General features: G+C 44.9%; 1 protein-coding gene across 1 annotated transcript; it reads right to left on the bottom strand.

The window, feature by feature from the left end:
- Nucleotides 1–56,237: 56,237 nt before the first annotated feature.
- LOC140454046 (uncharacterized) lies at nucleotides 56,238–275,501 on the bottom strand. Its single transcript, XM_072549012.1, has 6 exons — nucleotides 275,074–275,501; nucleotides 195,628–195,821; nucleotides 172,639–172,763; nucleotides 81,846–82,020; nucleotides 70,445–70,594; nucleotides 56,238–56,369 (listed from the first exon to the last, which is right to left on the bottom strand). The coding sequence occupies exons 1-6, from the start codon at nucleotides 275,499–275,501 to the stop codon at nucleotides 56,347–56,349; spliced, it is 1,095 nt and encodes a 364-aa protein (XP_072405113.1). The 3' UTR covers nucleotides 56,238–56,346.
- Nucleotides 275,502–288,358: the final 12,857 nt, after the last annotated feature.

Here is a 288,358-nt window from a genome sequence, read left to right as displayed (position 1 = left end):
CGAACAGAACCACAACAACGAGCACCCGAGCTACAAATCTTCTACCAAACTTTGGATACAATAAATGATATTAGTGGATGTGCAAGTAAAACTTTGATGGATTTGGAAGGGTCCTTTAGGGCCTTGGATAGAGGTGAGGGAGGAGGTGTGGGCACAGGTTTTACAGTTCCTGCGGTGGCAGGGGAAAGTGCCAGGACTGGAGGGTGGGTTGTTTGGGGGCGTGGACCTGACCAGGTAGTCGCAGAGGGAATGGTCTTTGCAGAAGTTGGAAAGGGATGGGGAGGGAAATATATCCCTGGTAGTGGGCTCTGTTTGGAGGTGGCGGAAATGTCGGTGGATGATTTGGTTTATGCAAAGGTTGGTAGGGTGGACGGTGAGCACCAGGGGCGTTCTGTCCTTGTTACGGTTGGAGGGGTGGGGTCTGAGGGCGGAGGTGCGGGATGTAGACAAGATGCGTTGGAGGGCATCTTTAACCACGTGGGAAGGGAAATTGCGGTCTCTAAAGAAGGAGGCCATCTGGTGTGTTCTGTGGTGGAACTGGTCCTCCTGGGAGCAGATCTGGCGGAGGCGGAGGAATTGGGAAGACGGGATGGCATTTTTGCAAGAGGTAGGGTGGGAAGAGGTGTAATCCAGGTAGCTGTGGGAGTCGGTGTAAAAAATGTCAGTCACCGACTCCCACCTTCCCCCACCTCACCCTAGTTCTAAACTTCCAGCTCAGTAACTGTCCCCATAACTTGTCCGGACTTGTCCTACCTGCCTATCTTCTTTTCCACCTATCCACTCCACCCTCTCCTCCTTGACCTATCACCTTCATCCCCTCCCCCACTCACCCATTGTACTCTATGCTACTTTCTCCCCACCCCCACCCTCCTCTAGCTTATCTCTCCACGCTTCAGGCTCACTGCCTTTATTCCTGATGAAAGGCTTTTGCCCAAAACGTCGATTTCGAAGCTACTTGGATGCTGCCTGAACTGCCGTGCTCTTCCAGCACCACTAATCCAGAATCTGGTTTCCAGCATCTGCAGTCATTGTTTTTACCTTAGAGATAGAAATGACAGGCCTTCAGTTTGGAGAAGAACAGAAATAAGGGAAAGAGAGTTCAGAGAAAGTTGAAATAGAATGGGAGGAAAAGGTCAGAAAAATTAAAATGGAGGCAAGGTGAAACCAAGGAATCTGAAAGAAAGAAAACTTGAATTCTCAGGAACCCGGGAACTCTGAGAACTGGAGGAGGGAAAGAAAAGCTTCAGTGGGAAAATGAAGAAAGAAGGAGGGAGGAGCTTGGAGGATGATTCTGGTTCCAATCAGGGATTTCCTTAAACCAAGAATCTACACAGAATCCTTACATTTATTGACAATGGGGTCAAAAGGTCTTGTGCCTCATCTGAAAAGGTTGTTGAACAGAGGATGTGGCTTCGAGAGGTCTGGACCTGAACAGGACAGTGTGTTTTGGCAGGTACAGCTCTGACTGTGTATGTCAGATTGTCAGAGGGACAAGCGGAGTAGAACTGCAGAGTACAACACAGTCAAAGACACAGTGCTCAATATTTAGGAGATTGTGCCTGAAGCTTCTCAATTAACATTTAGGATCGCAAGGAAGAAACCTTTTTTTTATTTCAAAAATATACTTTATTCATAAAATAATTTGATGGTCTGTACAGTTGGACATGCCATACATATGTAAACATTCCATTTCTTTGCGTACCGAAACCGAGTAATCATTCCTATTTACAGGTCTGTACAATTACATTTTTAGCTGAGGCATCAGCAGAGCCCCTAATTAAAAATTGTTAAATTTGCAAAAGAGAAGGAAATGCTGTGGGATCAGTGGTTCAGGTGTGAGGGGTTGAATGGCCTTCTCCTGTTCTCTGTTTGTATGTTTGTGTCCATGTGTGTTCCTGTATGATGTGGAATTCACTGCCTGGAATAGTGCAGGAAGCAGCTTCAATCACAGCATTCAAAGATGAACATCTACATAATGAGAGAAAAGATGTGGATGTTTGGAAAGAGAAGCAGGTCAGTGTCATGAGCTAGTTACATCAACCAAGCAGCCAGCACAGGAGTCCCCTCCCCCAGTGCTGTGTCACTCTGTGAAGCTATTATTCAATCTGTCACATCAGTGTCTGCCCCACTTCAGCAATGTCACCCTGACCCCTCACCTGTAACCTCTGACTCACTGTCAGTGACACCACAAATGATCACCGAGTAAAATGTTATAACAAGGTTTTTCTCTATCCACAGAAACAATAGTTCCTATCACTGCACCTTGGGGACTCGCTGGATACTTGGTAAATGGAACATTTCCACAGAGATTCAATGTAGGTGTGACCATTGTTCCTGAGGTTAACAGTCTGCCCACACCTACAGATCAAACAATTAAAAAAAGATCATTCCTTTTGGCTCGGTTCTTTATGAGGTGAGTTTTGATGTTGCAATATTGTGATTAATGTTTCTTTATGTATATTCCTGTTTGGGTGAAAGGAAAGACTGGTAGGTATAGGGAATGCTGGATTGACTAAAGAAATTGAGTGTTTGGTTAAGAAAAAGAAGAAAGCATATGTAAGGTATAGACAGGATAGATCGAGTGAATCCTTAGAAGAGTATAAAGGAAGTAGGAGTGTACTTAAGAGGGAAATCAGGAGGACAAAAAGGGGACATGAGATAGCTTTGGCAAATAGAATTAAGGAGAATCCAAAGAATTTTTGCAAATCCATACAGGACAAAAGGGAAACTGGGGAGAGAATAGGGCCCCTCAAAGATCAGCAAGGAGGCCTTTGTGTGGAGCTGCTGAAAAAGGGGGAGATACTCACTGAGTATTTTGCATCAGTATTTACTGTGGAAAAGGTTATGGAAGGTATAGTTTGTAGGGAAATAGATGGTGACATCTTGCAAAATGTCTATATTGCAGAGGAGGAAGTGCTGGATGTCTTGAAACGGGTAAAGGTGGATAAATCCCCATGACCTGATCAGGTGTACCCTAGAACTCTGTGGGAAGCTAGAGAAGTGATTGCTGGGCCTCTTGCTGAGATATTTGTATTATCAATAGTCACAGGTGAGGTGCCGGAAGTCTGGAGGTTGGCTAACATGGTGTCACTGTTTAAGAAGAGTGGTAAGGACAAGCCAGGGAACTATAGACCCATGAGCCTGACGTCGGTGGTGGGCAAGTTGTTGAAGGGAATCCTGAGGGGCAGGATGTACATGTATTTGGAAAGGCAAAGACTCATTAGGGATAGTCAACATGGCTTTGTGTGTGGGAATTCATGTCTCACAAACCTGATTGAGTTTTTTGAGGAAGTAACAAAGAGGATTGATGAGAGCAGAGCAGTAGATGTGATCTATATGGACTTCAGTAAGATGGTCGACAAGGTTCCCCATGGGAGACTGATTAGCAAGGTTAGATCTCACGGAATACAGGGAGAACTAACCATTTGGATACAGAACTGGCTCAACGGTAGAAGACAGAGGATAGTGGCAGAGGGTTGTTTTTCAGATGAAGGCCTGTGACCAGTGGAGTGCTACAAGGATCGGTGCTGGGTCCTCTACTTTTTGTCATTTATATAAATGATTTGGATGCGAGCATAAGAGGTACAGTTAGTAAGTTTGCAGATGACACCAAAATTGGAGGAGTTGTGGACAGTGAAAAGGGTTACCTCAGATTGCAACAGGATCTTGAACAGATGAGCCAGTGGGCTGAGAAGTGGCAGATGGAGTTTAATTCAGATAAATGTGAGGTGCTGCATTTTGGGAAAGCAAATCTTAACAGAACCTATAAACATAATGGTAAGGTCCTTGGGAGTGTTGCTGAACAAAGAGACCTTGGAATAAAGGTTCATAGCTCCCTGAAAGTGGAGTCGCAGGTAGATAGGAAAGTGAAGAAGGCGTTTGGTATGCTTTCCTTTATTGGTCAGAGTATTGAGTACAGGAGTTGGGAGGTCATATTGCGGCTGTACAGGACTTTGGTTAGGCCACTGTTGGAATATTGAATGCAATTCTGGTCTCCTTTCTATCGGAAAGATGTTGTGAAACTTGAAAGGGTTCAGAAAAGATTTGCAAGGACGTTGGCAAGGTTAGAGGATTTGAGCTATAGGGAGAGGCTGAACAGGCTGGGGCTGTTTTCCCTGGAGCGTCGGAGGCTGAGAGGTGACCTTGTAGAGGTTTACAAAACTATGAGGGGCATGGATAGGATAAATAGACAAAGTCTTTTCCCTGGGGTCGGGGAGTCCAGAACTAGAGGGCATAGGTTTAAGGTGAGAGGGGAAATCTCCTGTACAACCTAACACAGTGTCCCAACTCTGATACTCAAACATCTGAGCAATGAAGGCAAGTGTGCTCGACGCCTTCTTAACCACTCTGTCTACATTTGATGCCAACTTCAAAGAATTTTGTATCTGACCAATTGGGTCACCCTGTTGTACAACATCACAAAAGACCCTACTTTTAATTGTTTGGATTCCCTACAGAGTGAAAACAGCCCCTTCGGCCCAACAAGCCCACACCCCCCTCCGAAGAGTAACCCACCCAGACCCATTTCCCTTGGACCAAAGCACCTAACACAATGGTGTAATTTAGCATGGTCAATTCACCTGACCTGCACATCTTTGGATTGTGGGGGGGAAACCCATGCAGACAGGGGGAGAATGTGCAAACTCACACAGAGAGTCACTCGAGGCTGGAATCGAACCCGGATCCCTGGTGCTGTGAGGCTGCAGTGCTAACCACTGAACCACCATGCCGTACGTATATTGCATAACTCATATGAGGTCTACCTGGCTGACCTCATTACAATCACTGCATCCTGCCATCTCTGAATCCGAGAACAGAGGCCTGGCCTTTTTCTTTTGTAGCTGCTCCTGGGGTGTTTGAGCATCGGGTCAGGTTCCTTTAACACTGCCTCTGAGAGGGGCAGCTTGTGATTGGCGGTAACTTGCCTCTTACCCCTGGAGCATCTCTGAAGACGTTCTTCTGATCTTCAGGCGACAATGGCATCAAGGTGGTGACACCCGCCATGCCCATCTCAGATTCCAAGGTCTCTTCATCGCTTGATGGACAGGGAGAACCCACGGCTGCTGTCAGCCCTTCTGACGTGTCTGGCTTCTCGGATCAGTTTGGATTCCGCACTGTTGAGCATTTGCAGTTTTCATGTGGACCATGTGCTTTTTCAGGACTGTTGGACCTACATGAACATTATACATCACTGGACCTGACCTTGCACTGACCATGCCTCTTACCCATTCAGAGCTCATCCTGTGGTTCCTATACTAAACATTGTCCCCTGAAGTAAAGTGTCTTTCGTTGAGCAGAGTGTTGTGTCCGGCATTGACATTCCCAATGCCACTGACACCCCCCACACCCACCCCGCCCCACCCCGACTCCCACCCGCACCCCACCCCACACAGGTCTGGGAAGATCAGATTTAACCTGGTGTGGCATCTTCTCCCCATGAGCAACTCTGTTGGATCTATCCCTATAGTTGTAATCGGGGTGTTCCTGTACTCAAATAGGAGCCAATACAGTTTGGTATCTAATGAAGCCACTGGCTGTTCGTTAAGCATGTCTTCAAAGCTTGTACTGTTCTTTCTGCCACACTATTGGATGGTGGATGGTGTGGAGCTGTCATTATGGAAAATGCCATTTGACTTTAAGTAATTCTCCAATTCTCTGCTGGTAACTGATGTCCCTTTATCTGTGAGCAACAGTACTGGGAGGGCGTGTAGTGCAAAAGATGCAGCTTTTCTATTGTCGTCCCCATGCTTGATGAATGTATTCTATGCACATCCATCCACTTTTTGTGGGTGCCTACAATGACTAAGAACATTGAGCCTGTGAAAGGAGCCTGCAGAATCAATGTGTAACCGAGTCAAAGGTTTACCGGCCATTCCCAAGAATGTGGGGGAGCTGCTGGTTGTAATTGTTGCCCTTTTTGGCAATCTGGGCACTGCCCCACAAATGTGGTTATGTCTGCATCTCATCCTGGCCATCCGACCTAATTTCTTGCCAAAATCTTCATTTTGGATGACCTTGGTGGGTTTCATCCAGTATCTGGTGGTGACCTTTGCTCCCCATAACAAAACACCATTGTCTAGTGTGATCAGGTCCCTCCAGGTCCAAAAAGGTTTCAGGTCTGTGACGGTCCTTTGGTTTCACCCATCACCACCAGCTGTTTTAGTTCTGCCAGGACCAGATTTTTCTGCGTCTAAAGTCTGATATGATCAGCTGTGAAGTGTGTCCATAACATTTCAAACCACTACGGACTCTTCCAGTGGTACTACCACCAGTGGTGTATCTGCCATTAGGAGGCAGCTCAATGCATCTGCATTTGTTACTTGGCCTTCCTGATGGTGTTCCAACTTGTAATTATACACACTTAATATCATAGCCCACCACGGGAGTCAGCCTGAAGCTAGGGCCGGCACTGCCTTGTCCTCTTTAAGGAGACCAGAAGGGGTTTTGGGGTCTATTCTTGTTACACATTTACATCCATAAAGGTATTGGTGGAACTTCCTGACTCCAAAGTATGACCATCAACCCTTCCTTCTCTATCTGGGCATATTTACGCCTTACATTAGCCAGTGTCCTGGATGCGTACTCTATTGGGCGTTGCTGTCCATTGTGCCACCTCCCAGCCAATGCGAGCCTGATTGCTATATGGGGAGGCATCACATGTCAATAGCAGATCTCACTTGGGATGATAGCTGTTTCTTCACTTCCCTGAAAGCTGTGGCTTGGTTACATGCTCATTTCCAAGCTAACCCTTTTTTAAGAATTGATGCAAAGTGCTGGGAAGGAGGCTCAGTTATACACGAGCATTCTGTAATAATTCACCAGCCCAAGCAAGGCCCTAAGCTCCCATACAGACGTGGGAGACGGGGCACCTTTGATCGCCCTCATTTTATCTTCCAAAGGGTGTAACCTGGTCTTGTCAACGCTGTGTCCCAATTAGGTCACTTGGGGGTGCCTGAACACACATTTTTCTCCACTCTAAGCTGTATACCCACCTGGGAGAAATGTCTAATGAATATGTTCAAGTTCTCGAAGTGTTCCGTATTGGTCTTCCCTGCTATTAGCGTGCCATGGTGGAAAATGTTCTCCATCATCCGCTGAAAAGCTACACAGGCTGACAATACCCAAATGGCAGTCCCATATACTGGTACAATCCCAAATGGGTATTGACTGTAGTATACTTCTGGGAATTCTCATCTAACTCCAATTGCAAGTATAGATGGCTCATGTCCAGCTTTGTGAAGGACTGGCTCCTGCCAGCTTTGCATATAAATCACCTGCGTGAGGGATTGGTTTTTTATCCAGCCGCAAGAAGCGGTTTACCATTTGTTTAAAATCCCCACAAAGGTGAACCAACCAATCTAGTTTCACAATCTAGTTTCACAATCTAGTTTCACAATCAGTCCGATTGGTGCTGCCAGTTTCCCAAACTGGACCGCTCTGATGATTCCATCACATTCCAGCCTCCTGATTTCTGCCTCGACTTTTGCCCATAAGGCAAATGGCTGTGGGCGAGCTTTCCAAGATCGTGGAATTGCTTCCTGGCCAACTATCCCTTGATAGTCCCTAGACCTTCCTGAAAAACTTCCAGGTATTTAATTAGAACTTCACTCAGGCAGCCATTTTCTAATCAAAAAGGTTTGCCCCGTCAAGCTTGGGCCCAAGCCTTTTAGAACAATCAGCGGTACCTGAACCAGCTTATAAGAGACCACAACCAAAGTTGGATCGGTGATCTGTAAATGTTCTGTACTGTGGGTCCTCAATCTAGCCGAGGTCTTGAGCAAACAAGTGTTGGAGTTCTGAGTCAATTTTGCGATCAGTGATCACTGAAATGGCCAGGCTGGTTTCAACCTCCATTAGAACAAGGTGCCCATTTAACTACATGTTTATTTTAATTCCTTCGAATGTGGAAGTTGTTAAAAAATGTAACTGTTCCAAACCAGATGTGAGTGGACTTCCCTGGGTGTGCACTCGCCTGGATACTGACCTATAATTTTCCTTATTCAATTTAGGTCGAGTGGGATACTTTTGCTGTCACAGGTCCTAATACCAGAAGTAACTACAATTACTTGCTGGCCCGGATCCTGAAGAAAATTTTAACCCTTTGGTCAAGGCTTGTCTTGGTCTTGGGGTTTTGATGTATTCTGACCTGGTGGCTCTCTGTTCAGTATATGTCCTGAGTGAGGCTATGCAATTGCCTTCACTCAAGTAGTGTTCCCCAAACTCACTTAGACTGGTGAGGATGTCCACTTCCATCGGAATATCCTGCAACTTATATGCTTCACTCACCACATTTGCCAATGATAAAGCCAGTTGTAGTCCCTGTTTGAAGTCCAATTGGGATTTAAATCGTGGGTGTTTTTGCATAGTTACATCATCATTAATGGGTGTCTCAGCATCTCATTACGAGTTAAACCGATGTTACCTGCCTCTGCCAGTTGTCTTAACCTTATCAAAAATCCTGATATGGATTCCCCAGTTCTCAAATTGCTGATTAAAAACGACAGCAATTCAGAATTAGATGAGGCTTGCATTGTAATATTCCTGAACTAAATCCATTAACTCGTGAAAGGTTTTAGTATCTGGTCCCTCAGGGTGGGGTAGGCTCCTAATATCTGAAAAAGCGGCAGGTTCAAAAGCTGTCAGCAGAATTAATCATAACTTTACATCTGTCCCAATGTCATTTGCCCATTTGAAAATAAAACAAGGACACATTCTCTTCACATACTGCGTCCAGTCATTGACAAGATCGAACAAATCAAGCTTCCCAAATAACAGAATGATGCCAGAAATGCTTATCCCAGCTCAAAGACACTTGTTGCAAGCAAACTTCTTCAGGAGCAAACTTTGCTCTCGTCACCACTCAACTCCACAGAGGCCAGTATCCCATCACCAAGTCACCCTTTATTTAATCATGGAAAGTCCTTTGACACTGATCCAGCTTCCTCAGAACCATCCCAGAGTGTGAGAATGTCTGATACTCTTGTCCTTGTCTGTCAGCCAGGGCTTCCTAATTGGGGGATGTTAATCTAGTCCAATCAAGGAACTCCTATTCTCTGAGCTCTATCTGGCTGACCTTGTTACAATCCTGATAGATATCCTCCCATCTGCACTCCTTCCCCAACACAGCAGCCAGTAAATGGGCTTCCTTGCCAAAGGTAGTTGCCTGATAAAGATTCTAAGAGGTAGTAAATTCTAAAATGTGCAGCTGGGTACAAGTACACAAATATAGCATGTAGTCATTCATTAAGGTGTGTTTTGAGCAGAACAAATCAGGGTTCCACTGAATTCACTGGCAAAGAAAAACAATCCGTGTAAGCTATTTGTTTCAGGAGCTCTGAACTTGGGTTGATTTCCTCACTTTAACAATTGCTTTTACTGTACACTCATAGGTATCTTGTGCCTTTCTTTTTAATATGCAAACTCCTGATTCAGTTTGTAGCAGGTTCAGAAATGCTTGGGGTCAGGTACTCTTTAATGATCAGTTCACCACTTTGGTAAATCCTTCAAACCTCACTGTTAATTACATGGCCAGTCAGAAATGTGGTCTACTACCCAGTTGGACAGGTGCAACAAGATTCATGAAGCTCAGTGCTAGCCAGGACTCAGCACTGCATTGGAACAGTGTAGCTGTTACCACCAGTGAAGTCCATCCTCTCGGTCACTGGCACATCAAGACTGCATTAATGTACAACTTATAAGGATATTGTTCGCCAAATTGACTTTGTACCTGATACCAACACTCCCAATGACCTTTACTACTGAGAGTCACAAGAGCAGTGATATCATAATAGAATTGTACAGCTTGGAAACAGGCCTTTCAGTCCAACTTGTCCATGCCAGCCAGGTGTCCTAAACTGAACTAGTCCAATCTGCCTGCATGTCCCGCTAAACCTTTCCTATCCATGTACCGATGGAAATGTTTTTTAAATATTGTAATTGTAGTCAGTTCTACCACTTCCTCTGGCAGGTCATTCCATGCACACACCACCATCGAAGAAAATGTTGCCCCTCAAGTCCCTTTTAAATCTTTCCCCTCTCACCTTTCAACCTATGTCCTCTAGTTTTGGACTCCCCCACCGTGGGGAAAAAACCTTGGCTATTTTCCATATCTATGCACCTCATGATTTTATAAACAGAATCCACTCACTTCACTTTCACCTCCAAATTCCTCTCCAACTCATGTATCATTCTGAATTGGCCATTTGTCACTGATCACCGAACCATCTCAGAATTCCCTACCTGAACGCATTCTGGAGGGGTGTTGATGACATGATCCCTCCAGTCTCTCGAAGACTGAATCCACAGCACAGCATATGGTCCACACCTCAGATTGAAGAGATACAGAACCTCCGATCCTGACCACCCTGTGGGAAGGAACAGTGAGAAGAGGGTGGCATTTAACCTGGTGGAGCAGCAAAGGTCATTCATCTTCCTCTACACTAACCCAGTGTCTGCCACTGACCAGGCTGGCAAGGTCAGGTGTTGTGCCTTCCTCTGGCAGTGCCAGGAGAACAGAATGTCCCTCCTCTGCTCTGCCCGATCCACAAGGATCTCAAGGTCGCTGTCCATGAAGTGAGGTGCTGATTTCTCCTTGTCTGATTCCATGCCAAGTATATGGAAGTGGGCAGTCAGGGACTGACTGCGCTTGTCCCGATGCATGATGGCCCTTAAACATGGTGCCTGTGCTCGGGATCCCAGGATATCTCCACGGTGGAGGGTACCTCTGTCTACAGAGAGAATTGGGCTAGCATCAGACGAGAGGGGAATATTACCCAGTTAATGAGGCAAGTTTGGAATGAACCAAGAAAAGTACAGCCCTTTAGCCCACCAGACTGTGCTGCCACAAGATGCCTTCTCCACTGTCAGTATTCCTTTGTTCTCTGTCTATTCATCTGTTCATCAATTTGAATTTCAGAACCATGAGATCATACTGTAGCTGTACAAAACTGTTGTGGCTCCATTTGGAGTATTGCGTACAGCATTGGTCACCGCGTTATAGGAAGGATGTGGAAGCTTTGGAAAGGGTTCAGAGGGGATTTACGAGGATGTTGCCTGGTATGGAGGGGAGGTCCTACGAGGAAAGACTGAGGGAAATGAGGCTGTTTTTCATGAGAGAAGAAGGTTGAGAGGTGACTTAATTGAGAACGGACAAGATAATCAGAGGTTTAGATAGAGAGATAGTGAGAGCCTTTTTCCTCAGATGGTGATAGTGAGCATGAGGGTGCGTAGATTTAAATTGAGGGGTGACAGATATAGGACAGATGTCAGAGGTTGTTTCTTGACTCAGAGGGTAGTAGGGGCGTTGAACGCACTGCCTGCAACAGTAGTAGACTCGCCAACTTTAAGGGAATTTAAATGGTCATTGGATAGGCATATGGACGAGAATGGAATAGTGTGGGTTAGGTGGGCTTCTGATTGGTTCCACAGGCCGAAACAACATCGAGGGCTGAAGGGCCTGTACTGCGCTGCAATGTCCTATGTTCTATGTTCTATGATCTAAGTCCTGCTTTTGCTTGTTTTACCAAAATGCAACAGCATAATTTATCCAAATTAAACTCCTCAGCCTATTGACTCAATCAATCAATATCTCTTTGCAATCTTACATAAACCTCTTCACTGTCCACTACACCACCAATTTTACTGCCATCCACAAACTTACTAACCATGCCCTCTATATTATTTCAAAATGTATCAATATCTGTCTGATCAGACTCAGTGACTGAGCTTCCACAGTTCAGCAGGCAGTATTCCAGAATCAATAAAACTGTGAAGATTTCAGAGTAAAAACCAATATATCCACATCTCTCTAGCCAACTCTATCAATATGATGGGATACGGATAGTCAGGTCCAGAGTTGTGTCGGATTTCATCCGATCAATTTGTGCAATACTATTTGTTCACGAAGACTAATCTTCTCCAACTCCCTATTCTCACCAGTCCCTTGGGTTTCTGTTATTTTCGAGAGATTATTTTATCTCCCTTTCTGAATGCAGACAAGAATAATTGTTATTTAGCTTCAGTGGATAACCCCAAATATCTTTCTTCTTTGAGATGTCTGATATCTGAAGAAGTGAAAATGTACCCGTTATAAGGACAGAGGGTGATGTCAGAGTTTGAGATGTCAGTCCCATGAGGAACACCCTCTCAGTTCCCAGAAAACTCTCTGTAACCCGGGAAGAAAACAGTGAGTCCTGCGGGAAGTTTGTTTGATTTCAAATAAATGTCTGACAATATCCCTTTGTAAATCAGATTTTGTAGCAGAAAGGATACGGCTGAGGGATTCTTTATCCCAAAAGGGTGTAGTTCTAATAGATGCGATTGTGAGTCGGTAGTTCACAGGCTGGTAATTGAATGGAGGTGATCAGTGTCGTGCCCACTGACTGGAGAGCTGATAAGAGCCCCACATCAGCTCTCTCAGGGAAAGCTTGCTGCATTCAGTGACCCTCAAGCACTGCTGGCTCCTGGCTGCTGATGGCACTGTACCTGAGAGACCAAGCATCAGCACTGACTCCCAGGCTGATAGGTGTGTGTTACCAGGTAGATGATTCACAGGACACTGTCATGGGGATGTGGTGTGGGTGAGGTGGGTCAGTAGAAAGGGCAGGAGTGTGGGCGTCTCTAATGGCTTGACCCTGATGTTGGTTTATTTTCTTCTTCATTCATGAGATTTGGGTTTGATCTATCCCTAATTACCCTGGAGATGGCGACAGTGAGCTGAGTTCACGAACTGCTGCCATCCTTTGGGTACTTGGGCATCCACAATGCTGTCAGAAAGGGAGTTCCAGGTATTTGATCCAGTGATACTGAAGGAACAGTGATATATTTTCAAGTCAGGGTTGTGTGTGGTTTGGAGGGGAGCTTGCAGGAGGTGGTGTTCTCATGTAATTACTGTCCTCAGTCCTTCTAGGGAGTAGAGAGCACAGATTTGGACGCTGATGCCAAAGGAGCAAGCTGATTGGTTGAAATACAATGAGTTATTTTCCAGCCTTCCCTTTTCAGGCAAGTGGTGTGTAGTCTATCCCACTCCTGACCTGTGCCTTGTAGATGGTGGACAGGGTTCAGTGAGATACTGCAGTGTATCTTGTAGATGGAACACGTTGTTAACTTGATGGTGGGAGGAGACATTTCCAAAGGAGCTGATTTCCAGGGCTGAGGTGAGAGAGACCGCCCTTGTCATCGAGGCTGTGTCTGAACAAATGTGATATTAAGGAATTCCAGTAAACCTGGAATCAATGGGAACCGGGAAGAATTTCCACTGGTTGGAGTCATACCTGCACATGCTCACTAACCACCTCCCTCTTCAATGGGACTGACTGAAGACGTCTCGAAGCTGTCTCTGTTACCAGTTTCATTTCATTCTTCATCTCAATTGCCCCCCCACTGAGAAATCTTTTCTGTCCCTTTCGGGTGTTAAGGAACACCAGCCCAAATAAATCTCTGAAGAAGAGTCACACTGAACATGAATCACTAACTCTGCTTCTGTCTCCAGAGATTCAGCAAGACCTGGACAATATCTGGGATTGGGCTGACAGGTGGCAGGTTCCATTTAGAATGGAGAACATAGAACATACAAGAGTACAGCACAGAAACAGGCCCTTCAGCCCAACATATCTGTGCTGACCATGATGCAACTCTACACCATTCCTAACTACCTGCACAAGGTCTATATGCCTCTGTTCCCTTAAATGTCTCTTAAACTTTACTCCCATATCTACATCTTCCAGCGCCCTGGGTAGCACATTCCAGGCACCGACCACACTGTGTATAAAAACCTCCCCTTGCACATTATCCTCTCACCATAAACCTGTGCCCACTAGTGTTTGAGATTTCCACCCTGGGATAAAGACTCTGACTATCCACCCTCTCCATGCCTCTCATTATTTAATATACTTCCATCAGGTCATCCCTCAGCCTCTGATGTTCTAGTGAAAACAATCCGAGTGTGCCCAAACTCTCCTTATAGTGAACACACTCCAATCCAGGCAACATCCTGATAAATCTCTTTTGCAGCATGTCCGAGGCCCCCAAATCCTTCCTGTAATCTGCAGCTCAGCGTTTGCAACTTTTATTCTCAAGCCCCAGATTGATGAAGGCAAACATGCCACATGCCTTCTTTACAACCTTCTCCACTTGCATTGCCACGTTCAGGGAGCTATGGACTTGACCCAAGATCCCTCTGCAGATCAATTCTTGCCATTTATTGTATAATTTTGAATTCTTCCATTTGATCTTCCAAAGTGCATTATCTCACAATTGTCTGGATTAACCTCCACATGCCATTTCATTGCCCATCTTTCCAAGTGATCTCCATTTGTTGCTGTATCTGTTGACAACCTTCCTCACTGTCCATAACTGCACCAATTTGGTTGGCACCACATAACTGTCAGGCAATGACCATCTCCAACAAGAGAGAAGGTAAACATCACCCACTGACATTCAATGGCATCACAGTCACTGGATCCACCACTTCAGTGAAAACAGACACAACATATTCATTCAGCTCCACGACCACTTCTCTATTCCTGAAAATAAATCCATCCAACTCTGTCCGGAATAGACCCACATCCGTTTTAGCCAAATCATCATCAATGGAAGCTTCTGCAGTCTATTTTTGATTTTTATGGATTACATTCATATTCAATTCTCCTGTTCCTTACAAGTTTCATGGTCCTCCTTTGTGGAACCATTCTAGTGAGAACCCTCTGCAACCTCTTAATGAGATTCATGTATTCCCTAAAATGTGATCATCAATGGCCACAATGGTCATAACAGAATTTCATAGGGGTTCAGCAAAACTTCCTCGATTGAGGAATCAATCATCTCGTTATCAAGTCAAGACCCTGTTTGCTTTGCTATTCACTCAATAAAGATCAGTGCACCAAAATTCCCCTGCCTTCTCTGCCATGCAATGTTTTGAACAGTGCCGTTAAGTTTATGTTAACTCTCAGAATTCCTCACCAAAACTGTATCCCCTTATCGGCCTCGGGACTGTCCATTCTGAGAGCTTTTCGATTCTGTTCCTGTAGTCATGATGGAACGGAATGATGGAGGGTTCCCAATGGGCTGAGAGACTGACTCCTGTTGCTGTTGCCCTGTAACCTACTCTGATTCAGACAGGTTTTGTCACGAGGAATGAGAATTAAATGTCTATATTCTTAATTCTGTTACAGGACTATTCTCAACATAACTGATGTGAAACAATATGAAGAACTGATCCTTGATTTCCTGAAAGACTTGGAAAAAGACAAAAGAATACTTGATGGGAGATTTCTTATCTTGTGGTTTAAGAAAGATGGACTAACACAAATAGCTTTCGAAAAAGAATTGGAATGAAACATTTCTAGAAGATTCTGTTCCCTTTATTCATTTTGAACAGTGAGATGTGCTTAATTCTAAAACTGTTTTGTCTTCCCCAAACTACACATTGCATTAACCTAGACTACTGTGCATAACTCTGGTCTCCGTACCTTGAGAAAGATATACCCTTCTCCCTCACTTCCAGTGAATGCAGTGACTGTTCCTTAGACATATTATGGACATGTGCCCACATTGGGCTTATGCCCGAAACATCGATTCTCCTGAACAGACACCCCCTGCTCCTGCCAATGGGATTGGGACTGACAGCCAACTGCATTCCCCCATCACCACCCAACACCCACTCAGCTCCTACCTCACTAACCTGAAACCCCACCCAAATTGACCCAGGTGGAAGCGACTCTCCGTCCAGACCAGGTAGCCCCGCACCCCATCCCTAAACCATCAGGACCTGGCATGTCCCCACCCTCCATACAATCCCAGCAGATCTATTAATCCCATTCCACTCCATTCTGATCCCAGCAAAACCAACATGCCCCCTCTACAGCAACCTGATCTCTTTTTAGACCCCAAAGGTTCTCTCACCTACCTGACAATATACCCCTCCACCCCGAGCCCCATTCTCTCCCATCCCCTGGTCCTCTATCTTCCTCACCTACCTCAATGCTACTCCCTCACACACATTCCATTGAAACCCCTCACCCACCTGCCACTCTGTCCATGCTCCTTCCCACCCTCCCACCAACTACAGCCCCTCCCCCTCCTGCCCATCATTCACCCTTCACACTTCCCTCCACTCTCACCTCCGCACGATGGTTTTCAGCTGTCCTGGGGGCTGAACCGTCTTGTCTTTCCCCTGGGTCATAAAAAAGAAGATCCACCATTCAATGAGATCATTGCTGATCTTCTTCTTATCCACTTTCCCACACTGTCCCTCGATTGGGTCATCTGTCCAATGATGTCATTGCACTCACTGTAATTCACTCTTGGGTACGGAGAGTAAAACTACTGATGTCATCCACTGCTCCAACTGACGTGAGATTTTTGTGCTCTTCACTCCCTTTGTAATAAAGGATAAGATACTGTTTCTTTCTCCAGTAGCTTGCTGAACCTGTCCATTAACGCTCTGTGTTTGATGTAGAAGGACATCCAGGTCACTCTGATGCCACCATTTTCCAGTCACTCACCAATTCTAAACATTGCCCTGGGATATTTTTTCCATATTTGGCTACTATCACATTTCCCCAAATTCTATCCCATCTGCCCAGTTCCTGCCCACTCCCTCATCCCCATATGGAGGAACCATGTGGTCTTCCAGCCACACATTAACCAGACATTAGGTTCCAGCTCTGGTTGCTCTGACTGTCCCTGACAGAGCTGTCCTGGATGCTCGTGTTCCTTTTAATATCCTTTATAGTGAGGATTTCTCTTCAAAACTAAATTATTGCCCAGTGTTTCAGATTCATTTGGGCATTGGTGACATCAGTTTAAAGACTTCTTCCAGCATGTACAGAGGGTTAAATTCAATTGTAGATGGGGAGCTGGGTCCTTCACTGGGAAACAGGGAATAAATGTTCTTTTCTCTAATCTTGTTTGAAATGAATGATTTGTGGACAGCCTGAGACAGGGATGGTCCTGGTGATGGATTATATTTCTGTTTAATCTCAGTCATGCTGGGTCAGAATGTTTCACATTGATGTGGTCAGAGCTCATTGACAGTGGGAGGGATTACAGATCCTGGGGTGGGTCTGAGGTGGGTCGGTGCTGGAACTGCCCTGTGGAGTATTCCTACATGGAATGGATTTGTATTCCATCAATACTCATTATTGTGACCCATTTGGACTGATGTCCCACCTTCATCTGAAAGTTAGTGACACCTAAGAATCAGTCAGCTTTGTGCTGTAGTGTCTGGGGTCAGAGGTTTCACTTGTTGAACTCTGCAGCACAAGGGGAGGGGGCAGGAGAGTGGGAGCTTACATTGAGGCTCAGGACCAGGAGGGGTCAGTGAGAGGAGGACGAGGGATGTGGACTGGAGCCTGGAGGAAGGAATGAAGCAGCTTCAAACTGATCTCTAAAATGGCGATAGAATCCCAATGTGAAATCAGAATCCAGAGTCTGATGATAGAATAAAATTCAGCTTCAGATCTCCTCACCCCACACTGGTAGCTCCCACTCACATATAGACTGACTGAATGTGTGACTGAAGAAATGATCTATTCCAATATGATTCCTGTTCACAGGCCGTTCATTCACAGGCTTCTCGTGTGCAATGAAGAAGCCATTGTCTTCGAGTCAGTGTTTGTCTGTGTTTTTCTAACTGCTGGGAATGTATTCTCACTGTGAAATAAAGAGGGTGATGCATCACAACACTTGGTCTCCTGTTCAATTCTCACTCTGAGGGAAATCCGGGTCACTGCTCATATCACAATTTTAACATTATATACAGCCTTCCACATTTCAGTGAAATGAATGGGTCAAAGTATTGAAGATTAAAAGTAATAATTCTATTTCAGAAAATGATCCCACATTAATGGAGGGCATTTGGCCCACTGTGTCCATGAGCCATGGGCAAGGTGAGATTGGGGATATAAGATCATGGAGTTCCATGTGTGGGTCAATGATTGACATGTGTGGAATGGCTTTCAGTTTCACAACACTCCAGGTGCAGTCTCCCTGATGCCTTGTACAGTTTCAACACCTCCTTTCATCCTACCTTTCTCCTGGAATTAATGCAAAATTCCTTTTCCTATATCTACACACTAGTTCCTGTAATTCATGCATTAGGACACCCAGATCCCTCTGCAATGAAGCTCACTGATCTTTCTTCCCATTTAGTCGATGACTTGCTTTTCTATTCATCCAATCATGGCGAGTAACCTCTCACTAATCCAAGGGAAATTCCAATCTGTGAAATTTTAGCCATTCATTTGTAAATTTCTAATTTTTTTCATTACAACCTACTTTCCCATCAATTGTCATGTCATCGACAAATCCCTGATCCTTTGGAATGGGAGATCAGGCTCGAGGGGCTGAATGACCCACTCCTGTTCCTATTTCCCATGGTATTGTAGTTACAGTGAAAGTCACCATCGTCCCAGAGGCTGTTCTCTCCCATTAGACAGAGGTGGCTGCTGGTGTAGAGTTATACCTGAGGGTCAGCAGGCCTCAGGCAAGGGGTGAGGGGGAATATGATGGGGTAGCATTGTTGGTGTGTGATAGAATAACAAGGATAGCAAGAAATGATTTGAAATCAGAAGGATGTAGAATCCATAAAGGTGGAGGTAATAAATGAAACAATTGAGAGGATAATGTGACAAGTTGTCTATCAGAAGTATCACAGAATCCCTACAGTGTGGAAGCAGGCCATGTAGCCCATTGAGACTACAACAACCCCCTGAACAGCATCCCACTCAGACACACCTCCTACCTACCCCTGTAACCCTCCATTTAACACGGCTCACCTACCTCACCTGCACATCCCTGGGCACTCTGGGCAATTTAAACTATTCACCTTTGGACTGTGGGAGGAAACTGGGTTAACGGGAGGAAATTCACACAAATACGGGGAAAATGCAAAAACTCCACACAGACAGTTGCCCCCATGGGTGGAGCCAAAGGAGACAGGCAGGAGGCTGGAGGAACAGAGCAAACCAGGCAGCATCAGGAAATGGAGAAGTCGATGTTTCGGGTGTAGCCCTTCTTCATGACAGGGGGTGGGCGTAAGGGGAGCTGCAGATATAGGGGGTGGCGAGGGGCAGGGTGGTGAAGTGGGGAGAGGTGAAGGCAGGCAGAGGGTATGACCTGGTTGGTCAATGGGAAGAATGAGTCTGGTTGGTAGCTGGGGAGCAGTGGAAGGGATGGGGAGGGCCTGGGAAGGGAGTTGGGGAATGGGAAGTGGGGTTATTTGAAATTGGAGAACTCAATGTTGAGTCCTCTGGGCTGTAGGCTGACCAGGCGGAAGATGAGGTGCTGTTCCTCCAATGTGCAGTGTTGTTTATTGTGGCAATGGAGGAGGCCAAGGATGGTCATGTCGGAAAGAGAGTGATTCGGACGAAGTGAAATAGGAGGTTACTGGGAAGTCCAGTCAGTCCCTTCAGGCCCAGCTGCGATGCTCGGTGAATGTTCCCTCAGTTTACGCTCGATCTCCCCGATGTAGAGTAGACCACACCGGGAGCACCTGATGTAGTAAACTAGGCTGGAGGTGAGGCAGGTGAACCTCTGTCTCACCTGGAAGGACTGTTTAGGGCCTTGGGTGGATGTGAGGGGTGTGGCGTACCAACAGTTTTTGCATCTTTTCCGGTTGGATGGGAAGGTACCTGGGGGTGCAGGGGAGTGTTGGTGGGGAAAGTGGTGTAAACCAAGAACTGTCGAAGGGAACAGCCCTGGTGGAAGGCAGAGAGGGATGGGGGAGGGCAAGATGTTCTTGGTGGTGGGGTCTAGTTCGAAGTTGGCAGAAATATTTAAGGATGATGCATTGGGTGCAGAGACTGATGGGGTGGTAGGTGAGGACAAGGGGGCCTCTGTCTTTATTGTGTTGAGGGGGTGGTTTCGAGCAGTGTAGTGGGGAATGGGGGTGGTGTGGTGGAGGGCTGTCTGGATGACAGAAGGAGGAAAGGCAACGGGTTTGGAAGAGGTGGACATCTGGGATGTTCGCGAGTGGAATGTCTCCTCGTCCGAGCAGATGCAGTGGAGGTGCAGGAATTGGGAGAATGGGATGGAGTTCTTGCAGGATACTGGGTGGGAGGAGGTGTAGTCCAGGTAAGTATGGGAGTGTGTGGGTTTGTAGTAAACGTCTGTTTGGAGACTGTCACCGGAGATGGAAATGGTTGGGTCAAAAATGGAGAGGGAGGTGTCCGAGTTAGACCAAGTGAATTTGAGAGCGGGGTGGAAGTAGTGGGTGAAGTCGGTGAACTGCTCCAGTTCATCCTGGGAGAAGGATGCTGCACCAATTCAGTCATCGATGTAACGGCAGAAGAGTTGGTGCACAACGTCTGAGTATGTACTTAAGAGGGACTGTTTGACATTGCCAACAAAGAGGCAGGCATAGCTGGGGCCCATCTGGGTGCCCATGGCCACCCCCTGGGGTTTGGAGGAAATGGGAGAGTTAACGGAAAGGTTGTTGAGGGTGAGGACTGGTTCAGTGAGGCGGAGGAGGATGTTGGTGGAGGGAGACTGGATTGGTCTGTGGGAGAGGAAGAAGCAGAGGGCCTCAGGCCGTTCTTGTGGGGAATGGATGTGTATAAGGACTGCACGTTGACAAGGTGCAAGGCAGAAAATACAATTGCAAACCTGTATGAATATTGAAGGTTCAGACGTGAGGGGAATAAGCAAATAACTGAAGCGAAGAGGAATTATGAGAAAAGACCAGCAACAGGCAGCACGGTGGCAAAGTGGTTAGCACTGCTGCCTCACAATGCCAGAGATCCGGGTTCAATTCCCGCCTCAGGCAACTGTCTGTGGAGTTTGCACATTCTCCCCGTTTCTGTGTGCGTTTACTTCTGGGTACTCTGGTTTCCTCCCACAGTCCAAAAATGTGCAGGTTAGGTGAATTGGCCATGCTAAATTGCCCATAGTGTTAGGTGAAGGGGAATGGGTCTGGATGGATTGCTCTTCGGAAGGTCGGTGTGGACTTGTTGGGCCGAAGGGCCTGTTTCCACACTGTAGGTAATCTAATCTAATCTAACATGAAGGGGAATCCCAAAGTCTTCTGTAGACATATAAATAACAACTGAGTGATTAACGGAGGAGCAGGACTGATTAGGGACTGACAAGGGGATTTACACAGAAGCAGGAGGGTGTGGCTGAGATGAGAAATGAACACTTTGCATCTGTCTGTACAAATGAGGGGGATGCTGCCCAGGCCCTGGTGACAGAGGAGAGAACACGGTCACAAAAGGGTTCAATGTTAATATGGTCATGGTCTTGAGATACAAGCTGTGGTTAATGTCTGGTTCTTGTGATTGGATTTTTTATCTGAAGCAGTACAAACACCAGAGGGTGCCATTGTACTGGAAAGACTGGGAGAGCAGATTAAACCATCGAGAAGTGCTGCATTAAAGTGAGATTGACAGGGACAGAGTTTGCTTTACACAAACAGTGAGAACCCTGTGGGTACATCAGGAGTTATTTTTAATTCACTCCCAGGATGTGGGTGTGGCTGGCTGGGAGAATATTCATTGCCCATTCCTTGTTGTTGTTAAGAAGGTGAACTTTCTTCTTGAACTGCTCATAACCTAAAATGGCTGGTCAGGGAAGTTTCTGATGCATGCTGGGAAGGAGAATGGCCAAGTGAAGCAAACTCAAAACCACTGAAAGAAATCTGAACAGTTCACAATAACAGAACTCTGTAAAGAGGTCAACCATTCAAGGGAGTTGACAGGATCGAAGGCAATTGGACGTGATAAACAGTTTATCCTTCTTCACACAGAACTCATATCTTGTGAAAACACAGCATTAAATTGCTCAAAGACAGTCAGATCAGTGACAAAAATACTCGTGAGTCCCATGGATGACTTCACAGCTGGAGGGGACACTATTACAGTCACAGAGCTGTACAGTGTGGAAATAGACCCTTCCGTCCAACTCTTCCATGTCAACCAAATATCCTAAACTCATCTCGTCCCATTCGCCAACATTTGGCCCATATCCCTTGTCACAAAGCTGGTTCCTTTTTGCTAAAATCTGTTCGTTTTCTCAAGGATACTATGTCTTTGGTTTTTTTAATGCTCCCAGTGCTGATTAAACTGGTTTGGTCCAGAGATTAAATGGTATTGCGAGGCCTTTTTGTTTATATACAAACAGATGAGACTTCAGGCCAAAGTGGTCATGTTTCAGAAGTGACCTGTATAATGGAAGGGGAGTGGTCAGCTCTCTAACTGAGCAGAGTCAAGAGTGTGGTGCTGGAAATGTACAGCAGGTCCTCAGGCTGCATCTGAGCAGCAGGAAAATCGACATTTCAGGCAAAAGCCCTTCTTCAGGAATGGGCTTCCTCGAGCTGAGCAGTTGAGTTCAGCCCAGAACTAGTTGGGACCTCAGCAGGGGACTGTGTGAACAGGCTCTCTCTCTTTATCTGCCCTTCTAACTTCAACTTGTAAACACCTGTTCCATTGTTTTAAGGGGGTTTGCTTATTGGGACTGTTGTGTATATTCGGAGCCACATAATTAAGTCTAGTTTGGATAGACTGAGTTCTGTAGGGGGTCTTTATTCTGTTCTTTGTGAATCTGGTGAATACATTTTTGTCTGTTTTAAAACCTGGGAGTCAACCTAGCTACCTCACTCTAGGTAACTTTCACTGTACACCTAACAAAACAAATTGCAAAGTTATGGTCTGGGCTGCCTACTTGAGAATGTTTTGAGTGGTCTGGTATAGTCGATAACAGACATGGGGCTCTTTGTGGAATTTTAAACAGTGAGTGGTGGGCGCTAGTGTCTTTATTCCTGGTGGTGGTTTGGTTGGGGAGGCACAGCTTGGGATAGTAATGGCTCTTTCAGTCACCAAAGGTTTTCTGAATGTGGATGTGGTGACTTTGTAAGTTTTTGCAAGAGGTGAATAAGACCAAGCTGCAGGAGTTCGCAGACAAGCTGGAATTGGAACTGCCTGCTTCTGTGAGGAAAGGAGAGAGAATTACAGCAGTAGCTCAGAATTTAAACTTGCTGGAGAAACCATCAGAATCTATAGAGATGGCAAGAATTCAATTGCAAATGAATCAGCTTGAGTGAGAGGCAAAAGATAAGGAAAGGGCAGCAGAAATGGGACAGTTTGAGTTACGATTAAAAGTAGAAGAGAGGGAAGAAAAGAGAGCAGCAGAACAGAGAGAAAAAGAGAAAACTTTTGAACTTCAAAACCTGACACTTAAAAAGGCTGGAGATAAAGGCTGAGGGTAGGCTCAGTGAGGAAGAGAGTGAGGAGGAGCAAGCCCTTGGTGGTCAGAAGCCTAGTGAGAAAATGTTTAAGTGTGTTCAAGCATTGGTCAAATTTGATGAGAAGAATGTGGAAGCCTTTTTCATCTCAATTGAAAATGTGGCAAAATAAATGCAATGGCCAGTGGCAATGTGGGTTTTGTTGATCCAAATGAAACATGTAGGTAGAGCATGTGAGGTATTCACATCACGATCAGAGGAGGGATCTGGGGAGTATGAGGAGGTGAAAAAAGCCATTTTAACTGCATCTGAGCTTGTACCAGAAGCCTATAGACAACGTTTCAGGAATCTAAGGAGGGACCCTGGTCAAACCTATATTGAGTTTGAAAGGATCAGAGTAAGTTTAAAAATGGATAAGACCTTTAAATATTGAGCAAACCGATGGTGCCCTGAGAGAGGTAATTATTTTGGAGGAATTGAAAAATTCATTACCTGAAATAATGCAAACTCATGTGGAAGAGCAGAGAGTTAAAATGGTAAGGTTAGCAGCTGAAGTGGCTGATGATTATGAGCTGCTTCATCAAACTCAGTTTGGCTTCCAGAATCAATTTCAGTCCATGAGGGATAGAAACTGGGACAAAAAGAAATCCACATGTGGAAAGGGAAAGGTAGATCTCCGTGAAGATCATAAGGATAACTTACCACAGGGTAAAAAAGAAACCCTTGAGGGGGACAAAGAAGTATAAAAGCTCTGGTGTTTTCATTGTAATGAAGTGGGCCACACAAAATCACAGAGTTGGTGGGCGAGGAGAAAGCCAGATGTAGGAAAACCAGTCAAGCCTGGGAGTTTTGTTGGACTAGTAACAAAAAGCACAAGGGAAGTTAGACAACTGCCTCAGAGTGGACAAGATGATCAGGGGTTGATTAAGGAGGAAGTGCCAGATCTGCTTAAAAAATATACATGCAAGGGGAAAGTTTATTCACATAGGACAGGAGTACTTGGTCAGGAGGTTACAATATTAAGGGACACAGGATGCTTTCAGTCTGTCATGCTGAAGGATGAGGAGATATGAACTCCCGAGAGACTATTGCCAGAAAAGGGACTGGTTACAGGAATTCATGCTGAGAGAAGAAGTGCTCAGTTATGTAAAGTGAGGCTAGAGAGTCCAGAGAAGAGTGGAGAATTTGTGGTGGGAGTACTGGACAAACTCTCAGCTCCAGGAATACAATTTGTCCTTGCAACTGACATAACTGATTCACCGGTAGGTGTGCTGCATACTCTCATTGCAAAACCAGTGGAGACTCAAGCAACTGAAGCCCTGCAGGAGACTTATTTGGAAATTTTCCCAGATTGTGTCTTAACGAGGTCACAGAGGCACATGTTTGGAAACAGGAGAGATCAAAAGGCACAGCTAAGGAAGCTGACATAGCTTTATCTGAGACCTTTTTTGATTAGATATGTGGGACAGAGCAGGAACAAATAGGTAAACATGCAAGTATCTTTAGCCCTGCTGGGCAGATCAAGTTACAGCAGAAAGATGAGAACTTAAAACAGTTATGTCAAAAGACATTTGCAGAGGAGAATGAATGCATCACCGTGTGTTATTACTTAACAAATGATGTCTTAATGAAGGAAATGCAGACCAGCACACATTCAAACAGATGAGAAGTGGGCAGAGATTCATCAAATTGTTTTGCCAGCAGGGTATAGAAGGAAAATGCTGCGAGTGGTGCATAAGCTACCACTTGGAGGCCATTTCGGGTGAAGAAAACACAGGCTAAGATATTTTTACTGGCCTGGACTACACAAGGATGTAGTTGAATTTTGCAAGACACCTCGTCCAGAACACCCTCTAAACCCCTCCTATTTATATCCCCATCCCGATGCCTTTTAATTGCTGTAATTGTACCAGCCTCCACCACTTTCTTTGGCAGCTCATTCCACACATGCACCACTCTGTGTGAAAAAGTTGCCTCTCAGGTCCTTTTTAAATCTTCCTCCTCTCACCTTAAACCTATGCCCTCTGTTTTTGACTCCAGTAAAAGACCATGGCTATTCACCCAACCATGCCCCTCATGATTTTATAAACCTCTCCAAGGTCATCCCTCAGCCACTGACGCTCCAAGGAAAACAGCCCTAGCCTAGTCAGCTTCTCCCTATAGCTCAAAGCCTCCAACACTGGCAACATCCTTGTAAATCCTTTCTGAACCTGTTTAAGTTTCACACGATCGTTCCTATCGCAGGGAGACCAGAATTGCATGCAACATTCCAATAGTGGCCGAACCAATTCCTGTGCAGCCACAACATGACTTCCCAACTCCTGTTCTCAATGCACTGACCAAGGAAAGCAAGCATAGCAAACACCTTCTTCACTATCCTATCGACCTGCAACTTCACTTTCAAGGAATTATGAACCTGCACTCCAAGTTCAGCAACACTCCCCAGTACCTTACCATTAAGTGTGTTTATAGAATCCCTTTGGATTCTCCTTAACCCTATTTGCTCTCTCAAACCCTCTTTTTGCCCTCCTGATTGACCTCTTGTGTATATTTCTACAGCCTTTATACTCCCTTAGGGATTCACTCAATCCCTGCTGTCTTTACCTGACGTATGCTTCCTTCTTTTCTTGACCAGAGCCTCAATTTCTCTAGTTATCCAGCATTCCCTGCACCTACCAGCCTTGCCCTTCACCCCAACAGGAACATACTGTCTCTGGACCTTTGTTGACTCATTTTTGAAGGATTTCTATTTTCCAGCCACTTTACCTGCAAACATCCGCTTCCAATCAACTTTTAAAAGTACTTGCTCAATGCCATCAAAATTGGCCTTCCTCCAATTCTTTTAAATCCACTTTATTCTTTTCCATCAGTGTTTTAAAACTGATAGGATTATGGTCCCTGGCCCTAAAACAGAAGCCAATCTTCCATCCATTTACACAGCTCGTTGCCACGGAAAGGCTTCCAACATCATCAAAGACCCATCATACCCCAGCAATGCTCTCCTACAACCTCCTCCATCAGGCAGAAGATACAGAAGCTTAAACACAGGCTCCAACTGGATCAGGAACATCATCTGCACTGCTGTTATTAGACTGATGAATGGACTCTCTACCTTCAAATCATGCTGACCTTGCTAATGTTAATCTTGCCTGGTGTACGCCCTGTGTCATTTAACCTGTATGCTTCTATCCAAGTATTTTTTTAACACTATGATCAGTATGTCATGATCTGTCTGTATTGCTTGTAATCAAAGCGTTTCACTGAACTTAGGTACATGTGATAATAAATAAGTCAAATCAAATCAAAATGCTCCCCCACTGACACCTCAGTCACCTGCCCTGCCTTATTTCCCAAGAGTAGGTCATGTTTTGCAAGTCTCCCCGCCAATATAATAGTCCCCTTCTAATTCAGGTGCAATCTTTCCTTCGAACAGTAACCTCTGTCCCAGAAAAAGTTGCAATGATCCAAAAATGTGAACCCTTCTCCCCTGCACCAGTTCCTCAGTCACGCTATTCCTTCTTTCACTAAGTTGTGGCACCAGGAGTATCCAGATATTACTACCCTCAAGGACCGACGTTTTAAATTCCTGCCTAACTTCCTGTATTCTCTTCTCAGAATCTCATCGATTTGTCTTCCTATGTCGTTATTCCCAATGTGTACAATGACCTCCTACTGGTCTCTTTCTCTCTCTCTCTCTCTCCTTTGAGAATATTCTGCCCCTTCTCTGAGATATCCTTGATCCTGGCACCAGGGAGGCAACTGATGTCTCTATCTTAGCCACAGAAATGTCTGGCTATGCCTCTGACTGGAGAGTCCCCAATCACAATCGATCACTTGGAACCTGACGTACCCCTCATTACATGCGAGCCAGTCTCGGTACCAGAAACCTGGCTGTTCATGCTACTGAGAGTCTGTCACCCCTGACCTTTTCAACAACAGCATACATGTTTGTGATAGGACGAGCTACAGGAGACTCCTGCACTACCTGCCTCCTTCTCCTACCTTTCTTGGAACTAACCCATCTATGTGACTGTTTCTGCGGTTTTTTTCTCCCTTCCTACAATTGCTATCCATCACACCCCTAACTCCTGTAAATTCCTCATTGCCTCTAACTGCTGCTACAACTGATCCATACGATCTGATAGGACTCACAACCAAATCCACTTCCTGCTGACATAACCATCAATAACATGGAACTGGGGAAGATATTTCTGAAAAATCATCAAGCGAAAATATATGGGTAGAAATTGAAAATAAAAATGGAAAGATCACTTTGATGGGATTGTACTGTAGGCCCCCCAATATTAAGAGTGGGTAGTGGGGGGCACGGTGGCACAGTGGTTAGCACTGCTGCCTCACAGCGCCAGAGATCCGGGTTCATTTCTCACCTCAGGCGACTGACTGTGTGGAGTTTGCACGTTCTCCCCGTGTCTGCGTGGGTTTCCTCCGGGTGCTCCGGTTTCCTCCCACAGTCCAAAGATGTGCAGGTCAGGTGAATTGGCCATGCTAAATTGCCCGTAGTGTTAGGTAAGGGGTAAATGTAGGGGTATGGGTGGGTTGCACTTCGGCGGGTCGGTGTGGACTTGTTGGGCCGAAGGGCCTGTTTCCACACTGTAAAATAATCTAATCTAATTAAGGGAGAAAATGAAAAACAAATATATAGGGAGATGTATATATATATATAATATATATATGCACAATAAGGTTGTAATAATGGGGAATTTTAATTTTCCAAATATTGATGGGGGCTACCACAGTGCTAAAGGTCTGGAGGTAGTTGGAGAGGTCACGAGGTCACCAGGGAGCAGCGGAGCCTGTTGGGATACGTGAGTGTACAGTTTAAATTTCTTTATCGTTTCAGTTTTCTTCAGTTCCTGGAGGCAGTCAGGGAGGTCACGAGGTTACATATTTGGGCTGTTACCGAACCCAAAACACTACCTGGGTAGTGTCTCCCACCCATCCTTCTCCTCTAACCAAACAAAAGTTCTGTGTGTCAGTGTGTACGGTGATCAGTGTTTTCGGTCATGTTACATTTTTTTTTCAGCGGCCTATTTGGGAATTTAGAATAACAGGAATGGAGGTTAGGGCAGTTGAAGGTTCCTCCTGCAGTATGTGGGAGGTAAGGGTCACCTCTAGTGTCTCCGCTGACTTCTATTGTGGGAAGTGCCCCCAACACCAGCTCCTCGCAATCCGTGTTAGGGAACTGGAGCTGGAGAAACTTCGGATCATTCGTGAAGGGGGTTATTGAGAGTTGTTAGAGAGAGGTAGTTACTCCACAGCTGTGAGAAGAAGGTAAAGGGGTTACTGTCAGGAGCAGGAAAGGGAGCTGGTAGGCAGTGCAGGGATCTCCTCTGATAGTTCCCCTCAACAACAAGTATACCGTTTTGGATACTGTTGAGGGGGGACTACTTACTATGGAGGAGCAATGGAGAAAAGGTCTCTGGCACAAAGTCTGTCCCTGTTGCTCAGAGGGGAAGGGGGTAGAAGAGCAGAGCTTTAGTCATTGGGGACTCCATAGTTAGGGGGACAGAGAGGAGGTTTGGTGGGAACAAGAGTGATTCATGATTGGTGTGTTGCTTCCCAGGTGCCAGGGATTGTGATGTCTCTGTTTTCGGGATTGTTGAGGGAGAGGGGGCACAGCCCCAAGTTGTGGTCCACATAGGCACCAGCGACATAGGTAGGAGGAAAGGTGGGGATCTAAGTCAGAAATTCAGGGAGCGAGGGTGGAAGCTCAGAGCTAGAACAAACAGAGTTGTTAGCTCTGGTTTGTTGCCTGTGCCACGTGCTAGTGAAGGAAGGAACAGGGAGAGAGTGGAGCTGAACACTTGGCTGCAGGAATGGTGCAGGAGGGAGGGTTTTGGATTCTTGGATAATTGGAAGGTGGGACCTGTACACACACAATGGTCTTCACCTGAACCAGAGGGGACCAATATCCTAGGGGAGAAAATTTGCTAATGCTCTCTGGGGGGAGGGGGGGTTTAAACTAATGCAGCAGAGAGATGGGAACCTGAATTATAGTTACAGAATACAGGAGGTTAAGGGTAGTGAGGTCAGGGATGGGTTTACAAGGTCGCAGGAGGGCACCAGCAAGCAGGGTATTGGTTTTGAAATGTATGAACTTCAATGCCAGGAGCATCCAAAATAAAGTGGATGACCTTGCAGCATGGGTTGGTACCTGGGATTTCAATGTTGTGGCCATTTCAGAGACATGGTAGAGGAGGAACAGGAATGGTTGGTGCAGATTCCGGGATTTAGATGTTTCAGCAAGATCAGAGAAGATGGTAAAAGAGGCGGGGGTGTGGCATTGTTAATCAAGGGTAGTATTACAGCAGCTGAGATAACGTTTGAGGACTCATCCACTGAGATAGTTTGGGCTTAGGTTAGAAACAGGAAAGGAGGTCACCCTATTGGGAGTTTTCTACAGGCCTCCAAATTGTTTCAGGGATGTAGAGGAAAGGATAGCAAAGATGATTCTCGATAGGAGCGAGAGTAAATGGGTAGTCAGTTTGGGGGGACTTTAATTTCCCCAATATTGACTGGGAATACTATAGTTCGAGTCATTTAGAACATAGAACATAGAACATAGAACAATACAGCACAGAACAGGCCCTTCGGCCCACAATGTTGTGCCGAACTTCTATCCTAGATTAAGCACCCATTCATGTACCTATCCAAATGCCGCTTAAAGGTCGCCAATGAATCTGACTCTACCACTCCCTCGGGCAGCGCATTCCATGCCCCCACCACTCTCTGGGTAAAGAACCCACCCCTGACATCTCCCCTATACCTTCCACCCTTCACCTTAAATTTATGTCCCCTTGTAACACTCTGTTGTACCCGGGGAAAACGTTTCTGACTGTCTACTCTATCTATTCCTCTGATCATCTTATAAACCTCTATCAAGTCACCCCTCATCCTTCGCCGTTCCAACGAGAAAAGGCCGAGAACTCTCAACCTATCCTCGTACGACCTACTCTCCATTCCAGGCAACATCCTGGTAAATCTTCTCTGCACCCTCTCCAAAGCTTCCACATCTTTCCTAAAGTGAGGCGACCAGAACTGCACACAGTACTCCAAATGTGGCCTAACCAAAGTCCTGTACAGCTGCAACATCACCTCACGACTCTTGAATTCAATTCCTCTGCTAATGAACGATAATACTCCATAGGCCTTCTTACAAACTCTATCCACCTGAGTGGCAACCTTCAAAGATCTATGTACATAGACCCCAAGATCCCTCTGTTCCTCCACCTGACCAAGAACCCTACCATTAACCCTGTATTCCGCATTCTTATTTGTTCTTCCAAAATGGACAACCTCACACTTGGCAGGGTTGAACTCCATCTGCCACTCCTCAGCCCAGCTCTGCATCATATCTAAGTCCCTCTGCAGCCGACTACAGCCCTCCTCGCTGTCCACAACTCCACCTATCTTTGCATCATCTGCAAATTTACTGACCCACCCTTCGACTCCCTCCTCTAAGTCATTAATAAAAATTACAAACAGCAGAGGACCCAGAACTGATCCCTGCGGAACTCCACTTGTAACTGGACTCCATGCTGAATATTTACCATCTACCACCACTCTCTGACTTCGACCGGTTAGCCAGTTTTCTATCCAATTGGCCAAATTTCCCTCTATCCCATGCCTCCTGACTTTCCGCATAAGCCTACCATGGGGAACCTTATCAAATGCCTTACTAAACTCCATGTACACTACATCCACTGCTCTACCCTCATCCACATGCTTGGTCACCTCCTCGAAGAATTCAATAAGACTTGTAAGGCAAGACCTACCCTTCACAAATCCGTGCTGGCTGTCCCTAATCAAGCAGTGTCTTTCCAGATACTCGTAAATCCTATCCCTCAGTACCCTTTCCATTACTTTGCCTACCACAGAAGTAAGACTAACTGGCCTGTAATTCCCGGGGTTATCCCTATTCCCTTTTTTGAACAGGGGCACAACATTCGCTACTCTCCAGTCCCCTGGGCAAGTTTTTGTTCAATGTGTGCAGGAGGGTTTTCTGACACAGTGTGTAGACAGGCCAACAAGGGGTGATGCCATATTGGATTTGGTACTGGGGATTGAACCCGGCCAGGTGTTGGATTTGGAGGCAGTTGAGCAGTTTGGTGACAGTGACCATAATTCAGTTATGTTTCCAATAACAATGGGCAGAGACAGGTACATACTGCAGTGAAAGAGGTATAACTGGGGGAAAGGCAATTATGATGTGATTAGGCAAGATTTAGGATGCATAGACTGGAGAATGAAACTGCAGGGGATAGACAGTCTTGAAATGTGGAGCTTATTCTAGGAACAGCAACTGCGGGTCCCTGATAAGTATATCCCTGTCAGGCAGGGAGGGAGTTGTCGAGAGAGGGAGCCATGGTTTATCAAAGAAGTTGAATCTCTTGTCAAGAGGAAGAAGGCAGCTTATGTGAGGATGAGGCGAGAAGGCTCGGTTAGGGGGCTTGAGAGTTACAAGTTAGGCAGAACAGATCTAAAGAGAGGGCGAAGAAGAGCCAGAAGGGAACATGAGAAGTCATTGGCAGATAGGATCAAGGAAAACCCGAAGGCCTTCTACAGGTATATCAGGAATAAAAGAATGACTAGAGTAAGATTATGGCCAATCAAAGATAGTAGTGGAAAGTTGTGTGTGGAATCTAAGGACATAGTGGAAGCACTAAATGAATATGTTTTGACAGTATCCACATTGGAAAAGGGCAATGTTAATGAGAACATGGGGAGATAGACTATAAGATTCGATGGGATTGAGGTTGACAAAGAGGAGGTTTTAGCAATTTTGGAAAATCTGAAAATAGTTAAGACCCCTGGGCTGGATGGGATTTATCCTCGGATTCTCTGGGAAGCCAGGGAGGAGAATGCTGAGCCTTTGGCTTTGATCTTTATGTCATCATTGTCTTCAGGAGTAGTGCCCGAAGATTGGAGGATAGCAAATGCTGTTCCCTTGTTTAAGAAGGGGAGTCGGGACAACCCTGGTAATTATACCCAGTGAGTCTTACTTTGGTGGTGGGTAAGATGATGGAAAAGATTAAAAGAGATAGGATTTATAGTCATCTGGAAAGGATTAATTTGATTAGGTTTTGTGAAGGGTAGGTCGTGCCTCACTAACCTTATTGAATTCTTCAAGAAAGTGGCACAGGTGGATGAAGGTAAGGTGGTTGATGTGGTGTATATGGACTTCAGTGAGGCTTTGATAAGGTTCTACACGATAGGCTATTGCACAAAATACAAAGTGTCAAGATTGAAGGTGATTTAGCGGTTTGGATCAGAAATTGACTCGCTGAAAGAAGACAGAGGGTGATGGTTGATGGGAAATGTTTATTCTGGAGATCAGTTACCAGTGGTGTGCCACAAGGATCTGTTTTGGGGCCACTGGTGTTTGTCATTTTTATAAATGGTCTGGAGGAGAGTGTAGAAGGATGGGTTCATATATTTGCAGACAACATGAGGGTAGACAGAGATGTGGATCATACCGAAGGATGTTATGGGTTACTGAGGGACACAGATAACATGCAGAGTTGGGCTGCTAAAACGCAGATAGATTGCTAACTTGGTCAAATAGCAAGGGATGCTGGGTACATTGGCAAAATAAAGTTCTTAAATCACAAAGTCCACACACCAATCACAGCCAAACACAGCAGTCAGGTGCTAATGACATTTGCTAATGTAAAAGGCAATATTTATGCAGAACAGACATACTCCCTCCAACTTATCGACTGAGCAGAGGAGGGCCCTGACAGCATGGTACAGTGCCGGCCCCTCTACAAATAAATAAACTAACATCAGCAAAACATCCAAATGATTGACTCTGTTTCCAACTATCAAGCGTATCTCCCTGATTGGCCAGAACAATAGAAAGTTCCAGAAAACCATCTAAAAGATATAAAAACAGGCTTCACCTACAGACTTTGCTCTTGGAATCTTCTGGAGGCCTTCTGAGGAGACCAACATGGCAAGAGGCAAGACCAACTGACCAACCAGAGAGAGAGAGAGAGAGAGAGAGAGGAAGAAAGCAGCTTCACACACCCAAAACTCGGGACTATTGTAACCTTAGGAGTCAAATAGGATTTGAGATTGTGTGTTTAGTGTTAAAGGTTGTTGTAATTTTGTTTCTAATGAAGTTGGCAATATTTTTCATTGGTACTGGCTTATGTTCATATTGATCCTCGAGGGTAGTACTATCAGCAATACTCCCGGTACTATGAGCTAATGAGGGTAGGAATAGAAGGATAGAGCAGATGAATGTGTGGCTGAGGAGCTGGTGTATGGGAAAATAATTCACAGTTTTGGATCATTGGAATCTCTTCTGGGATAGAAGTGACTTGTACAAGAAGGATGGATTGCGCCTGAATTGGAAAGGGACTAAAATACTGGCAGGGAGATTTGTTAGAGCTGCTCAGGAAGATTTAAACCAGTAAAGGGGGAAGGGGGGTGGGACTCAGGGAGATAGTGAGGGAAGAGATCAATCTGAGACTGGTACAGTGGAGAAAAGGAGCAAGTCATACAGTCAGGGCAGGCAGGGACAAAGCAGAGAACAAGGTAGGACTGATAAATTAAACTGCATTTATTTCAATGCAAGAGGCATAACAGGGAAGGCAGATGAACTCAGGGCATAGTTAGGAACATGGGGCTGGGATATCATAACAATTGCAGAAACATGGCTCAGGGATGGACAGGACTGGCAGCTTAATGTTCCAGAGTACAAATATTATAGGAAGGATAGAAAGGGAGGCAAGAGAGGAGGGGGAGTGGAGTTTTTGATAAGAGATAACATTACAGCTGTGCTGAGGGAGGATATTCCTGGAAATACATCCAGGGTAGTTACTTGGGTGGAACTGAGAAATAAGAAAGGGATGGTTACCTTGTTGGGATTGTGTTATACACCCCTAATAGTCAGCAGGAAATTGAGAAACAAATTTGTAAGGGGATTTCAATTATCTGTAAGAATTATAAGGTGGTTATGGAAGAGGATTTTAACTTTTAAAACATAGTCTTGGACTGCCATCGTGTTAAGCATTTCGATGGAGAGGAGTTTGTTAAGACTGTACAAGAAAATGTTCTGAGTCAGTATGTTGATGTACCAACTAGAGAAGGTGCAAAACTTGACCTATTCTTGGGGAATAAGGGCAGGGCAGGTAACTGAGGTGTCAGTGGGGGAACACTTTGGGGCCAGCGACCATAATTCTCTTAGTTTTAAAATCGTGATAGAACAGGATAGACCAAATCTCACAGTTGAAGTTCTACATTGGAGGAAGACTAATTTTGATGGTATCAGGCAAGAACTTTCAAAAGCTGATTGGGGGCAGATGTTCACACGTAAAGGGACGGCTGGAAAATGGGAAGCCTTCAGAAATGAGATAACGAGAATCCAGAAACAGTGTATTCCTATAAGAGTGAGAGGAAAGGTTGGTAGGTGAAGGGAATGCTGGACGACTGGAAAAATTGAGGTTTTGGTTAAGAAAAAGGAAACATATGTCAGGTATTGACAGCAAAGATTGAGAGAATCATTAGAAGAGTATAAAGGAAGTAGGAGTATACTTAATAGGGAAATCAAGAGGGCAAAAAAAGGGACTTGAGATAGCTTTGGAAAATAGGGTTAAAGAGAATCCAAAGGGTCTTTACAAATACATTAAGGACAAAAGGGTAACTGGAGAGCAAATAGGGCCCCTCAAAGATCAGCAAGGTGGCCATTGTGTGGAGCTGCATGAGATGGGGGAGATACTAAATGAGTATTTTGCATCAGTGTTTACTATGGAGAAGGACATGGAAGATATAGAATGTGGGGAAATAGATGGTGACATCTTGAAAAATGTCCATATTACAGAGGAGGAAGAACTGGATGCTTTGAAATGCATAAAGGTGGATAAATCCCCAGGACCTGATCAGGTGTACTCTAGAACTCTGTGGGAAGATGGGAAGTGATTGCTGGGCCCCTTGCTGACATATTTGTATCATCGATAGTCACAGGTAATGTGCCAGAAGACTGGAGGTTGGCTAACAAAAAAGAACAAAGAAAATTTACAGCCCAGGAACAGGCCCTTCGGCCCTCCAAGCCTGAACCGATCCAAATGTACTGTCTAAACTTGACGGTCAATTCCTAAGCATTTGTATCCCTCTGCTTCCCACTTACTCATGCATCTGTCTCGACGCATCTTAAATGAATCTACTGTGCCTGCCTCTACCAGCTCCGCTGGCAACGCGTTCCAAATACCCACCACCCTCTGTGTGAAGTACTTGCCACGTGCATCCCCTTTAAACTTTCCACCTCTCATCTTGAAAGCATGACCTCTCGTTATTGAATCCTTCACCATGGGAAAAAGCTTGTCTCTATCCACCCTGCCTATACCCTTCATGATTTTGTAAATCTCAATCAGGTCCCGCCTCAATCTCATTTTTTTCTAGTGTAAGTAAACCTAACTTACTCAACCTCTCTTCATAGATCACACCTTCCATACCAGGCAACATCCTTGTAAACCTTCTCTGCACCCTCTCCAAAGCAACACATTTTTAACCCTCTCTAAAGCATCCACATCCTTTTGGTAATGTGGCGACCAGAACTGTACACACTGTTCTAAATGCAGCCAAACCAATATCTTGTACAATTTTAACATGACTTGCCAGCTCTTATACTCACTACCCTGTCCCATGAAGGCAAGCATACTATTTGCCTTCTTGACCACTCTATCCACCTGTGCAGCAACCTTCAGGGTACAATGGACCTGCACTCCCAGATCTCTCTGCCCATCAACCTTTCCCAAGACTCTTCCATTCATTGCATAATTCGCTCTAGAATTAGACTTGCCTAAATGCATCACCTCACATTTGTCTGGATTGAAAGCCATCTGCCACTTTTCTGCCCAACTCTCCAGTCTATCTATATCCTCCTGTATTCTCTGACAGTCCCTTATGCTTTCTGCTACTCCACCAATCATTGTGTCATTATATTATGTTATATTATAATAGTACCATTATTTCAGAAAGGTAGTAAGGAGAAGCCAGGGAACTATAGACCCGTGAACCTGACGTCATTGGTGGGCAAGTTGTTGGAGGGAATCCTGAGGGACAGGATTTACATGTATTTGGAAAGGCAATGACTAATTAGGGATAGTCAATATGGCTTTGTGCATGGGAAATCATGTCTCATAAATTTGGTTGAGTTTCTTGAAAAAGTAACAAAGAGGATTGATGAGGGCAGAGCAGTAGACATGATCTATATGGAGTCCAGTAAGGTCTTCAATAGGTTTCTCATGGGAGACTTGTGAGCAAGGCTAGATCTCATGGAATACAAGGGGAACTAGCCATTTGGATACAGAACTGGATCAAAGGTAGAAGATAGAGGGTGGTGGTGGAGGAGTGCAAATCAGACTGAAGGCCTGTGACCAGTGGAGTGTTTCAAGGATTCTAGATTGTAAGACAACCCAGAAGGTGTATAGCACAAAGACATTGTTTTTAATTAGAATCAAAAAACACAGTTCACTCCACTCCCAAAGATTTGAAATTCATTATTAATCCAATATTGAATCTTGATGTTGTGCATGAACAACACCCTAATTTTCAGTGAGTCCTCTTTAACTATGGGGTGAGTTCCCACCTTCGTGCAGTGTAGTGAGGTACACAGCTGTGATTCAGTATACGGGGTGTCCCATTTTTCAGCTGTTTCTACCTTATCCTCATCGACACCTGCTCCAGCCACTGACTCACCGTTTCTTCTTGTATTAGTATTAACTCATTTACACAACTGTAAATATAAAGTGGTGATGATCACACCCCCTTTCTGATCTTTATCATTCTTCGGAACCATCCATGAACATTTTCCCCTGGGTTGGGGATGGCTCGATGGGTTGAACCCCTCTCTCAGCATTCCCTTCGTCAATTTTGACTGTTGTTCTGCTGTAAACCTGGTGATGGAGCCCTCTGACATTCAATCAAAGTTTTTCCTCATCCCCTCCCTGACTGCATTTTTCAATCTCCTCCAACCAAAATATTTTTCTTCCCTACAGATGTGATTGTAACCACTGACACGGGCAGTGAGACTGTGACTCCTCTTGTGAGATCTCTCAGCTCAAATGTGAATATTTTCACATTTTCGCTGGTGAAGCCCAGCTAAAGGTTAGAATTTAATGTTTTGAATTTTTTTTCCTCTGAGTAAAAATGGCAGAATAGAGTATTCAATCCCTTGAGGCTGTCCCTCCATTCCCACCCTCCTTGACCTTATCCTGGACCACTTTCCCGATGCCAGGGATCATTCCCTCCAGTCTCAGGTGGTGTCCCCATGCCGTGTGGTATCACTCTCCCACCCACCACCCACCTCCTCGTTCCTGCTTGGTTCAGGTTTTACCACAAGATTTGTCACTGTTCCAGGGAGTAAAGAGCCTGGGAGAATTATAGGTACATTTTGTGTCTCATGTTGTATAATTTGCAGTTAGTCAAATTCAGGGATTTTGGATGGTTTGGTGTGGATGAAGTAACAATATTTCTTTGCATGTCTCAAGGTTCAACGTAAAAATGTTGTATCGCCATGGAGACATTATTGTGAAATGGGCCAAATGGTGACTTGCGTGTCTGTTTATGCAAAGTAATAAAATTGGCTCAGTATCTGACTTGTGAACAGCAATGGTGTAAATGTTGGTCAAATCTGGACCACACAATATTCACTGAAAGAAAGACAGACCCAAACGGCAGACCTGAGGCTAAGTTTCAATTGTCCATCTGTACGTTTACAGGGTCTGTATTTCAGAGCAATGGGTGGAGCTGACATTTATCTTTATATGAGTGGTTCAAGTGCTTTTCATTCCATTAAGAAATGAAAAATATTTTTAAAAACCCTGAACCTGCAACAGTACTTCAGTTCAGTCATTTCACTTTGCAGACACACAGTATTTCCTGTTGCCTCTCGGTGGGCAGGAGATTCTGACAAGGTTGGTTTTTATTGCTCATTCCTTCTTGCCCGAAGATTGTGGTGAGCCCTGTTTTTGAGTTGCTACAGTCCATGTCTTTTACCTAGTAATGAGTGTTTCTAAGAGCCTGCAGACACCTCGAAAAGTGTACACAATATTTATTTACCCAGGATCCTTAGCGTGTATCAGGTAAGGACAACACAGCATGAGACTGCAGTCAGTCAGCCAAGTCCCAACTTTATTGGAGACAACAAAGGGAAAAATTACACTCGACAATTTTACCAACTCTATTTCTAATGATCCATTTCTTTTGAATATTAAAACACTTCCCAGATCTTTTGCTACTCTGTTGAATTGTTCCGTCTGTACCTCTCTTCATGAGTTGATTCTCTCTCTGGTCGGAAGGTGAGCTGCTCTGCTCACTGCTGTATCCTGACCTGCCTGTCGGCCGGCTGGAGAGTGGGGTCTGGTCAAGTCCTGCCAGACCCAGGTTCTTATACCCTCCTGGCTACATTCTGGAACCTTCCAAGGACTTGGCTAATCAGGGAAATCAAACTAATTGGTTTTATCACCTTGAAATGCTGCTCATGGTTCTCGATGGCTTGCTAACAGGGACCCGGTCGATGTGTCTGCCTTGGGCCTGGAAGTCTGGTTTCGTCCTCGTCTTGGTCTTGTGCCTTACTGAGGCATGTCCCATGCATCTTGTGATGTTTGTTTGACACACTTTGTGATGTGCTCTGGTGCCTCTCCAGTTTTCAATTATCCGAGCGTAAATCTTGCAAGGACTTGTCCCTGGGCAGAATTATCTCTTGGCTCAGGATTCCCAGCATACTTTGCTTTTTGGCCAATTTTTGTGTTTATTTCAGTTGCTGTTCCTGTATTTCTGCCCTCTCTTCTGAATGGTTCCTGGAGAAACAACGCCTCATCTTTCGCCCTGGAACCCTCCAACCACACGTGACCAATGTGAATTTCATCAGCTTCCTCATTTCCCCTCCCCCCACCTTATCCAAGATCCAACCTTCCAACTCAGCACCACCCTCTTAAACTGTCCACCCTGCCCATCTTCCTTCCTACCGATCTGCTCCACCCTCCTCTCTGCCCTCTCACCTTCACCCCCACCTTCACTTACCTATCACAATCCCAGCTACCTTCCCCCACAAACCCCCCCCACCCCCCCCCCCCCCACCCCCCCCCACCACCTCATTCCCCCTCCCATTTATCTCTCAGCCCCCTTGGGCCACAAGCCTCAATCCTGATGAAGGGCTTATGCCTGAAATGTTGATTCTCCTGCTCCTGGGATGCTGCCTGACCAGCTGAGCTTTTCCAGCACCACACTCTTTGACTCTGATCTCCAGGATCCGCAGTCCTCACTTTCTCCTCCCTGCTACAATGTGGTGTCAGTATCCCAGCATTGTTCAGTGGGCAGTTCCAGGATTTGAAGACAACGACGGTCACACAATGGAGAGGGGACTCTGAGGTGATGGCGTTCCCATCCACATGCTGCCCTTATCCTTTGAGTGGTCAATGGCGATGATCAGCAAGTTGATGCCTCGATATTTCAATGTTAATAAGATAGGAACAACAAAGACCAGGACATCACAGGAAGTAGCCCTTTGGCCCACCAAGCCTGTGCCAACACATGATACATTTCTAAACAAAAAACCTTTTGTCTCTGTGCAGTCCATGCCCCTTTTTTCCATCTATTCATGTTTCTGACAATTTGCTGCTTAAATGTTGCTGTTGTATTCTCTGACAGCACATTCTGGGCATTTACCACCCTCTGGGTAAAAATCTTCCCTCTCACATCTACTTTAAAAATTCACCTTTTCACCTGAAATCTATCTCCTCTCGTGAGTGACATTTTTATGCCTCTCATAATTTTGAAAATTTCTATCAGGTAGCCCCTCAGCCTCTGACATTAGTTGAAAATAGACCCTAGAAAAATACAGCTCAGGAACGGGCACTTCGGCCCAGGATGTTGTGGTGAAAATGATGCCAATTTAAATGAATCCCTTCTGCCTGCCCTTTGTCCATATCCCTCCATCCCTTACATAACCACGTGCTTATCTAACAGTCTCTTACACGGCCCTATTGTATCTGCCTCCTCCACCATCCTTGGCAGTGCATTCCAGACCCCTACCACTCTCTGTGTAAAATACTTTCACCTCACATCTCCTTTGAACTTTGCCCCTTTCACCATAAATGCATGCTCCCTCACTTTAGATATTTCATCTCTGGGTAAACCCTATCGATGCATCTCACAATTTTATAAACTTTTATCAAATCTCCCTTCAGCCTCCTCCCCCACCCGCAGAGAAAACAACCCTAATTTTTGTCGCCTTTTCTTACAGCTCATACCCTCTAATCCAGGCAACATCCTGGAAAACCACTTCTGCAACCTCTGCAAATCCTCCACATCCTTCCTGTAAAGTGGTGACCAGAACTGAATGCAAAATTCTCAGTGTGGCCAGACCAGAGTCTTATAAAGCTGCAACATGAAATCCTGACTCTTGTACTTAATTCCTCAACCAATAAAGGCAAGCATGCCATACACCTTCTTCACCATCCTATCTACTGGTGTGGCCACTTCAAGGAAGCTATCAAATTGAACCCCAAAATCCCTTTGGACAGCAATGCTGTTCAGGGTCCTGCTATTAACTGTATACATTTCCTTAACATTTGAATTCCCAAATGGAGCACCACACACTTACCCAGATTAAACTCCATCTATCATCTCTCCACCCATATCTGCACTGATCTATATCCTGCTGAATCCTTAGACAACCTTCTACACTATCCACAACTCCACAGATCCTTGTATCATCTGCAGACTTACTAAACCACCCATCTACATTTTCATCCAAGTCGTTTTTATAAATATCACAACCAGCAGAGATCCCAGTACAGATCCCTGTGGAACACCATTAAGTCACGGACCTCCAGCTTGAAAAACACCCTTCTACCACTACCCTCTGCCTTCTCTGGGCAAGCCAATTCTGAATCCACGTGGCCAAGTCACCGGGGATCCCATCCTACTGAGATCTTAATCTTCTGGATGAGCCTACCATGAGGAACATTACTGAAAGCCTTACAAAAACCCATGTAGCCAACATCCGCTGCTCTACCCTCATCAGTCACCATTGTCACCTTTTTAAAAAATGCAATCACTTTAGTCAGGTATGATCCGTGCTTCACAAAGCCATGCTGACCGTCCCTAATTAGGCCTGGCTTTCTCAAATGTATGTAAATCCTATCCTATTCCCTATCCCAACCATTAATGTGAGGCGCACCCATCTATAGTTTCCTGGATTATCCCTATTTCCCACCTTGAACAGAGGAACAACATTAACTACTCGCCAGTCCTCCAGGACCTCTCTGGTGGCTAATGTGGACACAAACATTTTGGTCAAGACCCAAACAATCTCGTCTCCTGCCTCTCTCAATAACCTGGGGTGGATAGCATCATGACCTGGGGACTTATCCACCTTTATGCTCTTTAAGAGACCCAACACCACTTCTTTCTTGATCTCAAAATACCGTAGCATGTTAGCATGCTCCACCCAAATCTCACTATCCTCCATATCCTTCTCCTGGGTGAATACTGATACAAAGTACTCATTTAGGATCTCACCCACATCCTCAGTCTCCAAGCACAAGTTCCCTCCTTCCTTGAGTCGTCCTACTTTCTCCCTAGTTAGCCTCTTGTTTGTAATGTATGTATAGAATGCCTTCAGATTCTCTTTAACCCGACTTGCCAAGGTCATGTCATGTCCTCTTCTTGCTGTCCTCATTCCCTGCTTGAGTTCTTTCCTGCTTTTTTTACATTCCTCACAGGCCCTGTCCGATTTTAGCTTCCTGAACCTTAAATACGCTTCTTTTTGCCCGAGTCGATAAGCCCTCCAGTATGTCCTCTCTGAGTACCGATGTACCATTCTCGCTGATTAGTAACCCTGCACCAGCTCCTTAGCTCTCCGATCTCTCTATTCCTTGCCTCACGAGCAAACGATATTGGCTATATTGGATTTAGTGTTTAGCAATGAACCAGGTCAGGGGTCAGATCCCTTCGTGATCACAATTCCCTGACCTTTACTATAGTCTTCGAATGGGATAGGAGCAGACGGTATGGGAAAGTATTTAATTGGGGAGGGGGTATTACAATTAGGCAGGGACTATGGAGAATACATTGGGAATAGGTGTTCTCAGGGAAAGGCAGGACAGAATGTGGAGGTTGTTTAGGGAACACTTGTTCCAAGTGCTGGATAGGTTTGTCCCACTGAAGCAAGGAAGGGATGGTAGGGTGAGGGAACCTTAGATGTCAAGAGATGTGGAATATCTAGTCAAGAGGAAGAAGGAAACTTACTTAAGGTTGAAGAAGCAAGGATCAGACAGGGCTCTAGAGGGTTACAAGGTAGCCAGGAAGGAACTGAAGAATGGACTTTGGAGAGCCAGAAGGAGGGTTAATGAAAACCCCAAGGTATTCTACACTTATGTGAGGAACAAGAGGATGGCCAGAGTGAGGGTAGGGCGGATCATGGATAGCGAAGGGAACTTGTGCCTGGAGTTGGAGGAGGTAGGGGAGGCCCTAAAGGAATACTTTGCTTCAGTGTTCACCTGTGAGAGGGTTGTTTGTGAAGAAAGCATGAAACAGGCTGATATGCTCAAACACATTGATGTTAAGAAGGAGGATGTGCTGGACACTTTGAAAAACATGAGGATAGATAAGTCCCCTGGGCTCAGACGGGATATATGCAAGGTTGCTATGGGAAGCGAGGGAAGAGATTGCTGTGACTTTGGTGATGACCTTTGCGTCCTCACTGTCCAGTGGAGTACTATCAGATGGTTGGAGGGTGGCAAAAGTTGTTCCCTTGTGCAAGAAAGGGAATAGTGATAACCCTGGGAATTATGGGGCAGTCAGTCTTGCATCAGTGGTGGGTAAAATTATTGGAGAGGATTCTGAGAGACAGGATTTATGATTATTTGGAAAAGCTTAATTTGATTAGAGATAGTCAGCATGGCTTTGTGAGGGGCAGATTATGCCTCATAAGCCTTATTGAATTATTTGAGGATATAGGAAAAGCTGGATGACTAGAAAAATTGATGGCTTGATGAAGAAAAAGAAGGAAGCATATGTCAGGTATATCCAGGATGGATGGAGTGAGTCCTTAGAAGAGTATAAAAGGCAATAGGAGTATACTTCAGAGAGAAATCAGGAGGGCAAAGGGGGACATGAGATAGCTTTGGCAAATAGGGTTAAAGAGAATGCAAAGGGATTTTACAAACACATTAAGGACAAAAGGGTGACTAGGGAGAGAATAGGGCCCCTTAAAGGTCAGCAAGGTGGCCTTGGTGTGGAGCCACAGGAGATGTGGGGGGAGTTACTAAATGTGTAGTTTGCAACAGTATTTCCTGTGGAGAAGGACATGGAAGAAAGAGAATGTGGGGAAATAGATGGTGACACCTTGAAAAACATTACTATTACAGAGGAGGAAATGTTGGACGTCTTGAAACATGAAAAGGTGGATAAATCCTCAGGACATGATCAGGTGTACCCTTGAACACTGTGGGAAGCTGAGGAGTGATTGCTGAGTCCCTTGCTGAGATATTTGTATCATTGATAGTCACAGGTGAGGTGTCGGAAAACTGGCAATTGGCTAACGTGGTGCCACTATATTAGAAAGGTGGTAAGGACAATCCAGGGAACTATGGACTGGTGAGCCTGATGTCAGTTGTGGGCATGTTATTGGAGGGAATCCTGAGGGAAAGGATGTACATGTATTCGGAAAGGCAAGGACTGATTTGGAATAGTGAACATGGCTCTGTGGGTGGGCAATCATGTCTCACAGACTTTCTTGAGTTTTTGAAGAATTAACAAAGAGGATTGATGAGGGGAGAGTGGTGGACGTGATCTATATGGACTTCAGTAAGGCATTCGACAAGGTTTCTCATGGGAGGCTGATTACCAAGGTTAGATCTCATGGAATACAGGGAGAACTAACCATTTGGATACAGAACTGGCTCAAAGGCAGAAAACAGAAGGTAGTGGTGCAGGGTTGTTTTTCAGACTGGAGGCCTGTGACCATTGGAATGCCACAAGGATCGGTGCTGGGTCCACACTTTTTTGTCATTTATATACATGATTTGGATGTGAGCATAAGAGGTACAGTTAGTAAATTTGCAGATGACACCAAAATTGGAGGTGTAGTGGACAGCGAAGAAGGTTACCTCAGATTACAATGGGATTTTGATCAGATGGGCCAATGGGCTGAGAAGTGGCAGATGGAGTTTAATTCAGATAAATGTGAGGTGCTGCATTTTGGGAAAGCAAATCTTAGGAGGACTTATACACTTAATGGTAAGGTCCTAGGGAGTGTGGCTGAACAAAGGGACCTTGGAGTGCAGCTCCTTGAAAGTAGAGTCGCAGGTCGATAGGATAGTGAAGAAGGTGTTTGATCTGCTTTCCTTTATTGGTCAGAGTATTGAGTACAGTAGTTGGAAAGTCATGTTGTGGCTGTACAGGATGTTGGTTTGGCCACATTTGGAATATTGCGTGCAATTCTGGTCTCGTTTCTATTGGAAAGATGTTGTGAAAGTTGAAAGGGTTCAGAAAAGATTTACAAGGATGTTGCTAGGGTTGGAGGTTTTGAGATTTCGGGAGAGGTTAAATAGGGTGGGGCTATTTTCTCTGGAGTGTCAGAAGCTGAGGGGGGACATTAATGAGGTTCATAAAATCATGAGGGTTGTGGATTGGATAAATAGACAAAGTCTTTTCCCTGGGGTGGGGGAGTCCAGAACTGGAGAGCATTGGTTTAGGTTGAGAGGGTAAAGATATAAAAGAGACCTGAGGGGCAACGTTTTCACACAATGGGTGGTACATGTGTGGAATGAGCTGCCAGAGGAAATGGTGGAGGTAAGTACAATTGCAACATTTAAAAGGCATCTGGATGGGTATATGAATGGGAAGGGTTCAGAGGGATATGGGCCAGGTGCTGCCAATTGGGACTAGATTAGGTTGGTGTATCTGGTTGGCATGAACGAGTTGGACCGAAGGGTCTGTTTCCGTGCTGTACATCTCTATAACTCTGTGTAACTAAGCACAGTGATGAAGATAGAGCAGTGAATCACAGAATCATTACAGTATGCAAACAGGCCCTTCAGCCCAACAAGTTCACACTGACCCTCTGAAGGCTAACCCACCCAGACCCATTCCCATACCAATTATGCTATATTTTCCCCTGACTAATGCATTAAACCTACACATCCCTGTAATTCCCCGTGGCCAAATCACCGAACCTGCACATCGTTGTATTGTGCGAGGAAACCAGAGAACCTGGAGGAAACCCACGCAAACAAGGAGAGATTGTTCAAACTCCACACAGACAGTTGCCTGAGGCTGGAATCAAACCCTGTTCCCTGGCACTGTGAAGCAGCAGTGATAACCACTTGAGCCACCATGCCACCCTGTGGATTGGTATATATGGATTTTAGCAACTCTTTTGTTAAGGTTCCACATGGTGGGTTTGTTCAGAAAGTAAGGATTCATGGGATCCAGAGAAGGTTGGCCGTCTGGATTCAGAATTGACTGGCCCATGGAAGGTAGAGGGTGGTAATCGATGGAAAGTGTTCAGTCTGGAACTCGGTGACTAGTGTGTTGTCTTCTGGGACCTCTGCTCTTTGTGATTCTTATAAATGTCTTGGATGAGGAAGTGGAAGGGTCCGTTAGTACATTTGCTGATGTCACAAAAGTTGGTAAAGTTGTGGATAGTGTGAAGGGCTGTTGTAGATTGCAACAGAACATTGACAGGAAGCAGAGTTGGGCTGAGAAGTGGCAGATGGAGTTTAACCTGGAGAAGTGTGAAATTCATTTTGGAAGGTTGAATTTGAATGCGGATTACAGGGATAAAGGCAGGAATCTTGGCAGTGTGGAGGAACAGAGGGATTTTTGGGGTCATGTCCATATATCCCTCAAAGTTGCCAAGCAAGTTGATAGGATTGTTAAGAAGGAGTATGGTATGTTGACTTTCATTAGCAGAGAGATTGAATTGAAGAGCCGTAGGGTTATATTGTAGCTCTGTAGTGCCCTGGTTAGACCACACTTGGAATACTGTGTTCAGTTCTGGTTGCCTCCTCATAGGAAGGATATGGAAGCTTTGGAGAGGGTGCAGAGGAGATTTACTAGGATGCTGCCTGGAGTCAAGGGCATGTCTTATGAAGAAAGGTTGAGGGAATGTGGCCATTTCTCATTGGAACGAAGAAGGTTGAGAGGTGACTTGATACAAGATGATGCGAGTCATAGGTAGATTGGATAGCCAGAGACTTTTTCCCAGGGTGGAAATGGCTATCACGAGGGGGCATAACATTAAGGTGATTGGAGGAAGGTTTAGGGGAGATGTCAGAGGTAGGTTCTTTACACAGAGAATGCCGGGTGTGTGAAATACTCTGCCAGCAGTGGTACTGGAGTCAGATAGATTACAGACATTTAACAACAATTGGATCGGTATTTGGATGAGAGCAAAATGAGGGGTATGTAAATTAGTGTGATCTCAGAGTAGGATAAAAGGTTGGCACAACATCAAGAGCTGAAGGATCTGTAGTGTGCTATACTGTTCTATCTTCTATTGGGCTTGGTGTATTAAGTCAGGAAACTCAATGAATATTGTGTCCTGATGAATTAAATATGAACTTTTATCCATCTTGCTAATTATGTCTCACTAACTTATTGTTGAATCTGTCCCAAATCTCTCCTTTGATGGATCAACAGCAATTGAATCATCAGCTGAAATATCCCTCTTGGAAAAGGGGTTAAATTTTAACGTAATTTCTTAAAGTCGGAATTCTCCCTCTGTGTAAAACAAGCTTCACATTTTCCCACAAGACTCAGAAACAAACATGACCATCAAACTGATTGTCATCCTTCCATCTGGGAGAGATGGTGGGAAAGCAGCCTCAACATTTTACTGAGATGATCTGCTGCCCTCCGAATGTCTGAACAATTGATTCTGGAAAGAATCATCATCAAACAAACCCTGACAAGCTGTCTCTCTGAGACGAGTGATAATGAACTGGCCCAAAACAGGGCAGCAAACAGTGAGCTCCTGATGAGACTGAATTTGAATGAAATGTGCCCCAAAGACTGAAGGCAGAAAACTCCATGACAGATATCAGCTGCCTCTCGATCAGCTCCTGTTCCTACAATTATCATCCTGAGGACGACAGACAGAATGAAGGAATAACTTAAAATATCGATGTTCCCTCAGATCCGTGAATTCATGGTTCGATTCTTAGCATCTTCAGGTGGATCTGCAGTTTGAGCAGTGAGCTCAGATATTTTCATACTGTTTTTGGACCTGTTTTTGGAATAAATTACTCAAACATGAAACACAGGAGGCAAATAGCAGCAATTTGCTTCTGGAATAGTTTCCTTCATTCCAACTTTGAGATGGATTTTGAAATGATTAACTCACTGAGTGCTGGCTCCAGCGAAGTCTGAAGGTCCCCAGCAGCATTTTGCTTTCAGCTCCCACAGTGTCAGGCTGAGAGATTCCCTGGTAATACAGAAAGTACAGAGTTGTCAGAGTAGTTTGTCAGAGTAGATGAGATAAATCAACTTCACTCAACCTTCCCTTGCTCTCAATTCTCCCATTAAGAAGTCACACTCCAGGGTATTTAAATGGCTGGTGTAATCTACAGTCTGTGCTGGGTTAGACAATCTCACCCAGGTGGCAGGAAGGTCACAACAGGAGGTTTAACCTCCTGGTGTCAGGAAGGTGACTAGCAACGTTCCATTTGAGGGGAATAGCTAGTGAGCTCTGCTAAATAATGTCTCTGTGTTGGGTGCTGAGTGAGGACAGTGATGTTTGAACAGCACATCACTTCCAGTGGAGTCAGAAACATCTCAGAGGTGAGAAACCACACGAGTTACCAGGACAGTCACCGTGATGTCTCGGTGAAATACAGGGCCAGCTCCTTCCTGCAGTGATGAGTGTTACAGTCTGGTATGGCAGGAGCACTAACTCTGTCAATGTCTTTCTGAATTCTGCTTCCTCAATGGTGAACACAGAGTTAAATAATCCCCTGAGTGGGGCTGTTCTCTGCTGACTGGGGTCTTCAGATTCTTTCTTTATTCCTCAGATAATGAAGCAGTTCATGCACACACACAGCAATTCACAGCAGGACAACATTGATGCCCAGATGGCAAGTGAAATCCATGCTGTGAAAGTGCCAGGCAGTGGCCATGTCTGATCATATTAATATTATTGGGTCCAAGTTTCAAACTCCTGGTCATTCTCATTGACCAGAAAGTGAACTGACCACCCACATCAATACTGTTTCTATCAGGGCCAGATTCGAGAGTGCACTGACTCACCCTCTGCACAAACAAACCTCAATAAACATCACAATTCTGGTGTGTAATGGGATATTCCCAATCTCCTGGGTGTGTGTTCCCAGTCCAGAATCTAGACACAACAGACCTCAATAAATCAATCCCTTGACCAGAATCCCATCCATTATCTTCAGTACTCCATTTTCTCCTCTGTTGGTGTATTGCACGTCAGTCTGTTCTTGCTACAGGATGGACTGCAGTGAGGTACTGCAGCTTCTTCAACTGCTCATTCACATTCCATAATGTTCATACTCAAAGGACAAATGCAGCAGGTCGATGGGAACACTATCACCTCCAGGTTCCCCTCTGAGACATTACTCTCCATTGTGTCACCATCATTGGTTTCATATCCTGGAACTGCCACCTTAACAATGCTGGTGTACAGACCCCAGATAGAATCATGGAGATGTACAGCATGGAAACGGTTCCTTCGGTCCCTTCAGTCTACCTTGCCCATGCAGACCAGATATCCCAACCCAGTCTAGTCCCACCAGCCAGCACTCAGCCCATATCCCTCCAAACCTTTCCATTTCATGTACCCATCTAGATGCCTTTTAAATGTTGTAATTGTACTAGACTCCACCACTTCCTCTGGCAGCTCATTCCATACACGTAACACCCTATCAGCCTATTCAACCTCTCCCCATACCTCAAGATCATCCAATCCTGGCAACATCCTTGTTAATCGCTTCTGACCCCTTTCAAGTTTTGCAACATCTTTCTGATTGGAAGGAGACCAGAATTGCAGACAGTATTCCAAAAGTAGCCTAACCAATATCCTGTACAGCTGCAACATGACCTCCCAACTCCTGCACTTAATACTCTGACCAATAAAGGAAAGCATACCATATGCCTTCTTCACTATCTTATCTGCTTGAAACGCTACTTTCAAGGAGCTATGAACCTGCACTCCAAGGTCTTTTTGTTCAGCAACACTCCCTAAGACCTTATAATTAAGTGTATAAGTCCTGCTAAGATTTGCTTTCCCAAAATGCAGAACCTCACATTTAACTAAATTAAACTCTATCTGCCACTCCTCAGCGCATTGGCCCATCTGATAAAGATCCCCTTGTAATCTGAGGTAACCTTCTTCGCTTTCCACTACACCTCCAATTTTGGTGTTATCTGCAAACTTACTAACTGTACCTCTTATGCTCACATCCAAATCATTTATATAAATGATGAAAAGTAATGGACCCAGCACGTATCGTTGTGGCATTCCACTGGTCACAGGCTTCCAGTCGGACAAACAACCCTGCACCACCACCCTCTGTCTTCTACCTACGAGCCAGTTCTGTATCCAAATGGTTAGTTCTTCCTGTATTCCATGAGGTCTAACCTTGGAAACCAGTCTCCCATGGGGAACCTTGTCGAATGCCTTACAAGTCCGTACAGATAACGTCTACAGCTCTGCCCTCAGCAATCCTCTTTGTTACTTCTTCAAAATACTCAATGAAGTTTGTGAGACATGATTTCCCACATGCAAAGCCATGTTGACTGTCTTTAATCAGTCCTTACCTTTCCAAATAGATGTACATCCTATCCCTCAGGATTCTCTAAAACAACTTGCTCACCATCAATGTCAGACTCACCAGTCTATAGTTCCTTGGCTTGTCCTTCCCAACGTTCTTAAACAGTGGCACCACATTAGCCAACCTCCAGTCATCCGGCACCTCACCTGTGACTATCGATGATACAAATATCTCAGTAAGAGGCCCAGCAAATCACTTCCCTTGCTTCCCACAGAGTTCAAGTGTACACCTGATCAGGTCCTGGGGCTTTATCAAGTTTCAAGATATCCAGCACTTCCTCCTCCATGATATGGACATTTTTCAAGATGTCACCATCTATTTCCCCACATTCTATATCTTTCATTTCTTTTTCCACAGGAAACACTGCTGCAAAATACTCATTTAATATCTCCCCCATTTCCTGTGTCTCCACACCAAGGCCACCTTGCTGATCTTTGAGAGGCCCTACTCTCTCCCTAGTTACCCTGTTATCCTTAATGTATTTGTAAAAACCCTTTGAATTCTCCTGAACGCTATTTGTCAAAGCTATCTCATGTCCCCTTTTTGCCCTCCTGATTTCCCTCTTAACTGTACTCCTATTGGCTTTATACTCTTCTGAGGATTCACTCCATCTATTCTGTCTATAACTGACATATGTTTCCTTCTTTTTCCTTACCAAACCCTCAATTTCTGTAGTTATCCCACATTCCCTACACCTACCAATCTTTCCTTTCATTCTGACAGGAATATACTGTCTCCGGACTCTCATTATCTCATTTCTGAAGGCTTCCCATTTTCCAGCCGTCCCTTTACTTGCGAACATCAGCCCCCAATCAGCTTTTGAAAGTTCTTACCTTATGCTGCCAAATTAGCCTCTCTCCAATTCAGAACTTCAACTTTTAGATCGTGTTGGTGGCAGAGAGGCTCAGTGGTTAGCACTGCTGCCTCACGGTGCCAGGGACCCAGGTTCGATTCCAGCCTCAGGTGACTGTTGGAGTTTGTGTGTTCTCCCCGTGTCTGTGTGGGTTTCCTCCCACAGTGCAAAGATGTGCAGGTCAGGTGAATTGGTCATGTTAAATTGCCCACAGAGTTAGGTGCATTAGTCAGGGGTAAATAGGGGGACTAAGTCTGGGTGGGTTACTCTTCAAAGGGTCAGTATGAACTGGTTGCACTGAAAGGCTTGTTTCCACACTGTTGAGAATCTAAAAAAAGTCTAGTCTATCCTTTTCCATCACTATTTTAAAACTAACAGAATTATAGTCACTGGCCCCAAATCCTTCCGAACTGACAGCTGAGTTACCTGCCCTGCCATTTTCCCCAAGGGTGGGTCACATTTTGCACATTCTGTCGTAGGAACATCCATGTACTGAATCAGAAAATTTTCTTGTACACACTTAACAAATTCCCCTCCATCTCAACCCTTAACACTGTGGCAGTCCCAGTTGGACGACAGCAATTCAAACAGAGGACTGACCACCATCTTTGGGCATCAAGGAATGGTCAATAAACAACAATCTTGTCAGAATCTCCCACACCCCAAGAAGGAACAAACAACACTGTGTGTCTGCAATGTGAAATTCCTAAACCAATCAGGTTTCAGTTCAAGTGTTTTCCAGCTTCATTTTTTTGATGTAAATGAAGAACACCTGACCTACTTCTAAAGATGAACATCAGCTCCAGCCATTGCTCTGAAATGCAGACCCTGTAAATGTCTGATGGACGTGTGGAATTTAGCTTCAGGTCTGCCTTTTGAGTTTGACTTTACTTCAGTGAATATTGGGTGGTCCAGATTTGACCAACATTTACACCATTGCTGTTCATGAGCGAGATACTGAGCTAACTTTATTACTTTGCACTCACAGAAACACAAGACACAAATTGGCCACTTTTCTCATTAACGTCTCCATGGTGACAGAACATTTTAATTTTGAAACACGAGTGTTGCAGAAAAACATCGTTCCGAGCCCTAAACTGACTTCATCCACACTCAGACTAGTCAATTCCCTGAATTTGACTAAATGTAAATTTTACAACATGAGACACAAAGTGTACCTGCAATTCCCCCAGGCTCTTTACTCCCTGGAACAGTGACAAATCTTGTGGTAAAACCTGAACCAAGCAGGAACGAGGAGGTGGGTGGTGGGTGGGAGACTGATACCACACGGCATGGGGACACCACCTGAGACTGGAGGGAATGATCCCCGGCATCGGGAAAGTGGTCCAGGAAAAGCTCTGGGAGAGATTATGACTGTGGAAGGGGAAGAGAAACTCAGAGCAGGGAATGGTGAAGAGATGGGAGTTGGAGCTGGAGTGACACTTGGGCAGACCAGAGGGTGGGAATGGAGGGACAGTCTCGAGGGGTTGAATACTCTCTTCTGCCATTTTTACCCAGGAAAAATATTTCAAAGCATTAAATCCTTACATTTAACTGGGCTTCTTCTAAACAAAATGCAAAACCACGTCAGGTTTGTGCTGACAGATCTCACAAGAGGAGTCACAGTCTCAGTGCCTCTTCCAATGGTTAAAATCACATCTGAAGGGGAAAAGTATCCTCATAGAATGTGTAAAAATGCAGTCAGGGAGGGGAATGAGGGAAAGGCTGTAAACTTTGATTGAATGTCAGAGGGCTCCATCACCGGGTTTACAGCAGAACAACAGTCAAAATTGACGAAGGGAATGCTGAGAGATGGGCTCAACCCACAGGGCCCCCCCACCCCAGGGGAAAATGTTCATGGATGGTTTGAAGAATGATAAAGATCAGAAAGGGGGAGTGATCATCATCACTTTATATTTACAGTTGTGTAAATGAGTTAGTACTAATACAAGAAGAAACGGTGAGTCAGTGGCTGGAGCAGGTGTCGATGAGGATAAGGTAGAAACAGCTGAAAAATGGGCAGTAGACAGGGACACCCCGTATACTGAATCACAGCTGTGTACCTCACTACACTGCACGAAGGTGGGAACTCACCCCATAGTTAAAGAGGGCTCACTGAAAATTAGGGTGTTGCTCAGACACAACATCAAAGATTCAAAATTGGTTTAATAATGAATTTCAAATCTTTGGGAAAGAGTGTGAACTGTGTGTTTGTTATTCTAATTAAAATCACATTTTTGTGCTTTACACCCTCTGGGTTGTCTCACAATCTCAATAAAGTGTCATTTGGCAAATTCCAAACTGAACTCAGCCTTAGAGAAATGTTTAAGAGGAACAGAGAAAATGTAAAGGTGAGAGATTAAAGTTCTGCTGTGAAGGTGATCTTAAAAATAGGAAAGGGATTGGAGCAATTGAAAGCAAAGTGTAAAACCAAAGGGAGGATTATCAAATTCAAAAGGTCAGTTTGAAAATGGACAGCAAATTTCAGCAGTGTTCTTGAACATAGACCCATCCAGATGCCTCGTAAATGTTGCAATTGTACGAACCTCCACCACTTACTCTGGCAGCTCATTCCACACACGGAACACCCTTTGCATAAAAGAATTGCCCCTTAGGACTGTTTTATATCTTTCCCCTCTCACCCTAAATCTATCCACTCTAGTTCCGGACTTGCCCACCCTCGGGAAAAGACTTTGTACCTCAAATCCTCCAACTCTGACAACATTCTTGTAAATCTGTTCTGAACTCTTTCAAGTTCACAACATCCTTCTGATAGGAAGGAGACCAGAATTGCACATGTTCCAAAAGTGGCCTAACCAACATCCTCTACAGCTGCGATATGACATCCCAAACTCTGATACTCAGTGCTCTGATAATAAAGGAAAGCATACCAAATGCCTTCTTCACTATCCTATCTACTTGTGACTCTATTTTCAAGGAGCTATGAACCTGCACTTCAAGGTCTCTTTGTTCAGCAACACTCCCTAGTACCATTACGTGTATAAGTCCTGCTAAGATTTGCTTTCCTAAAATGCATTTCCTCACATTTATCTGAATTAAACTCCATCTGCCACTCCTTAGCCCATTGGCCCATCTGATCAAGATCCTGTTGTAATCTGAGGTAACCTTCTTCGCTGTGCACTACACTTCCAATTTGTGTGTTAATTGCAAACTTACTAACTATACCTCCAATGTTCATATCCAAATGACGAAACATAGTGGGCCGGCACGAATCCTTGTGGTACTCCTCTAGTCACAGGCCTCCAGTCTGAAAAACAATCCTGTCCCTCAGGATTCCCGCCAACAACTTGCCCACCACTGCCGTCAGGCTCATGGATCTATAGTTTCTTCCCTTGTATTTACTATCTTTCTTAAATAATGGCACCACGTTAGCCAGCCTCCAGTCTTCTGGCACCTCACCTGTGACTATCGATGATACAGATATGTCAACAAGGTGCCCAGCAATCACTTCCCATCTTCCCATAGAGTTCTAGGGTACACCTTATCAGGTCCTTGGGATTTATCCACCTTTATGCATTTCAAAGCATCCAGCACTTCCTCCTCTGTAATATGGACAGTTTTCAAGGTGTGACCAACTATTTCCCCACATTCTATAACTTCCATGTCCTTCTCCACAGTAAACATTGCTGCAAAATACTCGTTTAGTATCTCCCCCATCTCATGCAGCTTCTCACAATGGCCACCTTGCTGATCTTTGAGGGGCCACATTCACTCCCTAGTTACCCTTTTGTCCTTAATGGATTTGTAAAGACCCTTTGGATTCTCTTTAACCCTATTTGCCAAAGCTATTTCATGTTCCTTTTTACCCTCCGGATTTCCCTCTTAAGTATTCTTCTAGTGCTTTTAGACTCTTCTAATGATTCTCTCAATCTCTGCTGTCGATACCTGACATATGCTTCCCTCTTTTTCTGAACCAAAACCTCAATTTCTCCAGTCATCCAGCATTCCCTACACCTACCAGCCTTTCCTCTCACCCTTATAGGAATACGTTGTCTCTGGACTCTCGTTATCTCATTTCTGAAGCCTTCCTATTTTCCAGTGGTCCCTTTACCCGCGAACATCTGCCCCCAATTAGCTTTCGAAAGTTATTGCCTATTGCCATCAAAATTAGCCTTCCTCCAATTTAGAACTTCAACTGTTAGACCTGGGTCTATTGTTTTCCAACACTATTTTAAAACTAATAGAATCCTGATCGCTGACCCCAAAGTGTCCCCCCACTGACATCTCACCCCTCTTCATGCCATATTTCCCAAGAATAGGTCAAGTTTTGACCCTTCTCTCGTTGGTACATCAACATACTGACTCAGAACATTTTCTTGGACACTCTTAACAAACTCCTCTCCATTGAAACCCTTAACACGATAGCAGTCCCAGACTTTGTTTGGAAAATTAAAATCCACTTCCATAACCACCCTATTATTCTTGCAGATAATTGAAATCTCCTTACAAATTTGTTTCTCAATTTCCCACTGACTATTAGGGGGTCTATAATACAATCCCAATAAGGTAGCCATGCCTTTCTTATTTCTCAGTTCCACTCAAATAATTTCCCTGGATATATTTCCAGGAATATCTTCCTTAAGTACAGCTGTCATGCTATCCTTTATCAAAAATGCCACTCCCCCTTCTCCCCTGCCTCCCTTTCTAACCTTCCTATAGTATTTGTATTGTGGAACATTAAGCTGCCAGTCCTGTCCATCCCTGAGCCATGTTTCTATAATTGCTCTGATATCCCAGCCCCATGTTCCTAACCATGCCCTGAGTTCATCTGCCTTCCCTGTAAGGCCTCTTGCATTGAAGTAAATGCAGTTTAATTTATCAGTCTTACCTTGTTCTCTGCTTTATTCCTGCCTGCCCTGACTGTTTGACTCGCTTCTTTTCTCCACTGTACCAGTCTCAGATTGATCTCTTCCCTCACTATCTCCCTGAGTCCTACCCCACTTCCCCCCTTTACTGGTTTACATCTTCCTGAGCAGCTCTAACAAATCTCCCTGCCAGTATATTAGTCCCCTTCCAATTCAGGCGCAATCCATCCTTCTTATACAAGTCACTTCTATCCCAGTAGAGATTCCAATGATCCAAAACTGAATTCTTTTCTCATAGACCAGCTCCTGAGCCACACATTCACCTGCTCTACCCTCCTATTCCTACCCTCATTAGTTCATAGTACCGAGAGTATTCCCGATTGTACTACCCTCGAGGATCAACATGAATATAAGCCAGTACCAAGGAAAAATATTACCAACTTTATTAGAAACAAAGTTACAACAACTTTTAGTACTAAACACACAACGTCAAATCCTATTTGGCTCCTAAGGTTACAATAATTCCCGAGTTTCTTGGAGATTTACACAATTGCTGTCTCTCTCTCTGGGTGTGTGAAGCTGCTTTCTTCCTCTCTCTCTCTCTCTCTCTCTCTCTGGATGGTCAGTTGGTCTTTGCCTCTTGCCATGATGGTCTCCTCAGAAGATTCCAAGAGCAATGTCTGTAGGTGAAGCATGTTTTTATATCTTTAAGATGGTTTTCTGGAACTTTCTATTGTTCTGGCCAATCAGGGAGATACACTTAGTAGTTTGAAACAGAGTCAATCATTTGGATGGATTGCTGATGTTAGTTTATTTTTGTGTAGAAGGGCCCGCCCTGTACCTTGATGTCAGGGCCCTCCTTTGTTCAGTAAATAAGTTGTTGGGAGTATGTCTGTTCTGCATAAATATTGCCTTTTACATTAGCAAATATCATTAGCACCTGACTGCTATGTTTGCACTGTGCATGGTGCGTGGACTTTGTGATTTTAGATCTTTACTTGGCCAATGGACCCAGCATCCCTTGCTGTTTGGCCAAGTTAGCAATCTATTTGCCTTTTAGCAGCCAAGAGGCTGCTGATGTATTATTGTATTAATCTTGACTACTGTGCATATTTCTGATCTCTTTAAAAGAAAGATATACCCTTATACCCACCTTCCAGTAATACAATGACTGTTCATGAATTTGGTTATGTATATGTGCCCATATTGGAAATTTGACCAATTCCATCAAAGTCCCATTTTAGGAATTCTGGGATCCTGTTTATAAACACTGCCCTCTGCTGGCAGTCATAATTTTAACTCCAACCAAGAATACTGTACAGTATTTATTCTCAGTTGAAAATTATTCAGCTGAATTAACGTCAGCAGGAAGCATTTCATTCCCATTTACACTCACTGTTCCCACTGGTTCATTAGTTCAATGATTCTGATCAATGGCTTTATCCAAGTTTCTCACTTCATTGGCCCTAGAATTCTGATCAGGAGTCAGTCATTGTCACCGACACACTTCCCCCGTTCCCCCTGACCTGACACCATTCCCGTAATGACCGTGTGAGACCGGACAGATCCCCACAACCTGACACCCATGACCTGGATGGACCCAAAACTCCCTCACTTTCCCACCAACCCCAGGAGTCTTCAGATCCCTCATCACTGACCCACTACTCCCCTTCTCTCCAATCACAACCCCATTGGAACGGTCACCTCCCCCCGCCCCATCACCAGCAAAACAACAACCCCTCCCTTTCACTAGACTTGATACCCCATTTGACCCAAACGTGGCCCCTCCTCCTGCCAATGGGATTGGAACTACAACCACCTGCATCAACCATCGCCACCCAACACCCACCCAGCCCCTCCCTCACTGACCTGAAACCCCACCCAAACTGACCCAGGTGGTACTGACCCCTCCTTCCACACACCATCCCTAAAGCCTCTGGACCTGACACTGCCCCTTCAACATAGAGAATCACAGAGGCATACAGCATAGAAACAGACCCTTCGTTCTCACTATAATCCCAAACTAACCAGTCCGACTTGCCTGCTCCTGACCCATATCCCTCCCATCTTTTCTATTCATGTACTTATCCAAATGTCTTTTAGACACTGTAATTGTTCCCACATCCACCACTTCCTCTGGAAGTTCAGTCCACACACACAAACCACCCTCTATGTGAAAAGGTTTTTAAAACTCTCTCCTCTAACTTTAAAAATGTGTCTCCTTGTCTTGAAATCCTCCATCATCGGGAAAAGACAACTCCCATTGACTCAATCTATACCTCTCATTATTTTCTAAACTTCGATCAGATCACTGCTCAAGTGAAAAGCCTCCCACTTTATCTCACCTTTCTTTATAACTCAAACCTTCCATACCCAGAAACATCCTGGTAAATCTCATCTGAGCCCTCTCCAGCTTGAGAATACCCTTCCTATAACAGGGTAACCAGAACGGGTCACAGTTTCCCATAAGAGGTCTCACCAATGTCCTGCACAACCTCAACATGAGGTTCCCAACTCCTAGACTCAAAGCACTGAGCAATGAAGGCAAGCATGCCAAACACCTTTTTAACCACCCGCTCTAGATGTGATGCAAACTTCAAAGAATTATGTAGTCCCTCTGCTCTACAACTCTACCCAAGGCCTGACCAATTGAATTCAATAAGCCCTACCCTTGTTTGTTGTACCAAAATACAATGCCTCACATTTATCCAAATTGAACTCCATCTGCCATTTTTCAGTACATTGGCCCATCTGATCAAGATCTCTTTGTGATCTTAGAAAGCCTTCTTCACTGTCTGCTATGTCACCAATTTTGGTGTCATCCACAAAACTACTAATCACACCTTCTATTATCTTATCCAAATCATTTCTATAAATGACAAACAAAAGAGGATCCATAACCAATCCTGTGGCAACACCGCTGGTCACAGGCCTCCAGTCTGAAAAGCATTACTCTCCACCATTACTCTCTGTGTCCTGCCATTAAGCTAATTCTGTATCCAATTGGCAAGCCAATTGACAATCCCATGTTACCGTACTTTACTCATTAACCTACCATGGAGAAGCTTGTCATACACTTTACTAAAACCCAAATAAACAACGTTTAACACTCTGTCATCATCAATCATGAAAATACTCGACCAAGTTTGTGAGACACGATTTTCTTCACACACCATGCCAACTATCTTTAATCAATTTGTGCCTCTCTAAATGTCCATAAATCCTATCTTTTATAATCACTTCCAACAATTTACCCACAACCACAGTCAGACTCACAGGTCTATCATTCCCCAGTTTCTCTTTAAAACCTTTCTTAACCCAAGGTACAACATCAGCCACTCTCCAGTCATCAGGCACCTCGCCCATAGTTACAGATGTTGCAAATATTTCTGCAAGGGCTCTTGTAATTTCCTGTCTTACTTCACACAATAGTCTGAGATTCATTAGATCAGTCCCCAGAGATTTATCCATCTTTGTGTTCTCTAAGACCTCCTGAACCTCCTCTTCAAACATAGAACTTTACAGCGCAGTACAATGTTGCACCAACCTGTGAAATTGATCTGATGTCCATCTAACCTACACCATTCCATTATTATCCATATGTATGTCCAATGCCCATCTAAATGTCCTTAATGTTGTTGAGTCTACTCCTGTTGCAGGCAGGCTATTCCACACCCTTTCTACTCTCTGAGTGGAGAAACTAACCCGATATCTGTCCTAAATCTAACACTCCTCAATTTAAAGCTATGACCCATTGTGTTAGTCTTCACCATCCAAAGAAACAGACTCTCACTTTTCACCCTATCTAACCCTCTGGTTATTTTCTATGTCTCGATTAAATCACCTCTCAACCTTCCTCTCTCCAATGAAATCAGCCTCAGTTCCCTCGGACTTTCCTCGTAATACCTTCCCTCCATACCAGCCCAACGTCCCAGTAAACCTCCTCTGAACCCTTTCCAAAGCTTCCACATCCTTCCTATAATGTGGTGACCAGAACTGCACGCAATACTCCAGGTGCGGCCTGACCAGTGTCTTGTACAGCTGAAGCATGACCTCGTGGCTCCGAAACTCAATTCCCCTACCAATAAACACAACACACCATTTGCCTTCTTAATAATCCCGTCAACATGGATGACAACTAGAGGGATTTATGCACCCGGACACCGAGATCTCTCTGTTCATCTACACTGCCAAGAATTTTACCATTAGCCCAGTACTCTGCATTCCTGTTATTTCTTCCAAAGTGAACTACCTCACACTTGTCCTCATTAAACTCCATTTGCCACTTCTCAGCCCAGTTCTACATCTTATCTTTGTCCTTCGGTAACCCACAACATCCTTCGACAATATCCACAACTCTGTCTACCTGAGTGTCATCTGCAAATTTACTAACCCAGCCTTCTACATTCACCTCCAGATCATTTATAAAAGTGACAAACAGCAGTGGCCTCCAAGCAGATCCTTGTGGCACACCACTAGTGACTGAGCTCCAGGATGAACATTTCCCATCAACCACCACCCTCTGTCTTCATTCAGCTAGCCAATTTCTGATCCAAACCGCTAAAACACCTTCGATCCCAAAACTCCGAATATTGTACAATAGCCTACCGTGTGGAACCTTATCAAACACCTTACTGAAGTCCATATACACCACATCAACCACCTTACCTTCATCCACCTGTTTTGTCACCGTCTTGAAGAATTCAATAAGGTTAGTGAGGCATGACCTACCCTTCACAAAACCTAATCAAATTAATCCTTTCCAGATGATTGTAAATCCTATCTCTTTTAATCTTTTCCAACATCTTATCCACCACCGAAGTAAGGCTCACTGGCCTATAATTACCAGGGTTGTCCCGACTCCCCTTCTTAAACAAGGGAACAGCGTTTGCTATCCTCCAATCTTCGGGCAATACCCCTGTCAACAATGATGACATAAAGATCAAAGCCAAATGCTCAGCAATCTCCTCCCTGGCTTCCCAGAGAATCCGAGGATAAATCCCATCCGGCCCATGGGGTCTTATCTATTTTCAGATCTTCCAAAATTGCTAAAACCTCCTCTTTGTCATCCGCAATCCCATCTAATCTTATAGCCTATATCCCCATGTTCTCATTAACATTGCCCTTTTCAATGTGGATACTGTCAAAACATATTCATTTAGTGCTTCCATTATGTCCTCATATTCCACACACAACTTTCCCCTACTATCTTTGATTGGCCATAATCTTACTCTAGTCATTCATTTATTCCTGATATACCGATAGAAGGCCTTAGGGTTTTCCTTGATCCTATCTGCCATTGACTTCTCATGTTCCCTCCTGGCTCTTCTTAGCCCTCTCTTTAGATCTGTTCTGGCTAACTTGTAACTCTCAAGCCCCCTAACCGAGCCTTCTCGCCTCATCCTCACATAAGCTATCTTCTTCCTCTTGACAAGAGATTCAACTTCTTTGATAAACCATGGCTCCCTCTCTCGACAACTCCCTCCCTGCCTGACAGGGATATACTTATCAGGGACCCGCAGTTGCTGTTCCTTGAATAAGCTCCACATTTCAAGACTGTCTATCCCCTGCAGTTTCCTCCTCTATCCTGTGCATCCTAAATCTTGCCTAATCACATCATAATTGCCTTTCCCCCAGTTATACCTCTTTCACTGCAGTATGTACCTGTCTCTGCCCATTGTTATTGTAAACATAACCGAATTATGGTCACTATCACCAAAATGTTTACCTACCTCCAAATCGAACACCTGGCCGGGTTCATTCCCCAGTACCAAATCCAATATGGCATCGCCCCTTGTTGGCCTGTCTACACACTGTGTCAGAAAACCCTCCTGCACACATTGAACAAAAACTGACTACTTGAACTATAGTTTTCCCAGTCAATATTGAGAAAGTTAAAGACCCCAAAACAACTACCCTGTAACTCTCGCTCCTATTGAGAATCATCTTTGCTATCCTTTCCTCTATATCCCTGTAACAATTCGGAGGCCTATAGAAAACTCCCAACAGGGTGACCTCCTTTCCTGTTTCTAACCTCAGCCCAAACTACCTCAGTGGATGAGTCCTCAAACATTATCTCAGCTGCTGTAATACTACCCTTGATTAACAATGCCAAACCCCCGTCTCTTTTACCATCTTCTCTGATCTTGCTGAAACATCTAAATCCCAGAATCTGCACCAACCATTCCTGATCCTCCTGTAGCCATGTCTCTGAAATGGCCACAACATCGAAATCCCAGGTACCAACCCATGTTGCAAGGTCACCCTCCTTATTCCGATGCTCCTGGCATTGAAGTACACACATTTCAAAACCAACATCCTGCTAGCCAGTGCCCTCTTGCGACCTTGTAAACCTATCCCTGACCTCACTACCCTCAAACTCCTGTATTCTGTAACTACAATTCAGGTTCCCATCTCTCTGCTGCATGAGTTTAAACCCCCCCTCCCCCCAGAGAGCATTAGCAAATTTTAACCCCCCCCCAGGATATTGGTATCCCTCTGGTTCAGGTAAAGACTATCATGTGTGCAGAGGTCCCCCTTCCCCAGAAAGAGCTCCAATTATCCAAGAATCCAAAACCCTCCCTCCTGCACCATTCCTGCAGCCAAGTGTTCAGCTCCACTCTCTCCCTGTTCCTCCCTTCGCTAGCACGTGGCACAGGCAACAAACCAGAGCTAACAACTCTGTTGTTCTCGGTCTAACCTTCCACCCTCACTCCCTGAATTTCTACCTTCGATCCCCACCTTTCCTCCTACCTATGTCACTAGTGCCGATGTGGACCACAACTTGGGGCTGTGCCCTCTCCCCCTCAAGAATCCTGAAAACACGATCAGAGACATCACAAACCCTGGGACCTGGGAAGCAACACACCAATCGGGAATCGCTCTTGTTCCCACAAAACCTCTTCTCTGTCCCCCGAACGATGGAGTCCCTAATGACTAAGGCTCTGCTCTTCTTCCCCTTTTGCCCGAAACGTCGATTTCGAAGCTACTTGATGCTGCCTGAACTGTTGTGCTCTTCCAGCACCACTAATCCAGAATCTTCTTCCCCCTACCCCTCTGAGCAACAGGGACAGACTTTGTGCTAGAGAACTGTGCCCCATTGTTCATCCATGGTAAGTAGACCCCCTCAACAGTATCCAAAATGGTATACTTATTATTGAGGGGAACCACCGCAGGAGATCCCTGCACTGCCTGCCAGTTCCCTTTCCTACCCCTGATGGTAACCCATTTATCTTCTTCTCGTGGCTGTGGAGTAACTACCTCTCTGTAACTCCTCTCAATAACCCTCTTTGCGAATGATACGAAGTTTCTCCAGCTCCAGTTCCCTAACACGGTTCGCGAGGAGCTGGTGTTGGGTGCACTTCCCACAATAGAAGTCAGCGGAGACACTAGAGGTGACCCTTACCTCCCACATACTGCAGGAGGAACCTTCAACTGCCCTAACCTCCATTCCTGTTATTCTAAATTCACAAACAGACCACTGAAAAAAAAACATGAACAAAAACACTTATCACCGTACACACTGACACACAGAACTTTTTTGTTTGGTTAGAGGAGAAGGATGGGTGGGAGACACTACCCAGGTAGTGTTTCGGATTAAGCAACAGCCCAAATTTGTAACCTTGTGACCTCTCTGACTGCCTCCAGGACCTGAAGAAAACCGGAACGATAAAGAAATTTAAACTGTACACTCACGTATCTGCCCCGATTCCTGCCCCCACGCCTAACCCCGCCCCCACTCCCAGCTCCAGCCCCACACCAGGTCCTAGCTCCCAGCCCTGCCGTGTTTTCACCATCCCTCCAGAACTACCCCTCTTTGAGGATGAAAGATCAGTCCTCAGCAGAGGCCTCACCTTCATCCCCCTACGCTCTTGGATTACCGAGTTCAACACGTGGCGTGAAATCGAACAATTCTTTCGCCGCCTTCACCTTCACACCTACTTCTTCAACCAGGATTCTCGCCCACCCTCTGACGACCCCTTCTCCCACCTCCAACACACCCCATCCACCTGGACACCCCGTGCTGGCCTCTTACCCGCCCTCAATCTCTTCATAGCCAACTGCCGCCGTGACATTAACCGCCTCAACCTCTCCACGCCTCTCACCCACTCCAACCTCTCACCCTCGAAACGTGCAGCCCTCCACTCCCTCCGTTCCAACCCCAACCTCACCATCAAACCGGCAGACAAGGGAGGCGCGGTAGTAGTTTGGCGCTACATCGATGACTGTATGGGCGCTGCCTCGTGCTCCCACGAGGAGGTTGAACAGTTCATCCACTTTGCCAACACCTTCCACCCCGACCTCACATTTACCTGGACTGTCTCAGACTCATCCTTCCCCTTCCTTGACCTCTCCTTTCTATCTCGGGCGACCGAATCAACACGGACATTTACTATAAACCGACCAATTCCCACAGCTACCTAGATTACACCTCCTCCCACCCTGCCCCCTGTAAAAACGCCATCCCATATTCCTAATTCCTTCGTCTCCGCCGCATCTGCTCCCAGGAGGACCAGTTCCAATACCGTACCACCCAGATGGCCTCCTTCTTCAAAGATCGCAATTATCCCCCAGTCATGATCGACGATGCTCTCCACCGCATCTCCTCCACTTCCAGCTCCTCTGCCTTTGAGCCCCGCCTCTCCAATCGCCACCAGGACAGAACCCCACTGGTCCTCACCTACCACCCCGCCAACTGCCGCCGTGACATTAACCGCCTCAACCTCTCCACCCCTCTCACCCACTCCAACCTCTCACCCTCGAAACGTGCAGCCCTCCACTCCCTCTGTTCCAACCCCAACCTCACCATCAAACCGGCAGACAAGGGAGGCGCGGTAGTAGTTTGGCGCTACATCGATGACTGTATTGGCGCTGCCTCGTGCTCCCACGATGATACATCGTATCATCCGTCGTAATTTCCGCCACATCCAAATGGACCCACCACCAGGGATATATTTCCCTCCCTTCCCCTATCAGCGTCCCAAAAAGACCACTCCCTCCGTGACTCCCTCGTCAGGTCCACACCCCCCACCAACCCAACCTCCACTCCCGGCACCTTCCCCTGCAACCGCAAGAAATGCAAAACTTGTGCCCACACCTACCCCCGTTACTTCTCTCCAAGGCCCCAAGGGATCCTTCCATATCCGCCACAAATTCACCTGCACCTCCACACACATCATTTACTGCATCTGCTGCACCCGATGTGGCCTCCTCTATATTGGGGAGACAGGCTGCCTATTTGCGGAACATTTCAGAGAACACCTCTGGGACACCCGGACCAACCAACCCATCCAACCCTTGGCTCAACACTTCAACTCCCCCTCCCACCCCACCAAGGACATGCAGGTCCTTGGACTCCTCCAGTGCCAGACCATAGCAACACGATGGCTGGAGGAAGAGCACCTCATCTTCCGCCTAGGAACCCTCCAACCACAAGGGATGAACTCAGATTTTTCCAGTTTCCTCATTTCCCCTCCCCCCACCTTGTCTCAGTCCCAACCCTCGAACTCAGCATCACCTTCCTATCCTGCAATCTTCTTCCTGACCTCTCCGCCCCCACCCCCACTCCGGCCTAACACCCTCACCTTTACCCCCTTCCACCTATCGCATTTCCAACGCCCCTCCCCCAAGTCCCTCCTCCCTACCTTTTAACTTAGCCTGCTTGGCACACCTTCCTCATTCCTGAAGAAGGGCTCATGCCCGAAACGTCAATTCTCCTGCTCCTTGGATGCTGCCTGACCTGCTGCGCTTTTCCAGCAAAACATTTTCAGCCCTCACGTATCCCGACAGGCTCCGCTGCTCCCTGGTGACCTCATGACCTCTCCAACTAACTCCAGGAACTGAAGAAATGGAGTCGAGAGTATGCAGAGAAATTCTTCTGTTTTAAAAGCATCAAAGTTTATTTCTCTGCATTCTCTCGACCCCATTTCTTTCTCCACAGTAAAAACTAAAGTAAAATATTAATTTATTATCCTTCCCATCTCCTGGGATTCAGCACAAAGGAATATTGCTTGCAATTCTGGTCTCCTCCCCATTGGAAAGATGTTGTGAAACTTGAAAGGGTTCAGAAAAGATTTACAAGGATGTTGCCAGGGTTGGAGGATTTGAGCTATAGGGAGAGGCTGAACAGGCTGGGGCTGTTTTCCCTGGAGCGTTGGAGGCTGAGGGCTGACCTTATAGATGTTTACAAAATTATGAGGGGCATGGATAGGATAAATAGACAAAGTCTTTTCCCTGGGGTCGGGGAGTCCAGAACTAGAGGGCATAGGTTTAGGGTGAGGGGAGAAAGATATAAAAGAGACCTAAGGGGCAACTTTTTCAGCAGAGGGTGGTACGTGTATGGAATGAGCTGGCAGAGGAAGTGGTGGAGGCTGGTACAATTGCAACATTTAAGAGGCATTTGGATGGGTATATAAATAGGAAGGGTTTAGAGGGATATGGGCCGGATGCTGGCAGGTGGGACTAGATTGGGTTGCGATATTGGGATTAGTGGTGCTGGAAGAGCACAGCAGTTCAGGCAGCATCCCAGGTTTGGATATCTGGTCAGCATGGACTGGTTGGACCAAAGGGTCTGTTTCCATGCTGTATATCTCTATGACTCTATGATTTATGACAAAGACAACCTCCTTGATCTTTAAGAAGCCCTACCCTCACTGTAGTTACCCTCTTGCTCTTAATGCATTTGTAGAATCACTTTGGATTATCCTTAACCTTATCTGCTAATGTTATCTCATATCCTCTCTTTGCCTTCCTGATTTCTCTCTTGAGAATGCCCCATGACTCTTTATATTGATTAAGAGATTCAGTTGAACCAAGTTGTCCTTCTCTAAAATAAGATTCTCTTTTATTCTTGACGAGAACCTCAATACCTTTATTTGTACATTGTTCCTTCATCTTACCCACCTTACTCTTCACTCTAACAGGTACAAAATATCTCTAAACTTTCATCATCACCCTCTTGAATGCCTGTCACTTGTCAGTCATCCTTTCACCTGTCAACAGTCTATTCCAATCAACTTTTGAAAGTTCTTATCTCATAGCATTAAAATTTGCCTCACTCCAATTCAAAACTTTAACCTTTATGGAAGGCTTAGCCTTCTCCATAACCATTTTGAAACTAATAGAATTGTGATGGCTCGACCCAAAGTGTTCCCCCACTTTTACTTCAGTTTCCTGCCCAGCCGTATTGCCTGAAAGAAGCTCCAATTTTGCTCCTTCTCTCGTAGGAGCAACTGCATATTTATGAAGAAAATTCTTCACCATCCAGTCCTTTAACACCGTGGTAGCCCCCATCAATATTTGGAAAATTAAAACTCCCCATTGTTGCAACCTTATGATGCATACATTTATCTGAGATCTCCCTCAACATTTGTTTTTCAACTTCTCTCTTGATATTGGGGGGCCTACAGTACAATCCCATCAAAGTGATCTTTCCATTTTTATTTTTAATTTCTACCCATATATTTTCGCTTGATGATTTTTCAGAAATATCTTCCCCAGTTCCATGTTATTGATGGTTATGTCTGCAGGAAGTGGGTTTGGTTGTGAATCCTATCAGATCACATGGATCAGTTGTAGCAGCAGTTAGAGGCAATGAGGAATTTACAGGAACTAATGGGTGTGATGGATAGCAGTTGTAGGAAGGGAGAGAAAACCGCAGATACAGTCAGGTAGATGGGTTACCTCCAGGAAAGATAAGAGAGAGAGGCAGGTAGTGCAGGAGTCTCCTGTAGCTTGTCCCATCTCAAATATGTATGCTGTTGTTGAAAAGGTCAGGGGGTGACAAACTCACAGTAGAATGTAGCATGAACAGCCAGGTTTCTGGTACCAAGACTGGCTCTGATATAATGAGGGGTACGTCAGGTTCCAAATGATCAATTGTGATCGGGGACTCTCCAGTCAGAGGCATAGCCAGACATTTCTGTGGCCAAGATAGAGACATCAGTTGCCTCCCTGATGCCAGGATCAAGGACATCCCAGAGAAGGGGCAGAATATTCTCAAAGGAGAGAAAGAGACCAGCAGGGGGTCATTGTACACATTGGAACTAACAACATAGGAAGACAAATAGACGAGATTCTGAGGAGAGAATATAGGAAACTAGGCAGGAATTTAAAACATAGGGCCTTGAGGGTAGCAATATCTGGATATTCCTGGTGCCACACCCTAGTGAGAGAAGGAATGGCTGAGGAGCTGGTGCACGGGAGAAGGGTTCACATTTTTGGATCATTGTAATTTTTTCTGGGATGGAGGTTACTGTATAAGAAGGACAGATGCACCTGAATTAGAAGGGGACTAATATATTGGGGGGAGACTTGCTAGAGCTGCTCGGGAGGAGTAAAGTGGGGTCACGTGGGATTGAGGGAGATAGTGAGAAAGCAGATCACTCTGAAACTGGTGCAGTTGAGCAAAGAAGTGAGTCAAACAGACAGAACAGATAGGAAGGAACAAAACAGAAAATGAGGTAGAACTGATAAAGTGCATTTATTTCAATGCAAGTGGTCTAATGCTGATGACTTAGAACATGGTTAGGAACATGGGACTGGGATCTCAAAGCAATTACAGAGACGTGGCTGAGGGATGGACAGGACTGACAGTTTAATGTTCCAGGATACAAATCCCATGGGAAGGATAGAAAAGGGGATGGAGACAGCTGGGTAGAGAGAAGGGGGAGTGGCATTTTTGATTAGGGATAATATTACGGATGTACTTTGGGAGGATATTTCTGGGAGTACGTCCAGGGATGTTACTTGGATGGAAGTGAGAAATAAGAAAGGGATAATCACCTTCGACCCTCCAATAATTAGCGGAAAATTGAGAAACAAATTTCTAAGGAGATCTCAGTTATCTGTAAGAATACTAGAGTGGTAATGGTATGACATTGTAACTTTCCAAACATAGACTAAGACTGCCATAGTGTTAAGGGCTTGGATGAAGAGGAATTTGTTGAGTGTGAACAAGTAAATTTTCAGATTCAGTCTGAGAAAGTACCCACTAGAGAAGGAGCAAAACATGGGGAGCTTTTGCCCGAAACATCGATTTTCCTGCTCCTTGGATGCTGCCTGACCTGCTGTGCTTTTCCAGCACCACTCTAATCTAGACTCTGGTTTCCAGCATCTGCAGTCCTTGTTTTTACCAAGGAGCAAAACATGACCTACTCTTGGGAAATAAGGCAGGGCAGGTGACTGAGGTGTCAGTGGGGGAGCATTTTGATTTGATTTGACTTATTTATTATCGCATGTACCTAAGTTCAGTGAAATGCTTTGAGTACAAGCAATACAGACAGATCATAGTAAGCAAGGACATACAGATCATAGTGTTAAAAAAATACTTGAATAGAAGCATACAGGTTAAATGACACAGGGCGTACACCAGACAAGATTAACATTAGCAAGCTCAGCATGATTTGAAGGTAGAGAGTCCATTCATCAGTCTAATAACAGCAGTGCAGATGATGTTCCTGATCCAGTTGGAGCCTGTGTTTAAGCTGCTGTATCTTCTGCCTGATGGAGGAGGTTGTAGGAGAGCATTGCTGGGGTATGCTGGGTCTTTGATGATGTTGGAAGCCTTTCCGTGGCAACGAGCCGTGTAAATGGATGGAAGATTGGCTTCCATTTTAGGGCTAGGGACCATAATCCTATCAGTTTTAAAACACTGATGGAAAAGAATAAAGTGGATTTAAAAGAATTGGAGGAAGGCCAATTTTGATGGCATTGATCAAGTCCTTTTAAAAGTTGATTGGAAGCGGATGTTTGCAGGTAAAGTGGCTGGAAAATAGAAATCCTTCACAAATGAGTCAACAAAGGTCCAGAGACAGTATGTTCCTGTTGGGGTGAAGGGCAAGGCTGGATAACTAGAGAAATTGAGGCTCTGGTCAAGAAAAGAAGGAAGCATATGTCAGGTAAAGACAGCAGGGATTGAGTGAATCCCTAAGGAGTATAAAGGCTGTAGAAATATACACAAGAGGTCAATCAGGAGGGCAAAAAGAGGGTTTGACACAGCAAATAGAGTTAAGGAGAATCCAAAGGGATTCTATAAACATACTTAATGGTAAGATACTGGGGAGTGTTGGTGAACAAAGAGACCTTGGAGTGCAGGTTCATAGTTCCTTGAAAGTGAACTTGCAGGTAGATGGAATAGTGAAGAAGGTGTTTGCTATGCTTGTTTTTCTTGGTCAGTGCATTGAGAACAGGAGTTGGGAAGTCATGTTGTGGCTGCACAGGACATTGGTTCGGCCACTATTGGAATGTTGCATGCAATTCTGGTCTCCCTGCGATAGGAACGATCGTGTGAAACTTGAACGGGTTTAGAAAAGATTTACAAGGATGTTGCCAGGGTTGGAGGGTTTGAGCTATTAGGAGAGGCTGACTAGGCTGGGGCTGTTTTCCCTGGAGTGTCAGCGGCTGAGGGATGACCTTATAGAGGTTTATAAAATCATGAAGAGTATAGGTGGGTGAATAGCCATGGTTTTTTACTGGAGTAGGGGAGTCAAAAACAGAGGGAATAGGTTTAAGGTGAGAGGAGGAAGATTTAAAAGGGACCTGAGGGGCAACTTTTTCACACAGAGTAGTGCATGTGTGGAATGAGCTGCCAAAGGATGTGGTGGAGGCTGGTACAATTACAGCAATTAAAAGGCATCTGGATGGGTATATAAATAGGAAGGGTTTACAGGGTGTTCTGGACAAAACCAAACCACTTGGCAGGCAGCCAAGACCATAACCTTGCAATGTGATTCAGTAAGTGTACAGTGAAAATTACCTGGAGTGAGGTAGCTAGGTTGACTGATGAAGGGCTTTTGCCTGTAACATCGATTTTCCTGCTTCTCGGATGCTGCCTGGATTGCTGTATTTTTCCAGCACCACTCTAATCTAGACTCTGATCTCCAACATCTGCAGTCCTCACTTTCGCCTACCAGGTTTGAAAACAGACAAAAAATTATTCACAAGAATACAGTATGAAACACAAAGAACAGAATAAAGAACCCCTACAGAACTCAGTCTATCCAAACTAGACTAAATTATGCTGTTCCGAATATACACAACAGTCCCAATAAGCAAACCCCTTTCGAAACACAGTTAAAAAAAGGAACAGATGCTTTCAGGCTGAAGTTAGAAGGGCAGAAAAAGAGAGAGCCTGTTCACACAGTCTCCTGCTGAACTCCCAACTAGTTTTGGACTGACCTCAACTGCTCAGCGAGGGAGTTGACCGCTCCCTTTCTATTACACTTCTAAACCATGACCACTTTGGCCTGAAGTCTCATCTATTTGCATATAAACAAAGAGGCCTCTCAATGCTGTTTAATCTCTGTACTTAACCAGGCTAATTGGCACCGGGAGCGATTACGACCCCTCTTTAAAAAACCAAGGGCACACACCATCCATCGCACAGACCAACCATCACACAGACCAACCATCGCACAGACCAACCATCGCACAGACCAACCACCGCACAGACCAACCATCACACAGACCAACCATCACACAGACCAACCATCGCACAGACCAACCATCACACAGACCAACCATTGCACAGACCAACCATCACACAGACCATTGCACAGACCAACCATCGCACAAAACAACCATCATACAGACCAACCACCACATAGACCAACTGTCGTACAGACCATCGCACAGACCAACCATCTCACAGACCAACCATCACACAGACCAACCATCACACAGACCAACCATCGCACAGAACAACCATCACACAGACCAACCATCGCACAGAACAACCATTGCACAAAACAACCATCATACAGACCAACATCACATAGACCAACTGTCGTACAGACCATCGCACAGACCAACCATCTCACAGACCAATCACCGCACAGAACAAACATTGCACAGACCAACCATCGCAGACCAACCACTGTATAGATGAACCATCGCACAAACCAATGATCTTACAGACCAACCATCACATAGACCAACCGTCGCACAGACCAACCATCACACAAACCAACCATCCCACATACCAACCATCGCACAGTCCATCACATAGACCAACCATCACATAGAACAAACATCGCACAGACCAATCACTGCACAAACCAACCATCACATAGACCAACCATCACATAGACCAACCATCACATAGAACAAACATCGCACAGACCAATCATTGCACAGTCCAACCACCGCAGACCAACCATTGCACAGACCAACCATCTCACAGACCAACCATCACACAGACCAACCATCATATAGACCAATCATCGTACACACCAACCATCTCACAGACCAACCATCACACAGACCAACCATCGAACAGAACAAATATCGAACAGACCAATCATCGCACAGACCACCCATCGCACAAGAACTATGGATTTTGAATCGAGGGATCAAAGGTGAGTCACCCATCAGATCTTGTGCTGGCTCAGCCATTTCCAGTTACGGGTAATATTTATCCTTTTTGTAAGAATTGCTTCAGTGATGAGTCAGGGGCTTGTATCATCTACACCAAGAGTCAGCACGAGAGTATTCCAGTGAAGTGCATTTAATATGGTTTGAAAGTGAATCTTCACACCTGTAATACATCAATTTAACTTAAACAAGTCTGGATGGTGAGTGGATTAGAGGGAAATGTGCAGATGGTGGTGATCCCCTGTTATCTGCTGTCCTTGTCCTTTGAGATGGAAATGGTCGAGGGTTTAGAAGATTCTGTCGAGGAGCTTTAGTGAGGTTCTGGAGCACATCTTGGACAGTATTCCATCACACTCCTGCCTTGTCTCTTGGACAGGCTTTGGGAAGTCAGGAGGTGAGTTATTCACTGCAGAATTCCTAGTTTCTCACCTGTTTTCACTGAATTTCAAAAGACAATGGTTAGATTGTCTCTTATTGGATAGATATAGGTTACTAGGGGTTGCATGTGACTTAGTGATCAGCTCTACTTTCTCAGAGCAGCAACAACCTGGGTTTGATTTCACTCCTTGGGGCAGGAGTGGAGTTTACGCATTCTCTCCGAATTTTTATGAATTTCCTCCGGGTAACCCGGTTTCCTCCCACAGTCCAAAGGTGAATAGTTTAAATTGCCCAGAGTGCCCAGGGATGTGCAGGTGAGGTAGGTGAGCCGTGTTAAATGGAGGGTTACAGGGGTAGGTAGGGGGTGTGTCTGAGTGGGATGCTGTTCAGGGGGTTGTTGTGGTCTCAATGGGCTAAATGGCCTGCTTCCACACTGTAGGGATTCTGTGATACTTCTGATAGACACCTTGTCACAGTATCCTCTCAACTGTTTCATTTATTACCTCCACCTTTATGGATTCTACATCTTCTGATTCCAAATCATTTCTTGCTATCCTTGTTATTCTATCACACACCAACAATGCTACCCCATCATATTCCCCCTCACCCCTTGCCTGAGGCCTGCTGACCCTCAGGTATAACTCTGCACCAACAGCCACCTCTGTCTAATGGGAGAGAACAGCCTCTGGGACGATGGTGACTTTCATTGTAACTCCAATACCATGGGAAATAGGAACAGGAGTGGGTCATTCAGCCCCTCGAGCCTGCTCTCCCATTCCAAAGGATCAGGGATTTGAAGAATACACGACAATAGATGGGAAAATAAGTTGTAATGAAGAAATTAGAAATTTACAAATGAATTATCAAAATTTGACAGATTGGAGTTTAATTTGGTTAAGTGGACTGATAATCGTTTTGAACAGAGGTTAGAAAGACAATTTGTTGTCTAAATACAGAGAAACTTCAGAGTGTTTTGATACAGAGGGTTTGGACATTATTCTGCATGAATAGCAGAAACTAGTGTGCAGACACTGCAAATGGGAATTTTACATTTATTCCAAGATGAAAGTAGGAAGAGGGGCTGAAACTGTACAAGGCATTGTTGTGACTGCACCTGGAGTGTTGTGAAACTGAAAACCATTCAACACACATCAATCTTTGAGCCACCCATGTGACTCCTTGCCTTTACATTAGCAACATCAGTTTGCCTGGAGCTCAGGTACACTGTGAGCCAAACACCCGCCGTTAATGCAGGATCAATTCTCTAAAATAGGAGAATTATTACCTTCAATCTTCAATACGTCAACACATTTGTTTCAGTAAAATGTGGAAGTTTTTATTGAATATTAAATTCCTGATATGATCATTGACCTGGATTTCCCTCAGAGTGAGAATTGAACAGGAGACCTAGTGTTGTGATACATCACCCTCTTTATTTCACAGTGAGAAAACATTCCCAGCGAGAAAACATTCCCAGCAGTTAGAAAAACACAAACACTGCCTCAAAGACAATAGCTACTTCATTGCACACAAGAAGCCTGTGAATGAAGGGTTGTTAACAGGAATCATATTGGAATAGATCATTTCTTCAATTACACATTCAGTCAGTCTATATATGGGTAGAGCTCTCAGGGTGGGTGGGAGGAGGTCTGAAGCTGAATTTTATTCTAACATCAGACTCTGGATTCTGATTTCACGTTGGGATTCTTTCTCCATTTTAGGGACCAGTTTGAAGCTGTATCATTCCTGGTTCCCAGAATCTTCCACTTGTCTTTCCTCACCTGGATCCAGCTGTTTTCTGAACCTGCACTGACCTGAGTAAAACTGAACTGGATTGAGAAACAACCTTTCTCCTCATTTCCAGCACAATGTCCAGTGTCTGATCATCAGGAATGGCAGGAAAAGGGACTATTCTACTGCCCACACAGAGGGTGGAATTTTCACCCTGGCCTGGTTTTCCTAGCGGCAGTAACCACAGTGTCCCCCACTTACACTCTCTTCCTTCTTGTTAGTTCCAATTCAAATTTAAATTCGCCCAGTGAGACTGGGAACACATTCCTCACTAATATATAATTCTCCGTGTGTCTGGATGTTTCTGGTTCCAATTGCAAGACCCTCACCCTCCTCCAGGCTCCAGTCCACATGGGCATAGATTTAGGGTGAGAGGGGAAAGATATAAAAGAGATCTAAGGGGAAACATTTTCACGCAGAGGATGGTATGTGTATGGAATGAGCTGCCAGAGGATGTGGTGGAGGCTGGTACAATTGAAACATTTAAGAGGCATTTGGATGGGTATATGAATAGGAAGGGATATGGGCCGGGAGCTGGCAGGTGGGACGAGATTGGGTTGGGATATCTGGTCGGCATGGACGGGTTGGACCGAAGGGTCTGTTTCCATGCTGTACGTCTCTATGACTCTATAACTCTCACTGACCACTCCTGGTCCTGAGCCTCAATGCGAGTACCCACTCTCCTGCCCCCTCCCCTTATGCTGCAGAGTTCAACAAGTGCAAACTCTGACCTCAAGACACCACAGCACAAAGCTGACTGTTGTGTGGAACCTGATGTTTATTGAAATGTGCCTTGTGAATCTCATGTGTCACTGACTTTCAGATAAAGGTGGGACATCATTACAAAAGGATCACCACAATGAGTATTGATGGAATACAATCCATTCCATGTAGGAATACTCCACAGGGCAGTTCCAACACCGACCCACCTCAGACCCACCCCAGGCTCTGTAATCCCTCCCACTGTCAATGAGCTCTGACCACATCAATGTGAAACATTCTGACCCAACATGACTGAGATTAAACAGAAATATAATCCATCACCAGGACCATCCCTGTCTTAGGCCGTGCACAATTTATTCATTTCAAGTAAGATTAGAGAAAAGAACATTTAATCCCTGCCTCCCAGTGAAGGACCCAGCTCCTCGTCAACAGTTGAATTTAACCCCGTGTACGTGTTGAATTACGAATTTAAACTGATGTCACCAATGCCTCACAGAAATGGTTGATCAGGAATGAATCTGAAACACTGGGCAAAACTTGTGTTAAAAGGAACATGATCATCCAGGACTGCTCTGTCAGGGACAGTCAGAGTGACCAGAGCTGGAACCTAATGTCTGGTTAATGTGTGGTTTGAAAGTTCATGTACGCATTCAGCAAACTATGAGGAAAACAAAGGGCATGTTGGTCTTCACTACAATGGGAGTGAAGAGTACGAATCTCTCACTTCAGTGGTAAATGTGGGATCACAATCTTTTGGTCTCTTTACATAAGGAAGGATGTACTTACCCTGAAGGGGAATGCAATGACTGTTCGTGAGGTAGATAATAAACTACAAACATCCTGGTCCCCGAGCTTCTTCCCTCTCTTAAGAATCATATCCCTTACTTTATTTATAATTGCTGTAACAGATTATTGGCTAAAAGAGAGGCAAGGATGGCAGCTCAACATCCCTGGACACAGAGTTTTCAGGCAGGACAGAGAAGGGGATATAAAAAGGTGAGTGTGCCAGGAGCCTTACCAGGAGCACACTTGCAAAAACGAGGTCTTTCTGAGAGAGAAAGGTTGGAGTTCATCATAGCAAATGGGCTGGAGCATTATCAGTTGATGGTTCATTGTCATAGTCGAAGGGATTTTCCATAAGGAATGTAGAGACAGGTTGAAGATTTCCCATAAAACATCCAGGTTGTGTGTATTAGATCAGTATAAAATCCTGTGTTCAGGTTAATGGCAACTGCCTGTACAGAAAGTGAAAGAAAAAGGCTCTTTTAAGAAGTTCTTAGAACAGAGTATTAAGCTGTAGCTGCAGACGTGAAGAGGGATGGAGAGAGAGAGAGAGCAAAAAAGAGAGAGCGAGAGAGACAATCTGTGAGTAACTGTGGTGACAGGTAGACTGGGAAATTAAAGTTGAAGTGTTCAAGCTGCAAGAGGGTTTTGGGTGTACATTTGAGTTAAGTTGATGAAAGCGAAAACATTCAAGTACTTTATGAGTCAACAGATCAGGTTCAAGGAATGTCAGATGTTTGGGTGTTGATGGAAAGACAGACCGACATCTCCTGAACCTGTGTTATGAAGTTGAAGGTGTACCTTTAAGAGAGAGTGAATGCCGGCATCTGTCATGTAACTGACTGCAGGCAGAAAGCAGACTGGACAATTTGAAGATGTAACATTTGGCTGTAACATAAGATACCTTGTTGTTTTCACAGCTGATTGAATTCAACCAATCAGTTTAAACTATGCCCCAAGATAGTAAAACCCAATCGAATTTGAATTTGACAACATCAAACCAATGAGATGATCCGATGTCTTGGGGTGTAAAAAGCAAGTATTTTGGACAGTTAGCCAGAGACAGAGAGCATCTACTGTCATGCAGAGTGCCTGCAACACTGCTCTCTGAAAGGTACCTTTCTCATATGAAACATCTTTACAGCAGAATGCTGAAAATGACCCAGGGAAATCTGCGGAGGAGAACTGACACTGCTGCCTGGTTTTGAAAATTAATTTGCTGTAATTTTAATAGGGGCTATATTGTTATAGAGTGGGAGGTAGATAAATAAAGGAGGTTGACAGTTGTAGATAAAGAATCAGTTTGTTTTTCTTTAAATAGTGAGCTTTGGGGTAGTTCTCTTACTTTGACAGATGGTGAGGTAATAAGCATTTCTGGGTGTTTGGTTGAATGAGTTGAAGGGTTTACCTTGTGTTATAACACCTGTGTACTATGGTATGTCTCAATGAGTGAAATGTTTAGTACTAACCATAACCGTTATTGTACAATCTTTCTTTTTGGTTTGCATTTAATATTGTCCTTCTTACCAGGAAGATTATTCCATGACACAAACTTTCTTACTCTGGAATTTGAGTCCAAATCCCAACAGTTAGGTAAATCCTTTCTTAGATTAGGAGACCATGCTAATCCAGGTTAAAGCCAAGATGTACCTTGTATATGAATGAAACAGTTTAAGACAGAGTTAAGCGCGATTGACTGTTATATGTCTGTAAAGGGAACAGAACTTTACAAAAAAAATCATTTGGAAGCTTTAAGAAAAGCTATTTCCATTAGCCCCCATTTGTGATAGAAATTAAGAGAAAAATGTCCTGGTTCAAAGGGTTGGTTGTCTTCTTCCAGATCCTTCAGGAATTCAAGCACATGTTCTTCATATTGTTCCTTTTCCAGTTTCCTATCAATTGCCCTGCAATAGGAATATAGACATTTCATTCTCATTCCTCGTGATAAACCCTGCCTGGATCTGAGTAGATTAACAGCACAATATGAACAGGTGACAGCCATTCAGGCCATTGAGAACCCTCCACCATTCAGTGCAATCCCAGCTACAGGAATATCATCAATAACCTCGCAGAATGGGCAGACATGTAGCAGATTGAATTTAGGACAGGGAAGTGTGAGGTGAGGCACTCTGGGAAAAGGGATGTTGGGAATCATTATCGATGATGGAAATGTACCAGGAACAGGGAGATCTGAGGGATATTGACCATTGAAAGATGCAGCACATATTAAGGAAGCATGGGGGACTTTGAGCTTCATTACTGGGGGTAGTGAGTACAAATGGGGGGAGATCATGCTGAAGTTTTGTAAACTGCTGGTTAGGTCACAGCTTAAGCATTGTGTGAAGTGATAATCACTCACACTTTAGGAACGATACTTGCACCTTATGAGGATGCAGAGGGATTTTACCAATAGGTTTAGGGTGGAAAAGCTGGGAAATTTGTCCTTGGACAATTGGTTGGAGCTGTACCAGACAGTGACATGAGTTAGGTAAGGGAGACAAAGAAAAGCTGTTCTCGCTGACTCATGGGACAAGAATGAGAGGGAACCGTTTCTGAAGGTGATGTCAGGAGGATGTTTTAAAATCTTTATTCATGGGCTATATGAGTATTTATTGCCCATCTCGACCTGCCCTTGAGAAGGTGGCATTTAGCTGCCTCCCAGACTACTTCTGTCTATTTGGTGTAGGTACATACACAATCCCGCTCGGGGGTGGGGGTGGTGTTCCAGGAATTTGACCCAGAGAAACAGAAAGGACGGTAATAGATTTCCAATTCAGGAATTTGCAGGTGGTGGTGATCCCACGTATCTGCTGCCCTTCTCCTTCCAGGTGAGGTCGGGGAGTGGGGGTGTCATGGGTTTGGAAGTTGCTATCTTCGTAGCAAAAGCAGAAAGTGCTGGAGAAACTCAGCAGGTCTGACAACATCTGCGGAGAAATAACCTGTGAGGAAGGATCACTGGACATGAAATGTTAACTTTGTTTCTCTCTCCACAGATGCTGCAAGAACTGCTGAGTTTCTCCAGAACTTTCCATTTCTGTTTTATATTCCCAACATCGCAGTTCTTTGTTTTACTTTGTTGTCGAAGGATTCCTCTTGAATTTCTGCAGTGCATCGTGTCGATGGTACATATCGCAGCTACCAAGTGTCGGTGGAGAGAGTCGATGCTTGTGAATCTGATGCCAATCAAGTGAACTGCTTTGATGGGGATGGTGTCAAGCTGCTTGAGTGATATTGGAGCTGCCCAATGGCAGTCAGGTGGGCAATATTCCATCACACTTTTGCCTTGTAGATGATGGACATGTTTTGGAGAGTTAATAGGTGAGTTATTTATTGCAGGATACCTCTGAGTTGTTCTTGTAGCCACAATAGTTATATGACTAGTCCAGTTGATTTTTTGGTCAATGGGAACTCCCAGGATGTAGATAGTGGAGGATTCAGGGATAGTAACACCACTGAATGTCAAGTGACAATGGTCACTTTCTCCCCTGTTGGAGACAGTCATTGCCTATCATTTGTATTGAATGTTACTTATCATTTGTCAGTCCAAGCCTGGATACTGCCCAGGTCTTGCTGCTTTGCACAAGGGCTGCTTTAATATCTGATGAGTGACAAATGGTGCTGGACATTGTGTAATCATTACTGAATATCCCACTTCTGACCTTATAATGGAGGGAGGATTATTAATGAAACAGCTGAAGATGTTTGGGCCAAGGACCTTATCCTGAGGAAGTCCTGTAGTGTTATCCTGAACCTGAGATCACTGACCGATGTGTAACCCATTCAGTTAGTACTGGTTCCACTTCCCCAGGACCAGTCCCAATGTCCCAAGAATCTGCAACCCTCCCCTTGCACCACCTTTCCAGCACGTGTTCAATTATAATCTCCTGGACTTTCTCCTCTGACTCACACGTGGCAATAGTAGTAATCCTGACATCACAACCTTTAAGGTCATACCTTCAACTTACTCCCTAACGCCCTTTATTCTGCATTTAGGACCTCATGCCATATTTTACCCTCTGTCATTGGGACCAATGTGTACCATGACCACTGGCTGTTCACCCTCCTCCTCCAGGATTTCCTGTAGTCATTCTGAGACATCCTTGACCCAAACACCAAGGAGGCAGCATCTGATTCTGGAATCTCATTTGTTGCCAGAGAAACATCCATCTATTCCCCTTCCAGTTGGATCCCCGATAGCTATTACATTCTCACACTTGCCCCTCCTCTCCTTTGCTACAGGGTGAACCATGGGAAACAGATGTGGCTGTTACTGGTCCTCTCTGAGGGACCATTCCCCCCGACAGTATCCAAAGTGTCTGTTTTGCAGGAAATAGCCACAGGGGGTTCCTGCACTGCCTGCCCAGCCCCTTACTCTGCCTGGTGGTCACCCATTCCCTTTCTGCCTGTGGAATCTGAGCCTGCAGTGTGACCATCTCCCTGTGTGTATTATTCACTATACTCTCAGCTTCATGGATGATCTACAGTGTCTCCAGACACTGCTCCAGTTCTGAAAGCTGAGCTTCAAGGAGCTGCAGCTGAGACCCTTCCTGCTCCAATGCTAGCCCTGGGCACTGGAAATGTGGCCAGCTTCCCACGTAGAGCAGGAAGAGTACACCATGGCTTTGAGCTCTCCTGTCATGACTTACTGTTTTGATCAAGATCTACCCTGGCTCAATGGCGAGTGCAGGAGGGCATGCCAGGAGCAGCACCAGGCACATCTGTAAGTGAGGTGTCAAACTGATGAAGCTACAAACAGGGCTACATGCGTGCCAAATACCACAAGCAGCAAGTGATAGACAGAGCTAAGGGATCCCACAGCCAACGGATCAGATGGAAGCTCTGCAGTCCTGCCATATCCAGTTGTGAATGGTGGTGGACAATTAAACAGCTCACTGGAGGGAGAGGCTCCACAAATATTCCCTCTCCTCAGGGATGGGAGAGACCAGCAGATGAATGCAAAAGGACAAGGCTTTAGCATTTTCAGCAATCTTCACCAGCAGTGCCGAGTGGATAATCCATCTCTACCTTCTCCAGTGGTCCCCAGCATCACAGATGCTCATCTGAAGCCAATTTGATTTACTCCGCATCAATATCAAGAAATGGTTGGCGGCACTGGATACCACAAAGGTTGTGGGCCCTGACAACATTCTGGCAGTGGGACTGCAGACTCGTGCTCGTGAACTTGCCACATCCTGAGCCAAGCTGTTCCAGTACAGCCACAGCACCACTGCCTTGTCTCCCTTCCCTTCCTGAGCAGCTTATTTAACGTGCAGTCTTTCACTGCCTTGAGCCAGATCTCCATCACTACAACATCATAATTGATGGTAATCTGCGTCTGAAATGGTTCTGAAAAGATTTACAAGGATGTTGTCAAGGTTGGAGGATTTAAGCTATAGGCAGAGATTGAATAGGCGAGGGCTATTTTCACTGGAACATCAGAGGCTGAGGGGTGACCTTATAGAGGTTTATAAAATCATGAGGGGCATGGATAGGATAAACAGACAAAGTCTTTTCCCTGGGTGGGGGAGTCCAGGACTGGAGAACATAGGTTTAGGGTGAGAAGGGAAAGATATAAAACAGACCTATGGAGCAACTTTTTCGTGCAGTGGGTGGTACATGTATGGAATGAGCTATCAGAGGAAGTGGTGGAGGCTGGCACAATTACAACATTTAAAAGGCATCTGGATGGGTCTATGAATAGGAAGGGTTTGGGGGATATGGGCTGGGTGCTGGCAGATGCTACTAGATTGGGTTGGGATATCTGGTCGGCATGCACAAGTGCTGTACATCTCTCTGACTCTCTCTGTAACTCCCCAGCCTTCGTTATTATGTTCATACGTAACTCTGTTTTGGACTTCCTTCCTTTTGTCCCCTACTCTGACATCACCTATTCACTGAAGAGCTATACCAGACTCAGTGTGAGTTTTGTCTCTTCACAGATGCTGGTAGAGCTGCTGAGTTTGTATCACCCCTCAACACACTGGTTCCAGATGGTCTTACACATCTTTGTGGCTGGTGGGACTTGAACCAGGGCCTAAGGTAGGGACATTACCATTACAACATAAAGAGCCCTCCGTTAGGTTCGCCATTATATCAGCCGCAAAACTCACCTGACAAAGTACCAACCATCAGATACACTTCCAAATTTAACCGTTGGATTTGTAGGTGCAGGTGGACTCTTGACTTGAGGAACGAGAAGCAGATGAACAATGTAGTTCTGTGAAATTGTTCCATTTGCCACGTGGCCAGAAATTCCCCAAGGTGCAGTGACAGGAACAATTGTTTCTGTAAATAAAAGATATTTTACTTGGTGATCATTTGTGGTGTCACTGACAGTGAGTCAGAGGTTACAGGTGAGGGGTCAGGGTGACATTGCTGAAGTGGGGCAGACACTGATGTGACAGATTGAATAATAGCCTCACAGAGTGACACAGCACTGGGGGAGGGGACTCCTGAGCTGGCTGTTTGGTCGATTTTTAACCAGCTCATTACACTGACCTGCTCTTTTTATACCTACACCCAAATTTTCCTTCATCGTGGAAACATTTATCTTTTGAATGTTGTGACTGAATTTGCTTCTATCACCATTTCAGGCAGTGCTTTCCAGATCACAATGCTACAGGAAAAGTCATTCTCATCTGACCAGACCATAGATAGGGCTACTGTCTCATGAGAGAGAACTGGTGGTGGCTTAACCCGAGGGTCACCACACCTAATGTAAAAGGAGAGTTTGAGGAAGTTTTCCTTCATGGTGACCTCAGCCTGTGCAGGACATGAACCCATGCTGTTGGCATTAGGCTGCACCTCCAGCCGGCTGTACAACGAAGTCAGCTAACCAGCCCCTTGACAACAGCACATTGTTGTAACTGGATGGAGGTTTGCTCACAGGGCAAGAAGGTTTGTCTTCAGACGTTTCGTCACCATACCAGGTACTATCATCAGTGAGCCCCCAGATGAAGCACTAGTGGCATGGCCCGCTTTCTATGTTTAGGTTTCCTTGGGTTGGTGATATCATTTCCTGTGATGATGTCATTTCCTTCTTACAATGACTGAAATTCACATACTCTCATCATTAACACCTCTCCCACAGTTTCTCCCCCTTTACCCTTCATGGTTTTGAAGAGCTCTCTCCAATCACTTATTAACCCTTTCTGCTTTAAGTTAAGTAACCCCAACTTCTACAGTCCCTCCACACAGAGGCCCTGCAGACTTGGTATCACTGCATTAAATCTCTCCAGCACTCCCCCCAGTCAAATTTTGGGACATAGATATCTCACCTAGTTTGAACCTCCCAGCCAATTGGAGGTTAGAGACAAAAAGCCTGTAGCTGCTGGAATCCAAGGTCGACAACCAGGAGGCTGGGAGAACACACCGAGCCAGAGAGCATCAGGAGGTGAATTTGACACTTCAGGTGTAACCCTTCTTCAGGACTGTGGGTGGGTGTAAGGGGGAGCGGCAGACAAACGGAGTGGGAGGGGCAGAGTGTAAAGTGGGGATAGGTGAAGACAGGTAGAGGGTACCACCTGGTTGGTCAATGGGAGGAATGAATCTGGTTGGTGGCAGGGAGCAGGGGAAGGATTGGGGAGGGCTGGGAAGGGGGTCGGGGGAATGGGGCAGGAGATTATTTGAAATTGGAGAACTCAACATTGAGTCCTCCAGGCTGTAGGCTACCCTGGCAGAAGATGAGATATTGTTCCACAAATTTGCGGTGTGGTTTGTTGTGGGAATGGAGGAGGCCAAGGATAGTAATGTCAGAAAGGAAATGGGAAGGGGAATTAAAATGGGCGGTGGCTGGGAGGTCTGGTCAGCCCCTGCAGGCCCGGCTGCGATGCTCGGTGAACCATTCCCTAAGTTTATGTTCTGTCTCCTCAATGTAGAGAAGACGAGATTGTGAGCACCAGATACAGTAAACTAGGTTGGAGAAGGAGGTGAACCTCTGTCTCACCTGAAGGGACTGTTTGGCGCCATGGATGGGAGGTGAGGGGGGCGGTATCTGGCAGGTTTTGCATCTTATCTGGTTGCAGGGGCAGGTACCTGGGGATTCGGGGGTTAGGTGGGGTGGGGGGGGGGGCGGTTGTTGGGGAGAGTGGCATAAACCAAGGACTGTCTAAGGGAGTGGTCATTGCGGAAGGCAGAGAGGGGTGAGGAGGGGAACATGTTCTTGGTGGTGGGGTCTAGTTGGAGTTGGCACACATGTTTAAAGATGATACTTTTGATGCGGAGACTGGTGGGGTGGTAGGTGAAGACAAGAGGGACCCTGTCTTTCCCGCGTTGTTGGGGAGAGGTTAGGGCAGTGGAGCAGGGAATGGAGGTGGTGCAGTGGAGGGCAATCTGGATGACAGAAGTGGGAAAAGCACGTTTTTTCGAAATAAGTGGACATCTGGGATGCTCCCGCATGGCATGTCTCCTTGTCCGAGCAGATGTGGCGAAGGCAGAGGAATTGGGAGAATGGGATGGAGTTCTTGCAGGAGGGAGGAGGTGTAGTTGTGGGAGTCTGAGGGCTTAGAGGAAATGTCTGTCTGGAGACTGTCACCAGAGATTGAAATGGAGAGGTCACAAAAGGGGAGGGGGGTGTCCAAGATGGACCAAGTGAATTTGAGGGCGGGGTGGAAGCTGTGGGTGAAGTCAATGAACTGCTCCAGTTCAGCCTGGGAGCAGGACGCTGCAATGATTCAGTCATCACTGTAACAGCGGAAGAGTTGGTGCACAGTGCCTATGTACGTACTGAAGAGGGATTGTTCGATTATGGCTAACAAAGAGGTAGGTGTATCTGGGGCCCACCCAGGTGCCCAAGGCCACCTCCTGGACTTGAAGGAAATGGGAGGAGTTAAAGGGAAAGTTATTATAGGTGAGGATCAGTTTGGCAAGGTGGAGGGGGACTGGATAGGTCTGTTGGAGAGGAAGAAGCAGAGGGTCTGGAGACTGTCCTTGTCGGGTATGGATGTGTTTTAGGACTGCACGTCTATAGTGAGGATAAAGCACTGTGGGCCAGGGAACTGGAAGTTGCTGAAGAGATGAAGAGTGTGGTTAGTGTCGCGGATGTAGGTAGGAAGTGACTAGACCAAAGGGGAGGAGGATGGAGTCGAGGTGGGACAAGATGAGTTTGGTGGGGCAGGAGCATGCTGAGATGATGGGTTGGCTGGGGTAGTTGGGCTGGTGGATCTTGGGGAACAGATGGAACCAGGCAGTATGGGGCTGGGACATAGGTTAGAGGCAGTGGAGGAGAGATCACCACCAGAGGCAATGAGGGCTTGGACAGTGCAAGTGTTTTTGGTCTGTTGGGTTGCAGTGGGGTTATCTGCAAGGGGGAGGTAGGATGTGGTGTTGGAGAGTTGGCATCTGGCCTCTGTGACAGAGGTTCGATCTCCAGACCTTTGTCAGCGGGTTTTGTGAACCAGGGTTGGTGCGGAGATAGTGGAGTGCTGCACGTTCGGAGGGGGTGAAGTTTGAGTGGGTGAGGAGCTGGAGAAAATGAGGCCGCTGATGTCATGTTGACGATCAGAATTCCCCTTTCCATTCCCTTTCCGACCTGACTGTCCTTGGCCTCCTCCATTGCCACAACAAACCAAACAACAAATTGGAGGAACAACACCTCATCTTCTGTCACGACAGCCTACAGCCCGGAGGACTCAACATTGAGTTCTCCAATTTCAAATAACCTCACTTCCCAACCCCTGACTCCTTTCCCAGTCTCTTCCCTTCCTTTCCACTCCTCCCAGACACCAACTGGATTCATTCTTCCCAATGATTGTACTCTCTACCTGTCTTCACCTAACCCCACTTCACCACCCTGTGTCCACCACCCCCTTTGTCTGCAGCTTTATCTGAAGAAGGGTTTCACCCAAAACGTCGATGTCTCCACCTCCTGATGCTGCCTGGTTTGCTGTGTTCTTCCATCCTCTTGCTTGTCAGCCAATCAGAGGTATCGATTTGTTGAAGCCCAGTCTGCTGACAGGGATCGGGAAGTGAGTGATATTTTGAGGAGGGATCATGGGGACAGGAACATGAGGGAAGGTGATTGGGTTCGGGCCTGGTGGTGGTTTTCAGCAGCGTCCCTGAACACTGTCTGTGCCTGTGATTGCCACAGATTGTGGCAAATCAAGGTCCAACCTGACCAGCAGATGCCCCACGAATAACTTTCAGGAAGGCTGCCATATTTCTCTCAAATCAGGTAAGTGGCAGCTTAAGGCTCTTAAATGGCCATAAATTGATCACTGAGAGACTTTAATTGGTCATTGGTTCAGGAAGGTTGAACATTGACCTTCACACTAAGATTGTAATTGAGATGGCTGCAACCATAAGACCATCAGACATAGGAACAGTTTTAGGCTATTCGGCCCATCAAGTCAGCTCCACCATTCAATCATGGCTGACATATTTCTCAAACCCATTCTCCTGCTTTCTCCCCATAACCCTTGATCCCTTAATCATAGGATAGATATTTCCTAATTATTTGTCACTTCTGCGGAGGGGAAAATCCCACCCAATGTTTCCGGTCATTAACCTTGCATCAGAACTGGACGGGAGTTTTAAAAGTGTTAGACACAATAATCAGTGCACAGGGGGTGAGCTGGTTTGTAAAAATTTGATTATTTTGGTCCTACCTCTATTTGTTTGCGTCTGTTGTGGTTCTGTTCACCGAGCTGGGAATTTGTGTTGCAGACGTTTCGTCCCCTGTCTAGGTGACATCCTCAGGGCTTGGGACCCTCCTGTGAAGCGCTTCTGTGATCTTTCCTCCGGCATTTATAGTGGTTTGTCTCTGCCACTTCCGGTTGTCAGTTCCAGCTGTCCGCTGCAGTGGCTGGTATATTGGGTCCAGGTTGATGTGTTTATTGATAGAATCTGTGGATGAGTGCCATGCCTCTAGGAATTCCCTGACTGTTCTCTGTTTGGTTTGTCCTATAATAGTAGTGTTGTCCCAGTCAAACTCATGTTGCTTGTCATCCGCGTGTGTGACTACTAAGGATAGCTGGTCGTGTTGTTTCGTGGCTAGTTGGTGTTCATGGATACGAATCGTTAGCTGTCTTCCTGTTTGTCCTATGTAGTGTTTTGTGCAGTCCTTGCATGGGATTTTGTACACTACATAGTGGACCCAATATACCGGCCCACTGCAGCGGACAGCTGGAACTGACAACCGGAAGTGGCAGAGACAAACCACTATAAATGCCGGAGGAAAGATCACAGAAGCGCTTCACAGGAGGGTCCCAAGCCCTGAGGATGTCACCTAGACAGGGGACGAAACGTCTGCAACACAAATTCCTAGCTCAGTGAACAGAACCACAACAACGAGCACCCGAGCTACAAATCTTCTCACAAATGTTTGAGTCTCTGTGTCACCCTGAATGTGATAGTGCCAGCATGAAGCCTAACTCCATGTCTCTACAGGATGGACCATGGATTGATGTCTGTGAGAGCTGTTGCAGCACGTGAGATCAAGATGAACAAGGTATTTGTAAGATGGTAGTTTCAGCTGACAATGTTTCCACACATCTTCAAACATCCCGCTTCTTTTTTATCTTGGCCCGTGCTGGTGGGAATGAGTTGGTCAGTGATGCCTGAAGCAGAGAGGTGTACAACACAAAGGGAGCCAGGGATTAGGGAGACCTGCCCCCCCCCCCCCAACCCAACTCTCCACAGCTCTGTACTGACTAATGGATCCACAGGACTGACCCACTGCCCAGACTACAGAGGTACTGACTCTCCCAACAGAGAACTCCCTGAGCAGGTGCCTCACTGTGGTCAATCCCCTGGACTGGTGTTCTAAGCTGTGCCTGATTTCCTGTACCAGGAACCCTGACTGAGTGTCTCCATGGCCTGCACTGAGGACTACTCCACTAAGACATAGCCATTTGGTTGCCGATCATGCAGTGCGTGTTTGCCACGGAAGATGCTGGCACTGAGAAATGGGGCAGGTATAAGATTGCAGCAATAATAAGGCATTGAACAACCTAGAATCCCCTCTAATTGGCAACTTGCTGCTGCCATGCAACTCAGCGAGTTGCTTGCTCGAGTTGAGGTTGGCTTCATGGGACTTCTCACCTGATAGCCCAGATCCTGAGAAGAGTCTGCTCACTGTTTGAAATACACTTCCCACTTCCCAGATTGTAGGACCACAGAGCTGTATTTAATAAAGCAGTTTCCAAATTAACAATGTGATCAAGCACCCCTCTGGGATTCACATTGACAAATTCATTAGGAAATGTGTCAGTCTGTGGAGAAGGCTTCAGACAAGACTAGTTCGAGACTAAAGGAGTGTTTTATATTTTGTTGCAATTTAAAGGAATATGCAATGTACCTTCAGCATTGTTAAAAGCTGAATAATTGAGAAGAATTTTCAAGCCAGTATCCATTGCATGAACCAGATCCATATCATCAACCTTTGTTTCAATCCATTGGATGGCTGGATATTGCATCTCTTTATAATTCTAATACAAGAAGAGAAATTGCATTATCACACGAGAAAACTAACCCGACACCAAAAAAAATCAAATGAGAAAATTGTCATAAAGTTTAAGGACTACTTTAGGTTTTTTTTGGACTGTGAACTAAAATGGGGAAGGGTACTCCTTGAGACTAAGGAAACTATGTCAGAAGATATTTGCAGTTTTAGGAATAAGTTACTGGAACACATTGAGTTTATAGAATCAGAGGTACAGCACAGAAACAGACCTTTCGGTCCAACTTATCCGTGCCAATCAGATATCCTAAACCTGTTCCATTTGCCAGCACTTGGCCCATATCCCTCTAAACCCTTCCTATTCATGTAGCCATCCAGATGCCTTTCAAATGTTGTTATTGTACCTGCCTTCGCCACTTCCTCTGGCAGCTCATTCCATACATGCACCTCCCTCTGTGTGAAAAGGTTGCCCCTTAGGTCCATTTTAATTTTTTCCCCTCTCAACTTAAACCTACGCCCTCAAGTTCTGGACTCCCCTATCACCAGAGAAAATACCTTGTCTATTTATCCTATCCAAGCCCCTCATGATTTTATAAACTTCTACGGTCACCCCTCAGCCTCTCACCCCTCAGGCTCCAGGGAAAACAGCCCCACCCTTTTCAGCCTCTCCCTCTACCTCAAATCCTCCAGCCCTGGCAACATCCTTGTAAATCTTTTCTGAACCCTTTCAAGTTTCACAGCATCTCTCCAACAGGAGAGAGACCAGAATTGCACGCAATATTCCACAAGTGGCCTAACCAACGTCCTGCACAGCCGCAACATGACCTCCCAACTCCTGTACTCAATACTCTGACCAATAAAGGAAAGCGTACCAAATGGCGCCTTCACTATCCTATCCACATGCGACTCTACTTTCAAGGAACTATGAACCTGCACTCCAAGGTCCCTTTGTTCAGCAACACACCCGAGGATCTTACTATTAAGTGGAAAAGTCCTGCTCTGATTTGCCTTTTCAAAATGTAGCACCTCACATTTATCTAAATTAAACCAATCTGCCTTTCATTACCCCATGAGCTTGATTTGGTGCATTGCTTTATTTGAGCAGTGAGGTTGAATTCCAAAAAAAACTCAGCTCTGCCAATGTTTCTTCACAGCAATTTTGCCCAGTAACAATCTTTTGAAAAGCTTTTTAATCAGCATCAGTTATGGGCTCAGGAGGGCTCAGCATTGTAACAAACACTTAAATGGTTCTTGAGCAAGTTGTAATAGCCATTAAGACCAAAGGCTTGTGAAATATCTCCCTTTGTAACATCATACCGATCATATCAAAGTTAAATCATGCCATTTGAGTTTAAACATGTATAGCCAATTTCCAAACACTGATGCTTCAAGTCATATATGAAGTACCTCACTGTAGTTTATTTCGAAAACACAGGAACACCGGTGCTCAGTGGTTAGCACTGCTGCCTCTCAGCACGAGGGACCTGAGTTTGATTCCAGCCTCTGGTGACTGTGTATGGAGTTTGCACATTCTCCCCGTGGCTGCGTGAGTTTCCTCCAGGTGCTCTCATTTCCTTCCACAGTCCAAAGGTGTGCAGGTTAGATGGATTGAATAGGTGGATCAGCCAGGCTAAGTTGCCCATAGTAGTCAGGGATATGTAGGTTAGGTGCGTTAGTCAGGGAAAACGTAGCGTATTAGGATAGAGGAATGGGTCTGGGTGAGTTACTTGGAGGGTCGGTGTGGACTTGTTGGGCCAAGCAGCCTGCTTCCATACACTAGGGATTTTACAGATTCACATGGAAAGAACATGTAAGGCAATTAGAGAATGTGTTTTAGCTCCTGGCAACACAGTGACTCTGTGATTATCACAGTTGCCTCACAGTACCAGGGAGCCATTTCAATTCCATCCTCTGGTGACTGTCTGTGTGGAGTTTGCACATTCTGTGTCCGTGTGGGTTTCCTTTGGGTGCTCCGGTTTCCTGCCACAGTCCAAAGATGTGCACGGAAGGCGGACTGGCCAAGTTAAGTCCAGGGATGTTTAGGTTAAGTGGATTAGGTATGGGAAATATAGAATTACAGGGACTGGGAACAGTGTTGGGTCTGGGTGGGATACTATTCAGAGGGTCGGTGTGGATTCAATGGGCTGAATGGCCTGCATTGACACTGTCAGGCTTCTGTGTAATTGCCGTTTGATGACTTGATAATATGCCTGGCTAAAAGTGAGTTCACAAAAGCAAGGGTGATTTACCTAGGACATATCAAGGACAATATTACAAAGAACTCCGAATTCAAAGTCACACAACACCAGGTTATAGTCCAACAGATTTAATTGGAAGCACTAGCATTCGGAGCGCTGCTCCCTCATCAGGTGGTTATGGAGGACACAATTGTAAGACACAGCATTTATAGCAAAAGTTTACAGTGTGATGTAACTGAAATTATACATTGAAAAATACCTTGACTGTTTGTCAAGTCTCTCATCTGTTAGAAAAACTAGGCGTAAAATAAAATCCAAACATTTCTCCTTGATATTCATTTGCATTGTCATTTCCGAATCCACCAATATTCTGGGTTTTACCATTGATCTGGCTGAGCCAAATCAATGGTCTGGTTCCAAGTGAGATTCAGAGACTCTGAATTCTGCAGTGAATAGCTGACCTTCTTTCTTCCCCATACTTGTCTACCATCTGCAAGTCATAATGCAGGGGTGTGAGTGAAGACTTTAACTTGCCTACTCCAACAACATTCAAGAAGCTTGACACCATCTTGGAAAACACAACCCGTTTTATTCTTGTGCCTGTTTATTACTGGCAACATCCACTCTATTCTCTATCGATGCATCATGGCAATAGGGTGTACAGTGTTAACGGTTAATGCTTCTCTAACCTCCACAATTACTGCAATAAATGTTCAGTGCATTACCTCCAAGTACATGATTCATTAGAAAAAGAGAGCAGAACTGCATACAGCACTCTGGACGCAGTCTCACCAAAGCCCCTTGTACAAGGGCAATGAGACCTCCTCATTCTTGCTCTTCAACTCTCTTTCAATAAAGGCCTTTATTCAACATTCCATGTTTTAAAGTGTATTCTTTCTGAGAATGTGGGTATCATTGGCAAGCCCCTCCGTTGTTGCCTGTCCATCTCTTTGATCTGAGTGACTTGCCAAACCATTTCGGAGAGCATTTAAGAGTGGTGCGCATTACTGTGGATAAAGTCACAAGTAGACTAGCCCAGGCAAAAATAGCAGATTTCCTGTTCTATCGGCTTTGAGTGAACCAGATGTGGTTTACAATAATTGATAATAATTCCATGGTCACCACTGCAGAGAGTAGAGTTTCAAACCCAATTCTAGCCATCAATATGGGATTGAATCTCTGACCCCAAAGCAGTTGCAACAAAACAAAATACTGCACATGTTGGAAATCTAAAATCAAAATTAAAAAAACGCTAGACAAGTTCAGCAGGTCTGGCAGTATCTGTGGAAAGAGTGTTAGTGTTTCGAATCCGATAGGACTCATCTTCAGGAATAGTCATATCAAACTTAAACATTTACTCTGTTCCTCTCTCCACAAATGCTGTCAGACCTAATATGTTTCTCCATCAGTTTCAGTGTTTATTTCTCCAAAGCATGAGATTGTCCCTCTGAATTATTGGTCACTATGCCACCATCTTCCCCGTCCTGATCGTTTGCCGTGCCTTTATGCCAACCTGCTGAGTTTCATGTCCTGGACATCCAACTATCCCTGAACACCAACATTGAAAATTCTTTTCACAGATGAAAACAATTGACTCATACGTGGGATGAGGGCATTGCTGACTAGGCCAGTATGTATTGTCCAGAGAGCAGTTAAATGTCAATCACATTGCTGTGAGTCTGGAGTCACATGTAGACCAGAAGCTGGCAGTTTCCTTCCCTGAAAGACATTACTGAACCAGATGGGTTTTTTCCCAACAATTGACATCACAGAATCTTAATTTCGGATGATTATTGAATTTAAATTCCACCATCTGCCATGGCGAGATTCAAACCCAGAACATTACCTGTGTCTCGGGATTAAGAGTCCGGCGATAATACCTCAAGGCCATCAGCTCTCCATTTAATTCACCTTCTGATCTAATTCTTTGATGAAAGTGAATAACTTTACATTTTCCCCCATTATACTCCATCTGCCCATGTGTTGCCCATTCACTTAACCTACCTGGCAGATTCCTATTATCCTCTCAGCAGCTAAAATCTCCACCTGGCTTCACAACAGCAAACGTAAATACTTGACACTCAGTCCTATCATTTAGATTGGAAATAGCTCAGGCCCCAGCATTGATGGTTACAACACTCCACTAGCTGACAGTCTACCAACTTAGACACATCCTGTCTAGCCTTACCCTTTGGTATCAAGCTCTTTAAATCTTAGCTGCCCAATTCCCGACAGCAGCTTGTTTATGAATCTACCCATGCCATTGAAACTGAGACAGGTTGATTAGATTAGATTCCCTACAGTGTGGAAACAGGCCATTTGGTCCCACCAGTCCACACAGACCCTCCAAAGAGTAACCCACCCAGAACCATTTCCTTCTGACAAATGCGCCAAACACTATGGGGCAATTTAGTACGGCCAATCCACCTGACCTGCACATCTTTAGATTGTGGGAGGAAACCCACACAGACACGGGGAGAATGTGCAAACTCCACACAGACAGTCGCCCGAGGCTGGAATTGAACCTGTGTCCCTGGCACTGTGAGGCAGCAGTGCTAACCACTGTGCCACCGTGCTGTCCTCGCACTAACCTTCACACTTCAATTTCTCCAGCAATGATGATATCCTTAAAACCAGACACAGAGTAGGGAACACAACCTTCAGACAACTCAATGGTGACTACACAGAATATAATTTATCTCCCTTACTGTTCTCATCTCCAACACAAACAGGTTGCCCTCTCACCCAGCATTTGCATGGCTACTTTCTCCACAGAGTCATTGTCTGTTTGTCCTTCACCCTGCTGTCCTTGTTCTCTGTGACTGATGTCACACTAACTTCCCTGTTTCCTCTCTCCCTCCAGTCTTGAACACCACTGTTACAGCTGTTCTGTTCTAAACTGCTGATGCTGTTAGAGAATCTGGGCAGTATAGAAGATCACAAACCATTGGACCCAGTAATCCTACAGTCAACTTCTTTAAGAATCCGAGGATGCAGGTTACCAAGTGCTGGGAATTTATCAGGTGTTTTATCCTGGAGATTTTCTCATGTTTACTTTCTTTTATATCGAGTATTCCACAACCTCTTCAGATCTTTGGTATCCCGCTATTCAGTTTTTAATAAAATATTTTTGTGTGAAGACAGAATCAATGTGTGTGTTTTATATTCCTCCCACTTCCCTCTTCCGTGTTATTTTCCTACCTTTGCTTCTCAGGGTTTAAAATTATTTTTACTTCTGTCTTTTCTGCTTGTGCAAGCTCTTATAATCTGTAAATTCCTGTCTGGTATGCTGCCACAGTCCATTATTCCCTTTCTTTTTAATATTCTGTCATCACTTGTTTCGGACTACATCTGTCCAGATATGTACATTTACTGGAACTTTCAGAAGAGTCCCTTCTTTAATCTAATATTACCCTGAATTAATTTGGTCAGACATTGGTTGATCAGTTTTCCTGTGGAGTTTCTGTTTCTCAATGGAATATGTCCACATAAAAAATAATGCAAAATTATTCAAGTATTTGCTAATGTTTGTCACACTCCATACCTTCTCCTGTCCATTAACCAATCCACGGTGACCCCAACATGGTCTGAGAGTCGTATCTCAGAGCTGACTTACCTTCTGTTTGCAGCCTGCTGTATTGATATGACTTTGCAGCTGTCCAGGATTGGGGAAGGGGGAGATTCCACTCACAACCAGACTTGGCCTCTTCTATACAGAACACAGAGACCTTCAGCCTGTGATCAGTTGCCTTTCAGAAACAGGGTTAGATTGAGTGAAGACAGGAGCAGTAGGAGAGCTCCCTGACTCTACAGTCCTTGTGTTGTCCCCCACCATCCCCCACTCTGTGAGCACACTGACCCCTCCCTTCACCTGCTGCTGGAGATGGAAGCCCTGATATTCTTCTTACTGCACAAGCTGGCAGTGGGAGCCAGGCAGGGGATGGCAGCTCATGTAGAAAGTGTTAATGAGGCCCGAGGAGTAATTTCAGTTCAGTCTCATGGTTCAGGGTTGGGATGTGCACTGTCGGTGCACTGCAGGTTAGGGACGAAAACCAACATGGAATAATTTCCACTGATACAAATAAAACAGAACAGAGGAAACTCTCAGCTGTACTGACCTTGTCCTGGATGACTTGTTCTGGCTCTGGACAGTCAACATGAGTACAGAGGTCAATCACCTCCTGTTCCATGTCCTTAGCAGCAATTTGATGTCCAAAGAGGACAGACACAGTTAAGAAGATTCTCAGCATCTTGGTGTTCTCTCAGATCACTGGTGAACGCACTGACTGACTCTCAGCACCTTCAGGTGGATCTGCAGTTTGAACACTGAGCTACAATCTTTATATACTGTTTGATGAAGATGATTTTGAATACAGTTTCGCTGTGACATGTTGGCGAAATGCTCCAACTCATTGACTATGTAAAATATTCCTCGTTCTAACTTTGGAATGGATTCACAAACCATTAACCCTCTGTCAGTTGGTTCACAGGAACTCTGAAACCTGGGAAAACGAGTTTTGTAATTGCTATCACTCGTCATTGTTGTGCTGATACTTATTCTCCCCTGGTTACTGTTTCTGGTGGTGGCGTATCTATGGTCATAATTCATCTATTTCTAACGATTGAAGAGGACCAACAGCTCTGGGTAAAAGGCAGGAGAATGAGGTTGAGAAACATCAGCCATGATCGAATGGCAGAGCAGACACAATGGGCTAAGTGGCCTAATTCTGCTCCTATATCGAACGATGTGCTGTTTAGGTGCATTGGCCGTGGTACATTGTCATGCAGTATCCAGGGATGTGTCGGCTAAATGGGTTAGCCAAGTTAAACGTGGAGTTATGGGAATAGAGTGATGGGTTAGATCCAGGTGAGATGCCCTTCAGAGGGTTGGTCCTGAATCAATGGGACAAATAGCCCCTTTCCATACAGTAGTAATGCTATGATTCTATGTCTTATTATTTACTAGATATGAATTACTTTGAAGAAGAGGTGGAATGTGATGCAGTCAAACTGGCTGATAGCACAAACATCACTGGGAAAGCAAATTGGGTGGATGTTATGGCCACATGAATGCAGCTCTAAGACCAAAAGATAGAGGAACAGAATTTGCTCAAATCCTTCACACATTCCACTCTTCAAAATATTCCAAATTCAAACGAACGTGTTCCCTTTAGAACTTGTCACCTCCTGAGATCTACCTCTGTGTGGAATCATTCTTGCTGTGAACTGAATAATTAATACTTCAGGAACTTCGACTGATACAACCCCTTTAGCTACCCCTTTCCTCCTCTTCTATCAATTCTTGGGGAGCAGCTATTTAGTGATGCCCTTCATAAAACTTCCGACAAGAAGTTAACAATCCCATGGCCTGTCTTGCACATCGACAGGCCTTGACAGTCTGTTCTGTCCATTGGACCATGGGGAAGTTCCCATTTTTATTTGGGATGCCTTTAAAAACAATGTCTTCCAGCAATTGTGAAGTAAAGCCCTCTGTATTCCTGAACAGCTCCCCCACAAGGTGATCAGAACACTGTTCATAGATAAGATCACTGAACAGCTTCTTAAACTTCATGTTAAGTTCCCCACTGATTGCTTGAATAACACTGTTTATCAATTTATTTATGAGTACCAATTTCCAAAACATTCACAAACACTTAGTCTCAGAAGATAACACATGTCCTGGCTGGCCAAGGCCCAAGTCTCTAAAAGGCAAATCCCACTGGGATGTCTGTAAATTTACATTAATACACATTTAGAGATATGGAAGGTGTCTGGGGGAATTGAAAGGAAGCTGCCAGCAGAAAGAGTTAACTCACGATGAGTCTGAGACGGTGGGGGAGGGAGGCAAGTTACTGAGTGATGTTGTTGTAATTGTTCAGGAAAACTGCTGAAATCTGCTGTTCATTTCAAACTGACCTTTTGAATTTGATAATCCTTTCTTTGGTTTTACGATTTGTCTTCAATTGTCTCCAGTCCCTTTCAGTATTTCTAAGATCACCTTCAGAGCAGAAGCATTTATCTCTCATTTTCGACTTTTTCTATATTTCTCTTAAACATTTTTCAAAAGCTGAGTTCAGTTTGATATTTGCCAAACAACAGTTTATTGAGATTGTGAGAACAATCTGAGGGTGTAAAGCAGAAAAACATGTTTTTCATTATAATAAATAAAAACCACAGTTCACTCCACTCTCAAAGGTTTGAAATTCATTATTAATCCAATATTGAATCTTTGATGTTGTGTATGAACAACACCCTAATTTTCAGTGAGTCCTCTTTAACTATGGGGTGAGTTCCCACCTTCGTGCAGTGTAGTGAGGTACACAGCTGTGATTCAGTATACGGGGTGTCCCTGTCTACTGCCCATTTTTCAGCTGTTTCTACCTTATCCTCATCGACACCTGCTCCAGCCACTGACTCACCGTTTCTTCTTGTATTAGTATTAACTCATCTACACAACTGTAAATATAAAGTGATGATGATCACTCCCCCTTTCTGATCTTTATAATTCTTCAGAACCATCCATGAACAATTTCCTCTGGGTTGGGGATGGCCCGATGAGTTGAACCCATCTCTCAACATTCCCTTCATTAGTTTTGACTGTTCTGCTGTAAACCCGGTGATGGAGCCCTCTGACATTCAATCAAAGTTTACAGCCTTTTCCTCATTCCCCTCCCTGACTGCATCTTTAAAAGTTTGTTTCATACTCAGTGCAGATCCCACCGGCATGGTCCTTCTTCAGCCCCTACACAGATTCTTCCAGCTTGGATTTTGTCACCCTCCTGGCTCCTGCACAGCTTCATCCAGTCTGGATACAGCTGACTTTATTCTTGGTCCCTGCATGGATCCCTCAGTGTGGACCTGACCCATTCCCAGGGTGATTACTCTCGTGTGGAGTAGACAAAGAGGAGGCTGGAAGAACACAGCAAGCCAGGCTGCATCAGGAGGTGGATAAGTCAATGTTTCAGGTATTAACTCTGAAATGCCCAAAACACGGATTTCTCCACCTCCTGATGCTGCCTGACTTACTGTGTTCTTCCAGCCTCCTGTTTGTCTACTTTGGATTCCAGCATCTGCAGATTTTTTTGTCTCTATTCTAGTGAGGAGCCTGACTCCTGAGCTCTCTTGGCTCATGTGTGGTATATCCAGCACAGAATTTGGCATATCCTCTGTGATCATCCCTCACTTCCCCGGCCCTAGTGCATTTTCTCAAACATGGAATAACCTCTGTTGGCTTCCCCAGAACCTCCTGTCCTGAGTACTCCTCCCCGATTCCTGAGCTGCCCACTGAGCTCTTGGGATACACCTGATCAGGCCCTGTGGATTTATCCACTTTTATGTGTTTCGAAACATCCAGCAGCTCCTCATCTGCAATATTTACATTTTTCAAGAGGTCACACATGACTCCAGACCCTCAGCACTGTGGTTCACTCTCACTGCCTTCTGAAGTGGCCTAACAAGTGACTCAGTTGTGTCAATCGCATGGCAATGAATCCACCTGCTGATTACCATGTACTGTCCTCTGTTGGCTGATGGATTGAGCAGTACGTTGAGGAAGCACTGAGGGTGGCAAGGGTGCAAAATGTCCTCTGGGTAGGAGACTTCAATGCCCACCACCAACAGTGGCAGCAGTATATGTGATTGAGCTGGTCAGCTAGACTGGGTCTGCAACAGGTGATGAGGGAAGCAACAAGAGGATGGTTCACTGTTGATTACACAACGTACAGCACCATTCACAACTCCTCAGACACTGAAGCAGTCCAAGTTCAAATGCAACAAGATCTGAACAATACCTAGGCTTGAACTGACGGGTGCCAAGTAACATTTGCACCACACAAATGTCAGGCAATGACCATCTCCAATAGTAGATATTCTAATCAACCCCACATGACATTCAGTGGTGTTACCATCACTGAATCCCCTGCTACAAATATCCTGGAGATTACCATTGAAACTCAACAGGACTCACCACATAAATACAATAGTTACAAGAGCAGGTCAGAGGATTGGAATAATGTGGCAGGTAATTCAGTTCCTGATTCCTGAAGGCTTGACCACCATCTACAAGGCACAAGTCAGGAATGTGATGGAATACTCCCCACTTGCCCGACTGTGTGCAGTCCCAACAACAGTCAAGAAGCTTGACACCATCCAGGACAAAACAGCCGGCTTGATTGGTATCACATTCACAAACATCTGCTTCCCAACACTCAGGAACAGCAGTTTTGTACTATCCACAAGATGCACAGCAGAAATTCATCAAAGACAGCACTGTCCAACCCAAAACAACTTTCATCGAGAATGACAAGGGCAGCAGATACATGGGAACACCACCACCTTCCAGTTCCCCTCCAAGTCACTCACCATCCTGACTTGGAAATATATCGCTGTTTTTTCAGTGTCACTGGGTAAACATCCAGGAGGTCTCTCCCCAAGGGCATCGTGGGTCAACCTACAGCACATGGAGCACTGCAGTAGTTCAAAAAGGCAGCTCATCACTTTCTCAAAGACACTGAGGGTGGGCAATCAAAGCTTGTCAGCCAATGATGCCCTTGTCCATAAAATCATAAGACACGGGAGCAGAATTGGGACACTCAGACCTTTGAGACTGCTCTGCCATTTGATCATGGCAGATATGTTTCTCAATCTTATACTCCTACCTTCTTCCTGTAACCATTGATTCCCCCTTACCAATCAACAAACTGTCTATCTCAGTTTTAAATACTCTCAATGACTTGGCCTCTATAACCTTCTGCAGCAATGGGTTCCACTGATTCACCACTGCCTGGCTGAAGAAACTTCTTATCATCTCACGTCTAATGGTCATCTCCCCATTCGGAGGCTTTGCCCTCAGGTCCTCGTCTCCACCACTAGTAGGAACAGTTACCCCATGTCCAGTCTATTGCCCTCTATGTTATGTGTAAATTTCAGATCCAGAGACCGCAACCGCTTCTCTTCTGACAAGTTCTTCATTCCTGGGATCATTCTTGTAAACATTCTCTGGACCTCCCTTCCAATGCTCACACTTTCTTCCTTAGATATAGGGTCCAAACTACTCACAATGTTTCACATGTGCTCAGGCCAGAACCTTACACAGCCCCAGCAGTACATCCCTGCTCTTGTATTCGAGCTCTGCAATGAATGTTAATATTTTATTTGCCTTCCTAACTGCCAATGAAACCTGCAAGTTAACCTGAAGAGAATCCTGAACTAGTAATCCCAAGGACTTCTGTTCTTCGGATTTCCAAAGCCTTTCACCATTTAGAATACAGAGCAGGGAGCATCCGAGGAGCAGGAAAATCAATGTTTCGGGCAAAAGCCCTTCATCAGGAATACATTCCTGATGGTCCTCAGATGCTGCCTGACCTGCTGTGCTTTTCCAGCACCATTCTGATCTAAACTCTGGTTTCCAGCATCTGCAGTCCTCACTTTTGCCTACCATTTAGAATATAGTCTATTCTTCCTGCAAAAGTGCATAACTCACACTTTCCCACATTGTATTCCATCTGCTACTTCTTTGCCTCCTCTCTAACCCTGTACAAGTCCCTCTGAAGCCTCCCTGCTTCCTCAGCACTACCTGTCCTTCCACCTATCTTTGTGTCTTTTGCAAACTGAGCAACAATGCCCTCAGTTCCTTCATCCAGATCATTAATATATAACATGAATAATTGTGATCCCAACACTGATCCCTGTGGAAATCCACGAGTCACTGGATGACATCCTGAAAAACACCCCTTCATCCCCACTCTGCTCTTTGCCAGTCAGTCAATCCTCTGTCCATGCCAGCATCTTGCCCCCAACACCATGGCCTCTTATCTTATGGAGCAGCTTCCTGTGCTGCAACTTGTTAAAGGTCTTCTGGAAATCCAAATAGATTACACCCACTGCCTCTCCTTTATGTCACTGGATTATTATCTCCTCAAATAATTCCAACAGATCTGTCAGGCATGACCTCCCCTTGATGAAGCCGTGCTGACCCTGCCCTATTTTACCAAGTATCCCACAATCTCATCATTAATAATGGACTCTAGCTAATGACTGAGGGCCTGCTAACTGGCCTGGAAGACGTTTACTGATCGTAATTGTTTCCTCACTCAGTGAATTGCTGTTGGGGTAATCCATATTCAGAACCCATACTCAAATTTTCCCTCTACAGGTGCGATTTTAACCGCTGACCAAGATCAGTCAGCAAATTCTGTCGCAAATTAAAAGTTTAGTCAGAAGAAGCCCAGCTAAATGTCAGACTTTATTGTTTTGGAACTTTTCTGCTGTGTGAACGTGGCAGAAAAGAGCATTTAACCCCTCAAGACTGTCCCTCCATTCCCACCCTCTGGTCAGCCCAAGTGTCACTCCAGCTCCCACTCCCATCTCTTCACCATTCCCTGCTCTAGGCATCTCTTCCCCTTCCCTAGTTATAATCTCTCCCAAAGCTTTTCTCAGACCACTTTCCTGATTCCAGGGATCATTCCCTCCAGTCTCAGGTGGTGGATCATTCCCTCTAGTCTCAGTCCTCATGCCGAGTGGTATCATTTTCCCACTCACTAACCACCTCCTCGTTCCTGCTTGGTTCAGGCTTTCCCACAAGATGTGTCACTGTTCCATCACATATTCCATCACCATGGTGACCTTCCTGAGAAAATGGGCGAATTGGTGATTGTGTGTCTCTTCGTGAAAAGTAATAAAATTAGTTCAGTATCACTCAAAAACCGAAATGATCAAATCTGGACCACCCAATGTTCACTGAATTTCACTCAAAGACAGACCCAAAAGGCAGACCTGAAGCTAAATTCCAATTGTCTATCTGTAAATTGACAGGGTCTGCATTTCAGAGCAATGGGTGGAGCTGACATTTTTGGTTTGGAAATAGATCAGACCCTCTCTGGCATAATAAAAGTTCTATACAGCAATGATACAACTTACCAATGTTTCTCCTCTTTCCCCCAATCACAGAAGGTAAGCATGCCATCTGCCTTCTCCATCACCTTATCTCCATAGTTGCTGCTTTAGGGACTGTGGTTCTGTATACCTAGATCCCTCTGTATGTTACTGCTTCTGAGGTTCTGCTGTTTCCTGTTTTCCTCCTTCCTGAGTGAGAACTTCCACAATGTATCACCTCACATTTGTCTGGATTAAATTCCACCTGCCGTTTCTCTGCCCATGTCACCAGCCGATCGATATCCTGCTGCATCCTCTGGCAATCCCACTTAGTATCCACAGCTCCCCCAATCCTTGTGTCATCTGCAAATGTACTAATCAGACAACATTTTACAAGAAGCAATCAGGTAATAATCTGGAAATTAAATGAAATTCAGCTTTGAGTGAATGTGCGAAGATTGGGATTGGTGTTTCAGGTCAGGAAAGTCAATCCGATTCATTTTATGGATAATTATCTGTGAATTGTGGGACAAGTCATCAATTGTGTCTGATTAACCTCTTGTTGGATCTGTCCCAAATCTCTCCTTTGATGCATAAAGAGGAATTGAACAGTCAGCTGAAATAACATGTTTGGGTGGCACGGTGTCTCAGTGGTTAGGCAGCACGGTGGCTCAGTGGTTGGGTAGTACGGTGGCTCAGTGGTTGGGTGGCACGGTGACTCAGTGGTTGGGCAGCACAGTGGCTCAGTGGTTGGGCAGCACGGTGACTCAGTGGTTGGGCAGCACAGTGGCTCAGTGGTTGGGCAGCACGGTGACTCAGTGGTTGGGTGGCACGGTGGCTCAGTGGTTGGGCAGCACGGTGACTCAGTGGTTGGGTGGCACGGTGGCTCAGTGGTTGGGCAGCACGGTGTCTCAGTGGTTAGGCAGCACGGTGGCTCAGTGGTTGGGTAGTACGGTGGCTCAGTGGTTGGGTGGCACGGTGACTCAGTGGTTGGGCAGCACGGTGGCTCAGTGGTTGGGCAGCACGGTGACTCAGTGGTTGGGTGGCACGGTGGCTCGGTGGTCATCACTGCTGCCTCACAGGGACCCAGCCTCGGGCAACTGTCTGTATGGAGTTTGCACCTTCTCCCCGTGTCTGCATGTGTTATCTCTGGGTGCTCTGGTTTCCTCCCACAGTCCAAAGATGTGCAGGTTTGGTGAAGTGGCAGTGCTAAATTGCCCATAGTGTTCAGGGATGTGCAGGTTAGGCACACTGGTCAGGGCTAAATGTAGAATAATAGGGTAAGGGAATGGGTCTGGGTGGGTTGTTCTTCAGAGGGTCAGTGTGGATTTGTTGGGCCAAATGGCCTGATTCCACACTGCAGGGATTCGATGTGATCTGTGTGAAAAGGAATTAGATGTTCATATAATTTCTTAAAGTAGGAATTCTCCCTCTGTGTAAAACATGCTTCACATTTTCCCACAGGACTCAGAAACAAACGTGACCATCAAACTGATTGTCATCCTTCCATCTGTGAGAGATGGTGGGAAAGCAGCCTCAGCATTTTCCTGAGATTATCTGCTGCCCTCCGAATGTCTGAACAAGCTGATTCTCGAAAGAATTGCCACAAATCAAACCTGAGCAATATTCTGCATTGTCAGGAATGTACTTAGAGTTATAGAGTCATAGAGATGTACAACATGGAAACAGACCCTTCGGTCCAACCTGTCCATGCTGACCAGATATCCCAACCCAATCTAGTCCCACCTGCCAGCACCCTGCCCATATCCCTCCAAACCTTTCCTATTCATATACCCATCCAAATGTCTCTTAAATGTTGCAGTTGTACCAGCCTCCACCACTGGTCTCTTTTATCTCTTTCCCCTCTCACCCTGAAATTATGCCCTCTAGTTCTGGACTCCCCGACCCCAGGGAAAAGACTTTGCCTATTTACCCTATTCATGCCCCTCATAATTTTGTAAACCTCTGTAAGGTCACCCCTCAGCCTCCAACGTTCCAGGGAAAATAGCCCCAGCCTGTTCAGTCTCTCCAACCCTGGCAACATCCTTGTCAATCTTCTCTGAACCCTTTCAAATTTCATAACATCTTTCCGATAGGAAGGAGACCAGAACTGTGCGTAATATTCCAACAGTGGCCTGACCAACATCCTATACAGCCACAACATGACCTCCTGACTCCTGTACTCAATACTCTGACAAATAAAGGAAAACATACCAAACGCCTTCTTCACTATTCTATCTACCTGCAACTCCACTTCCAAGGAGCTATGAACCTGCATTCCAAGGTCTCTTTGTTCAGCAACACTCCCTAGGACCTTACCATTAAGTGTATAAGTCCTGCTAAGATTTGCTTTCCTAAAATGCAGCACCTCACATTTATCTGAATTAAACTCCATCTGCCACTTCTCAGCCCATTGGCCCATCTGGTCAAGATCCTGTTGTAATCTGAGGTAACCCTCTTTGTTATCCACTACACCTCCAATTTTGGTGTCATCTGAAAACTTACTATCTGTACCCCTTATGCTCGCATCCAAATCATTTATGTAAATGACAAAAAGTAGAGGACCCAGCACCGATCCTTGTGGTACTCCACTGGTCACAGGCCTCCAGTCTGAAAAACAACCTTCCACCACCACCCTCTGTCTTCTACCTTTGAGCCAGTTCTGTATCCAAATGGTTAGTTCTCCCTGTATTCCATGTGATCTAACCTTGCTAATCAGTCTCCCATGGGGAAGCTTGTCGAACGCCTTACTGAAGTCCATATAGATCACATCTACTGCTCTGCTCTCATCAATCTTCTTTGTAACTTCTTCAAAAAACTCAGTCAAGTTTGTGAGACATGATTGCCCACGCACAAAACCATGTTGACTATCCTGAATCAGTCCTTGCCTTTCCAAGTATTCGTGCATCCTGTCCCTCAGGATTCCCTTCAACAACTTGCCCACCACCGAGATCAGGCTCACTGGTCTATAGTTCCCTGGCTTGTCCTTACCACCCTTCTTAAATAGTGGCACCACGTTTGCCAACCTCCAGTCTTCTGGCACCTCACCTTTGACTATCGATGATACAGATATCTCAGCAAGAGGCACAGAAATCACTTCTCTAGTTTCGCACAGAGTTCTTGGGTACACCTGATCAGGTCCTGGAGATTTGTCCACCTTTATCCATTTCAAGACATCCAGCACTTCCTCCTCTGTAATCTGGACATTTTGCAAGATTGCACCATTTATTTCCCTGCAGTCTATATCTTCCATATCCTTTTCCACATTAAATACTGATGCAAAATACTCATTTAGTACCTCCCCCATTTTCTGCGGCTCCACACAAAGGCCGCCTTGCTGATCTTTGAGGGGCCCTATTCTCTCCCTAGCTACCCTTTTGTCCTTAATGTATTTGTAAAAACCCTTTGGATTCTCCTTAATTCTATTTGCCAAAGCTATCTCATGTCACCTTTTTGTCCTCCTGATTTCCCTCTTAAGTATACTCCTACTGCCTTTATCCTCTTCTAAGGATTCACTCGATCTATCCTGTCTATACATGACATATGTTTCCTTTTTTTTCTTAACCAAACCCTCAATTTCTTTAGCCATCCAGCATTCCCTATACCTACCAGCCTTTCCTTTCACCCTGACAGGAATATACTTTTTCTGGATTCTCGTTATCTCATTTAGATTAGATTAGATTCCCTACAGTGTGGAAACGGGCCCTTCGGCCCAACAAGTCCATACCGACCCTCCGAAGAGTAACCCACCCAGACCTATTTCCCTCTGACTAATGCATCTAACACCATGGGCAATTTAGCATGGCCAATTCACTTGACCTGCGCACCTTTGGATTGTGGGAGGAAACCGGATCACCCAGAGGAAACCCACGCAGACACAGGGAGAATGTGCAAACTCCACACAAACAGTTGCCCGAGGCTGGAATCGAACCTGGGACACTGGTGCTGTGAGGCAGAAGTGCTAACCACTGAGCCACTGTGCTGCCCTGAAGGCTTCCCATTTTTCAGCCGTCCCTTTACCTGCAAACATCTACCTCCAATCAGCTTTTGAAGATTCTTGCCAAATACTGTCAAAATTGGCCTTTCTCCAAGTTAGAACTTCAACTTTTAGATCTGGTCTATCCCTTTCGATCATTATTTTAAAACTAATAGAATTATGGTCGTTGACCACAAAGTGCTCCCGCACTGACACCTCAGTCACCTGCCCTGCCTTATTTCCCAAGAGTCGGTCAATTTTGCACCTTCTCTCGTAGGTACACCCACATACTGAATCAGAAAATTGTCTTGTATGCACTTAACAAATTCCTCTCCATCTAAACCTTTAACACCACGGGAGTCCCAGTCCATGTTTGGAAAGTTAAAATCCCCTACAATAACCACCCTATTATTCTTACAGATAACGAGATCACCCTACAAGTTTGTTTCTCAATTTCCCTCTGACTATTGGGGAGTCTATAATACAATCCCAATAAGGTGATCATCCCTTTCTTATTTCTCAGTTCCACCCAAATAACTTCCCTGGATGTCTTTCCGGGAATATCCTCCCTCAGCACAGCTGTAATGCTATCCCTTATCAAAAATGCCATTCCTCCTCCTCTCTTGCCTCCCTTTCTATCCTTCCTGTAGCATTTGTATCCTGGAACATTATCCTGCCAGTCCTGCCCATCCCTGAGCCATGCTTCTGTAATTGCTATGATATCCCAGTCCCATGTTCCTAACCATGCCCTGAGTTCATCTGCCTCCCCTGTTAGGCCCCTTGCATTGAAATTAATGGAGTTTAATTATTAGTCCTACCTTGTCTCTGCCTGCCCTGACTGTTTGACTCACTTCTGTTCTCAATTGTACCAGTCTCAGATTGATCTCTTTCCTCACTACTTCCCTGGGTCTCAACCTCCCCCCGCGCCCCCACACACCTTACTAGTTTAAATCCTCCCGAGCAGCTCTAGCAAATTTCCCTGCCAGTATATTAGTCCTCTTCTAATTTAGGTGCAATCTGTCCTTCTTATACAGATCACTTCTACCCCAAAAGAGATTCCAATGATCCAAAAATGTGAATCCTTCTCCCATACACCAGCTCCTTAGCCATGCATTCATCTGCTCTCTCCTCCTATTCCTGCCCTCACTAGCTCGTTGTGTGTAACTGTCCTGGCAAGGGGAGTGGCAAGTTCTGGAGCACAAGTCTTCAGTACTATTGCCAGAATGTTGTCAGGGCCCATAGCCTTTGCAGTATCCACTGTCTCCAACTGTTTCTTGATATCACATGGAGTGAATAGAATCGGCTGAAGACTGGTATCTGTGATGCTGGGGACCACTGGAGGAGGCCAAGAAGGATTATCCACTCGGCACTTCTGGCTGAAGATTGCTGAGAAAGCTTCAGCCTTATCTTTTGCTCTGATGTGCTGGGCGCTGTCATCATTGAGGATGGGGATATTTGTGGAGCCTCCTCCTCCTCCAGTGAGTTTTTTAATTGACCAGCACCAGTCACAACTGGATACGGCAGGACTGCAGAGCTGAGGTCTGATCCCTTGACTGTGGGATCGCTAACCTCTGTGCTAAATGCCTTCTCCACTACTCTGTTTAGCTGTGAATTTACATTCAAGGAACTATGGGCCTGCACTCCAAGGTCTCTTTATTTGACAACACCCTCCAGGACCCGGACATTACGTGTATAAGTCCTGCCCTGGTTTGCCTTATCAAAATGCAACACCTCACATTTATCTGAATTAAACTCCATCTGCCATGCCGCGGCCCATCAGCCCATCTGATCAAGGTCACATTGTACTCTGAGGGAACTTTCTTCACTGCCCACCACACCAGTAATGGTGGAGCCATCTGCAGACTTACCAAACCATTTCTCTTGTTTTCACATCCAAATGTGAAATTATAGAAATGACAAGAAGCAGTAGATCTAGCTCTGATCCTTGTGACACACGTCCAATCACAGGCCTCCAGTGTGCAAAACAACCCTCCAACATCATCCACTGTCTCCTATCTCCAAGCTAATTTTGTACTCAAATTGCTAGCTGTCTCTGAATTCCAGGTATCTAACCTTGCTAACCAGTCTATCATGTGGAACCTCACCAAACATTTGGCTATTCACCCTATCATTCCCCTCATAATTTTATAAACTTTTACAAGGTCACCCCTCAGCCTGCAACGCTCCAGGAAAAACAGCACCAACCTATTCAGCCTCTCCCTATAGCTCAAACCCTCGAACCCTGGCAACATCCTTGTAAATCTTTCCTTCACCCTTCAAGTTGCACATTATCGTTCCAACAGCTGGGGGAACAGAATTGCACGCAGTATTCCAAAAGTGGCCTAACCAGTGTCTTACACAGCTAAATGTCAGACTTTAATGCTTTGAAAGTTTGCTGCGTGAAAATGACAGAATAAAGTATTTAACCCCTCGAGACTATCCCACCATTCCCACCCTCTGGCCTGTCCTAGTGATACTACAGCTCTCACTCCCTGCTCCAGGCTTCCCTTCCCCTTTCCCAGCAGTAATCTCTCCCAAACTTTTCTCCTGCACCACTTTCCTGATGCCAGGGATCATTCCCTCCAGTCTCAGGTGGTGACCCCATGCCGTGTGGTATCACTCTCCCACCCACCACCCACCTCCTCGTTCCTGCTTGGCTCAGGTTTTACCACAAGATTTGTCACTGTTCCAGGGAGTAAAGATCCTGCGAGAATTACAGCTACATTTTGTGTCCCACGTTGTAAAATCTGCATTTAGTCAAATTTGGGGATTTGAATGTTCCAGGAGCAGATGGAGTCATTTTAGGTCTCGCAACAATGTTTTTCTTCGTCTCTCATGGTTCAGTATTAACATATTCCATCACCATGGTGACCTTCCTGAGAAAATGGGCCAAATGGTGATTGCGTGTCTCTTCGTGAAAAGTAATTAAATTAGTTCAGTATCTCACTCAAAAACAGAAATGGTGTAAATGTTGGTCAAATCTGGACCACCAAGTGTTCACTGAAGTAAAGACTGACCCAAAAGCTAATTTCAATTGTCTATCTGTATATTGACAGGGTCTGCATTTCAGAGCAATGGGTGGAGCTGACATTTATGTTTGGAAATAGTTCAGGTGTTCTCTCAAATACAAAAATTCTGTACAGCAACGGGACAATTTACCAATGTTTACACCCTAGTCAGAGAAGGCAAGCATGCCATCTGCCTCCTCCACCACCTTATCTACATAGTTGCCGTTGAAGGGACCTGTGGTTCTGTATACCTCGATCCCTCTGTATGTTACTGCTTCTAAGGTTCTGCCATTCACTGTTTTCCTCCTTCCTGAGTGAGAACTTCCACAAAGTATCACCTCACATTTGTCTGGATTAAATTCCATCTGCCGCTTCTCCACCCATGTCTCCAGCCTATCGATATCCTGCTGCATTCCATTTACGATCCACAGCTCCCCCAATCCTCGAGTCATCTGCAAACTTACTAATCAGACCACATTTTACAAGAAGCCATCAGGTAATAATCTGGAAATTAAATGAAATGCAGCTTTGAGTGAATGTGCGAAGATTGGGATTGGTGTTTCAGGTCAGGAAAGTCAATCAAACTTACTTTGTGTACAATGAAATATGGATTTTGAGACATATCACCAACTGTGTTGGATTAATCTCTTGTTGGATCGATCCCAAATCTCACCTTTGATGGATAAAGAGGATTTGAAGATCAGCTGAAATACCATGCTTGGAAAAGGAATTTCATATAATTTCTTAAAGTAGGAATTCTCCCTCTGTGTAAAACAAGCTTCACATTTTCCCACAGGACTCAGAAACAAACATGACCATCAAACTGATTGTCATCCTTCCATCTGTGAGAGATGGTGGGAAAGCAGCCTCAGCATTTTGCTGAGATTATCTGCTGCCCTCCGAATGTCTGAACAATTGATTCTGGAAAGAATCATCATCAAACAAACCCTGACAAGCTGTCTCTCTGAGACGAGTGAAAATGAACTGGCCCAAAACAGGGCAGCAAACAGTGAGCTCCTGATGAGACTGAATTTGAATGAAATGTGCCCCAGGGACTGAAGGCAGAAAACTCCATGACAGATATCAGCTGTCTCTGAGAGTCACAGAGATGTACAGCACACCGACCAGATATCCTCAATTAATGTGGTCCTATTTGCCAGCATTTGGCCAATATCCCTCTAAATCCTTCCTATTCAGGTACCCATACAGATGCCTTTTAAATTCTGTAATTGTACCAGCCTTCACCACCGCCTCTGCAGTTCAACCCATACACACACGACCTGCTCTGTGAAAATCCTGCCCCTTATCTATTCCCTCTCACCTTAAACCTATGCCCTCTAGTTTTAGAATCCTTCAGCCTTGGAAAAAGACCTTTGCTATTCACCCTATTCATACCCCTCATGATGTTATACACCTCTATAAGGTCACTCCTCAACCTCTGACACTCCATGGAAAATATCTCCAGCTTATCCAGCCTCTCCCGATTGCTCAAACTCTCCAACCGCTGCAGAATCCTTGTAAATCTTCTCTGTACCCTTTCAAGTTTAACACCATCTTTCCTGTAGAGGGAGAAATCAGTATTCCAAAACTGACCTAAACAATTTCCTGCACAGCCACAACGTGTTGTGGGAGCTGTGTGTGTGTTTTTTTGAATAAACTAGTCAACAACATGAAACACAGGAGGCAAACAGCAGCAATTTGCTTCTGGAACAGTTTCCTTCATTCCAACTTTGAGATGGATTTTGAAATGATTAACTCACTGAGTGCTGGCTCCAGGGAAGTCTGAAGGTCCCCAGCAGCATTTTGCTTTCAGCTCCCACAGTGTCAGGCTGAGAGATTCCCTGCTCTTACAGAAAGAACAGTGTTGTCAGAGTAGTTTGTTCCATGAGATAAATCTACAAACCCTTTCCTTACTCTCAATGCTCCCATTAATTGGAGACGCTGGTGTTGTACAGTACAATGGGGTCACCTGTAGTGTGACATGAACCCAAGGTCCTGGTTGAGCCCATCCCCATGGATACCGAACTTGTCTATCGGCCTCTGCTCGGCCACTTTTCGTTGTTGCATGTCCTGAAGTCCGCCTTGGAGGACGGTCACCCGAAGGTCTGAGGTCGAATATCCCAGACCGCTGAAGTGTTCTCCGACTGGGAGGAAACACTCCTGTCTGGTGATGGTTGTGCAGTGTCCATTCATCTGTTGCCGTAGCCTCTGCTTGATCTCGCCAATGTACCATGCCTCAGGTCATCCTTGCCTGCAGTGTATGAGATAAACAACATGCAAGGTGACAAAACTACACCAGGTACATGTACGCCAAGAACAAGAAATTGGAGAAACTTTGCATCACCACCAGCAGTAGCCAAGCCCAACCTAGCACCACAGTGTTTCTGTAAATCCGTTTTTTACATTAGAATCAGTCTGACCATTGTGGCAGAGACAGCCTCACACAGAAAACCTTCAATACATTATCGGGACTGACATGGCACCAATGTTATCACCGTGGGGAAGGCAATCATAAACTTATTGGACCACACCTTCAACCGGAAGAGATTGAAGTTCTTAGCAAGGGTCTCAATTTCTTGCCAAGACATTCCCCACCCCTCCACATCTCACCTTGAAACAACCACCAAACCTCAAACAGATCATTGTAGCAAATTGCCCATCTTTCAGGACAACGCCATACAAGCTTGTCACGGTAGACGCTGCAAGACGTGTCAGAATGTAAGCACGGATACCTCCATACCCGTGGGGTCACCTCCCACCATGTATGTGGCAGGTACTCATGCGACTCAGACAATGTGACCCCATTGCACTACAAACACACAGACAAACGGACACACACACATACACACACACACACACAGACACACACACACACACACAAACCCACTCTCATCCGCAAACACATATGCTCCCGCACACACCCTCTCACAGACCTACAGCTCTCTCCACTCACTCTCACACTCACGCACATACACACACTCTCACAGAAACTCACAACCCCTGCTCCCCATCCACATACACCCACCCACATACACACATACACATATAAGTTTGTGGGGTGAATTTGTACTTGCACAATTATGTTTTACTTTGCTCAAAAACACATTGAATCCATGTAAGATTCTGTAAATCCGTTTTTTACATTAGAATCAGTCTGACCATTGTGGCAGAGACAGCCTCACACAGAAAACCTTCAATACATTATCTGGACTGACTTGGCACCAATTGTTAAAGTTCACTTGAATGTGACTTTTAAAAAAGGTTTTGCGATTTACATATGAAAGAACTGAAACCAACACGGTCATTCTAAAAGATGAGAGACTTAACAAACAATCCAGGTCTTTTTCAATATATAATTTCAGTTACATAAGGAGGGGGGTGGTGTCAGGAAAGTGACCATCATCGTTCCAGTTGAGGGGAATATCCAGTGAGCTCGGCTGAATTATTAGATTAGATTACTTACAGTGTGGAAACAGGCCCTTCGGCCCAACAAGTCCACACCGACCCGCCGAAGCACAACCCACCCATACCCCTTACCTCACACTATGGGCAATTTAGCATGGCCAATTCACCTGACCTGCACATTTTTGGACTGTGGGAGGAAACCGGAGCAAACCCACGCAGACACAGGGAGAATGTGCAAACTCCACACAGTCAGTCGCCTGAGGCGGGAATTGAACCCAGGTCTCTGGCGCTGTGAGGCAGCAGTGCTAACCACTGTGCCACCGTGCCACCCACGATGTCTCTGTTGCTGAGTGACAGTGATGTTTAAACAACACATCACTCCCAGTGGGGTCAGAAACATCTCAGAGGTGAGAAACCACACGAGTTACCGGGACAGTCACCCTGATGTCTCGGTGAAATACAGGGCCAGTTCCTTCCTGCAGTGATGAGTGTTACAGTCTGGTATGGCAGGAGCACTTACTCTGTCAATGTCTTTCTGAATTCTGCTTCCTCAATGGTGAACACAGAGTTAAATAATCCCCTAAGTGGGGCTGTTCTCTGCTGACTGGGGTCTTCAGATTCTTTCTTTATTCCTCAGATAATGAAGCCACTTTTCCAAGAAGTTCACCAATCAGAGCTATCAAGTTAATTGGTTTTATCCCCTTGAAATGTTAGTCCTAGTGTTTAATGGCGAGCTGATAGTGAACCCTTTGACGTGTCTACTTTAGGGCCTGGGTGTCTGGTTTTGGATCCAAAATCTGCACCTGGTCCTTTGTTTTATTGTCACATGTCTGCCCTGTGGGGGGGTGGGGGGAGGGGCGAGTCATGAGACTATTAAAGCAGAAACCCAGGTCATGTCCTGGGAACCTATCCCACCAACATGACAGGTGGTTGAACAATTTAAAAAATCTGTAATGAAGATTCGAGTGATGATGGTGAAATCATTGTCGATTGTTGGAAAAAACCTTTAGGGAAGTAAACAGCCATCCTTACCTGGTCTCACCTACACGTTCCATTCATAAACTGCCCTCCAGACAATTAGAGATGGACAATAAATGACAGTGAAGCCTTCATCCTGGGAATGAATTTAAAACATAAAAACTGCCATTTCACACTTGCAAATGAGTTCTGGTTGTCTTCAATTGTTGGGGCTTGAATCTTTCTTAGAATGGTCTCTGTATGTCCCTTTGTCTCGGACTGAGGTATTCCCAGCATACCTTACCTTTTGGCCAGTTTCTGTGTCCTGTTTATTTCAGTTGCTGTGCTTGTATTTATGGATTGATGGTTGTTGCAGCCAGTTCCTTTTTAATGATATTATTTTACTTCAGCAGGTTCAGGCTGCTCCAGGAAGGTCCTGCTGCTACTGCTCCTCAAATTACTCGGAAACTCAAGGAGTCAGTCTCGCTGGTTTTCAGCAAATGTCTGGGATACACGACAGAAAATGGAGATTCCAGCCCGAGAGTACTTCAGTAAGAGATGCAACACTCAAAGTGAACTCCATGTTTTTGAGGTGACAGTGAGGATTTAAAATTTGAATTTAGTCTATTGTCAGGAGCAACAAATATATGTAGGCTTTTATTAATCACAAAATGGCTTTTCAACTTAAAATAACACAACAAAATGGCTTCAAGTTATGATTTGACACTGTGAACCTGAATTTCTGCTTTGCTGAGTTAGCAGAATTAGAAGGTAAAGCAGACAATGGAGTCTTCATAAATGAATCATAAGACATTAACTGACCACTCGAACTAACCTTGAACTGCAGTATGAGATGATGATGTACGTAAGACAACACTATTTCCCAGGAGGAAATATCATTGGGTTAGCCTACTGTCAATCATGTCAGCTTATTACATGTGATTGCTCTTTTCTTGTAATTAAGGCTGTGCTGTCTCTTAAAAACATATAAATAATGTTTAATTTTCGAATGTAATTGCGCAAATTCTCCATGGAATACAGAAGCTTTAACCTCTGTGTTGCTGGACAAAACTGTGCCAGGTTGCCTTATTTTATTAAACTGGTAACCTTGCTTTGTACAGACTGTATTCCTGGTAATTCTTTTGACCGATCGAGAGACCGAGAGGTCCCTCCTGGGATCTGGATCTTTAACAGCTCATAACCCCCTGCAGCCTGACCATGGGACCTGACAAAGTTCACTCTGTCAGGAACCTATGTTTAAAAATGCATTTTTGATTATTTGATCATGATGAAACTAACTGTGTTCATCAGTCAGTCGGAAATTACAGCATTCAGTTAATTGCAGTCAATGTAGCACATTTACTCACCATGTGACTGACTCAGCCCATTCACCAAGTTGTAGGAAAGATGTATTGTTGGACCTGGTCCTTGGAAGTGAGGTGGGCCAATTGGAAGAAGTGGCAGTGAGAGACCAGAGACAGTGATCATTGTATCATCAGCTCCAGGATGATGGTGGAGAATGACATGCAGCAATCCAATTGACAGAGAGCTGACTTCAACGGGGTAAGAGCAGAGCTGGTCAGATTGACTGGGACAAGAGGTTATTGGGAAAACCAGGAACTTCACAACTGGCTACATAAAGGAGGTAGAGATTAACATTGGGAAGAAAAAAGTGTACCTTATGACAAAGTGTAAGGCAGAAAATACAATTGCAAACCTGTACGAATACTGAAGGTTCAGAGAGGAGGTGAAAAAGCAAATAACTGAGGCAAAGGGAAATTATGAGAAAAGACGTAGCAGCTGACAATAAAGGGGAATCCCAAAGTCTTCCATACACATGGAAATAACGACTGAGTGATTCAAGGAGGAGTAGAACTGATTACAGACCAACAAGGGGATTCACACAGAGGTCGGGGGTACGGTTAAGGTGTGAAATGAACACTTTCCATCTTACTTTACAAAAGAGGAGTATACTGCCCAGGCCATGATGATAGAGGAAGGAACACGGTCGCCATTTTCTGCTCGGATCCACTGTCAGTGTGCAGACGCATGAGCATCAGTGACCAGGTCGAACTGGCCTTGGGAACCAAGGTAGGCAGAAGCAAAAATGAGGTCATGTTCTTTGGGAATGGGCCAACCAATCCTTTACCCCCTTCACCATCAGGACAGATTATCTGAAGGTGCTGGAAATATGGTTCGGGAGATCCAGTAAAACATCCACTGTGCCTGGAGGGCCATCAACTCGGTGCAGGAAGCTCTTTGGTCTGCCTGAAATTTGTGTTGGTCTTCCAGAACAAGGAGTTGACTCCAAACGAGTGTTGCCAATTGGCACATTCCAAGGTCCAGGGCTTTGTGCTGAGGGTTGTAGCTGCCACCAAGGTGCAGTGGGGAAAGACTATTGTCTGAGATCGTCTTGCTGAAGGTAAATGGGGGTCATTCAGTTACTGGACCCTCTCAATGCCTCAACTACATTTAAGTATCATCTGATTCAAGTAAGAGATACCTTTGGTTTGTTTGGGAAGAGTCAAACTCCAGTGTTTGTTTGTTTCCTTGCTATGCTGCTGTACAGAACTGAACTGCATTTGTAACTATGTGTGCGTATATTTTTTTAAAAATGAAGCAAATTTTTCAAATTAAAAATGGACATGTTCACAAAAGGGTTCAATGTTATTACGGACGAGGTTTTGCAATACAAGCTGCGGTTAACATCGAGGTCTTGTGATTTGAATTGACTTTTATCCGAAGCAAACACCAGGGGGTGCCATTGTACTGGAAAGACTGGGAGAGCAAATTAAACCGTTGGGAGGGGCTGCATTAAAGTGAGATTGACAGGGACAGAGTTTGCTTTACACAAACAGTGAGAATCCTATGGGTACATAAAGAATTATTTGTAATTCACTCCTGGGATGTAGGTGCTGCACGCTGGGAGAGTATTTATTGCCTATTTCCTGTTGCTATTGAGAAGGTGAATTGCCTTCTTGAACTGTTTGTAACCTAAAATGGCTGGTCAGGGAAGGTCCTGATGCATGCTGGGAAGGAGAATGGCCAAGTGAAGCAAACTTAAAACGATTGAAAGAAATCTGAACTGGTTCCGTTGTAAACAGTTCCCAACAATAGAACTCTATAAAGAGATCAGGGAGGAGGGTGGAGTGGATAGGTGGAAAGGAGGATAGGCAGGTAGGACAAGTCATGGGGACAGTGCAGAGCTGGAAGTTTGGAACTAGGGTGAATGGGGGAAGGGGAAATGAGGAAGCTGTTGAAGTCCACATTGATGCCCTGGGGTAGAAGTGTTCCGAGGCGGAAGATAAGGCGTTCTTCCTCCAGGCGTCTGGTGGTGAGGGAACGGCGGTGAAGGAGGCCCAGGACCTCCATGTCCGCGGCAGAATGGGAGGGGGAGTTGAAAAGTTGGGCCACAGAGCGGTGTGGTTGATTGGTGCGGGTGTCCTGGAAATGTTCCCTAAAGTGCTCTGCTGGGAGGTGTCCAGTCTCCCCAATGTAGAGGAGACCGCATCGGGAGCAACGGATGCAATAAATGATATTAGTGGATGTGCAGGTAAAACTTTGATGGATGTGGAAGTCTCCGTTAGGGCCTTGGATGTAGTTGAGGGAGGAGGTGTGGGCGCAGGTTTTGCAGTTCCTGTGGTGGCAGGGGAAGGTGCCAGGATGGGAGGGTGGGTTGTAAGGGGCCGTGGACCTGACCAGGTAGTCACGGAGGAACGGGCTTTGCGGAAGGCAGAAAAGGGTGGTGGGGTCTTTTTGGAGGTGGCGGATATGTCGGCGGATGATTTGGTTTATGTGAAGGTTGGTAGGGTGAAAGGTGAGCACCAGGGGTGTTCTGTCTTTGTTACGGTTGGAGGGGTGGGGTCTGAGGGCGGAGGTGCGGGATGTGGACGAGATGCGTTGGAGGGCATCTTTAACCACGTGGGAAGGGAAATTGCGGTCTCTAAAGAAGGAGGCCATCTGGTGTATTCTGTGGTGGAACTGGTCCTCCTGGGAGCAAATACGACGGAGGCGGAGGAATTGAGAATACGGGATGGCATTTTTGCAAGAGATAGGGTGGGAAGGCCCCTCCCACTCTGCCAAGGACATGGAGGTCCTGGGCCTCCTTCACCGCCGCTCCCTCACCACCAGATGCCTGGAGGAAGAAAGCCTCATCTTCCGCCTCGGAACACTTCAACCCCAAGGCATCAATGTGGACTTCAACAGTTTCCTCATTTCCCCTTCCCCCAGCTCACCCTAGTTCCAAACTTCCAGCTCTGCACTATCCCCATGACTTGTCCTACCTGCCTATCTCCTTTTCCACCTATCCACTCCACCCTCTCCTCCTTGACCTATCACTTTCATCCCCTCCCGCACTCACCTATTGTACTCTATGCTACTTTCTCCCCACCCCCACCCTCCTCTAGCTTATCTCTCCATGCTTCAGGCTCATTGCCTTTATTCCTGATGAAGGGCTTTTGCCCGAAACATCGATTTTGCTGCTCCTCGGATGCTGCCTGAACTGCTGTGCTCTTCCAGCACCACTAATCCAAAATCTGGTTTCCAGCATCTGCAGTCATTGTTTTTACCTCATTGATTTTAACCCTACCGCGAATCCTCTTGCAAGGATGCCTGCCTTGAAGAAGTTTTCCTCCTCTCTCTACAAGAATCTCAGGGAGTCCCTCTCTCTGCAACTCCCAGGTCATTTCCTCTGCCCTGAAGCTCTTCAACCATGTCATGAAACAAACTCGCCACCACAGCCACATTTGCTTCCTCAGTGCCTGCCTCCGTAACCAACTCATCCCACACGGACTCTGGACCACCTTTAAAACAGCAGAGTTTGGACCCGAACAGGACAAACAGTACAGACTACAGATTCAAAAACACCAGCAACAGTTCTCCTTCAAGATCCTCCGCTCCACGCTTGCAGCAATGCGCCGGCACCTAACCTCTCTGCAGTCAGCCCTGCCTCAGCTGAGGGCCACACTCTGTCAGAATTGCAAAGGACCCATTCTGTACTACATCCTCAGGAGAATTCATACTCTCAACAAACAGTATTTCAACTCCATCTCAAACATCAAAAACTGTAAGTACAACAAACTTTTATCTACCAACCTCCATAACCAGCGCTCCTCAAACATTCCAGAAGATTTCCCCAGCCTCTGGAACTATTTAGACTCCATTAGCCATGCGGCTGGTGCAGCTGCCATCCCCACGCTGATTGATGATGTCACTTCCGCCCCATCATGGGCACTCTCACAACCTATTCCACCCCGCACAATTCCTCATCCATCACATGTGACATCACTTCCGCCCCTCGCATCATCGCTGATGTCACATGCTCAGTGACTTCCGCCACCCCTACTGCCGTGTCTGCCACCACTTCCACCCCCACCAACGCCACTCACCTGCATTCTGCTGACATGCCCCCCACCCACAGATCCCACTGTCACCATTCCCGGCCCCCAGAATCCTGAGGGGAGCACCACTCCTGCTCATGACTCCACCCCCATTCCCCCCACCACCACACCCACTCCAGTTAATGGCTCTGCCCCCACTCCCAGCTCCACACCCACACCAGATCCCAGCTCCCAGCCCTGCTCCTTGGATGCTGCCTGAACTGCTGTGCTCCTACAGCACCACTAATCCAGAATCTGGTTTCCAGCATCTGCAGTCATTGTTTTTACCTCTATAAAGAGATCAGCCATTCAAGAGAGTCGACAGGTTCTAAGGCAATGGATGGGATCAAGGTCACACGGGGAGGTGATGGTCTAATGGTATTACTGTTGGACTGTTAATTCAGAAACCCAGCTAATGTTCTGGGGACCCGAATTTGAATTCAATTTAAAAAGTCAGGAATGAAGAATCTAGTCATGGCCATGACTCCATTACCGATTGTCAGAAAAACCCATCAGGTTCAGTAATGCCCTGCAGGGCAGGAAACTGCCATCCTTAGCTGGTCTGGCCTACATGTGACTCCAAACCCACAGCAAAGTGGTTGAACCTTAGCTGCCCTCTGGGTAATTAGAGATGGGCGATAAATCCTGCCCAGCGAGTGACACCCTCATCCCATGAATGAATAAAAAAAAGTTTATCCTATTTTGCACAGAATTCATAGCTGGTAACAGACACAGCATTAAAGTTCTCAAACAAAGGCAAGTAAGTGACAAAATCCATTAAGGAGCCCAATGGATGACCTCATATCTGGAAGAGAGACATTTGAACAGTTTAGGGACTCAAGAAAAACATAAAAATGGGGGTTCACTGCCTCTTCTCCGTGAGACCTGTACAGATCAACCATCGCATAGACCAACCATCACACAGACCAACCATCACACAGACCAACCATCACACAGACCAACCATCACACAGACCAACCATTGTACAAACCAACCATCTCACAGACCAACCATTGCACAGACCAACCATCGTACAGACCAACCACTGCACAGACTGACCATCTCACAGACCAACCATCTCACAGACCAACCATCGCACAGACCAACCATTGCACAGACCAACCATTGTACAGACCAACCATTGCACAGACCAACCATTGCACAGACCAACCATCGCACAGACCAACCATCGTACAGACCAACCATCGTACAGACCAACCTTCGCACAGACCAACCTTCACACAGACCATCCTTCACATAGACCAACCATTGCACAGACCAACCATCGCACAGACCAACCATCGTACAGACCAACCATCGTACAGACCAACCTTCGCATAGACCAACCTTCACACAGACCATCCTTCACATAGACCAACCATCGCACAGACCATCCTTCACACAGACCATCCTTCACACAGACCAATGATTGCACGGATCATCCATCCTACAAACCAACCATCACACAAGAACAATGAACGTTGAGTGAAGGGATCGAAAGTGGGTTGCCAATTGGGCCTCATACCTCACATCTGGTTATTGGGGACTATGGTATATCTCAACAAGATGATCATCCCTTTCTTATTTTTCAGTTCCACCTAAATAATTTCACTGGACGATTTCCCAGGATTATCCTTCGTAAGAGTTGTAATGTTATCCCAAACCAAAAGTGCCACACCCTCTCCTCTCTTGCCATCCTTTCTATCCTTCCGATGGCATCTGTCCCCTGGAACAGATGTTCCAAATATCTGTCCTTTTAGTAAGAATGACTTCAGAAACGAGTCAAGGACTTGCTTCAGCTGCACCAATATGCCAGCATTTAGAGTACTCTAGTCAAGTATTTTAAATGTAAACTGAAATCAAAGCTTTCTATTTGTACCTAATAGATTTAACTCAAGTAAAAACAGAAATTTCTAACTCAATTTAACATAAGTCACTGTTATTTCAATGCAAGATGCCTGACAGGTAAGACAGATGAACACAGGACACAGTTCAGAACATTGGACTGGGATATGATCGCAGTTACAGAGATGGAGTTCAGGGAAGGGCAGGACTGGCAGCTTAATGTTCCAGGGGACAGATGCCATCGGAAGGATAGAAAGGATGGCAAGAGAGGAGGGGGTGTGGCACTTTTGGTTTGGGATAACATTACAACTCTTACGAAGGATAATCCTGGGAAATAGTCCAGTGAAATTATTTAGGTGGAACTGAAAAATAAGAAAGGGATGATCACCTTGTTGAGGTATACTATAGCCCCCAATAATCAGCAGGAAATTGAGAAGCAAAGTTGTGAGGACATCTCAGTTATCTGTAAGAATAACAGGGTTGTAATAGCAGTGCATTTTAACTTTCCACCAATAGACAGTGACTGCCATCGTATGAAGGGTCTGAAGGTAGACAAACGTGTTAAGTGTGCACACAAAAGTTTTCTGATTCAGTATGTGGATGTAAAATGTGACCTTCCCTTTGGAAACAAGGCAGGACAAGTGACTGAGGTGTCAGTGTGGGAGCACTTTGGGGCCAGTTATCATAATTCTATTAGTTTGAAAATAGTTATGGGAAAGGATAGACCGGATCTAAAAATTAAAGTTCTAAATTGGAGTAAGACCAATTTAGATGGTATTAGGCAAGAACCTCTTTGATTGGGAAAGATTATTCACAGGTAAACAGGCGGTTGGAAAATGGGAGGCTTTCAAAAATTAGACAACAAGATTTCAGAGACAGTATGTTCCTGTAAGTGTAAAGGACAAGGCTGGTAGATGTAGGGAATGCTGGATAACTAGAGAAATTGTGGCTCGAATCAAGAACAAGAAGGAAGCATTTGTCAAGAATAGACAGCCGGGATCGAGTGAATCCCTAAGGGAGTATAAGGGCAGTAGGATTATACTCAAGAAGGAAATCAGGAGGGCAAAAAGGGAACATAACATAATTAGGGTCAAGGAGAACCCAAAGGCATTCTACAAATAGAGGACGGACAAAAGAGTAACTGGGGGAGAAAAAGGTCTCTTCAAGATCAACAAGGCCATCCACGTGTGGAACAACAGGAGCTGTGTGAGATAGTAAACAATGATTTTGCATTGGCATTTAATGTAGAGAAGGATATGGAAGTTGGAGAACTTGGAGAAATAAGTAGTGATATCTTGAAAAGTGTCCAAATTACAGAGGAGGAGATGCTGGATGTGTTAAAATGCATAAAGATGGATAGATCCCTGGGATTTGATCAGTCATAGAGTCATAGAGATGTACAGCATGGAAAAAGACCCTTCGGTCCAACCCATCCATGCCAACCAGATATCCCAACCCAATCTAGTCCCACCTGCCAGCACCCGGCCTATATCCCTCCAAACCCTTCCTATTCATATACCCATCCAAATGCCTCTTAAATGTTGCAATTCTACCAGCCTCCACCACATCCTCTGGCAGCTCATTCCATACACATACCACCCTCTGCGTGAAAAAGTTGCCCCTTAGGTCTCTTTTATATCTTTCCCCTCTCACCCTAACCCTATGCCCTCTAGTTCTGGACTCCCCGACCCCAGGGAAAAGACTTTGTCTATTTATCCTATCCATGCCCCTCATAATTTTGAAAACCTCTATAAGGTCACCCTTCTGCCTCCAATGCTCCAGGGAAAATGGGCCCAGCCTGTTCAGCCTCTCCCTGTAGCTCAGATCCTCTAACCCTGGCAACATCCTTTTAAATCTTTTCTGAACCCTTTCACGTTTTACAACATCTTACCAATAGGAAGGAGACCAGTGTATCTTAGAAGTTGATGGGAAGCTAGGGAAGTGATTGCTGGGCCACTTGCTGAGATATTTGTATCATTTATACAAGTGTGTGAAGTGCCAGAAGATTGGAGGGTGGCTGAAGTGTTGCCATTATTTAAGAACAGGAGTAAGGAAAAGCCAGGGAATGAACGACCAGTGAGACTGATATCAGTGGTGGGTTAGTTATTGGAGAGGTTTCTAAGGGACAGGGATTTACATGTATTTGGAAAGATAAGGATTGATTAGGGATAGTTAACATGGCTTTGTGTGTGCAAAATCATGTCTCACTAACTTGATTTGAAGAAATGAAAAAGATTGATGAGGGCAGAGCAGTTAACAAAGTCTACATGGACTTCAGTAAGGCAAAAGGTTCCGAAGAGTAGACTGGTTGGCAAGATTAGGTCACAGAGGATCTAGGGTGAAAGTGAGTACTGCAGATGCTGGAGATTAGAGTCAAGAGTGTGGTGCTGGAAAAGCACAGTAGGTCAGGCAGCATCCAAGGAACAGGGAAATCGACGTTTCGGGCATTGTTCATAATGAAAGGTTTTTGTCCAAAGCGTCGATTTTCCTGCTCCTTGGATACTGCCTGATCTGCTGTACTTTTCCAGCACCACATCTTGACTCATAAAACCCAAGGTGAGCTGCCATCTGAAAACAAAATTAAATTGAAGACAGAAGATGAAGGTGGTGGTGGAGGGTTGCTTTTCGGACTGGTGACTTGTGACCAGCAGTGTGCCACAAGGATTGGTGCTGGGTCCACTGCTTTTTGTCATTTATGTAAATGATTTGGATGTGAATACAGGAGGTATGGTTAGTAAATTTGCGAATGACACCAAAACTGGAGGTGTAGTGGACAGTGAAGAAGCCTATCACAGAGTACAACAGCATCTTGATCAGATGGGCCAGTGATCCAAAGAGTGGCAGATGGAGTTTAATTTAGATAAATGCAAGGCAAGTCAGGGCAGGTCTTATACACTTAATGGTCAGGACCTGGGGAGAGTTGCTGAACAAAGAGACCTTGGAGTGCAGGTTCATAGTTCCTTGAAAGTGGAGTCGCAGGTATACATGGTAATGAAGAAGGCATGTGGTACACTTAGCTTTAATGGTCAGAGCATTCAGTACAGGAATGTAGAAGTCATTTTGCAGCTGTTCATGACATTGCTAAGGTCACTTTTGGAATACTGCATTTAATTGATTCCTCACTGAAAGGAAAGGTGTTGTTAAACTTGAAAGAGTGCAGTAAAGAACTACAGGGATGTTGCTGGGGTTTGAGTTGCAGGAATTGAGTGGGGCTATTTTTCCTGGAGCATCGGAGGCTGAGGAATAAATTTACAGAAGCGTATAAAATCACGAGGAGCACAGACAGGGTAAATAGCAAAGGTGGGGTTTTTTTACCCAGAGTAGGGTAGAAGGCATAGGTTTAAGGGGAGAGGGGAAAGATTTAACAAAGACCTAAGGGACAACTTGTTCACACAGGATGATGTATGTATAGAATGAGCTGTGGTGTAGACAGGTACAATTATAACAATTAAAAGGCATCTGGATGAGGATGTGAATCAGAACGGGCTAGAGTGATATTGGGCAAATGCTGGCAAACGGGACTAGATTAATTTAGGACATCTGGCTGTCAAGGACGAGTTGGACCGAAGGGTCTGTTTCCATGCTGTACATCTCAATAACTTTGTAAGTAATTCGATCTGGAACTCACTCAGGGTGAGAGAGCTTGAATACGATCCCACAACTAACCATTGCATGGTTTCACATGTAACGTCAATAATCTGTGCTCTGCAACACCTCCCATTTACAATGAGTTTCTTGACAGAGTGGTCATTCTGGAACTATATCTGTCACCAGAACCTGTTTAATCTCCATGTGGGAATAATTCATTTAAAGCAAGATTACAACAAAGAGAAATTTGCTGCAGTGATTAATCCCTGTTTCCCAGTGAAGGACCCAGCTCCCCATTGACAGTTGAATTTAACCCTCTATACGTGCTGTAAGAAGACTTTAAACTGATGTCACCAACGCCCAAATGAATCTGAAACACTGAGCAATAATTTAGTTTTGAAGAGAAATCCTCACTATAAAGGATATTAAAAGGAACACGAGCATCCAGGACAGCTCTGTCAGGAACAGTCAGAGCAACCAGAGCTGGAACCTGATGTCTGGTTAATGTGTGGCTGGAAGACCACATGGTTCCTCCATATGGGGATGAGGGAGTGGGCAGGAACTGGGCAGATGGGATAGAATTTGGGGAAATGTGATGGGAACCAAATGTGGAAAAAATATCCCAGGGAATGTTTAGAATTGGTGAGTGACTGGAAAATGGTGGTATTCAGAGTGGCTTGGATGTCCTTCTACATGAAGCATAGAAAGTTAATGTACACGTTCAGCCAGCTATTAGCATTCTATCCCACATTACAAAGGGAGTAAAGAGTAAAGAAAAATTGAAAGAAATGTGGATGGTGTTAATCAGAAACAAATACAGAACACAGAACAAAGAAAATTTACAGCACAACAACAGGCCTTTCAGCCTTCCAAGCCTGAGCCAATCCAAATCCACTGTCTAAACCTGTCACCCAAATCCTAAGCATTTGTATCCCTCTGCTCCCCACCTACTCATACATCTGGCCACACGCATCTTAAATGAATCTACTGTGCCTGCATCTACTACCTCTGCTGGCAACGCATTCCAGGCACCTATCACCCTCTGTGTAAAGTACATGCCGCGTGTACCCCCCTTAAACTTTCCACCTCTCACCTTGAAAGCAAAACCTCTCGTTAGTGAATCCTTCACCCTGGGGAGAAAGCTTGTCTCCGGGCAGGTACCATGAGTGAATCCATGAGGAAAGGCATCATCACCCTCGTCTACAAGCGGAAGGGGGAGAGGGAGGAAATTAGAAATTGGAGACCGATCTCACTGTTAAATGCAGACTACAAAATCCTGTCAAAGGTCATCGCCAACCGGGTCAGGTCTGCTCTGGGATCGGTGATCCACCCGGACCAAACCTGTGCTGTACCGGGCAGGAAGATCTCTGAGAGTCTCGCACTCCTCAGGGATACGATCGCCTACGTGCAGGACAGGGGGGTGGACACCTGCCTCATCAGCCTGGACCAGGAGAAAGCCTTTGACAGGATATCGCATACATATATGAGGGATGTCCTCTCCAAAATGGGCTTTGGGGAGGGAATCGGAAATTGGATCAGACTGCTCTACACCAACATTGTCAGTGCAGTCTCAATCAATGGGTGGGAATCAGATAGCTTCCCTGTAAGATCTGGAGTCAGGCAGGGATGCCCCCTCTCACCCGCCTTGTTTGTGTGTTGCATAGAGCCATTTGCCGAATCCATCAGGAAGGATGCGAGCCTGAGAGGGGTGACTATTCCTGGCAGCGGGGGCCTGCAGGTTAAGGCCTCCCTGTACATGGATGACGTCGCTGTTTTCTGCTCGGATCCGCTGTCCGTGCACAGACTCGTGTGCATCTGCGACCAGTTCGAACGGGCCTCGGGGGCCAAGGTAAACCGAGGCAAGAGCGAGGCCATGCTCTTCGGGAACTGGGCCGACCAATCCTCTATCCCCTTCACCGTCAGGACTGACCACCTGAAGGTGCTGGGTATTTGGTTCGGGGGGGCTGGGGCGTGCGCCAAGACCTGGGAGGAGCGGATCAGGAAGATGAGACAGAAACTAGGCAGATGGGGGCAACGGTCGCTCTCCATCGCGGGAAAAAACCTGGTCATCAGGTGTGAGGTCCTCGCAGTATTGCTATATGTGGCACAGGTCTGGCCTATCCCCAGGACCTGTGCCGCCGCAGTCACCCGGGCCATCTTCCAATTCATTTGGAGATCAAAGATGGACCGGGTCCGAAGAGACTCTATGTACAAAGACCGGTGCAATGGGGGAAAAAACACGCCCAATGCCACCCTCACCCTGATGGCCACCTTTGTGTGTGGCTGCATCAAGCTGTGCGTGGATCCCCGGTACGCAAACACCAAGTGTCACTACGTACTGAGGTTCTACCTGTCCCCGGTGTTGCGAAGGATGGGCCTGGCCTCGCTGCCGCGGAACGCTCCGAGTAGTTGGACCGTTCCGTATCACCTGTCCTTCGTGGAGAAATTTATGAGGAAAAACACCTTTGACCACAAGTCCATCAGGAAGTGGTCAGCACGTAGCGTCCTTGAGACCCTTCGGGAAAAGGAGAGGGCGGATCCTGTCGAGCGGTTCCCTGAGCAGACTGTCAAAGCCATTTGGCAGAATGCCTCATCGCCAGAACTTTCCAACAAGCACCAAGACGTGGCTTGGCTGGTGGTGAGAAGGGCTCTGCCTGTGAGATCCTTTATGCACGCCCGGACTCTCTGCCGCACCGCACGCTGCCCTCGAAGTGGCTGCGGGGGGGACGAGACTGTCACACACCTCCTTCTGGAATGTGCCTATGCAGAGGAAGTCTGGAGAGGAATGCAGTGGTGCTTGTCGAGGTTCGTCCCGAGCAGCGCCGTGACGCGGGACTCCGTGCTCTACGGCCTGTTCCCCGGGACTCACACCGAGACGAACATTAACTGCGCCTGGAGGATCATCAACTCGGTGAAGGACGCTCTCTGGGCGGTCCGAAACCTGTTGATCTTCCAGCTGAAGGAGTTGACCCCGACCGAGTGTTGCAGACTGGCACATTCCAAGGTCCAAGACTACGTGTTGAGGGACGCGCTGAAGCTTGGGGCAGCTGCCGCCAAGGCGCGGTGGGGAAAGACCACCGTGTAAGATCGGCCTGCCGAAAGAAGAACAGGGGGCCCATACAGACGTTTTTTTGGGCTCTGCTGATGCCTCAGCCAAATATATGTATATATACAAGATTGAAAAAATGCACAGGATTGTAAAGGACAAGAATAAAGTCGAATCTGTGTTTGTAAATATGGACATATGTATGGCATGATCCAATGTACAGACCATCAAATCATTTATGAATAAAGTATATTTTTGAAATAATAAAAAAAAAGCTTGTCTCTATCCACCCTGTCTATACCCTTCATGATTTTGTAAACCTCAATCAGGTCCCCTCCTCAATCTCCTTTTTTCAAATGAAAACAAACCTAACTTACTCAACCTCCCTTCATAGCTAGCACCTTCTATACCAGGCGACATCCTCGTAAACCTTCTCTGCACCCTCTCCAAAGTGTCCACATCCTTTTGGTAATGTGGCAACCAGAACTGTACACAGTATTCTAAATGCAGCCAAACCAATGTCTTGTACAATTTTAACATGACCTGCCATATTTAATACTCCATCCGATGAAGGCAAGCACACTATATGCCTTCTTGACCACTCTGTCCAGCTGTGCAGCAACCTTCAGGGTACAATGGACCTGAACTCCCAGATCTCTCTGCTCATCAACTTTTCCCAAGGCTCTTCCGTTTACTGTATAATTCGCTCAAGAATTAGACTTCCCGAAATGCATCACCTCACATTTGCCTGGATTGAACTCCATCTGCCACTTCTCTGCCCAACTCTCCAGACTATCTATATTCTCCTGTATTCTTTGACAGTACCCTGTGCTTTCTGCTATTCCACCAATCTTTGTGTCATCTGCAAACTTGCCGATCATACCAACAGTGCTCTCTTCCAGATCATTTATGTATATCACAAACAACAATGGCCCCAGCACTGATCTCTATGGAACACCACTGGTCATCTTTCCCCATTTCGAGAATCTCCCTCCAATTACTACTCTCTGTCTCCTATTCTTTATCCTGCTCAACCAGTCCTTTATCCACCTAGTTAGAACACCCTGCCCACCATGTGACTTCACTTTCTCCATTAGTTGACCACGGGAAACCTTATCAAACGCCTTACTAAAGTCCATGGATGTAACATCGGGCAGCATGGTGGCTCAGTGATTAGCAGTGCTGCCTCACAGCACCAGGGTCCCAGGTTCGATTCCAGCCTTGGGCGACTGTCTGTGTAGAGTTTGCATATTCTCCCCGTGTCTGCGTGGGTTTCCTCCTACAGTCCAAAGATGTGCAGATGAGGTGAATTGGCCATGTTAAATTGCCCAGAGAGTTAGGGGCGTTAGTCAGAGGGAAATGGGTCTGGGTGTGTTACTCTTCAGAGGGTTGGTATGGACTTGTTGGGCTGAAAGGCCTGTTTCCACACTGTAGAGAATCTAATCTAATCCACAGTGCTTCCTTCCACTATCAACTTGGTCACTTCCTCAATATTAAGTTGGTAAGGCACGATCTTCCCCCCACACACAAAACCATGCTGCTGATCACTAAAAAGCACATTCTTTTCCAAATATAAATAGATTTTATCCTTCAGTACCTTCTCCAGCAACTTTCCCACCACCGACGTCAGGCTCACTGGTCTGTAGTTACCCGGAATATCCCTACTACCCTTCTTGTACAGGGGCACAACATGAGCAACCCTCCAGTCCTCCGGCACCTCACCTGTGTTTAAGGATGCTACAAAGATATCTGTCAGGGTCCCAGCTATTTCCTCTCTCATCTCCCTCAGCAACCTGGGATAGATCCCATTCGGTCCTGGGAATTTGTCCACCTTAATAACGTCTAACTCACCCAACACATCTTCTCTACTTATGTCAACGTGATCCAGACTAATCAAACTTCTACTTCTATTCTCAACATTCATCATGTCTCTCTCCTCAGTGAATACTGATGCAAAGTACTCATTCAGAATCTCACCCATTTTCTCAGGTTCGACACACAGCCTTCCTTCCTTATCCTTCAGTGGACCAATCCTTTCTCTAGTTACCCGCTTGCGACTTATTTCAGAATAAAAGACTTTGGGATTCTCCTTAATTCTGCCCACTCAAGCTATTTCATGACCCCTTTTAGCCTGCTTGATTCCTCGTTTAAGACTGGTCCTACTCTCCCGATATTCCTCTCGGGCCTGTTCTGTTCTTAGCTGCCTGGACCTTATGTACGCTTCCCTTTTCCTCTTGGCTTGTCCTGTCATCCATGGTTCACGAATCTTGCCTTTCCTATCTTTTGCTGTCAACAGGACATGCCTATTCTGCGCTATCTGGACTTCCCTTCAACAGCTATGTCCAATCCACATTTCCCAACTCCTGCCTAAGTTTGATATAATTGACCTTGGCTCAGTTCAGTATTCTTCCCTTAGGACCACTCTCATCTTTGTCTACGAGTAATCTAAAACTTACAGAATTATGGTCACTGTTCCCAAGGAGATCCCCCACCGCAACTTCTACCACCTCGCCTGGCTCATTCCCCAACACCAGGTCCAATATGGCCCCTTCCCTTGTCGGACTATTGACGTACTGCTCTAGAAAACTCTCCTGGACGCTTCTTACAAATTCTGCCCCATCCAGATCTCTGGTACCAAGTGTATCCCAGTCAATGTTGGGAAAATTAAAATCTCCCATCACCAGCACTCTGTTGCCTTTACATCTTTCCATAATCTGTTTACCTATTTGTTTTTCTACCTCATGCTCACTGTTGGGAAGCCTGTAATTCAGGGTAAAAACAATGACTGCAGATGCTGGAAACCAGATTCTGGATTAGTTGTGCTGGAAGAGCACAGCAGTTCAGGCAGCATCCGAGGAGCAGTAAAATCGACTGCCTGTAATCCTGATGAAGGGCTTTTGCCCAAATTGTCGATTTTACTGCTCCTCGGATGCTGCCTGAACTGCTGTGCTTTTCCAGCACCACTAATCCAGGCCTGTAATAAAGCCCCAACAATGTAACTGCACCCTTCTTGTTTCTCAGCTCCACCCATAATGCCTCACTACTCAAGCCCTCCATAGTGTCCTCTTTAGCACATCCACCCTTGGCCAGCAATGCAACTCCTCCCCCTTTTACTTCCCTCCCTGAACAGTCTGAAGTGTCTATATCCTGAAACATTTAGTTGCCAATCAAGCCCTTCCTTAAACCAAGTCTCTGTGATTGCAATAATGTCATACTCCCAGGCACCAATCCAAGCCCTAAGCTCATCTGCCTTACCCACTATATTCCTTGCATTAAAGTATATGCACTTCAGGCCACCAGTTCTTTGCGTGTTCTTACAGTCTCCAGTTTTCCACCTTGCTGTCTACTTGTCTTCTCTTCTGGTTCCCAGTCCCCTGCCACATTAGTTTAAAACCTTCCCAACAGCAGTAGCAAAAACTGAAGTGGCTGATGATTATGAGTTGCTTCATAAAACTCAGTTTGGCTTCCAGAATCAATTTCAGTCCATGAGGGATAGAAACTGGGACAAAAAGAAATCCACATGTGGAAAGGGAAAGGTAGATCTCCGTGAAGATCATAAGGATAACTTACCACAGGGTAAAAAAGAAACCCTTGAGGGGGACAAAGAAGTATAAAAGCTCTGGTGTTTTCATTGTAATGAAGTGGGCCACACAAAATCACAGAGTTGGTGGGCTAGGTGAAAGCCAGATGTAGGAAAACCAGACAAGCCTGGGAGTTTTGTTGGACTAGTAACAAAAAGCACAAGGGAAGTTAGACACCTGCCTCAGAGTGGACAAGATGATCAGGGGTTGATTAAGGTGGAAGTGCCAGCTCTGCTTAAAAAATATACATGCAAGGGTAAAGTGTATTCACATAGGACAGGAGCAGTAGGTTAGGAGGTTACAATATTAAGGGACACAGGATCCTCTCAGTCTGACCCATCACAACCCAGTAATGCTCTCCTACAACCTCTTCTACAGGCAGAAGGTACAGAAGCTTAAATACAGGCACCAGCCGGATCAGGAGCAGCATCTGCACTGCCGTTATTAGACTGATGAACGGATTCTTCACTTCAAATGATGCAGAACTTGCTAATGTTCATCTTGCCTGGCGCACACCCTGTGTCATGTAACCTGTATACTTCTATCCAAGACTTTTTTCACCCAATGATCTGTATGTCCTTGCTTATTATGATCTGTCTGTATGGCTCGTAAACAAAACATTTCATTGTACTCAGGTACATGTGATAATAAATAAGTCAAATCAAATCCAAATGCTCCCCCACTGACACCTCAGTCACCTGCCCTGCCTTATTTCCCAAAATAAGGTCAAGTTTTGCTCCTTCTCTAGTGGATTCATTCACGTACTGAATCAGAAATTTTTCTTGTTCACACTCAACAAATTCCTCTCCATTCAAGCCCTCATCACTATGGCAGTCCCAGTCTACGTTTGGAAAGTTAAAATCCCCTACAATTACCACTCCATTATTCTTACAGATAACTGATATCTCCTTACAAATTTGTTCCTCAATTTTCCGCTAATTATTGGCGGGTCTAAGGAGATCATCCCTTTCTTATTTCTCAGTTCCACCCAAATAACTTCCCTGGACGTACACCCAGGAATATCCTCCCAAAGTACAGCGTAATATTATCCCTAATCAAAAATGTCACTCCCCCTCCTCTCTTGGCCCCCCCTTTCTATCCTTCCCAAAGATTTGTATCCTGGAACATTAAGCTGCCAGTCCTATCCATCCCTCAGCCACGTCTCTGTAATTGCTATGATATCCCAGTCCCATGTTTCTAACCACGCCCTGCGTTCATCAGCCTTAGGCCACTTGCATTGAAATAAATGCTGTTTAATTTATCAGTCCTACCTCATTTTCTGTTTTGTTCCTGCCTGTCCTGTCTGTTTGACTCACTCCTTTGCCCAACTGCACCAATCTGCTTTCTCACTATCTCCCTTGGTTCCATGTGACCCCACTTTACTCCTCCTGAGCAGCTCTAGCAAGTCTCCCCCCAATATATTAGTCTCCTTCTAATTCAGGTGCAATCTGTCCTTCCGACACTCTATCCCAGAAAAAATTACAATGATCCAAAAATATGAACCCTTCTCCCCTGCACCAGTTCCTCAGCCATGCTATTCCTTCTCTCACTAGGGTGTGGCACCAGGAATATCCAGATATTACTACCCTCAAGGACCTATGTTTTAAATTCCTGCCTAATTTCCTATATTCTCTCCTCAGAATCTCGTCTATTTGTCTTCCTATGTTGTTAGTTCCAATGTGTACAATGACCCCCTGCTGGTCTCTCTCTCTCTCCTTTGAGAATATCCTGCCCCTTCTCTGAGATATTCTTGCTCCTGGCATCAGGGAGGCAACTGATGTCTCTATCTTGGCCACAGAAATGTCTGGCTATGCCTCTGACTGGAGAGTCCCCGATCACAATCGATCATTTGGAACCTGACGTACCCCTCATTATATCAGAGCCAGTCTCGGTACCAGAAACCTGGCTGTTCATGCTACATTCGACAGAGAGTTCATCACCCCCTGACCTTTTCAATAACAGCATATGTGTTTGAGATGGAACTAGCTACAGGAGACTTCTGCACTACCTGCCTTCCTCTCCTACCTTTCCTGGAGGTAACCCATCTACGTAACTGTATCTGTGATTTTTTTCTCCCTTCCTGCAACTACTATCCATCCCACCTCCTAGCTCCTGTAAATTCCTCATTGCCTCTAACTGCTGCTCCAGTTGATCCATGCGATCTGATAGGATTTGTAACCAAACTCTTTTCCTGCAGACATAACCATGGAACTGGGGAAGATATTTCTGAAAAATCATCCAGTGAAATTATATGAGTAGAAATTGAAAACAAAAATGGAAAGATCACTTTGATGGGATTGTACTGTAGGCCCCCCCAATATTAAAACAGAAATTGAAAAATGAATATGTAGGGAGATCTCAGATAAATGTATGCATCATAAGGTTGCAATAATGGGGAATTTTAATTTTCAAAATATTGATGGGGGCTGCCACAGTGTTAAAGGACTGGATGGTGAAGAATTTTCTTCATAAATATGCAGTTAGGAGCAAAATTGGAGCTCCGTTCGGCAATACAGCTGGGCAGGAAACGGAAGTAAAAGTGGGGGAACACTTTGGGTCGAGCCATCACAATTCTATTAGTTTCAAAATGGTTATGGAGAAGGCTAAGCCTTCCATAAAGGTTAAAGTTTTGAATTGGAGTGAGGCAAATTTTAATGCTAAGAGATAAGAACTTTCAAAAGTTGATTGGAATAGACTGTTGACAGGTGAAAGGATGACTGACAAGTGACAGGCATTCAAGAGGGTGATGATGAAAGTTTAGAGACATTTTGTACCTGTTAGAGTGAAGAGTAAGGTGGGTAAGATGAAGGAACAATGTACAAATAAAGGTATTGAGGTTCTCGTCAAGAATAAAAGAGAATCTTATTTTAGATAAGGACAACTTGGTTCAACTGAATCTCTTAATCAATATAAAGAGTCATGGGGCATTCTCAAGAGAGAAATCAGGAAGGCAAAGAGAGGATATGAGATAACATTAGCAGATAAGGTTAAGGATTGTCCGAAGAGATTCTACAAATACATTAAGAGCAAGAGGGTAACTACAGTGAGGGTAGGGCTTCTTAAAGATCAAGGAGGTTTTCTTTGTGCTGAATCCCAGGAGATGGGAAGGATAATAAATAAATATTTTGCATCAGTTTTTGCTGTGGAGAACGAAATAGAGAATGCAGAGAAATAAACTTTGACACTTTTAAAACTGTAGAATTTCTCTGCATTCTCTAGACTCCATTTCTTCAGTTCCTGGAGGTAGTTGGAGAGGTCATGAGGTCACCAGGGAGCAGCGGAGCCTGTTGGGATACGTGAGTGTACAGTTTAGATTTCTTAATCGTTCCGGTTTTCTTCAATTCCTGGAGGCAGTCAGAGAGGTCACGAGGTGACATATTTGGGCAGTTGCTTAACCTGAAACACTACCTGGGTCGTGTCTCCCACCCATCCTTCTCCTCGAAGCAAAACAAAAGTTCTGTGTGTCAGTGTGTACGGTGATAACTCCCTCTCCCACTCTACCAAGGACATGCAGGTCCTTGGACACCTCCATCGCCAGACCATAGCAACACGACGGCTGGAGGACGAGCACCTCATCTTCCGCCTAGGGACCCTCCAACCACAAGGGATGAACTCAGATTTCTCCAGTTTCCTAATTTCCCCTCCCACCTTGTCTCAGTCAAATCCCTCGAACTCAACACCTCCTTCCTAACCTGCAATCTTCTTCCTGACCTCTCCACCCCACCCCCACCCACACTCCGGCCTATCTCCCTCACCTTGACCTCCTTCCACCTATCGCATTTCCAACGCCCCTCCCCCAAGTCCCTCCTCCCTACCTTTTATCTTAGCCTGTTGGACACACTTTCCTCATTCCTGAAGAAGGGCTTATGCCCGAAACGTCGATTCTCCTGCTCCTTGGATGCTGCCTGACCTGCTGCGCTTTTCCAGCAACACATTTTCAGCTCTGATCTCCAGCTTCTGCAGTCCTCACTTTCTCCTGGGAATACTATAGTTCAAGTAGTTTAGATGGGACAGTTTTTGTTCAATGTGTGCAGGAGGGTTTTCTGACACAGTAGGTAGACAGGCCAAGAAGGGATGAAGCCATATTGGATTTTGTACTGGGAATGAACCTGGTCAGGTATTACATTTGGAGGTAGGTGGACACTTTGTTAAGTTAGCCAGAAAAGATAGACAGAGAGGGCTAAGAAGAATCCGCGTTGGGCGGGGGAGGTGGGGGGGGGGGGGGGGGGGGGGGCTGGTCGGGGGTGGGGGGGGAGGTGTGGAGGTGGGCATGAGAAGTTGTTGGCAATAGGATCAAGAAAAACCCTAAAGCCTTCTATAGGTATATCAGGAATAAAAGAATGACTAGAGTAAGATTATGGCCAACCAACGATAGTAGTGGAAAGTTGTGTGTGGAATCTGAGGACATAGTGGAAGCACTTAATGAATACGTTTTGACAGTATCCACATTGGAAAAGAGCAACGTTAGTGAGAATACAGAGATACAGGCTACAAAATCAGATGGGATTGAGGTTGACAAAGAGGATGACAAAGCAATTTTGGAAGATCTGAAAATAAGACCTCTGGGCTGGATGGGATTTATCCTCGGATTCTCTCGGAAGCCAGGGAGGAGATTGCTGAGCCTTTGGCTTTGATCTTTATGTCATCATTGTTGACAGGAGTATTGCCCGAAGATTGGAGGATAGCAAATGCTGTTCCCTTGTTTAAGAAGGGGAGTCGGGACAACCCTGGTAATTATAGGCCAGTGAGCCTTACTTCGGTGGTGGGTAAGATGTTGGAAAAGATTAAAAGAGATAGGATTTACAATCATCTGGAAAGGATTAATTTGATTAGGTTTTGTGAAGGGTAGGTCGTGCCTCACTAACCTTATTGAATTCTTCAAGAAAGTGGCACAGGTGGATGAAGGTAAGGTGGTTGATGTGGTGTATATGGACTTCAGCAAGGTGTTTGATAAGGTTCCACATGGTAGGCTATTGTACAATATTCGGAGTTTTGGGTTTGAAGGTGTTTTAGTGGTTTGGATCAGAAATTGGCTAGCTGAATGAAGACAGAGGGTGGTGGTTGATGGGAAATGTTCATCCTGGAGCTCAGTCACTCGTGGTGTGCCACAAGGATCTGCTTGGAGGCCACTGCTGTTTGTCACTTTTATAAATGATCTGGAGGTGAGCGTAGAAGGCTGGGTTAGTAAATTTGCAGATGACACTCAGGTAGACAGAGTTGTGGATATTGTCGAAGGATGTTGTGGGTTACCGAAGGACAAAGATAAGATGCAGAACTGGGCTGAGAAGTGGCAAATGGAGTTTAATGAGGACAACTGTGAGGTAGTTCACTTTGGAAGAAATAACAGGAATGCAGAGTACTGGGCTAATGGTAAAATTCTTGGCAGTGTAGATGAACAGAGAGATCTCAGTGTCTGGGTACATAAATCCCTGAAAGTTGCCACCCAGGTTGATAGGGTTGTGAAGAAGGCATATGGTGTGTGGGCGTTTATTGATCAGGGGATAGAGTTTCGGAGCCACGAGGTCATGCTTCAGCTACACAAGACACTGGTAAGGCCACACTTGGAGTATTGCGTGCAGTTCAGGTCACCACATTATAGGAAGGATGTGAAAGCTTTTGAAAGGGTTCAGAGGAGAGTTACTGGGATGTTGTCTGGTACGGCAGGAAGGTCTTATGAGGAAAGGTTGAGGGAACTGAGGCTGTTTTCGTTGAAGAGAAGAAGGTTGAGAGGTGACTTAATCAGAGAGTTAGATAGGGTGGACAGTGAGAGCTTTTTTCTTTGGATGGTGAAGGCTAACATGAGGGGACATAGCTGTAAATTGAGGGGTGATAGATTTAAAACAGATATCAGGGGTAGTTTCTTCACTCAGAAAGTAGTAGGAGCGTGGAATGCAGTACCTGCAACAGTAGTAGACTAGCTGACGTTAAGGGCATTTAAATGGGCATTGGACATACATATGGTTAATAATGGACCGGTCTAGGTTAGATGGGCATCAGATTATTTTACAAGTTGGCACAACAGCAAGAGCCGAAGGACTTGTAACATTCTATGTTCTATGTTCTAAGAGGAGGTTCAGGAGGTCTTAGAGAATGTAAAGGTGGATAAATCTCCAGGAACTGAGCTAATGAATGCCAGAGTGTTGTGGGAAGTAAGAGAGGACATTACAAGAGCCCTTTCAGAAATATTTGCAACATCTCTAACAATGGGCGAGGTGCCTGATGACTGGAGAGTGGCTGATGTATCTTTGTTTAAGAAAGGCTGTAAGGAGAAATCGGGGAAATATAGACCTGTGAGTCTGACGGTGGTTGTGGGTAAACTGTTGAAAGTGACTATCAAAGATGGGATTTGTGGACTTTCAGAGAGGCACAAATGATTAAAGATAGTTGGCATGGTGTTGTCTGAGGAAAATCGTTTCTCACAAAATTGGTTGAGTTCTTTCAGGAAGTTACCATGAGGATTGATGATGGCAGAGTGTTAAACGTTGTTTATTTGGGTTTTAGTAAAGCGTATGACAAGCTTCTCCATGGTAGGTTAATGAGTGAAGTTAGGTCACATGGGATTCAGGGTGAGCTTGCCAATTGGATACAGAATTGGCTTAATGGCAGGAGACAGAGAGCAATGGTGGAGAGTAATGCTTTTCAGACTGGAGGCCTGTGACCTGGGATTGGTTATGGGTCCTCTTTTGTTTGTCATTGATATAAATGATTTGGATGAGAATATAAAAGGAATGGTTAGTCAGTTTACGGATGACACAAAAATGGTTGCATAGTAGACAGGAAAGAAGGTTTTCTAAGATCACAAAGGGATTTTGATCAGATGGGCCAATGGACAGAAAAATGGCAGATGGAGTTCAATTTGGATATATGTGAGGCATTGCATTTTGGTACAACAAACAAGGGTAGGGCTTATTCAATTCAATTGGTCGGGCCTTGGGTAGTGTAGTAGAGCTGAGGTGCAGGTACATAATTCTTTGAAGTTTGCATCACATATAGAGAAGGTGGTTCAAAAGACGTTTAGCAAAGCTTGCCTTCATTACTCAGTCCTTTGAGGATAGAAGTTGGGAACCTCATGTTGAGGTTGTGCAGGACATTGGTGCGACCTCTTCTGGGAAACTGTGATCAGTTCTGGTTGCCCTGTTAGAGGAAGGGTATTCTCAAGCTGGAGAGGGCTCAGAAGAGATTGACCAGGATGTTGCTGGGTATGGACGGTTTGAGTTATAAAGAAAGGTGAGATAAACTGGGACTTTTTTCACTGAAACATAGAAGGTTGAACAGTGATCTGAAAGAAGTTTATAAAATAGTGAGAGGTATAGATAGAGTTGTCTATACCTCTATAGATAGTTTTGTATAAACAGAGTCGTCTTTTCCCCAGGATGGAGGATTTCAAGACTTGGAGGCACATTTTTAAAGTTAGAGGAGAGAATTTCACAATCTTTTTCACATAGAGGGTGGTTTGTGTGTGCAGAATGAACTTCCAGAGGAAGTGGTGAATGCGGGTACAATTCCAGTGTCTAAAAGACATTTGGATAAGTACACGAACAGGAAAGGTTGGGAGGAATGTGGGTCAGGAGCAGGCAGGTGGGACTGGTTAGTTTGGGATTATAGTTGGAACGAAGGGTCTGTTTCTATGCTGTAGGACTCTATGATTCTATGTGATGAAGAGGCAGTGTCAGGTCCAGACATTTAAGAGATGGGGTGTGGTGCTACCAGGTCTGGAAGGAGGGGTCAGTACCACCTGGCTAAGAGAGAGATAACTCAGCTTCACACACCCAGGGAGAGAGAGAGCAATTGTGTAAATCTCCAAGAAACTCGGGAATTATTGGAACCTTAGGAGCCAAATAGGATTTGAGATTGTGTGTTTAGTATTAAAGGTTTTTGTAATTTTGTTTCTAATAAAGTTGGGAATATTTTTCATTCATACTGGTTTGTGTTCATATTGATCTTCGTGGGTAGTAATATCTGGAATACTCCCGGTGCTACGAACTATTGAGAGTAAGAATAGGAGGATAGAGCAGATGAATGCGTGGCTGAGGAGCTGGTGTATGGGAAAATAATTCACAGTTCTGGATCATTGGAATCTCTTCTGGGATAGAAGTGACTTGTACAAGAAGGGTGGATTGTGCCTGAATTGGAAAGGGACTAATATACTGGCAGGGAGATTTGCTCGAGCTGCTCAGGAGGATTTAAACCAGTAAAGGAGGGGGACCCAGGGAGATAGTGAGGGAAGAGATCAATCGGAGACTGGTACAGTGGAGAAAAGAAGCAAGTCAAACACTCAGGGCAGGCAGGAACAAAGCAGAGAACACGGTAGGACTGATAAATTAAACTGCATTTATTTCAATGCAAGAGGCTGAACAGGGAAGGCAGATAAACTCAGGGCATGGTTAGGAACATGGGACTGGGATATAACAGCAATTACAGAAACGTGGCTCAGGAATGGCAGCTTAATGTTCCAGAATACAAATACTATAGGAAGGATAGAAAGGGAGGCAAGAGAGGAGGGGGAGTGGACTGCCATAGTGTTAAGGGTTTAGATAGAGAGGAATTTTGAAGCGTGTACAAGAAAATCTGATTCAGTATGTGAATGAACCGACCAGAGAAGGTGCAAAACTTGACCTACTCTTGGGAAATAAGGGGAGGGCAGGTAATTGAGTTGTCAGTGGGGGAACACTTTGGGGACAGCGACCATAATTCTATTAGTTTTAAAATAGTGATGGAAAAGGATAGACCAGATATAACAGTTGAAGTTCTAAATTGGAGGAAGGCTAATTTTGACAGTGCAGGTAAACAACCCTTTGTCTGAAATCCCGAAATCTGAAAAGCTCCAAAATCTGAAGTTTTTTTTGTGAAGTTTTTAATCTCAATAACAAGGCTGTTTAGTGTGCAGAGTTAACCCAACTCCACACCCACTTGATGCATGTCACTCAGATGCGACGTGGATGGGCATGGCCCAGTACTGGCAAGCCTCAATTCTGTCTCAGGGCCCACAGTACTCCCAGTGATTCTGCTGTTCGGTAAGATTTTTTAAAAATTTCACCGTCAAACCATCACTTATTCTGAAATTCAAAAAGTTCTGAAAACCAGTTGGTCTAGAACGTTTCAGCTGAAGGATTCTGTACCTGTATTAGGCAAGAACTTTTAAAAGCTGATTGGGGGAAGATGTTCTCGGGTAAAGGGACGGCTGGAAAATGGTAAGACTTCAGAAGTGAGATAACAAAAGTCCAGAAACAGTGTATTCCTGTTAGGGTAAAAGGAAAGGCAGGTCGGTGTAGGGAACACTGGATGACTCGAGAAACTGAGGGATTTCTTAAGAAAGAGAAGGAAGCATACATCAGGTATACACAGCAGAGATCAGAAAATCATTAGAAGATATAAAGGCAGTAGAAGTAGACTTAAGAGGGCAATCAGGAGGGCAAAAAGGGGACATAAGATAGCTTTGGCAAATAGGATTAAGGAGAATCCAAAGGGTTTTTACAAATACATTTGGGACAAAAGGGTAACTAGGGAGCAAAAAGGCCCCTCAAAGATCTCCCAGACCATCCATAACCTCATCACCTCAGGGGATCTCCCATCCACCGCCTCCAACCTCACAGTCCCACAACCCCGCACCGCCCATTTCTACATCATGCCCAAAATCCACAAACCTGACTGCCCCGACCGACCCATTGTCTCAGCCTGCTCCTCCCCCACCGAACTCATCTCTGCATACCTCGACACGGTCCTGTCCCCCTTAGTCCAAGAACTCCCCACCTACGTTCGGGACACCACCCACACCCTCCACCTCCTCCATGATTTTCGCTTCCCCGGTCCCCAACGCCTTATCTTCATCATGGACATCCAGTCCCTGTACACCTCCATCCCCCATCACGAAGGACTCAAAGCCCTTCGCTTCTTCCTTTCCCGCCGTACCAACCAGTACCCTTCCACTGACACCCTCCTTCAACTGACTGAACTGGTCCTCACCCTGAACAACTTCTCTTTCCAATCCTCCCACTTCCTCCAAACCAAAGGAGTAGCCATGGGCACCCATATGGGCCCCAGCTATGCCTGCCTCTTCGTAGGATATGTGGAACAGTCCATCTTTCGCAGCTACACTGGCACCACCCCCCACCTTTTCCTCTGCTACATCGATGACTGTATCGGCGCTGCCTCATGCTCCCATGAGGAGGTTGAACAGTTCATCCCACTTTACCAACACCTTCCACCCTGACCTTAAATTTACCTGGACTGTCTCAGACTCCTCCCTCCCCTTCCTAGACCTTTCCATTTCTATCTTGGGCTACCAAACCAACATGGACATTTCCTATAAAGCGACCGACTCCCACAGCTACCTAGACTACACCTCCTCACACCTTGCCCCCTGTAAAAATGCCATCCCATATTCCCAATTCCTTCGTCTCTGCCGCATCTGCTCCCAGGAGGACCAGTTCCAATACCGTACAACCCAGATGGCCTCCTTCTTCAAAGACCGCAATTTCCCCCCAGACGTGGTCGACGATGCTCTCCACCGCATCTCCTCCACTTCCCGCTCCTCCGCCCTTGAGCACCGCTCCTCCAATCGCGACCAGGACAGAACCCCACTGGTCCTCACCTACCACCCCACCAACCTCCATATACATCGTATCATCCGTCGTAATTTCCGCCACATCCAAATGGACCCCACCACCAGGGATATATTTCCCTCCCCTCCCCTATCAGCGTTCCGAAAAGACCACTCCCTCTGTGACTCCCTCGTCAGGTCCACACCCCCCACCAACCCAACCTCCACTCCCGGCACCTTCCCCTGCAACCGCAAGAAATGTAAAACTTGCACCCACACCTACCCCCGTTACTTCCCTCCAAGGCCCCAAGGGATCCTTCCATATCTGCCACAAATTCACCTGCACCTCTACACACATCATTTACTGTATCTGCTGCACCCGATGTGGCCTCCTCTATATTGGAGAGACAGGCCGGACTACTTGCGGAACGTTTCAGAGATCACCTCTGGGACACCCGGACCAACCAACCCAACCACCCCGTGGCTCAACACTTCAACTCCCCCTCCCACTCCACCAAGGACATGCAGGTCCTTGGACACCTCCATCGCCAGACCATAGCAACACGACGGCTGGAGGAAGAGCGCCTTATCTTCCGCCTAGGAACCCTTCAACCACAAGGGATGAACTCAGATTTCTCCAGTTTCCTCATTTCCCCTCCCCCCACCTTGTCTCAGTCCCAACCCTCGAACTCAGAACCACCTTCTTGACCTGCAATGTTTTTCCTGACCTCTCCACCCCCACCCCCACCCCCACTCTGGCCGATCACCCTCACCGTAACCTCCTTCCACCTATCGCATTTCCAACACCCCTCCCCCAAGTCCATCCTCCCTACCTTTTATCTTAGCCTGCTGGGCACACTTTGCTCATTCCTGAAGAAGGGCTCATGCCCGCAATGTTGATTCTCCTGTTCCTTTCATGCTGCCTGACCTGCTGCGCTTTTCCAGCAACACATTTTCTGCCCTCAAAGATCAGCAAAGTGGCCTTTGCATGGAGCCGCATGCTGGTGGGGACTTCAGATTGTAGCAAGGAGAGATTACAACTGTCAGTGAATACTTCCACCAGCTGGTCTGCACAGGATCTGAGTTCACAGCCGAGGACCCCGTCTGGGCCAGTTGCTTTCCTCGGGTTTACTCTGAAGAAAGCCAACCTAACATCTGCAGTGGTGACTGAGGGGACAGGTGCATCCAGGGCTGTCGGGACAGGTGACACTGCACCATGAGCATTCTGTTTGAACCGAGTACAGAAAGCATTAAGTGCATCAGGGAGGGATGGGTTTTATCTCCTATTTTGTTCTGCTTCATTTTGTATTCCGTTCTGTCATGTAGGCCTTGCCACAGGTGGTGAGTGTCTGGTTGGTTAGTTTGGGCTCATAACGTGGTCTGGTACTATCTCTTGACATCTCTAATGAATTGAATTGAGTTGAATTGAATTAAATTGAAATGACTGTCACATGTACCGAGGCACAGTGAAAAGCTTTGTCTTGTGAGTAATACAGGTAGATCACAGAGTGAAGTAGCATAGATAAGTAAATCATAGGTATACAGCGGTAAAAACAAAACCACAGGTACAGGCGAACGTTAAGAGTTTGTGAGTCCATTCAGTATTCGAACAACAGTAGGGTTAAAAATGTTTCGAAACCGGCTGGTTTGTATGTTTAGGCTTTTGTATCTTCTCCCCGGTGGTCGAGGTTGTAGAAAAACATTGCCAGGGCAGGATGGATCTTTGAGAATGCCGTGGGCCTTTCCTTGACAGCAGGCCTGGTAGATGGATTCTGTAGTTGGGAGGTTGGCCTTTGTGATTGTCCGGGCCGAATTCACCACTCTCTGTAACCGTCTCTGATCTTGAATGGTACACTTGCCTAACCAGGTAGTGATACAGCCAGACAGAATGTTCTCGATGGCACACCTATAAAAGTTGGCAGGGATATTCGCCATCATGCCAAATTTCCTCAGCTACCTGAGGAAGAAGAGACGTTGTTGGGCCTTTGTAATCAGTGCGTCTACTCAGTTCCCCAAGCTGGATCTGAGTTCATCCATTTTGTTTTCAATAGCTTGGAGTCTTCTGGAGAGGGGGGACTTGAAACCGCATAATTTCAGTCTCACCTGCAGGCCGGTACCGCTTCCATGTTGATATAGAATGATAAATATATAACAATATGGAAGGTGTCTGGGGAAATTCGAAGGAAGCTGCTAGCAGAAAGAGTTAACTCACCGTGAGTCTGAGAGAGGGGGGTGGGGCCCAAGTCACTGAGTGATTTTATTGTAATTTTACTTTGTTCAGGAAAACTGCTGAAATCTGCTGTCCATTTTCAAACTGACCTTATGGATTTAATAATCCTTTCTTTAGTTTTACAATTTGCCTTCAATTGTCTCCAATCCCTTTTACATTTTTAAGATCACCTTCACAGGAGAAGCATTTATTTCTCACCTTTACATTTTCTATGTTTCTCTGAAACATTTTTCAAAAGCTGAGTTCAGTTTGAAATTTGCCAAATGACAGTTTATTTAGATTGTGAGACAACGCAGAGGGTGTATAGCACAAAAATGTGATTTTAATTAGAATAAAAAAAAGTTCACTCCACTCCCAAAGATTTGAAATTCATTATTAAACCAATATTGAATCTTTGATGTTGTGTATGAACAACACCCTAATTTTCAGTGAGTCCTCTTTAACTATGGGGTGAGTTCCCACCTTCGTGCAGTGTAGTGAGGTACACAGCTGTGATTCAGTATACGGGGTGTCCCTGTCTACTGCCCATTTTTCAGCTGTTTCTACCTTATCCTCATCGACACCTGCTCCAGCCACTGACTCACCGTTTCTTCTTGTATTAGTATTAACTCATTTACACAACTGTAAATATAAAATGGCAATGATCACTTCCCCTTTCTGACCTTTATCATTCTTCAAACCAACCTTGAACATTTTCCCCTGGGGATGTGGTGCCCTGTGGGTTGAGCCCATCTCTCAGCATTCCCTTCGTCAATTTTGACTGTTGTTCTGCTGTAAACCCGGTGATGGAGCCCTCTGACGTTCAATCAAAGTTTACAGCCTTTCCCTCATTCCCCTCCCTGACTGCATTTTTACACATTCTATAATGATACTTTTCCCCTTCAGATGTGATTTTAACCATTGGAAGAGGCACTGAGACTGTGACTCCTCTTGTGAGATCTGTCAGCACAAACCTGACATGGTTTTGCATTTTGTTTCGAAGAAGCCCAGTTAAATATAAGGCTGTAATGTTTTGAATTATTTTTCCTGGGTAAAAATAGCAGAATAGAGTATTCAACCCCTCGAGACTGTCCCTCCATTCCCATCCTGTGGTCTTAGCTACTTGAAAATGGAGTCACAGGTAGATAGGACAGCGAAGAAGGCGTTAGGTATGCTTTCCTTTATTGGTCAGAGTATTGAGTACAGGAGTTGGGAGGTCATGTTGCAGCTGTTGCATGCAATTCTGGTCTCCTTCCTATCAGAAAGATGTTGTGGAACTTGAAAGGGTTCAGAATAGATTTACAAGCATGTTGCCAGGATTGGAGGATTTGAGCTCTGCAGAGTGGCTGAACAGGTTGGAGCGTCGGAGGCTGAGGGGTGACCTTACAGAGGTTTACAAACTTATTAGAGGCATGGAGAGGATAAATAGACAAAGTCTTTTCCCTGGGGTCGGGGAGTCCAGAACTAGAGAGCATAGATTTAGGGTGAGAGGGCAAAGATATAAAAGAGACCCAAGGGGCAATTTTTTCACTCAGATGGTGGTATGTGTATGGAATGAGCTGCCAGAGGAAGTGGTGGAGGCTGGTACAATTGCAACATTTAAAATGGCACAGTGGCTCAGTGGTTAGAACTGCTGCCTCACAGCGCCAGGGACTCGGGTTCACTCCCCGACTCGGGCAACTGTCTGTGTGGAGTTTGCACATTCTCCCATGTCTGTATGGGTTTCCTCTGGGTGCTCTGGTTTCCTCCCACAGTCCAAAGATGTGCAGGTTAGGTGAATTGGCCATGCTAAGTTACCAGTAGTGTTGAGCACATTAGTAATGGGGTGAATGTGGGGGGGTGGGTTGGTCTTCGGAGGGTCGGTGTGGACTTGTTGGGCCGAAGAGCCTGTTTCCAAACTCTAGGTAATCTAATCTCATCTAAAAAGGCATTTGGATGGGTATATGAACAAGAAGGGTTTGGAGGGATATGGGCCGGGTGCTGGCAGGTGGGACGAGATTGGGTTGGGATACCTGGTCAGCATGGACTGGTTGGACCGAAGGGTCTGTTTCCGTGCTGTACATCTCTATGACTCTATGACTATGAAACTCCAGCTCCCACTCCCATCTCTTCACCACTCCCAACTCCAGGCTTCTCTTCCCTTCCCCAGTTGCAATCTCTTCCAGACCTTTTCCCGGACAACTTTCCTGATGCCAGGGATCATTTCCTCCAATCTCAGGTGGTGTCCCCATGCCGTGTGGTATCACTCTCCCATCCACCACCCACATCCTAGGTCCTGCTTGGTTCAGGTTTTACCACAAGATTTGTCACTGTTCCAGGGAGTAAAGAGCCTTGGGGAATTGCAGGTACATTTTGTGTCTCATGTTATAAAATCTGCATTTAGTCAAATTCAGGGATTTGGATGGTCCAGGTGTGGGTGAAGTCAGTTTAGAGCTCGGAATTATGTTTTTCTGCATTTCTCATGATTCAACATTAAAATGTTCGATCACCATGGAGACGTTAATGAGAAACTTGGCCAAATGGTGACTTGCGTGTCTCGTTAGGCAAAGTAATAAAATTAGCTCAGTATCTCGCTCATGAACAGCAATGGTGTAAATGTTGGTCAAATCTGGACCACCCAATATTCACTGAAGTAAAGTCAAACTCAAGAGGCAGACCTGAAGCTAAATTCCACACGTCCATCAGACATTTACAGGGTCTGCATTTCAGAGCAATGGCTGGAGCTGATGTTCATCTTTAGAAGTAGGTCAGGTGTTCTTCATTCACATCAAAAAAATGAAGCTGGAAAACACTTGAACTGAAACCTGATTGGTTTAGGAATTTCACATTGCAGACACACAGTGTTGTTTGTTCCTTCTTGGGGTGTGGGAGATTCTGACAAGATTGTTGTTTATTGACCATTCCTTGATGCTCAAAGATGGTGGTCAGTCCTCTGTTTGAATTGCTGTCGTCCAACTGGGACTGCCACAGTGTTAACTCGGATGGTATCTCACCTCGAAGATGTTTCTGATCCCACTGGAAGTGATGAGCTGTTTAAACATCACTGTCCTCACTCAGCACCAATGCAGCAGAGCTCACTGGCTATTCCCCTCAACTGGAACGATGCTAGTCACCTTCCTGACACCTGGGTGAGATTGTCTAACAGACTGTAGATTACACCAGCCGTTTAAATACCCTGGAGTGTGACTTCCTTCATGGGAGCATTGAGAGCAAGGGAAGGTTGTTGAGTGAAGTTCATTTATCTCATCTACTCTGACAAACTACTCTGACAACACTGTACTTTCTGTATTACCAGGGAATCTCTCAGCCTGACACTGTGGGAGCTGAAAGCAAAATGCTGCTGGGGACCTTCAGACTTCCCTGGAGCCAGCACTCAGTGAGTTAATCATTTCAAAATCCATCTCAAAGTTGGAATGAAGGAAACTGTCCCAGAAGCAAATTGCTGCTATTTGCCTCCTGTGTCTCATGTTTGAGTAATTTATTCCAAAAACAGGTCCAAAAACAGTATGAAAATATCTGAGCTCACTGCTCAAACTGCAGATCCACCGGAAGATGCTGAGAATCGAACCATGAATTCACGGATCTGAGGGAACATCGTTATTTTAAGTTTTTGCTTCATTCTGTCTGTCGTCTTCAGGATGATAATTGTAGGAACAGGAGCTGATCGAGAGGCAGCTGATTTCTGTGATGGAATTTTCTGCCTTCAGTCTCATCAGGAGCTCACTGTTTGCTGCCCTGTTTTGGGCCAGTTCATTATCACTCGTCTCAGAGAGACAGCTTGTCAGGGTTTGTTTGATGATGATTCTTTCCAGAATCAATTGTTCAGACATTCGGAGGGCAGCAGATAATCTCAGCAAAATGCTGAGACTGCTTTCCCACCATCTCTCCCAGATGGAAGGATGACAATCAGTTTGATGGTCATGTTTGTTTCTGAGTCCTGTGGGAAAATGTGAAGCTTGTTTTACACAGAGGGACCATTCCTACTTTAAGAAATTACATTAAAATGTAATCCTTTTTCCAAGTATAATGTTTCAGCTGATTGTTCAATTGCTGTTTATCCATCAAAGGAGAGATTTGGGACAGATACACCAACAAGTTAGTGAGACATAATTAGCAATATGGATAAAAGTTCATATTTAATTCATCAGGAAACAATATTCATTGAGTTTCTTGACTTAATACACCAAGCCCAATAGAACATAGAACAGTATAGCACACTACAGATCCTTCAGCCCTTGATGTTGTGCCAACCTTTTATCCTACTCTGAGATCACACTAATTTACATACCCCTCATTTTGCTCTCATCCAAATACCGATCCAATTGTTGTTAAATGTCTGTAATCTATCTGACTCCAGTACCACTGCTGGCAGTGTACTCCACACACCCAGCACTCTCTGTGTAAGGAACCTACCTCTGACATCTCCCCTAAACCTTCCTCCAATCACCTTAATGTTATGCCCACTCGTGATAGCCATTTCCACCCTGGGAAAAAGTCTCTGGCTATCCAATCTACCTCTGACTCGCATCATCTTGTATCAAGTCACCTCTCGTCCTTCTTCGTTCCAATGAGAAATGGCCAAGCTCCCTCAACTTTTCTTTATGAGACATGCCCTTGACTCCAGGCAGCATCCTAGTAAATCTCTGCACCCTCTCTAAAGCTTTCACATCCTTCCTGTGATGAGGCAACCAGAACTGAACACAATATTCCAAGTTGGCCTAACCAGGGCACTACAGAGCTACAATATAACCCTGAAGCTCTTCAACTCAATCTCCCTGCTAATGAAAGTCAACATAACATAGGCCTTGGTAACAACCCTATCAACCTAGATGGCAACTTTGTGGGATCTACGGATGTAAACCCTGAAATCCCTCTGTTCCTCCACACTGCCAAGAATCCTGTCATTATCTCTGTAATCTGCATTCAAATTCAACCTTTCAAAATTAATCATTTCACACTTTTCCAGGTTAAACTCCATCTGCCACTTCTCAGCCCAACTCTGCATCCTATGAATGTTATGTTGCAACCTCCAACAGCCCTCCACACTATCCACAACTCTATTAACCTTTGAAACACCAACAAACGTACTAACCCACCCTTCCACTTCCTCATCCAAGACATTTATAAGAATCACAGTTCGCAGAGGTCTGAGAACAGAACCCTGCCAAGCACACTGGTCACCGAGTTCCAGGCTGAATACTGTCCATCTACTACCACCCTCTGCCTTCTATGGGCCAGCCAATTCTGTATCCAGTCAGCCAAACTTCGCTGGATCCCGTGACTCCTTACTTTCTGAATGAACCTAGGTAAAAACAATGACTGCAGATGCTGGAAACCAGAGTCTAGATTAGCGTAGTGCTGGAAAAGCACAGCAGTTCAGGCAGCATCCGAGGAGCAGGAAAATCGACCTTTCAGGTAAAAGCCCTTCATCAGGAATACAGGCAAAGTGCCTGAAGGGTGGAGAGATAAATAAGAGGAAGGTGGGGGTGGGGAGAAAGTAGCATAGAGTACAATAGGTGAGTGGGGGAGGGGATGAAGGTGATAGGTCGGGGGGGGGGGAGGGTGGAGTGGATAGGTGGAAAAGAAGATAGGCAGGTAGGACAAGTCCGGACAAGTCATGGGGTCGGTGCTGAGCTGGAAGTTTGGAACTGGGGTGAGGTGGGGGAAGGGGAAATGAGGAAACGGTTGAAGTCCACATTGATGCCTTGGGGTTGAAGTGTTCCGAGGTGGAAGATGAGGCGTTCTTCCTCCAGGCGTTGGGTGGTGAGGGAGTGGTGGTGAAGGAGGACCAGGACCTCCATGTCCTCAGCAGAATGGGAGGGGGAGTTGAAATGTTGGGCTACAGGGCAGTGTGGTTGATTGGTGCAGGTGTCCCAGAGGTGTTTCTGAATGAACGTACCATGCGGAACCTGATCAAAAGCCTTGCTAAATTCCATATATACCACATCCACGGAGTGGCACGGTGGCTCAAGTGGTCAGCACTGCTGCTTCAAACGGGGGTTTGATTCCAGCTTCAGGCAACTGTCTTTGTAGAGTTTGCACAATCTCTCCTTGTTTGCGGGGGTTTCCTCTGGGTTCTCTGGTTTCCTCACACGATACAACGATGTGCAAGTTAGGTGAATTGGCCATGGGAAATTACCCATAGTCCATTCAGGGATGTGTAGATTAGATCTATTAGCCAGGGGAAAATATAGGATAATTGATACGGGAATGGGTCTGGGGAGGGTTAGTCTTCAGAGGGTCGGTGTGCACTTGTTGGGCTGAAGGGCCTATTTCCGCACTGTAGAGATCCTATGATTTACTGCGCTATCTTCATCAACGTGTTTTGTCACACAGAGTTATAGAGATATACAGCATGGAAACAGACCCTTTGGTCCAACTCGTCCATGCTGACCAGATATCTCAACCTAATCTAGTCCCATTTACCGGCACCCAGTCCATATCCCACTAAACCCTTCCTATTCATATACCCATCCAGATGCCTTTTAAATGTTGCAATTGTACTATCCTCCTACACTTCCTCTGGCAGCTCATTCCATACACGCACCACCCATTGCGTGAAAAAGTTGCCCTTCGGTCTCTTTCATATCTTTCCCCTCCCACCTTAAACTTATAAACTCCACCCCAGGGAAAAAAAATGTCCATTTATCCTATCCATGTCCCTCATGATTTTATAAACCTCTATAAGGTCACCCCTCAGCCTCTAATGCTCCAGGGAAAATAGCCCCACCCCATTTAACCTTTCCCGATAGCTCAAATCCTCCAACCCTGGCAACATCCTTGTAAGTCTTTTCTGAACCCTTTCAAGTTTCATAACATTCTTCTGATAGCAAGGAGACAAAAATTGCATGAAATATTCCAAAAGTGGCTAAACTAATATATTGGACAGCTGCAATATGACCTCCAAACTCCTGTACTCAATACTATGACCAATAAAGGAAAGCATACCAAATGCCTTCTTCATTATCCCATCCACCTGTGACTCTACTTTCAAGGAGCTATGAACCTGCACTCCAAGGTCTCTTTGTTCAGGAACACTCCTTAGGATCTTATCATTAAGTGTATAAGTCCTGCAAAGATGTGCTTTCCCAAAATGCTGCATCACGCATTTATCGAAATTAAACTCCATCTGTCACTCCTCAGCCCATTGGTCCATCTGATCAAGATCCCATTGTAATCTGAGGTAACCTTCTTTGCTGTCCGCTACACTTCCAATTTTGGTGTCATTTGCAAACTCACTAACAATACCTCAAATAACTATATTTCTTAAGATCACATCCAAATCATTTATATAAATGACAAAAAGCAGTGGATTCAGCACCGATCCTTGTGGCACTCCACTGGTCACAGGCCTCCAGTCTGAAAAACAACCCTCCACCATCACCTTCTGTCTTCTATCTTTGAGCCAGTTCTGAATCCATATGACTCGTTCTCCGTGTATTCCATGAGATCTAACCTTGCTAATCAGTCTCCCATGGGGAACCTTATTGAATGCCCTACTGAAGTCCATACAAATCACGTCTACCACTCTGCCCTCAGCAATTCTCTTTGTTACTTCTTCAGAAAACTCAGTCAAGTTTGTGAGACATGATTTCCCATGCACAAAACCATGTTGACTATTCCTAATCAGTCTTTGCTTTTTCAAATACATGTACATCCTGTCCCTCAGGATTCCCTCCAACAACTTGCCCACAACTGACGTCAGGCTCGCTGGTCTATAGTTCCCTGGCTTGTCCTTACCAACTTTCTTAAATATTGGCATCACGTTAGCCAACCTCCAGTCTTCTGGCACCTCACTTGTGACTATCGATGATACAGATAACTCAGCAAGGGGCCCAGAAACCACTTCTCTAGCTTCTCACAGAGTTTGAGGGTACACCTGATCAGGTCCTGAGGATTTATCCACCTTTGTGTTCAAGACATCCAGCACTTCCTCCTCTGTAATATTAACATTTTTCAAGATGCCACTATCTATTTCCCCACATTCTATATCTTTCATTTCCTTTTCCACAGTAAACACTGTTGCAAAATACACATTTAGTATCTCCCCCATCTCCTGTGGCTCCACACAAAGGCCACCTTGCTGATCTTTGAGGGGCCCTATTCTTTCCTGAGTTACCCTTTTGTCCTTAACATTTTTGAAAAATGTGTTTAAATTCTCCTGAACCCTATTTGCCAAAGCTATCTCATGTCCCCCTTTTGCCCTCCTGATTTCCCTCTTAAGTATACTCCTATTGCCTTTTATACTCTTCTAAGAATTCACTCCATCCATCCTGTGTATACCTGACATGCTTCCTTCTTTTTCTGAACAAAACCCTCAATTTTTCTAGTCATCCAGCTTTCCCTACATCCTCAAATAATTCAATAAGGCTTATGAGGCATAATCTGCCCCTCACAAAGCCATGCTGACTATTTCTAAACAAATTACGCTTTTCCAAATAATCATAAATCCTGTCTCTCAGAATCCTCTCCAATAATCTGCCCACCACTGACACAAGACTGACTGCCCCATAATTCCCAGGGTTATCCCTATTCCCTTTCTTGCACAAGGGAACAACTTTTGCCATCCTCCAACCATCTGATAGTACTCCAGTGGACAGTGAGGACGCAAAGATCATCACCAAAGTCGCAGCAATCTCTTCCCTCGCTTCCTATAGCAACCTTGCCTATATCCCATCTGGGGCCCAGGGGACTTATCTATCCCCACATTTTTCAAAATGTTCAGCACATCCTCCTCCTCAACATCAATCTGTTTGAGCTTATCAGCCTGTTTCATGCTGTCCTCACAAACGACAAAGTCCCTCTCACAGGTGAATACTGAAGCCAAGTATTCCTTGAGGGCCTCCCCTACCTCCTCCAACTCCAGGCACAAGTTCCCTCCACTATCCATGATCAGCCCTACCCTCACTCTGGCCATCCTCTTGTTCCTCACATAAGGTTACCTTACCTCACATAAGAATGCCTTGGGGTTTTCATTAATCCTCCTTCTGGCTCTCCAAAGTCCATTCTTCAGTTCCTTCCTGGCTACCTTGTAACCCTCTAGAGCCCTGTCTGATCCTTGCTTCTTCAACCTTAAGTAAGTTTCCTTCTTCCTCTTGACTAGATATTCCACATCTCTTGACATCTAAGGTTCCCTCACCCTACCATCCCTTCCTTGCTTCAGTGGGACAAACCTATCCAGCACTTGCAACAAGTGTTCCCAACAACCTCCACATTCTGTCCTGCATTTCCCTGAGAACACCTATTCCCAATGTATTCTCCATAGTTCCTGCCTAATAGCATGGTAATACCCCCTCCCCAATTAAATACTTTCCCATACCGTCTGCTTGTTGTGATCACTATCTCCCACCGAGGGATCTGACCCCTGACCTGGTTCATTGCCAAGCACCGAATCCAATATGGCCTCCTCGCATTCAGCCTATCTACATAATGAGTCAGAAATCCTTCCTGGACACAGCTGACAAAGTCTGCTCTACCCAAACTATTTGCATTAAGGAGGTTTCAATAAATATGAGGGAAGTTGAAGTCACCCATGATAACAACCCTGTTACTTCTGCACCTTTCCAAAATCTGCCACCCAATCTGCTGCTCCATGTCTCTGTTGCAATTGGGGGGGGGGTCTAGAAAAAACTCCCAATAAAGTGACTGCTCCTTTCCTGTATCTGATTTCATCCATACTAACTCAGTAGATAGACCTCCCTCAATGACCTCCCTTTCTGCAGCTGTGATTCTATCCCTGATTAGTAATACCACTCCCGCATCTCTTTTACCTCCCTCCCTATTCCATTTGAAACATCTCAACCCTGGAACATCCAATAACTATTCCTATCCCTGTGATAACCAAGTCTCCGTAATGGGCACAACATCGTAGCTCCAAGCATTGATCCATTTAAGGTGAAAGGGGCAAAGTTCAAAGGGGATTTGAGGTTTAAGTATTTTACACAGAGAGTGGTAGGAGTCTGAAATGCACTGACAAGGATGGTGAAGGAGGCAAATACAATAGGGGCGTTTAAGAGACTTTTAGATCAGCACATGGTTATGTAAGGGATGGAGGGATATGGACAAGGGGCAGGCAGAAGGGACTAGTTTAAATTGGCGTCATTTTCACCACAACATCGTGAGCCAAAGTGCCCGTTCCTGAGCTTCTCGGTTCTATTTTCAACTAATGTCAGAGGCTGAGGGGCTACCTGATAGAAATTTTCAAAATTATGAGAGGCATGGAGAGAATGTACAGATGGAACCTTTTCCTCAGGATAAAAAATGTCAATCACGAGAGGAGATAGATTTCAGGTGAAAAGGTGAATTTTTAAAGCAAATGTGAGAGGGAAGATTTTTACCCAGAGGGTGGTAAATGCCTGGAATGTGCTGTCAGAGGATACAACAGCAACATTTAAGAAGCAAATTATCAGAAACATGAATAGACGGGAAAAAAGGGATATGGACTGCACAGAGACCAATGGTTTTTAATTTAGAAATGGACAGTGAGGATAGTTCAAGAGGGTGGTGGTGTTTGGAAGGTTGGATCTTGGATAAGGTGGGGAGACAGGGAATGAGGAAAGTGATGAAATTCACATTGATCCCGTGTGGTTGGAGGGTTCCAGGGCGAAAGATGAGGTGACCAGGGTTTGGCGGTGAAGCATTGTAAATGCCTGCGACTGCTCAGATGAAATACAAACCATTAAGAAGGGAGGGCAGAAATACAGGAACAGCAACTGAACTAAACGTGGCACAGAAATTGGCCAAAAAGCAAAATATGCTGGGAATCCTGAGCCAAGACAGACACACAAGAGACAATTCTGCCCAGGGACAAGTCCTTGCAAGAATTACGCTCGGATAATTGAAAACTGGAGAGGCACCAGAGCACATTACAATGTGTGTCAAACAAACATCACAAGATGTGTGGGACATGCCTCAGTAAGGCAGAAGACCAGGTGTGTATTCGGGGACAAAACAAGACTTCCAGACCCAAGGCAGACACATTGAACGGGTCCCTGTTCGCAAGCCATCGAGAACCATTAGCAGCATTTCAAGGTGATAAAACCAATTAGTTTGATTTCCCTGATTAGCCAAGTCCTTGGAAGGTTCCAGAATGTAGTCAGGAAGGGTATAAGAACCTGGGCCTGACAGGACTTGACCGGACCCGACTCTCCAGTCGTCCGACAGACAGGTCAGTTTACAGCAGTGAGCAGAGCAGCTCACCCTCTGACCAGAGACAGAATCAACTCATGAAGAGAGGTACAGATGGAACACTTCAACAGAGCAGCAAAAGGTACGCATGTCTGGGAAGTGTTTTAATATTCAAAAGAATCGGATCGTTAGAAATACAGTTGGTAAAATTGTCGAGTGTAGTTTTTCCCTTTGTTGTCTCCAATAAAGTTGGGACTTGGCTGACTGACTGCAGTCTCATGCTGTGTTGTCCTTACCTGATACACGCTAAGGATCCTGGGTAAATAAATATTGTGTACACTGGTCGAGGTGTCTGCAGGCTCTTAGAAACACTCATTACTAGGTAAAAGACATGGACTGTAGCAAATCAAAAACAGGGCTCACCACCATCTTCGGGCAAGAAGGAATGAGCAATAAAAAACAACTTTGTCAGAATCTCCTGCCCACCGAGAGGCAACAGGAAATACTGTGTGTCTGCAAAGTGAAATGACTGAACTGAAGTACTGTTGCAGGTTCAAGTCTTTTTTTTACATTTTTTATTTCTTAATGTGAATGAAGAGCGCTGGAATCACTCATATAAAGATAAATGTCAGCTCCACCCATTGCTCTGAAATACAGACCCTGGAAATGTACAGATGGACAATTGAAACTTAGCCTCAGGTCTGCCATTTGGGTCTGTCTTTCTTTCAGTGAATATTATGTGGTCCAGATTTGACCAACACTTACACCATTGCTGATCATGAGTGAGATACTGAGCCAATTTGGCCCATTTTTTCAATAATGTCTCCATGGCGATACAACATTTTAACGTTGAACCATGAGACATGCAAAGAAATATTGTTACGAGGCATAAAGTGACTCCACCCACACCAGGACCATCCAAATCCTTGAATTTGACTAAATGTAAATTTTACAACATGAGACACAAAATGTACCTGTCATTCTCCCAGGCTCTTCACTCCCTGGAACAGTGACAAATCTTGTGGTAAAACCTGAACCAAGCAGGAACGAGGAGGTGGGTGGTGGGTGGGAGAGTGATACCACACGGCATGGGGACACCACCTGAGACTGGAGGGAATGATCCCTGGCACCGGGAAAGTGGTCCAGGAAAAGGTCTGGGAGAGATTACAACTGGGGAAGGGGAAGAGAAGCCTGGAGCAGGGAGTGGTGAAGAGATGGGAGTGGGAGCTGGAGTGACACTTGGACAGACCACAGGGTGGGAATGGAGGGACAGTCTCAAGGGGTTGAATATCCTATTCTGTCATCTTTACTCAGGAAAAAAAAATTCAAAACATTAAATCCTTACATTTAGCTGGGCTACACCAACCAAACTGTGAAAATACATCAGGTTTGAGCTGATAGATCTCACAAGAGGAGTCACAGTCTCACTGCCTGTGTCAGTGGTTACAATCACATCTGTAGGGAGGAAAAACATTTCGTTGGAGGAGATTGAAAAATGCAGTCAGGGAGGGGAATGAGGGAAAGGCTGTAAACTTTGATTGAATGTCAGAGGGCTCCATCACTGGGTTTACAGCAGAACAACAGTCAAAATTGACGAAGGGAATGCTGAGAGATGGGTTCAACTCATCGGGCCCCCCCACTCCAGAGGAAAATGTTCATGGATTGTTCTGAAGAATGATAAAGATCAGAAAGGGGGAGTGGTCATCACCACTTTATATTGACAGTTGTGTAGATGAGTTAATACTATTACAAGAAGAAACGGTGAGTCAGTGGCTGCAGCAGGTGTCGATGAGGATAAGGTAGAAACAGCTGAAAAAAGGGCAGTAGACAGGGACACCCCGTATACTGAATCACAGCTGTGTACCTCACTACACTGCACGAAGGTGGGAACTCACCCCATAGTTAAAGAGGGCTCACTGAAAATTAGGGTGTTGTTCATACACAACATCAAAGATTCAATATTGGATTAATAATGAATTTCAAATCTTTGGGAATAGAGTGAACTGTGTGTTTTTGATTCTCATTAAAAACAAGTTTTTGTGCTTTACACTCCCAGGTTGTTCTCACAATCTCGATAAACTATTGCTTGGTAAATATCAAACTAAACTCAGCTTTTGAAAAAGTTAATAAACAGCAGATTGCAGCAGTTTTCCTGAACAAAGTATAATTACAACAACATCACTCAGTGACTTGGCCCCACCCCCCCTGTCTCAGACCCACAGTGAGTTAACTCTTTCTGCTGGCAGCTTCCTTTCAATTCCCCCAGACACCTTCCATATCTCTAAATGTGTATGAATGGAAATTTACAGACATCCCATTGGGATTTGCCTTTTAGAGACTTGGCCTTGACCAGCCAAGACATGTGTTATCTTCTGAGACAAAGTGTTTGTAAATGGGAGAACCTGAAACTGACTCCAATCTCTTGGGTGTCTGATCTTGAAGAAAACTGTTTCACACCATCAAACCTGGAGAGTTGTTTCTGAGATTGGGACGAGAGTCACCAAGTCATGCAGCACGGAAACAGATCCTTTGGTCAAACCAGTTCATGCTGACCATCATCCCAAACTAAACTCATCCCACCTGCCTGCGCTTGGCCCATATCCCTCCAAACAATTCGTATTCATGTGGTTATCGCAATCTCTTTTAAACGTTGTAACTTTCACCACATCCACCACTTCCTTTGGAAGTTCATTCCACACATGAACCACTCTGTGTAAAAAACTTGCATCTCATGTCATTATTAAATTTTTCTCCTGTCATCCTAAAAATATACCCTCTTGTCTTGAAATCTCCCACCTGAAGGAACAGGCACCTGCCATTCACCTTGTCTATACCCCTCATGATTTTATAAACTTCTATAAGGTCATCTCTCACCCTCCGACACCCCAATGAAAACATTCTCAGCCTGTCTAGCATTTCATTATAACCTGAATCCTCCATTCCTGGGAACATCCTGCTCAACCTCTTCTGGAATAAATTGATAAATGCATTGATAATCAGAGATATTTTAGGCACTCAATGGTGAAATTACATGATGTTTAAGAAGCAGTTCAGTGAGCTAGTCTGTGAGCAGCGTTCTGATTACCTCGGGAGCTGTTCAGGAATACAGAGGGCTTTACTGCATATCCTCAAGTTGCTGAAAGCACCTGGTTTTATCGATATTTAAAAAGTGAGATATTGGAAGAAATTGAGCAAATTCTGTTTCTCCATCACTGAATTTTCCAGCTGCATTCACGTGGCCATGACTTCCACCTCATTTGCTTTTCCAACTATCTTTCGGGTCATCAGCCAGTACAGATACAACACATTCTACCCCTTCTTCCAAGGAATTAAATTGTAAGTCCATAATGCATTGGAGCCGAATTTGGCCATTCAGCCCAATGAGTCTACTCTGCTATTCCATCATGGCTGACAAGTTTCTCAACACCATCCTCCTGCCTTTTCCCTGTAGCCCTTGATTACTTGTAAACAATGATTTACAAACATATGAATTAAGATCATAATTAGGCCATTTGCCCAAATCAGGAAACAGTGGAGAGTAAATGCCAAGGCAGTGGTGACCCAGTGACGGTCAATGCCTGGGAAGCATTGATCCAATCACAGTCAGTGCCAGGACAACAGTGATCCAGTGACATTCCATGTCAGGGAAATGGTGATCCAGTGCGAGTCAGTGTCAGGGAAATGGTGATCCAATGAGTGTCAGTGCCAGGAAAATGCTGATTTAGTGAGAGACAGAGTCAGTGAAAGAGTGACCCCACCAGAGTCAATGCCATGTGAACACTAATGCAGTGATAAACAGTGCCAGGGGAAGTGTACCCCAGTGACAGGCTGTGTCAGGAGCTGGATATCAGTGGGAGTAGTTTTGAAGGGGGGGGGGGGTGGGTGGGAATCATTCAGCCAGTCTCAGGATATCTCAGGGAAGGAGGGAAAGACACAAACAGGATCTTTATGAGATGCTCCAATCATTGGACAGTGAACACCCCATCAGCCTTACCCTGCTACTGTGAGTAAACAGTGGTCTGTCCATGGTCAGGGAGCAGGAATGGCCCCCGTGTTCAAACTGACTGCAGGGAAAGCTGCAGGAAACCCAGGAAATGAAGATGTACAAAACTGAACCCCAAAGGTATAATTGTTTTCTTCTCATCACCAGTGACTGGGAAATCAATCTTCCATCCAATGGATTCCCAAACCGGGAAGAGTGACAACCCTGAGTATGTGAGCTGGTAGCGATTACAAAAACAGCTTTCCCAAGTGTTCAGTGTTCCTAGGAGCCAGCACACAGAGAGTTAATGATTTGTGAATCCATTGTAAAGTCAGAGCTAAGAGAAATTTCCATAATTAATCAGCTGGAATGTTCCTCCACCATGACGTTCCTACCTAAGGATAAGCTGTATTCAAAACCATCTTCATCAAAGAGTATATAACGAGTGTAACTCTGTGCTCAAACTGCAGATCCACCTGAAGGTGCTTAGAGTCAGTCAGTGCGTTCACCAGTGATCTGAGAGAACACCAAGATGCTGAGAATCTTCTTAACTGTGTCTGTCCTCTTTGGGCATCAAATTGCTGCTCAGGACCCAGAGCAGGAGGTGATCGAACTCTGTGAGGGTGTTGACTGTGTCGGGCCAGATCAAGTCATCCAGGACACGGTCAGTATAGCTGAGAGTTTCCTCTGTTCTGTCATGTTTGTACCAGTGGAAATTATTCCATGTTGTTTTTCGTCCCTAACCTGCAGTGCACCGACAGTGCACATCCCAACCCTGAACCATGAGACTGGACTGAAATTACTCCTCGGGCCTCATTAACACTTTCTACATGAGCTGCCATCCCCTGCCTGGCTCCCACTGCCAGCTTGTGCAGTAAGAAGAATATCAGGGCTTCCATCTCCAGCAGCAGGTGAAGGGAGGGGTCAGTGTGCTCACAGACAGGGGGATGGTGGGGGATAACACAAGGACTGTAGAGTCAGGGAGCTCTCCTACTGCTCCTGTCTTCACTCAATCTAACTCTGTTTCTGAAAGGCAGCTGATCACAGGCTGAAGGTCTCTGTGTTCTGTATAGAAGAGGTCAAGGCTGGTTGTGAGTGGAATCTCCTCAACTCCAACCCTGGATAGCCCCTTAATTCCATATATTTGTTTCAATGAATTCAAATTCTATCATCTGCCCTGGTGGGGTTCACTCCAGGTCCCCAGAACATGACCTGGGTCTCTGGATTAATATCCTTGAGATTAATCCCATTTGGTGACCATTCCTCATACCTCAAAGAATTTCTCTGTTTAAATAATGCGTTAAAACATACAGAGAGATGCACAACATCGGGACATGTGGGCATTAACATTGGCTCAATGTAGAAGCATTTCAATAATATTATCTCAATGTTGTTATTGATAACCCAAAGGGAAGGAGCAAGGTGAGTCATACAGGACAACACGAAAGATGAGAGAGAGAGAGAGAGAGAGAAAGGGAATGAATCAGGAAGTGCTGCTGTCAGGAATCCCATTAAAATCTCCAAACTCTGTTTCAGACTCAGTCCGTCCAGAACATGAAGGCTCTTCCACACCTGGACACTTGGGACAGTTCTCTCAGCATTGATGTACTTTGGTGGGAGTACAGTTTATACCATACAGTGACATGTTTTACTCTCATTTCAGAATTATGATGAGGTGACATACGTAAATGTACAATATGTTGAGACAGAGGTTCATGGAAGGGATTTGGAGCAAGTAGTGGAGCTCGGTCTGGACAAACTGTTCAAGTATTCACGTTTTGGCAATGCTGAAGGTATATCAGATATCCCATCACAGTAACAACAGAATATAGTGACTGTTCACTCTTTCACATTTCTTGCTTAATACTTTCTACATTGACAAAATATTCCGCAATTGTCAATCCCTGGGGATCCCTGGGTCACATGCTGCTATTTAGTCAAAGTGTCACCCTCTTTTGATACTTGGCTTTATGGTCCCAGAATCTGGGAAGGTTTCCCTCTTGTGGTGGGAGTGGGATTTCAATCTCACTGTCTGACTTCAGCCATGATCGCTGAATTGTCCTCACACAAATAAAGGCTCCCTGCCCGGCATGAAGCCCACTGTTGGAGTCCTTGTGGAAGGTGATACACTGCACATTCACCATCTGCGATTCCCTCCATCTCTCCCAAAGACCCACAAACAGCCTCACTCACTGACTTCTCTTTAACATTTAATATTTTAAGACAATTAAAACAGCTGAAGTCCTCTTTCCAGCTCTGATGGCTTGGACACTGTCCAAACCTATACTGCTGTCCTGTTGGTACGGTATTTGTCTTGTGAACAGTCTCCTTGTGGTCTCTTGGCTCTTCTTCTAAAGATAACGAAAATAATCTTAGCATTGTAAACAGTGCCAATCATATATTTAGGGAAGGTCTAATTCTTTCTTGAAACAACTGTTGTGAACCAAAGTTTAGAATGTAATTTCTTTGTTCTGCTTCTCACAATGTAATCTACTTCACTCTGGGGAAATCGAGCAGAGAGAAAACCTGCCTCCTGCATTGTAAGAGGCCATTCAGCCCATCATGCCTGTGCCACTCTCACAAAATGTCACTTCTCCACCTTCTCCTCATAGCTCAGCACATTCTCCCCTTTCAGCATCGAATTCAATTTCTGCACAAATGGGTTTTTGGTCACATCGGGAAACTTTTATGAGTGAACAGGGGAAACAGATGTGTATTGTGCTCTCGTTTGGAAGATCAAGGATGGATTTTGTTGATGGGCCAAAACCCCTGTCATTTGGGAAAAAATGGGATTGGTTTATGGTCTTATGATTTAGCTTCTATTTGGGGATTTTCTGCAGTGTTCTTCACTGATGGCAGATGTGTAAAACATTTCCTCAAGACATAAAGAGAAACTAAAGTTTGCTGAAGCTCTGTAGGGGAAGATAGAGAATGGAATTGTCTCTCGTGCGACTGTTGTCAAAGGTGCTTTTGGAATAGAAATAATTTTGGGGTATGTTTTGAAATCTTTAAACGTATGGTCTATGAAAATAATTCACTTCAATCTGTTTTATTTTCACTTCTTATAAACATTGTCTGCTTTATTGTTCAAAGCAATATGCAAGTTTGAGTACTTGTGGTTTTTGTGACTGGTCTCTCTCTGAACTAAGAACATTTCACAATATGATCGATCCAGCCACAGTCCCATCTGGGATCTGATTTGGGCAGTATTACCATCAGCTAGGATCATCATATTTGGATTTCCGGGCAGAATATTTTAAATTACTGCATTTAAGAAAGATCTATATCTTTCGTTTTAAAGTCACAACTTGGCGGTGGTTTGGGACCTAAAACAGCAGCATTGTGGTGATGTTTGTTGCACATTTTAATGTTGCTGACAGCTTTGTGGGAGTTAAAGCAAAAACAGTGGGTTATTTGATCAAAATTAAAACTAGGGAATTATCAGATAAATGGAAGGTACAATGCAAAGTAGAATCTCATGCAGATGAGATTGTTCAAGTAACGATCCAACAATGAGAATGTGTTTCATTCATTCCTGGGGTGTTGGCATTGCTGGCTATGCCAGCCTTTATTACCCATCCCTCCCCGTCTCGACAGCTGTTAAAAGTCAACCACTTTTCTGCAGGTTTGGTGTCACATATAGACCAGTCCAGGCAAAGGCAGCAGTTTCTGTCTCCAAAGGGGTGTTACTGAACCAGAATGGTGTTTTATCCCCAACAATGGTTACATGGCTATCAGCGGATACTTAATTCCAGATTTTTGTTCACCTTTGAACTCAAATTCTACCCTGACAGGATCTGAACCGACGTCCCCAGGACATTACCGAGCTCTCTGGATTAATACATGAGCAATAATACCATGGGAGCATGACGTCCCCCCAGTTGAAGAAAGGAAAATGAAAGCATGATGTCACAGGTGAAAGTAACACAGCTAGAGATAGAAATGACAGGCCTTCAGTTTGGAGAAGAACAGAAATAAGGGAAAGAGAATTCAGAGAAAGTTGAAATAGAATGGGAGGAAAAGGTCAGAAAAATTAAAATGGAGGCAAGGTGAAACCAAGGAATCTGAAAGAAAGATAACTTGAATTCTCAGGAACCCGGGAACTCTGAGAACTGGAGGAGGGAAAGAAAAGCTTCAGTGGGAAATGAAGAAAGAAGGAGGGAGGAGCTTGGAGGATGATTCTGGTTCCAATCAGGGATTTCCTTAAACCAAGAATCTACACAGAATCCTTACATTTACTGACAATGGGGTCAAAAGGTCTTGTGCCTCATCTGAAAAGGTTGTTGAACAGAGGATGTGGCTTCGAGAGGTCTGGACCTGAACAGGACAGTGTGTTTTGGCAGGTACAGCTCTGACTGTGTGTGTCAGATTGTCAGAGGAACAAGCAGAGTAGAACTGCAGAGTACAACACAGTCAAAGACACAGTGCTCAATATTTAGGAGATTGTGCCTGAAGCTTCGCAATTAACATTTAGGATCGCAAGGAAGAAACCCAATTAAAAATTGTCAAGTTTACAAAAGAGAAGGAAATGCTGTGGGATCAGTGGTTCAGGTGTGAGGGGTTGAATGGCCTTCTCCTGCTCTCTGTTTGTATGTTTGATGTACACGTGTGTTCCTGTATGATGTGGAATTCACTGCCTGGAATAGTGCAGGAAGCAGCTTCAATTACAGCATTCAAAGATGAACATCTACATAATGAGAGAAAAGATGTGGATGTTTAGAAAGAGAGTAGGTCAGAGTAATGAGCTAGTTCCATCAACCAAACAGCCAGCAAAGGAGTCCCCTCCCCCAGTGCTGTGGCACTCTGTGAGGCTATTATTCAATCTGTCACATCAGTGTCTGCCCCACTTCAGCAATGTCACCCTGACCCCTCACCTGTAACCTCTGACTCACTGTCAGTGACACCACAAATGATCACCGAGTAAAATGTTATAACAGGGTTTTTCTCTATCTACAGAAACAATAGCTCCTATCACTGCACCTTGGGTACTCACTGGATACTTGGTAAATGGAACATTTCCACAGAGATTCAATGTATGTGTGACCATTGTTCCTGAGGTTAACAGTCCACCCACACCTACAGATCAAACAATTAAACAAAGATCGTTCCTTTTGGGTCGGTTCTTTGTAAGGTGAGTTTTGATGTTGCAATATTGTGATTAATGTTTCTTTATGTATATTCCTGTTCGGGTGAAAGGAAGGACTGGTAGTTATAGGGAATGCTGGATTGACTAAAGAAATTGAGTGTTTGGTTAAGAAAAAGAAGGAAGCATATGTAAGGTATAGACAGGATAGATCGAGTGAATCCTTAGAAGAGTATAAAGGAAGTAGGAGTGTACTTAAGAGGGAAATCAGGAGTTCAAAAAGGAGACATGAGAAAGCTTTGGCAAATAGAATTAAGGAGAATCCAAAGAGTTTTTGCAAAAACATACAGGACAAAAGGGAAACTAGGGAGAGAATAGGGCCCCTCAAAGATCAGCAAGGCGACCTTTGTGTGGAGCTGCTGAAAAAGGGGAAGATACTAAATGAGTATTTCCCATCAGTATTTACTGTGGAAAAGGATATGAAAGGTATAGATTGTAGGGAAATAGATGGTGACATCTTGCAAAATATCCACGTTTCAGAGGAGGAAATGCTGGATGTCTTGAAACGGGTAAAGGTCAATAAATCCCCATGACCTGATCAGGTGTACCCTAGAACTCTGTGGGAAGCTAGAGAAGTGATTGCTGGGCCTCTTGCTGAGATATTTGTATTATCAATAGTCACAGGTGAGGTGCCGGAAGTCTGGAGGTTGGCTAACGTGGTGCCACTGTTTAAGGAGAGTGGTAAGGACAAGCCAGGGAACTATAGACCCATGAGCCTAACGTCGGTGGCGGGCAAGTTGTTGGAGGGAATCCTGAGGGACAGGATGTATACGTATTTGGAAAGGCAAAGACTCATTAGGGATAGTCAACATGGCTTTTTGCATGGGAAATCATGTCTCACAAACCTGATTGAGTTTTTTGAGGAAGTAACAAAGAGGATTAATGAGGGCAGAGCAGTAGATGTGATCTATATGGACTTCAGTAAGGCGTTCGACAAGGTTCCCCATGGGAGACTGATTAGCAAGGTTAGATCTCACGGAATACCGGGAGAACCCTTTTGGATACAGAACTGGCTCAAAGGTAGAAGACAGAGGGTAGTGGTGGAGGGCTGTTTTTCAGAATGGAGGCCTGTGACCAGTGGAGTGCTACAAGGATCGGTGCTGGGTCCTCTACTTTTTGTCATTTATATAAATGATTTGGATGCGAGCATAAGAGGTACTTTAGCAAGTTTGCAGATGACTCCAAAATTGGAGGTGTAGTGGACAGCAAAGAGGGTTACCTCGGATTACAACAGGATCTTGACCAGATGGGCCAATAGGCTGAGAAGTGGCAGATGGAGTTTAATTCAGATAAATGTGAGGTGCTGCATTTTGGGAAAGCAAATCTTAGCAGTACTTATACACTTAATGGTAAGGTCCTGGGGAGTGTTGCTAAACAAAGAGACCTTGGAGTACAGGTTCATAGCTCCTTGAAAGTGCAGTCACAGGTAGATAGGATAGTGAAGAAGGCATTTGGTATGCTTTCCTTTATTGGTCAGCATATTGAGTACAGGTGTTGTGAGGTCATATTGTGGCTGTACAGGACATTGGTTAGGCCACTGTTGGAATATTGCGTGCAATTCTGGTCTCCTTTCTATCAGAAAGATGTTGTGAAACTTGAAAGGGTTCAGAAAAGGTTTACATGGATGTTGCCAGGGTTGGAGGATCTGAGCTACAGAGAGAGGCTGAACAGGCTGAGGCTGTTTTCCCTGGAGCCTTGGAGGCTGAGATGTGACCTTGTAGAGGTTTACAAAATTATGAGGGGCATGGATAAGGTAAATAGGCAAAGTCTTTTCCCTGGGGTCAGGGAGTCCAGAACTAGAGGGCATAGGTTTAGGGTGAGAGGGGAATGATGTAAAAGAGACCTGAGGGACAACTTTTTGACACAGAGGGTGGTATGTGTATGGAATGAGCTGCTAGAGGATGGGTGGAAGCTGGTAGAATTGCAACATTTATGAGGCTTTTGGATGGGTATATGAATAGGAAGTGTTTGGAGGAATATGGACCGGGTGCTGGCAGGTGGGACTAGATTGGGTTGGGATATCTGGTCGGAATGGACGGGTTGGACCGAATGGTCTGTTTCCATGCTGTAAATCTCTATGACTCTATGAATTTATGTTACCATCATTTCAGTGTGGGGTGTACAATGTTACAAATCACACAACACCAGTTTATAGTCCAACAGATTTAATTGGAAGCACTAGCTTTCGGAGCACCGCTCCTTCATCAGGTGAAGACACACACAGACATACACACACTCTCACACTCACACATGCACTCTCTCACAGACTTAACCCACATGCACACATACACATATACATTGGTGGGGTGAATTTGTTCTTGCAGAGGTACATTGTACTTTGCTCAAAAACTGCATAAATCCATGTAAGACTCTGTTAGCTCACTTATTAGGATCAAATCAGTCTAAACACGATGATACAGACAGGGACCACAGGGGGCTAACACCTTCAACATTTCAACATCTTATCTGCGCTGACACCAATTGTTACAGTTAACCTGAGAATGTAACATTTTAAAAAAATTTTGTGATTTACATCTGAAAGAAGTGAAGCTATCGTGGTCATTCTAACAGATGAGAGACTTAATAGACAATCACGCTATTTTTCCATATATAATTTCAGTTACATCACACTGTAAACTTTTGCTATAAATTCTGTGTCAGACAATTGTGTACTCCACAACCACCTGATGAAGGAGTGGTGCTCCGAAAGCTAGTGTTTCCAATTAAACCTGTGGGACGATAACCTGGTGTTGTGTGATTTGTAACTTTGTACACGCCAGTCCAACACCGGCATCTCCAAATCATTCTAGTCAGGGTAAGACTGAGATTAACAGGTCCATCCAGTCACACTGGGACATTGGTCAATATGAATGGTGTTGTGGAGTGGTTCATATCTCACAATCTGCAGCTCCACCTCCTGAGAACACAGCCAGTCCTCCACATTCACATTACTCCAGTTCACACAGAGCTGGCTCCTGGATTCTGAAATTCACATCTGCAGCATGGTTCACATTTTTCACAGAACACTTTCACTTCATTTGAACAAAGGGTCTTTGAAGCAGTCCCTTTAGTCAGCTTCACCCTTCTAGGTAATGGCAGATCATCCACTTCAATGGAATTTTCCCACAATATTCCCATTCCTATTGACGCTATTATGGTTGAGTCATAGAGTCACACAGCACAGGAACAGACTGTTCGGTCCAACCAGTCCATGCTGACCATAATCCCACACTAAACTCGTTCCACCTGCTTGGGCTTGGCCCATGTCCCTCCAAACATTTCTTATTCATGTCCTTATCCAAATGTCCCTTAAACATTGTAACTGTACCCATATTCACCACTTTCTTTGGATGTTCATTCCACACACAAATCCGTCTGTGGAGAAAAGCTACCCCTCATGTCTTTTTAAAATCTTTCTCCTTTCACCTTCAATATATTCCCCCTTGTCTTAATTCCCCAATCGAGACACCTGCCATTCACCATACTTATATCCCTCACGATTTTATAAACCTCTGTAAGGTCACCCTTCAACCTCCTCTGCTCCAGTGAAAGACGTCCCAGCCCGTCCAACCTCTCCTTTTCACTCAAACCCTTCATTCCCGGAAACATCCTCAGAAATCTCTTCTGAAACTTCTCTCCAGCTTTAATAATATCCAGCCTATAACAGAGTGACCAGAACTGGACACATTACTCCAGAAGAGGCCTCACCAATCTCCTGTACAACCTCAACACAGTGTCCCAACTCTGATACTCAAACATCTGAGCAATGAAGGCAAGTGTGCTCAACGCCTTCTTAACCACTCTGTCTACATTTGATGCCAACTTCAAAGAATTTTGTATCTGAACCACTGTTGTACAACTTCACAAAAGACCCTACTTTTAATTGATTAGATTCCCTACAGAGTGAAAACAGGCCCTTCGGCCCAACAAGCCCACACCCCCCTCCAAAGAGTAACCCACCCAGACCCATTTGCCTCGGACTAAAGCACCTATCACTGTGGTGTAATTTAGCATGGTCAATTCACCTGACCTGCATATCTTTGGATTGTGGGGGGAAACCCATGCAGACAGGGGGAGAATGTGCAAACTCACACAGACAGTCACTCAAGGCTGGAATCGAACCCAGATCCCTGGCGCTGTGAGACTGCAGTGCTAACCACTGAGCCACCATGCCGCACATATATTGCATAACTCATATGAGGTCTACCTGGCTGACCCCATTACAATCACTGCATCCTGCCCTCTCTGAATCCGAGAACAGAGGCCTGGCCTTTTTCCTTTGTAGCTGCTCCAGGGGTGTTTGAGCATCGGGTCAGGTTCCTTTAACACTGCCTCTGAGAGGGGCAGCTTGTGATTGGCGGTAACTTGCCTCTTACCCCTGGAGCATCTCTGAAGACGTTCTTCTGATCTTCAGGCGACAATGGCATCAAGGTGGTGACACCCGCCATGCCCATCTCAGATTCCGAGGTCTCTTCATCGCTTGATGGACAGGGAGAACCCACGGCTGCTGTCAGCCCTTCTGACGTGTCTGGCTTCTCGGAACAGTTTGGATTCCGCACTGTTTGTGTGTTTGCAGTTTTCATGTGGACCATGTGCTTTTTCAGGACTGTTGGACCTACATGACCATTATACATCACTGGACCTGACCTTGCACTGACCATGCCTCTTACCCATTCAGGGCTCATCCTGTGGTTCCTACACGAAACATTGTCCCCTGAAGTAAAGTGTCTTTCGTTGAGCAGAGTCTTGTGTCCAGTATTGACATTCCCATGCCACTGACACCACCCCCACCTCCCCCCCCCCACTCGCCCCCCATCCCGACACCGACTCCCACCCACCCCACGCAGGTCTGGGAAGATCAGGTTTAACCTGGTGTGGCATCTTCTCCCCATTAGCAACTCTGTTGGATCTATCCCTATAGTTGTAATCGGGGTGTTCCTGTACTCAAATAGGAGCCAATACAGTTTGGTATCTAATGAAGCCACTGGCTGTTCGTTAAGCATGTCTTCAAAGCTTGTACTGTTCTTTCTGCCACACTATTGGGTGGTGGATGGTGTGGAGCTGTCATTATGGAAAATGCCATTTGACTTTAAGTAATTCTCCAATTCTCTGCTGGTAACTGATGGCCCTTTATCTGTGACCAACAGTACTGGGAGGGCGTGTAGTGCAAAAGATGCAGCTTTTCTATTGTCATCCCCATGTTTGATGAATGTACTCTATGCACATCCATCCACTTTTTGTGGGCGCCTACAATGACTAAGAACATTGAGCCTGTGAAAGGAGCCTGCAGAATCAATGTGTAACCGAGTCCAGGGTTTACCGGCCATTCCCAAGAATGTGGGGGAGCTGCTGGTTGTAATTGTTGCCCTTTTTGGCATTCTGGGCACTGCCCCACAAATGTGGTTATGTCTGCATCTAATCCTGGCCATCCGGTGTAAGTTCTTGCCTAAATCTTCATTTTGGATGACCCTGGTGGGTTTCATCCAGTATCTGGTGGTGACCTTTGCTCCCCATAACAAAACACCGTTGTCTACTGTGATCAGGTCCCTCCAGGTGCAAAAAGGTTTCAGGTCTGTGACGGTCCTTTGGTTTCACCCATCACCACCAGCTGTTTTAGTTTTGCCAGGACCAGATTTTTCTGCATCTAAAGTCTGATATGATCAACTGTGAAGTGTGTCCATAACATTTCAAACCACTACGGACTCTTCCAGTGGTACTACCACCAGTGGTGTATCTGCCATTAGGAGGCAGCTCAATGCATCTGCATTTGTTACTTGGCCTTCCTGATGGTGTTCCAACTTGTAATTATACACACTTAGTATCATAGCCCACCACGGGAGTCAGCCTGAAGCTAGGGCCGGCACTGCCTTGTCCTCTTTAAGGAGACCAGAAGGGGTTTTGGGGTCTATTCTTGTTACACATTTACATCCATAAAGGTATTGGTGGAACTTCCTGACTCCAAAGTATGACCATCAAACCTTTCTTCTCCATCTGGGCATATTTACGCCTTACATTAGCCAGTGTCTTGGATGCATATGCTATTGGGCGTTGCTCTCCATTGTGCCACCTACCAGCCAATGCGAGCCTGATTGCTATATGGGGAGGCATCACATGTCAATAGCAGATCTCACTTGGGATGATAGCTGTTTCTTCACTTCCCTGAAAGCTGTGGCTTGGCTACATGCTCATTTCCAAGCTAACCCTTTTTTAAGAATTGACGCAAAGTGCTGGGAAGGAGGCTCAGTTATACACGAGCATTCTGTAATAATTCACCGGCCCAAGCAAGGCCCTAAGCTCCCATACAGACGTGGGAGACGGGGCACCTTTGATCGCCCTCATTTTATCTTCCAACGGGTGTCACCTGGTCTTGTCAAAGCTGTGTCCCAAGTAGGTCACTTGGGGGTATCTGAACACACATTTTTTTTCCACTCTAAGGTGTATACCCACCTGGGAGAAATGTCTAATGAATATGTTCAAGTTCTCGAAGTGTTCCGTATTGGTCTTCCCTGCTATTAGCGTGCCATGGTGGAAAATGTTCTCCATCATCCGCTGAAAAGCTACACAGGCTGACAATACCCAAATGGCAGTCCCATATACTGGTACAATCCCAAATGGGTATTGACTGTAGTATACTTCTGGGAATGCTCATCTAACTCCAATTGCAAGTATAGATGGCTCATGTCCAGCTTTGTGAAGGACTGGCTCCTGCCAGCTTTGCATATAAATCACCTGCGTGAGGGATTGGGTATTTATCCAGCCACAAGAAGCGGTTTACTACTTGTTTAAAATCCCCACAAAGGTGAACCAACCCATCTAGTTTCACAATCTCGTTTCACAATCAGTCCAATTGGTGCTGCCAGTTTCCCAAACCGGACTGCTCTGATGATTCCATCATATTCCAGCCTCCTGATTTCTGCCTTGACTTTTGCCCGTAAGGCAAAGGCTGTGGGCGAGCTTTCCAAGATCGTGGAATTGCTTCCTGGCCAACTATCCCTTGATAGTCCCTAGACCTTCCTGAAAAACTTCTAGGTATTTAATTAGAACTTCACTCAGGCAGCCATTTTCTAATCAAAAAAGTTTGCCCCGTCAAGCTTGGGCCCAAGCCTTTTAGGACAATCAGCGGTACCTAAACCAGCTTATAAGAGACCACAACCAAAGTTGGATCGGTGATCTGTAAATGTTCTGTACTGTGGGTCCTCAATCTAGCCGAGGTCTTGAGCAAACAAGTGTTGGAGTTCTGAGTCAATTTTGCGATCAGTGATCACTGAAATGGCCAGGCTGGTTTCAACCTCCATTAGAACCAGGTGCCCATTTAACTACATGTTTATTTTAATTCCTTCGAATGTGGAAGTTGTTAAAAAATGTAACTGTTCCAAACCAGATGTGAGTGGACTTCCCTGGGTGTGCACTTGACTGGATACTGACCTATAATTTTCCCTATTCAAATTAGGTCGAGTGGGATACTTTTGCAGTCACAAGTCCTAATACTGGAAGCAACTACAATTACTTGCTGGCCCAGATCCTGAACAAAATTTTAACCCTTTGGTCAAGGCTTGTCTATGTCTTGGGGTTTTGATGTATTCTGACCTGGTGGCTCTCTGTTCAGTATATGTCCTGAGTGAGGCTTTGCAATTGCCTTCTCTCAAGTGGTGTTCCCCAAACTCACTTAGACTGGTGAGGATGTCCACTTCCATCGGAATATCCTGCAATTTATACGCTTCACTCACATTTGCCAACAATAAAGCCAGTTGTAATCCCTGTTTGAAGTCCAATTGGGATTTAAATAGTGGGTGTTTTTGCATAGTTACATCATCATTAATGGGTGTCTCAGCATCTCATTAAGGGTTCAACCAAAGTTACCTGTCTCTGCCAGTTGTCTTAATCTTATCAAAAATCCTGATATGGATTCCCCAGTTCTCAAATTGCTGAGTAAAAACGACAGCAATTCAGAATTAGATGAGGCTTGGCATTGTAATATTCTTGAACTAAATCCATCAACTCGTGAAAGGTTTTAGTATCTGGTCCCTTAGGGCGGGGTAGGCTCCTAATATCTGAAAAAGCAGCAGGTTCAAAAGCTGTCAGCAGAATTAATCATAACTTTACATCTGTCCCATGTCATTTGCCCATTTGAAAATAAAACAAGGACACATTCTCTCCACATACTGGGTCCAGTCATTGACAAGATCGAACAAATCAAGCTTCCCAAATAACAGCATGATGCCAGAAATGCTTATCCCTGCTCAAAGGCACCTGTTGCAAGCAAACTTCTTCAGGAGCACATTTTGCTCTCGTCACCAATCAACTCCACAGAGGCCAGTATCCCATCACCAAGTCACCCTTTATTTAATCATGGAAAGTTCTTTGACACTGATCCAGCTTCCTCAGAACCATCCCAGAGTGTGAGAATGTCTGATACTCTTGTCCTTGTCTGTCAGCCAAGGCTCCCTAATTGGGGGATGTTAATCTGGTCCAATCAAGGAACTCCTATTCTCTGAGCTCTATCTGGCTGACCTTGTTACAATCCTGATAGATATCCTCCCATCTGCACTCCTTCCCCTGCACAGCAGCCAGTAAATGGGCTTCCTTGCCAAAGGTAGTTGCCTGATAAAATGTGCAGCTGGGTACAAGTACACAAATATAGCATGTAGTCATTCATTAAGGTGTGTTTTGAGCAGAACAAATCAGGGTTCCACTGAATTCACTGGCAAAGAAAAACAATCAGTGTAAGCTATTTGTTTCAGGAGATCTGAACTTGGGTTGATTCCCTCACTTTACCAATTTCTTTTACTGTACACTCATAGGTATCTTGTGCCTTTCTCGTTAATATGCAAACTCCTGATTCAGTTTGTAGGAGGTTCAGAAATGCTTGGGGTCAGGTACTCTTTAATGATCAGTTCACCACTTTGGTAAATCCTTTAAACCTCACTGTTAATTACATGGCCAGTCAGAAATGTGGTCTACTACCCAGCTGGACAGGTGCAACAAGATTCATGAAGCTCAGTGCTAGCCAGGACTCAGCACTGCATTGGAACAGTGTAGCTGTTACCACCAGTGAAGTCCATCCTCTCAGTCACTGGCACATCAAGACTGCATTAATGTGCAACTTATAAGAATATTGTTCGCCAAATTGACTTTGTGCCTGATACCAACACTCCCAATGACCTTTTCAACTGAGAGTCACATGAGCAGTGATATCATAATAGAATTGTACAGCTTGGAAACAGGCCTTTCAGTCCAACTCGTCCATGCCAGCCAGGTGTCCTAAACTGAACTAGTCCAATCTGCCTGCGTGTCCCGCTAAACCTTTCCTATCCATGTACCCATGGAAATGTTTTTTAAATACTGTAATTGTACTCAGTTCTACCACTTCCTCTGGCAGGTCATTCCATGCACACACCACCATTTAAGAAAATGTTGCTCCTCAGGTCCCTTTGAAATCTTTCCCTTCTCACCTTTCAACCTATGTCCTCTGGTTTTGGACTCCCCCACCGTGGGGAAAAAACCTTGGCTATTTTCCATATCTATGCACCTCATGATTTTATAAACAGAACCCACTCACTTCACTTTCACCTCCAAATTCCTCTCCTACTCATGCATCATTCTGACTTGGCCATTTGTCACTGATCACCGAACCATCTCAGAATTCCCTACCTGAACGCATTCTGGAGGGGTGTTGATGACATGATCCCTCCAGACTTTCGAAGACTGAATCCACAGCGCAGCATATGGTCCACACCTCAGATTGAAGAGATACAGAACCTCTGATCCTGACCAGCCTGTGTGAAGGATCAGTGAGAAGAGGGTGGCATTTAACCTGGTGGAGCAGAAAAAGGTCATTGATCTTCCTCTACACTAACCCAGTGTCTGCCACTGACCAGGCTGGCAAGGTCAGGTGTTGTGCCTTCCTCTGGCAGTGCCAGGAGAACAGAATGTCCCTCCTCTGCTCTGCCCGATCCACGAGGATCTCAAGGTCGCTGTCCATGAAGTGAGGTGCTGATTTCTCCTTGTCTGATTCCATGCCAAGTATATGGAAGTGGGCAGTCAGGGACTGACTGCGCTTGTCCCGATGCATGATGGCCCTTAAACATGGTGCCTGTGCTCGGGATCCCAGGATATCTCCACAGTGGAGGGTACCTCTGTCTACAGAGAGAATTGGGCTAGCATCAGACAAGAGGGGAATATTACCCAGTTAATGAGGCAAGTTTGGAATGAACCACGAAAAGTACAGCCCTTTAGCCCACCAGACTGTGCTGCCACAAGATGCCTGTCTAAACTAAAACCATTTTGCTTCTCCACTGTCAGTATTCCTTTATTCTCTGTCTATTCATCTGTTCATCAATTTGAATTTCAGAACCATGAGATCATACTGCAGCTGTACAAAACTGTTGTGGCCACATTTGGAGTATTGCATACAGCACTGGTCACTGCGTTACAGGAAGGATGTGGAAGCTTTGGAAAGGGTTCAGAGGGGATTTACGAGGATGTTGCCTGGTATGGAGGGGAGGTCCTACGAGGGAAGACTGAGGGAAATGAGGCTGTTTTTCATGAGAGAAGAAGGTTGAGAGGGGACTTAATTGAGAATGGACAAGATAATCAGAGGTTTAGATAGAGAGGTAGTGAGAGCCTTTTGCCTCAGATGGTGACAGCGAGCATGAGGGTGCGTAGATTTAAATTGAGGGGTGACAGATATAGGACAGATGTCAGAGGTTGTTTCTTGACTCAGAGGGCTGTAGGGGCATTGAACGCACTGCCTGCAACTGTAGTAGACTCGCCAACTTTAAGGGCATTTAAATGGTCATTGGATAGGCATATGGACGAGAATGGAATAGTGTGGGTTAGATGGGCTTCAGATTGGTTCCACAGGCCGAAACAACATCGAGGGCTGAAGGGCCTGTACTGCGCTGCAATGTCCTATGTTCTATGTTCTATGATCTAAGTCCTGCTTTTGCTTGTTTTACCAAAATGCAACAGCATAATTTATCCAAATTAAACTCGATACGCCACTCCTCAGCCTATTGACCCAATCAATCAATATCTCTTTGCAATCTGACATAAACCTCTTCACTGTCCACTACACCACCAATTTTACTGCCATCCACAAACTTACTAACCATTCCCTCGATATTATTTCAAAATGTATCAATATCTGTCTGATCAGACTCAGTGACTGAGCTTCCATAGTTCATCAGGCAGTATTCCAGAATCAATAAAACTGTGAAGATTTCAGAGTAAAAACCAATACATCCACATCTCTCTAGCCAACTCTATCAATATGATGGGATACGGATAGTCAGGTCCAGAGTTGTGTCAGATTTCATCCGATCAATTTGTGCAATACTATTTGTTCACTAAGACTAATCTTCTCCAACTCCCTATTCTCACCAGTCCCTTGGGTTTCTGTTATTTTTGAGAGATTATTTTATCTCCCTTTTTGAATGCAGACACAGCATAATTGTTATTTAGCTTCAGTGGATAACCCCAAATATCTTTCTTCTTTGAGATGTCTGATATCTGAGGAAGTGAAAATGTACCCGTTATAAGGACAGAGGGTGATGTCAGAGTTTGAGATGTCAGTCCCATGAGGAACACCCTCTCAGTTCCCAGAAAACTCTCTATAACCCGGGAAGAAAACAGTGAGTCCTGTGGGAATTTTGTTTGATTTCAAATAAATGTCTGACAATATCCCTTTGTAAATCAGATTTTGTAGCAGAAAGGATACAGCTGAGGGATACATTATCCGAAAAGGGTGTAGTTCTAATAGATGCGATTGTGAGTCTGTAGCTCACAGGCTGGTAATTGAATGGAGGCGATCAGTGTCGCGCCCACTGACTGGAGAGCTGATAAGTGTCCCACATCAGCTCTCTCAGGGAAAGCTTGCTGCATTCAGTGACCCTCAAGCACTGCTGGCTCCTGACTGCTGATGGCACTGTACCTGAGAGACCAAGCATCAGCACTGACTCCCAGGCTGATAGGTGTGTGATACTAAGTAGATGATCCACAGGACACTGTCATGGGGATGTGGTTTGGGTGAGGTGGGTCAGTAGAAAGGGCAGGAGTGTGGGCCTCTCTAATGGCTCGACCCTGATGTTGGTTTATTTTCTTCTTCATTCATGAGATTTGGGTTTGATCTATCCCTAATTGCCCTGGAGATGGCGACGGTGAGCTGAGTTCACGAACCGCTGCCATCCTTTGGGTACTTGGGCATCCACAATGCTGTCAGGAAGGGAGTTCCAGGTATTTGAGCCAGTGATATTGAAGGAACGGTGATATATTTTCAAGTCAGGGTTGTGTGTGGTTTGGAGGGGAGCTTGCAGGAGGTTGTGTTCTCATGTAATTACTGTCCTTAGTCCTTCTAGAGAGTAGAGAGCACAGATTTGGACGTTGATGCCAAAGGAGCAAGCTGATTGGTTGAAATACAATGAGTGATTTTCCAGCCTTCCCTATACAGGCAAGTGGTGTGTAGTCTATCCCACTCCTGACCCGTGCCTTGTAGATGGTGGACAGTGTTCAGTGAGATACTGCAGTGTATCTTGTAGATGGTACACATTGTTAACTTTGTGTGTTGATGGTGGGAGGAGACATTTCCAAAGGAGCTGATTTCCAGAGCTGAGGTGAGAGAGACCGCCCTTGTCATCGAGGCTGTGTCTGAACAAATGTGATATTAAGGAGTTCCAGTAAACCTGGAATCAATGGGAACCGGGAAGAATTTCCACTGGTTGGAGTCATACCTGCACATGCTCACTAACCACCTCCCTCTTCAATGGGACTGACTGAAGTCGTCTCGAAGCTGTCTCTGTTACCAGTTTCATTTCATTCTTCATCTCAATTGACCCCTCCTGAGAAATCTTTTCTGTCCCTTTCGGGTGTTAAGGAACACCAGCCCAAATAAATCTCTGAAGAAGAGTCACACTGAACATGAATCACTGACTCTGCTTCTGTCTCCAGAGATTCAGCAAGACCTGGACAATATCTGGGATTGGGCTGACAGGTGGCAGGTGACATTTAGAATGGAGAACATAGAACATACAAGAGTACAGCACAGAAACAGGCCCTTCAGCCCAACATATCTGTGCTGACCATGATGCAACTCTACACCATTCCTAACTACCTGCGCAAGGTCTATATACCTCTGTTCCCTTAAATGTCTCTTAAACTTTACTCCCATATCTACATCTTCCAGCGCCCTGGGTAGCACATTCCAGGCACCGACCACACTGTGTATAAAAACCTCTCCTCGCACATTCTCCTCTCACCATAAACCTGTGCCCACTCGTGTTTGAGATTTCCACCCTGGGATAAAGACTCTGACTATCCACCCTCTCCATGCCTCTCATTATTTAATATATTTCCATACGGTCCCCCCTCAGCCTCTGATGTTCTAGTGAAAACAATCCGAGCATGCCCAAACTCTCCTTATAGTGAACACACTCCAATCCAGGCAACATCCTGATAAATCTCTTTGGCACTATGTCCAAGGCCCCCACAGCCTTCCTGTAATCTGCAGCATTACTTTGCAACTTTTATTCTCAAGCCCCAGATTGATGAAGGCAAACATGCCACATGCCTTCTTTACAACCTTCTCCACTTGTATTGCCACATTCAGGGAGCTATGGACTTGACCCAAGATCCCTCTGCAGATCAATTCTTGCCATTTATTGTATTATTTTGAATTCTTCCATTTGACCTTCCAAAGTGCATCATCATCTGGATTAACCTCCACATGCCATTTCATTGCCCATCTTTCCAAGTGATCTCCATTTGTTGCTGTATCTGTTGACAACCTTCCTCACTGTCCATAACTGCACCAATTTGGTTTGCACCACAGAACTGTCAGGCAATGACCATCTCCAACAAGAGAGAAGGTAAACATCACCCACTGACATTCAATGGCATCACAGTCACTGGATCCACCACTTCAGTGAAAACAGACACAACATATTCATTCAGCTCCGCGACCACTTCTCTATTCCTGAAAATAAATCCATCCATCTCTGTCTGGAATGGACCCACATCCGTTTTAGTCAAATCATCACCAGTGGAAACTTTTGCAGTCTATTTTTGATTTTTATGGATTAAATTCATATTCAATTCTCCTGTTCCTTACAAGTTTCATGGTCCTCCTTTGTGGAACCATTCTAGTGAGAACGCTCTGCAACCTCTTAATGAGACTCATGTATTCCCTAAAATGTGATCATCAATGTCCACAATGGTCATAACAGAATTTCATAGGGGTTCAGCAAAACTTCCTCGATTGAGGAATCAATCATCTCGTTATAAAGCCAAGACCCTGTTTGCTTTGCTATTCACTCTCTCAATAAAGATCAGTGCACCAAGGTTTCCCTGTCCCTCTGCCATGCAATGTTGTGAACAGTGCCGTTTAGTTTATGTGAACTCTCAGAATTCCTCACCAAAACTGTATCCCCTTATCGGCCTCGGGACTGTCCATTCTGAGAGCTTTTCGATTCTGTTCCTGTAATCATGATGGAATGGAATGATGGAGGGTTCCCAATGGGCTGAGAGACTGACTCCTGTTGCTGTTGCCCTGTAACCTACTCTGATTCAGACAGGTTTTGTCACAAGGAATGAGAATTTAATATCTATATTCTTAATTCTGTTGCAGGACTATTCCCAACATAACTGATGTGAAACAATATGAAAAACTGCTCCTTGATTTCCTGAAAGACTTGGAAAAAGACAAGAGAATACTTGATGGGAAATTTCTTATCTTTTGGTATAAGAAAGATGGACTAACAGAAATAGGTTTCGAAAAAGAATTGGAATGAAGCTTTTCTAGAAGGTTCTGTTACCTTTATACATTTTGAACAGTGAGATGTGCTTAATTCTAAAACTGTTTTGTCTTCCCCAAACTACACATTGCATTAACCCAGACGACTGTGCATAACTCTGGTCTCCATACCTTGAGAAAGATATACCCTTCTCCATCATGTCCAGTGAATGCAGTGACTGTTCCTTAGACATATTATGGACATGTGCCCACATTGGGCTTATGCCCGAAACGTCGATTCTCCTGCTCCTTTGATGCTGCCTGACCTGCTGCGCTTTTCCAGCAACACATTTTTAAGCAATTCCACCAATGTCCTATCTCAGAAATCCTAGTGTCCTGTTTATAAACACTGCCCTCTACTGGCAGTCAGTTATTGTATTTCCAATCAAGAATACAAGCATTTATTCTTCATTCAAAATGATCCAGTTGCATTAACATCAACAGGGAGTATTTAGTTTTCCATTTACAGTCACTGTTCCCACTGGTTGTTTAGTCCAATGATTCCAATCAATGGAATTATCCAAGTTACACTTCATTGGCCCCGGAATTCTGATCAGGTTCCGTCGTTGTCAACAATACACTTCCCCCATTCCCCCGACCCGACAACACCCCTGACATGACCGTGTCTGACTGGACAAACACCCTCCACCTGACACCCATGACCCAGCTGGTCCCGAAACTCCATCACAGCCTCACAAACCCCAGGAGTCTACAGATCCCTCATCATTGACCCACTACTCCCCTTCACCCCGACCACAGCCCTTGTGGAATGGGACACCTGCCCCCCACCCCATTACCGGCAAAACAACAGCCCCTCCCTTTCACCAGCCTTCACACCCCATTCAGCCCAACCCGACTAGATTGGAAAGCTGCCCCTGAACAGACACCCCCTGCTCCTGACAATGGGATTGGGACTGACAGCCAACTGCATTCCCCCATCACCACCCAATACCCACTCAGCTCCTACCTCACTAACCTGAAACCCCACCCAAAGTAACCCAGGTGGAAGTGACTCTCCATCCAGACCAGGTAGCCCCGCACCCCATCCCTAAACCATCAGGACCTGGCATATCCCCACCCTCCATACAATCCCAGCAGATCCATTAATCCTATTCCACTCCATTCTGATCCCAGCAAAACCAACATGCCCCCTCTACACCAACCTGACCTCTTGTCAGACCCCAAAGGTTCTCTCACTTACCTGACAATATACCCCTCCACCCCGAGCCCCATTCTCTCCCACTACCCTGGACCTCTACCTTCCTCACCTACCTCCATGCTACACCCTCACACACATTCCATTGAAACCCCTCACCCACCTGCCACTCTGTCCATGCTCCTTCCCACCCTCCCACCAACTACAGCCCCTCCCCCTCCTGCCCATCATTCACCCTCCACACTTCCCTCCACTCTCACCTCCGCACGATGGTTTTCAGCTGTCCTGGGGGCTGTACCATCTTGTCTTTCCCCTGGGTCATAAAAAAGAAGATCCACCATTCAATGAGATCATTGCTGATCTTCTCCTTCAAATCCACTTTCCCACACTGTCCCTCGATTTGGTCATCTGTCCAATGATGTCATTGCACTCACTGTAATTCACTCTTGGGTATGGAGAGTAAAACTACTGATGTCATCCACTGCTCCAACTGACGTGAGATTTTTGTGCTCTTCACTCCCTTTGTAATAAAGGATAAGATACTGTTTCTTTCTCCAGTAGCTTGCTGAACCTGTCCATTAACGCACTGTGTTTGATGTAGAAGGACATCCAGATCACGCTAAATGCTACCATTGCCCAGTCACTCACCAATTCTAAACATTCGCCTGGGATATTTTTTCCATATTTGGCTACCATCACATTTCCCCAAATTCTATCCCATCTGCCCAGTTCCTGCCCACTCCCTCATCCCCATATGGAGGAACCATGTGGTCTTCCAGCCACACATTAACCAGACATCAGGTTCCAGCTCTGGTTGCTCTGACTGTCCCTGACAGAGCTGTCCTGGATGCTCGTGTTCCTTTTAATATCCTTTATAGTGAGGATTTCTCTTCAAAACTAAATTATTGCTCAAGGTTTCAGATTCATTTGGGCATTGGTGACATCAGTTTAAAGACTTCTTCCAGCACGTACAGAGGGTTAAATTCAATTGTAGATGGGGAGCTGGGTCCTTCACTGGGAAGCAGGGATTAAATGTTCTTTTCTCTAATCTTGTTTGAAATGAATGATTTGTGGACAGCTGAGACAGGGATGGTCCTGGTGATGGATTATACTTCTGTTTAATCTCAGTCATGTTGGGTCAGAATGTTTCACATTGATGTGGTCAGAGCTCATTGACAGTGGGAGGGATTACAGAGCCTGGTTGTTTGAGGTTGGTCAGTGTTGGACCTGCCCTGTGGAGTATTCCTACATGGAATGGATTTGTATTCCATCAATACTCATTGTGGTGACCCATTTGGAATGATGTCCCACCTTCATCTGAAAGTTAGTGACACATGAGAATCAGTCAGCTTTGTGCTGCGGTGTCTGAGGTCAGAGGTTTCACTTGTTGAACTCTGCAGCATAAGGGGAGGGGGCAGGAGAGTGGGAGCTTACATTGAGGCTCAGGACCAGGAGGGGTCAGTGAGAGGAGGATGAGGGATGTGGACTGGAGTCTGGAGGAAGGAATGAAGCAGCTTCAAACTGATCTCTAAAATGGCGATAGAATCCCAATGTGAAATCAGAATCCAGAGTCTGATGATAGAATAAAATTCAGCTTCAGATCTCCTCACCCCACACTGGTAGCTCCCACTCCCATATAGACTGACTGAATGTGTGACTGAAGAAATGATCTATTCCAATATGATTCCTGTTAATAGGCCGTTCATTCACAGGCTTCTTGTGTGCAATGAAGAAGCCATTGTCTTCGAGTCAGTGTTTGTCTGTGTTTTTCTAACTGCTGGGAATGTATTCTCACTGTGAAATAAAGAGGGTGATGCATCACAACACTTGGTCTCCTGTTCAATTCTCACTCTGAGGGAAATCCGGGTCACTGCTCATATCACAATTTTAACATTATATACAGCCTTCCACATTTCAGTGAAATGAATGGGTCAAAGTATTGAAGATTAAAAGTAATAATTCTATTTCAGAAAATGATCCCACATTAATGGAGGGCATTTGGCCCAATGTATCCATGAGCCATGGGCAAGGTGAGATTGGGGATATAAGATCATGGAGTTCCATGTGTGGGTCAATGATTGACATGTGTGGAATGGCTTTCAGTTTCACAACACTCCAGGTGCAGTCTCCCTGATGCCTTGTACAGTTTCAACACCTCCTTTCATCCTACCTTTCTCCTGGAATTAATGCAAAATTCCTTTTCCTATATCTACACACTAGTTCCTGTAATTCATGCATTAGGACACCCAGATCCCTCTGCAATGAAGCTCACTGATCTTTCTTCCCATTTAGTCGATGACTTGCTTTTCTATTCATCCAATCATGGTGAGTAACCTCTCACTAATCCAAGGGAAATTCCAATCTGTGAAATTTTAGCCATTCATTTGTAAATTTCTAATTTTTTTCATTACAACCTACTTTCCCATCAATTGTCATGTCATCGACAAATCCCTGATCCTTTGGAATGGGAGAGCAGGCTCGAGGGGCTGAATGACCTACTCCTGTTCCTATTTCCCATGGTATTGTAGTTACAGTGAAAGTCACCATCGTCCCAGAGGATGTTCTCTCCCATTAGACAGAGGTGGCTGTTGGTGCAGAGTTATACCTGAGGGTCAGCAGGCCTCAGGCAAGGGGTGAGGGGGAATATGATGGGGTAGGCATTGTTGGTGTGTGATAGAATAACAAGGATAGCAAGAAATGATTTGAAATCAGAAGGATGTAGAATCCATAAAGGTGGAGGTAATAAATGAAACAGGTGAGAGGATACTGTGACAAGTTGTCTATCAGAAGTATCACAGAATCCCTACAGTGTGGAAGCAGGCCTTTTAGCCCATTGAGACCACAACAACCCCCTGAACAGCATCCCACTCAGACACACCCCCTACCTACCCCTGTAACCCTCCATTTAACATGGCTCACCTACCTCACCTGCATATCCCCGGGCACGCTGGGCAATTTAAACTATTCACCTTTGGACTGTGGGAGGAAACTGGGTTAACGGGAGGAAATTCTCACAAATACAGGAGAATGCAAAAACTCCACACAGACAGTTGCCCCCATGTGTGGAGCCAAAGGAGACAAGCAGGAGGCTGGAGGAACATAGCAAACCAGGCAGCATCAGGAAATGGAGAAGTCGATGTTTCGGGTGTAGCCCTTCTTCATGACAGGGGGTGGGCGTAAGGGGAGCTGCAGATAAAGGGGGTGGCGAGGGGCAGGGTGGTGAAGTGGGGAGAGGTGAAGGCAGACAGAGGGTATGACCTGGTTGGTCAATGGGAGGAATGAGTCTGGTTGGTAGCTGGGGAGCAGTGGAAGGGATGGGGAGGGCCTGGGAAGGGAGTTGGGGAATGGGAAGTGGGGTTATTTGAAATTGGAGAACTCACTGTTGAGTCCTCTGGGTTGTGGGCTGACCAGGCGGAAGATGAGGTGCTGTTCCTCCAATGTGCAGTGTTGTTCATTGTGGCAATGGAGGAGGCCAAGGATGGTCATGTCGGAAAGAGAGTGATTCGGACGAAGTGAAATAGGAGGTTACTGGGAAGTCCAGTCAGCCCCTGCAGGACCAGCTGTGATGCTCGGTGACTGTTCCCTCAGTTTACGCTCGATCTCCCCGATGTAGAGAAGACCACACCGAGAGTACCTGATGAAGTAAACTAGGCTGGAGGTGAGGCAGGTGAACCTCTGTCTCACCTGGAAGGACTGTTTGGGGCCTTGGGTGGACGTGAGGGGAGTGGTGTACCAACAGTTTTTGCATCTTTTCCGGTTCGATGGGAAGGTACCTGGGGGTGCAGGGGGGTGTTGGTGGGGAAAGTGGGGTAAACCAAGAACTGTCGAAGGGAATAGTCCTTGTGGAAGGCTGAGAGGGATGGGGGAGGGCAAGATGTTCTTGGTGGTGGGGTCTAGTTTGAAGTTGGCAGAAATATTTAAGGATGATGCATTGGGAGCAAAGACTGATGGGGTGGTAGGTGAGGACAAGGGGGCCTCTGTCTTTATTGTGTCGAGGGGGTGGTTTAGAGCAGTGTAGTGGGGAATGGGGGTGGTGTGGTGGAGGGCTGTCTGGATGACAGAGGGAGGAAAGGCAACGGGTTTGGAAGAGGTGGACGTCTGGGATGTTCGCGAGCGGAATGTCTCCTCGTCCAAGCAGATGCAGTGGAGGCGGAGGAATTGGGAGAATGGGATGGAGTTCTTGCAGGATACTGGGTGGGAGGAGGTGTAGTCCAGGTAAGTATGGGAGTGTGTGGGTTTGTAGTAAACGTCTGTCTGGAGACTGTCACCGGAGATGGAAATGGTTGGGTCAAAATTGGAGAGGGAGGTGTCTGAGTTGGACCAAGTGAATTTGAGAGCGGGGTGGAAGTTGTGGGTGAAGTCGATGAACTGCTCCAGTTCATCCTGGGAGCAGGATGCTGCACCAAATCAGTCATCGATGTAACGGCAGAAGAGTTGGTGCACAATGTCTGAGTACGTACTTAAGAGGGACTGTTTGACATTGCCAACAAAGAGGCAGGCATAGCTGGGGCCCATCTGGGTGCCCATGGCCACCCCCTGGGGTTTGGAGGAAATGGGAGAGTTAATGGAAAAGTTGTTGAGGGTGAGGACTGGTTCAGTGAGGCGGAGGAGGGTGTTGGTGGAGGGAGACTGGATTGGTCTGTGGGAGAGGAAGAAGCAGAGGGCCTCAGGCCATTCCTGTGGGGAATGGATGTGTATAAGGACTGCACGTTGACAAGGTGCAAGGCAGAAAATACAAATGCGAACCCGTATGAATATTGAAGGTTCAGACGTGAGGGGAATAAGGAAATAACTGAAGCGAAGAGGAATTATGAGAAAAGACCAGCAACAGGCAGCACGGTGGCAAAGTGGTTAGCACTGCTGCCTCACAGTGTCAGAGACCCGGGTTCAATTCCCGCCTCAGGCAACTGTCTGTGTGGAGTTTGCACATTCTCCCTATGTCTGAGTGGGTTTCCTCTGGGTACTCTGGTTTCCTCCCACAGTCCAAAAATGTGCAGCTTAGGTGAATTGGCCATGCTGAATTGCCCATAGTGTTAGGTGAAGGGGAATGGGTCTGGATGGGTTGCTCTTCGGAAGGTCGGTGTGGACTTGTTGGGCCGAAGGGCCAGTTTCCACACTGTAGGTATTCTAATCTAATCTAACATGAAGGGGAATCCCAAAGTCTTCTGTAGACATATAAATAACAACTGAGTGATGAACGGAGGAGCAGGACTGATTAGGGACTGACAAGGGGATTTACACAGAAGCAGGAGGGTGTGGCTGAGATGTGAAATGAACACTTTACATCTGTCTTTACAAATGAGGAGGATGCTGCCAAGGCCCTGGTGACAGAGGAGAGAACACGGTCACAAAAGGGTTCAATGTTAATATGGTCATGGTCTTGAGATACAAACTGTGGTTAATGTCTGGTTCTTGTGATTGGATTTTTTATCTGAAGCAGTACAAACACCAGAGGGTGCCATTGTACTGGAAAGACTGGGAGAGCAGATTAAACCATCGAGAAGTGCTGCATTAAAGTGAGATTGACAGGGACAGAGTTTCCTTAACACAAACAGTAAAAATCCTGTGGTTACATCAGGAGTTATTTTTAATTCACTCCCAGGATGTGGGTGTGGCTGGCTGGGAGAATATTCATTGCCCATTCCTTGTTGTTGTTAAGAACTTTCTTCTTGAACTGTTCATAACCTAAAATGGCTGGTCAGGGAAGTTTCTGATGCATGCTGGGAAGGAGAATGGCCAAGTGAAGCAAACTCAAAACCACTGAAAGAAATCTGAACAGTTCACAATAACAGAACTCTGTAAAGAGATCAACCATTCAAGGGAGTTGACAGGATCGAAGGCAATGGACGTGATAAACAGTTTATCCTTCTTCACACAGAACTCATATCTTATGAAAACACAGCATTAAATTGCTCAAAGACAGTCAGATCAGTGACAAAAATACTATTGAGCCCCATGGATGACTTCACAGCTGGAGGGGACACTATTACAGTCACAGAGCTGTACAGTGTGGAAATAGACCCTTCCGTCCAACTCTTCCATGCCAACCAAATATCCTAAACTAATCTCGTCCCATTCGCCAACATTTGTCCCATATCCCTTGTCACAAAGCTGGTTCCTTTTTGCTAAAATCTGTTCGTTTTCTCAAGGATACTATGTCTTTGGTTTTTTAAATGCTCCCGGTGCTGATTAAACTGGTTTGGTACAGAGATTAAATGGTATTGTGAGGCCTTTTTGTTTATATACAAACAGATGAGACTTCAGGCCAAAGTGGTCATGTTTCAGAAGTGACCTGTATAATGGAAGGGGAGTGGTCAGCTCTTTAACTGAGCAGAGTCAAGAGTGTGGTGCTGGAAATGTACAGCAGGTCCTCAGGCAGCATCTGAGCAGCAGGAAAATCGACATTTCAGGCAAAAGCCCTTCATCAGGAATGGGCTTCCTCGAGCTGAGCAGTTGAGTTCAGTCCAGAACTAGTTGGGAGTTCAGCAGGGGACTGTGTGAACAGGCTCTCTCTCTTTTTCTGCCCTTCGAACTTCAACTTGTAAACACCTGTTCCATTGTTTTAAGGGGGTTTGCTTATTGGGACTGTTGTGTTTAATCGGAGCCACATAATTAAGTCGAGTTTGGATAGACTGAGTTCTGTAGGGGGTCTTTATTCTGTTCTTTGTGAATCTTGTGAATATATTTTTGCCTGTTTTAAAACCTGGTAGTCAACCTAGCTACCTCACTCTGGGTAACTTTCACTGTACACCTAACAAAACAAATTGCAAAGTTATGGTCTGGGCTGCCTACTTAAGAATGTTTTGAGTGGTCTGGTATAGTCCATAAGATATGGGGCTCTTTGTGGAATTTTAAACAGTGAGTGGTGGGCGCTAGTGTCTTTATTCCTGGTGGTGGTTTGGTTGGGGAGACACAGCTTGGGATAGTAATGGCTCTTTCAGTCACCAAAGGTTTTCTGGATGTGGATGTGGTGACTTTGTAAGTTTTTGCAAGAGGTGAATAAGACCAAGCTGCAGGAATTCGCAGATAAGCTGGAATTGGAACTGCCTGCTTCTGTGAGGAAAGGAGAGAGAATTACAGCAGTAGCTCAGAATTTAAACTTGCTGGAGGAACCATCAGAATCTATAGAGATGGTAAGAATTCAATTGCAAATGAAGCAGCTTGAGTGAGAGGCAAGAGATAAGGAAAGGGCAGCAGAAATGGGACAGTTTGAGTTACGATTAAAAGCAGAAGAGAGGGAAGAAAAGAGAGCAGCAGAACAAAGAGAAAAAAAGAAAACATTTGAACTTCAAAACCTGACACTTAAAAAGGCTGGAGATAAAGGCTGAGGGTAGGCTCAGTGAGGAAGAGAGTGAGGAGGAGCAAGCCCTTGGTGGTCAGAAGCCTAGTGAGAAAATGTTTAAGTGTGTTCAAGCATTGGTTAAATTTGATGAGAAGAATGTGGAAGCCTTTTTCATCTCAATTGAAAATGTGGCTAAACAAATGCAGTGGCCAGTGGCAATGTGGGTTTTGTTGATCCAAACGAAACATGTAGGTACAGCATGTGAGGTATTCACATCACGATCAGAGGAGGTACCTGGGGAGTATGAGGAGGTGAAAAAAGCCATTTTAACTGCATCTGAGCTTGTACCAGAAGCCTATAGACAACGTTTCAGGAATCTAAGGAGGGACTCTGGTCAAACCTATATTGAGTTTGAAAGGATCAAACAGAGTAATTTTAATAAATGGATAAAACCTTTAAATATCGAGCAAACCGATGGTGCCCTGAGAGAGGTAATTATTTTGGAGGAATTGAAAAATTCATTACCTGAAATAATGCAAACTCATGTGGAAGAGCCGAGAGTTAAAATGGTAAGGTTAGCAGCTGAGGTGGCTGATGATTATGAGTTGCTTCATAAAACTCAGTTTGGCTTCCAGAATCAATTTCAGACCATGAGGGATAGAAACTTTATTCTTTTCCATCAGTGTTTTAAAACTGATAGGATTATGGTCCCTAGCCCTAAAATGGAAGCCAATCTTCCATCCATTTACACAGCTCATTGCCACGGAAAGGCTTCCAACATCATCAAAGACCCATCATACCCCAGCAATGCTCTCCTACAACCTCCTCCATCAGGCAGAAGATACAGAAGCTTAAACACAGGCTCCAACTGGATCAGGAACATCATCTGCACTGCTGTTATTAGACTGATGAATGGACTCTCTACCTTCAAATCATGCTGAGCTTGCTAATGTTAATCTTGCCTGGTGTACGCCCTGTGTCATTTAACCTGTATGCTTCTATCCAAGTATTTTTTTAACACTATGATCTGTATGTCCTTGCATACTATGAGCTGTCTGTATTGCTTGTACTCAAAGCGTTTCACTGTACTTAGGTACATGTGATAATAGATAAGTCAAATTAAATCAAAACGCTACCCCACTGGCACCTCAGTCACCTGCCCTGCCTTATTTCCCAAGAGTAGGTCATGTTTTGCAAGTCTCCCCGCCAATATATTAGTCCCCTTCTAATTCAGGTGCAATCTGTCCTTCGAACAGTAACCTCTATCCCAGAAAAAGTTACAATGATCCAAAAATGTGAACCCTTCTCCCCTGCACCAGCTCCTCAGTCACGCTATTCCTTCTTTCACTAGGTTGTGGCACCAGGGGTATCCAGATATTACTACCCTCAAGGACCTACGTTTTAACTTCCTGCCTAACTTCCTGTATTCTCTTCTCAGAATCTCATCTATTTGTCTTCCTATGTCGTTATTCCCAATGTGTACAATGACCTCCTACTGGTCTCTTTCTCTCTCTCTCTCTCTCCTTTGAGAATATTCTGCCCCTTCTCTGAGATGTCCTTGATCCTGGCACCAGGGAGGCAACTGATGTCTCTATCTTGGCCACAGAAACATCTGGCTATGCCTCTGACTGGAGAGTCCCCGATCACAATCGATCACTTGGAGACTGACGTACCCTTCATTACATGCGAGCCAGTCTCGGTACCAGAAACCTGGCTGTTCATGCTCCTGAGAGTCTGTCACCCCTGACCTTTTCAACAACAGCATACATGTTTGAGATAGGACGAGCTACAGGAGACTCCTGCACTACCTGCCTCCTTCTCCTACCTTTCTTGGAGGTAACCCATCTACCTGACTGTATCTGCGGTTTTTTTCTCCCTTCCTTTAACTGCTATCCATCACACCCCTAACTCCTGTAAATTCCTCATTGCCTCTAACTGCTGCTACAACTGATCCATACGATCTGATAGGACTCACAACCAAACCCACTTCCTGCAGACATAACCATCAATAACATGGAACTGGGGAAGATATTTCTGAAAAATCATCAAGTGAAAATATATGGGTAGAAATTGAAAATAAAAATGGAAAGATCACTTTGATGGGATTGTACTGTAGGCCCCCCAATATTAAGAGTGGGTAGTGGGTGGCACGGTGGCACAGTGGTTAGCACTGCTGCCTCACAGCGCCAGAGATCCGGGTTCATTTCTCACCTCAGGCGACTGACTGTGTGGAGTTTGCACGTTCTCCCTGTGTCTGCGTGGGTTTCCTCCGGGTGCTCCGGTTTCCTCCCACAGTCCAAAGATGTGCAGGTCAGGTGAATTGGCCATGCGAAATTGCCCATAGTGTTGGGTAAGGGGTAAATGTAGGGGTATGGGTGGGTTGCACTTCGGCGGATCGGTGTGGACGTGTTCGGCCGAAGGGCCTGTTTCCACACTGTAAAGTAATCTAATCTAATCTAATCTAATTAAGGGAGAAAATGAAAAACAAATATATAGGGAGATCTCATATATATATATATATATATATATATGCACAATAAGGTTGTAATAATGGGGAATTTCAATTTTCCAAACATTGATGGGGGCGACCACAGTGCGAAAGGTCTGGAGGTAGTTAGAGAGGTCACGAGGTCACCAGGGAGTAGCGAAGCCTGTTGTGTTACGTGAGTGTACAGTTTAAATTTCTTTATCGTTTCAGTTTTCTTCAGTTCCTGGAGGCAGTTAGAGAGGTCACGAGGTTACATATTTGGGCTGTTGCCTAGCCCGAAACACTACCTGGGTAGTGTCTCCCACCCATCCTTCTCCTCTAACCAAAAAAATAGTTCTGTGTGTCAGTGTGTACAGTGATAAGTGTTTTCGGTCATGTTACATGTTTTTTTTCAGCGTCCTATTTGGGAATTTAGAATAACAGGAATGGAGGTTAGGGCAGTTGAAGGTTCCTCCTGCAGTATGTGGGAGGTAAGGGTCACCCCTAGTGTCTACGCTGACTTCAATTGTGGGAAATGCACCCAACACCAGCTCCTCGCGAACCGTGTTAGGGAACTGGAGCTGGCGAAACTTCAGATCATTCGCAAAGAGGGTTATTGAGAGTTGTTACAGAGAGGTAGTTACATCACAGCTGTGAGAAGAAGGTAAAGGGGTTACTGTCAGGAGCAGGAAAGGGAGCTGGTAGGCAGTGCAGGGATATCCTGCGGTGGTTCCCCTCAATAATAAGTATACCATTTTGGATACTGTTGAGGGGGGACTACTTACTATGGATGAGCAATGGAGCAAAGGTCTCTGGCACAAAGTCTGTCCCTGTTGCTCAGAGGGGAAGCGGGTAGAAGAGCAGAGCTTTAGTCATTGGGGACTCCATAGTTAGGGGGACAGAGAGGAGTTTTGGTGGGAACAAGAGTGATTCATGATTGGTGTGTTGCTTCCCAGGTGCCAGGGATTGTGATGTCTCTGTTTTCGGGATTGTTGAGGGGGAGGGGGCACAGCTCCAAGTTGTGGTCCACATAGGCACCAGCAACATAGGTAGGAGGAAAGGTGGGGATCTAAGTCAGAAATTCAGGGAGCGAGGGTGGAAGCTCAGAGCTAGAACAAACAGAGTTGTTAGCTCTGGTTTGTTGCCTGTGCCACGTGCTAGTGAAGGAAGGAACAGGGAGAGAGTGGAGCTGAACACTTGGCTGCAGGAATGGTGCAGGAGGGAGGGTTTTGGATTCTTGGATAATTGGAAGGTGGGACCTGTACACACACAATGGTCTTCACCTGAACCAGAGGGGACCAATATCCTAGGGGAGAAAATTTGCTAATGCTCTCTGGGGGGAGGGGGGGTTTAAACTAATGCAGCAGAGAGATGGGAACCTGAATTATAGTTACAGAATACAGGAGGTTAAGGGTAGTGAGGTCAGGGATGGGTTTACAAGGTCGCAGGAGGGCACCAGCAAGCAGGGTATTGGTTTGAAATGTATGAACTTCAATGACAGGAGCATCCAAAATAAAGTGGATGACCTTGCAGCATGGGTTAGTACCTGGGATTTCAATGATGTGGCCATTTCAGAGACATGGCTAGAGGAGGAACAGGAATGGTTGGTGCAGATTCCGGGATTTAGATGTTTCAGCAAGATCAGAGAAGATGGTAAAAGAGGCGGGAGTGCGGCATTGTTAATCAAGGGTAGTATTACAGCAGCTGAGATAACGTTTGAGGACTCATCCACTGAGGTAGTTTGGGCTGAGGTTAGAAACAGGAGAGGAGAGGTCATCCTTTGGGAGTTTTCTATAGGCCTCTGAATTGTTTCAGGGATGTAGAGAAAAGGATAACAAAGATGATTCTCAATCGGAGCGAGAGTAAATGGGTAGTCGGTTTGGGGGACTTTAATTTCCCCAATATTGATTGGGAATACTATAATTCGAGTCATTTAGATCGGCAAGTTTTTGTTCAATGTGTGCAGGAGGGTTTTCTGACACAGTGTGTAGACAGGCCAACAAGGGGCGATGCCATATTGGATTTGGTACTGGGGAATGAACCCGGCCAGGTGTTGGATTTGGAGGCAGTTGAGCAGTTTGGTGACAGTGACCATAATTCGGTTATGTTTACAATAACAATGGGCAGAGACAGGTACATACTGCAGTGAAAGAGGTATAACTAAGGGAAAGGCAATTATGTGATTAGGCAAGATTTAGGATGCATAGGATGGAGAAGGAAACTGCAGGGGATAGACAGTCTTGAAATGTGGAGCTTATTCTAGGAACAGCAACTGCGGGTCCCTGATAAGTATATCCCTGTCAGGCAGGGAGGTAGTTGTCGAGAGAGGGAGCCATGGTTTATCAAAGAAGTTGAATCTCTTGTCAAGAGGAAGAAGGCAGCTTATGTGAGGATGAGGCGAGAAGGCTCGGTTAGGGGGCTTGAGAGTTACAAGTTAGCCAGAACAGATCTAAAGAGAGGGCTAAGAAGAGCCAGGAGGGAACATGAGAAGTCATTGGCAGATAGGATCAAGGAAAACCCTAAGGCCTTCTATAGGTATATGAAGAATAAAAGAATGACGAGAGTAAGATTATGGCCAATCAAAGATAGTAGTGGAAAGTTGTGTGTGGAATCTGAGGACATAGTGGAAGCACATAATGAATATGTTTTGACAGTATCCACATTGAAAAGGGCAATGTTAATGAGGCTTTAAGATTAGATGGGATTGTGGATGACAAAGAGGAGGTTTTAGCAATTTTGGAAAATCTGAAAATAGACAAGACCCATGGGCTGGATGGGACTTATCCTCGGATTCTCTGGGAAGCCAGGGAGGAGAATGCTGAGCCTTTGGTTTTGATGTTTATGTCATCATTGTCTTCAGGAGTAGTGCCCGAAGATTGGAGGATAGCAAATGCTGTTCCCTTGTTTAAGAAGGGGAGTCGGGACAACCCTGGTAATTATAGGCCAGTGAGCCTTACTTCGGTGATGGGTAAGATGTTGGAAAAGATTAAAAGAGATAGGATTTATAGTCATCTGGAAAGGATTTATTTGATTAGGTTTGTGAAGTGTAGGTCGTGCCTCACTAACCTTATTGAATTCTTCAAGAAAGTGGCACAGGTGGATGAAGGTAAGGTGGTTGATGTGGTGTATATGGACTTCAGTAAGGCTTTGATAAGGTTCCACACGGTAGGCTATTGCACAAAATACGAAGTGTCAGGATTGAAGGTGATTTAGCGGTTTGGATCAGAAATTGACTCGCTGAGAGAAGACAGAGGGTGATGGTTGATGGGAAATGTTTATTCTGGAGATCAGTTACCAGTGGTGTGCCACAAGGATCTGTTTTGGGGCCACTGGTGTTTGTCATTTTTATAAATGGTCTGGAAGAGAGTGTAGAAGGATGGGTTCATAAATTTGCAGACAACATGAGGGTAGACAGAGATGTGGATCGTACCGAAGGATGTTATGGGTTACTGAGGGACACAGATAACATGCAGTGTTGGGCTGAGAAGTGGCAAATGGAGTTAAATGCAGAAAAGTGTGAAGTACTTCACTTTGGAAGATGTAACAGGAATACAGTGCTAGGCTTATGGTAAAAGTCTTGGCAGTGTAGATAAACAGAGGGATCTCGGTGTCCAGGTGCATAAATCCCTCAAAGTTGCCATCCAGGTTGATAGGGTTGTTAAGAAGGCATATGGTGTATTGGTATTTATTGGTAGGGGGATTGAGTTTCAGAGCCATGGGGTCATGCTTCACTGTACAAGCCACTGGTAAGGCTGCACTTGGAGTATTGCGTGTAGTTCTGGTCACCACATCATAGGAAGGATGTGGAAGCTTTGGAAAGGGTTCAGAGTAGATTTACTAGGATGTTGTCTGGGATGGAGGGAAGGTTTTATGAGGAAGGTTCGAGGGAACTGAGGCTGCTTTCGTTGGAGAGAAGAAGGTTGAGAGGTGACTTAATCAAGACGTATAAGATAATCAGAGTGTTCGTGAGGGTGGACAGGGAGAGCCTGTTTCTTTGGATAGTGAAGACTAACACGAGGGGACATAGCTCTAAATTGAGGAGTGATAGATTTAGGACAGAAATTGGGGTAGTCTCTTCACTCAGAGAGTAGTACGCGCATGGAATAGCTTGCCTGCAACAGTAGGAGACTCACCAACATTAAGGGCATTTAGATGGGCATTGGACATACATATGGTTCATAATAGAATGGTGTAGGTTAGATGGACATCAGATCAATTTCACAGATTTGTGCAACATTGAGGGCTGAAGGTCCTGTACTGCGCTGTAACGTTCTATGTTCTATGTTCAAAGAGGTAGTTCGAGAGGTCTTAGAGAACACAAAGGTGGCTAAATCTCTGGGGACTGATCTAATGAATCTCAGACTATTGTGAGAAGTAAGACAGGAAATTACAAGAGCCCTTGCAGAAATATTTGCAACATCTGTAACTATGGGCGAGGTGCCTGATGACTGGAGAGTGGCTGATGTTGTACCTTGGGTTAAGAAAGGTTTTAAAGAGAAACTGGGGAATGATAGACCTGTGAGTCTGACTGTGGTTGTGGGTAAATTGTTGGAAGTGATTATAAAAGATAGGATTTATGGACATTTAGAGAGGCACAAATTGATTAAAGATAGTTGGCATGGTGTGTGAAGAAAATCGTGTCTCACAAATTTGGTCGAGTATTTTCATGATTGATAATGACAGAGTGTTAAACGTTGTTTATTTGGGTTTTAGTAAAGCCTATGACGAGCTTCTCCATGGTAGATTAATGAGTAAAGTTAGGTCACATGGGATTGCCAATTGGCTTGCCAATTGGATACAGAATTGGCTTAATGGCAGGACACAGAGAGTAATGGTGGAGAGTAATGCTTTTCAGACTGGAGGCCTGTGACCAGCGGTGTTGCCACAGGATTGGTTATGGGCCCTCTTTTGTTTGTCATTTGTATAGATGATTTGGATGAGCATGTAGAAGGCATGGTTAGTAGTGACATAGCAGACAGTGAAGAAGGTTTTCTAAGATCACAAAGAGATCTTGATCAGATGGGCCAATGTGCTGAAAAATGGCAGATGGAGTTCAATTTGGATAAATGCGAGGCATTGCATTTTGGTACAACAAACAAGGGTAGGGCTTATTCAATTCAATTGGTCGGGCCTTGGGTAGTGTTGTAGAGCAGAGGGACTACAGCTACAGGTACATAATTCTTTGAATTTGCTTCATATATGGAGAGGGTGGTTAAATAGGCATTTGGCACGCTTGCCTTCATTGCTCAGTGCTTTGAGTCTAGGAGTTGGGAACCTTATGTTGAGGTTGTGCAGGACATTGGTGAGACCTCTTCTGGGAAACTGTGACCAGTTCTGGTTGCCCTGTTATAGGAAGGGTATTATCAAGTTGGAGAGGGCTCAGAAGATATTTACCAGGATGTTGCTGGGTATGGACAGTTTGAGTTATACTGAAAGGTGAGATAAACTGGGATATTTTCACTGAAGCGTAGAAGGTTGAGCAGTGATCTGATAGACCTTTAGAAAATAATGAGAGGAATAGATAGTTGTCTTTTCCCGATGATGGAGGATTTCAAGACAAGGAGAAACATTTTTAAAGTTAGAGGAGAGAGTTTTAAAAACCTTTTCACATAGAGGGTGGTTTGTGTGTGTGGAATGAACTTCCAGAGGAAGTGGTGGATGTGGGAACAATTACAGTGTCTAAAAGACATTTTGATAAGTACACGAACAGGAAAGGTTGGGAGGAATATGGGTCAGGAGCAGGCAGGTGGGACTGGTTAGTTTGGGATTATGGTTGGAACAAAGGGTCTGTTTCTATGCTGTATGACTCTATGATTCTATGTGTTGAAGGGGCAGTGTCAGCTCCAGAGGCTTAGGGATGGGGTGTGGTGCAACCAGGTCTGGAAGGAGGGGTCAGTACTACCTGGGTCACTTTGAGTGGGGTCTCAGGTCAGTGAGGGAGGGGCTGGGTAGGTGTTGTTTGGCGATGGGTGATGCAGGTGGTTGTAGTTCCAATCCCATCGGCAGGACCAGGGGCCATTTTGGGTCAAAGGGGTTACCAAGTCTCGTGAAAGGGAGGGGTTGTTGTTTTGCTGGTGATGGGATGGGGGGAGGTGACCGTTTCAATGGGGTTGTGTTTGGGGAGAAGGGGAGTAGTGGGTCAGTGATGAGGGATCTGTAGACTCCTGGGGTTGGTGGGAAAGTGAGGGAGTTTTGGGTCAATCCAGGTCATGGGTGTCAGGTTGTGGGGATCTGTCCGGTCTGACACGGTCATTACGGGAATGGTGTCAGGTCATGGGGAACGGGGGAAGTGTGTCGGTGACAATGACTGACTCCTGATCAGAATTCCAAGGCCAATGAAGTGAGAAACTTGGATAAAGCCATTGATTAGAAGCATTGAACTAATGAGCCAGTGGGAACAGTGAGTGTAAATGGGAATGAAATGCTTCCTGCTGACGTTAATTCAGCTGAATAATTTTCAACTGATAATAAATGCTGTACAGTATTCTTAGTTGGAGCTAAAATTATTGACTGCCAGTAGAGGGCAGTGTTTATAAACAGGATCCCAGAATTCCTAAAATGGGACTTTGATGGAATTGGATTAGTGGTGCTGCAAGAGCACAGCAGTTCAGGCAGCATCCAACGAGCAGCGAGATCGACGTTTTGGGCAAAAGCCTGATGAAGGCTGCCTGAACTGCTGTGCTCTTCCAGCACTACTAATCCAGTATTTGCTTTCCAGCATCTGCAGTCATTGTTTTTACCTCTTTAATGGAATTGGTCAAATATGGGTAGATATACATAATTTGCCTCATGAACAGTCATTGTATTACAGGAAGGTGGGTATAAGTGTATACCTTTCTCTTAAAGAGATCAGAAATATTCACGGTACTCTAGATTAATACATTGTGTACGGGTGTAGGGTGTAGGTTTGTTCGCTGAGCTGTAGGTTTGATATCCAGACGTTTCATTACCTGGCAAGGTAAAATCATCAGTGGCGACATCCAAGTGAAGCGAAGCTGTTGTCTCCTGCTTTCTATTTATATCTTTCTCCTGGATGGGGTTCCTGGGGTTTGTGGTGATGTCATTTCCTGTTTGTTTTCTGAGGGGTTGATTAATGGCATCCAGGTCTATGCGTTTGTTTATGGCTTCAGCATCCTCCTGGCTGCTAAAATGAAGATAGATTGCGAATTTGGTCAAACAGCAAGGGATGCTGGGTACATTGGCAAAATAAAGTTCTTAAATCACAAAGTCCACACACCAGACACAGAGCAAACACAGCAGTCAGGTGCTAATGACATTTGCTAATGTAAAAGGCAATATTTATGCAGAACAGACATACTCCCTCCAACTTATCTACTGAACAGAGGAGGGCCCTGACAGCACGGTACAGTGCTGGCCCTTCTACAAAAAAATAAACTAACATCAGCAATCCATCCAAATGATTGACTCTGTTTCCAACTATCAAGCGTATCTCCCTGATTGGCCAGAACAATAGAAAGTTCCAGAAAACCATCTAAAAGATATAAAAACAGGCTTCACCTACAGACTTTGCTCTTGGAATCTTCTGGAGGCCTTCTGAGGAGACCAACATGGCAAGAGGCAAAGACCAACTGACCAACCAGAGAGAGAGAGAGAGAGAGAGAGAGAGAGAGAGAGGAAGAAAGCAGCTTCACACACCCAGAGAGGGAGAGCAATTGTGTAAATCTCCAAGAAACTCGGGAATTATTGTAACCTTAGGAGCCAAATAGGATTTGAGATTGTGTGTTTAGTGTTAAAGGTTGTTGTAATTTTGTTTCTAATGAAGTTGGCAATATTTTTCATTGGTCCTGGCTTATGTTCATATTGATCCTCGAGGGTAGTACTATCGGCAATACTCCCGGTACTATGAGCTAATGAGGGTAGGAATAGAAGGATAGAGCAGATGAATGCGTGGCTGAGGAGCTGGTGTATGGGAAAATAATTCACAGATTTGGATCATTGGAATCTCTTCTGGGATAGAAGTGACTTGTATAAGAAGGATGGATTGCGCCTGAATTGGAAGGGGACTAATATACTGGCAGGGAGATTTGTTAGAGCTCCTCAGGAAGATTTAAACCAGTAAAGGGGGAAGGGGAGGTGGGACTCAGGGAGATAGTGAGGGAAGAGATCAATCTGAGACTGGTACAGTGGAGAAAAGGAGCAAGTCATACAGTCAGGGCAGGCAGGAACAAAGCAGAGAACAAGGTAGGACTGATAAATTAAATTGCATTTATTTCAATGCAAGATGCAGAACAAGGAAGGCAGATGAACTCAGGGCATAGTTAGCAACATGGGACTGGGATATCATAACAATTGCAGAAACATGGCACAGGGATGGACAGGACTGGCAGCTTAATGTTCCAGAATACAAACACTATAGGAATGATAGAAAGGGAGGCAAGAGAGAAGGGGGAGTGGAGTTTTTGAGAAGGGATAGCATTACAGCTGTGCTGAGGGAGGATATTCCTGGAAATACATCCAGGGTAGTTACTTGGATGGAACTGAGAAATAAGAAAGGGATGGTTACCTTGTTGGGATTGTATTATAAACCCCTAATAGTCAGCGGGAAATTGAGAAACAAATTTGTAAGGGGATTTCAATTATCTGTAAAAATAATAAGGTGGTTATGGAAGAGGATTTTAACTTTCCAAACATAGTCTGGGACTGCCATTGTGTTAAGGGTTTTGATGGAGAGGAGTTTGTTAAGAGTGTAGAAGAAAATGTTCTGAGTCAGTATGTTGATGTACCAACTAGAGAAGGTGCAAAACTTGACCTATTCTTGGGGAATAAGGGCAGGGCAGGTAACTGAGGGGGCAGTGGGGGAACACTTTGGGGCCAGCGACCATAATTCTCTTAGTTTCAAAATCGTGATGGAAAAGGATAGACCAGATCTCACAGTTGAAGTTCTACATTGGAGGAAGACTAATTTTGATGGTATCAGGCAAGAACTTTCAAAAGCTGACTGGGGGCAGATGTTCACACGTAAAGGGACGGCTGGAAAATGGGAAGCCTTCAGAAATGAGATAACGAGAATCCAGAAACAGTGTATTCCTATAAGAGTGAGAGGAAAGGCTGGTAGGTGAAGGGAATGCTAGACGACAGGAAAAATTGAGGTTTCAGTTAAGAAAAAGGAAACATATGTCAGGTATTGACAGCAAAGATTGAGAGAATCATTAGAAGAGTATAAAGGAAGTAGGAGTATACTTAATAGGGAAATCAGGAGGGCAAAAAAAGGGACTTGAGATAGCTTTGGAAAATAGGGTTAAAGAGAATCCAAAGGGTCTTTACAAATACATTAAGGACAAAAGGGTAACTGGAGAGCGAATAGGGCCCCTCAAAGATCAGCAAGGTGGCCATTGTGTGGAGCTGCATGAGATGGGGGAGATACTAAATGAGTATTTTGCATCAGTGTTTACTGTGGAGGACATGGAAGATATAGAATGTGGGGAAATAGATGGTGACATCTTGAAAAATTCCATATTAAGGAGGAGGAAGAACTGGATGCTTTGAAATGCATAAAGGTGGATAAATCCCTAGGACCTGATCAGGTGTACTCTAGAACTCTGTGAGAAGATGGGAAGTGATTGCTGGGCCCCTTGCTGACATATTTGTATCATCGATAGTCACAGGTAATGTGCCAGAAGACTGGAGGTTGGCTAACAAAGAAAGAACAAAGAAAATTTACAGACCAAGAACAGGCCCTTCGGCCCTCCAACCCTGAACCGATCCAAATGTACTGTCTAAACTTGACGGTCAATTCCTAAGCATTTGTATCCCTCTGCTTCCCACTTACTCATGCATCTGTCTCGACGCATCTTAAATGAATCTACCGTGCCTGCCTCTACCAGCTCCGCTGGCAACGCGTTCCAAATACCCACCACCCTCTGTGTGAAGTATTTGCCACGTGCATCCCCTTTAAACTTTCCACCTCTCATCTTGAAAGCATGACCTCTCGTTATTGAATCCTTCACCATGGGAAAAAGCTTGTCTCTATCCACCCAGTCTATACCCTTCATGATTTTGTAAATCTCAATCAGGTCCCGCCTCAATCTCATTTTTTTCTAGTGTAAGTAAACCTAACTTACTAAACCTCTCTTCATAGATCACACCTTCCATACCAGGCAACATCCTCGTAAACCTTCTCTGCACCCTCTCCAAAGCAACACATTTTTAACCCTCTCTAAAGCGTCCACATCCTTTTGGTAATGTGGCGACCAGAACTGTACACACTGTTCTAAATGCAGCCAAACCAATATCTTGTACAATTTTAACATGACTTGTCACTACCCTGTCCCATGAAGGCAAGCTTACTATTTGCCTTCTTGACCACTCTATCCACCTGTGCAGCAACCTTCAGGGTACAATGGACCTGCACTCCCAGATCTCTCTGCCCATCAACCTTTCCCAAGACTCTTCCATTCATTGTATAATTCTCTCTAGAATTAGACTTGCCTAAATGCATCACCTCACATTTGTCTGGACTGAAAGCCATCTGCCACTTTTCTGCCCAACTCTCCAGTCTATCTATATGCTCCTGTATTCTCTGACAGTCCCTTATGCTTTCTGCTACTCCACCAATCATTGTGTCATTATATTATGTTATATTATAATAGTACCATTATTTCAGAAAGGTAGTAAGGAGAAGCCAGGGAACTATAGACCCGTGAACCTGACGTCATTGGTGGGCAAGTTGTTGGAGGGAATCCTGAGGGACAGGATTTACATGTATTTGGAAAGGCAATGACTAATTAGGGACAGTCAATATGGCTTTGTGCATGGGAAATCATGTCTCATAAATTTGGTTGAGTTTCTTGAAAAAGTAACAAAGAGGATTGATGAGGGCAGAGCAGTAGACATGATCTATATGGAGTCCAGTAAGGTGTTCAATAGGTTTCTCATGGGAGACTTGTGAGCAAGGCTAGATCTCATGGAATACAGGGGGAACTAGCCATTTGGATACAGAACTGGATCATAGGTAGAAGATAGAGGGTGGTGGTGGAGGAGTGCAAATCAGACTGAAGACCTGTGACCAGTGGAGTGCCCCAAGGATTCTAGATTGTAAGACAACCCAGAAGGTGTATAGCACAAAGACATTGTTTTTAATTAGAATCAAAAAACACAGTTCACTCCACTCCCAAGGATTTGAAATTCATTATTAATCCAATATTGAATCTTTGATGTTGTGCATGAACAACACCCTAATTTTCAGTGAGTCCTCTTTAAATATGGGGTGAGTTCCCACCTTCGTGCAGTGTAGTGAGGTACACAGCTGTGATTCAGTATACGGGGTGTCCCATTTTTCAGCTGTTTCTACCTTATCCTCATCGACACCTGCTGCAGCCACTGACTCACCGTTTCTTCTTGTATTAGTATTAATTCATCCACACAACTGTAAATATCAAGTGGTGATGATCACTCCCCCTTTCTGACCTTTATCATTCTTCAAACCATCCATGACCATTTGCCCCTGGGGTGGGAGTGCCCTGTGGGTTGAACCCATCTCTCAGCATTCCCTTCGTCAATTTTGACTGTTGTTCTGCTGTAAACCCGGTGATGGAGCCCTCTGACATTCAATCAAAGTTTACAGCCTTTCCCTCATTCCCCTCCCTGACTGCATTTTTATACATTCTATGATGATACTTTTCCCCTTCAGATGTGATTTTAACCATTGGAAGAGGCACTGAGACTGTGACTCCTCTTGTGAGATCTGTCAGCACAAACCTGACGTTGTTTTGCATTTTGTTTAGAAGAAGCCCAGTTACATGTAAGGTTTTAATGTTACGAAATATTTTTCCTGGGCAAAAATGGTAGAATAGGATAGTCAACCCCTCGAGACTGTCCCTCCATTCCCACCCTCTGGTCTGCCCAAGTGTCACTCCAGCTCCCACTCCCAGCTCTTCACCATTCCGTGCTCTGGGTTTCTCTTCCTCTTCCCCAGTTGTAATCTCTCCCAAATTTTTTTCCCGCACCACTTTCCCGATGCCAGGGATCATTTCCTCCAGTCTCAGGTGGTGTCCCCATGCCGTGTGGTATCACTCTCCCACCCACCACCCACCTCCTCGTTCCTACTTGGTTCAGGTTTTACCACAAGATTTGTCACTGTTCCAGGGAGTAAAGAGCCTGGGAGAATGACAGGTACATTGTGTGTCTCATGTTGTAAAATGTGCAGTTAGTCAAATTCAGGGATTTGGATGGTCCGGGTATGGATGAAATCAGCTTAGGGCTTGGAAGGATGTTTTTCTGTATCAATCATGATTCAACATTAAAATGTTCTGTCACCATGGAGACATTAACGAGAAACGTGGCCAATTGGTGACTTGTGTGTCTGTTCATGCAAAGTAATAAACTTAGCTCAGTATCTCGCTCATGAACAGCAATGGTGTAAATGTAGGTCAAATCTGGACCACCCGATATTCACTGAAGTAAAGTCAAACTCAAAAGGTAGACCTAAATTCCACACGTCCATCAGACATTTACAGGGTCTGTATTTCAGAGCAATGGCTGGAGCTGATGTTCATCTTTAGAAGTAGGTCAGATGTTCTTCATTTACATCAAAAAAATGAAGCTGGAAAACACTTGAACTGAAACATGATTGGTTTAGGAATTTCACATTGCAGACACACAGTGTTGTTTGTTCCTTCTTGGGGTGTGGGAGATTCTGACAAGATTGTTGTTTATTGACCATTCCTTGATGCCCAAAGATGGTGGTCAGTCCTCTGTTTGAATTGCTGTCGTCCAACTGGGACTGCCACAGTGTTAAGGGTTTAGATGGAGAGGAATTTGTTAAGTGTGTACAAGAACATTTTCTGATTCAGTATGTGGATGTTCCTTCTAGAGAAAGTGCAAAACGTGACCTACCCTTGGGGAAAAAAGGCAGGGCAGGTAACTGAGCTGTCAGTGTGGAAGCATTTGCGGCCAGCGACCATAATTCTATTAGTTTTAAAATAATGATGGAAAAGGATAGTCTAGATCTAAAAATTGAAGTTCTAAATTAGAAGAAGGCTAATTTTGATGGTATGAGGCAACTACCTTCAAAAGCTGATTGGGCGCAGATGATCGCAGGTAAAGAGACCGCTGGAAAATAGGAAGCCTTCAGAAATGAGATAACACGAGTCCAGAGACAGTGTATTCCTGTTAGGGTGAAAGGAAAGGCTGGTAGGTGTCGGGAATGTTGGATAACTACAGAAATTGAGGGTTTGGTTAAGAAAAAGAAGGAAGCATATGTCAGGTATAGACAGGATAGATGGAGTGAATCCTTAGAAGGGAATAAAGGCAGGAGGTGTATACCTAAGAGGGAAATCAGGATGGCAAAAAGGGGACATGAGATAGCTTTGGCAAATAGGGTTCAGGAGAATCCAAAGAGTTTTTACAAATACATTAAGGATAAAAGGATAACTCGGGAGAGAATAGGGCCCCTCAAAAATCAACAAGGTGGCCTTGGTGTGGAGCCGCAGGAGATGTGGAGAGATACTAAAGGAGTATTTTGCAGCAGTGTTTACTATGGAAAAGGACATGGAAGATATAGAATGTGGGGAAATAGATGGTGACATCTTGATAAATGTTAATACTACAGGGCAGGAAGTGCTGGATGTCTTGAAACGCATAAAAGTGGATAAATCCCCAGGACCTGATCAGGTGTACTCTGGAACTCTGGGAAGCTACGGAAGTGATTGCTGGGACACTCGTTGAGATATTTGCGCCAACAATAATCACAGATGAGGTGCCGGAAGACTGGAGGTTGGTTAATGTAGTACCATTATTTAAGAAAGGTGGTAAGGACAAGCCAGGCTACTATAGACTGGTGAGCCTGACGTCGGTGGTGGGAAAGTTGTTGGAGGGAATCTTGAGGGACAGGATGTACATGTACTTGGAAACGTGATTAGGGATAGACAACATGGCTTGGTGTGAGGGAAATCATGTCTCACAAACTTTATTGAGTATTTTGAAGAAGTAACAAAGAAGATTGATGAGGGCAGAGCAGTAGATGTGATCTATATGGACTTCAGTCAGGCATTCGACAAGGTTTCTCATGGGAGACTGATTAGCAAGCTTAGATCTCATGGAATACAGGGAGAACTAGCCATTTGGATTCCAAACTGGCTCGAAGGTCGAAGATAGAGGGTGGTAGTGGACATGTAGTGGACCTAAATTGGACATGTAGTGGACAGCAAAGAAGGTTACCTCAGATTACAAGATCTTGATCAGATGGGCCAAAGGGCTGAGGAGTGGCAGATGGAATTTAATTTAGATAAATGTGAGGTGCTGCATTTTGGGAAAGCAAATCGAACCAGGACGCATATACTTAATGGTAATGTCCTAGAGGGTGTTGCTCAACAAAGAGACCTTAGAGTGCAGGTTCATAGCTCCTTGAAAGTAGAGTCGCAGGTAGGATATTGAGTACTGTAGTTGGGAGATCATGTTACAGCTGTACGGCTGCTTTAGCCACTTTTGGAATATCGCATGCAATTCTGGTCTCCTTCCTATCGGATGGATGTTGTGAAACTTGAAAGGAGTTAGAAAAGATTAACAAGGATGTTGCCAGGATTGGAGGATTTGAGCTAAAAGGAGTGGTTGAACAGGCTGGGGCTTTTTTCCCTGGAGAGTCAGAGGCTGAGGGACGACCTTATAAAGGTTTATAAAATCATGAAGGGCATGGATAGAATAAACAGACACAGTCTTTTCCGTGGGGTGGGGGAGTCCAGAACTAGAGGGCATAGGTTGAGGGTGAGAGAGGAAAGATATAAAAGGGACCTAAGGGACAACTTTTTCATGTAGAGGGTGGTACGTGTATGGAATGAGGCTAGTACAATTGCAACATTTAAAAAACATCTGGACGGGTACATGAATTGGAAGGGTTTGGAGTGATCTGGGCTGGTTGCTGGCAGGTGGGACTAGACCGGGATGGGATATCTGGTAAGCATGGGCAAGATGGACCGAAGGGACTGTTTCCATACTGTACATCTCCATGACTCTATCTGTGTCTGTACACCAGCATTGTTAAGGTGGCAGTTCCAGGATATAAAACCAATGATGATGACACAATGAAGAGTAATGCTCAGAGGGGAACCTGGAGGTGATGGTGTTCCCATCGACCTGCTGTATTTGTCCTTTGAGTGTGAACATTATGGAATGAGACTGAGCAACTGACGAAGCTGCAGTACCTCACTGCAGTCCATCCTGTAGCAAGAACAGACTGACGTGCAATATACCAACAGAGGAGAAAATGGAGTACTGAAGATAATGGATGGGATTCTGGTCAAGGGGATTGATTTATTGAGGTCTGTTGTGTCTAGTTTCTGGAGTGGGAACACACACCCAGGAAATTGGGAATATTCCATTACACACCAGAATTGTGATGTTTATTGAGGTTTGTTTGTGCAACGGGTGAGTCAGTGCACTCTCGAATCTGGCCTGGATAACCTCCTTCCAGCTATAACATTCCCAACGCCCCATTCTGTCTGTCATCCTCAGGATGATAATTGTAGGAACAGGAACTGATCGAGAGGCAGCTGATTTCTGTCATCGAGTTTTCTGCCTTCAGTCCCTGGGGCACATTTCATTCAAATTCTGTCTCATCAGGAGCTCAGTGTTTGCTGCCCTGTTTTGGGCCAGTTCATTTTCACTTGTCTCAGAGAGACAGCTTGTCAGGATTTGTTTGATGATGATTCTTTCCAGAATCAATTGTTCAGACATTCGGAGGGCAGCAGATAATCTCAGCAAATTGCTGAGGCTGCTTTCCCACCATCTCTCACAGATGGAAGGATGACAATCAGTTTGTTGGTCATGTTTGTTTCTGAGTCTTGTGGGAAAATGTGAAGCATGTTTTACACAGAGGGAGAATTCCTACTTTAAGAAATTACGTTAAAATTTAACCCCTTTTCCAAGAGGGATGTTTCAGCTGATGATTCAATTGCTGTTTATCCATCAAAGGAGAGATCTGGGACAGATACAACAACAAGTTAGTTAGACATAATTAGCAATATGGATAAAAGTTCATATTTAATTCATCAGGACACAATATTCATTGGGTTTCCTGACTTAATACACCAAGCCCAATAGAACATAGAACAGTACAGCACACTACAGATCCTTCAGCCTTTGATGTTGTGCCAACCTTTTATCCTACTCTGAGATCACACTAATTTACATACCCCTCATTTTGCTATCATCCAAGTGCCGATCCAATAGTCGCTAAATGTCCGTAATGTATCTGACTCTCCTACCACTGCTGGCAGTGTATTGCACATGCCCAGCACTCTCTGTGTAAAGAACGTACCTCTGACATCTCCCCTAAACCTTTCTCCAATCACCTTAATATTATGCCCCCTTTTATAGCCATTTCCACCCTGAGAAAAAGTTTCTGGCTAGCCACTCTGCCTCTGACTCACATCATCTTGTATCAAGTCACCTCTCATCCTTCTTCATTCCAATGCGAAATGACCAAGTTCCCTCAACCTTTCTTCATAAGACATGCCCTCCAGGCAGCATCTTAGTAAATCTCCTCTGCACCCTCTCCAAAGCTTCCATATCTTTCCTGTAATGAGGCAACCAGAACTGAAATAATATTCCAAGTGTGGTCTAACCAGGGCATTACAGAACTACAATATAACCCTGTGGCTCTTCAATTCAATCTCCCTGCTAATGAAAGTCAACATACCATATGCCTTCTTAACAATCCTATCAACTTGCTTGGCAAGTTTGAGGGATATATGGACATGACCCCAAAAATCCCTCTGTTCCTCCACACTACCAAGATTCCTGCCTTTATCCCTGTAATCTGCATTCAAATTCAACCTTCCAAAATGAATTTCACACTTCTCCAGGTTAAACTCCATCTGCCACTTCTCAGCCCAACTCTGCTTCCTGTCAATGTTCTGTTGCAATCTACAACAGCCCTTCACACTATCCACAACTTTACCAACTTTTGTGACATCAGCAAATGTACTAACCATCATTTATAAGAATCACAAAGAGCAGAGGTCCAAGAACAGAACTCTGCGTAACACACTAGTCACCGAGTGCCAGACTGAATACTTTCCATCTATTACCACCCTCTGGCTTCTCTGGGCCAGTCAATTCTGTATCCAGACAGCCAAACTTCTCTGGATCCTATGAATCCTTACTTTCTGAACAAACCTACCATACGGAACCTTATCAAAAGCCTTGCTAACATCCATATATACACATCGATGGGGTGGCATGGTGGCTCAAGTGGTTAGCACTGCTGCTTCGCAGTGCCAGGGACCGGGGTTTGATTCCAGCCTCAGGCAACTGTCTGTGTGGAGTTTGAACAATCTCTCCTTGTTTGCGGGGGTTTCCTCCAGGTTCTCTGGTTTCCTCGCAACATACAACGATGTGCAGGTTAGGTGATTTGGCCACGGGGAATTACAGGGATGTGGAGGTTCAATGCATTAGTCAGGGGAAAATATAGCATAATTGGTATGGGAATGGATCTGGGTGGGTTAGCCTTCAGAGGGTCAGTGTGGACTTGTTGGGCTGAAGGGCCTGTTGGCACACTGTAGTGATTCTGTGATTCACTGCTCTATCTTCATCACTGTGCTTAGTCACATAGAGTTATAGAGACGTACAGCACGGAAACAGACCCTTCGGTCCAACTCATCCATGCCAACCAGATATACCAACCTAATCTAGTCCAGTTGGCAGCACCTGGCCCATATCCCTCTGAACCCTTCCCATTCATATACCCATCCAGATGCCTTTTAAATGTTGCAATTGTACTTACCTCCACCACTTCCTCCGGCAGCTCATTCCACACATGTACCACCCATTGTGTGAAAATGCTGCCCCTCAGGTCTCTTTTATATCTTTGCCCTCTCAACCTAAACCAATGCTCTCCAGTTTTCCCTGGGGTGGGGGAGGCCAGAAGACTTTGTCTATTTATCTTATCCACAACCCTTATGACTTTATAAACCTCATTATTGTCACCACTCAGCCTCTGACACTACAGAGAAAATAGCCCCACCCTATTTAACCTCTCCCTATATCTCAAAACCTCCAACCCTGGCAACATCCTTGTAAATCTTTTCTGGACCCTTTTAACTTTCACAGCATCTTTCCAATAGGAAGGAGACCAGAATTGCATGCAATATTTCAAACATGGCTGAACCAACATCCTGTACAGCCACAACATGACCTTCTGACTACTGTACTCAATACTCTGACCAATAAAGGAAAGCATACCAAACACCTTCTTCACTATGCTAGCGACCTGCGACTCTTTTTTCAAGGAGCTGCACTTCAAGGTCTCTTTGTTCAGCCACACTCCATGAGACCTTACCATTAAGTGTATAAGTCCTGCTAAGATTTGCTTTCCCAAAATGCAGCACCTTGCATTTATCTGAATTAAACTCCATCTGCCACTTCTCAGCGCATTGGCCCATCTGATCAAAATCCCATTGTAATCTGAGGTAACCTTCTTCGCTGTCCGCTACACCTCCAATTTTGGTGTCATCTGCAAATTTACTAACTGTACCTCTTATGCTCACATCCAAATCATTTATGTAAATGACAAAAAGTGTGGACCCAGCACCAATCCTTGTGGCATTCCGATGGTCACAGGCCTCCAGTCTGAAAAACAACCCTGCACCAACACCTTCTGTTTTCTGCCTACGAGCCAGTTCTGTATCCAAATGGCTAGTTCTCACTGTATTCCATGAGATCTAACCTTGCTAATCAGCCTCCCATGAGAAACTTGTCGAATGCCTTACTGAAGTCCATATAGATCACGTCCACCACTCTGACCTCATCAATCCTCTTTGTTACTTCTTCAAAAAACTCAATCAAGTTTGTGAGGCATGATTTCCCATGCACAGAGCCATGTTAACTAGTCCTAATCAGTCTTTCCCTTTCCAAATACATGTTCATCCTATCCCTCAGGATGCCCACAACTAACGTCAGGCTCACCAGTCCATAGTTCCCTGGATTGTCCTTATCACTTTCTAATATAGTGGCACCACGTTAGCCAACCGCCAGTTTTCCGGCACCTCACCTGTGACTATCAATGATACAAATATCTCAGCAAGGGTCTTAGCAATCACTTCTCAGCTTCACACAGTGTTCTAGGGTACACCTGATCAGGTCCTGAGAATTTATCCACCTTTTCATTTTTCAAGATGTCCAGCACTTCCTCCTCTGTAAGAGTTTTTCAAGATGTCACCATCTATTTCCCCACATTCTATATCTTCCATGTCCTTCTCCACCATAAATACTGTTGTAAAATACATGTTTAGTATCTCCCCCTCCATCTCCTGTGGCTCCACACAAAGGCCACCTTGCTGACCTTTGAGGGGCCCTATTCTCTCCCTAGTCACCCTTTTGTCCTTAAGGTGTTTGTAAAATCCCTTTGCATTCTCTTTAACCGTATTTGCCAAAGCTATCTCATGTCCCCCTTTTGCCCTCCTGATTTCCCTCTTAAGGATACTCCTATTGCCTTTTATACTCTTCTAAGGATCCACTCCATCCATCCTGTGTATACCTGACATGCTTCCTTCTTTTTCTGAACAAAACCCTCAATTTTTACAGTCATCCAGCTTTCCCTACATCCTCAAATAATTCAATAAGGCTTATGTGGCAGAATCTGCTGGTGGTTTGGTTGGGGAGACACAGCTTGGGATAATAATAGATCATTCAGTCACCAAAGATTTTCTGAATGTGGATGTGGGGACTTTGGACATTTTGCAAAAGGTGAATAAGGCCAAGCTGCAGGAATTTGCAGACAAGCTGCCATGCTGATTATCTCTAGTCAAATTAAGCTTTTCCAAATGATCATAAATCCTGTCTCTCAGAATCCACTTCAATAATTTTACCCACCACTGATGCAAGACTGACTGCCCCATAATTCCCAGGGTTATCACTATTCCCTTTCTTGCACAAGGGAACAACTTTTGCCACCCTCCAACCATCTGGTAGTACTCCAGTGGACAGTGAGGACGCAAAGATCATCACCAAAGTCGCAGCAATCTCTCCCCTCTCTTCCCGTAGCAACCTTGCCTATATCCCACTGTGGGCGGCACGGTGGTTAGCACTGCTGCCTCACAGCGCCAGAGATCCGGGTTCAATTCCTGTCTCAGGTGACTGACTGTGTGGAGTTTGCACGTCCTCCCCGTGTCTGCGTGGGTTTCCTCCGGGTGCTCCGGTTTCCTCCCACACTTCAAAGATGTGCAGGTCAGGTGAATTGGCCATGCTAAATTGCCCGTAATGTTAAGTAAGGGGTAGATGTAGGGGTATGGGTGGGTTGCACTTCGGCGGGTGCGGTGTGGACTTGTTGGGCCGAAGGGCCTGTTTCCACACTGTAAAGTAATCTAATCTAATCCCGTCTGGGCCGAGGGGACTTATCATTCCTCATGTTTTCCAAAACGTCCAGCACATCCTCCTTCTTAACATCAATGTGTTTAAGCATATCAACCTGTTTCATGCTGTCTTCACAAACGACAAAGTCCCTCTCACAGGTGAATACTGAAGCGAAGTATTCCTTTAGGGCCTCCCCTACCTCTTCCACATCTCTTGACATCTAAGGTTCCCTCACCCTACCATCCCTTCCTTGCTTCAGTGGGACAAACCTATCCAGCACTTGCAAAAGTGTTCCCAACAACCTCCACAATCTGTCCTGCATTTCTCTGAGAACACCTATTCCCAATGTATTCTCCATAGTTCCAGCCTAATAGCATTGTAATACCCCCTCCCCAGTTAAATACTTTCCCATACCGTCTGCTCCTATCCCGCTCAATGACTATAGTAAAGGTCAGGGAATTGTGATCACCAAGAGATCTGACCCCTGACCTGGTTCATTGCTAAGCACCAAATCCAATATCGGAGAAAGTGAGGACTGCAGATGCTGGAGATCAGAGCTTAAACATGTGTTGCTGGAAAAGCGCAGCAGGTCAGGCAGCATCCAAGGAGAAGGAGAATCGATGTTTCGGGCATAAGGGCTTATCCTTCTCCTTAGATGCTGCCTGACATGCTGCGCTTTTCCAGCAACACATTTTTAAGACCAAATCCAATATGGCCTCCTCACATTCAGCCGATCTACATATTAAGTTAGGAATCCTTCCTGGACACAGCTGACAAAATCTGCTTGACCCAAACTCTTTGCATTAAGGAAGCTTCAGTAAATATGAGGGAAGTTGAAGTCACCCATGATAACAACCCTGTTACTTCTGCACTTTTCCAATATCTGCCACCCAATCTGCTCCTCAGTATCTCTGTTGCTATTGGGGGCATCTAGAGAAAACTCCCAATAAAGTGACTGCTCCTTTCCTGTTTCTGATTTCCATCCATACTAACTCAGTAGACAGACCTTCCCCAATGACCTCCCTTTCTGCAGCTGTGATACTATCCCTGATTAGTGATACCACTCCCCCACCTCTTTTACCTCCCTCCCTATTCCGTTTGAAACATCTCAATCCTGGAACATTCAAGAACCATTCCTATCCCTGTGATATCCAAGTCTCTGTAATGGCCACAACATCATAGTTCCAGGCACTGATCCATGCTCTAAGTTCATCATCATTATTCCTGACACTTCTTGAGTTAAAATAGACACACTTCAACCCGTCCTCCTTGTACAGGTCCCACCTTCCCCACAAGGTATCCCAATGATCCACATATCTAACGCCCTCCCTCACACATTTGTTCAAATTTGATTTCCATATAATTTACAGATTATTACCTGATGGCATCTTATAAAATGTGGTCTGATTTGTAAGCTTGTGGATGACACAAAGATTGGGGGAGCTGTGGATAGTAAGTGAGATTGCCAGAGGATGCAGCAGGATAGAGATACAGTAGTGACATGGGTGCAGAAATAGCAGATTGAATTTAATCCAGACAAATGTGAGGTGATGCATTATTGACACTGTCATGTCGGAAGGAAGTACACAATAAATGGCAGAATATTTGGAAGCATTGGCATACAGCGGGTCAAGGTACACAGGCCCACAGTTCCCTGAAAGTGACAGCACAAATAGTTAAGGTGGTCACGAAGGTGTATGTCATCCTTGCCTTCATCGATCGGGGTGTAGAGTATAAAACGTGACAATTTATGTTGCAGTTGCAGTTAGGTCACATTTGGAATGTTGAGTTTAGTTCTCGTCACCACAAAACTAGAAAGATTTGAAGGCTTTGGACAATGAACAGAAAAGGTTTACCAGGTTGTCACCTGGTTTCAAGGGTATTAGCTATGAGTAGAGATTGAACAAACTTGGTTTATTTACGACCTTCAAGGATATTGCCAGTATCATGTGCTCGTGAGGCAAGGAATAGAAAGATCGGAGAGATGAATGTGTGGCGAAGGAGCTGGTGCAGGGTTACTAATCAGCGAGAATGGTACATCGGTACTCAGACAGGACATACTGGAGGGCTTATCGACTCGGGCAAAAAGAAGCATATTTAAGGTTCAGGAAGCTAAAGTCGGACAGGGCCTGTGAGGAATGTAAAAAAAGCAGGAAAGAACTCAAGCAGGGAATGAGGACAGCAAGAAGAGGACATGAACTGACCTTGGCAAGTCGGGTTAAAGAGAATCCGAAGGCATTCTATACATACATTACAAACAAGAGGCTAACGAGGGAGAAAGTAGGACCACTCAAGGAAGGAGGGAACTTGTGCTTGCAGACTGAGGATGTGGGTGAGATCCTAAATGAGTACTTTGTGTCAGTATTCACCCAGGAGAAGGATATGGAGGATAGTGAGATTTGGGTGGAGCATGCTAACATGCTACGGTATTTTGAGATCAAGAAAGAAGTGGTGTTGGGTCTCTTAAAGAGCATAAAGGTGGATAGGTCCCCAGGTCATGATGCTATCCACTCCAGGTTATTGAGAGAGGCAGGGGAAGAGATTGTTTGGGTCTTGACCAAGATGTTTGTGTCCTCAATAGCCACCAGAGAGGTCCTGGAGGACTGGTGAGTAGCTAATGTTGTTCCTCTGTTCAAGAAAGGAAATAGGGATAATCCAGGAAACTATAGATGGGTGCGCCTCACATTAATGGTTGGGATAGGGAATAGGATAGGATTTACACACATTTGGAAAAGCCAGGCCTAATTAGGGACGGTCAGCATGGCTTTGTGAAGCACGGATCATACCTGACTAAAGTGATTGCATTTTTTAAAAAGGTGACAATGGTGACTGATGAGGGTAGAGCAGCGGATGTTGGCTACATGGGTTTTTGTAAGGCTTTCAGTAATGTTCCTCATGGTAGGCTCATCCAGAAGATTAAGATCTCAGTAGGATGGGATCCCCGGTGACTTGGCCACGTGGATTCAGAATTGGCTTGCCCAGAGAAGGCAGAGGGTAGTGGTAGAAGGGTGTTTTTCAAGCTGGAGGTCCGTGACTTAATGGTGTTCCACAGGGATCTGTACTGGGATCTCTGCTGGTTGTGATATTTATAAAAATGACTGGGATGAAAATGTAGATGGGTGGTTTAGTAAATCTGCAGATGATACAAGGATCTGTGGAGTTGGGCATAGTGTAGAAGGTTGTCTAAGGATTCAGCAGGATATAGATCAGTGCAGATATGGGTGGAGAGATGATAGATGGAGTTTAATCTGGGTAAGTGTGAGGTGCTGCATTTGGGAATTCAAATGTTAAGGAAATGTATACAGTTAATAGCAGGACCCTGAACAGCATTGCTGTACAAAGGGATTTTGGAGTTCAATTTGATAGCTTCCTTGAAGTGGCCACACCAGTAGATAGGATGGTGAAGAAGGTGTATGGCATGCTTGCCTTTATTGGTTGAGGAATTAAGTACAAGAGTCAGGATTTCATGTTGCAGCTTTATAAGACTCTGGTCTGGCCACACTGAGAATTTTGCATTCAGTTCTGGTCACCACTTTACAGGAAGGATGTGGAGGCTTTGCAGAGGTTGCAGAAGTGGTTTACCAGGATGTTGCCTGGATTAGAGGGTATGAGCTGTAAGAAGAGATGACAAAAATTAGGGTTGTTTTCTCTGCGGGTGGGGGAGGTGGCTGAAGGGAGAGTTGACAAAAGTTTATAAAATTGTGAGATGCATAGATAGGGTTTTACCCAGAGATGAAATATCTAAAGTTAGGAAGCATGCATTTAAGGTGAAAGGGGCAAAGTTGAAAGGAGATGTGAGGTGTAAATTTTTTACACAGAGAGTAGGAGGAGTCTGGAATGCACTGCCAAGGATGGTGGATGAGGGAGAAAAAATAAGGACGTGTAAGAGACTGTTAGATAAGCACGTGGTTATGTAAGGGATGGAAGGATATGGACAAGGGGCAGGCAGAAGGGATTCATTTAAATTGGCGTCATTTTCACCACAACATCCTGGGCCGAAGTGCCCGTTCCTGAGCTGTATTCTTCTAAGTTCTATTTTCAACTAATGTCAGAGGCTGAGGGGCTACCTGATAGAAATTTTCAAAATTATGAGAGGCATGGAGAGAATGGACAGATGGAATCTTTTCCTCAGGATAAAAATGTCACTTACTAGAGGAGATAGATTTCAGGTGAAAAGGTGAATTTTTAAAGTAGATGTGAGAGGGAAGATTTTTACACAGAGGGTGGTAAATGTCCACAATGTGCTGTCAGAGGATACAACAGCAACATTTAAGCAGCAAATTGTCAGAAACATGAATAGACGGGAAAAAAGGGATATGGACTGCACAGAGACAAAAGGCTTTTAGTTTAGAAATGTATCATGTGTTGGCACAGGCTTGGTGGGCCAAAGGGCTACTTCCTGTGATGTACTGTTCTTTGTTGTTCCTATCTTATTAACATTGTTATATCCAAGCATCAACTTACTGGAAAGATAAGGGCAGCACGTGGACGGGAATGCCATCACCTCAGAGTCCCCTCTCCATTGTGTGACCGTCGTTGTCTTCAAATCCTGGAAGTGCCCACTGAACAATGCAGGGGTACTGACACCACATTGTAGCAGGGAGGAGAAATTGAGGACTGCAGATACTGGGTATGAGAGACAAAGAGTGTGGTGCTGGAAAAGCTCAGCCGGTCAGGCAGCATCCCAGGAGCAGGTGAATCAACATTTCAGGCATAAGCCCTTCATCAGGATTGAGGCTTGTGGCCCACGGGGGCTGAGAGATAAATGGGAGGGCAATGAGGTCGGGGGGGGGGGGGGGGTAGGGGTAGGTAGCTGGGATTGTGATAGGTAGATGAAGGTGGGTGTGAAGGTGATAGGGCAGAGAGGAGTGTGGAGCAGATAGGTAGGAAGGAAGATGGACAGGGAGGACAGTTCAAGAGGGTGGTGCTGAGTTGGAAGGTTGGATCTGGGTTAAGGTGGGGAGAGGGGAAATGAGGAAGCTGATGAAATTCACATTGGTCACGTGAGGTTGGAGGGTTCCAAGGCGAAAGATGAGGCATTCTTTCTCCAGGAGTCGGGTGAACAGGGTTTGGAGGTGGAGCATTGTAAATGCCTGCGACTGCTCAGACGAAATAAAAACCATTAAGAAGGGAGGGCAGAAATACAGGAACAGCAACTGAAATAAACAGGGCACAAAAATTGGCCAAAAAGCAAAGCATGCTGGGAATCCTGAGCCAAGACAGACACACAAGATACAATTCTGCTCAGGGACAATCCTTGCAAGATTTACGCTTGGATAATTGAGAACTGGAGAGGCACCAGAGCACATTACAAAGTGTGTCAAACAAACATCACAAGATGCGTGGGACATGCCTCAGTAAGGCAGAAGACCAGGTGTGTATTCGGGACGAAACCAGACTTCCAGGCCCAAGGCAGACACATCGAACGGGTCCCTGTTAGCAAGCCATCGAGAACCATTAGCAGCATTTCAAGGTGATAAAACCAATTAGTTTGATTCCCCTGATTATCCAAGTCCTTGGAAGGTTCCAAAATGTAGCCAGGAGGGTATAAGAACCTGGGCCTGGCAGGACTTGAACGGACCCCACTCTCCAGCCGACCTACAGGCAGGTCAGGATATAGCAGTGAGCAGAGCAGCTCACCCTCCGACCAGAGAGAGAATCAACTCATGAAGAGAGGTACAGACGGAACAATTCAACAGAGTAGCAAAAGATCTGGGAAGTGTTTTAATATTCAAAAGAATTGGGTCATTAGAAATAGAGTTGGTAAAATTGTCGAGTGTAGTTTTCCCCTTTGTTGTCTCCAATAAAGTTGGGACTTGGCTGACTGACTGCAGTCTCATGCTGTGTTGTCCTTACCTGATACACGCTAAGGATCCTGGGTAAATAAATATTGTGTACACTGGTCAAGGAGTCTGCAGGCTCTTAGAAACACTCATTACTAGGTAAAAGACATGGACTGTAGCAACTCAAAAACAGGGCTCACCACCATCTTCAGGCAAGAAGGAATGAGCAATAAAAACCAATCTTGTCAGAATCTCCTACACACCGGGAGGCAACAGGAAATACTATGTGTCCACAAAGTGAAATGACTGAACTGAAGTACTGTTGCGGGTTTAGGGTTTTTTTTTAACATTTTTCATTTCTTAATGTGAATGAAGAGCGCTGGAATCACTCATATAAAGATAAATGTCAGCTCCACCCATTGCTCTGAAATACAGGCCCTGTAAATGTACAGATGGACAATTGAAACTTAGCCTCAGGTCTGCCGTTTGGGTCTGTCTTTCTTTCAGTGAATATTGTGTGGTCCAGATTTGACCAACATTTACACCATTGCTGTTCATGAGTGAGATACTGAGCTAATTTTATTACTTTGCATAAAGAGACATGCACGTCACCATTTGGCCCATTTCACAATAATGTCTCCATGGCGATACAACATTTTAACGGTGAACCATGAGACATGCAAAGAAATATTGTTATGAGACATAAAGTGACTTCACCCACACCAGGACCGTCCAAATCTCTGAATTTGACTAACTGCAAATTATACAACATGAGACACAAAATGTACCTATAATTCTCCCAGGCTCTTTACTCTCTGGAACAGTGACAAATCTTGTGGTAAAACCTGAGCCAAGCAGGAACGAGGAGGTGGGTGGTGGGTGGGAGAGTGATACCACACGGCATGGGGACACCACCTGAGACTGGAGGGAATGATCCCTGGCATCGGGAAAGTGGTCCAGGAAAAGGTCTGGGAGAGATTACAACTGGGGAAGGGGAAGAGAAGCCTGGAGCAGGGAGTGGTGAAGAGATGGGAGTGGGAGCTGGAGTGACACTTGGACAGTCCAGAGGGTGGGAATGGAGGGACAGTCTCGAGGGGTTGAATATCCTATTCTGCCACCTTTACTCAGGAACAAAAATTTCAAAACATTAAATCCTAACCTTTAGCTGGGCTTCACCAACCAAAATGTGAAAATACACCAGGTTTGAGCTGACAGATCACACAAGAGGAGTCACAGTCTCACTGCCTGTGCCAGTGGTTATAATCACATCTGTTGGGAGGAAAAACATTTCGTTGGAGGAAATTGAAAAATGCAGTCAGGGAGGGGAATGAGGGAAAGGCTGTAAACTTTGATTGAATGTCAGAGGGCTCCATCACTGGGTTTACAGCAGAACAACAGTCAAAATTGATGAAGGGAATGCTGAGAGATGGGTTCAACTCATCGGGCCATCCCCAACCCAGAGGAAAATGTTCATGGTAAAGACCAAAATGGGCGTGTGATCATCACCACTTGATATTTACAGTTGTGAAGATGAGTCAATACTAAAACAAGAAGAAACGGTGAGTCAGTGGCTGCAGCAGGTGTCGATGAGGATAAGGTAGAAACAGCTGAAAAATGGGCAATAGACAGGGACACCCCGTATACTGAATCACAGCTGTGTACCTCACTACACTGCACGAAGGTGGGAACTCACCCCATAGTTAAAGAGGACTCACTGAAAATTAGGGTGTTGTTCATACACAACATCAAAGATTCAAAATTAGTTTAATAATGAATTTCAAATCTTTGGGAGTAGAGTGAACTGTGTGTTTTTGATTCTCATTAAATCAAGTTTTTGTGCTTTACACCTTCAGGTTGTTCTCACAATCTCGATAAACTATTGTTTGGCAAATATCAAACTGAACTCAGCTTTTGAAAAAGTTAATGAACAGCAGATTGCAGCAGTTTTCCTGAACAAAGTATAATTACAACAACATCACTCAGTGAATTGGCCCCCCCACCCCGTCTCAGACCCACACTGAGTTAACTCTTTCTGCTGGCAGCTTCCTTTCAATTCCCCCAGACACCTTCCATATCTCTAAATGTGTATGAATGGAAATTTACAGACACCCCATTGGGATTTGCCTTTTAGAGACTTGGCCTTGACCAGCCAAGACATGTGTTATCTTCTGAGACAAAAGTGTTTGTAAATGGGAGAACCTGAAACTGACTCCAATCTCTTGGGTGTCTGATCTTGAAGAAAACTGTTTCACACCACCAAACCTGGAGAGTTGTTTCTGAGATTGGGATGAGAGTCACCAAGTCATGCAGCACGGAAACAGATCCTTTGGTCAAACCAGTTCACGCTGACCATCATCCCAAACTAAACTCATCCCACCTGCCTGCGCTTGGCCCATATCCCTCCAAACAATTCTTATTCATGTGGTTATCGCAATCTCTTTTAAATGTTGTAACTGTAGCTGCATCTACCACTTCCTGTGGAAGTTCATTCCACGTATGAACCACTCTGTGTAAAAAACTTGCATCTCATGTCGTTATTAAATCTTTCTCCTCTCATCCTAAAAATATACCCTCTTGTCTTGAAATCTCCCACCTGAAGGAACAGGTAACTGCCATTCACCTTGTCTATACACCTCATGATTTTATAAACTTGTATAAGGTCATCTCTCACCCTCCGACACCCCCAATGAAAACACTCAGCCTATCTAGCATTTCATTATAACCCGAATCCTCCATTCCTGGGAACATCCTGGTAATCCTCTTCTGAAATAAATTGATAAATGCATTGATAAACAATGCTATTTTCAGCACTCAATGGTAAAATTACTTGACGTTTAAGAAGCGGTTCAGTGATGTAGTCTGTGAGCAGCGTTCTGATCACCTTGAGAGCTGTTCAGATTACCCAATCAAGGGACAATGTGGGAAAGTCGATTTGAAGGAGAAGATCAACAATAATCTCATCGAATGGAGGACCTTTTTTATGACCCAGGGGAAAGACTAGATGGTACAACCCCCAGGACAGCTGAAAACCATTGTACAAAGGTGAGAGTGGAGGGAAGTGTGAAGGGAGGATAATAGGCAGGAGGGGGAGGGGCTGCAGTTGGTGGGAGCGTGTGAAGGAAGATGGACAGAGTGGCAGGTGGGTGAGGGGTTTCAATGGAATGTGTGTGTGAGGGAGTAGCATGGAGGTGGGTGAGAAAGGTAGAGGACAAGGGTAGTGGGAGAGACTGGTGCCGGGTGGAGGGGTATATTGTCAGGTCGGTGAGAGAAAGCTTGGGGTGTGTAAGGGCTGGGATGGAGTGAGGGAGCATTTGAGTTCTGCTGGCACCATGTCGGACAGGAATGAGACTGATGGATCTGCTGGGGTTATGTGGAGAGTGGGGATATGTTGAAGGCGCTGTGTCAGGTCCAGAAGGTTTAGTGATGGGGTTGTGCTACCAGGTCGGGACAGAGGGTCAGTACCACCTGGGTCACTTTGGGTGGGGTTTCAGGTTAGTGAGGCAGGGGCTGGGTGGGTGTTGGGTGGTGATGGGAGAATGCAAATTGCTCTCAGTTCCAATTCCATTGGCAGGAGCAGGGTGTGTCTGTTCAGGGACAGCTTTCCCATTTCGTGGGGTTGCTCTGAATGGGGTTTGAAAGCTGGTCAAAGGGAGGGGCTTTTGTTTTGCTGGTAATGGGGTGGGGGGGGCAGGGGAGGTGTCCCGTTCCAATGGGGTTGTGGAAAGGGCGAAGGGGAGTAGTGGGTCAGTGATGAGGGATCTGTGGACTCTTGGGGTTGGTGAGGAGGTGATGGAGCTTCGAGACCAGCTGGGTCATAGGTGTCAGGTTGAGCGGGTTTGTCCAGTCTGACACGGTCATATCGAGGGTGTTGTCGGGTCAAGGGGAATGGGGAAAGTCTGTCGGTGACAACGACTGACTCCCGATCAGAAATTCGGGCCAATGAAGTGTAACTTGGATGATTCCATTGATTGGAATCATTGAACTAAAGAACCAGTGGGAACAGAGACTGAAATGGGGAATAAAATACTCCCTGTTGATGCTGATGTATGTAAATAACTTTGAATGAAGAATAAATGCTGTATTCTTTACTTGATTTGGAGATGCCAGTGTTGAACTGGGGTGTACAAAGTTAAAAATCACACCACACCAGGTTATAGTCCAACAGGTTTAATTGGAAGCACACGAGCTTTTGGAGCGACGCTCCTACATCAGGTGGTAGTGCCACCTGATGAAGGAGCGTCGCTCCAAAAGCTAGTGTGCTTCCAATTAAACCTGTTGGACTATAACCTGGTGTTGTGTGATTTTTAACTTTGTATTCTTTACTGACTGCCAGTAGACGGCAGTGTTTATAAACAGGATACTGGGATTTCTGAGATAGGACATTGGTGGAATTGGTCAAATTCCCAATGTGGGCACATGTCCATAATATGTCTAAGGAACAGTCACTGCATTCAATGGAAGTTAGGGAGAAGAGTATATGTTTCTCGAGGTATGGAGACCAGAGCTATGCAAGTAGTGTAGCTTTTTGCAATGTGTAGTTTGGGGAAGACAAAACAGTTTTAGAATTAAGCACATTGTATAAAATGTATAAATGTAACAGAACCTTATAGAAAGGTTTCATTCCAATTCCTTTTCGAAAGCTATTTGTGTTAGTCCACCTTTCTTATACCAAATGATAAGAAATTTCCCATTAAGTATTCTCTTGTCTTTTTCCAAGTCTTTCAGGAAATCAAGGACAAGTTCTTCATATTGTTTCACATCAGTGATGTTGGAAATAGTCCTGCAATGGAATTAAGAATAACAGACATTTAATTCATTCCTCGTGACAAAACCTGTCTGAATCAAGTAAATTAACAGACCAATAGCAACAGGAGTCAGTCTTTCAGCCCATTGAGAACCCTCCATCATTCCGTTCCATCATGATTACAGGAACAGAATCGAAAAGCTCTCAGAATGGACAGTCCCGAGGCCGATAAGGGGATACAGTTTTGGTGAGGAATTCTGAGAGTCGACTTAAACTTAACGGCACTGTTCAAAAATTGCATGGCAGAGGGACAGGGGAATTTTGGTGCACTGATTTTTATTGAGAGAGTGAATAGCAAAGCAAACAGCGCCTTGACTTTATAACGAGATGATTGATTCCTCAATCGAGGAAGTTTTGCTGAACCCCTATGAAATTCTGTTATGACCATTGTGGACATTGATGATCACATTTTAGGGAATACATGAGTCTCCTTCAGAGGTTGCAGAGCGTTCTCACTAGAATGGTTCCACAAAGGAGGACCATGAAACTTGTAAGGAACAGCAGAAATGAATATGAATGCAATCCATAAAAATCAAAAACGGACTGCAAAAGTTTCCACCGGTGATGATTCGGCTAAAACGGATGTGGGTCCATTCCAGACAGAGTTGGATGGATTTATTTTCAGGAATAGAGAAGTGGTCGAGGAGCTGAATGAATATGTTGTGTCTGTTTTCACTGAAGTGGTGGATCCAGTGACTGTGATGCCATTAAATGTCAGTGGGTGATGTTTACCTTCTCTCTTGTTGGAGATGGTCATTGCCTGACAGTTATGTGGTGCAAACCAAATTGGTGCAGTTATGGACAGTGGGGAAGGTTGTCAACGGATACAGCAACAAATGGAGATCACTTGGAAAGATGGGCAATGAAATGGCATGTGGAGGTTAATCCAGACAATTGTGAGATAATGCACTTTGGAAAGTTAAATGGAAGAATTCAAAATTATACAAAAAAATGTCAAGAATTAATCTGCAGAGGGATCTTGGGTCAAGTCCATAGCTCCCTGAAAGTGGCAATACAAATGGATAAGGTTGGAGAGAAGACATAACGGCATGTTTGCCTTCATCAGTCTGGGGCTTGAGAATAAAAGTTGCAAAGTCATGCTGCAGATTACAGGAAGGATGCAGGGCCTTGGACATGGTGCAAAAGAGATTTATCAGGATGTTGCCTGGATTGGAGTGTATTCACTATAAGGAGAGTTTGGGCACACTCGGATTGTTTTCACTAGAACATCAGAGCCTGAGGGGGGAACTGATGGAAGTATATTAAATAATGAGAGGCATAGAGAGGGTGGATAGTCAGAGTCTTTATCCCAGGGTGGAAATCTCAAACGCTAGTGGGCATAAGTTTATGGTGAGAGGATAATGTGCGAGGAGAGGTTTTTATGCTCAGTGTGGTCAGCGACTGGAATGTGCTACCCAGGGTGCTGGAAGATGTAGATATGGGAGTAAAGTTTAAAAGACGTTTGGACAGAAACACAAAACACGCCGGGAACAGAGGGATATGGACCTTGTGCAGGCAGATAGGGTTAGGGTTAGGGTTAGGGTTAGGTCAGCTCAGATATTTGGGCTAAACAGTCTATTCCTGTGCTTTACTCTTCCAGTGTGACTCTTCTTCAGAGATTTATTTGGACTTGTGTTCAGTCAGTCCCATCAAAGAGGGAAATGGTTAATGAGCATGTGCCAGGTATGACTCCAACCAGTGGAAATTCTTCCCGGTTCCCATTGATTCCAGGTTTACTGGAATTCCTTAATATCACATTTGTTCAGACACAGCCTCAACGGCAAGGGCGGTCTCTCTCACCTCAGCCCTGGAAATCAGCTCCTTTGGAAATGTCTCCTCCCACCATCAACACACAAAGTTAACAACGTGTACCATTTACAAGATACACTGCAGTATCTCACTGAACCCTGTTCACCATCGACAAGGCACGGGTCAGGAGTACGATAGACTACACACCACTTGCCTGTATAGGGAAGGCTGGAAAATCCCTCAGATTGTATTGCAACCAATCACCTTGCTCCTTTTGCATCACTGTCCAAATCTGTGCTCTCTACTATCTATGATTTGGAGATGCTAGTGTTGGACTGGGGTGTAAAAAGTTAAAAGTTAAAACTCACACAACACCAGGTTATAGTCCAAAAAGTTTAATTGGAAGCACTGGCTTTCGCAGCGCTGCTCCTTCATCAGGTGGTTGTGGAGTACACAATCGTAAGGCACAGAATTTATGGCAAAAGTTTACAGTGTGACTTAGACCCCTTTACACACACGCACACACATAAACACTCACTCTCACAGACACTCACAATCCCCCACCCCAGACTCTCTCACAGTCCCATACTCACATATGCATCCTCTCACAGACTTAGACCCCTTTACACACACACACACACACACACACGTTGATGGGGTGAATTTGAACTTGCAGAGTTACCTTGTACTTTGCTCAAAAACTGCACAAATCCATGTAAGACTCTGTTAACTCATCTTTTAGATAAGAATCAGTCTAAACGTTATGGCACAGACAACAGAACACAGGGGGCTAACACCTTCAACATCTTAACAGCTTATCTGGGCTGACACCAATGGTTACAGTTAACCTGAGAATTTAACTTTTTAAAAACTTTTTGAGACTTACATATGAAAGAAGTGAAACTATCATGGTCATTCTAACAGATGAGAGACTTAACAAACAATCAAGGTACTTTTCAATGTATAATTTCAGTTACATCACACTATAAACTTTTGCTATAAATTATGTGTCTTACAATTGCGTACTCCACATCCACCTGATGAAGGAGCAACGCTCCGAGAGCGTGCTTCCAATTAAACCTGTTGGACTATAACCTGGTGTTGTGTGATGTTTAACTCTCTACTCCCTAGAAGGACTGAGGGCAGTAATTACATGAGAACACCACCTCCTGCAAGATCCCCTCCAAACCCCACACAACCCTGACTTGAAAATATATCACCGTTCCTTCAGTATCACTGGATCAAATACCTGGAACTCCCTTTCTGACAGCATTGTGGATGCCCAAGTACCCAAAGGATGGCAGCAGTTCGTGAACTCAGCTCACCGTCGCCATCTCCAGGGCAATTAGGGATAGATCAAACCCAAATCTCATGAATGGAGAAAAAAATAAACCAACCTCAGGATCTGGCCATTAGAGAGGCCCACACTCCTACCCTTTCTACTGACCCACCTCACCCACTCTACACTGCCATGACAGCATCCTGTCGATCATCTACCTGGTAACACACACCTATCAGCCTGGGAGTCAGTGCTGATGCTTGGTCTCTCAGGTACAGTGCCATCAGCAGCCAGGAGCCAGCAGTGCTTGAGGGTCACTGAATGCAGCAAGCTTTCCCTGAGAGAGCTGATGTGGGGCTCTTATCAGCTCTCCAGTCAGTGGGCACGACACTGATCACCTCCATTCAATTACCAGCCTGTGAACTACCGACTCACAATCGCATCTATTAGAACTACACCCTTTTGGGATAAAGAATCCCTCAGCTGTATCCTTTCTGCTACAAAATCTGATTTACAAAGGGATATTGTCAGACATTTATTTGAAATCAAACAAAATTCCCACAGGACTCACTGTTTTCTTCCCGGGTTATAGAGAGTTTTCTGGGACTGAGAGGGTGTTCCTCATGGGACTGACATCTCAAACTCTGACGGTAACATTTGCTCTTCCTCAGATATCAGACATCTCAAAGAAGAAAGATATTTGGGGTTATCCACTGAAGCTAAATAACAATTATGCTGTGTCTGCATTCAGAAAGGGAGATAAAATAAATCTCTTAAATATGACCGAAATCCAAGAGACTGGTGAGGATGAGGAGTTGGAGAAGATTAGTCTTAGTAAAGAAATGGTAATGGAGAAACTGATCAGATGAAATCTGACTCAACCCTGATACATAATTCTTTGAAGTTTGCATCAAATGTAGACAGAGTGGTTAAGAAGGCGTTGAGCACACTTGCCTTCATTGTTCAGATGTTTGAGTATCAGAGTTGGGACACTGTGTTGAGGTTTTACAGGAGATTGGTGAGGCCTCTTCTGGAGTATTTGTCCAGTTCTAGTCACTCTGTTATAGGATGGATATAATGAAAGCTAGAGAGAGGTTTCAGAAGAGATTTCTGAGGATTTTTCCAGGAATGAAGGGTTTGAACGAAAAGGAGAGGTAGGATAGACTGGGACTTCTTTCACTGGAGCAGAGGAGGCCTCTCATTATTTATAAAATCGTGAGGGATCTAAATACGGTGAATGGCAGATGCCTCTTCCCTCTAGTGGGGAATTAAGACAAGGAGGAGTATTTTTAAGGTGAAAGGAAAAAGATTTTAAAAAGACATGAGAGGCAACTTTTCCGCACAGGTGAGTTTGTGTGTGGAATGAACATCCAAAGAAAGTGGTGAATATGGGTACATCTACAATGTTTAAGGGACATTTGGATAAGGACATGAATAAGAAATGTTTGGAGGGATATGGGCCAGGGCCAAGCCCAAGCAGTTGGAACTAGTTTAGTGTGGGATTATGGTCAGCATGGATTGGTTGGACCGAACAGTCCTTCCCCGTGCTGTGTGACTCTATGACTCAACAATAATAGCGTCAATAGGAATGGGAATATTGTGGGAAAATTCCATTGAAGTGGATGATCTGCCATTACCTAGAAGGGTGAAGCTGACTAAAGGGGCTGCTACAAAGTCCCTTTGTTATCAGAAGCAACAAATATATGTAGGTTTTTTATTAACAACAAAATTCCTGATATATGGACTTACCTGGGCCAGCATTAGTACACAAGAGGGAACCATCTATCTGTGTGATCCTGAGCAACAAGGGACTGGACACCACCTATTCCAGGATGATGTTCTTGTATGCCAAGAGACTAATTCCTTCGATGTGTGGAACATTACCCAAGATGATTTATATTATTATACATTAATTATTATGATTGTCGTTAATGGTCAACTTCATCAACAAGATTGGACAGTCCATTTACAGAACAACTCCCAATGGTCTTTATCTTGTCAAGGTGTTATATTTCAGTTTGATTTCAGCTGTACTCTGGGCATCTCTGGTAAGCCTTGTCCCAATTCAGATAGATCAAGATAGTAAAAGAGACAAAGGGCAGGGGGCGGTGGGATATTATCCTTCACTAACAATTTGTTTCTAGAAACCCATAATAAAATATTTGGAGAGGATGAAGTAGTTTGTTATGCCCTTACTTCAGCAAGAGACTCCCTGACCCCTTTTATCCTCCCAAATCCTAACATGGAGATAAGTGGCCTGCGCCATCCTAAACCGGGTCTCATCCCGGAAATTCGTGTTATGTAAATGAAGCATGCCCCTGACCGCAAGACCAAACCAGACTGAACCATGATGCAAGTTACAGGTAAAACAAATTAAATCCAGTGTCTTCATGATCCCAAATGCCGTATGACAGCCTTGATGGGGTTGATTGGAACCAGGATACCCACTGGGGGCGGAACCTACCTCATGTGCCCGCTCAATGGCCACTGCTGGACAACCTTTCCCTGAGAGGATCCTGAAAATGGGACAGGCAGACCCCACCACTTCAACTTTGAGACTGGCAACAAGACAGCAAAACCCCCAGGGACAAATGGCTGGCCCTTGCTTGAACTGTTGAAATGTGGCCACTGGGGAGTTACGTGTCTTTAATGTTATCTTGGATCTGACGTGAGGAATCGACATGCTCTCTTCCTAGGAAAAGGAAAATCTACTAATATACACTGACTCTTCATTGACAGTACGGGCTAAATACAGTCACGGAGGCATAGAGATGTACAGCATGGAAACCGACCCTTTGGTCCAACGCGTCCATGCCGACCAGATATCCCAACGACCAGATAATCTAGTCCCATTTGCCAGCATTTCACCCATATCCGTCTAAACCTTTCCTATTCATATAACCACCCAGATACCTTTTAAATGCTGAAATTGTACGAGCCTCCACCACTTCCTCTGGCAGCAAATTCCATACATGCACCACTGTCTGCATGAACAAGTTGCCCCTTAGGTCTCTTTTATATCTTCCCCCTCTCATCCTAAACCTATGACCTCTAGTTCTGGACTCTCCCACTCCAAGGAAAATACTTTGTTTATTTATCCTATCCAAACCCCTCATGATTTTATAAACCTCTATGAGATCAGCCCTCAGCCTTTGACGCTCCAGGGAAAACAGCCCCAGCCTATTCATCCTCTCTTATAGCTCAAATCCTCCAACCCTGGCAACATCCTTATAAATCTCTTCTGAACCCTTTCACGTTTCACAACATCCTTCTGATAGGAAGGAGACCAAAATTGCACACAATATTCCAAAAGGGGCCTAACCAACGTCCTGAACAGCTGCAACATGACTTCCCAACTCATACACTCAATGCTCTGACCAAGCAAGGAAAGCATACCAAATGCCTTCTTCACTATCCTATCTACCTGTGACTCCACTTTCAAAGAGCTATGAACCTGCACTCTAAGGTCACTTTGTTCAGCAACACTCCCTAGGACCTTACCATTAAGTGTATAAGTCCTGCTAAAATTTGCTTTCCCAAAATCCAGACCCTCGCATTTATCTGAATTAAACTCCATCTGCCACTTCTCAGCCCATTGGCCCATCTGATCAAGATTCCATTGTAATCTGAGGTAACCTTCTTCGCTGTCCACTACACTTCAAATGTTGGTGTAACCGACAACTTACTAAGTATACCTCCTATGTTCATATCCAAATCATTTATATAAATGTCGAAAAGCAGTAGATCCAGCATCAATCCTTGTGGCACTCCACTGGTCACAGGTCTCCAGTCTGATGAACAACCTTGCAATATAACCATCTGTCTTTTACCTTCGAGCCAGTTCTCTCTCCAAATTGCTCGTTCTCCCTGTATTGCATGAGATCTAACCTTGCTCACCAATCTTCCATGGGGAACCATGTCAAATGCCTTACTGAAGTCCGTATAGATCACGTCTACCACTCTTCCCTCATTAATCCTCTTTGTTACTTCTTCAAAAAACTCAATCAAGTTTGTGAGACATGATTTCCCATGGACAAAGCCATGTTGATTGCTCCTAATCAGTCCTTGCCTTTCCAAATACATGTAAATCCTGTCCCTCTGGATTCCCTCCAAAACCTTGCCCATCACTGATGTCAGGCTCACGGGTCTATAGTTCCCTGGCTTCTCCTTACTATCTTTGTTAAATAGTGGTACCACATTCGCCAATCTCCAGTCTTCTGGCACCTCACCTGTGATTATCAATGATACAAATATCTCAGCAAGGGGCCCAGCAATCACTTCCCTAGCTTCCCAGAATGCTGGCAAATGGGAAGAGATTTACAGAGGATATCTGGTTGGCATGGACGAGTTGGACTGAAGGGTCCGTTTCTGTGATATACATCTCTGTGACTCTGACAACAAAGTTTGAAGTTTTAAATGGGATTCCTGACAGCAGCGTTTCCTGATTCATTCCCTTTCTCTTTCATGTTGTCCTGTTAGACTCACCTTGCTTCTTCCCTTTGGGTTTTCAATAACAACATTTAGAGAATTTATTGAAATCCTTCTACATTGAGCCAACGTTAATGACCACATGTCCCTGTGTTGTGTAACTCTCTGTATGTTTTAACACATTATTTAAACAGAGAAATGCCTTGGGGAATGAGGGATGGGCACTAAATATCAGCCATGCCAGCGACACCTTCACTGAATGAAAGGATAAAAACACCATTACTTACAGCCTTCTGAATTGGGGCAGGTGATGGCCTCATGGGATTGATCACAAGGCTATTATTCCAGAGACCCAGGTCAGGTTCTGGGGACCTGGGTTGAAACCCAGCACAGACCTTCAGCCTGTGATCAGCTGCCTTTCAAAAACAGGGTTAGATTGAGTGAAGACAGGAGCAGTAGGAGAACTCCCTGACTCTACAGTCCTTGCGTTGATCCCCACCATCCCCCTGTCTGTGAGCACACTGACCCCTCCCTTCACCTGCTGCTGGAGATGGAAGCCCTGATATTCTTCTTACTGCACAAGCTGGCAGTGGGAGCCAGGCAGGGGATGGCAGCTCATGTAGAAAGTGTTAATGAGGCCCGAGGAGTAATTTCAGTCCCGTCTCATGGTTCAGGGTTAGGATGTGCACTGTCGGTGCACTGCAGGTTATGGAATAAAAACAGCATGAAACAATCTCCACTGGTACAAACACGACAGAAGAGAGGAAACTCTCAGCTGTACTGACCTTGTCCTAGATGACTTGTTCTGGCTATAGACAGTCACCATGAGTACAGGGGTCGATCACCTCCTGCTCTGTGTCATATGTAGCAATTTGATGTCCAAACAGGACAGACACAGTTAAGAAGATTCTCAGCATCTTGGTGTTCTCTCAGATCACTGGTGAACGCACTGACTGACTCTCAGCACCTTCAGGTGGATCTGCAGTTTGAACACTGAGCTACAATCTTTATGTACTCTTTCATGAAGATGATTTTGAACACAGTTTCGCTTCTGGTAGGAACATGGTGTCTTGGAGAAACAATCCAGCTGATTAATTATGGAAATTTCTCTTTGTTCTGACTTTGCAATGGATTCAGAAATCATTTACTCTCTGTGTGCTGGCTCTTGGGAACTCTGAAAACCCAGGAAAGCAGTAATGGGTAATGCAAGGATAAGGTAGGGGAATGGTCTGGGTGACATATCCTTCAGTGGGTTGGTGTGGACTAATGGGCTGAATGGCTTGTTTTCACACTGTGGGGATTCAATGATTCGATGAGCTATTCTGTTCCCTGACCACGGACAGACCATTGTTTACTCACCGAGTAGTAGATGAGGTCGGTGTGGGTGCTGACTGCCCAGTGACTGGAATATCTCACAAACATCCTGTTTGTGTCCTTCTCTCCTCCCTGGGATTACTGAGAGTGGCTGAGTGACACTCACCTTCAAAACTACTCCCACTGACATCCTGCTCCTGACACAGGCAGTACACCAGTGAAAGGCTATCACTGTGGCACAGACTCTCACTGGGTCAGCGTTGCCCTGACAGACTCTCACTGGGTCAGCACTGCCCTAACACAGACTCTCACTGGGTCAGCGTTGCCCTGACAGACTCTCACTGGGTCAGCACTGCCCCAGCACAGACTCTCATTGGGTCAGCGTTGCCCTGGCATTTGCTCTCCAATAATTACTGTTTCTGGTGAACAGCATAACTACAATCTTAATTCTATTTGTACCTGTTTACAGGGATTCGGGGCTGAGGGGAGAAAGCAGGAGAATTAGGGTTGGGAAACTATCAGCCATGACCGAATGGCAGAGTAGACTTGATGGGCAGAATGGTTGAATTGTGCTGCTATGTCTATGGTGTCCCAATGTACATTAATTACTTGCAATGAGAATGTGTTGTAATGACACCCCTTCCTCCTACACCATCCCTCAAGCCAGATGTTCTTTCATTTCTGCGCTGGCTAGCACGTGGTACCAGTCGTAATCCCGAGATCACTACTTTTGAGGTCCTCCTTTTTAACTTCTTTCCTAGCTCCCTGAATTCTGCTTTCAGGACTTCATCTAATTTTTTACTTATATCATTGGTGCCTATATGCACCAAGACAACTAGCTGTTCACCCTCCCCTTTTAGAATGCTCTGCAGCCAATCAGTGACATCCCTGACCCGAGGACCTGGGAGGCAACATACCATCTAGGAGTCCCGTTTTCGGCTACAGAACTGCCTATCTACTCCCCTTACAATAGAAGCCCCTATGACTATAGCCCTACGAGTCAATTTCTTGCACTAAACTGCAGTGCCCGCCACGGTGCCATGATCTTGGCAACTGCTGCTCTCTCCTAGTGAGCCATCTCCCCCAACAGTATCCAAATCGGTATACCTGTTTTGGAGGGAGATGACTGCAGGGGACACCTGCACTGCCTTCCTACTCTTTTTCTGCCTTTTGGTCACCTACTCACTGTCTCCCTCAGCAATTCTAACCTGCGGTGTGACCAGTTCGCAAAACATGCTCTCCACGACCTCCTCAGCATTGCGGATGCTCCACAGTGAGTCCATCCGCAGCTCCAGAGCCATCATGCAGTCAAACAAGAGCTGCAGCTGGACATACTTCTTACAAGTGTAAGAGTCAGGAACGTCAGCCATGTTCCTGAGCTCCCACATCAACCAAAAGGCACATGTCACGGGTCTGAGGTCCCCTGCCATTGTAAGCCTTAGCTTTATATCAACTAACTAAAACCAATCAATGCACTTAAATATATGGAAGAAAAGAAAGAGAAAAAAAAACCTTATCTTACAAAGTAGTATTTAGGTTTAGCCGCTGTCCAAATATATACTAAGTCCTTATCTTCCTGGCACCCTCCTGGTCTCCACGTCACCTCCAATCTTTCTCCCGCTGCTCCCAGACAGGTAAAAGGCCATGGGCTTCGAAGGTAAGAATTTAAACAGTTCCTTTACCTTCCCAGCACCCTCCTGGTCTCCATGTCACCTCCGCTCTGTCTCCCGCTGCTCCCGGACAGGTAAAAGGCCAGGAAATTGCTGGAAAAGTTCAGTAAGTCTCAAAAGCATCTGGGGAGAGGAAAGAGAGTTAATGTTTCAGGTCTGGTGAGTCTTCCTTAGAAAGAGTAAAGTAGTCTCACTTCAGTTACAGTAGTGGATGACATCAGTATTTTTGCTCATCGTACCCAAGAGTGAATTCAGGTCAGCGCAATGACATCATTGGAGAGTGTGGGAAAGTGTGTTTGAAGATTCTGCAGACTCCTGGGCTGGTGGGGAGCTGAGGGAGTTTCAGGTCCAGCTGGATCATGGGTGTCAGGTGGAGGGGGTTTGTCTGGTCTGACAGGGTCATGTCAGGAGTGCTTTGGGTCGGGGGAAATGGGGAAAGTTGTGTTGGTGACAGCCACTGACTCTCAAAAGATCAGAATTTCTGACCCAACGCTGATGTTAATGCACTAAATAATTTTGAATGAAGAATAAATGCCACATTTTTGGTTAAGGTTGAAATTATTAACTGCCAGTAGAGTGCAGTGTTTATAAACAGGATTGCAGGATTTCTGAGATAGGAAATTAAAATTGGTCAAATTCCCAATGTGGGCACATATACATAATCTGTCGAATGACCAGTCACTGGAAGCAAGGTATAAGGGTACATCTTTCTCTAGCTAATGAGATCAGAATTATGCACAGAACTTTTTGGTTAATACAATGTGTAGTTTGAGGAAGACATAAAAGTTTTAGAATTATCGCATCTCATTGTTCAATACACACAAAGGTAACAGAACCTTCCAGAAAAATGTCATTCCAATTCCTACGTAAAACCTACTTGCATTAATCCACCTTTGTTCTTCAAGCACATTGGATAAGTGAATAACAATGAGCAGAGGGACAGTCAATCCAACACCGAAGGTATTGTAGCTGAATGTGCACAAAATAAGGTAAATGAGCTTATAGAGATTGAAATTGGCAGGTTTGATGTGGAGGGCATCACGGAGACGTGGCTGTAAAGGAACAGCAGTTGGAGCTAAATATCCAAGGATATACATGCTGTAGAAAAAAAACAGGCTGGTGGGCAGAGGGGGGTGGGGGCATTAATAATAAAAAAAGAAATTAAATCAATAATAAAAAACTAAGTAGGGTCAGATGGTGTTGAATCTGCATGGGTAGAACTGAAGAACTGCAAAGGTGAAAGAAAGAGGGAGTTATGTACAGGCCACCAAACAACAGTCAGGATACGGGGCACAAAATACACCAGGAAATAGAAAAGGCATATAAGAAAGGCCATGTTACAGTGATCCTGGGGGATTTCAATATGCAGGTGGACTGGAAAAATCAGGTTGGTAGTGGATTACAAGGAAAGGAATTTGTGGAATATTGACGAGATGGCTCTACAGGATTATCCCTATTCCCTTTGTTGAACATTTGCCACCCTCTAAACATCTGGCCAGTGGATAGTGAGGACACAGACATCATTGCCAAAGGAGCAGCAATCTCTTCCCTCACATCCTGTATAAAACTTGGGTATATCCCGTCTGGCCCAGAGGACTTATTTATCCTCATGTTTTTCAAAATTTCCAGCACATCCCCTTTCTTAACATCAACCTCTGTCACACTGACCTCAGGAACATCAAGATCCCTCTCAGTAGTGAACATGGAAGCAACGTATTCATTAAGGACCTCCCCTACCTCTTCCAACTCCAGACACAAGTTCTCTCCACTATCCCAGATCGGCACAATCCTCTCTCTGGCCATCCTCTTGTTCCTCACATAAGTGTAAAACGCCTTGCGGTTTTCCTTAATTCTACCTGCTAAGACATTTTCATGCCCCCCACTTCTAGCTCTCTTAAGTCCATTCTTCAGTTCCTTCCTGGCCACCTTGTAACTCTCTACAGCCCTCTACATTCCTGAAGAAGGGCTCATGCCCGAAACGTCGATTCTCTTGCTCCTTAGATGCTGCCTGACCTGCTGCGCTTTTCCAGCAACACATTTTCAGCACAGGCCTGTCTGATCCTTGCTTCCTCAACCTTAAATAAGTTTCCTCCTTCCTTTTGACTAGATGTTCCACATCTCTTGTTATCCAAGGTTTCTTCACCCGACCATCCCTCCCAATCCAGCACTTGCAGCAAGTGCTCCCTAAACAACCTCCACATTTTTGTCATGTATTTCCCTGAGAACATCTGTTCCCAATTTGTGCTCCACAGTTCCTGCTGAATAGCATTGTAATTCCCCCTGCCCTAATTAAATAACTTCCCCTACTGTCTGCTCCTATCCCTCTCTATGACTATAGTAAAGGTCAAGGTGTTGTGATCACTATCAACAAAATGCTCTCCCACCAAGAGTTCTGGCACCTGACCTGGCTTGTTGCCAAGCATCAAATCCAATAAGGTCTCCCCTCTAGTTAGCCTATCTCCATTTTGAGTCAGGAAACCTTCCTGGACACACCTGACAAATAGAAGAAAGTAAGGATTGCAGATGCTGGAGATCAGAGGCTGGAAAAGTACAGCAGGTCAGGCAGCATTCGAGGAGCAGGAGAATCAAAGTTTCAATCAAAAGCCCTTCATCAGGAATAAGGGCTTTTGCCCAAAATGTCGATTCTCCTGCTCCTTGGATACTGCCTGACCTGCTGTGCTTTTCCAGCACCACACTCTCAACACCTAAAAAATGACAGTTTGATGTTTGTCAAATGATCGTTTATCTATATTTTGAGAACAACTTGAGGGTATAAAGTACAAAAACATTTTTTTTCAAATTAGAATTGAATATTTGATGTTGTGTGAATAACACAGTGACTCGTCTTTAACTATCGGGTGAGTTCCCACCTTCGTGCAGTGTAGTGATGTGCACAGTTGTGATTCAATATACAGTTGTGTTCTTGTCTACCGCCTAGTTTTCAGGTGTTTCTACCTTATCCTCATTGACACGTGCTGCAGCAACTGACTCACAGTTTCGTCTTGTGTTAGTATTAACTCATCTCCACAACTGTAAATATAAAGTGGTGATGACGACTTCCCCTTTGTGATCTTTATCGTTCTTCCATGAACATTTTCCTCTGGGAATGTGGTGCCCTGTGGGTTGGACCATTCTCTCAGCATTCCCTTTGTCAATTTTGACTGTTGTTCTGCTGTAAACCTGGTGTTGGAGCACTCTGATATTCAAACAAAGCCTTTTCCTCATTCACACCCCCTAACACTATTCTCCCCAGATACGATTATAGCCATTGACAGAGGCATTGAGACAGAGACTCCTCTTCTGAGATCTGTCAGCACAAACCTGATGTGATTTAGCTTCTCGGTTCGGAGAAGTCCAGCCTCATGTTGATTTTAATGCTTTGAAGTTTCTGCTCTACAAAAATGCAGAAATAGACTTTTCAACTCCTGGAGACTATTCCCATCCTGTGGTCTGTCCAAATGTCATTCCAGTTCCCACTCCTATCTCTTCACATTCCCTGCTCCAGGCTTCTCTTCCCCTTCCCTAGTTGCAATCTCTCCAAGACCTTTTCCCAGACCACATTCCCGATGCCAGGGATCATTCCCTCCAATTTAAGGTGGTGTGGTATCCTCATGCCGTGTGGTATCACTCTCCCACCCACCACCTCGTTCCTGCTTGGTTCAGGATTTCCCACAAGATTTGTCACTGGTCCAGGGAGTAAAGAGCCTGGGAGAATGACAGGTACGCTTTGCGTCTCATGTTGTAAAATCTGCATTTAGTCAAATTCAGAGATTTGAATGGTCCAGGTATGGATAGAGTCCCTTTAAGTCTCATAATATTTTTCTACATCTCTCATGACTCAACATTAAAATATTCCATCACCATTGAGAAAAGGGGCCAACTGATATTCCTCTTAGTGCAAAGTAATAGAGTTAGTTCAGTATCTTTCTCATGAACAGCAATGTTGTAAATGTTGGCCAACGTATTTGGTTTAGCCATTTCACATTGCATACAGTGTTTGTTGTTTCCTCTTGGGGTGTTGGAGATTCTGGCAAGATTGGTTTTTATTGCCCATTCCTTGATGCCCAAAGATGGTGGTGAGTCATCTGTTTGAATTGCTGTCGTCTGTACGGTGTCTATACACCAGCATTGTTAAGGTAGTTGTTCTAGGATATGAAGCCAGTGATGGTGACACAATGGAGAGTAATGTCTCAGAGGGAAACTTGGAAATGATAAGTGTTCCCATCTACCTGCTGCATGTGCCCTTTGAGTGTGAATGAGGACGAACACCTGAAGAAGCTGCAGTACCTCACTGCATCTTGTAGCAAGCACAGATTGACAGAACAATGTTCCATCAGAGACAGGAATAGAGTACTGAAGATGGGATTCCGGTCAAGGAGATTGGTTTATTATGGACTGTTGTGTCTACTTTTTGGAATGTTGTTAGGAATGCACCCATCCAGGAAATTGAGAATATTCCATTACACACCAGAATTGCAAGTTTTACCGGAGGTTTGTTTGGGGACAGAGGGTGAGTCAGTGCACAATCTCGAATCTGGCCTGATAGAAACAGTATTGATTTGGATGGTCAAGTTCAGTTTCTGGTCAATGAGAATGACCAGGAATTTGAAACTTGGACCCAACAGTGTTAGTATGATCAGACATGGTCACTGCCTGGCACTTTCACCACATGGATTTCACTTGCCATCCAGGTATCAAAGTTGTCCCGCTCTGAATTGTTGTGTGTCATCATGAACTGCTTCATTATCTGAGAAAGAAAGAAAGAAAGAACCTGAAGACCCCAGTCAGTAAAGAACAGCCCCACTGAGGGGATTATTTAACTCTGTGTTCACCATTGAGTCTTTCTGAATCCTGCTTCCTCATTTTTTTTTCTATTTCATGAATATACTTTATTCATAAAAATATCTTTGCATATATACACATTGTCACAAATGCAGTTCAGTTCTGTACAGTATCATATCAAGGAAACAAAAGAAACATTGGAGTTTGATTCTATTATAACAAACCAAAGGCATCTCTTACATATATAGGACTATATTCACATGCATTTGAGGCATTCACATTGCAGGACGGTCTGGTACTGTAATGGACTCCTATTTAACTTCAGCAGGAAGACCTCAGACAGTGCTCTTTCCCCACTGTGCCTTGGCAGCAGCTGCCCCAAGCTTCAGTGTGTCCCTCAGCACATAGTCCTGGACCTTCGAATATGCCAGTCTGCAACACTCGGTCTTACAGAACAAGGAGTTGACCCTGACTAACAAGTTTCAGGCAGACCAAACAGCTTCTTTCACTGAGTTGATGGTTCTCCAGGCACAGTCGATGTCTATCTCGGTTTGTGTCCCGGGGAGCAGACCAAAGCACAGAGCTGTGTCAGAGCTGCTTGGGACAAACCTTGACACAGCCACTGCATCTTTCTCCAGCCTTCCTTTGTAAAAGGCACATTCCAGAAGATGTGTGACAGCCTCTACCCCCTACCCAGCCCACTTTGAGAGCAGTGTGCAGTTCCACAGACCAACAGGGCGTATATGAAGGATCTCACAGGTAGTGCTCTTCTCATCACCAGCCAAGCAACGTCTTGAAGCTTGTTGGAAAATTCTGGTTGGAGTGACTTTGACAGTCTGCTCAGGGAACCAGGTGACAGGATTTACCTTCTCCTATTCCCTCAGGGTCTCAAGGACACAATATATTCACGACTTTGAGGTCAAAGGTGTTTCTCTTTGCAAATGTCTCCATGAAGGACAGGTGATACGGAATGGTCCAAATACTTGGAACATTCCATGGTCACCAGGCCAGTCCCATCCTTCACAATACCAGGGACAGGTAGAACCTCAGTACATAGTGATACTTGGTGTTTGTGTATCAAGGGTCTATGCACAGCTTGATGCAGCCACACGCAAAGATGACCAACAGGATGAGGGTGACATGGGGTACATTTCCCCCCTCCCTTTTATCCAGGGTTTTGTACATGGAGACGCTGCAGCCACAGTCCATCTTGGGTCTCCAGATGGAGTGGAAAGTGGCTTGGGTAATTGCAATAGAGCAGGTTCTGGGAATGAGCCAGACCCACACCATGTCCAGCAGAGAGTGTGCCTCACACCTATTGACCAGGGTTTTACCTTATGACAATGGAGAGGGAGGGGTGCTCCCAAAAGCCCAGTTTCTGCTTCACCTTGGCAAAGTGCTTTTCCCAAGATTTTATGCACACCCCAGTCCCTCAGAATCATATTCCCAGCACCTTCAGGTAATCAGTGCTGACGATGAAGGGAATGAAGGATTGGTCAGAGAGCACTTTCCAAAGAACACGGTCTTGCTCTTGCCTCGATTTACCTTGGCCCCAGAGGCCAGTTCAAACTGATCGCAGATGCTCATGAGCCTACACACTGACCGTAACACCATAAGACATTGGTCTAATTTTTGCTCTTTTCAGCCCATCGAGTCTGTTCCACCATTCAATAATGTCTGATACATTTTTCAACCCCATTCTCCCACTTTCTCCCCGTAATCCTTGATCCTTGAGAACCTATTGATCTCAGTCTTAATTATACTTAATGAGTTAGCCTCCACAGCCTTGTGTGACAGTAAATTCCATAGATTCACCACTCTGGCTGAAGACATTTCTCCTCATCTCTGTTCTAAAACAAATTACCTTGAGTCTGAGGCTATATCCTAGAGTCCTCATCACTCCTACCAACGGAAACATCTTCCCAATATCTACTCTGTCCAGGCCAGTCAGTATTCTGTATGTTTCAATTCGATCCCCTATCGTCCTTCTAAACTCCATTGAATCTAAACCCAGAGTCCTCAAATGTTCCTCATATGTTCAGCTTTTCATTCCTAGAACTATACTCATGAACCTCTTCTCAGCATGCTCCAGGGCCAGTACATCCTGTGTGAGATATGAGGCCCAAAATTGCACACAATGCTCCAAATATGGTCTAACCAGGGCCTTACAGAGCTTCAGAAATACTCACAAGTCCTCTTGAAATAAATGCCTTCACTGCATTTGCCTTCCTAAGTACTGACTCGACCTGCAAGTTTACTTTGAAAGAATCCTGGACTAGAACACAGAAGTCCCTTTGTACTTCAAACTTTGGCATTTTCTACTCATTTAGAAAATAGTCCATGCTTGTATTCTTGCGACCTCACACTTTGGAGGGAGAGAGGGCAGCCCTGCTTGACTTCAGATCTGTTCGGGAAGCTTTCAGATTCCCACCCGTTGATTCAGACAGCACTAACGATGTTGGTATAAAGCAGTCAGATCCAAAATGTAAATTCCCTCCGCAAAGCCTATTTTGAAGAGCACATCGCACATGTGTATGCGTGACATCCTGTCAAAGGCCTTCTCCTGGTCCATGCTGATGAGACAAGCATCCGCTCGCACTGCCCTGCAAATAGGCAATCATTTCCCTGTGGAATGAGAGACTCTCAAAGATGGTCCTGACCACTGCGCAGAGATTTGTTTGGGTGAATGACCGATTCCAGAGCAGGCCTGACCTGGTTCGACAGGATTTTGTAGTCTGCATTCAGTGATGATATCAATCGCCAATTTCTAATCTCCTCCTTCTGCTTGTAGATGAGGGGAACAATACCTTTCCTCATGGATTCGCACATGCTACCTGACAGAAACATGCGGTCTTCCACCTCCAGCAGTCCTGGCCAATCAAATCCCACACAGCCAAATACAACGGCAGTAAGCCACTGTTTCTGGGCGAGTTTTATTCTTCTCTAAAGGACTAGAGGGCCTTGGTCAGCTCATCAAGAGATAGCACGCGGGAGAGGCTGGACTAGCCACTGTCGTCTAAGACCTCAGTGATAGAAGACAGGAGCTAGGAGGCTGTTCTGTCTGGGAGCTTCCTGTCATCCCGACTGGCATTTGCTGAGGTTCAGGAAGTCAGAGTGAGATGATGTTACCGAGCCGTCTTCTTCCTTCAGGTTGCTGAGAACAGAGCTTTCCTTGTGCATATTCTGGAAAGAGAACACGAGCACGTCTCATCCTGCTCCATGGTGGATTGGAAGATCATCTTGGAGACCTCCGAGGCAAAGAGCGAGACTTGCTGACTATTCACCTCCTGGAGATTCTCCGTCACATCGACCCCCATCGTCTGTAGCAGGAGTAGGTTCTGCATGGTCTTCTGGAGTTTGGACAGTTTTCTATCCCTCTCTCTTGCCTTCTGAACACCTTTGAGGATAAAGAACCTCTTGTTGTTTCCATTGACTGTTTCTCACCAATCCAATGGACACACAAAAGACAGGCTTCATGATTCTCCAACTATGTAATCCCTTTTCAACTCCTCAATGGTTTTTTGGGATCAACAGTTTCACATTCAGCTTCCACTTAACCTTGCTAGCCTACTGGTCGGCCAGCAGGAGGCAGTGGTCTGAAGGGAAAAGAACACCAGTGTGAGGGATCTGACTGAACATGTGGATGATAACAGGAAATCTATCCTTGAGTGATGATGAGGTGCCAGTGTTGGATTGGGGTGGACAAGGTCAGAAGACACATGACACCAGGTTATAGTCCAAAAGGCTTAGTTGAAATCACAAGCTTCAGGAGCGCTGCCCCTTCATCAGGTGAAGCAAAGGAAGCACACAGGCACAGATTTGATAACCAGAGAGATCAAAAGATCATACAAATGGTGTGATTGATGACCTCTAACACTCTTGATCAACTGCAGAGACCTATTATTCAGCTGGTCTACATGCCACTCAAGCTCCACAATGCAAGTCAACTCACCGATTGAGACAGAGGTGGATTTCAGAGATACATTGTTGAATAGTGGAATAACATTGACTCCGATGGATAGAAAATGTTGGATCACAGTTGATTTGTCACTGTTGTACATCTCTACTGATTTTCTGTTCTATTAATCTATAATAGAAATCTGTGCTGATAATAGCTTTGAGCATACTGTAAAATGGATACTATTAGGCTGGAGCGTGACTTCCTTACTGGGAGCATTGAGAGCAAGGAAAAGAGTCTGTTGAGTGAAGTTGATTTGTCTCATATGGAAGATACCACTGTGACAGTGCTATTCTTTCTGTATTAGCAGGGAATCTATCAGCCTAACACTGTGGGAGCTGAAAGTATTTTACAAATCTGGAGATTTTCTGACTTCCCTGCAGTCAGCACTCCGAGTTAATTATTTCAAAATCCATCTCAAAGTTGACATGAAGGAACCTGTTCCAGAAACAAATTGCTGCTCTTTGCCTCTGGTGTTTCATGCTGCTGATTAATTTATTCAAAAAAAGAAAACCTCCAAAAACAGCATGAAAATATCTAAGCTCACTGCTCAAACTGCAGATCCACCTGAAAATGCTGAGAATTAAACAGTGATTTCACCGATCCAAGGGACCATCGATATTTTGAGTTTTTGCTTCACTCTGTCTGTCATCCTCAGGATGATAATTGTAAGAAGAGGAGCTGATCAAGAGGCAGCTGATATCTGCCATTAAGCTTGCTGCCTTCAGTCCCAGCTGCCCATTTCATTCAAATTCAGTCTCATCAGGAGCTCACTGAATTGCCCTGTTTTGTGCCAGGTCATTTTCACTTGTGTCAGAAAGACAATATGTCAGGGTTTGTTTGATGATGATTCTTTACAGAATCAATTGTTCAACTATGCGGAGGGCAGCAGGTAATCTCAGCAAAATGCTGAGACTGCATTCCCATCATCTCTCACCGATGGAAGGATGACAGTCAGTTTGCTGATCATGTTTGTTTCGGAGTCCTGTGGGAAAATGCAAAGTATGTTTAACAGAGAGGGAGAATTCCTACTTTAAGAAATTACATTAAATGTAATTCCGTTTCCAAGTATGATATGCCAGCTGGCTGCTCAATTCCTTCTTATCCAAAGGAGAGAAATGGGGCAGATCCAACAATCAGTTAGTCAGGCACAATTCACGATATGGACCAAAATTCATAATTTAATTGTCCAGGAAATGAGTTTTATTAACTTTCCCTAAAACACCAATTCAAATCTTTAGAAAGCATATAATTTCCAGATTATTGTCGGAAGGCATCTTGTAAAGTGTGGTTTGGTTGGTGAGTTTGTGGATGACACAAAGATTGGGGGAGCTGTGGATAGTGAGGTGGGTTACCAGAAGATGCAGGAGGATGTAAATAGGCTGAAGACACGAGATGTCGGTATTGCTTGCTTGAAAAAGTTTAAAAAGTAGTTCAGTGATTTGATCTATAATCAGTGTTCTGATCACCTCAGCAGCTGTTCAGGAATAGAGTTTTACTGCACATTCTCAAGTCACAAACATAGAAGATAGCAGCAGCAGGAGGCTATTCGGCCCTTTGAGCCTCCCCCACCACTCATCACAATCATGGCTGATCATTCAACTCAATAGCTCATTCCTGCCTTCTTCCAATAACCTTTGATGCCATTCATTCCAAGTGCTATATCTAGCTGCCTCTTGAATGCATTCAATGTTTTGGCATAACTACTTCCTGTGGCAATGAATTCCACAGGCTGCCCACTCTTTGGGTGAAGAAATACCTCATCCCCATCCTAAATGGTCCACCCAAATCCTCAGTTGGCGACCCCTGGTTCTGGACACACACACACACACACACACAATTGGGAATATCCTCCCTACATCCACGCTGTCTTGCTTGTCCCGATAGAATTTTAAAAATCTCTAGGAGAGCCCCCGTCACTCATCTGAACTCCAGTGAAAACAACCCTAACCTAGTCAATCTCTCTTCATATATCAGATCCGCCAACCCTGGAATCATCCTGGTTAACCTTCGCTGCCCTCCCTGGAGAGCAAGAGCATCCTTCCTTAGGAAAAGAGACCAAAACTGCACATAATATTCTAGGTGTGGCCTCACCAAGCCCTATACAACTGCAAGAACACATCCCTGCTCCTGTACTCAAAATCTCTTGCAATGAAGGCCAACATACTATTTGCCTTGTCAGGGTTTGTTTGATGATGATGATTCTTTACAGAATTAATTGTCCAACTATTCGGAGGGCAGCAGATAATCTCAGCAAAATGCTGAGGCTGCATTTCCATCATCTCTCACAGATGGAAGGATGACAGTCAGTCAGTTTGCGGATCATGTTTGTTTCCAAGTCCTGTATGCTTACCTTCACAAACTGGACATTTTCAAAAAACTCAATCAAGTTTGCGAGACGTGATTCCCCACACACAACGCCATGTTGACTATCCTGAATCAGTCCTTGCCTTTCCAAATACATGCACATGGCCCTCATTATTCCCTCCAACAACTTGCCCACTACCAACGTCAGGCTCACTGGTCTACAGTTCCCTGGCTTGTCTTTACCACCCTTCTTAAACAGTGGCACCACGTTTGCCAACCTCGAGTCTCTGGCACCTCACCTGTGACTATCGATGATACAACTATCTCAGCAAGAGGCCCAGCAATCACCTCTCTAGCTTGCCACAGAGTTCTCGGGTACACCTGATCAGGTCCTGGGGATTTATCCACTTCCTCCTCTGTAATATGGACATTTTGCAAGATGCCACCACCTATTTCCTTACAGTCTATATCTTCCATATCCTTTTCCACAGTTAATACTGATGCAAAGTATTCATTTAGTATCTCCCCCATTTTCTGTGGCTCCACACAAAGGCCGCCTTGCCGATCTTTGAGGGGCCCTATTCTCTCCCTAGTTACCCTTTTGTCCTTTATATATTTGTAAAAACCCTTTGGATTCTCCTTAATTCTATTTGCCAAAGCTATGTCCCCGCTTTGCCCTCCAGATTTCCCTCTTAAGTATACTCCTACTTTCTTTATACTCTAAGGACTCACTCGATCTATCTGGTCTACACCTGATACATGCTTCCTTCCTTTTCTTAAACAAACCCTCAATTGCTTTCATCGTCCAACATTTCCTATGCCTACCAGTCTTCCCTTTCATCCTGACAGGAATATACTTTCTCTAGATTCTTGTTCTCTCATTTCTGAAGGCTTCCTATTTTCCAGCTGTCCCTTTACCTGCGAACATCTGCCTCCAATCAGCTTTTGAAAGTTCTTGCCTAATACCGTCAAAATTGATCTTTCTCCAATTTAGATCTTCAACTTTTAGATCTGGTCTATCCTTTTCCATCACGACTTTAAAACGATTAGAATTATGGTTGCTGGCCCCAAAGTGCTCCCCCACTGACACCTGCCCTACCTTACTTCCAAAGAGTAGGTCAACTTTTGCACCTTCTCTAGTAGGTACACCGACATACTGAATCAGAAAATTGTCTTGTGCACACTTAACAAATTTCCCTCCATCTGAACCTTTAACACTATGGCAGTCTCAGTCGATGTTTGGACGGATTCGGGATAGTCAACATGGCATTGTGCGTGGGAAATCGTGTCTCACAAACTTGATTGAGTTTTTTGAAGAAGTAACAAAAAAGGTTGATGAGAGCAGAGCAGTAGATGTGATCTATATGGACTTCAGTAAGGCATTCAACAAGCTTCCCCATGGGAGACTGATTAGCAGGGTTAGATCTCACGGAATACAGGGAGAACTGGCCATTTGGATACAGAACTGGCTCAAAGGGAGAAGACAGAGGTTGGTGGTGGAGGCCTGTTTTTCAGACTGGAGGCCTGTGACCAGGAGTGCCACAAGGATCGGTGCTGGGTCCTCTACTTTCATGTCATTTACATAAATGATTTGGATACGAGCATAAGAGGTACAGTTGGTAAGTTTGCAGATGACTAACGTGGGCGGCACGGTGGCACAGTGGTTAGCACTGCTGCCTCACAGCGCCAGAGACCCAGGTTCAATTCCCGCCTCAGGCGGCTGACTGTGTGGAGTTTGCACATTCTTCCCGTGTCTGTGTGGGTTTCCTCCCACAGTCCATAAATGTGCAAGTTATGTGAATTGGCCATGTAAATTGCCTGTAGTGTTAGGTGAAGGGGTAAATGTAGGGGCATGGGTCTGGGTGGGTGCGCTTCAGCTGGTCGGTGTGAACTTGTTGGGCCGAAGGGCCTGTTTCCACACTAAGTAATCTAATCTAATGACACCAAAATTGGAGGTGTAGTAGACAGCGAAGAGGGTTACCTCAGATTACAACAGGATCTGGATCAGATGGGCCAATGGACTGAGAAGTGGCAGATGGAGTTTAATTCAGATAAATGCGAGGTGCTGCATTTTGAGAAAGCAAATCTTAGCAGGACTTATACACATATACCTAGGGAGTGTTACGAACAAAGAGACCTCGGATACGGGTTCATAGCTCCTTGAAAGTGGAGTCGCAGGTAGATAGGATAGTGAAAAAGGCGTTTAGTATGCTTTCCTTTATTGGTCAGAGTATTGAGTACAGGAGTTGGGAGGTCATGTTGCGGCTGTACAGGACATTGGTTAGGCCACTGTTGGAATATTGCGAACAATTCTGGTCTCCTTCCTATTGGAAAGATGTTGTGAAATTTGAAAGGGTTCAGAAAAGATTTACAAGAATGTTGCCAGGGTTGGAGGATCTGAGCTACAGGGAGAGGCTGAACAGGCTGGGGCTGTTTTCCCTGGAACGTCGGAGGCTGACCCTATTGAGGTTTACAAAATTGAGGGGCATGGATAGGGTAAATAGACAAAGTCTTTTCCCTGGGGTCGGGGAGTCCAGAACTAGAGGGCATAGGTTTTGGGTGAGAGGGGAAAGATATAAAAGAGACCCAAGGGGCAACTTTTTCACGCATAGGGTGGTACATGTATGGAATGAGTTGCTAGAGGATGTGGTGGAGGTTGGTACAATTGCAACAATTAAGAGACATTTGGATGGGGATATGAATAGGAAGGGTTTGGAGGGACATGGGCCAGGTGCTGGCAGGTGGGACTAGTTTGGGTTGGGATATCTGGTCAGCATGGATGGGTTGGACCGATAGGGTTCGTTTCCATGCTGTATGACTAACTGGTGAACAAGGACACCCAGGTTCCACTGCACACTCCCCTCTCCCAATTTACAGCCATTCCGGTTGTAAACTACCTGCTTGTTTTTGCTTCCAAAGGGAATTACCTCACATTTATCCAAATTATACTGCATCTGCAAATTGATTTGTCCACTCACCCAACCTGTCCAGATCTCTGCATCTTCATCACAGTTCATTCTCCCACCCAACTTGCTATCATCTGCAAACTTTGAGATGTTATATTTTGTTCCCTCATCCAAATCAGTAATATATATGGTGAATAGTTGGGGTCTTAGCACTGATCCCTCTGGCACTCCATTAGTTGGTGTCTGCCAATTTGAAAAGGACCCATTAATTCCTGCTGTTTCCTCTCTGCCAACCAGTTTTCTATCCATCTCAATACACTTCCCCCAATCTATGCACTTTAATCTTGCACAATAATCTCTTATGCAGGACGTTGTCACTTTCAGAAAGTCCAAATATGCCACATTGTCTGGATCCCCCCTTGTCAACTCTACTAGTTACACCACAGAATGCCAACTGATTTCTCAAGCATGATTTCTCCTTCATAAATCCATGAAGACTTTGTCTGATCTTGCCACTGCTTTCTAAATGCTACTCTACAAAGCCCTTAATAATGGATTCGAGAATTTTCCCCACCACTGATGTCAAGCTTATTGGTGTATAATTCCATGGTTTTTCCTCTATCTCCCCTTTTGAATATTGGAGTGACATTACCTAACCACCAATCTACATGGACTGTGCCAGAGTCTCTGGAATCCTGGAAGGATGACCACCAATGCATCCACTATTTCTAGAGCCACTTTTCTGGGATGTAGATGATCAGGCCCTGGTTATTTATCCACCTTCAATTCCCTCAATTTTCCCAGCATCATTTCTCTACTTATATTGGTCTCCCTCAGTTCTTCCCGCTCACTAAATCTTGCATTCGCTGACATTTCTGGTATCTGACTTGTGTTCCCTTTTGTGAAGGCAGAAACAAAGTATTGACGCAATGATTCCGGTCTCATTACACAGTAACCAGTCTAAGATGGCCTGCTCTCTAGTTGATTCCTCCACATATTGGTCAAGAAAACCATCCCATATACATGCCAGGAATTTCTCCTCTATGGCATTGTGGCTAATTTGATTTGCCCAACCTACGTGCTGATTAAGTTGCTGGAAGCAGCTGGTTTTAAAGATATTGCAAATAAAAATGGGAGCTTCCTCACAGTTCAAAGGACACAATAGACTGTCAAGGCCTGTAGATGTGCAAGACAGGCCAAGGGAATTTTTAGTTTTCTTCGGAGCCTTTGTGACGGTCGTGAGGAAATCGTTGTATCCAACAGGAACTGATAAGGGAAGGCGAGGTGGAGTTGTATCGTGAAAAATTCATGAAGTCATAAATATTCAGTTCAGAGCAAGATTGATCACAGATGTAGTTCCAGGGAAGCAACAAATTCCAAGAGGAATGTTTTTGTTTGATTTTGGAATACTTTGAGAAATGAAATAGAGGCAGTCATCAAGATGTACAATTCAGAAACAGACCGTTCAGTCCAACTCATCCATGTTGACCTAATATCTGAAATTAATCTAGTCCCATTTGCCAGCATTTGGCCCATATCCCTCGAAACCCTTCCTACTCATATACCCATCCAGATGCCTTTTGAATGTTGCAACTGTATCAGCCTCCTCTTCATTCCATACACACACCATGCTGGGCATGGAAAAGTTGCTTCTTGGGCCCTTTTAAACATTTTCCCTCTCACCTTAAACCTATGCACTCTAGTTTTGGACTCCACTCCACAAACTATTCTGCCTATCCACGTGCTTCATGATTTTATAAACGTCAATAAGGTTCCCTCACCGGTCGACCCAGCCTCCGATGCTCCCGGGAAAATAGCCGCAGCATGTTCAGCCTCTCCCCATCATTCAAACCTCCAACCCTGGCAACAGCCTTGTAAATCTAGCTGAACCATTTCAAGTTTCACAACATCATTCCTATAGCAGGGAGACCAGATTTTAAGGTAATATTCCAAAAGTGGCCGAATAAATGTCCTGTACAACTGCAACAGGATTTCCCAACTCCAATGCTCAATGCACTGAACAATAAACGCAAGTGTACCAAATACCTTGTTGACTACCCTGTCTACTTGCAACTCCACTTACAAGGAAAAATGAACCTGCACTCCAACGCCTCTTTGTTTGGCAAGTTACCCAAAGACCTTACCATTAAGGTATGAGTTCTGCCTTGATTTGTACTAACAAAATGCAACACCTCAATGTTCTCTAAATTAAACTCTATCTGCCACTTCTCAGCCCATCAATTGAAGGTTCCATTTTACCCTGGAGTAACCTTTGCTGTCCACTACACCACCAATTTTGGTGTTATTTCCAAACCTACTAAACATACCTCCTATATTCACATCCAAATCATTTATAAAAGGCAGTGGACAGAGCACCGATCCCTGCGGCACACTGGTGGTCCCAGGCTTCCTTCTGCAAAGCAAACCTCTATCACCTTCTGTCTCCAACCTTCGAATCAGTCAAGTGTCCAAATTGCTCGTTCTCCCTGCATTCTATGCGATCTTATCTTGCTAACCAGTCTATGATGGGGAACTGTTGTCAAATGCCTCACTGAAGTCCAGAAAGGCCACATCCATCACTCTGCCTTTATCAATCCTCATCACTCAATCATGTTAGTGAGACACAATGTGCCACGCGCACAAACTCTCCTTAAATCAGTCCTTCCTTTTCCAAACAGGTTTAAATCCTGTCCCTCAGAATCCCCTCCAAGATTCTGCCCACCACTGATATCAGGCCCACCCCTCTGTAGATCCCTACCTTTTCCTTTCCACTTTTCTTCAATGTCAACAGAAAGTGAATAAATTCTCTTCCTCCATCTTTTGTTCTGACAGTTGCATGCACGTGGCCATAAAACTTCCCCAATTTGCTTTCCTGACTTTCTTAATATCATTACAACACATTCTCATTCCAAGTATATAATGTACATTGGGACACGATAGACACAGCAGCACAATTCAACCATTCTGCCCACTGAACCTACTCTGCCATTCCGTCATGGCTGATGGTTTCTCAACCCTAATTCTCCTGCTTTCTCTCCTTAGCCCCTAATCCCTGTAAACAGGTACAAGTAGAATTAAGATTGTAGCTATACTGTTGGCCACAAACAATAACTAATGGAGAGAGTTTGTGACAGGGCAATGCTGACCCAGTGAGAGTCTGTGCTACAGTGATAGGCAGCACACCAGTGAAAAGCTGTGTTAGGAGCAGGATGTCAGTGGGAGTAGTTTTGAAGGAGAGGGTCACTCAGCCCTGTAATCCCAGGAGAGGAAAGGAGGACACAAACAAGATCTTTGTGAGATATTCCAGTCACTGGGCAGTCAGCACCCACACTGACCTAATCTACTACTCAGTGAGTAAATGATGGTCTGCCCATGATCAAACAGCAGAATAGGTCATGAAATCATTGAATCCTCACATTGTGAAAACAGGCCATTCAGCCCAACTAGTCAACAACTAGCTAAGAAGAACCCCTCACCCAAACCCAGTCACCTACCCTATCCCTGCATTGACCATGACCAATCCCCCTAACCTGCACATCTTTGGACAGTGGGAGGAAACCTGAGCACTTGGTGTGAACCCATACAGGCACAGGAAGACCATGCAAACTCCACACAGACACTCGCCTGAGGATGGAATTGAACACGGGTCCCTGGTGTTGAAAGGCAGCTGTACTAACCACTGTGTAACTCAGCTCAATGGAATCCCCTCAGCCCCAACTCTGGATAGACCCTGAATTTCACATACTTGTTTCATTAAATTCAAACTTTATCATCTGTCATGGTGGCGTTCATAGAGTTGTCAAGATGTACAGAACAGTCCAACCCATCCATGCCGACCAGATATCCCAACCCAATCTAGTCCCACCTGCCAGCAGCAAGCCAAAATCTCTCCAAACCCTTCTTATTCATATACCCATCCAGATGCCTTTTAAATGTTGCAATTGTACGAGCCTCCACCACTTCCTCTGGCAGCTCATTCCATACACGTACCACCCTTGGGTCTCTTTCCCCTCTCACCCTAAACCTATGCCTTCTAGTTCTGGACTCCCCACCCCAGGGGGAAGACTTTGTCTATTTATCCTATCCTTGCCCCTAATGATTTTATAAACCTCTATACGGTCACCCTTCAGCCTCCAACGCTCCAGAGAAGGCGACTTAAGAAGTTCTGGGATTTACATAATAATGAACCGAAACCTGCAACCCATTCTAAAAGATGAAAGACTTGATAGCAACCGAGGTTTGTTCAATATATCATTTCAGTTGCAGAACACTAAGCTTTTGCTATAAGCTCGGTGTCTAATGATCCTGCTCCACAGCTATCCGATGAAGGAGCAGCGCTCCGAAAGCTAGTGCTGTAAAACAAAAAAACCCTGCTGGACTATAACCTGGTGTTGTGTGATTTTTAATTTTTATTATGTGATTCATCACATTTCACATTCAGGATCAAGAGGAGAACCTGTGGCCTGATGAGCCACCTGAAATAATGAATTTATGTTGAACATAGAACGTTACAGCACAGTAGAGGCCCTTCGGCCCTTGATGTTGCGCCAACATGTGGAACCAATCTGAAGTCCATCTAACCTACACTATTCCATTCTTGTCCACATGCCTACCCAATGACCACTTAAATGCCCTTAAAGTTGGCGAGTCTACTACTGTTGCGGGCAATCTTATGCACGTCCCTACTACTCTCAGTAAAGAAACTACCTCTGAGATCTGTCCTATGTCTATCACAACTCAATTTAAAGCTAGCCACCACCATCTGAGGGAAAAGGCTATCTAACCCACTGATTATCTTACATGTCTCTATTAAGTCACCTCTTAACTTTCTTCTCCCTAACAAAAACAGCCAAGTCCCTCAGCCTTTCCTCATAAGGCCTTCCTTCCATACCAGGCAACATTTTCCTAAGTACCCTCTGAACCCTTTCCAAAGCTTCCACATCCTTCTTATAATACGGTGACCAGAACTGTGCGCAATACTCCAAATGTGGCTGCACCAGAGTTTTGTACAGCTCAGCATGATCTTATGTTTCCGAACTCAATCCCTCTACCAAGAAAAGCTAACACACCATATTGCCTTCTTAACAACCCTCTCAACCTGGGAGGCAACTTTCAAGGATTGATGCACCTGGACACAGATCTGTGATCACAAACATTACCAAGAATCTTACCATTAGCCCAGCGCTCTGCATTCCTGTTCCTCCTTCCAAAGTGAATAACCTCACACTTTTCCACATTAAACTCCATTTGCCACCTCTCAGCCCAGCCTTGCAGCTTATCTATGTCTCTCTGTAACCTACAACAACCTTCGTCACGATCTACAATGCCACCAACCTTAGTGTCAACTGCAATTTTACTATCTCATCCTTTTATGCTCTCATCCAGGTCGTTTATATAAATGACAAACAGTGGACCCAAAACAGATCCTTGCAGTACCCCACTAGAAACTGAATTCTAGGATGCAAAGTTTCCATCAACCACCACCCTCTGCCTTCTTTCAGCAAACCAATTTCTGATCCAAACTGCTAAATCAACCCCAATCCCATGCCCCTCCTTTTTGTGCAATACCCTACTGTGGGGAACCTTATCAAATGCTCTACTGAAATCCATATAAACATCAACTGCTTTATCCTCATCCCAGTGTTTGGTCACCTTCTCAAAAGAATCAATAAAGGTTTGTGAGGCAGGACCCACCCTTCACAAAACTGCCTTGACTATCCCTATTCAATTCTTCCTTTTCTAGATGATTCTAAATCCTATCGCTTATAACCTTTTCCAACACTTTACCCACAACTGAAGTAAGGCTCACAGGTCTATAATTTCCAGGGTCGTCTCTACTCCCCTCCTTGAACAAGGGAACATTTGTTCTCCTCCAGTCTTCTGGCACTATTCCTGTAGACAACGTAAAGATCAAAGCCAAAGGCTCAGCAATCTCCTCCCTGGCTTCCCAGAAAATCCTTGGATAAACCCATTCGGCACAGGGGACTTACCTATTTTTTACACTTTCCAGAATTGCTAACGCCTCTTCCTTATGCACCTCAATCCCATCTAGTCTAGTAGTCTGCATCTCAGTTATCTTCCCGACTGCATTGTCTTCTTGGACAATAATAAACTTACCATGGAGTTTCAAAAGATGGACAATGATTAAAGCATGCTGGGAAATAGAACCTAGTCATGACTAAAGTAATTATGCTAATCCACATACTGCAGAATCCAGACAGGCTGCAGCTGCCTACAGATGGTTTGCAAACAAGCTTGACAGCTGCAGACCCTGCAATACACACCTGAAGTTGAATTTGGTTGGGATGACGGAGTGTTGCCCTTGGGACCATCTGTACCAACAAATCATTTGCTAGACACAGAGGCACCTAGCACCCTTATTGAAGAAGGTTACATGCACCCAGCACCTACCATAAATGGACACCCAATGTGCCAGCACCTGGTTGGGTCTGATTGATCAGGTTCAATTGAACCTGATCAATCCATTGACAGATCCTCAAGACCCTCCCAAAATGGCACAAAGACTTGGAAGGATAAGAATCACCACAAACCCCCTTCAGGGCGTTAACTCGAGATTAACCACCGAAAGAGAAAACACCACTAAGACCATCAGAAGATACAACGACATCACCGGGAGCCTGGCCATGTTCTTGTGTGGTGGTATATGATCATACAAAGTTAAAAGCAGAATATAGTTCGTGGTGTTTTCAGTTAGTTTACAGGATACTTTATTGTTCCAATGTTAATTATGTTCATAATTAAGTATTACTGTCCATAAGCGGCAACTTATACTTGTTTTGCTGAATGCAAGAATTTAAACACACTGTAGTAGATACGACAAAGGATGCTACCAGATTCTGAAGGGGATGAGGCATCGGGAAAGTTGTCTCAGGAAAGGTCTGGGAGAGATTACAACTGGGGAAGGGGAAGAGAAGCCTGAAGCAGGAAATGGTGAAGAGATAGGAGTGAGAGCAAGAGTGACGCTTGGACAGTCCAGAAGGAATTGAGGGACAGTTTCAAGGGGTTGAATACTCTTTTCTGCCATTTTCACAGAGGAAAATAATTTCAAAACATTAAAGCCTAACATTTAACTGGACTTCTCCTTCCTACATCATACCACACCTGTGCTGACAGATCTCACAAGAGGAGTCATTGTCACAATGCCTCTGTCAGTGGTTAAAATCACATCTTTAGTGGGGAACAATATTCTCGGGGGCTTTAAAAAAAAGGCAATCTGGGAGTGAATGAGGACAATTTGATTGAATATCAGAGGGCTCCATCACCAGGTTTACAGCAGAACAACAGACAAAATTGACAAAGGCAGCGTTGAGAGGTGGGTTCAATCCACAGGGCACCACACCACTGGAGGAAAATGTATATGGATGGTTCCAAAGAAGGAAAAAGATCAGAAAGGGGAAGTGATCACCACCACTTGATACTTACAGTTGTGTAGATGAGTTAATACTAATCCAAGAAGAAACTGCAAGTCAGTGGCTGCAGCAGGTGTCGATGAGGATAAAGGCATAAAACAGCTGAAAAAAAAAATGGGCAGTAGACAGGGACACCCCGTATAATGAATCAGCTGTATACCTCATTACACTGCACAAAGGTGGGAACTCACCTGATAGATAGAGAGGGCTCACTGAAAATTAGAGTGTTGTTCATATACTGTGAAAAAGTGAGGACTGCAGATGCTGGAGGTTTGAGTCAAGATTAGAGTGATGCTGGAAAAGCACTAAAGGAATACAGCATCCGAGGAGCAGGAGAATCGACGTTTCAGCCAAGGACCCTTCATGTTCATACTACATGAGAGATTCAAAACTGATTTAATGGTGAAATTCAAATCTTCTGAAATGGCGTGAACTGTGTTTTTTGATTCGATTTTGCAAACAAGTTTTTGTGCTTTACAACCCCAGGTTGTTCTCAAAATACAGATAAACTATCAATCAATCTGCAAATATCAAAATGAACTCAGCTTTTCAAAAATGTTTAAGACAAACATACAAAACATCAACGAGAGAGATAAATGTTTCTGCTGTGAAGGTGATCTTAAAAATACTAAAACAATTGGAGACAATTGAAAACAAATCGTAAAATCCAAAGAAATAACTATCAAATTCACAATGTCAGTTTGAAATGAACAGCAGATTTTAACAGCTTTCCTGAACAAAATTAAATTACAACATCACAGAGTGACTTGGGCCCCACCTCCTTTTTAAGTCCTGCAAGGAGTTCAACTCTTTCTGCTGGCAGCTTCCTTTCAATTTCCCCAAATGCCTTTCATATTGCTAGATGTGTATTAATAGAAATTTACAGACATCCTCCCTGGATTTGCCTTTGAGAGACTTGTCCTTGACAAGCCATGTGTTATCTTCTGAGACAAAGCGTTCATGAAGGGGAGAACCTAAAATGGACTCCGATCACTCAGGATACTGATCTAACAAAAAATATTTAAAACCATCAAGCCTGGGAATTGTTTCTGAAATTTGGATTGATAAATAAAGTGATAAATTGTGCTCGGCGAGCACTCAGTGGGGAAATTACATGAAGTTTAAACAGTTCAGTGATCTATGAGCAAATGTTCTGAAAAATTTTAAAACTGTAATGTTTGAAGAAATTTATCAACCGACCTTTAGAATCCTGAGATTCCCAACTGTAACAGGTTCTTGTATATTCCTGGTTTAAAGTCTCGGATAAAACAGGAATATTTGATTCCTATTTTAAGAGTATTATGAGAATATTTTCCATCACTGGTAGTTGGAAAATGACACAACATGGAATATGAATAACCACCATAAGTATAGGTAAATGGGATATTTCAAGAAAAAAGAAAAAGTGCCAATGAAATAGATTAACTGAGAACTTTCTCTTGGTGATGTCTGTCCCTAGCTCAAGAAGTTTTAAGAGAGCTGGATTGCACGCTTTGGTCATTACCCGAAGAATCGGGACCATGTGGGAGGATATATATGCCTCATCCCTTCAACTTTTGATCTTTTGACCTGAAGAGCAAAGAAACGTATTTTGAAAAATGAGGTACTGACACACAGTTTCTCTGTGGAATATCTTTAAGTAAAAGGGAGAACTGAAGAATGTTTTTCTCTTTTTTTTAAATATGTTTACTGACACAGGCAACAAGACACCATTGTGTGAAGACTTTATTCTTTATTCTCCACCACCAGGAAAACATCCACATGTGTAGTGAAACATGAATAAGCAAAGCCTGATAAGAGCAATGATTCCATCAAAAGTTGAATTGGCGAGAGGAGAGGAGGGAAGTTCAGGAGAGAACTAAATCAAAACAGAGTTGGCAGGGGAAATAAAGCACTCCACCACCCACAGTGCCCACTACTCCCTAAAGGCATCAAGAGCATTGGTGTGGGTAGACACCACCAAAAAAAAAACTAGGTTCAAAGATAACGGTGGATGAGGGCCAGGCAGTTGGCAGTGACAAGCCCCTCACAGCCTACTGCCTGGACCAAGTAATTGAAAAGAGAGTGCAATCACCCACAACCAATATATACATGGTCCACAGACTTTACAGCACCACAAAATAAGCAATTGCGTTGGGAATCTGTGAATCACTGCAATCTGTTGTTATAAAGGACTGCTGCATAAAACACCTTCCTCCCCTGGTTCCTGAGGGAAAGAGGGAGGACTCCAGCAAAGAGAGACACCCACTGGGGATCCCACCACCTGGTGGCAAGTAAGCAAGTTAAGGTGGCAAATGATGCAACATTATGACAGTTAATGTCATTACACTCTAAATACCCCAATATTTTTGGCTCTATGTAACACATAGCCAAGCTTTGAGGACAGGAAAACAGGAATCATTAACACAACACCAATTAACACAAACAACAATTGTGTGTCAAGACTGCAGGGTCACCAAATGGAAAATGAGATGCTGTTCTTCAAGTTTGCTGACAAATTGTTCTTGGCGATATATTCTAAAATGATGTTATACACAGGTGCTAGTGTCCTGAGCCAGCACCCAGTGAATTATTTGACCCTTTGCCGTCAAATGTTAAATAAATGTTCATTTATTGCCCAATGAGGCGCTGTCTCATTAGTCCACCTTAAATCTGCCCTACAACCTGTAGGTGCTACAGGCATCATTCCTGCTCGCATAATCTTTTTTAAAATTAAATTTGTGGAGTGTGGATGTCGCTGGCTGGCCAGCATTTATTGCCCGACCCTAGTTGCCCTTGAGAAGGTGGTGATGAACTCCTTTCTAAACCACTGCAGTCCACCTGCTTTGGGTTGACCCACAACACCATGAGAGAAGGATTACCAGGATTCTGACTCACAGTGAAGAAACTAATATGTCTGCAAGTCAGGATGGTGACAGGATTGGATGGGAACTTGAAGGTGGTGGTGTTCCCTTATATCCTCAAGAAGACAGTGAGGGCTGCAGATGCTAGAGATCAGAGTTGAGAGCGTGTTGCTGAAAAAGCACAGCAGGCCAGGCAGCATCCAAGGAGCAAGAAAAAAAAACGATGTTTCGGGCCAGAGCCTTTCATCAGGAATGACGCTGGGAGCCTAGTGGGTGGACAGATAAATGGGAGGGGAGTGGGGCTGGGGAGAAGGTAATTGGGAGCATAATGGGTAGGTGAAGGCGGGAGTAAAGATGATAGGTTGGAGCAGATAGGTGGGAAGGAAGATTGACAGGTGGGACAAGTCATGAAGTCGGTGCGGAGCTGGAAGGTTGGAACTGGGGTAAGGGGAGGGGGGGGGGGGGGGGGGAAGAAAACAAAAAAAAAAAAAAGAGGGAAATAAGGAAACTGAAGTCCACGTTGATGCCCTGGGGTTGAAGGGCCCCCGAGGTAGAAGATAAGGTGTTCTTCCTCCAGGCATAGGGGGGTGAGCGAGTGGTGATGGAGGCCCAGGATCTGCATGTCCTCGGTAGAATGGGAGGGGGAGTTGAAATGATCGACCACAGGGTGGTAGGGTTGGTTGGTGCGGGTGTCCCAGAGATGTTCTCTGAAGCGCTCTGGGGAGACTGGACACCTTCTCGCAACGTAGTGGAGACCGCATCAGGAGCAACGGATACAATAAATGACATGTGAGGAAGGGCAGGAGAAACTTTGATGGATGTGGAAGGCTCCTTTGGGGCCTTGGATGGAGGTTGGAGTGGAGAGAGAGAAGCGGGCACAGGTTTTGCAATTCCTGCAGTGGCAGGGGAAGGTGCCAGGAGGGGAGGGGGCATGTACCTGACCAAGTAGTCATGGAGGGAACGGTCTTTGTGAAAAGCAGATAGGGATGGGGAGGGAACTATATCCCTGGTGGTGGTGTCCATTGGTCGGTGGCAGAAATGTCGGTGGATGGTGCGATTTATGTGGAGGTTGGTGGGGTGGAAGGTTGGTTCTGTCGTTTTGAGGTTGGAGGGGTGGGGTTCGAGGACAGAGATGCGGAACGTGGATGAGATGTGTTGGAGAGGAAATTTCGGTCTTTAAAGAAGGAAGCCATCTGGTGTGTTCTGTGGAGGAACTGGTCCTCCTGGGAGCAGATGCGGCAGAGGCGGAAGAATTGGGAATACAGGATAGCATTTTTGCAGGATGCAGATTGAGAGGAGGTGTAATGCAGGTACCTGTGGGAGTCGGTGGGTTTGTGAAAAATGTCAGTGTTGAGTCGGTCCTCGTGGATGGAGATGGAGGGGTTTAGGAAGGGGAGGAAGGTATCAGAGATGGTCCAGGTAAATTTAAGGTTGGGTGGAATGTGTTGGTGAAGTTGATGAACTGTTTGACAACCTCGTGGGAGCGCAAGGTGGTGTTGATGCAGTCAATGTAGCAGAAGAAAAAGTGGTGCTGGTGCAACTCCAGAAGATGGACTGTCCATCGTAGCCAACAAAGAGACAAGCATAGCTGGGGCCCATGCAGGTGCCCAAAGCTACCCTTTTCGTCTGGAGAAAGTCGGAGGATTGGAAGGAGAAATTGTTGAGGGGGGAGGACCAGTTAAGCCAAATAAATAAGAATGTCAGTGGAAGGGTACTGGTGGGGACTTCAGGAGAGGAAGAAACTGAGGGCTTGGAAGCCCTGGTCATGGCGGATAAAAGTGTCGAGAGACTAGATGTCCGTGGTGAAGGTGAGGTGTTGGAGGCCAGGGAAATGGAAGTCTTGGAGGTTGGAGGTGGTGGAGGGCATGGGTGGAAATAGGACAAGATTGGAGGTAGGTGGAAATGAATTCGATGGGGCAGGAGCAGGCTGAGACAATGGGTCGGCCGGGGCGGGCAGGCTTGTGGATCTTGGGTAGGAGGTTAAAAAAAATACAAAAATAAAAGAAAAAAAATCAGGCAGTGCATGGTTCCTGAACTAGGAGGTTGGAAGCTGTGGGTGAGAGATCCCCTGAGGTGATGAGGTTGCATGTAGTCTGGGAGATGATGGTTTGGTGATGGGGGGGGGGGGGGGGTAGTAAGGTCATGGTCGAGGGGGTGGTAGGAGGTGGTGCCTTCGAGTTGGCACCTGGCTTCAGTGGTGTAGAGGTCAGTGTACCAAACTACCACTGTACTTCCTTTGTCCACTGCGCCAAACTACCACTGGACCTCCACCTCCATTACAAACACATTACAAAATTCATGAAGGGATTTTCCTGCTCCTCGGATGCTACCTGACCTGATGTGCTTTTCCAGCACCACTCCAATCTAGACTTAAATTCACCTGGCACATCTCTGACACTACTCTCCCCTTCGTGGACCTCTCAATCAACGGTGACCAACTCAACACTGACATTTTCTACAAACCCACCAACTCCCACAGCTACCTGGATTACACCTCCTCCCACCCTACCTCCTGCAAAAATGCTATCCAGTATTCCCAATTCCTTCTCTGCATCTGTTCCCAGGAGGACCAGTTCCACCACAGAGCACCAGATGGCCTCCTCCTTTAAACACCAAATTTCCATTCCCACTTGTATTGGAAGGCATCTTCAACCAGCTCATCCACATCCCACATCTCGGCCCTCGAACCTCACCCTCCAACCGCGACAAGGACAGAACCCCCCGGTCCTCACCTTCCACCACACCAACCTCTGCCGACATTTCCGCACCTACAAATGGACACCACCACCAGGAATATACGTCCCTCCCCATCCCTATCCACTTTCCGCAAAGACCGTTCCTGCTCCTCAGATGCTGCCTGAACTGCTGTGCTCTTCCAGCACCACTAATCCAAAGACTACCTGGTCAGGTCCACGCGCCCTAACAAGCCACCCTCCCCTGCCACCGCAGGAAGTGCAAACCCTGCGCCTGCCCACCCTGGTAAATCTTCTCTGCACCCTCTCTAAAGCTTTCACATCTTTCCTGTAATGAAGCAACCAGAACTGAACACAATACTCCAAGTGTAGTCTAACCAGGATTCTATAGAGGTGCAGCATAACTTCACGGTTCTTAAACTCAATCCCCATGCGAATGAAAGCCAACACACCATCTGCATTCTTAACAACCCAATCAACCTTGGTGGGAACTATGGATATGGATCCCAAGATACCTCTATTCCTCCATACTGCCAAGAATCCTGCCATTAACCATGCATTTTGCATTCAAATTCGACCTTCCAAAGTGAATGACTTTACATTTTTCTAAGTTGAACTCTACCTGCCACTTATCAGCCCAGTTCTGCATTCGGTCAATATCTCATTGCAACCTACAACAGCCCACCACACTATCCACAACTCCACCAACCTTCATGTCATCGCAAACTTACTAACCCACCCTTCAACTTACTCATCCAACTCATTTATAAAAATCACAAAGAGAGAGAGGTCTCAGAACCAATCCTTGTGAAACACCACAAGTCACCAAGCTCTAGGCAGAATATCTTCCACCTACTACCACTTGCTGTCTTCTATGGGCCAGTTAATTCTGTAACCAGACAGACAACTTTCCCTGTATACCATCCCTCCTTACTTTCTGAATGAGCCTACCATGGGGAACCTTATCAAACACCTTGCTAAAATCCATGTACACCACATCCACTGCTCTACCTTCATCAATACGTTTTGTCACATCTTCAAAAGAATTCAATAAGGTTTTCCAGACATGATCTGCCCCTCACAAAGCCATGCTGATTACTTGGAAAACCATAGTTTGATTACAGGTTATCATAAATCCTGTGTCTCAGAACCCTCTCAAAAAACTTTGCCCATCACTGACTGGTCTGTAATTTCCAGGATTATCCTAATTCCTTTTGTTGAACAGGAAAGTACATTATTGACCCTCCAATCGTCTGGTACTACTCCAGGAGACAGTGAAGATGCAAAGATCATCGCCAATGGTGCAGCAAACTATTCCCTCGATTCCTGTAGTAACCTATGGTGTATCCTGTCTGGCCATGGGTACAAACCACCCTTATGTTCTTCAAGATTTTCAACACATCCTCTTTCCTAACATCAACTTGTTCTAGCAGATCAGTCTGTTTCACGCTGTCCTCAAATGTCAAGGTCCCTTTCAGCAGTGAATACTGAAGCAAAGTATTCATTAAGAACATCCCTTACCTCCTCCAACTCCAGGCACAAGTTCCCTCCACTATCCCTGATCAGTCCTAACCTCACTCTGGCCATCCTCTTGTTCCTTATACAAGCATAGAACACCTTAGGGCTTCCCTTAATCCTACTCACTAAAGCTTTATCATGCCCCCTTCTAGCTCTCCCGAGTCCATTCTTCAGTTCCTTCCTCATTCCCTTGTAAACCTCTAAAGTCCTGAATGATCCTTGCCTCCTCAATCTTAAGTAAGCATCCTTCTTCCTCTTGACTAGATGCCCCACATTCCTTGTCACCCAAGGTTCTTTCAACCTCCCATCTTTTCCTCGCCTCTGAGATAAACCTGTCCAGCACTATCAGCAGGTGCTTCCTAAACAACCTCCACATTTCTGTCGCACATTTCCCCAAGAACATCTGTTCCCAATTTAGGTACCCCAGTTCCTGACTAATAGCATTGTAAATTACCCCTCCCCTCAATTAAATATTTTCCCCACACGGTCTGCTCCTAACCCTCTCCATGAGTATAGTAAAGGTCATAGAGGGGTTTTCCCACAGAGAGAGCTGACACCTGGCATGGTTCATTGCCAAGCACCAAATCCAATATGGCCTCCCCTCTAGTCAGCCTATTACATCAGGAACCCTTCCTGGACACCTGACAAAAACTGCTCCATCCAAACTATTTGAACTAAGCAGGTTCCAATCAATATTGGGAAGTTAACGTCACCCATGTTAGGTCTGCACATTTCCAAAATCTGCCTCCCATCTGCTCTTCCATATCGCTGTTGATAATGGGGGGTCCTGTAGAAATCTCCCAAATAAAGTGACTGCTCCAATCTTGTTTCGGACTTCCACCCACACTGACTTTATAGACAAACCCTCCTAGATGATCTCCCTTTCTGCAACTGTGATACTATTGCTGATTAGCCAAGCCACTCCTCCACCTCTTATCTCACCCTCATTCCTTTTGAAATTATCTAAACCCTGGAATATCTAACAACCATTCCTGCCCCTATGATATCCAAGTCTCCATAATAGCCACAACATTACAGGGCTTTGCCCTATCAAGTGCCAAGCTCTCCTCTCAGACTTTCCGCATGCCGTATCTGCCTGTTCACTACCTATTCCATCACCTGATCTATAGCTCAGGTTCAACCAAGATTGATCTCCTGGCTTGACGGTAATGGTTGAGTGGGGAATATACTGGGCGATGAGATCGCAAATTGTGCCTGGAGTACAATTCTGCTGCTGATGGCACACAGCACCTCATGGATGCAGAGTCTGGAGTTGGTGGATTTGCCATTTAGCATTGTGTTAAGTGCCACACAGCTCTATAGAAGCTATTCTCAATGTGAAGGTGGGATTTTGTCTCCACAAGGGCTGTGCAGTGGTCACTCTTGCCAATTGCTATGGTGAGAGGTGTCTGGCAGATTGATCAGAATGAGGTCTGTTTCTTGCTCTTGTTGGTTCCCTCACCATCTGCTGTAGACCCAACCTTCAGGATCTGACCAGCACAATCAGTAGTGCTGCTGCTGAGCCACTCTTGGATGGACACTGAAATTTCCAACCCAGAGTAAGATTGTGCCTTTGTAATTCTAACTGCTTCATCCAAGAATTGTTCAACGTGGAGAACTATCGATTCATTAGCAGAGAGAAGACAGCACATGATAATTAGCAAGAGGTTTCTTTGCCCATGTTTAACCTGAAGTCATGAGACTTCATTGGGTCCAGAGTCAATCTTTCAGACTTCCAGTGCAAGCCCCTCTGCGGGGTCTGTGACAGGACATATCTAGGGATCATGATGGTGGTGTCTAGTACATTGTGAGGTATGATTCAGTGACAATGACCATGTTAGGCTTTTGCTTGACTAGTCTGTGAGACAGCTCCCAATTTGGGCCCTCCCCCCCAGATGTTAGCGAGGAAGACTTTGCAGAGTCAGCAGGCCAGTTTCTGCCAGTCATTTCAGATGCCTAGGTTGATGCCAGATTGTCAGTCCAGTTACGTTTCCTTCAGAATTTGTAGCAATTGATCCAACTGAATGGCTTGATTGGCCAATTCAGATAGCAGCACAAGTCAACGACATTGCTGTGGGTTGAGAGTCACGTGAGGTGAGGACGGGTGATTGTCTTCTCTGACGGACATTAATGAACCAGATGGGTTTTTTTGACAAATTGACAATGGTTTCATGGTCATCAGTACATTCCTAACTCCACAAAAATAGACGGAATTCAAATTCTACCATCTGCCTTGGCAGGGTTTGAACCCAGGTCCCCATAACATTCAGAGTTTCTTGATTAATACCTGTAGTTACCTGTAGTCTGAAACATTTCTGGCATTTGTCTGCCTTCAGTGATGTTCATCTCTCACCAGGGACAGCCTTGATAGGTCAATTAGCTGAAAGAATTCAGTTCAATGTGTGGCCACTACCCTCAGCTACAGTCAGATCCTAACAGTTTGAGAACAGCATTGCAGCTGCGTTTAATTCGGGGATGTCCATTGTTAACTGTACAGATCTTGTAGCTGTGGACCAGAAGATCCAGATTCTGAGCTCCCAATGTAAGACAACCCAAACAAAACAGAAAAGAATTCAATTTACCTTCAAACCAGGCTCTGACAGAATTGATCCAGAAGCTGGTCACCATTTTGGAAGCGATGTAAGAACAAACTATCTGACATGCAGAGGCAATGACCGAGCCGTATGATTGCTGGACTATTAACCCCCCACCAGAAAAAAACCCCAATTAACGTTCTGGGGATCCGGATTCCAAACCTGCCGCAGGAAATGGTGGAATGAGTTCAATAAGTATCTGGAGTCTAATCATCACAATGATGATATCATTGCCGATTGTCAGAAAACAAACCTCTTGGTTCACGAATGTAGTGAAGAAAGAAAACTGCTAACCTTACCTGATCTCTTGTGCATCTTTTCCAGTCGGAAACTTGGTAGAGAGTGCTCCCTCATTACAACGGGAGTAAATGTGCACAAATGAAAATTATTTCCAGTGGAAAGCCCATGATGGGTCATTGCTCTCGGGGTCAACAAGCAGTTAGTTCGCGGTTATATTTTAACCTGGAGAGGAGCAAGAACTATTTCTCTCAGAGGGAAAGAATGACCGCAGAGGCTGGGTCATGAAGTTCATTCAAGTCTATGATAGACAGATTTTTAAACAGCAACAGAATTTAGGCTTATGGGGAAAAAGACAGAAAAGTGGAATTGAGCATTATGTCTTATGGTCTTATTAGGTTCTTGAGTATCAAGGATTACTGGGAGAAAGCAGGAGAATGGGGTTGAGAAACTGATCAACCATGATTGAATGGTGAAGCAGACTTGATGGCTGAGTCGTCTAATTTGTGCTCCAATGTCTTATGGTCTTATTATTTGATCAGCCATGACCTCATTGAATGGCAGAGTAAAGTACATGGGTTTTTGTAGTCCATGTTTTTCATAAAAAAAAGATTTCATTCATATTCCATTTCCTTGTTTCTTATCAGTTGCTTAGTCCTCCTTTGTGAAACCATTTTCATAAAACCTCTTTGCAACCTCACATATTTCCTAAAATGCCAATCAATGGACTCAATGCTCGAGTTGGGGCAATTCCAGACTTCCACTGTGGTTCAGCAAAACCTCCCTCATTCTGTAATCCATCCTCTCAGTATAAACTCAACATTCCAATGCTTTGCTAGTTACTATCTCAAGTAATGCTTCCTTCAAATATTGGCACACCCAAAATTTCCTTGTTCAATTTTCTGAAGTGTCAATCCATTTATTGCAACACCTGACAAAAATGCATCCCCTTATCAGCCACAGTTCTGTCCATTCTGATCGCCTATTGATTCTGTTTCTGTAATCACAATTGAACTGCACGAGGGAGTCACGGAGGGAGTGGTCTTTTCGTAACGCTGATAGGGGAGGGGAGGGAAATATATCCCTGGTGGTGGCGTCCGTTTGGAGGTGGCAGAAATGACTACGGATGGTACGATGTATATGGAGGTTGGTGGGGTGGTAGCTGAGGACCAGTGGGGTTCTGTCCTGGTGGCGATTGTCTCAGCCTGCTCCTGCCCCACCAAACTCATCTCTGCATACCTCAACACGGTCCTGTCCCCCTTAGTCCAAGAACTACCCACCTACATTCAGGACACCACCCACGCCTTCCACCTCCTCCATGATTTTCGCTTCCCCGGTCCCCAACGCCTTATCTTCATCATGGACATCCAGTCCCTGTACACCTCCATGCCCCATCACGAAGGACTCAAAGCCCTCCGCTTCTTCCTTTCCCGCCGTACCAACCAGTACCCTTCCACTGACACCCTCCTTCAACTGACTGAACTGGTCCTCACCCTGAACAACTTCTCTTTCCAATCATTCCACTTCCTCCAAACCAAAGGAGTAGCCATGGGCACCCGCATGGGCCCCAGCTATGCCTGCCTCTTCGTAGGATATGTGGAACAGTCCATCTTCCGCAGCTACACTGGCACCACCTCCCACCTTTTCCTCCGCTACATCGATGACTGTATCGGCGCTGCCTCGTGCTCCCATGAGGAGGTTGAACAGTTCATCCACTTTATAAACACCTTCCACCCCGACCTCAAATTCACCTGGACCATCTCAGACTCCTCCCTCCCCTTCCTAGACTTTTCCATTTCTATCTCGGGTGACCGAATCAACACAGACATTTACTATAAACCAACCGACTCCCACAGCGACCTAGACTACACCTCCTCCCACCCTGCCCCCAGTACAAATCCCATATTTCCAATTCCTTCGTCTCCGCCGCATCTGCTCCCAGGAGGACCAGTTCCAATACCATACAACCCAGATGGCCTCCTTCTTCAAAGACCGCAATATCCCCCCAGACGTGATCGACGATGCTCTCCACCGCATCTCCTCCACTTCCTGCTCCTCCGCTCTTGAGCCTTGCCCCATCCAATCGCCACCAGGACAGAACCCCACTGGTCCTCACCTTCCACCCCACCAACCTCTGGATACATCGTATCATCCTCCGTCATTTCTGCCATCTCCAAACGGACCCGACCACCAGGGATATATTTCCCTCCCCTCCCCTATCAGCGTTACGAAAAGACCACTCCCTCTGTGACTCCCTCGTCAGGTCCACACCCCCCACCAACCCAACCTCCACTCCCAGCACCTTCCCCTGCAACCGCAAGAAATGCAAAACTTGCACCCATACCTCCCCCCTTGCTTCTGTCCAAGGCCCCAAGGGATACTTCCATATCCGCCACAAATTCACTTGCACCTCCACACACATCATTTACTGCATCCGCTGCACCCGATGTGGTCTCCTCTATATTGGGGAGACAGGCCGCCTACTTGCGGAACGTTTCAGAGAACACCTCTGGGACATCCGGACCAACCAACCCAACCACCCCGTGGCTCAACACTTCAACTCCCCCTCCCACTCCCACTCCAACAAGGACATGCAGGTCCTTGGACTCCTCCATCGCTAGACCATAGCAACACGACAGTTGAAGGAAGAGCGCCTCATCTTCCACCTAGGAACCCTCCAACCACAAGGGATGAACTCAGATTTCTCCAATTTCCTCATTTCCCTTCCCCCCCACCTTGTCTCAGTCCCAACCCTCAAACTCAGCACCACCTTCCTAACCTGCAATCTTCTTCCTGACCTCTCCGCCTCAACCCCCACTTCGGCCTATCACCCTCACCTTAACCTCCTTCCACCTATCGCATTTCCAACGCCCCTCCCCCAAGTCCCTCCTCCCTATCTTTTATCTTAGCCTGCTGGGCACACTTTCCTCATTACTGAAGAAGGGCTCATGCACGAAACATTGATTCTCCTCCTCCTTGGATGCTGCCTGACCTGCTGCGCTTTTCCAGCAACACATTTTCAATCCTGTTTATAAATACTGCCATCTACTGACAGTCAGTCATTATATGGTAAAAACAATGACTGCAGATGCTGAAAACCAAATACTGGATTAGTGGTGCTGGAAGAGCACAGCAGTTCAGGCAGCATCCAACGAGCAGCGAAATAGACGTTTCGGGCAAAAGCCCTTCATCAGGAATAAAGGCAGTGAGCCTGAAGCGTGGAGAGATAAGCCAGAGCAGGGTGGGGGCGGGGAGAAAGTAGCATAGAGTACAATGGGTGAGTGGGGGAGGAGATGAAGGTGATAGGTCAAGGAGGAGAGGGTGGAGTGGATAGGTGGAAAAGAAGACAGGCAGGTCGGACAAGTCAAGGAGACAGTTACTGAGCTGGAAGTTTGAAACTAGGATGAGGTGGGGGAAGGGGAAATGAGGAAGCTGTTGAAGTCCACACTGATGCCCTGGGGTTGAAGTGTTCCGAGGCGGAAGATGAGGCGTTCTTCCTCCAGGCGTCTGGTGGTGAGGGAGCAGCGGTGAAGGAGGCCCAGGACCTCCATGTCCCCGGCAGAGTGGGCGGGGGAGTTGAAATGTTGGGCCACGGGGCTGTTTGGTTGATTGGTGCGGGTGTCCCGGAGATGTTCCCTAAAGCGCTCTGCTAGGAGGCGCCCAGTCTCCCCAATGTAGAGGAGACCGCATCGGGAGCAACGGATACAATAAATGATGTTGGTGGAAGTGCAGGTGAAACTTTGATGGATGTGGAAGGCTCCTGTAGGGCCTTGGATAGAGGTGAGGGAGGAGATGTGGGCACAGGTTTTGCAGTTTCTGCGGTGGCAGGGGATAGGGTGGAAGGTGAGCACCAGGGGCGTTCTTATCCAATCCCTCTACACCTCCATTCGCCATGACCAGGGCCTCCAAGCCCTCCGTTTTTTCCTCTGCAGACGTCCCCAACAGTACCCTTCCACTGACACTCATTCGTTTGGCCGAACTGGTCCTCACCCTTAACAATTTCTCCTTTGAATCCTCCCACTTCCTCCAGACCAAAGGCGTAGCCATGGGCACACGTATGGGCCCCAGCTATGCCTGTCTCTTTGTTGGCTATGTAGAACAGTTGATCTTCCGTAATTACACTGGCACCACTCCCCACCTCTTCCTCCGCGACATTGATGACTGCATTGGCTCCACCGCGTGCTCCCGCGAGGAGGTTGAGCAATTCATCAACTTCACCAACACATTCCACCCTGACCTTAAATTTACCTGGACCATCTCTGACACCTCCCTCCCCTTCCTGGACCTCTCCATCTCCATTAGTGATGACCGACTTGACACTGACATTTTTTTACAAACCCACCGACTCCCACAGCTACCTGGATTACACTTCTTCCCATCCTATCTCTTGCAAAAATGCCATCCCGTATTCCCAATTTCTCCACCTCCACCGTATCTGCTCCCAGGAGGGCCAGTTCCATCATAGGACACACCAGATGGCCTCCTTCTTTAGAGACCGCAATTTCCCTTCCCACGTGGTTAAAGATGCCCTCCAACGCATCTCGTCCACATCTTGCACCTCCGCCCTCAGACCCCACCCCTCCAACCGTAACAAGGACAGAACGCCCCTGGTGCTCACCTTCCACCCTACAAACCTTCGCATCAACCAAATCATCCACCGACATTTCCGCCACCTCCAAAAAGACCCCACCACCAGGGATATATTTCCCTCCCCACCCCTTTCCGCCTTCCGCAAAGACCGTTCCCTCCGTGACTACCTGGTCAGGTCCACACCCCCCTACGACCCACCCTCCCATTCTGGCACTTTCCCCTGCCACCACAGGAACTCTAAAACCTGCGCCCACACCTCCTCCCTCACCTCTATCCAAGGCCCTAAAGGAGCCTTCCACATCCAAAGTTTTACCTGCACATCCACCAACATCATTTATTGTATCCGTTGCTCCCGATGTGGTCTCCTCTACAATGGGGAGACTGGGCGCCTCCTAGCAGAGCGCTTTAGGGAACATCTCCGAGACACCCGCACCAATCAACCAAACCGCCCTGTGGCCCAACATTTCAACTCCCCCTCCCACTCTGCCGAGGACATGGAGGTCCTGGGCCTCCTTCACCATCACTCCCTCACCACCAGACGCCTGGAGGAAGAACGCCTCATCTTCTGCCTCGGAACAATTCAACCCCAGGGCATCAATGTGGACTTCAACAGCTTCCTCATTTCCCCTTCCCCCACCTCACCCTAGTTCTAAACTTCCAGCTCAGTAATTGTCTCCTTGACTTGTCCGGATTTGTCCGACCTGCCTATCTTCTTTTCCACCTATCCACTCCACCCTCTCCTCCTGGACCTATCACCTTTATCTCCTCCCCCCTCACCCATTGTACTCTATGCTACTTTCTCCCCGCCCCCACCCTGCTCTAGATTATCTCTCCACGCTTCAGGCTCACTGTCTTTATTCCTGATGAAGGGCTTTTGCCCGAAACGTCGATCTCGCTGCTCGTTGGATGCGGCCTGAACTGCTGTGCTCTTCCAGCACCACTAATCCAGTAAGTAGTCAGTCATTATATCCCTAACCAAGAATACAGCATTTACTCTTCATTCAAAATTATTCAGCCTCAGTAACATCAAGGTTGGCCTCAAAATACCATTTGTGAACCAGTCATTGTCACTAACAACTTCCGCTGTTTATCTGGACCCGATAACATCCCCGACATGACCCAGGCAGACTAGACAAACTGACCCAGCTGGGCCCAAAATGCCTTCAACTCCCCACCAATCCCAGGAGTCTGCCAATACCTCATTACCGGCCCACTACTCCCCTTCACTACCACAGTCCCATTGGAACTGACACTTCTCGCCACTCCATCACCAGCAAAAGAACAACCCCTCCTTTTGCCTAGGCTTTAAACCTTATTTCGACCCAACTCCATTACAACCAAAAGCTGCCCCTGCACAGACACCCCCTAATCCTGCCAACAGGATTAGAATTGACAACCACCTGCATTTCTCCATCACCACACAATACACAGCTCCGCCCCCCCCGCCTCAATAATGTGAAACCCCACCCAAAGTGACCCAGGTAGAACAGACTTCTCCTTCCAGACCTGGAAGCACCACACCCCATTCCTTGAACCTCTGAACCTGACACTGCCTCTTCAACACATCACCACCTTCCTCTCAACCCAACCCGATCCATCAGTCCCACTCCCCTCCAAATTTGTCCCAGCTGAACCAACATTTTCCTAACTGCAAACTGGCCCCTTGATTGAGCCCAAGCTTTTTCTCACTTACCTGACAATATACCCTTCAATCCCAGGCACTATACCCTCCATCACTCCCCTGGAGCCCATCCCAGCTACAATTAATGCAAACTTTCTTTACTCTCGTCATAACAAAAGGATACAATACAATTTGTTTCTCTAATAGCTTGCTGCACCTGTCCATTAACTTTCTACGGTTCACAAAAAAGGACATTCACGCCATTCTGAACACCAACATTTTCCAGTCACTCACCAATTCAAAACATTCCACTTGTTTATTTGGTCCATATTTTGCTCCCATCACATTTCCCAAAATCCTGTTCCATCTGCCATGTTCCTCTCCACTCCCTCAACCCAATATGGAAGAACTATGTGGCTTTCCAGCCACACAATAACCAGAATTTGGTTCCAGCTCTGGTTGATCTGTCCCTGACAGAGCAGTTCTGACTGCTTGTTCATTTTAATAGTCTTTGTAATGAGGATTTCTCTTCAAATCCAAATTATTGGATAGTTTCAGATTCATTTCTGACCAATTTCTGGACATTTTTGTGACATGAGCTTAAAGTCTTCATACAGTACTTACAGGGGTGAAAGTCAATTGTCCATGGGTGCCATGTCTTTCATTGGGAAACAAAGATTAATCACTACAGCAAAATTTTTTCTGTTGTAATTGTTAAAAATGATTTATTCCCACATGGGGATTAAGAAGGATCTGGTGCCAGATATAATTCCAGAATGACCACTCTGTACATGAGTTCATTGTAATTAGGATATGTTGCAGACCACAAAGTACTGAAGTTGTTACATGTGAAATCATGCAGTGGTCAGATTTCAAATCATTCTCTAACACACTCATTCTGAGCGAGTTTCACACTGAATTATTGAATTACTGGAAAGTGTTTAAACAGACTGTGTTCACCATTTGTAAAAATTGAGTCTTTCATCACAGCAACTGGAAGAACTCCTGTATGTTATTTGTTTTGTCGCCGGTTCTGTATAATGGATTTATCATAGATCAGTTAACATTCAAATACACACTGGGAGCTGCAGGAAGAACAAGACATTTACTGAGTGAACCTGATCACAGGCACACTCAAGGAAATTTCATGAGCTCTGAAGGAGTGGGAAACATGGCCACAGGCTAATGTAATGAGATACGTACTAAAAATTCTCCATTCCAAGATGAATTCTTGTTCTGCGATTCACTCAATGTTGTGTTTGCGTCAGATTAGTTTGTGAGCAGGAAACTGATTTGTATCCCATCATTACTCATTATCGTGAGCCCCTTTTGTAATGATGTTCCACCTTCATCTGAAAGTTAGTTACACACGAGAATCACGAGGCACCTGATGTTTATTTAAAAGTGACATACAACAGTCACCTTTGTGCTCTTGTGTCGGAGGCCAGAGTTTGCACTTGTTGAACTCTGCGGCACAATGAAAGGGGGCAGGAAAGTGGGAGCTTGCATGGAGGCTCAGAAACAGGAGGGGAGGAAGAAGGCGGGTGTGGAGTGGAGTCTGGAGGGGGAAGGATCTTATAAGTGGAACCACAAAGTGCCAGACACATTCCTCATGCATATAGAATTTGTCATGAGTTCCCAGTCACACTATAGACACCTCAAATTTGAATTGAAGTGGCCTAGGAACCAGAAAGAGGGAAGAGAGTGGAAGCGGTGAACACTGGTTACTGTTGTAAGGAACAACAGGTCAGGATGAAAATTCCACTCTCTACATGGGCAATAGAATATTCCCTTTTCCTGATAATCAGACACTGGACATAGTAAAGGGGATGAGGAGAAAGGTTGTTTCTCAATCCAGTTCAGTGTTACTCAGATTAGTGGAGGTTCAGAAAACTGCTGGATCCAGGTAATTGATTTATTGGCATGTGTACAAAGTACAGTGAAGAGCTTTGTTTATGAGCACTACAGGCATATCACAGTAAGGCTCAGAACAAGATATTTAGACGGAGGACTACAGGTAACATTGATCTCTCTTGTACGCCCTGTGCAATGTAGCAGACTCAGCATCATTGGAGCAGAGAGTCCATTCAATAGACTTAACTGCACGGAAGTTGCCCCAGAATCTGCTGGTGGGTGCATCATTCTCTATATGGCAGCACCTCCCAATGGTTTAATCTACTTTCCTAGTCTTTCCAGTACAGTGGCATTCTCTGGTGTTTGTACCGCTTCACAGAAAAATGAATTCAAATCAAAAGGACCAGATATTAACGACAGCTCGTATCCCCTGTCCCTATTTGAACCCTCTTGTGACCATGTTCCCTCCTCTGTCACCATGGCCTGGGCAACATCCTCCTCTTCTGTTAAAGATAGATGCAAAGTGTTCATTTCACAGCTTAGCCATACCACCTCCCTCCTTGTAAATCCTCTCTCTGGTCTCTTATCGGTTCTATTCTTCCTTGATTTCTTATTTCCCTAATGAAGAGGGGGATTCCTCTTTGTTAGCTGCTAGTTTTTGCCATAATGTGCTTTTTTTTGCCTCACCTCTGAACCTTTAATAGGCCAACAGCTTCTTCACTGTATTTTCTGCCATACACCTGATTTAGAAGCACTTTTCTTGCCAATGTTGCTTTCTACCTCCTTTATGATTAAGGGCCTCTATTTTTGTCCTACCTTCTCCTGTTTGGAGGGAACATACTTTAACTGGACCTCAATCATCTCTTTTTGGAAGGTAGCCCATTTCAGTTCCTGGTTTTCCTGCCATCCTCTTTGTTCCTGTCAATCTGACGAGCTTTCTTGTCAAATGTTTTTCTCACCCTGGATTGCTGCATGTCATTCTCCAACACCATCTCGTAGCATCAGCTCCAATGATCATTGTCTCCTGTCTCCTATCTCCTACTACCACTTCATCCAAATTGGGCCAACTCATTTGCAAGGACCACGTCCAACAATGTATCTTGGTGAATGAGCGGAGTCAATCCCATGGTGACTAAATGTATTACACTGACTACAAATGACTAGAGCAATGTAATATTGCAGACTGAATACACTGATTAATATGTTTGTTTTAGTTTAGTCATAATCAATTAAACACCAGTTTCTTGTCAGTAAGCTTGGTCAGGTTCCATTGTCAGGCTGCAAGAGGATGAGTGCAACATGGGGCTCATTGTGTTACAGCTTTTGTTGAATTCCTCTTTGGCGTGTCGGTCCCAGTCATTTGTTGACAAGACAGTGGGACTCACCATCTGAATTTTAAAAATTACTGTCGAGAACAGCAACAGGGAAACCAGTTTATGGCAGCCTAAACCAGCTCAAGTTCTCCTATCCCTTCACATCCACCCCAAACTCTCTTGGGATCTTTATTTTGAATTTAAGAGTCAAGGAAATGTGAAACTGTGTTTTGATACAGGAAACAAAATGGGTAGAGCAAATAGCATTTTTAATATATTTATTCCAAACAAAATGCTGGTTCAAGTCTGAGAGGAGGTTCTGGAACTGCACAAGATGTTAGTGCGACTGCACCCAGAATATTGCTGGACTGAAAGCCATTCCCCACACACTAACTATTTGACTTCATCTCCAATGTCTGTTTGTCTGTGTATTCCAGGTATACAATGGGCCAAGTGCTCTCCATTTAATGCAGACTCCTTCTCTGAAGTAGTGGAATTATTCCTCTTAAAATCTTCAGTTAAATGAATGTGGTGAAGTATTGAACTATGGAAATTTTATTTTCCATGAAAGTCATGATACCAGTGATTTCTCTCCTGCGTAGGAATTGAACAGGAGACAGTGTTGCAATGTATCATCCTGAGAATGCTCACCCAATAGTTAGAAAAACACAAGCACACACTGTCTCTAAAGTAGTGGCTTCTTCACTCCATGGAAGAAGCCTGTGAACAAACTGCCTGTTAACAGGAATCCATACTAGGATAGATCATTTCTTCAATCATAGTGATTCTGTATTTGGGGGGGGGGGGGGGGGGTCTATAACACAATACTCAGAGAGAAATTGAGAAACAAACTTGTAAGGAGACCTCGGCTATCTGTAAGAATAACAGGGTACTTATGGTAGGGAAAAAACAAACATCAACTGGGACTAGGGCTTGGGGGGGGGGGGGGGGGGGGGGGGGGGGCAGAATTTGTTTAGTGCACACAAGAAAATTTGAATGTTTATAGGTGCACCTCTAGAAAAAGGTGTACAACTTGACCTACTCTTGGGAAATAAGGCAGGGTGAGTAACAGCTGTAGTTGGGGGAACATTATGGGGCTAGTGACCATAATTCTGTAAGTTTTGAAATAATGATAAAGGATAGACCGATCTAAAAGCTGAAGTACTAAACTGGAGGAAGGCCAATTTTGACAGTATGGGGAGAGATCTTTCAAAAGTTGATTGGGGCAGATGTTTACAGGTAAGGGGACATCTGGAAAATGGGAAGCCTTCAAAAGCAAAATAACATCCAGAGGCACTACATTCTTGTTAGGGTGAAGGGCAAGGCTGGTAGGTGGAAGGAATGCTGGATGACTAGAGAAAGAATTTGGACAAAAAGGAAGCATATGTCAAGGTATAGATAGTCGAGTTAAAGTGAATCCCTAGAAAAGTATATTTCTATTGCCTGTTACACTGAACAGGGAAATCAGATAGGCAAAAAAAAAGACATGAAATACCTTTGGCAAATAGGGTTAAGGGAAATCCAAAAGGTACTCTACAAATATTCAGGACAAAACAGTAACCAGAGAGAATAGCGCTGACCACTGGTCAGGCTCACCAGTCTATAGTTGCCAGGCTTTGCTTATAGTGTTAAGCAATAGCACATTAGCCAACCTTCAGTCTTCCATTAGTTCACGTGGCTGTCAATGACAAATATCTAAGAAAATTAACAAAGGGACCAAGTAATCTTACCTGGCTTGCTACAATGCTCGGGAAAGACTGACAATTTATCTACCTTGATAGACTTCCAGCATCTCCTATTCTCTTGGAAGAAGACTTTTCAATACAATCACTACTTCGTTTCCTACAAGTACCACAGCGTCCATGTCATTATTTACCGTGGAGAGGGTGAGAAATATTCATTTAGTATCTCACCCATCTTGTGGTTCCAGACAGGAGTCACGTTGCTCTTCAGTGAGAGCAATTCTTCCAGCTAGTTTCTCTTCTGCCTTTCGTGTACTCAACCTCTTCAGATTCTCCACAACTATTCAAAGCTACCTCATGTTCCTTCTGATTTCCCTCTTGAATATATTCCCACTGCTCTTCTACCTCTCTCAGGATTCACTTGACTCCAACTGGCTATGTCTGACATATGCCTTCTCTCTCTTGAGCAGAACCTCTGTTTATTGTATCCGTTGCTCTCGATGCAGTCTCCTCTACGTTGGGGAAACTAGGCACCTCCGAGCAAAGCACTTTAGGGAACATCTCCAAGACACCCGCAACAATCAACCACACCACCCCGTGGCCCAATATTTCAACTCCCCCTCCACCGAGGACATGGAGGTCCTGGGCCTCCTTCACCGCAGCTCCCTCACCAGACGCCTGGAGGAAGAACGCCTCATCTTCCGCCTCAGAACACTTCGACCCCAGGGCATCAATGTGGACTTCAACAGTTTCCTCATTTCCCCTTTCCCCCACCTCACCCTAATTCTAAACTTCCAGCTCAGCACTGTCCCCATGACTTGTCCTACCTGCCTATCTCCTTTTCCACCTATCCACTCCAGCCTCTCCTCCCTGACCTATCACCTTCATCTCCTCCCCCACTCACCCATTGTAACTCTATGCTACTTTCTCCCCACCCCCACCTTCCTCTAGCTTCTCTCCACGCTTCAGGCTCACTGCCTTTATTCCTGATGAAGGGCTTTTGCCCGAAACGTTGATTTCGAAGCTCCTTGGATGCTGCCTGAACTGCTGTGCTCTTCCAGCACCACTAATCCAGAATCTCAGTTTCTCTTGTCATCCAGTATTCCTATACACCTACCAGCCTTGCCCTCCACACTAAACAGGAGCATACTGCCTGTGAACTCATTATTTTGACTCACTTCCCATTTCCTGTGCATACCCTCCCCCAGCTTTTCAAATTCCTCCCTAACGGTCAAAATTGGCTACACCAATCTAGAATTTCCAACTTTTTGGATCAAGTTTATCCTTTTTCATAGGAGCTTTATTAGCATTATGATAATTTGCCCCATGCGCTCCCCCAATGATACCTCAGTCATTTGCCCTGCCTCATTCCCCAACTGAAGGGATTATTGCTCCTATTCGAGTAGGAACATCTACATACTGATCATCAAGTGCATACAAAAGAGAACTTCCTTAAAATGCCTCTCCATTCAAGCCCTTAACACTGACAGTCCAGGATTGGGGAAAAAAAAAGTTAAAATCCCCCACCATTACAACCCTATTATTCTAGAGATACTTTTACGTATTTGCATCTCAATTTCCTACTGATTATTGGGGGGGGGGGGGGGGGGGGGGGGGGGGGCAGGGAGAAGGGCACTATAATACTATAATACAATCCTAACAAGGTGATTGTCCCTTTATTTCTCAGTTCTACCCTTCTACCTATGCTTTCACAGGGAAATATTCAAAGTACAGGGATAGTGTTATCCCGAGCCAAACAAAAAGAAATACTCCACATGCCCTCTCCTCTTGACCCCCTTTGTTTCTCTCCCATAGCATTAACACCTCAACATTAAAACTGCAAGTCCTGCCCATCCCTGACCCACATTTTTATAATAGCTATGATATCTCAGTCTCACGTCCCCAGCTCTGCCCCAAGTTCATCTGGCTTGTCAGGCCTCTTGTATTGAAATGCAATGCTAATTTATCAGTCCTACCTCATGCTCTGCCAAGCTCTGGTCTACCTTGACGATTTGACTTACTCCCATACTGTATGAGCTTTTCTCATTATTAATCTTCCTGACACATCCCTCATTACAGTAGAACCAGTCACCATACCAGAAACTGGCTAAATGCTACCATCCCAAGGACCCACCCCCTACAGTATCCAACATTGGAGAGCAGATAAACATGACAGGAGGATCAGAAGGGCAAATACCCCTGTAGAGAAGGAAGAACAGAAATTATAAATACCCCAGAGGTCAGGTAGACAGAACTAAATCAAGCCAAGCTGTAACACAAATAGGAAGGACTCAAGAGGGATATGGGCCAAATGGGATCAGATTGGGATGCCTGATCAACAGAGGAGTTTGACCAAAATGCCTGCGTTCTTGCTGTCTGATTCTATTCCCTGTGTATATTAAATACAGATAAAAAGGTCAGGTGCAAAAAGCGATTTCTCTCTTCAGTGAGACCTCTACCCTGGGCAAGATGAACACAGGGGGGAATCTGGTTTCTCCAAACAGCAACATTCCCATCCTGGGGACAGATTTCACTCATGACAGCAGGAGGGGGGGGGGGGGGTACAGTGAGTGAGGGTCAGTGCAGCCTGATTCCCCTGTGCAATACCCTCTCCCTCTCACCCAGGGGGGTACAGTGAGTGAGGGTCAGTGCAGCCTGATTTCCCTGTGCAATACCCTCTCCCTCTCACCCAGGGGGGTGACAGTGAGTGAGGGTCCGGCTGGTGTGTGCTCACCTGATGAAGGTGGTCTTGCCGGTGGAGTACTGACCGACCAGCAGCAGCATGGGCTTGTTGTCGAAATCCGCATTGTCCAGGGCGGGCGAGTGGAACTCGTGGAAGCGGTAATGTTCCTCCAGGGGAAGCAGCTTGCTTTTGTAGAGCTTCTTCAGGCCGTCCGTCACCGTCTGAAATACCTCGGGATCCTTCTTGCCGCGGTCATGCGCCCCCAGCCAGCTGAACATGCTGCCGGATAACCTGGGAAAATGTAAACCCAGACTAAAGCAGCAGTTTACAGCGACAACAATAACCTCCTTAAAGCCCGAAGCCCGTCCCTCCTCCTGAAAGTCTCCCCCGAAGCCGCTCCGCTTTAAGGAGCCGCAGCTCGAGACAGCTCCCGCCCCCGCGCGCCGTCCTCTTCCAGTGACGTCAACCAACGGCTTCATCCTGCACGCGCGGGTCGGGGGAAGCGGGAATTAGGCCGTTCAGCCCATCCAGTCTGCTCCGCTATTCAGGCGTGGCTGATAAGTTTCTCGACCCCATTCTTCCTGTCACCGTTGACAGTCAAGAACTTCGCCATCTCCGTCTTATCTCACTGAACTAGCCAGTTTCACCGAGCTTACTTGACTAAATCAACTAACCAGCTTCATCTAATTAGGCAACTATGTTAGCTCACTTGACTAAATTTAATTAACAAACTTCAAGTTAACTGACTGACTTAGCTCATTAACCCAATTAACTAACTAGTTTCACCATGATTTGGAGGTGCTGGTGTTGGACTGAGGTGTCCAAAGTAAAAAATCGCACAACACCAGGTTATAGTCCAACAGGTTTAATTGGAAGCACCAGCTTTCAGAACACTGTTCCTTCATCAGGTGGTTGTGGAGCGTAAGATGGTAAGACTCAGAATTTATAGCAAGGGTTTACAGGGTGATGTAACTGAAATTATATATTGAAAAAGACCTGGATTGTTTAAGTCTCTCATCTGTTTGAATGACCATGTTGGTTTCCACGATTTGGAGATGCTGGTGTAACGAGTAGTGGTGATTTTACGCATGGTGATGCCTCCCATCATGCATGTGGCAGGTACTCATGTGACTCAGTCAACATTGTCTATCTCATACACTGCAGGCAAGGATGCCGAGAGGCATGGTACATTGGTGAGACTGACAGGCTGTGGCAATGAATGAATAGAAACCGCAGAACAATCAACAGACAGGAGTGTTCCCACCCAGTCAGAGAACACTTCAGCGGTCCAGGACATTTGACCTCAGACTTAGAGTCATAGAGATGTACAGCATGAAAACAGATCCTTCGGTCAACCTGTTCATGTCAACCAGATATCCCAACCCAATCTAGTTCCACTGCCAGCACCCGGACCATATCCCTCCAAACCCTTCCTATTCATATACCCATCCAAATGCCTCTTAAATGTTGCAATTGTACCAGCCTCCACCACTTCCTCTAGCAGCTCATTTCATACACGTACCACCCTCTGTGTGAAAAAGTTGCCCCTTAGCTCTCTTTTATATCTTTTCCCTCTCACCCTAAACCTATGCCCTCTAGTTCTGGAATCCCTGACGCCAGGGAAAAGACTTTGTCTATTTATTCTATCCATGCCCCTCATAATTTTGTAAACCTCTATAAGTTCACCCCTCAGCCTCTGACGCTCCAGCGAAAACAGCCTTTTCAGCATCTCCCTGTAGTCCAGATCCACTTCTGGGTGGCCATCCTCCAAGGCAGACTTCGGGACAGACAGCAATGAAAAGTGGCTGAGCAGAGGCTGATAGCCAAGTTTGGTACCACTGGGGCTGGCTTGGGTTCATATCACACTACAGGTGACCCCATTGCACTATACACCACACACTCATACATACACGCTCTCGCAGACTTGTACCCATTTATACTCACTCACATGCACCTGCTCTTCACAGATATACACATGAAAGTTTGTGGAGTGAATTTGTCCTTGCAGAGTTACATTTTACTTTGCTCAAAAACTGCATGAATCCATGTAAGTTTTTATAAATTCATTTTTTTAGATTAGAATCAGTCTAAACATTGTGAAACAGACAGTATCACACAGGGGAGCTCACACCTTCAATACATTATCTGGGTAGGCAGACACTAATTGTTAAAATTCACTTGAGAATGTAACTTTTAAAAAAAAGTTTTGTGATTCACATATGAAAGAACTGAGACCAACATGGTCATTCTAATAGATGAGAAACTCAACAAACAATCCAGGTCTTTTTCAATGTATAATTTCAGTTACATCATACTGTAAACTTTTGCTATAAATTCTGTTTTATAATCTTACACTCCACAACCACCTGACGAAGGAGCAGTGCTCCAAAAGCTGGTGTTTCCAATTAAACCTGTTGGACTATAACCTGGTGCTGTGTGATTTTTTAACCTAGTTTCACGAGGAAACTGCTGAGTTAACTCATTCAGCGAGATTCGTCAGAGGTGCTCCCCTTCAGAAAGGCAAATGCAGGACTTATACACTTAATGGTAGGGTCCTGGGGAGTGTTGCTGAACAAAGAGATCTTGGAGTGCAGGTTCATAGTTTCTTGAAAGATAGGATGGTGAAGGAGGAGTTTAGCATGCTTTCCTGTATTGGTCAGAGGATGGAGTATAGGGATTGGGGGGGGTCATGTTGTAGTTGTTTAGGACATTGATTAGGCTACTTTTAGAATAGTGAGAAATTTGAAAGTGTTCAGAAAAGATTTACAAGGATGTTGCCAGGATTGGAGGATTTGAGCAACAGAGAGAGGCTAAATAGGCTGGAGCCATTTTCCCTGGCGTGTCAGAGGCTGAGGGGTGACCTTATAGAGATTTTTAAAATCACGAGGGGTATGGATAGGGTGAATAGACAAAGATTTTTTCCCCCTGGAGTGGAAGAGTCTGAAACTAGAGGGCCTGCATTTAGGGTGAGAGGGGAAAGATGTAAAAGGGATCTAAGGCACAACGTTTTCAGGCAGAGGATGGTTTGAGTGTGGAATGAACTGCTGGAAGAAGTGGTGGAGGCTGGCACAATTGCAACATTTTAAAAGGTATCCAGGTGGGCATAGAGGGATGTAGGCCAAGTGCTGGCAAATGGGACTAGATTAATTTTGACTATCTGGTCGGTATTAATGAGTTAGACTGAGAGGTCTGTTTTTGTTCTGTATATCTCTATAAGTAAATTAACCAACTTGCGTGAGTTTTCCAACCTGAGTTCATTTAATTACAATATCTAAATAGCTGAACTCCATTAACAAACTGAGTTAGCTCAATTAAAACAGCTGAACCCAGTTAAATGACACTATTAACTCTCAACTAGGTTAACAAACTAGTCCAGCTGACACAGTTGGGTTAATGAAGTGTTCAATCACTTTAACCTTTTCAACTGAGTTAGTTAAAAAAGCTTAATCCACTCAACTGACCTAAGTAATCAATTGACTCAACTGAATCAACTCACAAAGTTAAGCTTCTGAACCAGATAATCATGAGTCTGGTATTCTCATGTATCTACTGCCCCTCTCCTTCAAGCCTAGCCCTGAAAAAGGATTATACCTGAAATGCTGATTGCTTGACTTTCTGATGCTGCGTGGTTTGCTATATTCTTCCAGCCTCCTGCTCTTCTCCTTTGGTAGTAGAAATGACACACTTGGTACATATGGTACTGTCAAAGGAACCAAGGTGAGTTTCTACAGTGTGTTTTATATATAGTTGTCACATATGTACAATAATGTTGATTTTGTAACAAACTCTAATTGCTTTTTTAAAATGGACTGTCTTTTTTTTTAAAAACCTTCCAAAATGTCTTCTGACTTCTCTTGTGATTCAGCTACCATTAGCCAGTTGATGAAACCAGACTGTACTTAAGAAAGATCAAATGTTATAAATTCAATAAGCACTTCTACAAATATACATTAAAATATAAGAACTGTAAGAGTAGCCATTTGAGTCTAGCCTGCCCTGCATTTCAATAGCTTCATGGCTGAGCTGTCCAAGAACTTCACTCCTGCTTTGTGTGAGCTCAGAGTACTTGACTCCTTGCTGTTTAAATACATTCAATGATGTAGCCCCCATAGTTTCCTATAGTCAAGAATTCCAGACATTCATTATATTTAGATAAGTGATTCCTTCACATTTCAGTTTTAAATGCATGTCCCAATATTCTACTGCTAACTGGAAACAGAAACTCATTGACAGTGGCTTCCTTGAAGGTATTTCTTATTTTACTGAACATGGAAAATAGTAACCATTCAATTCAGGAGCTGAGACTTGGAGTTATCTTGCGAAATGACAAAGGTTAGATTTATGCTAATCTAATACTTAATATAAAAGCATGATTTCACAGTCTGTGATAGCAGCCAAGTTGGGTTTTAAACTCTGGACCTTCAGATTGAGACTAACATGCTGCCTACTGTATCATCAGTCTGCTGAAGGGCTTATGCTCCCGAAACATTGATTCTCCTGCTCCTCGGATGCTGCTTGACCTGTTGTGCTTTTCCAGCACTACGTGCTGAACTCTGAACTCCAGCATCTGCAGTCCTCACTTTTTCTCCTGGGTTTTGAACTGCATTCAAACTGGCTAAGGATAGCCATTTTCTACAGAGACCTTACAACAATCTGCAAGTCACAACTCTCATCTAAACTGTGAATAGCATGTTTGATTCTGATCTTGATTCTGTCACTGGGGTTCTTCAGATGAAAAGGATGTTTCTGTTGTGCTGACAGCCCTAGTAGGGAAAAAGATCTTTCACTTACTCCCTGAGACTGCTCTACCAACTAAATGCAAAGGCTAATTTTGAATATTAGATTGGAGAAGCTATTGTAACTGCTGAGCACATCAATAATATGAATCACAGAAGGTTGGTCTGCATGTCCAACAAGTAATTAAGGCAAATGGAATTTTGCCCTTCATTGCAAAAGGGCATTGCTAAAAGCAGAAAGGTAATGTTATAGCTGTACAAGGCGTTTTGGTCTCCTTACTTGAGAAAGGATATATTGGCACTGGAGGGGTGTAGAGTAGGTTCATTAGGTCAACTTGAAGTTGAGAGGGTTGGCATATGAGGAGAGACTGAGTAGAATGGGGTTATATTCATTGGATTTCAGAAGAATGAGGACGGGATCTTATAGAAACACAATTATGAAGGGAATCAATTTAAAATAGTAGATGGGATGTTTCTACTAGCAGGTGAAGTTAGCAGAGAGCATAGCTTCATGGTTACAGGGAGCAGATTTAGGATTGAATTGAGAAGGAACTTTGTAACTCAGAGGGTTGTTAATCGATGGAATTACTTGCCCAGGGAAGTAGTTGATGCTACCTTAGTAAACACTTTTTAAAGCTAAGGCAGATACTTTTTTGAAAAAATAAATGAATGAAGGGATACGGTGGGAGCTGAGTCCATGAAAAGATTAGCTATGATTGCATTTAATGGCAGAGTAGGCTTGAAGGGCTGGACAGCCTAGTCAGTCCTGCTTCTAGTTCTTATGTTCTTCAATGACTCATTCAACATGACAGACCACCTGATATTACAAGTGCAAACTATGCCTTTATTGTTCAGTGCATTGAGTATAGGAGTTGGGATGTCATGTTGTAGCTTTGTAGAACATTGGTTAGGCCACTGTTGGAATATTGTGTGCAATTCTGGTCTGCCTGCTTTAGGAAGGATGTTGCCAAACTTGAAAGGGTTTAGAAAAGATTACAAGGATGTTGCCAGGTTTGGAGGGTTTAGGGAGAGGCTGAATAGGCTTGGGCTATTTTCCTTCCGTGTCGGAGGCTGAGTGGTGACCTTTTTTTATAGAGGTTTATAAAATCATGAGGGGCATGGATAGGGTAAATAGTGACAATCTTATCCCTGTGGTGGGGATGTCCAAAACTAGAGGGCATGAATTTTAGGTGAGGGGAAAGATTTAGAAGGGACCTAAGGGGCAGCTTTTTCTCGCAGAGTGGTGCACGAATGGAACGAGCTGCCAGAGGAAGTGCTGGTACAATTAGTGTTTAAAAGGCAGCTGGATGGATATGTGAATGGGGAGGGTTGAGAGGGATACAAGCCAAATGCTGGCAAATAGCACTAGGTTTACCTAGGATATCTTGTAGGCATGGATGAGTTGGACTGAAGGGTCTGTTTCCATGCTACATATCTCTATGATGCTATGACCAGAGAGTTCAGAAGCAAAGGTTACACAGGGTAGGTCATGTAGGAATGAGATGAGAAATTTCTTTACCGAGAGTGGTGGGCCTTTTGAATTCTGTTTCAAAAAACAGTTGAAACCAAAGTACGAAATCTTTAAACAAGATTTAGATATGGTTCTTTGGACGAGAAGGATCGAAGGGCTCGGGGAGAAAGTGGGAACAGGGTTCTAACTTAGATGACCAACTATGATTATGTTGAATGGTGAAGTAGGCTTTTTTAGATTAGATTACTTATTGTGGAAAGGCCAAATGTTTGTCTCCTGTTTCTGTTTCAATATTTGTAGCTGTTATATGTTCTATTTTCTATGTTTCTATAATTTATAGTGACTATATGTTGCTTCAAGTTGCAAAACTGAAAAAAGCACAACTGTGACTGGCAAAGGATGTTCAGAGTAAATAAGATTTGTAAAAGCCTGGAAGGTTGCCTGAAATCGCAGTAATTGTATGCTTGGATGTTCCCAGAAAACAGCAGAAGAGGATCAGTAAATTGATAAGGAAAGGGAATATAGAATATGAATTGAAACTTAAAAAAAAGCATTAAAAATTCTCTTAAATGCTTGTATAGGTTCATAAGGAGGAAGTATTTGGCTGAAATGAACATGGATCTATTAGTCAGTCAAGTGAATTTGTAATGGTGAATACAAAATGACAGACCTAAATGATTAGTTTGTACTTGATTTCACTAAGAAAGTGTTGGAGTGGGATTTTAAAGAGGTGCCTTGGGTCCCATGTTCAGCACAATCGATCTTTATATGGAGCAATTAATGGTATCCCAGCCACTGCCATGCAAATCCTATCAATTCATTTTTAATTTATTTGGAAGGCTATTACAATGTTAGTCTTCATTGTAAGAGAACTTGACAGGAGCATTGAAGTATTGCGTTCATTGCTCAGGCCTTTGAGTTTGAGTTGGGATGTTATGTTGAATTTGTACAGGACATTGAGGCCTGTTTTGGAGTACTGTGTTCAGTCTGCTCTCCTTGTTATAGGAAGCGTATTATTAAGCTGGACAGGGCTGAGAAGAGGTTTACCAGGATGTTGCTGGGAAAGGAGAATTTGAGTTGTCGAGCGAGGCTAGACAAGCTGGGATTATTTACACGAGTGTAGGAGGTTGAGAGGTGACCTATTTGAGGTTTATAAAATCATGAGGGGTATAGATCAGGTCAATGGTAGGTGTCTTTTCTCTAGGGTGGGACATTTCAAGGCTGGGGGCATATTTAAGGTGAGAGGAGATTGTCACTCATGTCTTTTTTAAAGACCATGCTTTTGTGGTTTGTATGGAATGAACTCCCAGTTACAATGTTTAAAAGGCATTTAGATAAGTACATGAATAAGAAATGTTTGGAAGGTTACGGACCAAGAACCAGCAGGTGAGACTAGTTTAATTTGGGATTATGGTCAGCATGGATTCATTGAATCGAAGGGTCTAATTCTGTGCTGTATGACTCTGACTAAGTCATACTAAGAAGAGAGGCAAAGTGGTGACTTGGGTGTGTCTTCAGGCAAAGTAGTCAGAAATTAATGACCTACTGATATCCTGAACATCAAAAGATACCTGCTGGTCCTTTAGTGATTATAGGAGAATTATTATAATTGGAAAATGTTAGAGACCTCACAGTAAAGGCACAAAAAGCAGATCAAAAATATTGGGGAACCACGTGCCCTCATTCCTTTTGCCAACATAATTAGAAGGCATAGAGAATGTGGAGACTTGGGATGTTGCAAGACTCTAGATTAGAGTGGTGCTGGAAAAGCGCAGCAGTTCGGGCAGGAAAGGAGGAGCAGGCAAGTTTGATGTTTTGGACAAAAGCCCTTCATCAGGAAAAGAGGCGGAGTGCCTGCAGGGCGGAGAGATAAATGAGAGGAGGGTGGAGAGAAAGTCGCATAGAGTATAATAGGTGAACGGGGGTGGGGTTGGAGGTGATAGGTCAGGGAGGAGGGTGGGGACACTCGCCCGGTGTAACTCAGCACTGTCCCCATGACTTGTCCTACCTGCCTATCTTCCTTTCCACCTATCCACTCCACACTCCTCTCTGACCTATCACCTCCATCCCCACTCCAATTCACCCAGTGTACTTTTTGCTACTTTCTCCCCACCCCCACCCTCCTCTCATTTATCCCTCCACCCTGCAGGCACTCTGCCCCTATTCCTGATGAAGGGCTTTTGTCTGAAATGTTGATTTTCCTGCTCCTTGGATGCTGCCTGAACTGCTGTGCTTTTCCAGCGCCACTCTAATCTAGAATCTGATTTCCTGCATCTGCAGTCATTGTTTTTACAATGTTGCAAGACTGCTTAGTTGAGAAAAATTGTTGGTTTGGATGGCCAAGAGTGCAGAACTTGGAATAATTGTTACCAATATTCATTATTCAGAGAGAATTTTAATAAATAAAAGCCAGTAACTTTCTAGGACCTGCTCCGCTTTATTCAAAGGTTCTAACAGATGTGGCTGCAGGGATAGTGGATCCATATTCCTGCATGATACATACTAGCAGGATTCAAAGATTGACTAAATGACAGGAAACAGTAGACGTAAATGGACCTTTTCAGATTGGTGAAAAGTATAAATTCATGTGCTGAATGTTATGCTCATGGTTAATTTTAACCAGCAACACAGAAAAGATTTATCCTGTGTAGTAATCTACAGTGTGTAGTTAAAATTCGAGAGGCCATGAACTATTTAATGTACAAATTAACAACTTTTATTAAAGTATAACAGAGAATAACTAACTAACAACTATTTTATAACTCCTTCCTCTAACCTGTCTCTTACTCTTCGTTCTATAATACTAATCTGATAAAACCACCGACTTAAGATTTACTGAAAAATTCACATTTCAAAACCAGTCAGCAGTCAAATCTTCTCTTTATCTTCCTTGGTAGATTTGCCCTACAGGTCAGTGTGCAAACTCCACTTCTAGACCGGTACCTCCTGAGAGTTCTGACTAGCAGCCTATATCTGTTTGGTCTTTTGGCAATTCTCTAACTGTTCAAATTTCTCCTGGTCTTATACCCCCAAAGCATCGGATTGTGTCATTGGCTTTTAATATTGTCAATATACTAAATTCAAACTTGATTGCAGTCTTTTGTTTTTGTGTGGGGGGGTCTAATTTAAACTGGCCTCATTCAACCAGCTACCTTAGCTACTGGACCACATATTACATTGATCTTGTTCAGAACACTTGGTGTTGTCAGGTAGTTCTGCTCAATTTTAACTCTTGAGGTATAGTATGAAGGCATCAATGCTGGGCCCTCAATGTTTTACAACTTATACAAATGATAAATGAAGTATCAAAAGTATGGTTGCTAAATTTGCTGATGACACAAAGGCAAGTAGAAAAGTAAGTTGTGAAGAGGACCGAAGGATAAATGTAGATTTTGAGTGGACAAAGATATGGCAAATGGTGTGCAATTTGGGAAAATGTGACATTTCTCATTTTGGCAGGAAGAATAAATAAAAACATTATCTAAATGGTGAGAGATGCAAAGGGATTGAGGTGTCCCAGTGCATGGATCACAAAGATTTAGCATGCAGATGCAGCAAGTAAATTATAAAAAATAATGTCACCGTGAAGAGAATTACAAACAAAAGTATGCAGGTTAATCTTCTATTAAAGTGGACATTGTGTAAGGAAGAAGAATTTGAGGAATGGGATAAGGCAACAGTGGTTAACCAGGGAAGTCTTAGTACAGTAACAGATTGAAAAGGAGAAACAAAATTATGAAAGGTAACTGTTAAGCCAGAAAGTTGAGACAGCTTTAAAATAGAACACAGTAGTAATAAAGGATGAGAACATAAACATTGAGCATAAATCTCAAGTAATATCAAGACAGACAGCAAGTACTTAAGAAAGGGAGGTGCCAAAGTCAACACAGGCACCTTTTTAGAGAAGAGTTGAATAAATACTTTGCTTCAGTCTTCATAGTACAACACATTTAAGAGCATTTCAAAATTACCTCCAAGGGGGAAAAAAGACAGTAAGTATGTAAATAACAATAACCTGAAGAAAAAGTGCAAGGGAAACGAATGGTGCAAAAGATTGAGTTGCCTGGACCAGATGGGATATATCCTAGGACATTAAAGGAAGTACCTACAGAAATAATCATGCACTAGTAGTAATTTTCCAAGAATCCTTAGATTCTGGAAAAGTCCCACTTGGTTAGAAAACGTATTTAAAAAAAGGAAGGAGACGTAAAACAGGTTACTTTAGACCAGGTCACTTACAATTTGTTATTGAGAAAATAGTCTATTAGGATGGAATAGCAAAGCATTTAGCAAATCATAATAAAATTAAACAGTCAGCAATTTCTGAAGGGGAAATTGTCCTGAAAAAAATAACGAGAATTCTTTTGAGAAGATAAGGAGTTCGAATAAAAAGGATACAGTGTGAAGACAACGTATTGGTTTTGTTTCTGAAAATGTTTGAGTTAACATCTATTAGGCTCCTTAATAGGGTAAGAGTCCATGGTATTGGAGGTAGTATACGTGTATGGATAGAGTTTGTCTTGCTCATAGAAGACAGAGGATAGCAACCCTGGAACTAATTGAGTGCTATGAAGGGAACCAGTGTTGCAGTCACAAATACTTAGAATAAACAGTACATCAATGACTCGGATGTGGAGAATTAAATATAATACTGTAGCCAAGTTTATGGATCACAAACACATGGGAAGTGTGTGGTGAGATGACATGTGGTCTGCAAAGGGATATAGACAGGTTAAACAAACGGGCAAAACCTGGCAGATATGATATAAAATAAGGACATGTGAAATTCTACACTTTGGTAGAAAGAGTATAGGAGCTGAATATTATTTTAAATGGAGAAAGACTACAGAAATGTACAAAATAGAGGGATTAAGAAATAATCATCCATGAGTCTGTTGTGGGGAAAATCACCAGCCTGAGTCAGTGTTGGTGTTCAACAACCGACTTTATTGTACAAGGAAAAACAGGGGGGTGGGGAACAGAAAGAGAGACACCAACAGCACAGTGGCCAGCCGCAAGTCCTCTCACCTGGAGCACATGTCAAGATATTCTTATACATTTTTGTAGCATCAGTGATGTTATTGTCTTTGTAACATAGTTTGTTTATTGTAAATATTGTAGAATAATTAATAGTTTCGGTGTGGTCATTGTCAATTTCAATGTCTGTGTGGAAGTCCATTACTGTAGTAATGAGTGTTAATCGCCCTTTCCTGAGAAAGACGATTCCTGCAGCCCTGGTTATTAGCACTTTGTATTGAGTCCATATCAAATGGTTAGCATTTCTATCAAAGGTGTTTGCTGGACCCAGACATCTCGGTGGGCAGTACCTGTTATTCATATTCTCTTTCCCCCACCTGATTTAAACTAATCAACAAGGCTGAATGCATTTTGCTGGCTTCTTGGTGCCCCCAGCCAGTATCTGGGTTTGCTCTGCTGTCTCTCTCCATATTGTGGTCTGACAGCCACCTTGTGTATGAAGTGGCCAACTTATGGTTCAGTGGCCATATTGTGTATCTGTGTGCCTACTGTCACCCTGTCCTGTGCCACCTCCAATTCAAATCACAAAATGCTAATATTTAAATTCAGCAGGTAATTAGATTAAATTCCCTACAGTGTGGAAACAAGCCCTTCAGCCCACCAAGTCCACACCGACCCTCCAAAGAGCAAACCACCCAGACCCATTCCCCTACATTTACCCCTGCACCTAACACTATGGGCAATTTAGCATGGTCAATTCACCTAACCTGCACATCTTTGGACTGTGGGAGGAAACTGGAGCACCTGGAAGAAACCCATGCAGACACTGGGAGAATGTGCAAATTCCACACACGGTTGCCCGAGGCGGGAATTGAACCCGGGTCCCTGGTGCTGTGAGGCAGCAGTGGTAACCACTGAGCCGCCCCCATAGAGGAGACAAATGGAATGTTGGCCTTTCTTTCAAAGGGAGTAGAGCGTGAACAGTTTTTACAAAACAGCCTTCCTTTTAAGACGTTAGTCAGACCACAGTTGGAATACCTTTAGCTGAGGAAAGATTTAGTTTGTATTAGAGGTAGTGCAGTGAAGGTTGACTAGATTGCTACCAGGTATGGACACATTGTCTTGTAAGAAGAGATTGAGATAGTTGGGTTTAAACCAATTGGAATTTAGAAGGATGAGAGGTGACCTCCCTTGAAACATTAGCTTCTAAGGGGAATTGACAGAGTAGAGGTAGAGAGGTTATTTCCTTGTGTGGGATAACCCCATATTCTGAGATTGTGTTGAAGACTGGGATGAGGTGTTTCTTTATCTCGAAGTGTCGTGAATCTTTTGAGTTCTTTACTGCAAAAGAAAACTGTTCAGTGTTTCCCAAGTCTGGGAAAAACAGATTTTTCAAGGGAGTTGAGGGTTGTGTGGAAAAGGTAGTAAAAGGGAGCTAAGGGTAATCGAAGCAGCCAAGATTTCATTGAATAGCAGAACAGACTGGATGGATTAAATGGTGTACTTCTGCTTCAATAACTTATGGTCCTGTGGTTTGCATTTGGAGTTCTGTACTGTGTATAGCTTTGGTCTCTTTATTTGAAGAAATATGCCAGAGCATTGGATGCAGTTCTGTGAAGATTGACTAGTCCATGAGCTGGTATGAGTGGCATGTCTTTTGAGAAAAATGTTAGACAGGTTAACGTTGTTATATCTGTTTAGGAGAGGTGACCTTGAATGAAACAGACAAGAACTTGGGTGACCTTAACAGTTATGTTGTGGAAAGAATGTTTCTTCTTGTGGGTGATTCTAGAATTAGTGTCAGCCTTTGAAAATAAGACATTGCCCATTTCAGACAGCAAAAAGGATGAACTGTTACAAATCTTAGGAATCTTTTTCTTCTAAAGGCAATTGAAGCAAAGTCTCTGTTCTTTCAGGCAAAAATGGATACATTTCTGAAAAGCAAGAAGAAGAAGAAATATAATTGGAGTTAGGCATGAATGTGGAGTGATCAGATCTTAATGAATTGCAGAGCAGTTTAGAAGGGCTGCGTGGCATATTTTTGCTCCTAATTCATATGTGTGTTTGTGCGTTGAGTTGTCATCTTCCAGAATATCTTAGTGTCTTCATTGGTGCCACAAGCCTGGAAGCTTGCAGCTTTAACAAAAAGAAA

This window comes from Chiloscyllium punctatum, chromosome 3, assembly GCF_047496795.1.
Source record: "Chiloscyllium punctatum isolate Juve2018m chromosome 3, sChiPun1.3, whole genome shotgun sequence".
Classification (NCBI taxonomy): Eukaryota; Metazoa; Chordata; class Chondrichthyes; order Orectolobiformes; family Hemiscylliidae; genus Chiloscyllium; species Chiloscyllium punctatum.
The sequence above is the reverse complement of the archived record's forward strand: the minus strand, read 5'-3'. Positions and strand labels throughout refer to the sequence as shown.

Excerpts from the sequence above, each read along its gene's own strand:
- LOC140454046 (XM_072549012.1), bottom strand. The coding sequence starts at position 275,501 with ATGAAGCCGTTGGTTGACGTCACTGGAAGAGGACGGCGCGCGGGGGCG. Across the intron at positions 172,764-195,627 it reads TGATGATTTTACCTTGCCAG|GCTGGTCAGGATCAGAGGTT; the intron begins GTAATGAAACGT and ends TCCTTCACACAG. Across the intron at positions 82,021-172,638 it reads CCCCTCCAGAATGCGTTCAG|AAACAATTGTTCCTGTCACT; the intron begins GTAGGGAATTCT and ends TTTTATTTACAG.